The sequence below is a fragment of the Marmota flaviventris genome, chromosome 7 (genome assembly GCF_047511675.1).
Source record: "Marmota flaviventris isolate mMarFla1 chromosome 7, mMarFla1.hap1, whole genome shotgun sequence".
Lineage (NCBI taxonomy): Eukaryota > Metazoa > Chordata > Mammalia > Rodentia > Sciuridae > Marmota > Marmota flaviventris.
In genome coordinates, this window is record NC_092504.1 from 37,085,507 (window position 1) to 37,373,864 (window position 288,358).

At 34.8% G+C, this 288,358-nt stretch overlaps 1 protein-coding gene and 1 non-coding gene across 3 annotated transcripts; one reads left to right on the forward strand and one right to left on the reverse strand.

The window, feature by feature from the left end:
* Positions 1-15,913: 15,913 nt before the first annotated feature.
* Gabra2 (gamma-aminobutyric acid type A receptor subunit alpha2) lies at positions 15,914-150,898 on the reverse strand. 2 transcript variants are annotated; one of them, XM_027937463.1, is made up of 10 exons: positions 150,828-150,898; positions 148,300-148,415; positions 95,972-96,039; positions 76,994-77,214; positions 74,949-75,031; positions 70,335-70,478; positions 69,145-69,297; positions 26,795-26,997; positions 21,883-22,062; positions 15,914-16,210 (listed from the first exon to the last, which is right to left on the reverse strand). In XM_027937463.1, exons 1-10 carry the CDS (start codon positions 150,896-150,898, stop codon positions 15,914-15,916), a joined length of 1,536 nt encoding a protein of 511 aa, XP_027793264.1. The 2 variants fall into 2 exon arrangements, with proteins under 2 accessions (XP_027793264.1, XP_071470890.1); XM_071614789.1 differs by lacking the exon at positions 21,883-22,062.
* Trnaa-ugc (transfer RNA alanine (anticodon UGC)) lies at positions 111,160-111,232 on the forward strand. Its single transcript has one exon. It is a non-coding gene; the product is annotated as a tRNA-Ala (tRNA).
* Positions 150,899-288,358: the final 137,460 nt, after the last annotated feature.

Consider the following 288,358-nt stretch of genomic DNA (forward strand, 5'->3'; position numbering starts at 1 on the left):
AAAAAAAAGGAGGTCTGAACTCATGAACAATCTGAGAAATTATTTATATTTTAAGACACAAACAATTTAAGAATCCAAAGAAGACTGGGGATGTAGCTCAGTGATATAGAACTTGCCTAGTGTGTAGAAGGCCCTGGATTCAAACCCCAGCACCAAAATAAAATCAAACAAAGTAAAATAAAAATATGAAATAGTTAAATTACAAAGTAACATTAATTTTCTCCTGTAGACAAAATAATTGAAAACCATGAGTAGCCCCTATGAAATACTTAATGGAAAGCTCAGGACCAGGAAAATTTACATGCTGTAAAATTACCTTTAATGAATAATGACAACAGTAAAATATTTCAGAGAAATGAAATTTCAGCATATGTACCAGCAATATATTTGCTTGAAAAACATTCTAGCTAACAGAAATGACTCAAAATTAAGTTTTTTTTTTTTTTTTTTTAAATAACAGCTGTATTCGCTTGTGGTCACTGTGACAAAATATATGTGAATAATGACTTAAGAGAAGGTAAGATGTATTCTGGTTTAAGGTATTAAAGGTTTCAGTCTGGTCAGCTGACTTCATTGCTCTGCATCTGTAGTAAGACAGAGCATCTTGTTGGAAAGGGCATTGTGTAGCAGAGTTGCTAACCTTATGATGGCCAGAAAATGAGAGGAAGGAGGAGGAGGAGGACAGAGGAAGAGGAGGAGAGAAGAAGAAAAGGAGGAAAGGAGAGGAGGGGATTGAGAGAAAGAGGGCAAGAACTAGAAATATCCTTCCAGGGTTCATCCCCTGACTTAGTCAGATTTGTATCACTGGGACAAAAATATCTGACAAGAACAACTTAGAAAAGCAAAAGGTTATTTTAGGCTAATGGTTTCAAAGTTTCAGAGGGAACAGAGAGAAGAAACAAAGAGTTCCTCAGTGAACTATATCCTGCCTATAGGCAGGTAGATAGCCTATCCCTACCTGCCTACAATTATCACCCAGTTAATTAATTCAGGTGAAATAATCTACTTAACAGGTTATAGCTCTTATAATTAATAATTTCAGCTATGCACATTCTTGCGTATCTCACACATGAGCTTTTGGAGGACACCACATATCCTGGTTCAGTTATGGTTTCAACACCCTCAGTGGCCTACTTCTTCTAATTGTACCCTACCTCCTACAATTTCTACCAACTCCCAATGCCATTAAAGGAGGCCAATTTGAGTAAGTTCCATGATGAATCAATCTAGTGATGTGGCTAGTGTACTCATAATTTAAACATGGAAATCTAGTTGCTTTTGATGACTCCCCCAGTGTGATCACTTTTGTTTAACTATGATTATATTTTAAACTAATGTCTAGGCTTGCCCCATTGTATTTAGTTGTTGTTGTGTGTGTGTAAATAAAGAGATTACAAGAATTGGTTCATGTAATTATGGAGAGTGAAGGTTCATGTTAACTATGGAGAGTGAAAGTTTCCATGATCTTCAGTCTGCAAGCTGGAAAACTACTTATGGTGGTTCAATTCGGTATGAATCTGATGATTTGAGAACCATGGGAACCAGTTGTGTACATCCTGACTGTAGCCCACTGAAGATTACATACTGTGTTAGTCCCAGTTGGATTATAGCTGTCATGGCTCAAATAGAGTGTATTCTTCCTTCCTTCAACTTTTTGTTCTATTTGATCCCTAAATGAATTGGATGATACTTTCTGACATTGGCGAATGTGATAATTAATTTTATGTGTCAACTTGAGTGGCCTAATGCATACCAGATAGCTTTTAAAATAGCATTTCTGGAGGCTGGGTCTGTGACTCAGTGATAGAGCACTTGCCTGGCGTGAGAGAAGCACTGGGTTCGATTCTCAGCACTGCATGTAAATAAATAAAATAAAGGTCTATCAACAACTAAAAAAAATAAAAATAGCATTTCTGGGTGTGTCTGTTAGAATGTTTTCAGAAGCAATTAGCATTTGAATCAGTAAACTGAATAAAAAAATTTTCTTCACCAAAGCAGAGGAGAAGAACAAAAGTCTGAAGAACAAAATTGATCATTAATTTAAATTAGGCTGGATGCAGTAGAGCATACCTGTAATTCCAGAGACATGGGAGGCTGAGGCAAGAGGATTACAAGTTGTAGGCCAGCCTCAACAATTTAGTGAGGGCCTAAGCAACTGAGTAAGACTCTGTCTCAAATTTAAAAATAAAAAGGACTATGGATGTAGCTCAATGATAGAATGGTCCTAGATTCAATCCACAATACCAAAACAAAACAAAAAAACCAAGATATTGTGATATGTTTGCTAAGTCTCCCTCGTTTTTAGGTAGAGTTTGAATGAACATTGCAGGAGTTTGCTTCTAAGGATCTTCTTTTGTTAGGTTTCTGTGGCTGATCAAGAGTCCCTGCAATTTAAATTTTCTATTTTGAAATGTTAAAATATGTAATATGATTTATATTCGTGTCCATTAGGCCCAAAATGCATTTTATCTATTAAATATGAATTTAAACCTTATTTTTTAGTTTAGGATTGACTTCTCAGAGGTCAACTTCATTTCTTTGATTTCCAATATTTTGAAAGATAGAGGTGCATGTTTAATAGATCCCTAAACTCTTGGGATGATGTAAAAGTCCTGAATCTGAAATATAATATTATTTCAATCATATGTTTAATAAAATGCCTTTCAGCTGCAACATTCAATGTGACAGATGTGATTTTATTGTGTAACTCTTAAAACCCAAGAATAATAATTGGAATCGCGTAAGAAAGTAGGCAAAGAGGCAGCCACAATCGGCTTGCTCAGAAACTCAGTAAGACAAATCCCATTTTTTTCTAACTTATATTCTACAGTTGTTATACAATAAACACTGTCCTTCTTGTACTGGTTGTATATATATATGCATTCCCGTTCATCCCTATATTCTTAACCTGCCTGAACATCTGGATTCCTTGTAAAAACAGGACTTAATTTTTTTTTCTACAGAGAATGAGATGAGATTACAATATAAACATTTAAAATGAAATTTGAATAACATGGTAAATAGATATGATGTGGGTGCCTTTTGGGCTTTTTGTTCCAGAAGCCACATGTTTCCCACTCCACAGAGGACTGTGTTCCTCTTAATGAAGCCCAAGTGTTCTGTGTTGCTGCCCTATAATTTTCTGGACAGAGTGAGCAGTTATCTGTGCCAAGAGAGAACTACACACTCCATTATCTTTTCAATAGGCTTGAAAATTATTTGTTTAAAAATCTTTTCCACTGTCACTTTCAGAAGTGTTTGCAAAAGTGATTGTTACAGATTTCCCTCTCCAATTACAATTTCAGAATTGCTTCACATTCATTCTCTCCTATATTTCAATAAGAAACTGAACTAGAAGTTTAAAAGTCACCTATTTCTTTCCCAAGGATCATCCCTCTTTATTCATCAATATTTTGGTTCACAAATGCTCTCTTCACATGTATTCAATTATTTACTTGTCATTCCCCTGAGAGCACTTCATAGTGTATCTTCTGAGGGACAGATTGTACCATGTCCTTAATTTCTCTCTTCACTACCCACAAAATCATCACACAACTGTGCCAGAAATTTATCTTGTACAAAATTGCTGATGTGTTTTAGCTTAAAGAATGCTATAATTCTGGGGTAGATTTTGACCATAATTTCCCACAGTATATTTCTAAAATAATTCACCATCCAATTCAATAAACAGCTTTATAATTTCAATAATCTTTATAGAGACCCAAATATAGTGCATATATAGAGAATTTATAATTTTTAAACTCTAGGCTGGGCTTTTCAATCTACTTTTAATTCTAGATCTACGTAATGGCTAATGAGCAAAATCAATCTGAAATAGCATTAATTCCTGACTACTATAGTTTGAATATTGAGGGTTCCACTGTTGCAAGCCAGCCATGGGCTGTGTGTGTGAGCTATGAGCATTTGAGTGTATGGGAGGACTGGCCTGGTGTTGCATGCTCTTTGGGCCATGCAATACACTTGTGAACTTTCCTCTCGCTCTGCCTTTTATCCCACACAGCACCTGAGATGAGTGTAGCCTTCCAAGATGTCAGTCAATCTGCTGACTGCAAGGCATCACAAAGCTAGACTCAACCCCCTGAAACCTGACCCCTTGCCTTATTTGGAAAGAACATTCCATGGAACCTCACTTTGTGTCCTCCCCACATTAAAATAAAGAATCAGGTACAAGCTTTCTCTCTTTCCAACAGACCCCTAAGGTTGAGAGCCATCCCAGATTTTGAAAAGGTATTTCTGTGTGCTTGTGTGCTTTTGTCCTCCAAGGTGACAGTATTGAGAGGTGTAGTGAATCATTAGCATCTTACTGGAGATACTTTGTATTTTGGCATGCGCTCCTGAAGGCTGTATATGGAAAACCCACCTGGTCCTCTCTCAACTTCCTGGCTCATGATGTAAGCTGTAGCTCTGATATATATTCATATCATACACCACCATCTTCAACTTTTCAATAAGCTTGCCCAAACAAATGAGCTGCCCATTTATACTTCCAAACTGTGAGTTAAATAAACTTTCCCTTTATTTAAGTAAATCTTCTCAGGTATTTTATCACAGTGACACAAAACTATTACTCTGGCCTTATCATACACTACATTTTCTCACCATATAGTTCCCACCTCCAATCAGTACCCTTATTTTATTAGTTTTTCTACAACATGGAAGATAAAAATTATTGTCCCTGCCAAGACCTGTTTTATATAATGAGGATTTCAATATTTTTATTCAGTTGGATCAGGCTTTATATCTGTTGGATTAGAAATCAATGCATTATATATAATTTGGTGGAATTGTTGCCTATCTATCCCACCATGTTTTGAATATGTTTTCCTGTTCTGTTGAAGTCAGCACATTAATATCTTGATTTTTCAGTCCTGTGCATCTAGAGCTATGGATTAGATTTGGATTCAGACAAATTGTTTAAATTCATCCAAGAATTGAAATAATGAAAACCAAGAGAAGAAAAGTATCTTCTGCTCTGTTGTTCATGCTATGAAGCACAGTCCAGGAGATTTCAGGTCTAATTTCAGGAGTTATAGTAAAAATACTATTTTTACAGCTCTATAGAACTTTAAAGGCAACATAACAACATACATTTTGTTCATTTGGACTATGACTTAAACATACCATTATATTCATGGCTCTAAAGTATAGATTTGCCTTGGAATGATGATCTATTGTGGCTATGGTATCTGTCTCACACTGTGGTCTTCTTATAGAAGAGGTACCAGTTTTCTTGATAACCATTCTGCAGCACATCTTTGACTTCTCTAATCTAAACCTTCCTTCCTTATATTTTTGATGATTCTATATGAAATTTATATCCTATGAGAAATTCCTTTCTACTTAAAATTGAGTGGTTTTCTTTTGTTCTGCATATGATTATTGACTGATAAAATAATTGGTAATGATTGTTAGAAATTAATGGTTTCATAAGAAAATGAGGATTTGGAGGTAAGTGATCTGATTTCCTTGGCAATGTTTGTACTAGCTTGAGTTTAAAACATGGTACCTTCTGACATTCAATATTAGAAGAGTTCCTTTAATTACCAATTATGTGACATTGGTAGAAATCATAAACCAGAGATTTGTGGCCTATATTTAAATACAGTTTTGCCATCTACTAACTGTGTGATTTTTTAAAATTATTTAACCTATCTGCCTCAATTTCCAAATCTGCATAATAGGACTAATTTATAGCTTTATTGTAAAACTAAGGTGAATTAATTTTGAAAAAACCTAGAAAGATATCCGATATGGAATGCTCTCTTTGTTATTTGTAAATACTATAGTTATTATTGTTACCATTATGGTTGTTCAGTTGTTATGATTCAACAAATGTCAAGTATAAACTTTTACTTTACATGTCAGCTAAGAGGTTAGGCCTTCACAGTTTTCCAGATATTTGCAAAAGATAAGAGATTACTTGGTCAGAGACAAAAGAGAGCGTATTATTCACTGTGCTAACATTAGCCAGAATTCATTGCGTTTGAATCTATATCCTAAGGCTACATTCCTATGGGACAACAACAACAACAAAAAATCAGCAGACATATACACAAAATGTATTATAGTACAGGAAAGAAGCCTCAAGCTTGGGGATAAGAACCATTTTTAATGGCTATTAAACTTTCCTGATGTTGGTCCCAGAGTAAAATATTATCACTATCATACTGGGCTGTAAATAACTGGACTTTGGCACTATCTCTGTCTTTCTAGGCTATCTACTACATAAACATATTTGAAAAGATGTTATGGACAAAGGTCATCAGTTCCTTTGCTCACAGAATAGGAAGAAATGTTTAACAATTGTGGAGAATTGTGTTCAAAATGTCTACTCCTTATTTCTGTGCTCTCTTTATTTCTGTTTAATTTTTCCATGAGTATATGCACTTTAATGACTTCTCTGAGAAATCCAAGTGACAGTTCAGAGTATATTTGTTCTCATGCAGCATTTAATTAATGCTCTTATCAACAGGATCTCTATATTGTGCCCATTTATGAAAGAAAGAGCTATTTAAAAATTCAGTGCCTGAATAAGGTAATTATTTAAAACACTCTAGTTTAAATGGATCAGTTTTGATTTTATTTTAAAGCAACTGACATGTCTCATAAATTTAAAAGAAAATATACAGGAATATGAAAGGTATTCATTTTCTCTGATCTGGCTAAAGTTAGTTGTTAAAATTTTAGACCTGGAGTTTTCTGTGGCCTAATGGAGGATTTTCATAAAGTCTTATTAAATATGTGAATTTTCATATTTTGATTAATTCACTTCAAAAGTAGAGAATTACATGGAATTGTTGCACAATTTAATGGACAGATCATGGATTTGACATTTAATATGCTAAAAATATTTTTTAGGTAGTTTATTTAGCTTTTGCTCAAAATAAATTATCCAAAATGCATACCAAAGACATGAGAACATTAAAAAAAACAAGAGATTAAGTGACATGGTGGATAGTGTGCAAAAATCTAATATATATATAATGGAGTGGAAGAGAAAGTATAGAGAAAAAGAAATATTTAAAGGAATAATGACTGAGAACTTTCTAGAACTAGGAACACCAGCAGATTCAAAGAATCCCAGTGAATTTCAATCAAAGGGCGTGAAAAAGCATAAAACCCACATCAAATAACATCATAGACTTCTGGAGAAAATGAATATTGAATATGTGTGAGCAATTCATAGTCTAGTAATTGGCATAGGAACATGCAGTTAGGCACAAATTTTCAACATAATGGACTTTGAGCTTGATACATAGTCCAGGTCAATGGAAAGGCTGTGGAAACAGGACTAAGCTTCACTGTATAAACAGTGAAAATCTAGGGATGCTAGCTTTTCTCCTATGCCACACCTAGTTATGGGATAGCTGTGAAGGCAGACAGACAGGAAATGATGTCAAGCCTGACTCTGTTCAAGATTAGTTCACAAAGTTTTCTGAAATTTTGTCTGTGGTGTGCTCAAATAATACAAAGCATGCGATAAATAATCTAGTGTTTCAGTTCTATTATTAAATACTAGCTGTTGTTTTATAATTTTAAAGTAGTAGGAACTGATGTTCGATTTAATAAAAATTATAATAATGTGTGCCTAATAACAAGTTATTAATAGTGACTTTCTGTTTAAACAGAACTTCATTATTCTAAGCAAAAATGTGAAATTATCAGATCTTGCTTTCAGAAAATAGTACCATATTGCCTTAAAATAAGCTAATTAGCTGCTTGTATTAAACATTACATATGATCACCATTTCTCTATCTGATTTTCCATATGGAATAAAAGGTATCCAAATTGTAAACTTTGCTTTATTTTGCTTGATAATAGTGTGACCAAACATGTATTTATGAAGATACTGAGTAATGAAGAAAAAAATAGATATTCTAATTTCATCCTTGGTGCTTAACAGAGACTCTATTTTTCAATTATAACATTTGTTCCAACTCCATCCCAGTTCTGCTTCATTTTTAATCCTCTTGTTTTGGCCTTGTTCTTGTAATTTGTGTCTGTTTATTGTAAATTTTCTAGAACATTTCCTGCCAGATAATTTCTATTTGACATTACACTTCAGTCTTTCTAGTCATGGATTCTTTAGGATAGAAAACAGAGTTTTAATTTTGTTTCATAGGGTCGACATACCAATCATAGTCAATGTATCAGAGCTGCATCCACCTCCATACTCCTGGAGAAACCATGACAGTGTGGGTCAGTATGAACATAAATGGTCCACATTCCCATTAGATAATAAAAATGTTTACAATAAGATTTATGAAATGCATATGCACTTTGTTCTTTTATTTGCTCTTTTATGTTAACTTTATATAGACAAAATATTAATAATTCTATTATAAATTAAATCATTCTCATTTACCCCATTTTTTTCACTTCTTGGGCTGCTTTAAAATACCGCTAGAGTTGATAAATATTATATGAGAAACTTACCATATTGTTAAAAATTGCTTTGTTTTCATACCTTTTGACATATAAAACTATTTTATCTCAATGATATCAGCAAAGGTAGCAATAATCAAGAGGAACTCATTTAAATAATATTGATTGTTAAAACATATATCCAATAAGAAAACTGCAAGATATCTGAGTTTATAAACAGAATCATAAACTGGCATCTATCTAAAGAAAGAAAATCTTATTTATTTTATTTTATAGTTTCATATAAAAGTAACACTTTTATAATAAAAGGTAACCAATTTTCTGGGTGAACTTTTCCATTGCACCACTTTTTTGTATGTTAGAAAGATCCCACTTAGCAATTCATGATTTCCCCCCAAATTTTCAGGACAGATTTATACTTTGTCTAACTGTATCTTTTTTTATATATTTTAAAAAGAGTTTCAAGAAACTAACAACATTTAAAACCACTATGATAAAATATCATGTTATATCTCAATATAAAAAAGCCACAATTACAATAAATTCCATTCTGATAAGAAACCATGTAATCATTAGAGTATTAAAAAAACACAATTTTCAGATCAAATGTATTTAAATAAATTTTAATAAGTACAAAAAAGATAATGTTTAGCATTAACTTGCAAGTGATTAATTAGGAATTTTTAAACAGCAAACATAACGACACATTCATTAAAGGTCAAATTTTCCACATATGTAAAACTAGTGGCTTTTCCCAATTACAAGGTCACAAATTACAAATATTATTAGATCCCAAATTATTTCTCAACCCAGGAAATATACTATATTAGTGTCACCCAGAAAATTTCAAATTGCATGTAATATAAATATTCAAAGTTTAGTGTTAGAGCTTCATTGTGAATTCTCTATGTAAATAATTTAAAAATTTAAATAGTAGCCAGGGGTAAGCATTTCATTTCTTGTATTTATTTATTTTACTTTGCTAATGTAGTAACAAGTATGAAGCTTTTTCAAGTTTCCATGCACATCACCTCTAATAGAGACAGTTCATGAAATGTCAAATTCCTTAGTTTGGAGCACACCAAACATCTCAATTCATATCTGCTCAGAAAAATCTTGAAAACAAATAGGACATCAACAACTTAAAATCAAGTATGGCAAAGACCATAAGGAATCATGGACTTTTCTAGGGATGTTGAAGTTTAATTCATGATTATGTGGCTCAACAGTTCAGTTTCATTTATGCCTATCTAATCATACATCATACAGCTTTACACATGATTCTGGATTTAAAGCATAGAGCTCCAACTACTTTATTGAATATTCTTAAACAATAGGCATATTTGGAACAAATTTATATGTCATTATTTCTAAACCAATTCTGTGTTTTGCTTTTATAGTATTGTTTGTTTCTACAAATATACTTTGTGGGAAATATTTATATTTATCCAATAATGTAGGATGGCATTTTGGCAGCATGTTACGGCAAAATAAATCTTCTAAAAAGGAGAATAAAGACTGAATTTTCATTCCAACTAAGCTAATTCAACACTTTCAGTGGGGAAAAATGGCATTTATTTGGGATTAATTTAGGTTTCTTTTTATAGACAGTAATTTACCACAAAATGTTCAATAAAAACAACATATAATTCTTTAAGTCCAGCGTGTTTAAATGTCATGAAACTGACAGATGGCAAATGGAAGCAAAACCTTTACAACTCTTAACAAATCTGGCAAAATAAGAAAAAAATTGAAAATAAAGAGGTTAAGTACTAACTTTTGTTTGCTTAATCAACTGTTAAGCATTTTTTTTAAAATAGATGTTAATTATCTATGGACCATAAATGGAAAATGCAATGTGTTTATATTTGTAACTACTGCTAGTGAATAATGAACATCACAGAAATGGAGTTTTGATTTCTGAACAGTACAGTTCTCTTGGTTTTGTCCTATTGAAAAACAGAGAATGGCCTTCATATTTGAGGGAATTTCCCCAAAATGATATGAATATTCATTTAAATTAAAGCAAGGAAAAATGAAGTTTTTCATTTTTATAAGTTTCCCTAAGATATGTTATACTGCTGTGTTGGTGTATTATATAGAAAATATAGTCTTCCAGAGTTTCAAGTCACACAGTGATTACGGTTATTGTGAATATTGAATGTTGAATGAGGTAATATAGTGTGTGTGTGCACGTGTGGTATATATTTATGTTTGTATACACACACACACACACACACACACACAGACATATGAAGGTCTTAGAACACTGACTAACTTGCAATGAGCTCCTGATAAGAATATACTCCAAATCCTTTTATTTAAAAAATAAAGTATAAAACAAATCAGTAATGAAAATAGATTACTTGACATTTGGAAATGATTACTGAGATATTTCATTTTGTATAGGAAAAAGAACACACAATATTTATTACACGTCTAAGGTGTGGGAGAATTAGACTACCAGATATTTACTTTTTAAAAGGCTTCCAAAAACCTTCATTGAGAAACTTGGAATTCAGATTTTTTCATATTACTTTCCTAAGCAGAATTGCAAGATCATTTATAACTTAATGGGTTAAACAATCAACTAGAAATACTTTGGGAACATGTTTACATCCATATAGAAAGAACATTTCTAAATATATATGACTCAAGACCAATTATAGATAATAATTTGGTTAGACATCTATTGAAAAAGGAATTCCATTGACTGAATTAATTGCTATTTTAACAAAAGATACATGTGTTATTGGATTTATTAATTAAAAAATAAATAGTTTGGATATTATAAACTTACCAGAATTTCTCAAAATGCTCATTCTTATACACCTGGGAATTTTACACACACACACACACACACATGCACACACACACACACACACACACAAAGCTAAGACCTTACTAAAGGTTCATTGGGAATATCACTCTATGCCAAAAGTGCACATGTTAATTGTTCTTCCTTACTGGCAATATTAGCTGTTATTATGTGTTAAGTACAACACAGAGTGGTTTATGGTGGAGTATAACTTACCTATATGACCTGTTCTTTATATAAATAAGCAGAAATAAAATATTTTAACTAAAGGAAATGGATATGCTAATAAGCTCCTAGTTAAGAATTTTTTAAAAATCTTGTACGAAATAGATTTTGAATAATTTATCATTACCCTCCCCAAAGGCCCTTCACATTAACTATATCTTAGTATTTTAGTAATAATGATTATGGTGATAAGATCATAACTGTTAAAATATTTCTGTATATACAAATATGTTCCTAATTTATCCACTTTCTTAGGATTTAAAAAGGAAGGATGCTGTACTTGGTTTAATTAGCTCCATTATTCCTGTGGGTTCTTCTCTTTGATATTTCTTTCCCTATTTTTCTCTTTGAATTTCATAAAAGAATGAGCTGTTAAAACTAATGGGAAATATGAATATCTTTAATAAAAATTTTGATAACAAAGGATCATTTTATGAATAATTCTATTAAATATAGTCATTTTATATCATTAACAATACAGAAAAATATCATATGCATCATGTTCACACTAAGTGGTTTTGGTACAGTGTCCTTGGTTCCCAATTATACAGATGTTAAAAATAACTGCACCACTTCTCACTTTTGCTTTTATGCTCTGTGTAGCCTGAAGAGCTCATGAAGATCCATGAAACCTCAATTAAAAGGAAAATAAATGGCACTATAAGGCAATAGGTGAGCTCATGATTCCCTCGAAATTCTTAATCTTTTCATATGGAAAAAAAATCTAGCAGTTGCCTCAAAAATTTGAAGATGGATGTAAGAGTGCCAGAAGACTAATAGTTAGAACAATTTATTTAGTATCAATATGGCCCCAGATTTCAAATTAAGTAACAAATATTTCCTATATTTCACAGACCGCACCTGAGGGTATTAAGTAGGGAACACGTGAAAGAAATTCCTAACAGGTACAGAAGGACCATGACAGTATAGAAAGTGATTTGAGCCATTTCATTTCTCCTCTAAATTGAATAATGACAGGTCATTCCAAAGTAAAGTGCCCACAGAGCTCAGGTGCCCTTCACAAAACCATCCTAATGTCATGGCCCAGTTCAGTTCCCTTAATCAGTAACAAGCAGAGTTACATAGATACATGTGATATATAGAGAACAATTTGCCTCTCTTACCAAATATATTTACCAAAGAAACATATGAGTAAAATAATAGGTTCTGTGTTGTTTTAAAAAATAAGATATAAATTTTTAAGGGAAAAAATTAGCAACGTGTCTCAAGGGGATCACTTATCCAATCCTGAGATAAATTCAAAGAGAGATCCCTGAAAAAGAATTTCTAAATGTTAACATTGGCACTTGAAAAGACTCACTGGAGTTTAAAAAATACTAAATGGTTAGATTAGTTCCATTTTTATAACCAAACAGAAACATGTATAGCAAAGAAGGCAAAACAGCCAACATCTTAGCATAGTAGTGATGTCATAGGTCATTAAACAACTCTCTGTACTAAATTAATTTACGTGATTCATTTAGCCTTTGATATTAAGTATTTATAAGAGTGAGATTTAATTCTCAACTAAATTATGTGAGGGTGATATGTGTAATATTAAAACCAATCTCAGGCCATTGTATAGAATAGGAAGTCAAATACATAACTCTATTAAATATCTACTATACAATAGTGAGACTGTCTCTCTCTATATATACATATATTTATCTATATTTTGTACATAGTGTAACTCTTCGTTGTTGTAGAACTGCATACAATAATTTATGTGTTATTTTGAAGGCCAAATAGACAAATATTAATATATAAAAGTGTGTTTTCTGAAAAATTGGCTTTATGGTGACAAATTCATATCATTTGTGTGTTTTTAAGTTGGTTTATGGAAAAGTGAATAATTATTAAAAACCTTGGTTCAGTTTTTCAAAATGCTTTACCATGGAACATCCTTCCTCTCTCCAGCAAGAGCCAAACCTTTTCATTTATCCGAACATTAAAAGAATAAGTACGGTGTAAAAATATACCAAAGTTATAGAAATCAGAAAATCATGAATAACATTATAGGGAAATTGGAGCCATCAGAACCATCATTAGGCTCAAATAGTATTTTAGTGATTGAAGTTAAAAATTCTGTTAGATTATTTCAAAGAATAACAATAAAGGTAAGTTTTCTATCAATCTACCATAAACACTCTAAAACTGTTGCCATCAATGTAGACACAGCCTTTTGTCAAGTTATAGATGAATCTTTTCAGTTCTCCTACAGAAACTGTTATTTACAACTATTTTTACATATGTACATATTTTATAATGATATAATTCATAATTTATATTCAGACATTAGGGAGAAGTGCAAATGTCTAAAATATTTTAAAGTGCATAACACACAAAGCATTTTTATTATTTGCCTTTGAGCATTATGAACTTTCTCATATTATTGCACACAAACCTAAACTACACAGAAGACCTATATGTTTAAATGTGTATGAAAATAGAATATCTGCAATTTCAATGCACATTTTCAAACTACTGAAATGACAAAGAACGTGTCACTAGAAGGGTTTTAAAGAAATACATTTATTGGCTCAAGTAACAATTGTATTTTATTTATTAAGGATTATGGATTACTTTTTTTGTGAGGGAATTTTTAATGTCAAGTCTCTCTTCATGGCAAATTCTGTTAATAAAGATGCATTTGTGACCTTGGTATTAATACAATCATGCAAAGCACATAGTAGAGTCACACTAAAACAAAGAAAATGAAAATAAATAAAAAAATAAATGAGGCAAAGAAAAAGCAATTTTTGTTGAGATTTTGCTTATTTTCATAAGATATTCTTTTATTGATTTGTAAACATATCTATTTTGCACTATACTCAAATACTGTACAAAATTGCAAGAAATGTCACTATTTGACTATTTGTATTTCTACAAAAACATCATTGTGAAGGTGCATCTATTATTAAAAGTCAGCTAATAACTGCTAATGTACAAGTCAATTGAAAGTATTTTAGATTTGCCAGAAATTTTGAATCTAAGCATGATACACAATTGTTAACTTTTATTAGCATATTTCAGGGACATAATGGTATTTTCAAATAGTAAAAGAAAAATAAATTTACCCACTAATAATTAGCAATAATATAAAATTGTAATTTTGTTTTGAATTTAGTTATGCATGTGTGTGTGTGTGTGTGCATGCACGCACGTGTGCACACATATATTTGTGCACGTGAACCCACAATCTGTTGATGATGTTTTAAAGTTATGGTTTAAAAATGTTCAACACTTACCAAAACCTCTTCTGGTATACAAAGCTGTTGTAAATTTGAGTCAGTGAAATTTAAAGTTGCAATTTACAAAAGCAGATTTACATTAATCCTTATCTGAAAGAGATACTTTCAAGACAGAAAAATGTGCCAACTAACTGCCCTTTCCTTTATAATTAGTGGCTTCTGAGTCCTGATGAAAAGAAGCCTTAAGGCAGAATTTGCAGTAAACAGGAAAGAAGAGAATCACATAAGTGCTATAGTCTGGAACACCTATGAATTCTCATCAGTTGGAGTTTTTGGCACAATTTTCTAATCCAGTATGAATGTTGCTCCACAGCAGCCAAACTGGATTCACTTTCCAGTCTCCAGCACCAAAATAAATAAATAAGATAAAATAAAATAAAATATTTAGCTGATTCATTTTAGTTCAACACATACCTGGAAAGAGTATGACACATTTGTTTTGTTTTCTTTTCTTTTAATTTAAGGTAGTCCCCAATGATTAAAATTTTGAAATAGTTGTGGAATCCCAATTATTACTTTCAAATAAACTCTGAAGCTAAAAACATAATGACCATGACATCCCAATAGTTATGAAATTGTAGGCATAATTAACATCCTGTCAGGGTGACTCATAATTGTTTGAGCTTGTCATGCTGTAATATGTACATGGCTATAGATACTATACAGAATAAGTAAAAGCTGATTTCAGATTTCTAGTTTTTCTTCTTCTGCGTGTCTGAGTCAAGCTTCCAATTGCATTAGCAGGGATTCTGTGCATTCATGAAGGGAACTGATGCTACAGATATAAGGTTCTGCTATTTTGAAGTATTCATCTTTGAATGACAATGTTATCTTCTATCATAGATAGGCAACAGTAGAAAATAATCCTATTTAATACCTAAATCAAAAGGTTCCATAAAGGGTGATACAGGATCTCCACTTTCATCATTATTAGGATAGTAAAAAAAAAATCAGGTCATCTGAAATTCACTTGAAACCAAATCCTAGGGGAAATCTTTAAAAAAGACAATGGCTCTTTTGGCATGGGGTGCTTTCTGCCCATAGTTCCATGAATTAGCAAATGCATGTCTCCATTAAAGGTCTACTGGTAAGCTACATCATTATATACATACTGTACATATTGGTTCACAAATTAGCAGTTATTAGACTGTACAGAGCCAAACACCCAAGTTTAATGTTGCTATACATCCCAAAGATAACTTGTATCTAGATTCAAGGACTGACCCCTAACACAGGCTCTCTGTTTAAATACGTGGCCCAGTAAACTAAATTAAATGTACCAAACAAAACTGGGAAAACTATTCTGGACATTCTATCAATTTTGCTAACACTATTGAAGGTTTTCTTGGCTTCCGCTGGCTTGTTTTCCGGCTTCTTGTTGGGTTCTGGCGTGGTTGCGCTCTTGGAGATGGTGGAGAGTACTGGATCTTTTGAAAGATTCGGGGCATAATTGGCAACAGCCACCGCATAAGCATTGTTCTGTATCATGACAGAAGCTTTTTCTTTTTTCTATTGAAAAATATAAGAATTAACAGTGTGGGTTGAGCTTGCCACTTAGAATTTTCCAAACTCCAGTTCAAATTCTGAAGAAAAATATCCTGATATCATTACCCATTAGAAAAATGAATTTAGGAAAATAAATGACACGACTTTATTAAATCCTAAAACCATTAGGATTTTATCTCAAGACTAAAATCATGGTGTTATTTTTTTAATCAATTTTGTAGTTTTCATGGAAAATACAACTAGAATAAGCAATACATATTTTTACCTATGAGTCACTCAAAAATTTGTTGAATTAATGAGTGAATGAATAAATGAAATGAAGAAATATTTTAACAAGAGGAATGGTCATCTACAATAAATTATCCCATATTTCTAACTTGATAACAGAATTCCTTATGTTAAAAATCTTACAGCAACACTTTGCTCAGATGCTAGGAAATTGTAACCTTATGCAGATGGCAGTGTAAAATTGACTAAAACCATTTAAGGAGAATGAAATACCAATTCTTGGGATTTCACCTAACTCATCCCCAATCTGTTTCATTTTCTAATTGCTAGTTCACCTATCAACAACTCTTGCCTGGGTTATGTTATCTCCTGTCTGGATGAAGCAGTTGCTTGTGCTTTTCCTGAGTGGCTTGACCTTGGTTAAGTCATTAGACACACTATAGCCACAGGGATCTCTTTAAAACATAAATTGGATCACATCATTCCTCTGCTTAAACTTCTTAAAAAGTATCCCCTGAAACTTATGACAATTCTCACCATGACTTCTCTTTATTCATTACATGAAAGTCTTGCTGAAATAACTTTAGTTTTCTGAATACTTCCTCACTTTGTTGCCTCAGACCATACTACTTCCCCATCTTGGAATGCCTTCTTCTGAGCACATTTTTCACAAGATCAATTCCCTTTCGTATTTTAGTCCAAGTTTGAATGTCATTTGCTCAGAAAAACCTTCCTTAGTCACTCTATCTAATGTAGTCTTTGTTTATCATCCATATCCTTTCAGAGCATCAAGATTTATTTCTCGGATAGCATTTTTTAGTGTATAAATTCTTAGGTTTGATTGGCATCTTCCTTTTTCATTAGGATCTAAGTGTGATAAAAGCTGGAACTGCTTCTTTCTTGTTCATCTCTGTAACCTTGGCAATTAGCACGAGACCTTCCATGAGGTAGGCACCCAATAAATAGGTGAATTAATGAAATCTGAAAGTATAAGTGGTATTTATCTTTGTTTCTATGCCAATATAAGTAAATTGTGAGTTATCTAAATGCAAAGAAACTTGAGCTAGCTATGAATTATTCAAAAGAGTAAGACCACAGATTTAAGGACAACTACAAATAAGTTACTTTAATAATGAATTCTCAAAATATTAAAATAAAATAAAATAAGGAACGAGCTATGAAAGCTCAGGAGGAAATGGAAACAGGTCTAGATTACCTAGCTTTCATTGGCAGGGTTTTTCCTACTGACAAGATGTTCTTCCAGATCTGCTTAGATTTAAAAGAAGGGACGAGGGATTACCATTTGGAACTTTATAAAAGCTAAAATAACAGCTCTCCTTCCTATTGATGAGTGTAGTTTCGTGTTACAAATGAAGCTTAATCACCATGTGTATTTCTAGTAAGAAAATAATAGCTATCACTTTTCCACCCTAGAGTGTGTCAGGTTGTCAAGTCCAGGGTGTCACCTATGGGCTAGGAAGCAATTTCCATTTTCACCCCACCTAATAAGTTTAGAAATGGAGGCTAACCAGGTCTTGTGACCTGACCAGGTAGTCTGTTAAATGCCTGAAAAAATCACAAATTAGATGTGTCTGACTTCCAAACCTTTGCTTTTAAGTTATGTTGAATGACCTGTCTGAGGAAGTTGTTTGAAACTTGGGAGTACATTTTTTCTTTCCTAAAATATCCCAGTTGAAATTTATATCCCTATGGCAATCTTCAAAAAGAACTTGGCAACTCATAAAGGGTATAATATCCATTGGTTATACTATTATTTCAACTACTTCTAAACATCATTTATGATGAAATCCAATTGCACTTATACAGAATTGGGGTCTTGGAAAGGATCTTTAACCTTTCCCTTCTCTCCCTGCTCCATCTTTGGTTTGAAGAAAGGAGATAAGAACAACAAAGCTATACTGGACGCTTGTAATAATAATATAAAAAAGTGAACTAATGTATATTCTAGCCACATTAAGAAATATAAATTTTCTTAGTGGAGTGCAGAGACAATGATCACTATTATATTTTGGACAATGACTGCTGGCACACAATATGCATAGATAACAATTTATTATGTATTAGGAGGAAGAAGACATAAACATTGTGTGGAAAAACTTAATGAAGTTTTTGTGGAAGTGATACATTTAAGCTGGATCAGGAATTACGGTAGGATTTAGACATTTAGACAAAGAATCATACAATGTAAATGTTTTTTTGTTGCAATAGGAGGCTATAGACAGGAACTCTAAGCCAACATCCCTGTACTTGTATACCCTTCAGTTGCACATATATGAAAAAGTCATTACTAAAATCATTTAACAAACTTTAGAAAGCAGCAACTAACCAGTAATCAGTATAAATACCCTGACCAATCAGAGTGGACATTAGTGGTAAATAATTTGAAGAGATCTACAGCTGGTTCACCAAATATCATCCCTGCATATTTATATGTTAGCTGTGGTTTTTGTTTCATAATAACACTGTGGTTTCTATAAGAAGCAGTGTTAAAAAAAATCACTTCCAAACTTATTTTACCTAACTAAGGTTTTATAAACAAACTCAGTGAGCTAGTTAAGGACAGAATTCACCTTAGTTTTTCTTCATTATTCAAAATATGGCTTCAAAACCTGAATATAAGTAGAGAAGGGCTTAGCATTAAACACACGAGATGGTGTTGGCTTCAAAATGCTCCCTTGGAACTTGGAAACTTTACCACTTTCAGGACCAATATCAAGGAAAGTGTAAAAGCCATATGGTCTTTCTTCAGTCAAGATCCAGGGCTGGCACCTGTAATTTCTTACCAGTTCACTGAATGAAAGGCAGAGCCCCCATATGGTGCCATATCTCCTCAATTCCTAGCACACAAAAAAAAGCTTTCCTGGCTCAGGATCTTACAAAATCTTGTATTAAAGGAGAAAATAGTTTCCCTCAGTCCATTTGAAAATAATAATCACAGATCTACAGTCAAGCACTGTTTTCTTTGTTTAAAATTAAATGTGCATAGAGGAAAGATACTATTGAATTCACAGATGACTTAATAATTTTAAGATAACCTAAAACAGAGCATTCAGATTAATTCCTCATATTTTATTATTATTCTTTATAAGACAGATTTGACAGTGATAGTACCAAAGAATAGACATACCCTTAAGCCATTACTAGGAGATATTACCTTATCCTATTCAATACAGAATTCTATTAAAAAGGTTGAGAGAAATTTTACTGTAAAGAGCTCTTTGAATATCATGCATGCCCTGGATCAAGCCAGACCATCAGCAGGCTGAATACTTGGGCCACATGACTTCGACCTCTCCAAACTAATTTCCCTACTTAGCATAACCCTTAGTTTGCAGACCCTTGAATAAAAATAGTACAATGAAACCATTGTTGTGTTCACTGTTCAAAAGAGTACTCACTGCCAGAAAGCCACTTTTTAATGCCCTTATAAAATTTTCATTTGAGAAGTAGGAAAGTTCTAGTAGTTCTTACTACCTAATGTTCCATAATCTAATTTAATCCAATGCTGTATGTCTATTTTAAGGCACTTAAATAAGCCACTTCATATCACTTGGAGGATAAGGCAGCTATGGCAGAAAAAAAAAATATATATCCATACATACTATACATACATATATATGTATGTATACACACACACACACACACATAGAGTGGGTTTCTGAAGTAAAAATTTAAAAGTAACATTAAAAGTAAAAATTGGAATAAATTAGAAGGAAAATCAAGATAGACTGACAATGCTATCTTCTTTTAATGTTGAATAATTCATGATTTTTTGATGCCTATACATGGATGACCATTAAAATATCTCCCGAATTCTTTTTTTTAATATTTATTTTTAGTAATAGGTGCACACAATATCTTTATTTTATATTTATGTGGTGCTGAGGATAGAACCCAGTGCCTCAAGCATGTTAGGCAAGCGTTCTACCTCTGAGCCACAATCCCAGCCCCCACCCCCACCCTAGATTTCTTAACCACTATGTTTCACTTCACTTCCCCACCTACACATACCTCAGGTAATTAAAATATAAACTATCTAGAAATACACTTAGCCTAAATGCTCTCTCACTTTCTGCCCAAGTCTGTATATCATCCCGTTCTCCCTGACCTGTGAATGGTACCATAATTCCACAGGAACTGGTAATTAACTTTACACTGGTCCTCCCATCAGAGACATTTTTTATTTTCTTACCATCACCAGACTAACACTGACTCAGTTGTGAGTCACATGTATTGAGATGTCACTTCCTGTTGCTGGTATTATGTAGCCCTTCTATTCCTTTCCACAGCACTCTGGCACTTATCTCTATATTGCACATGTGTAGTTTTTTTTTTTTTTTTTTCTCTATCTCTCTTGTTCCCTTTCACTTAATTGTAAGCTCCTTGAGGGCACAAGGTGCTGCAAAGCTCCTAGCATAGTTCCTGGCACAGAGCAGAATCAAAAAACATTTGCACAATGATAAGTGAATGATAGTTACTAGAATGATTATTATGATAAAATGCATATATACAATGTAAAGTATAACATAAGAGACTATGTTTATAAGAAACAATAAAATATTTGTTAGATTGGTAGAAACAAAATTCAATTGCTTTTCTACAACTCTATTATGTTAATTATCCCCAGAGTCCTGAATTTTACCATCTAGAGACATAGAAGAGTGGAAGTTAATAAAATAAGCTCAATCAAAAAATAATGCCATGGACTTTTTTATCTGTGACTGGGACCCACATAATGAAGAAGGGAGTGGAATTGGGTTTACAAATGAAATTAATAAATGACATCTTTATACACTAGGTGGGGGTAAAAGTGTAAACTATGCTGTTATGTAGTTTGCTGACAATTCAGTTGTCAGTAAAGTAGAATAAAAAGGGAATGTAACTCATAATGATTCATTTTCAACATTCTAGATGTTTTATAAGATTCAGAATATTTTTAGTTTATTACAATATTAGAGTCTCTCAATACATATTTAAAATGTCAGGTCAGGTAACTTCCTGACTACAGAAGTCAAAATGTCTTACACAATGGTGGCAAACCAAATTTGCCCTTCTTTCTGTAGTAGGGAAAATAATGTCCTAAGTAATTTGAGCAAATGACTACCTATGATGTATACACTAATGATATGACATGTTAAATGAATGAAAATAATAACTGCATGGTTCCAAAGTTGGAGAGTGTCTCAGAAATTGTTCTTTATGATAAAAAAAATGGGCGTCTTATATCAAACACTGTATTAACAAGCTTTGGAGAAAACCTGGGTCTCCAAAGTACAAATTTATCTTCTACCATTCCATGTTGCCTTTTTACAGTTACTGTGGCTGCTAAGAAGCCTGTTATTTGTAAAACAACAACATGCTCCCTGGCCAGATAATCTATGGCCAACTGTCTGCTAACCACCCTGACTAAGAAAAGTGATACTTACAGAAGATTGTTTGAAGGTTAAACAGTCCATCCACTTCTCTAAGTACTCTAAAGTTTTTCCTTGGATTAAACTGGGCCATGAGAAAGCTACATACTTGGACCATATTAGTTTAGCGCCTTGAAGAATTGCCTTCACTGAGTTGTATGTTAATATAATGCCTTCAGCTTTTATTGAAGGGGACTACAAGAAACATCAATATGAAATTCATTACTGAGTTTACTGGGAAAAATTTGACATCACTTACTACAGTAACTAGTTTTCCCTATGATAAACCCCATGTGGCATTTTGATTTTAAAAAAGCAATTTCAGTAGAAGAAAAAGCTTTTCACTGAGAAAATTTGTTGTCATTATTTGATTAATGAAAAAATAATTCCCCCCATGTGTTACATTTGTTACCAAGAAGCTTATAAATTGAAACTCTACTACTATAACTGTGGACTGCAAGCTAATGTTGGCCCAATGGTGGATATGTTGGAACCTATTTTCGTTTATCCTGGTTTTCTATTTTTATTTTAGTTAATCATAGTTTAAAAACATGCATTCTATGTTAAACTGCCTGAAATTCTTTTGGAACAAGACAAGATGTTAAAAATGGAAATAAATAAATAAATACACTTGAAAAATGTGATGTTTTCTATGAATTAAAGTGACTCAGAAAACAATGGCACATTCCAAAAGAGTTTGGATAGTATGTTGATATGTCTGTATCTTAGGTAATCTTTTATCTCTGTATTCCATATTTTTCTTATCCAGTTTAGACTTACGGCCCCAGATTTATGGAAGCAATCTTAAGAAATTAAAGTTAATGAATTTTTAAAAACTATACCACAATTAAGCTATGTGCCAGATGCTGTGCTAGAGCAGATACAATAATTAATAAAACAAAACTTATTTTCTCTCATATATTGTAACCTAGTGATAGAAAAAGATTCACTGACAATAAAACTAGAGATTAATGAGATGTTATAAAAGGAATTTGTGCCAAGTGCTGTGGAAATACAATGGGAGATGTCTATTATATTAGTCTGGAAAGTTTTGAGGTTAAATAATATCAGATATATCTTAAGGAATAAAAAAGGAATTTGGTATTCAAGAAAGGAAAGAGAGAAGATTATTGCAAGAGGGCTCAGGGCCTTAATATATGCAAAATACTGTGCAAAGGACAAAGAAATAATTTATTAAAATTAACATCGTTATCATTATTATGATTGGTGAAGGAGCTGAAAAAAATATGCAATTACAAACTATGGTAAGGGGTCTACTGAAAATTGGAGGGCAGTGTACATATTTGCCACGAGGTCCTAATTATTTTTGGACTACTGGTGCTGAGAAATTTCCTGAGGAATTGACATAGGGAGGAGCTGGTTGGGAATAGCAAATGGCTGGGCAGTATGCTTACTGATGCAGATAATCCTCAAAATATTGTCAGCAATATTCTTAAATAGGGGACCTCACAGTAAAAAGTAAAGCTTAAGCAGCATCAAAGAAAGCTGAAAGGACTGTCTTTGGGAATAAATAGGAACATATACTAGAAAGGCTGGATCCACCGTGAACTCTGGCAGAGAATATGAAAACACAGAAGGAATCATGGCAGCTTCCAGGATATGAGGGAAGGAAGCTGGTATTCTGAATTCTGTTTTAAGAAGACAAAAAGTTTCAGGGCTGCCCCTGAAATAGAGTCCTGGGGCATAACAGCAGAAAGGTTCAATAAGATCCCTAGAGAAAAATGGAAAACTATCCAGTCTTAAATATGGAGGCTATTCGTGCCCCTCAGTTACAGGATAGTAAATGGGGGAAAATCAGATTACAGTAGGCTAAGAATTAAACTGAAAGTAAGCAATTTTTTTTTTCAAAGTTTGAGTGGAGAAATGAAGGTAGAATCTGAGGAGGGAGTGCTGTTGTTGATTTTATGGAAAATTAAGCATGTTAAGCATTTTCATAGGCTAAAAGAAAGTCATAAAATGGAAAAGATTATTTTGATGAAATAAGAGAAAAAAAAAACCATAACTGATGGAACAAGTTTGATAAAAACCACAGACAGAAAAGATTGAAGAGCTGGAATGGTAGAATTAGTCTTGGACTAAAGAAGGAAAATTGTATGTGAAGGAAGATTCTAGAAGTATTTGGAAATTGCATAGATAGGTACTTTTGTATACAGAAGGGCATAAAAATTTAGAGTTGGATTCTTTCATCCAGCAATACAGATTTAAATTGATAAAGTATTATTGTTCAGTTTCACAAAGGAGGCTAAAAATAGTGTAAAGTCCTTTCCACACTAAGAGAGCAAGGTAGACTCCATTTTCTAATACAGGGTTCAAAAGAAACTTGAACATAAAGGAGTGAACCTGCTAAATCTGCTAGTTTATTTTCAAAAAACATCTATAAAAATCAATATGACACAATCTACAAGCAAACAGTGGATTGTTAAATCCATATTTAAATATGTTAAAAATATATTTACTGTTTATAAAAATACCCAATCAATTTATAGCTCTGAGAAGTGTGTGTGTGTATATATATATATACACACTTTGGGGATAGTATTGGGTATTGAACCTCGGGTGCTTGACCATTGAGCTATATCTCCAGATATTTTTATTTTTCATTTTGAGACATGAGCTGACTAAGTTGTTGAGGGCCTTACTAAGTTCTGAGACCGGCCTCAAATTTGTGATCCTCCTGCTTCCAGCTCCTAAATCAGTGGGATTACAGGTGTGTACCAGCAATCCCATCTCTGAGTAGTTTTTCTTGTGAGGCCAATTGGTACTTGCTATTTTACAAATTTTAAGTTTTCTTATGCTCTTTTTATTGACAGATAATTTAATTGTATCTACTTATGTTCACAAAAGCAAAAGACTTCCTTCAGACATGTTAGTCTAAAAGGACACCCATAATGGGCCAGGTACAAAACTCTTTAAATCAGAGGTAGACTGCATTGAAATTTCTTTTTGGCAGATAGGCCATCTTTAGCACTTCTAATTAATTTCCTCTCAGTTCTAAGAACCTGTTTTTTTTCTAAGGTTTAGGAAATATCTCTCAAAATTCATCTGCATCATGAAATTGGATAGAGTACCCACTTTTAAATTCACTGTTGTAAAATGTTTAAAACATTTTCATGAAGGCAAAGGAGTCCTCTCATTGGATTTAAGATCAGAAATTCATTTATTCAACAAATATTTTTGAAGTGTCTCAGTGTCAGGCACTGTGTTAGTCACTCTACCTAAGGAGAAGCCAATACAAACAAGCAACATGTCTGATGTGTTATTCTAAGTAAACCTCAGAACTAAAGTAATGATGTTAGTTGCTTTCTTCAATATTAGATTGGAACATCAACAATTTCAACACAGATTTATCTTGTCCATGTGGGCAGACAAATCCAGTATTGGTTAGTACTAGGTTATTGCATTTAAAAATTATTAAGAAGTTTTTTTTTTTTAATTGATCAGGACTTCAGTTTTCATGTAGAAGAGTTGAGAAGGTAATTATTTGATAGGCCTAATCAAAATGTTAACTTGATTGGCACCACCAAGTATTGAAAATAATACACCAAATAAAATCTTACAACAAAACTTTATAATTTATCTTTTGTAACATATTCACGAAGTACTAATATTCTATCTTAAAAATGCTAGTACAAAAGAGCATGTGTGACTAATGCAGCTAAAAATAAGTAATTGCATAGATAAAATGAAAAGTTTTACACTATATGGGAAATGAAAACATAAATCAACCATAAAATGTAATAGAAATGCTGAAATAGCCTAGAAGTTAAGCATAGAAAATTGATCAGATACTTTTTAATATGTATTAATTGTATCTGTTAGTAGGCCAGAAGAAGAGTTGATAATATGAAATAAAGCAACACTCTCTAAAACTTCTATAGATGATGAAATTTAGGACAAAGAAGCAAGACTTTTCAACTAAAACAATCATTATATATATGTTTAAAGGGCTTTATGTGATAGAAATGAAAAATATACATTCAAATAATTAAAGAAGAAATAAAATCAGCAAATGTTATTCTAAATTTAAAGAAATAAATTTAGTAGACATAGAGTTGAAAGAAATTCTCCAAGTAGAAGTCTCTACTATTAATATGAATATTTTATATCTTATTATAATCTAAAGCCTTCTCTTAAGGAAATAATTATTATATCAAAATACCCACTAGCTTCATTACTTGCAACCTAAAATATGGAAACGAATAATATTAAAATAAGTTAATCTTAAAAGCAAATAACTTTTCCCATTTAGACTATATGAGCAATTTAAATTCCTAGGTATTCTAGCACCTACATATTTATTCCACATAGTATGGGGAAGATATGAATTCTATTTGGGCTTTTACAACCAAGTGACAAAGATGGGAAGAGGTGAAGGATACTCATCCCATTGATAGAACCTGGAATTCTATTACAGTGAAGTTAGTTCCCATTTTCTTTTCACAATCTCTCCCCTTATTCAGTGTAGTGATTTACGAGCATGAACTTGATGGTCAAATAGACATATCTGGATTCGAGTACACTTATTAAACAGCTGTGTGAGCATGGTCAGGTAAATAACTTTACTAAGCTTCAGATTCTTCATCAGTGAAAAATGAGAATTAAGGAGAGACCCTAGTTTTAAGATGGCTGTAAAGATTATGTTGAGAGAGCATATGTAAAATCTTAGCACAGTGTCTGACACATAGAGCTCAACAGACGCTGGAGAGTGGTTTTAACAAGTGTTACTACTGCTATAGGCACTCCTAAAGGATTTCAGGCAAGAAAATACTTTGGTAAACATTGATATGATATACAACCATATATGAATCATATACATATATGAATTTCCTTAATGTCAAATTAATATCTGCCACAAGGCAGATGTGTTAGGGGATTCTATTAAGATCAGAAGGGAGTTCTCACTTACCTTGTCATTTACTACACTCTTCCCATCCCAAGCCCATCCTCTTTTGGTGAAATAATTAACAGTTGCAAATTCAATTAGGGCAGAGAACACAAAAGCATAACAAACAGCAATAAACCAGTCCATGGCAGTAGCATAAGCCACTTTGGGGAGAGAATTTCGAGCACTGATGCTCAGAGTTGTCATTGTCAGAACAGTTGTTACTCCTGCAAAAGAAAAGATGGAAACCAACACATCAATAGGTATTAGCAAGAGAGTGTTAGAATCAGTTGTTCATTTTTATATTGTTTCTTTTCCTAAAAGCTATCTTTGGATGCCATTTTAATTTCCCAAAAGTTACCTGGTTTAAGAAAACAGTGCAACAGTTTTTAAATAGTTTTAGTTTTTGAAGTAATGACTCCTGAACATGCCTTCAATTTTCATTATTTTTCTGTATAAATTATCTTTTTTTGTTTTGTTTTTAGCTAGTTTAGGTTAAAGAGACTGACAACAGTGATACAGAACCTTTGAGGAAAACCTCACACTTTAAATTGACCCAGTGCTCATTAACATAAATTAAAAAATGGACACATAACTCACATTAATTTGTTCATCAACTCTTGGAACCATTCTAAGAGATGAGCCAATCACACACACACGCAGGTGATCACAACGGAACTATGATTAAGTTCTTCATTCAAGTATGATTAAATAAGTATAAAATTAATTCTGGGTTGCTCAGCGTTATGAGAATAGTTGCTTTTCTTATTGTAGCTTAGAATCTACATGAAATAAAACAAGGCTCTAAAAATAAAACTTTATAAAAAGTATATACCTATTTTCAAAGAATACTTTATATCCTTGTTGGTTTAAAATAAAATTTCATTCACTTTCTAGTTTTTCTGCCTATGGTCAGGACAGTCACACTTGTAAAAATAAAGGAAGGCGGTGACTCAGGACATAAGTTGTGCTATCAGCACTGAAGACGGCCACTATCACCCGTTTTATTAGAGGTCCCATAGACTGATGAGATATTTACTTTTGAGACTTTTGTACAGAAGATAAATATGAGACATATACACACATATACACATATGTAAATAGATGATAGAAGTTTATATGTACACATATGAGAAAGGTTACTCATTATGTGAAAATGTACTTAAATTCACCATCAGTCAAGGAAATACAAAGCAATAATGAGATACTTTAAAAAAAACGATTATCATCAAAATACTAGCAAAACCGTAAAGGACTGATACTGTGCTGATGTTGAGGAGAATGGAAGGCAACAAATATTCTTTTTCATAGTGATTACAAGTTGGTGTCATAGCTAAGAAATTGGATATCAAATTTTGAGTATGATATAAGGTAAATATCCAATTTATTCTTTTGCATGTGGATAGACAGTTGTACCATCACTATTTATTGAAAAGGCTTGTTCCCCATCATGGGATCTCTGTTGAGAATAAATTAACTTTACTTATATGTCTTATTTCTGGGCATTCAATTCTAACCCAATGACCTCTATATCTACCTATATACAAGTTTCACACTATTTTTGATAGTCCAGCTTTAAGTTTATTTTTCAGATCAATAGGTTGAGGTCCTTTCTTATTAAACATATCATTTTTTTTCAAGTTTTTTTTTTTTTTTGGCTATTTGTAGTCCCTTATATTTTCATATGATTTAAAAATCAGCTTGACCTTTTCTGCAAAAAAAAATGTTACTGGAACTTTGGTGGTTATTGCAGTTAATCTGGAGATTGCATTGGGTAAGTACTACTATCTTAAGCATATTAAGAGTTTCAAGTTTTAAACATGGGATTTTTTTTCCATTAAAGATAGAGAAACTGGATAGATATAGATAAATAGAAAATGTTTCCATGTTTTTTTTTCATTCGACAACATTCTGTTGCCTTCAATGTATAAAATTTTCACCTTCTTTTTTGAAATTTTTTATAGATGTTTTATTTGCTTGGATGCTAATGTAATTGGAATGATTTGCTTAACTTTATGCTCAGATTTTTCATTGGTGGTGTATAGAAATACAACTGATTTTGTAGGTGCATATTGTACCTACAATTTTGGTGAATTTTTTTATAGCTCTAATATTTTTATGCTGTTTACTAAAGGAAGTTTCTATGTAGATGTTCATGTCATCTGCAAATAGACTTTTACTTTGTGTGCCTTTAATTTTTTCTTTCTTTCCTAATTGCTGTGGCTATTGCCTGCAGTATAATGTTGAAAGAATGAATGAGAATAGACATTTGTATCTTGTTCTTAATGTCAAGGAGAATGTTTGTAGTCTTTCACATATATATTTCTTAAATACCTTGTATCAAGTTGAAGAAATTCTCTTCTATTGCTAGTTTATTGGGTACATAAAAAAAAGTTGTGTATTTTATCAAAAGTTTTTCTGTTTCTGTTGAGATAATTTTCATTTTTTTCTTTCCATTTTCCAGAAAACAATGTTGAATTACATTGATTAATTTTTATATTTGAACCAACCTTGCATTCCTGCAATAAATCCTACATGCATATGATATGTAAGACTTTTTATTTTTTATTTTTTAATTTATTTATTGGTTCTTTCTAATTATACATAACAATAGGATTCATTTTGACATAATTATAAAAGAATAGAATATAATTTATTCTTATTCAGTCTGCAGTAATTCCCTTCCCCTCTCTTACTTCCTATCCCTGTTCTCTTCCCTCTGATCTATGGATCTTTCTGCTATTTACTTACCAATTTGTTCTTTCTTAATTAGTACTTTGTGGATGAACTTGATGTTGAGATTCACTGTGGTGTATTCATATATGTTCATAGAAATGTTAGGTCCGATTCATTCAGCTGGCTTTTCCTATCCCATCGCTCCTCTCTTCCCTTCATTCCCTTTTGTCTACTCCACTGTGTGTTTAACCCTTTTTAAATGTGTCTGGCCTCAGTTTGTTTATATTTTGTTGAGGACATTTGTGTTTATATTCCCAAGGAATATTAATCTGTGTTTATTTTCTTCCTGATGATTTCTTCCTCTGGTATCTTGATAATATGGCATAGAACTATTGAATGTCCTTGTTATTGTTTCCCTGTAAGTTGAGTTGCAATGCTCCCTCTTGTTTTCCTGGTTTTAGAAATTCAAGTCTTCTTCTTCCTCCTTTACTTATTTATTTATTTTTGTACCAGGGATCCAATCCAGAAGCCCTAATCACTAAGCCACATCCCAGTCCTTTTTATTTTATTTTTATTTTTTACTTTGATACAGGTTCTTGCTAAGCTGCTTAGGGCTTTGCTAAGTTGCTGAGACTGGCTTTGTACTTTGATCCTCTTGCCTCAGCCTCCTGAGCCATTGTCCTCGTCACCTCCTCCTCCTCCTCATACTCCTCCTCTTCCTTCTCCTCCTTCTTTTCTTACTCTTTCTAGTTAAAGATTAGGAAATTTTGCTTATCTTTTAAAAATCAGCTATGGTTCAATATTGACATTATCTATTTTTATTTTTATTCTCTATTCCATTTATCTCTGCTCTAACATTTATTGTTTCTTGTTGCGTTGAGTTTAGTTTGCATTTACTTTTCCACTTTTTAAGGAGAAAGGGGTTAGGTTATTGACTTGAGATCAATTTTTGTTTTTTAAAAATTTTTATTTGTTCTTTTTAGTTATTCATGACAGTAGTATGTATTTGGACATATCATACATACATGGAGTATAACTTCCCATCTTTGTGGTTGCGCATGATGTGAAGTTAAACCGGTAATGTATTCAGATATGAACATAGGAAAGTTATGTCCAGTGAATTTTCACTATTTAACATAGGTATTCACAGGTAAAAATTTCTCTTTGAAAAATGTGTCATAGTCCATAAGTTATCCTAAAGTTTTTAAATAAGTTGACATATAAAATTGTGTATATCCATGTGGTACTATGTGATATTTGATACATATATACATTTTTAGTCAAGTATTTTCTAATTATATTTATTCTATATAGGTAAATACAAAAGATAATATAAATATAATTATTATTTTAACTCCTTTTCTTCCTATCAGATTTGAAACATAGGTGCATAAGGCAGTAATTATATATCTATATTTATATATATATATATATATATATATATATACACACAATGTATAAAGATATAAGTTGTGATATAGCAGCATAAAGAAGGGGATGGAGCTGTATAAAATCAAAGTGTTCTCATATTATTAATATTTTATCATCAATAGTGCAAGCTAGATTGTTAAAACTTTAATCTGCAAGACAAACACTAAAAATAATTTAAAAATATGTAGTTATAAATAATAAAAATTACATTAGTATATTTCCTGCTGCTGTTACAAAACACCTGAAACTGGACTTTATGAAGAAAAGGATTTATTTAATGCAAGATCAGGTGACCTATCTCTTCAGACTGAGATGAAAGGATACTGATTAATTACTCAGATTCACTGGAAGAAATAAAGGACAACAGTAAAGATATTTGAAGATACCCTTTAGAGTTTTTGTAGACCAGGTCTGCTAATGACAAAACTTAGTTTTGTTTTTCTAAAGATATTTGATTTCTACATAAATTTTGAAGGATAGTTTTGATGAATATAGGATTCTTAGCAAACACTTTTCTTTTCAAAACTTTGCATATGATATCCAACTGCCTTCTGGTTTGATTCTTGAAGATTTGTTAAGGGCTAATTACATTGAGGATGCCTTTACATGAAATGTCATTTTTGCAAAAGTGAGTTTTCTCATTTGATGCTGTAAGTCTGTATCCTTTTTAAGTTTAGGCCCTAGGAGTCTCTGTTTTGTTAGTTGAGTGATCACCTAATGACTAGACAGAATTTTCCTTAAACACCTGAGGAAAAGAAACAAACAAAAACAAAAAACCCAAGCCCTTATCTTTGCAATATAGTTCTGTGTGCAGTTCAGGCTATGTTTTCAACATTCAGCCTGGCTGCTTATAATTCTGCCTTGGTATTCACTTCCTGCTTGTATAAACCCTCAATAACAACCAGAGGTGAGAAAATAGGGCTTACTCTGGTCTTTCCTGAAGATGTACAGAACACTGGTTATATATGTGGCCCTATAGACTCCAAGAAATATATCAGTGCTTTTCAAAATTCTTGTGTAACATTTCATTCTCCAGCCTTTCTGACGAATTTTTGGTTAGTCTATTATTTGACCCAGATGTTATCTGTTGCTTCAGGTAGGATAAAACTAAAACATTTGTCTATAAATACTTTCAGTGAATGAGAATTCTCTGTCTGGCAAACTAAAGACAAACGTTTGGACAGGGTCTTCCATGGAGCCATCATTCAGATCAAATGATGACAATTCTTCTGAATGAGCAGTTGTAGCCAAGTTGAGTGGCCAAAATAGAAAATGCACTTGTGACTGATTTCTTATTGTTTCACATTTTTTTTTGTTTATAAATGAAATACCAGGAAAAATTAAAGGATAAAATCTATAAGGAAAGACTATAAGATTGTAATACTAGTTACTTATGGGAATTAATAATGAAGGGATTTTATCACTATTTTTTTCTGTGTTTTATTTTCCTGCAGTAAACATGTTTTCCTTTAAGATAAAAACATACAAAGGTTTTAAATTTAAAAAGAGACACTTCATGTCATCTCTCATTTCTAATTCATGTGTAAATTCTCAGGACAACTGATGGATGACTAAAAGCTAACAGACTTTTTAAAAAAAGTTAAATACCTCTAGTATAAAATAAAAGCTCAAATGATGGAAAACCATAGATTAAATTCTGTTTCAATGTCTATACTTGTATCTTAAAATTAGATTTGTGTCTGTTCATTCACACTAATAAAATATTATAGCAATTTCAATATGAATTTACAGCAAGGCTATTTTTCATTATATTCAAATCTCCCCTCTCTCTAAATTTGTTTTCTTTCATTTGATTTTGGAATTTTGACAGTAATACTGATAACATTATCTATAGGATCCTTCCTTCCCTTCCTGCATTCTTTCCCTTTTACCATTTAACTAGGAGGACAAAATTTTTATGTTAGCTCTTCTGCTTACTGCTTCAGCCTCGCCTGATCTCATTACACTGTAAATAGAGCAGAGCATTAATAGACAGGTGATGTACTTATCTGGGAAGCTCACAAACCTTGCATGTGTCTGTCTTCCAACCCTGGGCATTTTTCTACACCTTGTAAGATATGATGTAAATGAGTGCTCCCTTAACATCCCCTCAACAGACTGTCTCTTCCTTCATCAGCTCTGTGCGACCTTCACAACATATTTCCCCTATGAAAGACTTACTTGTCTTTTTTCTTAGTAAAATAAAAAAGGCAAGTATCTTTGGTGTTCTCAGCACAAAAATTCCTTGCTTATATCTGAAATGTATCTGATCATTCCCCTTGCACAGACAGTAACATATGGCTTTTAAAAATCCTAGTTCATTTTACATATTATTTCTTATTTAAGGTGTAGATGCCAAAAACATTACACATCTAATTGGTGTTTAAACTCATAGTAGTTTAGCAAATGGTATTTTAGCAAAGGTGGATGAAAACATGCACTGAAAGAAAAAAGGTCAAATCAGAAGAGGTGCTTTCAGCACAGATACACAGGTGGGCTCCATGGCCACATTTCTGTGTTCTGAATCTATGACCTTGGGGAACTTTTCCGGCCTCTTTTTATCACAGTTTCCTCATTTTTAAAGTGGTGATTACAACCATCAATAGTATTGCTATTGAGATCAACTGAGTTACTGCATGGAAAGCTGTGCTTCTATTATAAAAAGATACTTTGATGCATGCAAAGAAAAATCACCCTGAAAACATAATCAAACAAATTTAAATAAAAAAAAATAATGTAAAATGAAATCCTCCAATAGACCTTTATTTTATCGAGGGTTTGTATGTCAGTGTTTGTATTGGGGTGTTGAATGGAAATTAGAAATCAGACACAAAAACTGCAATACAACAAATGTAAAATTGTTTGATACCACCTGCTGGTTACTGCTAGAAATGGCAGAACAAAAAAAAAGTGTTGCTTTTTTTCTTTTTAGAAAAGCAATAAACTCTTTCCAAAATAAAATAAAATGACATTTACAAGTACAGACTAAATACACTATAAAAGATTATAATTTTAATTCATAACTGTACTATATTTGAATGATTAAACCACTAAACCTTCTACATGTTAGAGAAATTAAAATCTGAATAACATATCTTTGTCATGAAATCTAATGCATTCAAACTCCACCAATTTAATACAGAAATAACTATGATCTAGAAGAAAACATTTAGAAGACTAATTACTCTGTGGGTCACACTCTTGAGGGAATGACAAATTGATTTTTTGTTTGTTTTGTTTTTCTTATCTGAATATATCTGGGATTTCATATATCCAATATTCATATCACTCTCCCTAAACCCTTTTCATCTTGAAGTTTGACACTCAGTGAAAAGCTCCACAATCTAAATGATGCCATTTTCACATTCAAGGTTGAGGTGTAGAAACATAAACATTTTGTCAGTCTGGGCAATTGTACATGCTATTTACTCTACCTGGAGTCTTTCCTCTATCACTCATTCCTCTCTTTTCTATTTAGCTAATTCCCATTTATTCATTTAATAAATTATTAATGAGCACCTACCAAATGTCTGGTAATTTTGCAGGCACTGGGAACACATCAGTAAACAAAATAGCAAAGACTCCCACATCTCAGAGTACACATTCTGTTAACATTGCCATATACATAGCACAGTTTTTACAATCTGAAGGATTTTTTTCCCCTAATGACACCTATGACCTGATCCAATGCACAACTCTATAATATCCTATCCTTTTCAAATTATTTGTCGGTTTGCACAATTTTATACCCCAATAAACTATAAGGATTAGAGCCTATTTTTCTTCTCTCTAATATCTAGGATGGTGCCTAGTGGAAGGTAAGAGCCAATTAAATAGTTTTTGAGTGAATTAGTATTTATTGAAACCATGTTCCCAGTGATCTGTAATGGATAAACATTTATTTATTAGAATAATTGCAAGAAACCTATTCCTGCTTTCATGAAGGAAGCAAGTATTTCATCTTCACTTTGTGCTGGCTCCATGGAGCTGTGAATGGAACACAAGCCAAACCAGATAAGCTAAAAGATATTAAAAAGCAAGAATAAAAAGTAATCTCATGCATATTGGACAAGGTCATGCTGAGCTACGATAGGGCAATCTATCTAGCCCAGGTTAGATAAGTCTTCCCTAAGAAAACAAGGGGAAAAGTAAAAAGGGGCACCAGAGAAGGAAAGTTAATATTAGACTAGAAAATAACATGTGCAGAACCCAAGGAAATGGCAAAGTGGGGAACTTAGGAAGAATGTTAAGAAGGCTGCAAGTAGGGATGGCAGAAAATGAGGGTTTAAAGGAAGGAGATGACTCCTGAAAAAGTAGAAGGAGCCAGACTAGTCAGGGCCTGTTTGACTATGTCGAGATATTGTAAGTTGACTTCAGGAACAATGGATAGCTGCTATAGAGTTAAATTTCCTCAGGGTAGTGACATGATCACTAATTTTTGTTTAAAATATTAATTTGGCTATTCTTCCTCTATAGTTAAGGTGACAATTTATTTATTATTTTACTTTTGGGGTTTTTTTTCTTTCTATAGTAATTTTCTTTTTCTTTCTAGATTTCCTCTGTCTTTGGTAACTCAGTTTTTTGAAGATACAAGCTGGTATTCATGGTATCTTTCTTCTTGTACTCTTTATCTTTCTTAGAGATCTGTGAACTTTCTCGATCTGTGGTCTGTTGTCTGTTTTCATATTTGGAAAGTTCCTAGCCACTATTACTTCAATATGTCTTTTGCTCTGTTCTCACTTTCTTTTCTTTCTGATATTCCAATTACGAGTATGTTATATCTCTTAAAATTGCAGCACTGTCTGCAGGTCATTTGTTTTGTTGTTTATCGATTCTTTCATTCTTTTTCTACTTGAGTTTCTCTTTAGGAGTGTCCATGACCTAGATAGGACCTTGGCCATTCTTTCCTTAACCATGCTGAATGTATTGGATGAGCCTATTAAATGCATTCTTTACTTCTTTACTATGAATTTAATTTCTATAACTTACTTTGATTACCACTTAGAGTTTACCTATATTACCCATCTCTGGCATATTGTTTCCTTTTCTATTAGAGACATTGTCATAGCAATAGTGATTAATAGTACTTTAAATACCTTGTTCAATGATTTCAACATCTCTAGGGTCTGGTATTTGCTTTGTTTTTTCTGGCCATTTTTTTTTTTTTTTTTTTTTAATTTTTTATTGTGGGTTGTTCAAAACATTACAAATTTCTTGACATATCATATTCCACACTTTGTTTCAAGTGGGTTATGAACTCCCACCTTCACCCCATACACAGATTGCAGAATCACATCAGTTACACATCCATTGATTTACAAATTGCCATACTAGTGTCTGTTGTGCTCCACTGCCTTTCCCATCCTCCACCCTCCCCCCTCCCCACCTCTCCCCTCCCCTCCCCTCCTCTCTCTCTACCTCCTCCACTGTATAACCCTGAGGGTCTCCTTCCATTACCATGCAATTTCCCTTCTCTCTCCCTTTCCCTCCCACCTCTCATCCCTGTTAAATGTTAATCTTCTTCTCCTGTTCTTCGTCCCTACACTGTTCTTAGTTACTCTCCTTATATCAAAGAAGACATTTGGCATTTGTTTTTTAGGGATTGGCTAGCTTCACTTAGCATAATCTGCTCTAATGCCATCCATTTCCCTGTAAATTCTATGATTTTGTCATTTTTTAATGCAGAGTAATACTCCATTGTGTATAAATGCCACATTTTTTTAATCCATTCGTCTATTGAAGGGCATCTAGGTTGGTTCCACAGTCTTGCTATTGTGAACTGTGCTGCTATGAACATCGATGTAGCAGTGTCCCTGTAGCATGCTCTTTTTAGGTCTTTAGGGAATAGACCAAGAAGGGGAATAGCTGGGTCAAATGGTGGCTCCATTCCCAGCTTTCCAAGAAATCTCCATACTGCTTTCCAAATTGGCTGCACCAATCTGCAGTCCCACCAGCAATGTACAAGTGTACCCTTTTCCCCACATCCTCGCCAGCACTTGTTGTTGTTTGACTTCCTAATGGCTGACAATCTTACTGGAGTGAGATGGTATCTTAGGGTGGTTTTGATTTGCATTTCTCTGACAGCTAGAGATGTTGAGCATTTTTTCATGTACTTGTTGATTGACTGTATGTCCTCCTCTGAGAAGTGTCTGTTCAGGTCCTTGGCCCATTTGTTGATTGGGTTGTTTGTTTTCTTATTGTCTAATTTTTGGAGTTCTTTGTATACTCTGGATATTAGGGATCTATCTGAAGTGTGAGGAGTAAAGATTTGTTCCCAGGGTGTAGGCTCCCTATTTACCTCTCTTATTGTTTCTTTTGCTGAGAAAAAACTTTTTAGTTTGAGTAAGTCCCATTTGTTGATTCTAGTTATTAACTTTTGTGCTATGGGTGTCCTATTGAGGAATTTGGAGCCCGACCCCACCGACTGTAGATCGTAGCCAACTTTTTCTTCTATCAGACGGCGCGTCTCTGATTTGATATCAAGCTCCTTGATCCATTTTGAATTCACTTTTGTGCATGGCGAGAGAAAGGGATTCAGTTTCATTTTGTTGCATATGGATTTCCAGTTTTCCCAGCACCATTTGTTGAAGATGCTATCCTTCCTCCATTGCATGCTTTTAGCCCCTTTATCAAATATAAGATAGTTGTAGTTTTGTGGATTGGTTTCTGTGTCCTCTATTCTGTACCATTGGTCCACCCGCCTGTTTTGGTACCAGTACCATGCTGTTTTTGTTACTATTGCTCTGTAGTATAGTTTGAAGTCTGATATCGCTATACCGCCTGATTCACACTTCCTGCTTAGCATTGTTTTTGCTATTCTGGGTCTTTTATTTTTCCATATGAATTTCATGATTGCTTTCTCTATTTCTACAAGAAATGCCGATGGGATTTTGATTGGCATTGCATTAAACCTATAGAGAACTTTTGGTAATATCGCCATTTTGATGATGTTAGTTCTGCCTATCCATGAACAGGGTATATTTTTCCATCTTCTAAGATCTTCTTCTATTTCTCTCTTTAGGGTTCTGTAGTTTTCATTGTATAAGTCTTTCACCTCTTTTGTTAGGTTGATTCCCAAGTATTTTATTTTTTTTGAAGATATTTTGAATGGAGTGGTTGTCCTCATTTCCAATTCAGAGGATTTGTCGCTGATATACAGGAATGCCTTTGATTTATGTGTGTTGATTTTATATCCTGCCACTTTGCTGAATTCATTTATTAGCTCTAATAGTTTCTTTGTAGAGCCTTTTGGGTCTGCTAGGTATAGAATCATATCATCTGCAAATAGTGATAATTTAAGTTCTTCTTTTCCTATTTTTATGCCTTTAATTTCTTTCGTCTGTCTAATTGCTCTGGCCAGTGTTTCGAGAACTATGTTGAACAGAAGTGGAGAGAGAGGGCATCCCTGTCTAGTTCCAGATTTTAGAGGGAATGCCTTCAGTTTTTCTCCATTCAGAATGATGCTAGCCTGAGGCTTAGCATAGATTGCTTTTACAATATTGAGGTATGTTCCTGTTATCCCTAGTTTTTCTAGAGTTTTGAACATAAAGGGATGCTGTACTTTGTCAAATGCTTTTTCCGCATCTATCGAGATGATCATATGGTTCTTATTTTTAAGTCTATTGATGTGGTGAATAACATTTATTGATTTCCGTATATTGAACCAGCCTTGCATCCCAGGGATGAATCCTACTTGATCATGGTGTACAATTTTTTTGATATGTTTTTGTATCCGATTCGCCAGAATTTTATTGAGGATTTTTGCATCTAGGTTCATTAGAGATATTGGTCTGTAGTTTTCTTTCTTTGAAGTGTCTTTGTCTGGTTTAGGTATCAGGGTGATGTTGGCCTCATAGAATGAATTTGGAAGTTCTCCCTCCTTTTCTATTTCCTGAAGTAGCTTGAAAAGTATTGGTATTAGTTCTTCTTTAAAGGTTTTGTAAAATTCTGCTGTATACCCATCTGGACCTGGGCTTTTCTTAGTTGGTAGTCTTTTTATGGTTTCTTCTATTTCCTCAATTGATATTGGTCTGTTTAGGTTGTCTATATCCTCCTGACTCAATCTGGGCAGATCATATGACTTAAGAAATTTATCTATGCCTTCACTATCTTCTAATTTATTGGAGTATAAGGATTCAAAATAGTTTTTGATTATCTTCTGTATTTCTGAAGTGTCTGTTGTGATATTGCCTTTTTCATCCCGTATGCTAGTAATTTGAGTTCTCTCTCTTCTTCTCTTCGCTAACATCGCTAAGGGTCTGTCGATTTTGTTTATTTTTTCAAAGAACCAACTTTTAGTTTTGTCAATTTTTTCAATTGTTTCTTTTGTTTCAATTTCATTAATTTCAGCTCTGATTTTAATTATTTCTTGCCTTCTACTTCTTTTGCTGTTGTTTTGCTCTTCATTTTCCAGGATTTTGAGATGAAGTATGAGATCGTTTATTTGTTGGTTTTTTCTTTTTTTAAGGAATGAACTCCAAGCAATGAATTTTCCTCTTAGAACTGCTTTCAATGTGTCCCATAGATTCCGATATGTTGTGTCTGTGTTTTCATTTATCTCCAAGAATTTTTTGATTTCCTTCTTGATGTCTTCTATAACCCATTGATCGTTCAGTAACCTATTGTTCATTCTCCAAGTGATGTATGCTTTTTCCTTCCTTCTTTTATCGTTGATTTTCAGTTTCATTCCATTATGATCAGATAAGATGCATGGTATTATCTCTACTCCTTTATATTGTCTAAGAGTTGCCCTGTGACATAATATATGATCTATTTTTGAGAAGGATCCATGTGCTGCTGAGAAAAAAGTGTAACTGCTTGATGTTGGGTGGTATATTCTATATATGTCAATTAGGTCTAGGTTATTAATAGTGTTATTGAGTTCTATAGTTTCCTTATTCAACTTTTGTTTGGAAGATCTGTCCAGTGGCGAGAGAGGTGTGTTGAAGTCTCCCATGATTATGGTATGGTGGTCTATTAGACTCTTGAACTTGAGAAGAGTTTGTTTGACGAATATAGCTGCACCATTATTTGGGGCATAAATATTTATGATTGTTATGTCTTGTTGGTGTATGGTTCCCTTAAGCAGTATGTAGTGTCCCTCTTTATCTCTTTTGATTAACTTTGGCTTGAAATCTATTTTATTTGATATGAGTATGGACACTCCTGCTTGTTTCCGAAGTCCATATGAGTGATATGATTTTTCCCAACCTTTCACCTTCAGCCTATGTATGTCCTTTCCTATCAAATGCGTCTCCTGTAGGCAGCATATTGTTGGGTCTTGTTTTGTGATCCATTCTACTAGCCTGTGTCTCTTAATTGGTGAGTTTAAGCCATTAACATTTAGGGTTATTATTGAGATATGGGTTGTTCTTCCAGCCATATTTGTTTATTTCTGTTACTAAACATGGTTTGTTTTCCTCTTTGATTATCCCCCCCCCCCCTTTACTGTCCTACCTCCCACTGTTGGTTTTCATTGTTATTTTCCATTTCCTCTTCCTGTAATGCTTTGGCGAGGATGTTTTGAAGAGATGGTTTTCTAGCTGCGAATTCTTTAAACTTTTGTTTATCGTGGAAGGTTTTAATTTCATCCTCCATCCTGAAGCTTAATTTCGCTGGATACACAATTCTTGGTTGGAACCCATTTTCTTTCAGTGTTTGAAATATGTTATTCCAGGATCTTCTAGCTTTCAGAGTCTGTGTTGACAGATCAGCTGTTATCCTGATTGGCTTACCCCTAAATGTAATTTGCTTCCTTTCTCTTGTAGCTTTTAAAATTCTCTCCTTATTCTGTATGTTGGGCATCTTCATTATAATGTGTCTAGGTGTGGATCTCTTATGATTTTGCACATTCGGCGTCCTGTAGGCTTCTAGGATTTGGGATTCTGTCTCATTCTTCAAGTCTGGGAAGTTTTCTTGTATTATTTCATTGAATAGACTTCTCATTCCTTTGGTTTGGAGCTCTGTACCTTCCTGTATCCCAATGACTCTTAAATTTGGTCTCTTAATGTTATCCCATATTTCTTGGATGTTCTGCTCATGGTTTCTTAACAGTCTTGCTGAGCTGTCTATGTTCTTTTCAAGTTGAAATACTTTGTCTTCATTGTCTGATGTTCTATCTTCTAAGTGTTCTACTCTGCTGGTAGTATTCTCCATTGAGTTTTTAAGTTGGTTTATTGCTTCCTGCATTTCTAGGATTTCTGTTTGTTTGTTTTTTATAACCTCTATCTCCCTGTATAGTTGATCCTTTGCTTCCTGGATTTGTTTGCGTAATTCGTTGTCGAAGTGATCTTTCATTGTCTGATTTTGCTGTTTAATGTCTTCCTTGATACTCCAGATCATCTGAAGCATGTATATCCTGAATTCTTTATCTGACATTCCATCTGCTGCAGCTGTTACCTCTTCTAAAGTTGCGTTGACCTGCATTGCTTGTGGTCCTTTCTTTCCTTGTCTTTTCATACTGCTTGCGTATCTTTCCTGCAGGTGCGGGCGGCGGCTCTGCTCTCTTCTTATTCCAATTGGGGTGTCGTGGCTACCACGCCGGCAGGTCACTGGGCCTGTTCTGGGAGCTGGCGGCGGCTCTGTTCTGCCCCTACTCCAATTGGGGTGACGAGTGTACCACGCCGGCAGGCCACTGGGCCTGATCCGCCGGTCGGTTGCAGGTTTGCCTACCCTGCAGGCGCGGGCGGCGGCTCTACTCTGCCCCTACTGCAAATGGGGTGACGTGTCTGTCGTACCGGCAGGCCACTGGGCCTGTCCCGCTGGTCGGTCGCAGATCTGCCCACCTTTCGGGCACGGGTGGAGGCTCTGCTCTGCCCCTACTCCAATTGGGGTGTCGTGACTACCCCGCCTGCAGGACACTGGGCCTGTTCCTGGCACGGGCGGCGACTCTGCTCTGCCACTACTCCAATTAGGGTGGTGTTTGTACCACGCCGGCAGGCTCCTGGGCCTGATCCGCAGGTCTGTTGTAGGTCTGCCTACCTTGGAGGCGCGGGCGGCGGATCTGCCCTGCCCCTCCTACCACGCCTGCGGACCCCTGGGCCTGATCTACAGGTTGATCACTGGTCTGCTCACCCTGCGGGCACGGGTGGCGGTTCTGCTCCGCCCCCGATTGGGGTCACGTGACCACCACACCCGCAGGGCCTGATCCGGGCGTGGGAGAAGGATCTGCTCTGCCCCTACTCCAGTTGGGGTGACGTGTGTACCACACTGGCAGGCCACTGGGCCTGACCCGCCAGGCTGTCACAGGTCTGTTTACCTTGCACGCTCATTCGTCACAGCGCGAACCGCGGCTCTGCCCTGCCCCTCCTACCACGCCCATGTACCACCGGGTCGCGGGTCTGCCCACCTTGCGGTTGCGGGTGGCGGCTCCGCTCCGCCCCCTCTCCAATTGGGGTCACGCGGTCACCACGCTGGCAAGCCGCTGGGCCTGCTCCGGGCGCTGGCGGCGGCCCGGCTCCTTCCCTCTGGCTCGACGACAAATTGAGGAGACTCGGGTGACTGTGCCTCACCCCCCCTACCAGGAGACCAACTGCTTATGTCAGCACTGGTATTGATGAAGTTCCCTCCTCCGCCGCTTTCTGCAGACATCAGATCTCTGCCATGTTGGTATCCTATGCGAATGGCAGCATTTCGTTCCCCTTGCCGGGCAACCAAAGCACCGGGTGAGTCCTGACCGGCCCTCAGCAGGACCCGGACCGAGAAGCAGTTTCCGCGGGCTCCTAGCCCCGGGCCAGGGAAGTTCCGGGAGCCGGAACTCGGCCACTCCGTGCTCGGTGTAAGCTCCTATAAATGTAAGCTCCAAGAAGCAGTCCCCGCGGGCTCAGTTCTGGGAGCCGTAATTCGGCTGCTTAGTGCTTGTTGTATGCTCTGGTAGGCGCAGGGTCCAAGAAGCAGCCTCCGCGGGCTCAGCAGCCGCTCCGCGCTGGGTATTCACTCCGATAAAATCAGGTTCTAAGAAGCACCCAGGCGCTGAGCCCTAGCAATCTGTCTGCAAGCCGCAGGCGAATTGCAGCCTGAAATTACCTGTTCTATGGCTGAATGAGCTGCGGTCAGTCGAAAACAGCGGTGGTGACGTCAGTTTACCAACATGGTGGCTGCTGGCCTCCTCTGTGGTCTGACCGGTGTGGAGAACCGAGATGGACCGCTTCCTTCCCCCGTCTCAAACCCAGAATTCAGCCCTGAGTACGGTGCTTGCGCGGCTGGCAGAAACTGCAGCGCTGTAACCCTGCGTCTCTATCCCAGCGCACGCTGCAGATTCTAGCCTCGGGCCGATTTGCTGAATAAGCAGTGCGACAAACCTCTCGCGTTTGAGTCCCCGTAGCTGATCCTCGTGCGATGGAAATCCTTCCTCCAGGTTCCGGAGCACCCCACTATTGCTGGAAATTCCTAACAAGATATCCTTTAGCCGTCCTGACTTGTCATACTCCCACACAGTGAAGCAGCACACGGGGGCAATGCACTCCCCTCGCCGCCATCTTTAAACTCCTCTTCTGGCCATTTTTGTTTTTATATTTCTTTTTGTCAAGTGATATAATTTTCTGATGAAAGATGATGATGTAGATTTGAATAATAGAAACTTAGATAAATAGACTTGTAGTGTAAGATTATATCACCTCTGCTAAGAATTCAGTTTAATGTCTGCAGTGTTTAATACTTTTTATAATTCTGGGTGCCACAGGAAAAGAAAGTTAATACTAGACTAGAAAATAACATGTGCAGCCTTGTTTTTGTTACCTATCTCTCACTTTGTTATGGTTTAGATGTGAAGTATCCCCAAAAGATCATGTGTGAGACAAGGTAGGAAGTTTTAGAGGCAAAGTGATTGGGTCATGAACCTTAATACAATCAGTGAATTAATCCCCTGGTAGGGATTTACTGAGTGGTAAACAAATGAAGGTAGAGTGTGGATGGAGGAAGTGGGCCATGCTTTTGAAGTATACGTTTTGTCCTTGATGAGAAGAGAAGTCTGTCTCTTTGTTTCCTGGTGTGATGTCCTGAACTGTTTTCCTCTGCCATGCTCTTTTGCCATGAGGTTCTGCCTCACCTAGGTCCCAGAACAATCGAGTCAGCCAGCTATGAACTGAGACCTCTGAAACCGTGAGTCACAAACTTTTCTTCTTCTAAAATTGCTTTTGTCAGATCTTTTGGTCACTGAGATGTAAAAGCAGACTCAAACTTCTAGTACTTCTATTCAGTCCTAATCTAGTTCCTTGAAGCCCCAACACTGATAGCTATGGGGTTACCTCCCACCCCCCTCAGTTATGTCTGTGAGGCTGGAGGGGATGAATGGGGAGGAATGCTTTGACATCACTTGGGGTAAGGCCTTTGCCAAGTCTCTCCCCTTGAAGGTGGGATCTTTCTTGGAGAAGGGTCTGATCATATTTCAGAATTACTACTCTTCTTAACCCTTCTCCTGCCATAGTCAGGAAGGATGATTTCTCAGATCTTTACCTTGAGACCCTGGTGGGATTCTAAGAGGTAAAGCCCATGAATATGTACAGTGCCTACAATACTGGGGTTGAAAATTATCTCTTCGGTGCTCCAACCAGAATTTGGTTTCCACAGTTTCTTTGCCAGGTAAGGTGATCCTGGCTATGTCATTCTGAATACACCTGCCTTTTCACAATGTGAGGTGACAGTTTTGCCTGTCACCTCAGCTCTCTTGTGAATGCAATAAAAGTCTTTATTTTTCAGTTTTTTCAGCTTTATCTTGTGGTAAGGCCAGGAGTGACAACTTGCGAGCCTTGCACATGTCAGCATTGAAGTCTGATGCTCTGGGCCTTAATGTTTATATGTGTATTGTTTTTTTTCCCCCAATAATTTCCTATGCTATTGGTTGATGCTTATTCTTTTTCTTCTTCTGAGTTTTTTTAAAATTTTGTTCTGGGTAGCTGAGTTTGACAAATAATCAGAAAAACTGGGTAATAATTAAGGTAATGAATCAATATAATATAGGCAATCTTTGTGAGTTAAACAATATGCTAACATCAGCAGGTGATTGATACTCAACAAGGCAAGTTCATAAATCTCTGGATCTTGCCAGTATGATTAAATGGACACTCGGGTGCTCTAGCAGTTCACTATCTTCCAGATAACTGAATCTTACAATAGGAACTTAGAATATGAAACTGAACTTAAAATGAATTCTAATATAATGTCAAAAGGTTGTTATAATACTGCTGCATCTATGGCATTTTCAAATAACTTGCTAAAAATGAAAATTCAAAAAGTGTTTAATTACTATGAATTACTATGTATCTGAAGTATTCTATCAGCTGGCCTAATCCCTCCATTTACATATATACCCATGGATATTCTGGAATTCCTGGGAATCAGTGTGGAGCTTTAAGCTGTGAGAATGAATGAATATTCCAATTCTGGGTTGAGTCACTTCTGTATTACCAGATAGTACCTTGCATATTTCCATAACATATCATAATATATAGCTTTTTGTTTTTCCTTCTTACCTTCTCAAACAGACTCTAATCTTTGTGAGGGTAAGGATCGTCTCTTTCTTGTTACCATTGTATCTATAAGTCCTAGCATAAAGCCTGGAAAGTATTGACCAACTGCAAGAATAAATACACATAATATATAGAGCAAATGCCCCTATCTGTGTGGATATAGACATAGAAATAAGGGAGTTTGGTTGCATGTATTTGGGATTAAACATAGAAAGCCTGATGGTAACTATTTTTTAAGAATTCAGTCTCTACAGAATTGGTGACTTTGAGATTTTTACATAGAAAAAAATCATCATTTTGAAATTTTTAAATAAATGTTTGTCTCCTCATAAATCTATTCAGAAAACATAAGTATTGGAAAAATTGTCAAGCTAAGCACCCAATAAAGGCTACTCTTGGAGTGAGCAGATTGCATAAGATGAAACAAATTTTCCTCTCCTCTTCCTTCTTATTTAAAAAGTGTGACATAAGATATTCAAAGGTAGGAGAGACCTAGGACTCATCGTTTTTATTGTGTGTCTCATGGCCTTGAAGTTGAAGAAGGCTGCATTCTAGTAAACAGAAAGGCAAAAAGGGAAGGAGAGGAAAATATGTTTCCTTTGAGCGCATATCAGTGAAATTTAGGCCACAAACTGAAAATTAAATATGTAGGTTTTATTTGTATCTCTTCAATAATTTAGTCATATGATCATACCTGGCTATAAGGAAGGTCAATAAATGTAGTATTGATTCAATGCACAGAGCTCAAGTCAAAACTTTTATTATCATTTTTGATATCAGGAGATAGCTAATCATCTCTGACTGAAGGAGAGTTGTGATCATTTAGCCACAAGCTGTGAAAATTAGATCAAACTTGGACAGAAAAGAAAGAGTATTTTATGTTGACCCTCTAAAATCCCAAACTATCTAAGAAAATAATATTCGACATAAATACAGTGACCTCGTGCCAGGCATTCAATGTGTTTGCTATGAAAATACAGCTTTGGGATAGTTCTAAAATCTCTTTCCAAAATAGTTTGGTCTCATAGAATCAGAATTTCTAGAGCTACTACTATTTTATACACATTTTATCTTCTGACCACTACTCTTTTCTTCCCTTTGACACTGGTCATTTAATTGGTGGTAGTCTGCAAAGTACCACACAGTCCCTCTACTCTTCTTTCTCTATTCTCTCCCTTGACAATCTCTTTATTCTCATTTATCAACCTGCTCCCATATGATGTTCGTCCTGGATGCATTCCATGAGCTCCAGACTCAACTGTCCCTGAGCATCTTCACATCTACTCAATAAGTTTTTGAATCTTCCATATGGCATTTATATATTCATTAAAAAATGTACCCAGATTATTATGTGCCAGTCACTTTGTTAGATATGAAAACCATGAATTATACTCTCAGGGAAAATACAGCCTATTGAAAGATGGAGATAATAGCCAGACAATTTACATCAGATGAAATATGAAAGGGAAAGTAGGTATCACTCCAAAACTATCCATGGGATACCTTATGCAAGACTTTGGAGTTAAAGAAGCTTCCTGGAGGAAGTAATATTTAAAATAAGATTTGAAAGTCCAACGAACCTGTTTAATACACAAAACTCATGTTTCTATGTCATATGTAGGTCAACATAGCCAAAAGAAAAGTTCCAGCAGGTTAGGCTGGGTAAGCTCATGATGGTAAGGGGTTAGTCAATGGCTGCCACTTAGAGTCATGGAAACTTTTCAGGTGGGAGAAGGTTTTATAACTGGAACTAAGTATTAGAAAAATTACTCTTGCTACATTGTGCAGAATGGGATAAAGAAGGTAAGACTTGAGACAAGGAGATCAGAGTCATTGATGGTATACCAAGAGAGAGGAGACTTATAGAAAGCTCAAATGTAAAATACTCCCAACTAAATCTACAACCAAAACCTATTACATCTTTCAAAATTCTCCATTGCAGGAAATAAATTTCACTATCTATTCATTCAAATAGAAATCTAGAAGTATTCTATAATGCCTACATTTCACTCGCTCACCATATTTACATACTTTCCCTCCCTAGTGTTTCTGAGATCTGTAATTTCCTCTCCACTAACATGTATGTTCCTATTCCAGGTCCTCATTGCTTCTCACCTGGATGATGTCAATTATCTTGCCTCCAGTCACCCTGTATTCATTCTCATCCCATTTAAAACTCTATTTATGCAATAGTCATCTTAATAACCTTCCCCCAACTAAAGTTTGCCTATTTTACTTCCTTGCTTAAAATACCCTTCAAGTAGTGTCAAGTAGATATAAGGTTGCTCAAGGACTGGGTTCTATTTGAACATGTGTAAAACAAATGAATCCTCTGCTTAAGACAGACTAATCAATAACATGTTGTATTCCATATACTCTATAGTGTTTATGATAATTGTGGATCCTGTGCTTAGAATTTGGCCTTGCTAATTTGTGAAGTTTGCCATGACTTCCTTAGATAAAATTTATTCTCTTCTTTGTGTCATTAGCTTATTTTGGAATATTTCTCTTTCATCCCCTGTGGGCCTTTGCTACATTTATTTATTTACATTAATGTCTAATGCCTCCACCCTCTGAGCAGCTTGTGGACATAAGCTCTTTTTAAAATATTTGCACCAAACTCAGATTCCAGCAACAATAATAATTACTCTTTATTTGTTGGTTCACTAAAAAAAAATATTTTTAAAAATCATGAAAAATTAACACTAGTGGGTGGTACTTACAGATTCCATTAAAAGGGATATGCAAGTTAAGATTATAGTAAAGTTTAGAATCAAACAAAGCTTTAATCACTTTATATTTGCTCAATTGCATAAATTTATGTCTTTTGCATATAACTTTTATATTCCTACATTATTCCAGATTGAATAACTTTTAATTGTCACTTAAAAGGAGTTACTATGTGTCAGTTTCTATTTTTAACATGATTTCATGTGTTATTTGTGCAATTCTCATAACAACCTTGTTATTTAGGTATCATATCCTTGTTACCGAAAGGAAACTTCAAGCTGAAGGAGGTTTAGTATCTTACTGAAGATCACACTGTTAGCAAAAAGTAAAGGGGAGATATAAAATGGTAGACAGACTCCAAAATTTGACAATTATAACTATGTTATAATTTACCACTACCAAAGTCCCACTACTAATGTGACTTTCGAAGCCACTGGTATGCCCATATAATATATTTTTCAATATCATTGATCTATTCCTCACTTGTACTTTAGTGGCATAGAACCCAAGTTCTTTATAGATTTTAAAGTTGTATAATGTTGCAAAGTGTGTAAATTGCTTAAAGAGTAGCTATTCTTAGGGGAAAATGGGCACAAAGGTCAGGCTGAGGTTTGTATTTTACTTCTGCCTCAGGAGCTATGTTAGTTGCTAAGCCTCAGACCCTTTCCCCATTTACATAATGGAGATTATACTTTTCTAGAGAATAGAGTAAGGGCATATACACAATTGCCCAACCAATATAAAATTCTCCTTTCTCTGTCTATCCCCACTCCTTTTCTTCTGAGCTTCAGTGACTATCTCCAAAATGGAAACTAGAGTCAGCATTTTATAGACATTCAAATACTGAATGGCACATGCAAATGCCCTGCGTAAAACATGTCAGATACAGAATACTATAGCTTTTCTGCTTCCTTTAGTTCATTAGACCCCCAAATAAGTTGTGCATAAAGATGTTAAGAATACAAACAAAGGATGCAAGAGTCCCATCTAGTGGTAGTTAAAGAAAAAAAATCAAAGAACACTTAGTGATTGCAAAGAAAGCCTAAGGCAATTTTATTTTAGTTATTCATTTCTCAACTTGAGAAAGAATTTAATGTGGCTCATAAGGAAAGAGAAAAAAAAGTCCTGACCTAGATTTCCTTCTAATCTTCCATTGTTCCAACAAAGTCCATAATCTTTTTGGAATGGATTCACATAATTCTGGTGTCATTAAACCCATCGCTTCATGACTGAACTACTCTGTTCCTACATTTCCAAAAGGATATGATTCAGATCCATAATTAGGCATAATTTAGCAGTGTCATAATGACCCAAGACCAATCTCTTGCAAGAATAACATCTCATAATCTACTACATTTGAGATGATTTCCAAGAAATCTAGCATGGTTCACATCTAATCTCAAATGAAATAAATTGGAATAAGTTGGAGTTTGCATTAAAGGAAGGCTGAATCTACAAACTCTCAAATATGGATGCCTAAGACCCCTGTCTGTCTGCTCCTTTATTCAAGAGGGTCCATTCTAGTGTGGCTGCTGTTAAGCATCACAGTGATATTCTGATTTTATGAGTATAAAATAAAATTGTATGTTTGATATGGTGACAATAAGACAATAACAGAACATAAGTCTACAGAAAACCTATCCTATATGACTCCCCATTGTTATCTAATTCTTTTTCTATTACAGTCTTATAAATTGCACTGCCATAAAATGCAGTGTGGCTGTTCAAATGTTAATACTTTGTTGATTTCTTATAACTCCATAGGATGATTTAACTGGGGAGATATCATATTATTTGTGATGAATAATGCATAATTGGAGAATTTTTATCACAAAAAAGTCACCCAACAGGAAATCATTTCCTTGAAAGATTAGAACATATTTGAAAATAAATAATAACTTTTATTCTTTTTTTGAGTTAAAAAACTAATACATAAACACTTAACATGTTGTTGTTGAAAGTAAATGCGTCACTATTTAGTGATTGTGAACCAAATTTGGAAAAATAGTAAAATAATAAGAGAAGTCATTATTTCTGACATTATGATCTCAAAGCTTAAGCCAGGAAAACAAAAACTATATTCACAAAAAATCAAATTGGAATAAAACAAGAACAATAAATGCTCTTAAGCCCTTGCTCCAAAGTATATTATGCAAAAATGAATTTATAAAATGTAGTCAAAAGCCATAATCAAATTATTCATTTTAGATTCCATGGAGTTTCTAATGACAAAGATGATCCAATTACAAGTAGCTATACATTTAAAGACCTGGAATCAGCCAAGTAAATTTTGATTAAAAATACAAAACATGACATAAACTGGATAGAACTTTGAAAGCCATTTTCTTGGGTAATTGTTGTCCCATAATTTGAGAGTAACAAATTTTGTCAAGATATCCAAAATACCTCAATAAACAGCTCCTGACAGCTAACAGTTTAACTGGGAGAATCCAAATAGTTCTGATCTACATTCAGTGAACCTGATTCTCAAACAGAAATTGCTCATTTATCTAGCAATCAGCCAAGATATTTTTTACTTCAATCTCTAAAAGAAATAAAAGAGAAAATCAAAGGTTTGTTTGATGGTATAGGCAATAAAGTAAAAGCGTTAGAGAATTCTAAGGTCCAATTCTTTCTTTGGTACTGGCCTGCTGTTTTGATAAGGGAGTAGCCTCTTAACAGCTCTGACTTTCAATGTTCTTGTCTGAAAAGAGCAGAAAATGTTCCTTTCCTAACTGGGATCTTTTTCCCAGAATTACATGACAAATAGGTTTGACATGCCTGATACAGTATATGGTGTACTGAAGTGCTCAATAACTGCTATTTTAATTATTTTCTCATCATTATTACTACATAGATGTCAGTGCATGAAATGAGAGTGGATTACATGTTCTTATGTCTTAAATGGTCATAACTGGATTAAGGGAATATTTTCATGTCCTTACCAAAACCTCAAAATTAAAAATTAGAAAAAGATTTTAATTCTGTCCTCATTACAAGGAGACAGTAGTTCATCCACATTGATTATACTTAACCAGCCTACCTATATTCCTGAAACAACTTCTCAGCCTACCTCTAGACTAGAAGGAGTATGGCTGTCTAATTTTCCTTGCCCTGGTTTATTAATATATTTTGCTTCAGTCACTTTTCTAATTGGCAGTGGGCTGACTGGGATGGGACTCTGACAGCATCAGGGAGATGGGTGGCTGTTGGGCTGGCAGCTTGCATCTGATTAGCATGTGCTGTCTGATGCCAAAGTCAATTCTGGGATGCCAGGTGTGCCTCCTGTTAGCACTCTGCAGCCTATTTTCTGGAAAACAGGGATTGGGACTCAGTTTTGCTGAAATTATTTCTGCCCTGTATAGGCTTTCTGCTCATTATTTTCATATCCTGCTACTGTCCAAGCATTCTATTTCCACTGTGGCATTCTTCCTAATTTCCAATTAAAATTATGTCTCCTTTTAAGGTTGCCTCAATTCTTTAGCCTGGACAAACTGAAGCTATGATAGCTCAAGTGACTTTCTGATTTTTTTTTTTCTCTTTGTTTTTTCCAGGGTTTATGGGATGCCTTCTCCTATCTTAGCATGCCCTGGTCCATAAGCTTCAAATTCAGATGTCCACAGGGACTTGGAAAGAAAAATCAATCAGTAAGGTAAGCAACAGAATGGAAAGGGTAAACTAAAGATTGTGGATCAAAAGGGACTCTATTCAGTCTCAGCCAAGGGTTGCCATGCAAGAATATAAATCCCCATTTTACCAGATCTTCTGAGTTTTTTATCACCTTCTTAATCAATGGAAAATAGTGCATGTGTATGCATGTGTGTATGTGTCTACATATATAATAATCTTTCTATCACCATTATCCTTCAAGTCCCAAGTCCTATGTATGGTATTAGCAATCCATCCAGATATAAGACATAAAAGAAGTAGTCTTGTCTAAAGCTACTGAAGATTATGAGGCAAGGGGAAAGGAATTTAAATTCAAGAAAAAACCACATACACAGAAACACACACACAAAAAAAACAACCTACTTGAATCTACAGCACATTCAAGAGTATCCTTGCTTCTCAGGAAATAAACTTACTTGCAGCTTGTTAAATGGATAAAATAATATGTATGTATATAAATATACAAGTTTACATAAATTAAACTAAATGAGATTGAAGAAGTCCTTTACTTATATAGTTTCAAGTGTCTCGTTAGCATCAATATAAGGGAGATAACATATGTACGACATTAATTTACAATAGAGCAAACACTGAGTATAGAGAGGTCATACAATGTTCTCATGCTAAGAGTCATAAGTGATGCTAGTTCTCTTTATTTCTGATATAATATTCTTTCAATCATGTGGTTAAGTCCTCAGTAGTGTTACTTGTTTTATTATTGAAGAAAAATTTCTGTATTCCCTACTTCAGCTCATGATTATTGTTGTTGTGATGATGATGATGCTGATGATGCTGCTGCTGCTGCTGCTGGGGATGGAACCTAGAGCTTCATGCACGTGAGGCAAGCACTGTACTACTGAGCCACATCCCCTGGCCCCATGGATATCTCTTTATTAAACACTATAGTAATGTAATTATTGAGGTTTTTTTCTTCCGCAAAGATGACTTATTTCTCAAAAGTTGTAAATGGGATATTCTCCTTTTTCCTCCACCAGTTTTCTGGCCACATAGAGTACATAGCTATGATTCAAATAACAGTTACCTAAACCTATTTCCTGTGTAGCTTTCCAGAACTCTATGAAGATGCATGTTTTTAACTCACTATTTCCACTGTAAACAATGTATTTCTAACTTGAAATATTTGATTGGACATGCTAGTGGGGGAAAGGAATGCTGTGGACTATGACTAACGTGATAAAGGGATTTTCATGATGATGAGGGAAACAGGACAAAAGAGGTAAGGAAGGGGAATAGATGTAGAAGAGTAGAGACAATATCAACAAAGGTATAAAGGACACAGATAAATTGATGAATTAAAATAATAAGCTAATGATTAGAAAATTAATATTTTACCTTATATACTGTATGTTGAGCAATGAGTCCTAACCTTATTCAAAGAGAGGTCTAGGCTTTGTCCTTGGTTTCTGTAAGGTAACCTCTTGGCCTTGAAATGTCATCTGGTATGAGAAGATTTGCTTGGAGGCATTTGGCCAGCCAGATAGAACACTTCTGAAGAATTGAAACCTGAGGTCAGCCTAGTTTACTGTGCCCCAGTGACAGAGCCAAGATGCAGGTAGGCTTCCCTGGCTGGCGACACTGTGTTATAACACATCACAGCTAACAAGGTAACGCCATCCATGACTCACAGGGACAGGATAATGGAAGCTCCATATCTATAGCTTTTCCCAAATAAGGTGCTTTTTCCTTTCAATGTTGCTAACCTGTATCCTTTTCCCAAAATAAACTACAACCATGGGTATAACAATTCTCAGTGACTAATCTGAAATATTCCAGTGAACTGTGAAAAGAAAAGGTGATTTGAGAGCCCCCAGAACCTACACTTAGTGTCAGAGTGATGCTGACCCTGTGGATTATGTTCCCTCTAAATTTCACAGTTGACTTGTTGATACATGATTTTAATTTTTTACCCAATATTCATTCCATCCTTTGGAGATGGTTCTCCATGTTCTTATGACTACTTGCCTGTTGTACACTTTTAGTCTATGTGGATTTAGTCTTGCTCATCTAAGTCTTGATAAATTCATAAAAGTGTGTGTTTGCCTATCATATATATATATATATATATGAATCTATTACCTTTCTACAATCTAACTATATAAAATAATTTTCCTTTTAATTGTTTATTGTCTCACACCAGTACCAGTGTTTTGATTTTTAAATTATAAATTCTAGTAGTAGAAAACCCCCTTTTCATCTCTCTGCCTTTTTATTTATTTTTCTTTTCTGTGTCACAGTGATGTGTTATTCCATATGAAGAGTCATATTAAATGAAATAATATTTACATTATTAAAAATATCACACAGAAATGTCTCTCTACATATATTCAAATCTTCATGAATTCAAATACATATTTCACAATAAAGTTTTACTGAATTCCACTGTTATAAAAAATGGAATCTTCTTTCCCTGTCCTTTAAGTTACCTAACTCCTATGCCACTATGCCAGAAATCTAAGGATCATGTATGTTAAATAATTACATCCACTTTGATGAAGACACTTATTGATTCTAAGAACTTATAGTTGCATGATTCTGCTTCAAACTACACTATAATGTATAAATAATAATTTTCTTATATTTTGGGGATGCAAATATTTTATCCATCATGCATTAATTCATTGTAATATTAATATTAACTGAGAACCTATTATTTACCATACATCCTTCTTAAGCTTATCAGTTAAAAAGTATATGAGAGGGGGGATATCTTCTTTCCTGAAATTTAAATTCTAGTCAGGGAGATAGAAGTTAAACAAAATATGGACTGGGGATGTGGCTCAAGCGGTAGCGCGCTCGCCTGGCATGCGTGCGGCCCACGTTCGATCCTCAACACCACATACAAACAGATGTTGTGTCCGCCGAAAACTAAAAAAAATAAATAAATATTAAAAATTCTCTCTCTCTCTCTCTAATAAAAAAGAAATTAAACAAAATATGTTGTCTATAGAATATTGGAGGATGATACATGTAATGGAGAAAATAAATAGAGGTGCCAAGAGTCAGAATCAGGAAAATGCTTAAAATTTCAAGTCAGGTTATCTGATATAACTCTTCAAAAATATGGTAATTCAGAAAAGCCCTAAAGAGGCAAAAAAGAGAGCCACTCAAATATCTAGGGACAGAGAAGCCCAGAAAGAGGAAACACAAAAAACAGTGGGCGAATGCCTGGCATGTTCATGAATAAAAGGTCAGTGTGGATGCTAGTGATAAGGTTAGGGATGGGCAGAGGAGCAGAAGATGAGCTTGGATGTGGAGGGAGTTCACACTATATAAGGATTTACTGATTTTAGATAGACCTTTGTCTTGTACTTTATGGATACTGGTGAGCCAGTGAATAGCTTGGAGCATAGGTATGACATTATCTGTTTTGGAGTTTGAAAGAATCACCCTAGTTGCTGTACTAGTAACAGACTTACACCAAAATGGAAGCAAGAGTTAAGAATATACTGCAGCCAGTTGGGGTGATTTGTAATCCCAGAAGCTGGGGAGGCTGAGGCAGGAGGATTATGAATTCAAAGCCAGCCTCAGCAAAAGCAAGTCACCAAACAATTCAGTGAGACCCTGTCTCCGAATAAAATACAAAATAGGGTTGGGGATGTGGCTACATGGTCAAGAGCCCCTGAGTTTAATCCCCAGTATCCCTCCCCGCCCCCCCAAAAAAAGAGAGTCTAATGCAGCCAGGCTGGTAACACACTTCTATAATCCTGACAACTTGGGAGGCTAAGGCAGGAGAATTACAAGTTTGAGAATTGGCCAATGGAGTAAGAACTATTGAAGATTCTGACTGGAATAGATTTGGTAGAGTAGCACCTGTTTACAAGGGTTTAAGAGACCATAGGAGGAGATTTATATTTTCAAGCAAAATCTACTCAAAAGGTTAAAATGAGATCAGCTGGTATCTAGGGAATTAGTACAGAATTAGTGGGGATTTTATTTGATGATTAGGTGACATGTTAGTCAGCTTTTCATCACTGTGTCCAAAATACACGAAAAGAACAACTTTGAGGTAAAAAAGTTAATTTTGCCTCATGGTTTCTGAGGTTCCGTTTATGGTTGGCCTACCCTATTGCTCTGCACCAATGAAGCAGCAGAACATCACAGCAGCAGGCCATGGTGGGGTGGGGTGCGGGGCGGGGCGGGGCGGGCGGGGGGAGCACTGCTCTGCTCATGGAAGCCAGAAAGCATACAGAGAGAAAGAAGCCACAGGGAAGATGGATCCTTCCAGAACATGAACCCAGAGAGCCACCTCCCTCAGTCATGCCCCACCTGCCCACAGTTATCACCCAGTTAGCCAATTCAAGCTAGAATGGACTGAAAATCTTATAGTCCTCATAATCTAATCATTTCCCTCTACATATTCCTGCATTAACAGGAGGTTTTGGGGGACACTTCATATACAAACCATAACATTCAGTCCCACAAAAGCTCATGTCCACCTCACAATGAAAAGTGCATTTTGTCCATCGCCCAGAGCTCCCATACACTTAACAGTTCCAGCATTGCCCGGAAGTCCAAGTATATAGTCTCATATGATACCAAAGTCAAACTTTTGGCTGTAAGCCCCTGTAGAAATTAAAAGCAAGTTACATATGCCCAATATATAATGGCACAAAGTAAACATTTCCATTTTTGAAGGGAGGAGTAAGGGAATAGGAAGAAGAAACAAGACCAAACTCAGCTGGTCAAACAAATCCTGTAGCTCCATATCAGCATTTGGGGCATGTGGTAGCAAGATGGGATCTTCAAAGGACTTGGGCTGCCACATCCTTTTGCCTTTACTGACTACAGACAGTGGGGCCTTTCTCTTACCCTGGCTCTGACCTGAGCCAACAGCTTTCCTTTGCAGACATTTCATTTTATTGGCATTTTTAATCCCTCGGGTTATTTATTCCAACTTTGCCTTCTTCAACTTTACAGCTTCACCCTCAGCCCTCTCAAGGAAAACCTGCAGGGATTCCAACACTAATACACTTTGCCTGGCCTCCCAGTCCTTCCTTTGAAAATTTGATGTAAGCCTCCATGATCCCCTAACTCCAGAATCCTTGGTTTCTGCAAAACCAGCAACACATGGATGATGTCAAGTCCATGGCCAGCTCAAACTGTATCCAAGGCCCCTTGACCATTACTGCTATGGCCTCTCAGTGTCCGGGGAGCCAAGCCAGGTGATAAAACATTCTGAGTCTTCCTGTGTGAGTAGGGTGCCCCAAGGTCTCATCTAAAATGAATTTTTATTTTTATATCCTTGAGCTTGTGATGGTTGTGGTCTTGCCAATTTCTGATATACCCTAAATTCATCTTTCCTATCATCTCTGTAACAATGGCTGTCATTTCCTTAAGAAGCAGAACTTCTTTGGCTCCAGTTTTCATGCATTTTTTTTTTTCTGGCCAAACTGCAAGTCTTAAAAAGTCTTCTGCTATACTTTCTGCTCCAAATTTTCACAATAAACCACGGTAAAAACCAATAGTGATATTCATGCCACCACCTAAATGCTGTGCTGCCTTAAGATTTCCTCCACCAGATTAATTAGTCCATCACTTCTAAACCTAACACAAAGTCTAAGGACATGGGCAAAATGTAGGCAAGTTCTTTGCCAGAATATAACTCGAATGGCCCATCAGGAAATTCCCATCTGAAACCTCATGAACAACATCTTTACCATCTGCATTCTGATTGACATTCTTGTCTTCTGAGATCCCACCAAAATGATCCTTTAAGCTCTGCTTACAACATTCTAATTATTTTCTATCTTCAACCTTTTTCAAACTCCTCCCACAAACCAGTTCCAAAGGCTTTTGAAACACATGGTCAAATTAGTCATGGCCAGAACCCCTACTTCTAGTAACAATTTCTCTGTTAGTCAGCTTTTCACAGGTGTCAAAAATACCTGACAAGAACAACTTAGAGGAGAAGAGTTTATTTATTTTGCCTCACATTTTCAGAGATTCATTCCGTGTTGGCCTATGACATTGCTCTGGGTGCAAGGTGAGGGTAGAAAATCATGCTAGAGCATGGGAGAGCATGGCTCACCTCACGGCAGATAGGCAGCAGAGAGAGAGAGGGAAAGGGACCACAAGCATGATGAACCCACCCAGGCATGCCTCCAGGGACCTAGCTCTCCTAGCCATTTTCTCTTGCCTACAGTTACCACCCAGTTAGTTCATTTAAACTAGGGTGGATTGATTAGGTCACAGGGTTTATAATCTAATCATATTACCTCTGAAAATTCATGCATTAACACAGGAGCTCTGGGTAGACACACCATAACCCAACTATAACAGGTAATTATTGACATATTACTAGGGATAACTGAATGACGAAGGGAGAAGTGAGGACTGCTAGAATAATGGCCTTTAGCAGGTGAAAGGAGATGTCTTCTGGTGCACAGATGAATGGGTTGGCTACATACAGAATCATGCTTAAACAGGGCATGTTGAAGGCAGCCTCCAATTCTGCTTTCCTTTAGAACAGTACTTTACTTCCACTTTCATATCGACAATCCACACTGGCTCAAGGAATAACCTGTGACTCAAGCCATGCTAACAAATGTGTAACTGGCTAGGCACTAGCATGTGAACCATGTCTAACCAATAAAATTCATTTATGGGATTTCACCACAATATAAACATCTAAGATGTTCTTTCTTGCTGATGCTTATACATACAAGTTCATGATTAATAGCAATTAAGTTAACAGGCATTAGACAATTTGACTTGGATTTCATTTCAACTTTCAACTCAGGAAGCTTTTATTAAAACTGAACAAGTACTGGTATATTTTGCTTAGATAATAAAATGTCAAAGATTTAAAAATTCTCTCAAGCAAAACCACTGATAATATGATGTTAATGAAGCTGTATTTCTGCCCAAAGCTATCCTCTTCAGAGGTTCATAGAATTCCTAGCTCCTGAAATTGGCCACCTTGCAATGTGATTATAACTATTCAAACTGAAACAAGATTTGACCATCCTTTACCTGTGTAATGAAAAAAGAAAGAATTATGTATCCAATAAGAAACAATCAAAATAACAACAAATACTTACATAGTACTTCCTCTGTGGACCAAATTTGTACTAAGTGCTCAATTTGTGCATGAACCTGAGTGCATACACAAAATTCTCTAAAGTGCCTAATGAGGAAGATATTATATTAACTCAGAATTATGGAAGATGAAACTAAGGCACAGGTTAAGAAATTTACTAGAAATCACAGTTTCATAATTTTAAAAAAAAGCCAGGATTTGAACTAAGATACTCTGGCTCTAGAATTTGTACTCTAAATCTGTTCATAGCTTACATAGCAACAACCATTTTCTTTATTGTGTCAGAAACCACAAGCTACCAATGTAATATGAGCTGAACCCAAAATACCATAACACTGAAATTACTCAAGTTGGCAATTGTTCAGACCCTCTGGTGATAAGATTGTTAGACCACTGTATTGGGAAGGATTCAGGAAATGCTCATTATATGACAAACAGAAAACTATAGGTTTTCTACCTTTCTTTACTTCTTCCTGTTTCTTGGAATATGAATCTAATGACTGGACTACTATCAGACTTTTTGGTCTATGAAGCAAAATCACAAGCTAAGGACATCAAAGAGAAAAAAATGGATACTAAGTGCCTAATGGCTACTTGCTTATGGATTCCTTTTACCTAGGAGTATATTCAAGCCAGTGTATTTGTGTTCTCTAATATAAAAAGTCAAATTGAATCAGGAAAATCTGTGGAACTCAGAAGAAAAAAAATCATCAATCCAAACACATTCACTTTGGGGTTTTAATTATTCCAAAATTTATATAAGACATGCTGCTAGTGTCTTCACATATGCCTTGAACTTTGTACGCAATAAACCATTTGAACTCCCTGTTCTTTTTCACCAAACGCCTACACCCTAACGGATGTCTGTTATTTGATTTTAGTTTTATTGGAAAAAATATTATCTGCTATACACTGACTATAATAGTGAGTCAAAAATACAGGGAAAAATTCATGTATACTTATTCAACAATAAAAAATGATTTGGCTTCATATATAGAGACAGTAATTTTCGTAAATTCTTCACAATTATTTCTAATTTATAGGAAGTTCTGAAGAATGTCAAACAACTGAAAGGACCAGAAGCCACAATTTCTTAAAATCAGCTGTACCTCAAAATGAGATTTGTATATTGTGAATGTGTTATTTACTCTCTCCAGCCTTGAAAGCACAACACCCAAAGAATAAGATAAAAGTATTCCCAAGTGCTTTCTTACATTGGCAGCAGAAAGCAAATACCTCATCATGAAGGGAGCTGTGTTTGTTTTCTGTTCAAGGATGTTTGCAAGCCTCGAGAACAGTGCTGACAAATAGATGCTCAGTAAGTATTTGCCAGCGTGGAATGAATAGGGAATAGTCACTGAGAGGAAGTCAAAGGAGGCTTTTATCATTGCAAGATGCAAGGACAGTCTCTTTGAATTAATATCTTTGAAATACATCAGGCTGGGTCAGCATAACCACAAAATAAATACAATATACAAAAAATGAATAGAAAAAAATCCAATATAATGGAGCAAATTCTATCATCTCAAGGGATATACACACATTCAAGTTTCAACTTCTTCGCCTAATCTCGTTTACTCTATTTTCTTATTCTATTCACATCATGAAGGCCAGAAAGACCTCAAAAGTTGAAAATTCAACATCAGTCTCTCAGAGTATACTAATTTCTTCACAGTAGTAATTTTTTTTGTTTTGTTTTGTTTCGTTTTTCTGTATTTTGTTTTGTCTACCACATGAATGGATTACCCAAAGCCTTGGACCAGGGGAAGGCCAGATATTGTAGCCATCTTTCACCAGGGAAAGAGGCTGTAAATGTGCCTCCGAATTTAATGTGATAAATTTCAAGAGAGCAGAAACTTTGACTAGGTAACTCCTGGGCATCATGCAGATGATGTTCATGCACACAACGAAGCAGAAAACAGTGAAGGGTGTTTGAGTGTGTACAATAAGGAAGTTGGATAACTTATAGGTCCCATTTCAGGCAGGTCTTAGCCTTTTTGTCTTTTGGTAGTTCCAACCCACACAAATATACCAATATTCAAGCAGAGTTAAATTTATAACAAGCTTTACACGGAGCAACTTGTACAGGTTATATATCACGTTTCCATTACCTAACCATCTCAATTTACTTGAAAGGAGGACTTTCCATTTCTTAAACCTACATCGTAAATAGTGCATATAAAGTTTGTGCATGCAAATATTGGCCTGGATTCTTAATTTTACATTATATTTATCACCAATCTCTAAAATTATTTGTAAATATATTGTAGTTAAATGTGGCGGTAGCCTCGATACTAACACTTTTTGCTGATTCAAAGTTAAATATTTATTTATCTATTTATCTCTCCTCTGTATTTGAGTAGGTAGAATCTTCTATTGGCTTCTTTGAAAATATGCATCTATGAAGTTATGCTATGATTATCTTTTTTTAAGCATAGTAACCATTTTATTTTTTTAAGCATTACAATTCTTATAACACATATAGGGCACAATTTTTCATATCTCTGTATATAAAGTATGTTCATGCCAATTTATGCCTTTGTGCAGTACTTTGTTGTTTTTTTTTGCATTACAATTCTTAATACACATATATACCACAAATTTTCGTATCTCTGTTTGTATATAAAGTATGTTGACACCCAATTCAAATCTTCATATATGTACTTTGTATAATGATGTCCATCACATTCTACCCTCTTGCTGTTCCCCTGCCTCCTCCCTTTTCCTCCCACCCCTCTTTCCTATCTGTTAGAGTCTGTAAACAAGTCAGGATGGCGCCTGGCAAAATGCCAGAGGGAGTGGTTTGTGAAGTAACACCAGCGAGCTATTAAGTGTGGAGATTTCTTATTGGTTGACTGATGTATCTAGTTTATGCTAATTAGATAAGCTGTGTGGAATGTATAAATACTGCTCCTGTCCTGCAATAAACAGCTCCCACTCCTGCTGTATCAACATACACAAGTTGTTTGTCACCCCCACCCCCACCCCCGGTTATTCTGCTGTAGCCATACTCCGTACTCCGGCAGCTATCTAGAATTCATCTATTTCTCCCATGCTCTCCCTCTCCTACCCCACTATGATTCAATCTCCTTATATCAGAGAAAACATTCGGCATTTGTTTTATCTTGATGCAATATTTCATTTTCCTTATAACTTTTATTGAATGAAGAGTGAATTATTTTATCTAGCTTGTTATACATTTACATGTTAGTCTTTCTGCAATATCACTTATGCCCCAGTAATTTCCTGCTTTTCATTACTACATAATTATTCTCTAAATGTTTTTCCTGTCTTATTTTTGCTCTGAAAATCATGATGTCTTATTTTTCAAGTAATCTGAAAAGTTTCTGTTGTTTTGGTTACATCAACTTTTGTCTTTGAGTAAATAATTTGCAAAATATGATGGAAGATTCCACATAGTCTTAATTCTGAAAAAAAAAAAAACAATGATATGGGGCTGGGGTTGTAGTCAGTGGTAGAATATTTGCCTAGCGCATGTGAGGTGCTGGTTTGGATCCTCAGCACTACATAAAGATCAATAAACAAAATAAAAGATATGTGTTTACCTATAATTAAAAAAGTTTTAAAAATCAATGATATGAAAATCCAACACTATTTTTTCTTTAAACTCATGACTTTTCACAATTACTTAACTGCAAAGAAATTCACATAACATACAATTAACCATTTAAAAGTATATAATTCAATGGCATTGAATGCACTCACAATGATCTGACACCATCATCTCTCCAGTTTCAAAATATTTTTAATCACCCCAGAGGAACACATTTCTCCAATAAATTAGCATTCTCTGTTGTAGAACACCCATCCACTGGCCTCCAGTAAACCATTTTCTGTTTCTATGCATTTACCTATTATGGATAATTCATTTTTTAAAAAAGGAACAATGCAGCATTTATTGGCTGGCTCCTTTCATTTGGCATAAAGTTCTCAAGTTTTTTCATAAAATTCCATGAGTCAGTACTTTAATTTTTTTATGGATAAATTATATTCCAGTAGGGTTCTACACTACATTTTATGTATTCATTCACCTGATGATACAGATTTGAGATATTTATACCTTCTGACTAGAAATGGTATTGGTATAAGCATCTAGTTACATATTTCAGTGTGAACATATATTTTCATTACTTTTGGAGACATACCAGGAGGTGGAATTTAATGAATCATATGGTTATTTTTTTGTTTAACTTTGTGAGGAACTCACCAACTGTTCCAAATTCCCACCAGCAACATATAAAGGTTGCTATATCTTTCTATCCTGCAATACTTATTGTTTTCCATGCCAAAAAATATTATTGCAGTCACTCTAGTATAAAATATATTTCACTGTGGTTTGAATTTGCATTTCCTTAAAGACCAATGACATTGTACATGGTTTTACATGCTTGCTATTTGTATTTTTGGTGGGAATGTAAAGGTGATTCATGCTAATTGTTCTGCAAATATTTGATAGAATTCACTACAGAAGGCTTTTAGTCCTAGACTTGCTGGGAGGTTTTTAATTACTCATTAAATCTCTTCATTATCATAAGTGTATTGATGATCTATTTCTTTTTCCCAACAGGATTACTAATTTTTATTTTTCTAGGGATGTTTCCATTTCTTCAAGATTATCTAATTTGTTGGTACACAGTTGTCATATTATTTTCTGTAAAGTTGTTAGTAAAGTGTTCACTGATTTCAGTTTTTGAGTTTTTCCATTTTTTTCTTAGTGTAGCTGAAGGTTTGTTAATTTTGCTAATATTTTCAGAGAACCAACTTTTGGATCTGTTTACTCTCACTGTTGTTTTTCCATTTTCTATTTTATTTGTTTCTGCTCTAATCATTATTTCTTTTGCTCTGCTGGATTTATGTTTAGTTTGTTTTTATTTTTTCTATTTTCTTAAAGTGTAAAGATAAGTTATTGATTTGAGGTCTTCTTTTTTTAATGTAGGTACTTATTACTATAAATTTTCCTCAGAGTACTGCTTTCACTGAATTCCACAAGTTTTGGTATGTTGTGTTTTTATTTTCATTTATCTCAAGGTAACTTCTGATTTCCTAATTGACTGATTATTTCACTAATTGATTAAGTGTGTTTTTGGATTTCCACACATTGGTGAATGTTCCAGTTTTCATTCTGTTATTGATTACTACAGTCATTGCAATGTGTTGAGAGAAGAGACCTTATGTAATTTCAATCTTTTTCAGCTTATTGAAAATTATTTTATAGCTTTAAATATGGTCTCTCCAGGAAAATATTCCACATGCACTATGTAACCAATTTTGTTGTGTTGTGATTTCTTTTCATTTCTTTTATTTCACTGCATTTTCAGTGTGTGTTTGTTATTTTTATGGTTTGCATATAAGGTGTCCTCCAAAAGCTCTTAGGTTAATGCAGGAAGTGATTTGATTAGATTATGAGAGCTGAACCAAATCAGTGGATAAATCCATTTGATGGTTTAATATTTTGAATAGATTACTAGGTGACAACTGTGATAACAATAGTTAGAGGAAATGTGTCCCTGGGGGTATCCTTGGGGATTATATCTTTTATCTTCAGGTTCTCCTGCTCTCTGCTTCCTGCTTTCCCTGAACTGACACCTTTCCTCTGCCATGCCCTTTCTCCATAATGTCCTGCCTCTTCTAACATCCAGAGCAATAGAATCAGCTGTCCTTGGACTGAACCTCTGAAACCATGAGTCCCAAATTAAGCATTTCTTCCTCTAACTGTTCTTGTAGGGTATTTTGACCATACTAATAAAAGTTGACCAACAGGCATTTTTCACTATGCCCATATTAATTTTCTATAATTGTGTCATCTCTTTGTTAAATTTCTTTGTTCACATCTCCTACATGTTCTATTAGTTCTTCTAACATGACTTCTTACAGATACAGTCTATATACTTTTATATGTTTATCTGACTTTGTTCCGCTTTGTTGTATACAAAACAGTAGAAACATTTGTTTATGCTTAGAGTTGAACGTATTCTTATTTTCTGATACTATTTCTTTAGTAAATTTAACATTGAGGAGTTGTCCATTGCCACACATAACTTAATTTCTCCTCTGTTCAGTTATATGTTATGCATTCATCGTATATTTTAAAGCATTTATGTTGTTCCAAGCTCTACGGTAATAACTGTATGTAGAAACTCTCTGAAGAGCAGGACATGTTTGTAAACAGAATAAATGTAATAAAATGTGATCAGTGCCACAATATTAACATGTAAAGCACCACAAGAGAAAGATGGAGCTTTTTAGAACTTTTTGGCACATTGATGGGTGCAAACATCAATGTATTAATATATCATACTACTTCATGTTGAAAATTATGTATCCATTCAAATTGAAGGCCATTGTTCTCTTGAAATTTCCTACAAAATCTTACAAGCCCTAAGTTGCATTTCTATAATATAGTGTCCCTATATTGTTTCTTCAATGCACAGCTTTTAAAGAACCATATATATTATGAATATTGTCCTATATAATTAAACTAGTGGTCATTCAAATATCAATCACTTATTCACTGAGCACAAAATATTCAATAAGGCATGTATGTAGAAAGCAACCAACTTATACAAAACACCATGTAAATATTTCAATTTCTCTATAATGAACTAGAATTACTTGATTATAAGTATGTGATATTAGTGCAAAAAATGATTGGCATTGTAGTAATAGGTGTTAATAATCCTAAGTCATATTTTATTTTTCAGATATATTCTGAATTAAATTTCATATTTGAAATATTTCTATTTTCATATATAGGTGAGTACATTTTAAAGGAAATATTGATTTTTTTATTTCATTCTCCATTCTTTCCTCTTGCTCTACTTGTTTACTATATACATGTTGTGTTTGTTTAGTTCTTTCTAAAATTTTTTCCATCAAATCTAATCTGCAAAATGTTCTGCTATAAGGACTGGAGTGTAGCTCAGTGGCAGAATACATACATATCATGTGTGAGATGCTGGGTTTAGTTCCCAGTATTGAAAACACACACACACACACACACACACACACAAAGTTCTGCTATATATATAATGTATAACTTGTTTGCAATTTTAACACGTTATTGCTTGAGATTATTTATAATATAAATCATGTTTATAATTAGTGTTACAGTCTCTAATAAAACGTGTTCCTCTAATAATGTAATAATGTAAGGTGTTTTTCCAAGATTAAGAAATATCTGTGTGTTTGTTAAATAGTCAGGCCAAGATTTGTAAAGAGGAAAGCATTAACACTGCCCATATGGGACCCATTATTCTAGGGATTGGGAGGCACAGTTCCTCCTTGATGTCCACCCAACCTGATCCCAAGCATTTTCTTTAGCTAATTGCTAAGCTGAAATTCCTCCTCCTCCCATATCTTCAAACTTTTTCTTCCTAACTCCTCCCCCTTAAAAGAGAGTCAAGAGGGTAACATAATGTAGTTGAAGAAACATAAGCTATGGAATAAGTTTCTGCTTCCAGTACTTGGGGAAGATACTTCAAATTTTAAAGACTCAGTCTTCTCTCTAAAAGGGAGATGTTAAATTCTACTTCAAGATCAACATAAGAAGTAAAGAAGTATGTAACATGCCTAGCATTTAGTTTGGCATAAAGTATTGCCTTGCTTTTCAAATTTCCATATTAATAATGTTATATTCATGATAATTATGGTTTAATAATAACAACTCACTTGTCTATTTTGATACCTTAACCTTTCTCCTCTTCAAATTTTCATGTGTATTAAGCTCCTTCTTTTTCTAATTCTCATTCCCATTTTAATCTGCTTTTAGTTCAGAGCAACTTTTCTCATTTAATTCATTAATATCAGTAAGCTTCTACTACTCAAATTTCTTTAATGCAGTTTGTACTTATTTGTATTGATATAATACCATACATCTAAAATGGCCATGTGTGTGTACATGTATTTGATATTTCAATTTTATTGTCTTCTGACTTCCTAATTTTCTAATCATTCCAGCTTTCTTAAATTTTCTAAATCCTGCCATTTTAATATTTTTAAGGATGCTGTCCTCTCATTTCTCATTCAACCACCTAATTAATCTGGGAGACAAGTTCTAGATCTGTAACTTCTTTCAGCTCGTAGCTAATGAATACCGTGATTTTCAACAGCCCCTACTATTCATCTATGCTCCATATACTTATTTCTATTGGTCTACTAGACATCAAATTGATATTACAAAGAACTTCAAAGTACACATAATTCAAACTATATTAATTTTCCCTATTTCTCATTTTTTCTTTAGTTTTTTTAATGGCAACATTATTCACTTAAAATGGCCAAGAAAAAACTGAAAAAATATTCTAAAATATTATTTTTTTTTGTAGTTGCTATATATTTCACCAAATCTATTGGTTCTCTTCCCTAGCCTCCTTTCATCCAATCCCCCTTCCTTTGTTGCTCTGTCTTCTGGGGAGTAACAATTATGTCTCATCTGGACTATGTCAGTAGTCACCTAACCTTGCAATCTGCCTTTGGTTACTTCCATATTCTAACTCATCTTCCCGAAAGATGCCATATCTTCCTAAAGTACAAATAGGATCATACTAATGGCTAGAAGAATATCTTTATTTTGTCAACATAGATAAGATCTCCAGAATGAGTTCTACTGTATAGCACAATGCCTATAGCTAACAATATTTAATAGTATATTTAAAATTTGCCAGGTGTGTAAACTTATGTCATGTGTCCTTAAGCGCCCAACATGCATGCACATACACACACATGCACACACACCAACAGTAATAAAGGAGGTAAGAATAAACTTTGGTAAGTTATAGATACATCTATGGCCTTGATGGTGGTGATGGTTTCATGAGTGTGTATTAATTCCCAGTCTCATTGAGTTGTATATATTATCTATGCATACCTTTGTACATGTCAATCATAATTCAATGAAGTAGGTAGAAAAAAAGAATAGCTTACAATTGTATGATACTTACTAAATGAAAAACATTGTTTTGAGAGCTTTACTGATACAGTCTCAAAACACTGTGATGGTTTGTATATCCTAAAAGATAAAAGCACATTCTGTTAATAGGGCCTATTGGGCCACTCTCCTGTAGGTCTCAAACTAGCTTTCTCTCGGCACCTTCACTGACACAGAAGTAGCTCACAGTCACTGAATATGCCATGTTCTTACATCCCACAATGTCACTTCACCTCTACCCTTTTTATTGATTGATTGATTGATTGATTGCGATACTGAGGATTAGATCCAGGGCCTTATGCATGCAAGGCAAGTGCTCTACCAACTGAGCTATATCCCCAGCCACAACACCTCTACTCTTTCTGGCAAGAATTCTTGACCATATTATCTGCTTGGAAAACTCCTATCCATCCTTTAAGACTTAGCTTAGATATTCATTCAGCCAATTACTCAATTAGTTCTCCTAGGGAGGATACATGTCACCATTTTCTATAAAGATTTGTACATGCTTCTTATATAATGATTTTACTTTATATTGTCATTGCCCTTTTTCCACTTATTCTGCTGCCATCCAGTATACTAAGCTCTTTGAATGTAAATCTATATTTAATCTGTACTTGGACCTCTAAACCCTGGTACAATATCTAACAAAATAAATTCTCAATAAAACTTTTCCAAATAAATGAGAGGACCAAATATATGATGGTTTTCTGCTTGGTTATAAATACGCTTAGTATAATTCTTATGTCCCCAAAATAGGAAGCAAATTCCTCTATAGGTTTTAATCAAGAAAGTGAATTTTGATATTAAACACACTAATATAATGAAAAACACCTCGCTCTCTCTCTTATTTAAAATACAGAGATAATATTTTTTCATTTCACAAAAACATAAAAAGCATAGAAATATACTATTCCAGACTCTAAATTTGAAATCCCTTCTGTCTGGTTTCAATCAAGAAGATCAGACACAGTAATAGAAATAAATGAAGTCTCCCTCCATCCCTTCTCTAATGGGAAATACTAATATCGTCTTTTTTCATCTAAAAACAAAAGAAAAACAAACAAAGGATTTGTAGAAATATGGTACTCTTAGGCTCTGAATTAAAACCTCTGAGAATATTCTTATACTAACACGGAGACAAATGTTAACAAATAATGATTTAAAAGAAAAACTACTGAATGTATTTCTGAGGTATTAGAGTACAGCTTATAGGCTTATTAACAGTTGACACTGACTGTTTTTTACCTCTGATCCTCGTCTTCAATGTGAAATCAATACAGCCTGCCTCATGTTTCACAAAGTATTGGTGTGAGAAGCAAGAAGGAGAACATTTTGGGGAGTACGCTTTGAAACATAATGTACTGTACTATGACGTGTGTAGCTATTCACTCACCAAACACAGTTCTTGCAGGCACAGATTCTCTGTTAAGCCAGAATGACACTTGGGAGAGAATGACAGTCATGATGCAAGGCAAATAGGTCTGAATCACAAAATACCCAATTTTTCTTTTCAAGTGGAAATGAGCTGTCATTACAGTATATTCACCTGGAAGAAAAATTTAAGTAGCTTAAGGAACTGTAATAGTCAATAGTTGGAACATTTTGAAAATGGAAAAGATGTTAGAAAGAATAGTCCCTGATTAAAAAATAAAATGAACACATACATATCATGAAAACTATACCAAACTTGAAATCCCTCATTAGCACTGCAAGAGCATTTAAGACAAATTTCATAGTTATCAAAAAACTTGCATTGCATGTTTTTTCTTTGGGTCATGCCTACTGACCATCAGGATTCAGAATTGAAAAGGCTCTCTGCTGGTGGATTATCTTACTTGCTCAGGTTTCTTATTATCACTGGTACTCACTTCCAGCTTCTGCTATAATAGATCTAATTTGGTCCTCCCTGGCTCTTCAAAGTGTTGATCTCTGGCCTCATACCTAAGACTAGTCTTCTGGCCCAGATTCCCACTGCCAACCCCACCACCGGTTCTGGATTTCTCTGTGCTGTGTGTCTGCTCCAATTTGCTTCAGTCAGTTCTATGTGATCTTTGTATCTACCTTCCCTTCTTCTCGGGGTTTTAATTATTGCCAGATGTAAGCTAATTAGTCCAAACAGCTGCTATTTTCTTAGATGAGGGTGGCCCTTAGAGAGAGAATGAGCTTTTCCACACAGGCCAGTAGTAATTATCCATAAATCAAGAGTTGAATAATCATAAATTATCCAGAACAGAAGGAAAAGAATCAGAAAAGAAGGGAAGTTGTCATCACAGATGTGGAGACAAATGTTAAAATTGATCTGAAAAGACAGGCACTTTTTGAATATGTAGTATATTTTAGGCCAGTGTCTCTGAAACTTTAATGCACACATGAATCTCCTTGGAATCTAGTGAAAATACAGGTCCTAATGTAGAAAGAGCTGTAGCCTAAGATTCTGAATGTCTAAAAAGCTTCTAAGCCGCCTGAGCTGATAGTTCATGGACCTCAAGAACGAAAGTTTTTAAGTAATCTGACCCATTTCCTATAACTTTAACCTATTAATTTTTGCAGGCATTAGTTTTTCTTTAGACTCATTTTACTAACCTGTACTGGATTTAATTGTCTCCTTTCCAATTGATTGGCCCAGCAGATCATATTGATTTAATCTGGAGCCATCAGGAGCAACCTGTACTGAGTCAGATGCATTGTAAGTCCAAATATAAGTGACCTCTGAAGTTGTATATGCATCTGTTGGAAATCAGAAAAAAAAATCTTAAACACTTTAATAAGAACCACCAAAAGAATGATCAAAGGTTGTATATTTCATAGAATTACTTTTTATTAAAATAATATTTAAAGAGGTCACATTTCATGGCAAAAATAGGTCCTTGAAGTTTATGATTTTCATATGAAATGTATGAAGCAGACCAACATAACAATCATGAGAACCTGAGATTAATATCATTGCAACCATTGTGAGAGCTGAAGAGCAAACTTCTCTGCAAAAATCACCAGGCTCTTAGATGGTTATATTGTTGCCCTTAGTCCCAGGGATTCAGATGAAGACACTGTATTAAAGAAATCTACTGGAGTAGAAATAGCAACCATTTAGGAAATGAAAATCATAATCCAAAATTATGCTGTCTTCTGAACATAAAAGCAACTTAGTTAAGTCAAATGACTTAGCAATCAAATTAAAATGCATTGCAGGAATGGTGTGACTCTACATCATGTACAACCAGAGAAATGGAAAGTTGTGCTCTATTTGTGTAAAAAAAAATATTACAATGCATTTCATTAGAAGACTGAGAACTAATTGCAAGACATGTAAAGTAAATCAGAACACTATATAGTTCAAACATCGGCAAACTCTTTTAAAAACATTTATTTTTAAATTAATTAATACACACAAATGTCACTAGACTACAATTTTATAGCATACCATTTAACTTATGAATTCAGAGAAAGAGATAAAACAGAGACAAGGTAGGCCTATATGATTTCTTAGGCCTAGGATGCAGAACTTGCCGAAGTGAGATGACTCTAGAGCTGGAGTACAGGTGAGAGAGCTGGTCTTAGCCTTCTGCACTGGCATTTCCTCACTCATGTGTGTTCTGTTAGAGAACAGCTGACCTCTCCTTGCAGGCAGTTTCTCAACAATTGAAAAACCATAATTTCTGCTCTAACAATGACTTTGGGAAGAACTTCTATGAATTTTGCTCATGTAAATGCTTAGAAATATTAGTTACTTCTGGTTCTTGAACAAAATTCAGCATCACAGTCAAATTTTTAGCTGGGGAGGAAAAGGACCAGTTGTCTTGGGCAATACCTCTGCCTCCAGCCTGCCAGGACACTGACAACCTCATTTCTTTGCCAGGTATAAGTTACTTCCCTTAATACCACTGGGCTGGGGTGGTCCTGGTGCTGAACGTTATTCGAGGTCCATAATGGCAAATGAATTTCAATTTAAGCATAAGTAATAATACAGTGAATGTTTATGAGTTTGTGTCTTATTTGTTATGCTGCCTTTTCATGACATTTTTCAATATTCTCTGGTTTTCTGAATGTTGTTTCTAAATGTTAATATAAGCAAAATACTGTTTTCATTATACATTCATTCATCTACATCCACAATTAAATTATGTGAAAATGTTTCAAATAGGATTATAATAAATAAAGATATATATTTCTGCATTTTTAACACAGATAAATATGTAATATTGTAGATGAATTAATTCTTGTTATTTTAAAGTCTAAATTTCTTAATAATTAATTTCAATTAATTAATCACTGATGATTTTACTGATAAAAAATCACATAATAACTTAGTTTTGCAGTAAGTAGCCCATTTGAAGATCATAATGTGGCTTGTTATTTTTCTTCCATAAATACACATTATTGTCCCTCTCTTCAAAATAATTTCAAATATCACAAAATCAACAGATTAAGAAGATACATTGCCTTTATCACTTATATATTAGAGAATCATATTCTGTAGTTGAAATCTTAATAAATTATGAAGTCTTTAAAAGTAAATACAATTGTATAACTTTTGAATTTTAGGGTTACTTTTGTATATATAAGAGAAACAAAAGCCTATAAATGTGATTTCATTCCTAAAAATTTGTGAGACACTCATGAGCAGAGATTCTGATTCATGTCTATAAATAGATTATAGCTTGTTAATGTTAGATTAATTTTGACTAAAATTAATATTTTAATTATGTTATAAAAGATGCAGATCTCGAGAAGAGCCTGACTCTTTTTCAGAAAATGACTGATCCTGCATCTATTTTTTACAAATGAAGTCACTGCATTGCATTAATTCAACAGGAATCTACTGCATTTTATTTTTTAGATTTGGGGTTTGATGACAAAACATGTAATGGAAAGTTGTACAATGCAGACTGAAGAGGCTGTTCTGGTACTCTAACATATACCTAAACTGGGAGGCCAACATGATGCTTCTCAATTAAGCAAAAATGGAGAGAAGGATACTTTGTTTAGCAAAATTCACTATAAATCCCACCACTAACCTAGGCTGCCTGTAAATAATTTTATTTAATTTTGTTTAAAAAATCCATGTTTGAGTCATGTTGGTGCACTATACAAGTGCATACTGACTGTTAATATTTGGTAACCAAGCAAAATACTCCCAAATCACTTTTATCTAGTAAATTTTATCCTAAAAGAGGATTTACAATGCATTTTTGGCTAATACACAGAATAATCCTAGACTTCTGTTCAGGAAGTTTTAAATCCAGGGAAACAAAGAAGAATACAAAGATGTGAGACAACAGGTATAAAACAAGCACAACTGAATTTAAAATTGTACACATGTAGAAAAGATGCTTCTTTTATTTGAGGACAACAACAAAGTCCCAGAAATTCAATCATTTTTGTAGGTGGGAAGGACTTGTAAGTAAGCATGGAATCAATGTCTAGGGGGAAAGTCATAGCTGCTTCTGCCAAATTTTGCTGTGTCAACATGTTAAGGTTTGGCTTGGCTAGTTGGTCTATTATTCCACACTGGTGTCCATACTTTTAATACCTATGGATCAAAAATCTACCATAGAAAGATAAATAAGAGAATATGCAAATTTTTATTCAACATGTCAGCATATAAATGTGAAGAAAACAAAATGAATAATAACTATTTAAATAGGCAATGCTTAACAAAACTTTTGTGCATTGACCATAGACTTTCTGGATACAGAAAACTATAATCTTAAGCATGCAATATTCCACTACTCTGTATCTGCAATGTATCATATTTTTAAAGTTCACATAAAATATTTTTGAGCAAATTTATCTCCTTTTAAGTACTGAGACATCACATCATTTATATTTGATGTCAAAATTCCAATACTTATCGACTGAAACATGCCTTTCCTTATATCATTACAGGCTCTTGGATAAATTCTTTCTTTGGTATGAAGGCTTTTCAAATTTCTGTTTAATGTCTCTTATGCAATGCAGATGAGTTATTCTCCTCTGCATCTGCTGTGGTTTTCTCAGCATCATGTTTACATTGTATAACATGATTGACTATCTTAAATAAAGTTGGAAGAAATGCCAGTGTTGAAGTGATGGTTTCCATGACAATAAAGAAATGCTTGTAGTCTGACAAAGAGGAGATTCTCAAAGAAAATTGAGAACAGACACCTTTTGTAAAAATGTTCAGAACAAACAAGACTGAACTTCTCACTCCATGAAACTATGGTCTTCAAAATTATTAGGAGGTTTTGCATTCATTTTAGCCATTATTCTTCCCCCTTTTTTTAACTGGCCACTGTCAGTGAGGAGAAGGTACACTCTTTGGTCATACAAAGTTTTAGTCAGGTGAGAGAATTGTCTTTTTGTATTCAGCAGAGAAAAAAAAAGAGCCTAAAAGTGTTTAAAATGAATGGACAAAGATGGGGGTTCCAGAAAAAGTACAGCTTCTAAAAAGATCAGAGAAGAGGACGTGCTCACACAAGGGAGAAGCTGCTTAGCTGGGTTCATGAGTTTAATTTGAATCTGCCTGGAGTGTCATGTGAGCCTAGGAGGAGGATTTGACCTTCCCCCTTTTCCATTATTCCTGGAGTGTGCATGCTTCAGCTTGACATACAAGATATAACCCAGGGACCTAAAGAATAGCCAAAGGCACAGAGCCTTTTTTGAAATGTTCTAAGTACAGAAGGTGCCTGTGTAGCAATCCATCTACATTATCTTTACATTTATTTTAAGGAAAAATAACCCTTCCATTATTTAGACAGTAAAAGACAATTACACAGACCCTGTTCCTGTGACTGTCCTTTGCAGCAGGCTGATGACAAATAAATAGAATCTATCTTTCGCAATTCATTCTTAGTTGATGAAAAAAAGACATTTATTTTGCATTTTTTAAAAAAATATTCTAGCACTGGAAAATAAATTAACTACAGCCCTCACCTTAAAGGAGCTCCCGGTCTAATTTTACACAGGTAAAAGACACACGATGTTCCTTATCAGCATTAAAAGAAGTGACCATTTAAGCACCACGATTAAAATTATTGAGAGTACCAAGGGCTAGCCAATTAGTTCTTCAAGGGGAACCAGCATGTCTTTTATTACAGCATCTTATTGGGCAAATAGTGAGCATTTCTTAACGTGAGAGGAAACTACACAACTCAGCAGCACTGCTGACTATTACTGATATTATTGACCCAAAGCATATCTTTTCATCCTTGTACTTACAGCTGCCAAATTTCAGAGGGCATGAATGAGCATCCATTGGAAAATCCTCCAAGTGCATTGGACATTCAGCTTGAACTGTAAGCCTAAAAGTTAAAATTCCACTCTTTGTTTAAGTAAATTGGCAAGTCAAGAAAAATCACTCGAAAAGTCACTGTTGTCAATAGAGTTAATGATGAGGTAGGACTTTCATTACAGCATCATGTTAGGCTACTTCACATTTAAATACATTTTTTTTCTTTCACATTTAGGAGTTCCCTCAGAAGACACTGGCATATACAAAATATGAACAAAATAACAATATTGGTTATTAAAGTCATACTTTTCATTGTCACTTTCTACCCAGTAGTTTGTTATGAAGCAAAGAAATTCTATATGCATTTTTGAAAGGCTGTTTCCCCATTAACTTTACTATTAATATTCAAAATCTTAAAAATATTTAAAACACCATCATAAGATGAATGCCATTTTTCCCATCATCTCATCAACAACTGTGCAGCAAATATAAGAGCTCAATATTGGTTGAGAGGAACTCCCTTCCAAATATGCCAATTGTGAATGAGTATCATGCTGTACATAGATATAAAGATGTAATATATATATATATATATATATATATATATAAATATCTCCTAGGATATCTTGTTGATACTAAATCTATGTCTATATTATGCTCACAGACTGTGAAAGTTAAATATATTTTTCTATATCTAAATATAATAAAGATCATGATAAAGAATAATTGTAGGAATTTTTTTTTTATAAAGAAAGCTTTCGATTACTCCATTGCACAGAAAGGTAAAATGAGTAAAGTAAGCTCTAAAAGGAACTCAAAGAATGATCTGTTTTAATTGGGCAGAGCAAATGTGACCAACGATTTATACATGATATATATTTCTAAGAGAGTACTTAAATACAGCCCCATGCAATATTTTGTAAACTTTTATATGTTCTGTGCATATATCTTGCTTAAATACCAAATTTCTAATCATTACTTTAATCCATAAGAATGAGTAACCAAATTGTAAAGTCAGCAGGAGTACTGCATCTGAAGATAATTGTAGATTCAGTGAGAGAGGCAGAAAGAATAGCCAACAGTTCCATTCTAGGTAATGGCCATCTAGTAATGAGTCCTCAGGAGTGGTTTCTTTCCAGATCAGAAATAGTACAGGGCTGCATTATTGCCCTTCTTAAATAACTTTCACGACTGAAATTGAGCACTTGCTTTGCATATGAAATGAGAAACTCAACAAATGATGGAACACAAACATCTGCATACACAATGTTAACAATTATCCAGTCTTTAAATCTTTAAACATTAACTTTTCATTCTGCATCATTTTACTTGTTACTTTTTTTTTCCTTTCATAATACATCTGACTCATTTAAAATATCCATGAGAATAGTTAAAATGGAATAGTTTTAAGAATACAACTGTATATCTTTTGATAATTTCATTAAAGTTGAACCATATGAAATTGATGCTGTATGACATGTTTTGATTATAAAATGGCAATTTCACATGGTCCAATCTAGTATATATGCTTATGGTATTCAATATACTTATAAGCCTTAGTAATCAAAAACTCTCAAATATTTTTTCCTAGGGAAACTTCATAAGGGGGACCAAAATATTAAACTAAGTAAAATGATGCTTGAAAAATCACTTAAACTTGATGGAATATAAATATGGGATAGCTGATGGAATAAGAAAATGAAATTACATACTCATATAAACAAAATTAAAGTCAAGGTATTAAAACCATACTTGGTTAAAATGCAGTGTTGAAGAATTAATAACCAAAAAATAAACCCTCAATAACTAAGGTAGTCTTAAGCTTGAAAATATTGTGATTAAAATTGAATTTGTAAATACTATTTTTTTTGCATTTTTTACATATCCAACCATGTACAAAGCATATTATGGTTACTTCAATAATCTGTTAGGAAAATGTTCAACTTTTGCTAATATCTGACAACTGCATTGCCTAGGGGTTTGATGTATAGACTTCTCAGTATTATATGTCACATCAAGCCTAGAAACATACCTCATTGTGTACAGTAGAGTCCCGTCATCTTGGATTCGAAGCAGTTTATTTGGCATTGTCATATTATGAGCTACTGACTTTTTGCCATTGTGAAAGAAGGTATCTGGAGTCCAAATTTTGCTAGCCATTAAATTGTTAAGTCGAAGGATATTCATAGGTCCTTTAAATTTCAACCGTTCATCTTTCCATTTTTGTCGAAAGAAAACATCTATAGTGTATTCCTGAAATACAAAATACCATTCTTTGAAGACAACAAAATTTTAGATATAACAGGACCCTACAAAATTCCAACCAAAATAATGTTCTAAATAGTTCACAGAGAGCTATGGTGAGAGAAGTAAATTTTACCTCCAAAGGATTACACCTTTAGCTTGTCAATAAATGTTGCCAGTTAGAATGGGATAGAATATATGTATTTATATACTTAGCTACATAGTCATTTGAAAAGAAAAGAAGAAATTGACTGTGTCTGGCCTCTTTCAATTGAACAACTTCTCAGACAAACTGCTTTACTGCGTCTAATAGTTTAAAACTTCTTGAAGAAGGCATATGCTCGGACAGGGTCTGGGTAGGATGTTTTCATTAGATTAGCCCAAGAAAAAATGAGCAGGTAGACTTCTAGGAGAAAAAATTAATAAATAAGAAGAAAGGAGGAAGGGGGAGAAAGAGAAAGGAAAAGAAATGACTTTTAAGCATACTGTCAGAACTGTGTGAGTCATCATTTCCTGTTGCCAAAGAAACTGTAGAATAGCATATTTCATTTGTAATAAAATACAGTGGGATATCATATTGTTAACAAGAATGTGATAGGGAATGATTTCAATAAAGTTTATTTGTGAAATTAGTTTTAACACAAGTACTTTACAAGTTATTGGACCCCGAAATATGAATATTTTGTAGTAGATATTCTCAGGTTAAAATGTACTTTCAAATATTCATTGAGACTAACTAGTGATCAATTTCTCTATTATCATCCCCTAGTCCTTTAATTTAGATGAACCTCTCTCTCTCTTCCTCTTTTCTTTCCTATTACTATCTTTTCCTCCCACTTTCTTAAGAGAATGTATGTATGATAGATGAAATACACAATTCACAATTGTGGTTGACACTAACAATCTATTGGATGTTAAAATTTTTGCCAATGTATGTTTGTACATTTACATTTTAAATAATTAAAATGTTCAATTATACACCTGAGATTGGAAATTCCCAAACTATCCTTTGAGCACAAAACCAGTTATCACATATTTGGAAATAAATATCCTAGCAATTGAGAATTTCACTTAACTGATTTTTTTAAAAGACAGATTAAAAGAGCCATATGATGAAAACATCATATCAGTTACAGAAATTTGAATCAGGTGATGATTTTCAATGATTCATCAAAATTTGAATGGGTGATGATAAAAGCAAAGTATCAACCACAGATAATGAGTAGGAGATGAACAGTGCACTCTCTGGGCTATGCCCTTAATCCTGAAGGAAAATTTAATAATCTAATCTATCCTCTCTTCATGGTATGCTTATTTACTTTTTAATTTTTAATTCCATTTAAATGGAAGCAAAAGACGAAGAAAAAGATGAAAAGATAATGCTTTGTACTAGAAGTTTTCATTCAAGTATTTCTTTTCAACAGTGGTCCCTCAAATTTTAGCCTAAACTAAATAAAAGTGGTGTTATTTTTTCCAGGAAAGCTGAAGATGTTTTAAAACTATTTATAAAACCTGAAATTCAATTTTTCTACTTCTGTAAAAGTAGAGTAAGTTTTATCTGTTTCTGAAGCTACTGATGTGGCAATCATTTCCGGGAGATCTACCACATAGGACATTCTTGAAGTTTTCAAACAAAAAAGTTTCAGGCGATCTTTTTCTAAAACTTGTTTTCAGGAGCAATATCTATCTTTGAATCCTCACAATGTCCCACGTGAGCCCTGTCAATCTATTGATGTGATCAGTACCTTTTAATTACACTCCCACTAGGCAAACTCATGTTACCCTTTGGCCAACTTTAGCAGTCCTCCCTGCTTGTCATTCCTTCAATACAGCAAGCCCTCCACCTGCCTGCACCAGGAACTCTACTCACAACCACACCCCCATTGCTTCACCTGGAGTCAGTGGTGGGGGGTGGACTTTGCATATATATATAATATATTATATAAATATATGTAATATATATATATATATATATATATATATATATATATATATATATATATATATATATAAAATATATATTTAACAGCAGAATGCATTACAATTCTTATTTACATATATAGAGCACAATTTTTCATATCTCTGGTTGTATACATAGTATATTCACACCAATTCGTGTCTTCATACCTGTACTTTGGATACTAATAATCATCACATTCCACCATCTTTAATTACCCCATGCCCCCTCCCTTCCCCTCCAACCCTTGAGAGGGAGTATGGGAGGAAGGGGATTTTGTACTTTTATAAAGCTCTCCCCTACTGTGATGTGGTTTTTATTGCAATTATATATTTGCTCCTCTACTGCCCAACTACCTGGCAAATATTTAAGAAAGGAACACTTCTTTCACTTGTACTCTATTTCATTTCATTTTCAGAAACATAAAAGAACATAAAGATTATTACACAAAGCTTGCAACCATCACCTAATTGAAATATCACAAAGTCTGGAACCCTCCTTCCTCTATTCCTTCCCCCCTACTCCCTGAGGAAAGAATTATCTTGAATTTGGTGTATACCATTCCCATACTTACACTTACAAATTTACAATATAAATAAATGTACTAAGTGTCACATGTAAGCATTTATTAAATGGTATCTTACTGTGTTGATTTTTCTGATATTTGCCATTTTTTGGTACTTTGTTAAGGCTTATTCATTGCAACATATCCAGCCCTTGGCTTCAGTTTCATTGTATATAACATTGTATTGGAAGGCTATCTCACTAGAGAGTTGTGTTTTCCTTGTCTTTCAATATTTCCTCTGTTTCCAGCTTATCACTGTCAAAAGGAATATTGTTGTGAATATTCCCCTTCAACAATTCAACTACAAAGGTAGTAGACTTACTCTAGACCAGAGCAGCAATCTTTTTCCATAAGTAGCTAGTTAATAAATGCTTTGGAATCTGTGGGCCTGTGATCAGTATCACAACTATTCAATTCTGCTATTCTAGTGTGAAAGCAACCAGACAACAGGACCGCAGTGAGTCAGCATGGCCACGTTCCAATAAAACTGTTTAAAAAATAACCAACTGACAAATTCAAGAATGCTGAAGGCTATTGAAAGCTCAGGACTAGAGTTGTGCAGAAGCCAGAATGTAATGAGTTGAGGAACAAACAGGGTGCAAGTGGATGAAGAGTAAAGTACTGTCCTTATTCCTGAATTTGCAAATGCCAGTAAGGAAAATCAGAGTTCAAGCAGCAACAAGGCTGACCACTGTCCTACACTAAATCTACTAGTGGAATTGCTGAAGTTCATTATACATGCACCTTTAAAGTAACTAGATGTTATCAAATTGAAATCCTCAGAGGTAGGTAGATTTATATTTTCACTAACAATGTAAAAGCTTTGTTTCTCTATAACTTGGTATAGATAAAGACTATTTCCACTCAGCCATTATGCTCAGTGTAAAAGTTCCTGGTGTTATCATGTGCTTTTCTCTGCTATGAAATTTAATATACTTTCTTGTTTATTAAAAATTCTACTTTTCTCTTTTATGAATTGTCTGTTCATTTCATTTACTCACTTTCCTTTGAAGGTGTCTGTCTTTTTCTTATAGAGTTAATGAAATACTTTATATATTCCATATATAAACATTTCTGAAGGAACACATAACTCAATATGAATTATCATATCAATATACTAAATATCATAACTGTACTCCTGAATATTTCTTTTAAAGATATAAAAGTTCTTTCTGCTTCTCACATTTAGGCTGTTCCTTCACCTGGATTTACTATGTTTGATGGAAGGTAAAGTTCTAATTTTATTTCTTTTCAAGTGGAAAAATCAGCTTTACCAGCACCATTTATTGGCTAGTCCTTCCTTCCCCAGATATACCATGGTATTTCTATTGTGGATTTAGTGACCATAGAATTATGAATCTGCTTCTGGTTTCTATTTTTTTTTTTACATTTTTTTCTATTCTAAAATCAATGCCAAAATCATGATTACAAAATCATAAAAGTTTGAATTAATAATATTTTCAATATTATTCAGTTGAAGTTATTTAATAATTCCCATATGGCTTTTCTTTTTCTACTCTTGGAGACATTGTGGTGAACTGTGAGGGTTTTTTTTTTTTTTCATTATTTCCAAGTGTATTCCATATTCCCAGGCTATATTTTTTAGTGATGACAATTAAAATGATGGAAATAGAAGAGATAATATTTATATTTTACATAGTTATATGATGAAAATAAATAAGAGAAGGATTCAGGAAAATTAAGGAAGAACAATAAAATGAAACACAGAGCATATACACAAATTACAGGAAACATATTAAATTCAAAGAAAATTTTGGAAGATCATCAATGATGAAGACTACAGAAAGATGATGAAAGCTTAGGACTGGAGACTGTAGAGGCCAGAATACAATGAGTGCAGGAGCAAAGAGAGTACAGGTTGCAGTTGGTAAAGTACTCTCTCCCTTTCCTAAATTTGTAAATCCCAATAAGAGAGATTGGAGAGTTCAAGCACTAAAAATCTAGAAACCAGCTAATATCAGTTAGATGCTGCTGTGTAATAAAAAGAAAATTCAGTAGCTTAAAGTAACAAGTATTCATTATGAGCCCAGAAGTCATGAGGCTAATATTGATAGACCTGACCTGGACTCTGTTTGATCTTGGCTGGATTTGTTCATGCATCTGTGGATTAGAAGGCTATTGGCTGATTTGGGCCACCTGGACAATTCAGCTTGACTCAGTGTTTCTCTTCTCCTCCAGGGACCACTGAACTACCCTGAGCTTGTCTTTCTAATATCAGTGGCAGGAATACAAAAGAGAAAACCCAAATGTACAAGCCAATTTCAGGGCATTGCATGTGAAATATTTCTTACTATCTCATTGGCCAGAGTATCTATCTAACATGTCTGAACTGGTTGACAGATAGTATAGGAGGTGACCCTACCCACAGTGCGAGGCATTACAGAGTACTTATGGTCTGGATATGCAAAATCCCAAAAAGTTCATGTGTTGAAAGGATGGTTATCAATATAGTAAGGTTCAGAGGTGGGACTTTAAGGCAATAATTGGATCACAGGGGTTCTGACTTCATCATGGATCCATCCTCAACCATTTGACAGATTAATCAATCCACTGAGAGCAGGATGGACTACTGCAAAGTGGGATCTAGTTGGAGGAAGTAGATCACTAGGGATGTGCCCTGGAAGGGTTTATCTTATACCTCTCTCACTCCACCCATCTCTCTCCTAAACTGCCATGAGCTGAGAAGTTTATCTTTGCCATGATGTTTTTTGTCATGGAGCCAGTCAAACATGGATTGAACTTCGGAAACCATGAGCCAAAAAAAAAAAAAAAAAGACACCTTTCCTTCCCTGAGTTGTTCTTCTCAGGTATTTCAGTCACAGTGATGAAAAACTGACTAACACAAAAGTTAAATGAAAAAGGTGTAGATAAGGAAAATATGAAGAAACAGAGCCAGAATTCCATGTTGGCAATTTAGCATAGCAGGCCTCTGTTAGAGAAAATTAAGATGTTGGTAGTCTGAGAACCTCTGAAACTTCAATGAAAATCCCATGAGTCTAATAATATGGAGGCAAGCAGTTTATAAATTAGTAAATATAATAAACTACATTATACCAAAATGAAGAGCAAGATTTTATGCAAGAGCAGGATAATCAGTTTAGACCAGTGGTTCACAAAATGGATATGTACACTCATTTAAGTGTAGGAAGAAACAATTCGAATTTTAATTTTTATAAGCATTTTTTTTTCTAAATAGAAGAAGTAAATGAAGCTTTGCAAAATGATAACATACAATATACTATATTTGATAAAACAACATGATATTAGCATTCTCACTCTGTTTACAAGTAAATTCAGGCCATACTTTAAGGAATTCTATGGAATGTGGGGGCAATACTGGAATGATTGAGTCATACTTCATTCATTTGCTCTCAATGGACTGTGACTATGCCCAGTTAGGTGCGTTTATAATACTTGCTTGGGATTAGATTAACTCTAATTAAAATGGGAAAAGGGCTTCAGAACATTACTATGAAGACGCCATGGAATAAAATAATAATTACACAGCATAAGTAGAAAACAAGAGAAAGAGCACATCTATGCCCAATGTGGGTCTTCATTAGCCACATGAAGAATGATAAACTAATCAACACTAGAAATTTCTATAAAACCAAATTTGAAATGACACTATTAAATTAGGGCCTTGCATCTATTATAATACATATAATATTAATTTTAAGTACAGGATAATGATAGTATGTTGTTATTGCAAATAGCAAGGCATTTTCAAAAGCTAAACATACAGAACATGAAGACAAATATCTAAGATTGGTGAATGACTGAAAAAAATGAGAATCACAATTCAGTAAATATTGGCAAAGATGTGCATCTTAAATTTGAATTCCCCTATATTTCAGTTATCACAGTCATTATAACAAGTATAAAAATAATATGAATTTATAATCAGATATTTGAATTGTTTTATATCACAAAATATTTTAGGAAAATGCTTAAAAATAAGAAAGCACATTTAAGTAAGTTAATTACAAAATATTATAAAAGTTGAGGTGAGATTTAAAATACTTTTTCTCAGTATTTGAAAGGAATATTCTTGAAGTTTTCTTAAAATTAACTTTAGTTTTCTATAAGTATATGCTAATACAATAATGACTTGATTTGTGCTTTACTAGAAAATTACCAAAAAGTACAACACAGCAAATTTTTTTTTATAAATGGAGATTCTAAAATAAATAAATAATAACATTAATTACGTAATTTGTAGTGGAATACACAGACAACTTAAGTATAAATTTAGTAAAAAACAATAACATCAAAAAAATAAGGACATATTTGCATACATTTCTCCTACAGAGTACATACAGGAGAAATAAGAATGATTAATGGATGAAAACAAGGAGTTGAAAGATCCATATTCAAGATTTGAAAATTTTCTTATAGGAAATTTAATACATCTTCTTCTTTGATAGATGTGGTCATAGATAAATGTAGTAAATTTCCTGTTTCCAATATCAGTAGGAGCACAACCCAAACAAGTATGCATTTTCAAGTCCAATGGTTTCACCACCAAAAAAAAAAAAAAAAAATCTACCTTTATACAATAAAGTCCTTCAGTATTGTTTCCATAATTTTTCCTGCAAACAAGCAGATCATTAAGTCTCTTTTTCATATCCTGGTAAATAAATATGATTTCAAGGACATATTTACTTAGTGCAGACAGCATATTCTTTAGTGCCTGTCTTCATTAATTAGAAGTCAATACATATAGACAATTTCTGAAGAATTATATCTACTCCCTAAAACACAACCAAATTGCAGGACTGATCTTGGAGTGATTCCTTATTTACTTAGATTTACTACATGTATTTAAAAGCACCAAAATGCATTTTATTATTCCCCTTTTGCTAATAAAGGCTAGTCTCCCCTGAGTAAATTCCAATCTGTGTGCTTCCTCTATAATGAAGAAAAATGTGGTTCATAAAGCAGGTATGCAGCAATTAAGTAAACAACACCCTTGGAATATACAAGAATAGTAAACCTCAAAGACTTCATTTGGCACTTAAAGGGAGCTAGACAACACATTTAGCATAGTATTAGTGTTGCAAAAATTGCAAAGAAGTGGGTCACTTAAGAACAACAGATCAGCAGAACGCCAATAAAACCAATTAGTACAAAATCATAAAGCCCTAATATTCAAAGAGGCTCACACAAACAGAAATCATGAAACAACACATTTACTACATATCTGGGCTTTCCCTATGAAATTAGTGGCCAGGCAAATTTCACTAGTAAATTAGAAATTGATACTAAAGATTCAGATTCTAATAGCATGTTACTAAAATATATTTAATAAAAGTATTCAAAATAATTAATTATTATATGCAATGTAGCAATTCACTTTGATTAATTTATGCTATTTAAAATTTATATCAACTTTATTAAACATGCAAAATTATTTCCACTTCACAGGCAAGAATTACAAAGCAATATTAATTTTTTTTAAAAAAGCCAAATTTAAACTTAAACCCTGTGCTTGCAAACATTAGGATCTTTTCACTATACTATATCAAAGAAACAACCTCTAAAGGCAGGACACAAAAGTAAAATTACCTTCCGTCATAGATAAATAAATGGATACTAATCATGGGTAATGAAAGATTACAGAAAGAATTAAACTGCAGGATTGAGACTGGAATTTTAGAATCCCTTAAAAGTATACTCTTCAATTAGTGGAATTGGAAAAACTGGATATTCACGTGCAATAAAAAAGAAATTGGACCTTTTTCTTCCATCATATGCAAAAATCAACACAAAATGGATTGAGGACCTCCAAAAAGTCCTGAAACTCTATTCCTAGAGGAAAATTAGAGGAAAAGCTTCTCAACATTGGTCTTGGCAATGATTTTTTTTTTCTTTTTTGTATACCAAATACTCATGTACCCGATTACCAATAACCTAGATAATGAAAGCAAAATTAAACAATTCAGACTACATCAAACTGAAACCTTTTTCACAGCAAAGGAAACAATCAACACAATGAAGACAGCCTATGAATTAGGAGAAACACAACTCAATAGCAAAAGTCAAACAAACGTTAAAAAAAAAAGTTAAAGTAACTGAATAGACACTTTTCCAAATATAACCTAAAATGGCCTAAAGGCATATAAAAAGCTGCTCATTACCACTATTCATCAGAAAATACATATTAAAACTACAAAGAGATAATAATCGCATATCTATTAAGATGGCTATTATAAAAAAGACAATAGGTAAATGTTGGCAAGGATATGGGTTAAAGGAAACACTTGCACACTGTGGGGAGAATGAAAATCATTGCAGCCATTGTGGAAAATAGTATGGAGGTTCCCAAAAAATAAAAATAAAAACAGACCTATCACATGTTCCAGCAATAATTCTGCTGGGAATCCACTGAAACAAATTCAGCACCTCAGAGAGACATTTGTACTCCATGTTCACTGCAGCATACAATAACCAAGACACGGAAATGACGTAAGTTTCCATTGATAAATGAATGAATAAAAAATTGTTTACATATATGTATGCATAAAATATAAAATTGTGTATATGTATATATATGTATGTGTATATACATGTGGAATACTGCCATTTGTGACAACCTGGATGAATCTGGAGGACACTACACTAAGTGAAATAAGCCACACTTGGAAAGAAAAGTAGTGCATGATCTCACCTATATGGGGAATCTTTATAAAAAGAAAAAAAAAAACTAGTACATGGAAACAGGAAATGAAACTGTAACTACAGGCAGAGAGAGAGAGAGGCTACAAGACAAAGGATAAAAAGTTGGAGATAAGTAGAATAAATAAGTTTAGAGATAGAAGGTAGTACATGAGGACTGTAGTTCTAATTTTTTGCTGTTATGAAGTTACATAAGAGAATAGATTTTAGGTGATCTTACTATGAAAGAAAGAAGGAAGGAAGGAAGGAAGAGAGAGATGGAAAGGTACAAAGTAACTATTTGAGTTATTATATATGTTAACTTTCTTGACTATAATAACTACTCCACCAGGTATAATTATACCAAAGCATCATGTTATACACATTAAATATATGCATTAATAAAAAACTTTTCATAATTAAAACTAAATTACATACAAGATCAAAGGATAAAATGCTAATAAATTAATTTATATGAAATTGATGCAAGAGCAGTCTCTTACATTAGGTAGATCAGGGCACCTGACCTTGAGCAGGTTATTTATTCTCTCCTTATGTCAACTGATTTATTTTTAAAAATGGTGAAAAAAAATAAAACCTACCTGCTAGGACTCTTATAAGGAAGAGATAAGGTAACATATGTAAAGGTTTTAGAAACAATTTGGACATCAAAGAAGGTAGCCTGAAATAAATCACCTTCAAATGATCCTCCTCCCTCCTCTCATATCTAACAAAAGTGTAGCACAACAAAATAGGGACATCCAACAGCTAATAGTCATAAAGTAGGGTGCAGGGCAGCAGTTGAGTAGGATGCCACAAGAGAACACCAACAGAGGACAAGGTAGCCGTGTTATGAATGACTACATAATGAGATCCCCCAGAGGAAACACAAGTGTGCCCTATGAAGGGACAGCATCTCTAAACCATTTATCTACAATACAAGTGGCCCTGATTGTTGAGAGAGATTTACTAACCAAACCAGATAAGTAAAGGGATATTTGACCCGTTTTTCTAATCTCCCTCATCCTTGCCTTGACTCTGGAGAACACAAAGAGGAAAGGAGGAGTAGATCACTGCCCAGCCCACATAGTACATCCCTCAGCTGTAAATCAGGCTGGGAAAAGGTGAGAAGGTGTACAGGACTGAAGGGAATGGTGCAGAGCATGCACTGGACTGGACACTTTATGAGCTGCAGAAAACACTAGGATATTGTCATGATGTGGGAAAGGTCATTCCAAATAACAGTGTGGTTAAACTTGGTCAAGTTGAATTTCTAAAGCCTTTGGAATAAAGTGCAAACACTTCCACTGTCTTCAAGGACCTACATGAACGTAACTCTCTAGCCCTATCTCAATCTCAATCTCTCTCTCTCTCTCTCTCTCTCTCTCTCTCTCTCTCTCGGCGATATAGCAATATGAGATGCACACTCACCGATCTCTGCTGGAATCACTCTTCTCTAATAGCTCCCTACTTCTGGCCAACTTCTACTCCACACTGAGAACAAGGGCCATGACAACCTTCCTCATTGGAGAACACATGAGGAAAGCCATCAGAAATTAAACATAGTAACAAGGACTCACAGCAACAATGTCCTTAGTGGGACACAGGGATAAAAGGCATCAGCAAACACAGTCAGCAGAAAAGCTTTCAGGTGTTTAATGGCAAATAGCCACTTGCATATAATACCCTAATTCTTCCATTCACAGGTATGAAATGTCATGTGTGTGTATGTGTGTGTGTGTGTGTGTGTGTTTGCATGCTGTGTCTTTGTAGTGTATTAAACTATTCACAGTAAGTTTTCATTTGGTTTAATAGTTATAGTTGAAGGATGTAAATATGTCCAAAAAAGCTGTGCAACAAGAAATTACCTGATAAAAAATCTGTTTTAAAGTTTTATTTGTTCATGTGTGAATGTCTTATAGGGGCAATTAGCTGAAACACCCTTAATATAATACAGGGACTCTGAGTATTTTTCTAGCCCCCTCTCCCACAATATTCCTGAGAGCATCCATGAACTTTTTTATATTTCATCAAACTTAGCAAACCCTTTCTGTTTGTCCTCCTCAGCTATCTATTTTTTTTTCCCTAGAAATCTTTGCAATGTCTAGATCTTCTGCCCACATTCCCTCAGCTACCATATTCATCCATATATGCTTCAATAAAGGACTTATCACACTGTTTTAAAATTAATGATTTTTCTTAGCTGTCGCCCACTGTACTAGGAACAATCTTAGGGCAAGTCCTGGTTATACTTAGATATTTCAGCTCCCAACACTGTGACTGTGTGTGTGTGTATGTGTGTGTGTATGTAAAGTCTTGTTGAAATAGACAAATATAGTCATGTCTTCTAGGAGACCAGATCTCAGGAAAACAAAAAAGACATGTAAAGATTTTTATAATTCAGTGTGCAACGTCATAAAAAGCAGAATCATTGTGAAGTGGAGCATTAGGAAAAGAAGGTTTGACTATTTGGAGTCACCTAAAAAAGACATTAGAGAAAATAAAATTTGAGCTTGGCCATGAATACAAAAAAGATCTCCAGTTGGTGAAGGAGGGAGGGAAGTACAACAGCAATGGGGAAAACACATACAAGGCCAGAGCTGTTAAGGATAATGGCCTGTTTGGAGAACAGTGAGAAGTTCAATGCAATCTTTAAAAATAAAAGCCTCATTGAGAGTTATAATGCCTTATAACTGTTGCCCTCTGTCTCCCCTCCTTTCCTCAACCATGCTGCTTAAAAATGCTGCCTCCACACTTTCTCCACTTCCTCACCTCCCACATGCCTCCACCCACTGCAATCTGGTTGCTTTTACCATCACCAGCAAACACCTCCTTGTTCTTAATCTATTGACACATTTAAACATTTTTCTTGGCTTTACCATAATATAGGACATGGTTATTTTCTCCCTGCTTTTGCAATGCTCTCCTGTATTGACATTCCCAAACCACACTTTCCTGGTGTTTCAGCAACCAAGATGAGATTGTTCCTCCTCCTGTGGAGGAACTATGAGATCTTAGCCTTTCCCCTGCCTGTCAACTATCTGTATGGAGTGATGTCTCCTGGACAATATATGAGAGTAAAATATAAAGTCCATTATTCACCCAAGAGACAGGCTCCAGACTTGCAACCCAGAAAAGAACAATTTCTGCAACTTTTATTTCCAGAAATCATAGTTGTTTTTCATGTAGTTTATGCAAAGTACAGGAAGGGTTTTAGGGAATTCTACTCTGTCCTTAGGAGACCAAGAGAGCTAAGAATGGATGCACTAAGTCTCCACAATCCTTTTTCCCCTAGAAAGATAATAAATAATGTTAGACTTTTTAACCCGCCTCTTTCCTGAAACTGTTACCCCACTTCCCAGGCAAGGTTTAACTGTGGGCAGATATTGCAGGTTCATGCATTATCAAATGAGCCATATGACCTTCAGTGTACAGAATCCAATTTTGGTAAAGAACTGTGATACAAGTATCGGACTAGTACTCATCATTGCATCTGATAAGGAATGAAGTATGGCGGTCTCTGACTTTTGTTAAGGATCAAAAGTGCAATCTAGTTCCATGAAGGAAGCCACACTTCATTTTGTGAGACTCTCACTATTTCTCTCTCATAGTGTCCTGTGCAATCTTTTAAATATTTTTTATGTTGTTTAAATACTGGCATTCTAGAGTATCTACAAAAGTACAGGGCCAATTCCACTCCAATCTCTTTCCTTCTATAATTTAATGTATACTTAAGTTTCAACAACCATCAAATGGCTTCCAACCATTTGAAAACCCTCTTCTGAACTCCAGATCGACTCTGCTACCTTGACACTCTAACTAAATAGATCTTAGTTCATTATGTCCAAGAACCCAAAAATCCATCCCCTAAGCAGCAAAGCAAAAGTAAACAAATATTTTACTTCTGTATCCCATGTCAATGTGAATGGCACCATCATCCGCCCAATCACTCATGCCCTCATTCTGTATTTCTACCAACCCTTGTAACCAAAAGATCACCAAGTTTTGTCAATAAACAACAGACAGATCTTTTAAATCATTTGGGGTCTTTATGTCTTCTGTTCCTCTACCCTGATCCAGTCCATAATTCTCTCTTATATGAACAACAACAACTTTCTGGCTTGTTTATACATTATGGGATTGCAGAAAATCTATACATGCCCTCAAGCTTCCACCTAATCCCCCAACGATCTTATACTAGATTTTTTCTTCACTTAAAATAAAGTCAATGCTTAAATGATTAAAATGCAGACTATCATGGCCACAATTTGCAATTATAAGTCCATAGATCTTATAATGATCCCAGAAACATCCAATTTAATACATACTTCAATGCAGGTGTATATAAATTACATTTTGAGACATATTTTTTAAATTTTCTAAAATTTGCTGAGTGAATGAATGTTCTTTAAGTCTAATTCCTAACCTTCCATAAATACTCATAACCATCCAGTAAGAGACTTCAATGTGCTAATTTTAAAATGGGTAAACATTATTACTTTACTTCTCACATACAGTGTTGGCCATGTTTGTAGCATGTTTCATTAAGTGATGACATTTACAAATGACAATCTCTGATAAAGTGTAACAGATGAATCCAGTGTCAATTTTCAACCAGATATTAACATCTAATAATTCTCCAACTCTCTATGATATTAACTACTGAACTATGCAACATCCCAATGGTTTCTGAGCATGCTAAGAGATAATTCTATGTTTACAGAGGAAGAAAAGTATTAACCTAGTGAATCAATATAATCAATAAACCAAAGACACACTTACTTGACTGCCTGTTTCTTAAGAGCTTAAAAATAAACCCTGGATCAGCAGTTTCAATATTTCTTTGCAGTTTCCACTGTTCATGCTCTAACCCTAACACTTAGCAACAGTCAACGATTTGGGCTGAGGTATAATAATTGCTTGCTGTACCAATTACTCCTGAAGAATATGCACATACAGTAAAAATAATCCCCAATATAGGAAAGTACATCCTATATAAAAACCAGAAGAGGCAAAAAAACAAAAAAAAGGAGTTAGTTAGAAATTGCTATAATGCAGACGCCTACTATAAACTTTGTCAGTTGTCAGCTACTAGTGCATTCCAACATTTAATTACCTTCTTACTCATGAATTTTTAAAATGTTAAAATAAAAGATTTTTAACTTAATTGCAGACACTGTAATTAGAATCTTTAATTATACTTTAGATCTACAACTTTCTTTGGACAATTACACTCCTTAATGATTCTGAAATATCCGTGTGTGTGTGTGTATGTGTGTGTGCGTGTGTGCGTGTGTGTTCCTTTGTTTCTTAATTCTTTTTGCTATGCTGCTTTTTCCTCTCAGGCTAATGCCACAACAAATTTGCATCACTGACCTGAACAGGAGAAGTTAGGGGTGTAGATTTTGCTACTGAACAGAAATAAAAGTGCACAGAAGTGAGAGTACACTGCACAGAAATAAGAATGTATCAACTAAGCAATTAGAAGTGAGCTTAAATGTATCCTTTTTTTTTTCTCATTAACAACTTGCTTCTATAAGACATTATTAGTTAGATATCTCCATATTCTCTCTCACTTGTAAGTAATAATACAGGTGTGATTTCACTTCCCATCAGGATCATATTTCTATTTAGATTGTCACAGGCAACAGTGTATACCGAACCAATTCAAACTTTTCCTTATTATTTATCTTACTTTCCTGAAAAAGTATAATCAAGATTAAAAGCAATTATTTTGGTCATAATGAAAATCATTTCTCTTTGTAAAATGTTTAAATCAAGCTCCATCTTCCTTAGTAGACTTACATTGCAAGTATGTGAGTGCAAGCCTGTATGTATGTGTGTTCCTTGTGTAAATATGTTTTTCCTCATTCATTTTCCCCAGTTTCAACTTTCTTCTCTAGATTTAGACAATATCAAATAGAAGCTATTAAATAACCAAATTATCTCCTGATCCTCACTCTGCATCCTCCCTACATCACACATAATTACATATAGTAATGATCCTGCATTGCCTCACAACTCCAAATCCACCCTCCTTTACCTTTCTTTGTGATACAGGAGTTGAATCTGTCAACATTACTCCCTTGCCAGCAGATGCAATGTCTGGCTTTGTCAACAGAAGGTTGCTGAAGGGTTATTCCATCATCATATCAAGGGAAGGGTGCTTCTCTTTCTAGTTCTCTTCTTGGGTCAGGTCCACTCTATTTGCACAATTGCAAAGAATTGGCATGCTTTGAGTTTTAGTCACTAGGCAAGGGTATTCCTAGAGACCAGATTCAACAGGTATGCTCACACTCTTCACCAACAGCAGCTGCACATTCCTGTTACTGTGGTACCTTCTGGACCAAATTCACTGGCCTTGGGGGAAACTGCCCTCTCCCAAGAACCTTGTTCAAACCTGATTCATGATGCTGCAACCCAGAGGTGGATGCTGCTTATGTATTTTGTAATTCTATATTGCTTCTTATTCATTTATTTTTACTTTTGTGGTTATAGGGATTGAACTCAGGGGCACTTTATCACTGAGTTACATTCCCAACACTTTTTAAATTTATTTTGAGATGTGGTCTCACTAAATTGCCCAGGGTGGGCTGGAACCTTGCAATTCTCCTCCCTCAGTGACACTAATTACTGGGATTAAGTGAATATGCCACCACACCTGGTTATTTCTTCTTTTATTGAGTCTCCTTTTAATCTTTTCACATTTAACCATCTGTTACTAGTTAATGATTCTTTATTTTGGATTTTCTCTGTTCAAATTCCTGTTGTAGATTCTATCCTCTACATGGGTCCTAATGATACAGTCCATACCCATTTGTGCTTTTGAGAGCATCTTGCTCCAAAACAATTATTGGTAAAACAGAGAAAACAAGGTGAACAAAGATGGAAACAAAGTAGGAAATCTGACATGACCAAAGAAATTTTACAGGAGTGTTTCACAGCAGATACAACTCTTGTATCACAAAGAAAGGGAAATGTATCATTAGGGGAAATGTCTAGGGCCTTCAAACCTTTTAAGAACTAGGTTGATTTTGAATATGTATTTCATTTTGAAGAATATTTCTTTATATAGGTACACACACACACATACACATACTGCTTGCGCTCCAAAATATGTATTCTAAGATATACAAAGAAAACTAAAAAAAATCAAAATAATTGTTTTATTTTAATGTTATCAACTGCCATTCCACTCAACTTAATTAATATATAATTAGGAGAGTGAGCATACTGAAATTCTTAATATATATATATATATATATATATATATATATATATATATATATATATATAAAACTCGAGCTATAAATCTTCAAATGTGTAATAGTGGTTCCAAAATAAGATCAAAACAAAGAAAGGTAGAGGATTAGTCTAATGCATTATCACTAATAGGGAAAAATGTTTCTATTCCTTTTGCCAAAAATATGTGATCTGAATTTTTCTAAAATCCTTAAATACCAAACATGTCTTGTTAGATGTGTATATGTTTATTTGTTTATATTTTAGGTAAAATTATTCACTTTGTGAATAAAAAATAATCAATGCAGTAACAGTTACCAGTAATATTCACAACACACACAAAAATCTACAACATTGTAAACTTAACTGGTATTTTATGATATTTTATCATCTGCCTTTCTGTTTTAGCTAACAATGAGACACCAAAATTAACCACATAAGTGTCATATTTATATAATATTCTGATAATTTTTCAATGTAGCGTTTGATAAAACTTTGAATCTTCACACTTGCTTCTACCTGGAGATTAGCTGTTTATTCTCACTGTATCTATCTTTAATACTTGGAAGCATTTATAAGATTAATTTATAGCCAACAAATAAAATTTGGAATACATGTGGTTGCTTAATATGTCTTTGTCATCATTCCAAGGTCCTATCCACTTAAACTGACCTATGGACAAGTGCAGATTAATATTTCAGGTCAGGGGCCAGATGTGTAGCTCAGTAGCAGAGCACTTGACAAGCATGAATTTTTTTTTTTTTTTAAAAAAAGGGAAAAAATTCCCAAGTCAAAATGTAAAATAGGGCAAGAGAGAGGGGAAGGTCATGTTGAACAGGGTTTTGTTGGTTTAGATTTTTTTCCCTGGTGTTTCAGAGGGTGCCTAAGACCCAGAATTGTGGTAAGAGGGTGTGTGGAGGAGCTTAAATTTTCACATTCTGAATTTGGAACAATTTTAAATACCTGACAGTGTTTGTTATCCTCCACCTCCTCAAAAGTGAGGATCACCAATATCTACCAATAGCACCTCACATTTCAGCCACAAAGCTCCATTTAAGAAAAGAATTGTGACATCAGATAGTGAGTGATTCTGATGGAAGAAGCAAATTTTTTAATGATAAAAGTGGCTTTTCTGCTCTCTAATGGAAAGGCAGGAATTTCTGATAAATTGACTAATAATATTTATGAGTATCTGCACAAAAGAAAACAAAAAGGAAAATCTTCCACTTTTTTTTCTTTATCTAGATGGAAAATACTCAAACTTGTCAACTTTCCCCCTCAGTTATCAGAGAGAAGGGAGAAATGACACAGTGGGTGATGGCTGGGTTAAAAAATGACAAGGGCATCTCCTTTCATTCTCATTCCCTGGATCATAAGGAAAATGGTCCCTAAAGAAGCACTGGGTTCCACAGTGAAGGATCCCAGAGGTGTGAATGAATTTATGAGCCACAAGCTTGCCAGGGAGGAAGCACAGAACAAGAGACAGGTACATCAGGGGAATGCAAAGGCAAGCAGGTGTCAGCCACAGGATGTAGCACGATCTAACAACAAGGTACCAACGAACAAAATATTATTTCAACAAAAATTCTATTAAATAGCACTATAGGTAACAGTAGAAATGGCAAACTGGTTATTGAAATTTCATCCATAATTGGTAAGTTATCTTGAGTGATCCCTAGTCCACCAGTTTCTAACACTCTAGACCAATGTCCCCCCTCCTATCAATTTTATTATAAAGAAAAATAAGTAAAGGCCAGTAACATAGACTCCAAGAATAGCAACTTCTAGTTTCTTCTAGATTGATTTACATGTGCCTACTATGTATGTAGATTGTATGACAGACACTCACCTAGCTCAGTGCCCGTTGGAAGTTTTTCTTGTATATCACTGACCATGATCACATCCTCTAAGAAGCAATTTTCTGTGAAGTTGTACAGACTCACAAAACTGCAAGCACTTGCCTTCATAGTAGAAAACTATTCTCAGTAATATGATTTTTTTAAAAGTAATTGTTTACCACACAGTATCTAGGTGGACAAACTTTGAAAATTATATATATATATATATATATATATATATATATAGAGAGAGAGAGAGAGAGAGAGAGAGAGAGAGAGAGAGCGCTAATCTGAACATTCAAGCTGATACTGTGCTCCATAGTACCAACAATTAATATCCTTATCTCTCTGTGTTTTGGGACAAACTACATGGACTTGGGACAAATATATAATTATATAATAATAAAACACTTTCTATCCTAAATTACCCGGCACTACCCACCATGTAAAGAAAAAAATACTATTTAATAAAAAAAAAAAACTCACCATATCTGTATCTGAGACAGGGCCAAAACTGGTCACGTAGATATTAGTGAAGACTTCAGTAATACTGTCTAATATAGGAAAAAGAGATTGAATACAGATTTTATATAGTGACAACAATAGCAGAGAGAAGGAGTCAAGTACAGCATGATATGGTTATAAAGACAGGTGATAAATTTAAGAATAACTACTTTTAAATTTCTCTTCAATTTTCACAACCAATAAAAAGCTATACCTAGAAGTAATCTGACATTCTTACTGAGAAAATATACCTAACTAGAACTTTCCTTTTTAAAATTATATTGCTCCGTATGAAGAGCTTCTTAGCAACCACTGAAGTAAATTAGTTAAAATAAATATACTAGTGGTACTGACAATAAAAAATGCTATTATTTGACATATTTCTAAATTTGATCTTTAAATATATCAACTGTCATTTCATGATGGTAAGATTTACACTTCGTAAATCATTATATTTTTTCCATAAAGCACAAAAACAAACTGTTAATCATAACAAACATAATTCATATTAATATAAAAAGCTGTATTATTCAGTAATATAAAATAAAAGCAAATAACTTTCATTAATCACAATGGATTACTTCCAAACAAGTTTACCATTAAATGTATTTAAGACTGCCTGAAATGCTATATTGAATTGCATTCAATTCTAAAATTATGTAACTTATTAACTGTAACAAAATTAACTGAATTGCTCAATTAATCAGATGATTTAGATCTTTGATTTTAAATAAAGCCAAGTAACAAAGGGAAAAGGTTCAAAGAGAGAATTTAAAACAAAAACCCTTTCAATTTTCTTGTATGAAGGAAAGCTACATCGTTCATTTCTACCATCAGAAACCAAATGTCTCATCTTCTGTTGAACTTGTAATTTCACGCAAACAATATTAGGAAATATTTTTCATATTGTACTGAAATCTATAGCCATTTAGAGACCAAATTTTATCTGTGATGTTGAGTTAAACAAAAATTTAAAAACTAAAATCAATTTTTAAAATACTTTGCTGACTACCTACCACATATTCTTCATAGGACTAGAAATATGACAATCTGCATGACAAAGCTATGTGACAGATTCTTGGTAATCATCTCTACCCATGTGTACAACGATGAACCCAAACGTTAACAAATGTGCCCAATGACCCACAGCTTAGTAGAGTAGAGAGAGCCAGGTTTTAGAACCCAGCAATCTGTCTCCTCAGTCCTCAGGCTAAACCAAAGCATTACAACACTGTCACGGATAAACACGAAACTAAATGTAGCTTCTTATTAACTACATATTTCTAACCATCACAATACCATCTGCCAAAAGTACCTAGTATGCCAATAAATCTGTTTATTTAACTTTATTTCATATACTATTTCAAGCCTAAATCTGTATTTGTGAAATTTTATTATAGAATCCCTTTAAAACACATATTTGTAAAGTTATTCTCAGCTACCACCTACCCCAAACACCTGCACAGAGTCAGTTTTCTGGGCACACAATGTGTGCTATCCTATAGAAACCCTGTCCAAAAGAGTACCAGGTTTGGTTTAATGGCCTGCTTTTGCTCTCTTCAAATTCTTTTTATTTTTTAACAAACCTCTCATGTTTTTATTTTGAATTGGACCTCACAAATTATGTTGCTAGTTCTGGACATAAATTATATATGAGATTAGAAAGAAATTATGAACATGAAGTTCAAAGTTGGGGTATTTTTATCTTTTTATGCCAAATCAATCAAGCTAGTGTGTTTATTCAGTAAACAATTGAATAAAACTTTAGTCATTACAGATATTAATTTTAAATGTTCCAGAGAAAAGAAATTAAAATGTTAAGGGAGTTTTCACCCTAAAATAATCAGCAGAATTATTTTCTTTAGTCTGAGTAGTAAAGTTAAAGGGGAGAGGCGATCAAAATTGTGTGGCTGTGCTGATACTAAGGATGTGAATAACATTCACTATGTGCCAAATGGAAAGCAAAGGGTGAGAGGGCATTGTCAATACCTAGTGGCCACCTTGAGGTGTCAGCTAAGAAGTGGAGAAAGAAATAAGATTAGCCTTGAAGATCTGAATAAGAGAAACATCTAAAGATGCAAAATATAGATACACAACATTAACTTAAAGAAAGAAATTATTCCAAAGTTTACTGACATCATACATACAGCTAAAAACATATCATTGGAAGGGATAGTCTCCCACCATCCAGGTTCAGAACTAGGAATATCAACAAGGCAATCACTGATCATGAATATCCTATAGCTGTCAGAGCCTGAGAAAGGAGAAATCTCACTACCAGGGGGTTTGTTTCAAAGTTTGTCTATTTCAAAGACAATCTGTGTCTGTTTCAAAGTTCAATCTTTGATTTTGATTTGGCTTTCGGCAAGAAAAGAAAGGGGAAGTAGTTAGAGATGACATCATATGAATTTATGCTATGTGTAGGTCTTGTGACACTCATTTGTCTGTCTGTAGTATTTTCTGGTTATGTTTTGTTTTCTCATGTTGATTTAGAATACAGTAGAATTGCACCACTAATATGTTACTATATTCTGATTTGTGGTACACATGTATGTAAAAAGTAAACAAAGAAACTCATCAGGTTAGCACCCTTGATGGTTCTGCCTTTTAGGAGCCAGGAGTTGCCCTCTTAAGCCCTGACCATTCTTGTACAGATCACACTAGGGCAGACCTGACTCAGAGCCTTTACACTGGCCATTATCTTTTCTTTGTAAATATTAGTTAATTGCTTCTCCATCTTTAATTCTCAATTTAAATGTTTTCTCATTAGAGCAGGGGTTCACTATCCTGCTATCCAATATAAGAATTCTAATCCCATTTTCTATCTTTGACACTCTATTTTTATAGAACTCTTTTGAACTTGCCAATATATTCATGCTTAAGTATATTTTTCACTTGATTTTTGTTTTGTGTTTGTCACATCTCCTCAAACAGGATCCATGGTCCCTATAGGACAGGTACTGTGTCATTTCCTTTTATCTTCATGTTACAAGTGCTTACTATATGGTTTGTCATGTATGAGGTGTTACATATTTGAATAAGCAAATCAATTTCCATTATAATTCTTGTAGAATATCTATCTTCTCCTAAAGTATTCCATGAACTTTGAAAATGGCCATGCATAATTGTCACTACTCATAAGGAAAAGACAATTATTTGTGAAGGCACAGCCCCAAACTTTTCATTGACAAAGGCAGGTTGAAAATTTAGGTAATAGATTCCCAGTGAAATAACAAGACAAAAATTTGATTCTAATCAATTTTGGCATAACCTTACCATTTGATGAAGATGGTTGCTGAATAAATCATATTATTGTCTGTACTTTTCTGAATGTCTGTGATATTTCACAGAAAAAAAAAGTCCCTGAAGGATATCCAAAATCAATATATGAATAATTTCAAGAAAGGTTCTAATTAATTCATGAAAAACTGTTCCTCACTGAGTAAGCCAGCATACAGTAACAAATAAAGCTTCTTTACAAAAGCCTCTGCAAAACTATGAAAGAACTAATATTTTTATTCCACAAGATTCACTTGAGCTAGACCTTTGGGGCTAAAAAGGAAGTGAGACAAAAATCTCTGCCTGTGAAGAATTCACAACATAAGAGGCAAAAATCATTAAAGAATAAAGTCCAGCAATATGTGCTATAACTAAGAAGACAGTATATAGATGCTCAGAGAAGCAGCTTGGAGGAAGACATCTAGGTAATTGTTAGCCTTTTGTGTTTTACAAGGGTGGTAAACATCCCCTGGGTCAATAAAGTGCCCAGAAGATATTCCAGGCTGGGAAGTCCCTATGAGCAAAGGTCAAGTCACACAAATAGCCATGTCTAGCTCATGAACATGGTTACCCTGGGCAGCAGAGGGAATGATCAGGTTAAAAAGAAAGGTAGAAGTTGTGTCAAAAAAAAAACAATGTGCCACAGTGATGAGAATATTGTCACTATCTTTGTGGAAATGTGATTCCCTGGGGGACTGTGAATTGGAGAGTATTGTATATGTTGTTGGAAATGCTACATTACATTTATTACAGTGGGCAAGCTGAATCAAAGGAAACTGAGGACAGTATATTCCTGTGTGGGAGGAATGTAACTATTAAGACAAAAGTAAAATAAAATAGGAAAAGATAAAATAAAAGGAAAACCTTGTTAGATATTAAAAGTGATAATATTGAAATAGACCATTTTGTTGAACTATTATGGAATTTGAGAGGCTGAAAATGAGCAATTTTAGTAGGACTTCCTGAGAATAAAACAAATGAAAGAGGGTTGGAAAGTGAATGGTTGATAAGGACAAGAAGAGAACAAGTAGAAAATATGCTTTTTAAAAGCTTGTCAAAAAAGATATTTGATGAACTCAACATAGTTGAACTGAATGGGCAGTGTAATATACAATGGCAATTGAATTTTCCAAACAAAAATTTATAACATTTGTTAAGAACAAAATCATGCCTTTCATAAATGATTCATGGACATTTGATACATGCATTTTCTTTGCACCAAGTCTCCTTTCTTTCCTTTCCCAAAACACATTTTTCCTTTATTTTCTCTAGATACCTATAATAGTATATACAATGTTAGAAATGAAATCATAAAAATATTTCTGAGAAATTCTGCATGCATCAAAAATAGCTGTTGATCTGTTGTTTTATCTAACGAGTAGCTCTGTTATTCTAGGAATGGAAAATACATTCTCTAGAAAAATCCTATCTCCTTCACTTCAATGACATGGTATCTAGTAGAACTATAATATAAATCATATGCAATTGAATGAAATAGTTTCTAAGCACAAAATCATCTGCATATTAGAAGAAAGAAAATGAACTTCTTTACTTGACATTAAATTTTAGTATGTTAACCAATCTTCAATAATTATGTGAATTAGTAAGAAAAAGGGAAAGCTTTCATTTATTGTTTTTTGTGGGTTTTTTTTAGATTTATGTTCACAGGAATACATTTAGTATAGCACTTCCCAAAATAAGCTAACCACATAGATGGGAAGGAAACTATCTGAGTCTCCAAATCCCCATATGTGATCTGAGATGTCCACGTGTGGTCCCTATGTATGCATTTGATATTGAAAATGTAGCATAGTGTTCTTTATTCACAGTATTAATCCTTAGAATTTTCCTTGGATGAATTCTGAAACTATAACTTTCTATGGCTAACCTCTCTCACTCCTGTCTCTAACCTTTAGTCTTATTTTCTTAGAGAGTCTAAGAGGTTCTGGCAATGTGGCTCAGTGATAGAGCACTTACCCAGCATGCACAAGGCCCTGGGTTTGATCTCCATCATCATCCAAAAAAAAAAAAAAATAGTAGATCTAAATAGCTACTGAGAAGTGAGAAGAAGGTTGAAACTTGTCTACTGATTGAAAGATATTGAAGTTATAATATTACAATCAATGCTAAGATGGAATGAGAATTTTCTTTTTTTTACCACTGGAAAGGCTAACCAGTTTTGTTGTTTCTATTGACTCATCACGGTTGGATGTACAGTTTTCAACACAATTGAATATAGCCATGGTTTCTTGTTATTGCTGTTTTAACCTCTTCAATGAGGTCCAACCTTTTCCTTGTACTTTAAAATGTAAAAAATTTATTAATTATGTTTACTATTTGCTGTTTATAGCTACTAATATTGTATACACAAGGCAGATGTGGTCACTTAAATCAAATTTGAATTAATTAAAATTAAATAAAATTTAAAAATCAGTTCCTAGCTCTCACTATCCACATTTAATCCATATATAGTTCCAGCTACCATATTGGAAAGCTCAATTGGATATATTTACTACTGTAGAAAATTCCATAAGATAGTATTAGTTTATATTCTCCCACTAAAAGCCAAGTTACATGAAGGCAGAGTTTTTTTTTTGTTTTGTTTTTTTGTTTTTTTTTTTTTTGCTCAGGAAAGCAAAACCACAGCACAAAATGATCCTTGACATTGTGTATGTTCTTAGCAAATCCTTGTTGAATACATCAGTAAATAAATTTTACTCTGAGTTCACAGTTATTTAAAGTAGACATAGCCACTGCTACAAATAAATTATGCAAAAATCAAATGAATAAACACTGCATACATAGTATATGCTACAAGAGCACATTACAAATGAAAACTCCTCTCAGAGACACTTTCTTCACAGGACACCAAAATCTATTGATTTTATTCTAACCTTACTGGTTGCTCCTATGAATCATTCACTCCTGTCCCTTCAACCTGTTAATATTAGAATGTCACAAATCTCAGGTTTCGGTCTTTATTTACCTTCACCTCTTTTATGATTTATTTCACTTACTCAAGAACTCTTAATTTTCTAGTTTCAGTATGGAATTTTCTTCTGAAATCTGGACATCTATACCCAATTGTCTTCTAAAATCTCCACATGGCTGTCTATTACACTTTCCAAACTCATCAAGTCTCAAAAAAAAAAAAAAAAAACACTAAGTTTTCTCCTTGAAATCAAATGCATTTCTATCTTCCCCACTTTGGTGGTTATTCTACCCCTCCTACTGCAGATTTTAGTTTTATCTACAAACTTTGTTTTTTCTTTTCAAAAGTAAATCTACATAATATTAAATTCACCCTTTTAAAATGTATATTCAGGGAATTTTAGCATATCACAAAGTTGTGCAATATCATTATTATCTAAATTTAGAACCTTTGTATCACCAGAACAAACTGTATCCATTACTAGTCATTATTTATTCTTCTATCTCCCAGGGTCTGGCAACTACTAATTAAGTTTGTGTCTCTATGTATTTGTCTATTTTTTAAATTTCATTATAAATAGAATCCTTTTAATTCCTCATTTTAGAATTTTTTAATCATGAATGTATATTGGATTTTGTCTAATAATTTTTCTGCATCTAGTTAGATGACCATGAAATATTTACCCTTTATTCTGTTAACATGGTATGTTAAATCAATAGGTTTTCATGTGTAAAGAAACTCTGCAACCTGGAATCAATCCCATTTGATTTGGGGTATAATTTTTGCATGCCGCTAGATGTGATTTGGTAGTATTATTTGCCTTTAGTCATAAGAGATATTGATCAGCAGTTTATTGAGATTTGACTGCTAGTTGTAGTACAGGGATAAAATTGGACTAATGAAAAGAATTGGAAGTGTTCTCTCCACTTCTGTTTTTTAGAAAAGTTTGTAAAGGATCAATGTTAATTCTTCAAATATTTGGTTAAATTCATGAGTGAAGGCATCTGGGTGTTGCTTTGTGGGAAAATGTTTTGTCATTAATTCAATCTCAATAGATTCAATAGATTTGTGCAAATCTATTCAAGTTTTCTGTTTTGTTTTGTGTGTTTTTTTTTTTTTTTCAGCTAGCATTAGGAGTTTGTGTCTTTCTAAGAATTTGTCTTTATGTAGGTAATGAATTTGTTATCCTACAAATGCTCATAATTGTACTTACAGTAAGAGCAGTATTTATGCTCTTTGATTTAGTGACTTGAAGTCTTTTTTTTTCTTGGTAACTTAGCTAAAAGTCTGTCGGTTATGTTGATATTGTCAAAGAAACAAATTTTGATTTATTGGATTTTCCTATTGTTTTATACTTTCTATCTCATTGCTTTTCTTTCTAATATCTGTTATTTCTGTTTTCTCCTTGTCTAGGTTTTCCAGCATGACAAATTTTGATTCATGAATTGAGATGTTTCACTTTCTTTAATATAAGCATTTAGAACTATAAATTCCACTCCAGGCACTCCTATAGATATATCCGAAAAGTCTATGCAGTGACTTGATTTTCATTCATCCCAAGACATTTTGAAATTCTGCTTATGATTTATTACTTGAGTCACTGTTTCATTAGTATACTTTAAAAGTACACATATTTGTTAATTCCTAAAATTTCATTTTGTTTTTGATTTTTAACTTTAATCCTTTCTGATTAAAGAACATATATTTTAGGATTTTTAATATTAAACTTATGGACCTTGAGTTTGTATCTAATATATAATCTATCCTGGAGAATGTTCCATGGGTACTTGAAAAGAATATGTATTCTGATATCCTTGATGAAGTGGTCCATATTCCTATAAATCTATCAGGTTTATTTGATTTACAGTGTTTTTCAAGACCTATTTTCATATTGATTTTCTAGTTGTTTTATCACTAATAAATGTGTGTTATTGAAGATTTCAAAGGTTATTATTGAAACATCTATTTCTCAATATATTTTCTATTTTTTCTAACTTTATATGTCATTCCTTTTCTTTTTTGTTACATAGGTAATTTCTAGTATATCATTTTAATTCCATTTTTTTTTCTTTTACCATATTTTGTATCATTTCACTAATGAATGCCCTGGGAATTACAAAATGAAAACTTATTTTTAAATTGTCTAATTTGCCAAGCATGGTGGTGCATACCTGTAATTTAAGCAGCTTACAAGAAAGAGACAGAAAGATTACAATCAAGTTCAAAGCCAACATCAGCAACTCAGCAACTTAGTAAGATCCTATCTCAAAATAAAATACAAAAAGGGCTGGGGATGTAGCCCAATAGTAAAACACTCCTGGGTTAAATATCCAGTACCAAAAAAAATTAAATTAAATTAATACCAACTTATTAATAGTAAATAAAATTTGCCCCATTTACCATTCACTCCATACATCCCCTATTTATGCAATTTGTGTAATATAAATTATATCTTTATAATTTAATTTATTAAAATTATCAACACTATATATTTCTTTTTCTTTCTTTCTTTTTTTTTTTGTACTGGAGATTGAACTCAGGGGAACTCAATCACTGAGCCACATTCCCAGCTCTATTTTGTATTTTGTATTTTATTTAGAGGCAGGGCTCACTGAGTTGGTTAGCACCTCGCCTTTGCTGAGGCTGGCTTTAAGTTCCAGATCCTCCTTCTTCAGCATCCGGAGCCACTGGGATTATAGGTATGTGCCACCATGCTCTGCAGGACACTGTATATTTCTTAGTTTAGGTATCCAACTTTAGGTGAAATAGAAAAAAGTCACTGATAAAAAACATTTATACTATTATATAATTACATATAGGAGTACTTTTTATTATGTTATTTGGACTCAAGTTACTCTCTAGTGTTTTTATTTCAACCTAAATGACTGTCTTTAGTATTTCTTTAGGGCATAACTGCAGTGACAACATTTCTCATTTCTTTATCTAGGATCTCTTAATTTCTTCTTTATTCTTGAATGATAGTTTTTCTGGGTAAAAGATTGTTGGTTGATGTTTTCTTCAAGCAATATTAATATGTCCTTCTACTGTATTTTTTTCTAAATTTATATTTTCATATCCAGAATTTCTGTTTCTATTGAAATATATATATGTATGTATGTATGTACATATATATATATATGTGTGTGTGTGTGTGTATAAAATCTCTCTTTTTAGTAAGAAATGATTTTTATACTTTCATTTTATTCTTCAGACATTTTTCCCTTTCATTTTTTTTTTAGATTTAGAAAAGCTTATTAAAGTTATCTAGAAAGTTTCCTATGGACAGTTTGTATTGATTCATGTTTGTTTTTTATATAAAGCATAATTTTTTATATAAAGCATACAGGTATTTTATCCTGTTTTTGTTTTGTTTTGTTTTGTTTTTTGTTTGTTTGTTTGTTTTCCATGAATTATGTTTTTTGGTTAAAAACTTGAAACTTTAAATATTATAATATGATAACTCTAAAGATCAGAAATCTCTCATCCTCCAGGATGCATGTGTATTGCTGTTGCTTTTGGCTGCTACTGGTTTTTGTTGTTATTGTTGTTGGTTGGTTGGTTTGGGGTATTTTTTTGTTTAGTGACCTCAAAAGACTATTTCTGTAAAGACTATTTCTTGTTTATCCTTTGAAGCCATTGGAGTCTCTGTTCAAGTAGTTTAATGGCCAGGTCATGATAACAGAGATTTTCTTAAGTGACTTGAAACAATAAGTCTCCCAGCCTTTGTTAGAGGTTCTGGGTTGGGACTTGGTATAGGGGATCCTTTCAACACTCCAAAACATAGGGCACAGTTTATAACTCTGCCTTTGCCTTCCCCTCCTTCTGGCAGAGAGCCTCAAGACCACACCAAGTTGAAAGTTTAGGTCTTTCTTGGGTTTTCATAAGGTATGTGAAATAGCCTTGCACTTGATAGTGGATTTTTAGATTTTTAGAAATATGTTTGAGATTTTAAACACCCACTATTTATTATCATCTCAACCCCCAGTTTTTCCTTGTAACTTTTCTCCCCCAATTCTTGATAACCACAATTGGTGTCTTTATGTATACAGATGTGTCCCTACACAATTGCTGCTAACATCTTTTTTTTTTTTTTCTTTCTTTCTGAAAAACCATCCTGGGAAGAATGCTTTCCACATAGAGGGAGTCAATTTAGATAAAGGGAAGCTCCGTAAGAATGAACATTCTGGTCAACCAGTGGCAGTTGTTTAGGGATAAAGCTTTGGGGGAATCTCCAAATCCATTCTTTACCTTCCAGTGGTTCTTCTGCTGCTGCTTTTTACAATTAGAATAATTCCAAAACTGTTGTTTTTTAAGTCACATATGGAATCACAGAAAAGGGGATGGGGTGATGAATATTCAAATACCACAAAGATCAATGTACTTACTGACACCCAGCCAGTTTTCTCACAACTATTCCTTGAATTGTGCAAATCTCCTGTTCATTTCCAGAGTTTTGAGAAGGTTAATTGTATAATTTTGCTATTGCTTTTGTTCCTTTTATGTAGGAACAGATTTTTGCAGTCCTTTCTCTGCCACTTCACAAATGTCTTTCCACAGTCTCTTCTTAACTCATGAATCAGATTGTGCCACATATCTTCACAAAACCTTAGAATGGCTTTTCATCTCAGAGAAAAAGCTTTAGTGTTAGATTCTTGATCTACACAGCACCACATGATCATTTCTTCCTTTGCCATTGTTCTTTCTAGCCTCTGCCCCAGTGATGTGCTGGGTATTCAACAAGACATCCTCCTCTGTCAGGTATAGGTCTCAGTTACATATGAAGCTTAGTCTTTCCTCACTTATTTAAGTATGTTTGTGTTTGCTTACTCATTTAAACAAACATTGGTAGGGGGTCAACCACATGCAAGACACTTTCTAAACATTTAGTAAATACTATGTCATTTAAGTCCTTGTTCAGGAGTTACATTTTTGTTATTGTTGTTTTGCTTTGTTTTTTTTTTTTCTTTTCAACAAGCCCAAATTGTCATTTTAATTTAAGTTGTACCTTCATTGTGCCTCAATCATTTTGAATTTTCTTTATGTTGTTTCTCTTCATTCCCTTTTTCCATAGAAATGATAAATTCCAACACTCCTTATAATTTGTTTATATCTTATCCACATTGCTTACAATAAAAGCTCTAAGAAAGCAGAAACAGTTGTATCTATTTGGTTTACTGATATAGTTCTGGAACATAGTAGATTCTGAATGAATAAAAAAATCAGTCACTGGGGTTGATTCAGCTTGGTATAGGGAGGGTGGAATTGGGACTGGGTCCCTCCACCAATTATATATTTGTGATTTCAAAAAGATAAAGTATAAGGATCTAAAAAAAAAAGAGTGTGCAGATTGGTGGAGACACAAGAGAGAATACTGAATTTTTACCAGTAGAAAGGAAACTCTATATTCAAACATCCTGAAATGGAAAATTATTGGACTTTATAAAGGAATGAAATAAAATGCAGTAAGATAACTGAGTGATTAGGAAAATAGTACAATGTAGATTTAGAGAAACAAATGAGATTATGTGTGCTTCATAACTGAGCAATATGAGACAAGTAGATTCACCTATAAAGTATATCTATACCTACCTCACAGACTTGTTATGCAAATTAAATGAGTTAATTTATGAGATCACTTATAGAGACATATACAAATACAATAGTGTTTCCCATTTATTTACATCTGTATCTACTAAGGGAGCTATTGGTTCAAATAAATAATCATTGGACAAAATGCCTAACATCTATGCATGTATGTTTCTTCATCTCTAAAGCAAGAAAGACAACAATAACCTCATTGGATCCATTTGGAGATGAAGGCCTATAAGAAGTGTAAAACAGTGCTAGATAATGATGTTCCATAATGTTAGCTATTATTACAGTACTGTTATGATAGACTATAACTGGAGTCTGAGAAGAGGATGAATTAAATCAGAATACAGACCAAGAAGGAAAAAGAGCATACATTAACACTGAAAGAACTCATAAAAGAAAATGAACCAGGAAATTAAGCAAGAAAAGAAAATCCAGAGAGACAGTGGAACCAAAAGAAGAGAATACAGTGTCTCAGAGACCAGAGATAAGAGTGTTACCAAGGCAATTTACACTTCTACAAAGAAGGGAATACAGACAGAGGTGCTGACAAATCACACAATTTTGAGGGCCACATATTTGCTGAATTTAAAGATCTGGAAGGCATCCAGAGAATAAAATATGTGTGCAGAGGCCAATTTAGAGGGAAAGAAGGTAAGACAAAAGGAACAACTAGAATGATTTTAAAGAAATCTTTAGAAGTTCATGAAGAGGAAGAAGATTCTAGTAAAGGAGCAAGATGGGGGAAAAGAGACAGGTTTGTTGTTGCTGTTGTTGTTGTTGTTGTTTTTCTTGTTTCAGGAAGAACACAGTTGAGCATATGACAATATACACAGAGAGGACCTGGGCAGAAAGGGAGATGCTGAACATATAGGAGAGAGAAAAAATCAATGCTGAAAGAAAATTCATGAGTAAACACTCAGGATATTTATTAAAGAGAATTGAAAATTGATACATGGAGGGAAGGGGAAGGAGGAATGGGAGAATATCCTTGAGTTTATTAGGAATGAGTAGTGAGAGAGAAACCCATACATCTACAGTCATTTTATTTCCAATATAAGTGCCAAGAAAACACAAGTTTCTTCAATAAATGATGGAAAAACTGACTACCTATGTGCAAAGAATGACCTTGGACCCTATCTAACTTCTTATATAAGAATCAACTCGAAAATGATGAATGATTTACATATCAGCCACGAAACTATAAAATTACTGAAAGAAAACACAAGGAAAAGCTACACAGCATTGATCTAGGCAATGATTTCTGCACATGAACCCCAAATCACAAGCAATAAAAGCAAAACTGGACAAATGCCTCAAACTAAAAAACTTCTGAAATGAAGAAATTAATAGTAAAGATACAATCCCAGGATGGGAGAAAATATTTGCAAGTTATATACCAGATAAGGGGTTCATACCCAAATTATATAAGGAAACCAAACAACCAAGTAATGAGACAATTAATGACCCTATTTAAAAATGGGGAGAGGACCAGAAGTGATATTCATCAAAAGAAGATATACAAATGGCCAACAGACATATAAAAAATGCTGTTTCACTAATCATCAGGAAAATGAAAATAAAAATCACAATGCTACATTTTTTTTATCCATTCGTCTATTGAAGGGCATCTAGGTTGGTTCCACAGTCTTGCTATTGTGAACTGTGCTGCTATGAACATCGATGTAGCAGTGTCCCTGTAGCATGCTCTTTTTAGGTCTTTAGGGAATAGACCAAGAAGGGGAATAGCTGGGTCAAATGGTGGCTCCATTGATGTGTAACTGATGTGATTCTGCAATCTGTGTATGGGGTGAAGGTGGGAGTTCATAACCCACTTGAATCAAAGTGTGGAATATGATATGTCAAGAAATTTGTAATGTTTTGAACAACCCACAATAAAAATTAAAAAAAAAAAAAAAAAAAAAAAAAAAAAAAAAATCACAATGCTATATTCCATCACACCTATTAAAACTGTTATCACACAAAAATAGATAACTATTTTAAACAAATGTAAAGGGATTTGGGATCTAATAGTAGAGAAGCTGAGAAAGTTCCGAAAGAGACATTTCTAGTTATGTGTAAATATATTTCAATCTTATTATACTACACAATTATTTCAAGTTAAAACTTTGATATTTTAAAAATTATATTAACTATGTTTAAAATATTAATACAAAAATATTATTATACATATACATACAACCAATTTTGAATCTATAGTCAGTTCCTTGTTCATATTCTCTTGACAATCCTGATTCTTCTACATGCTGTGGTGTTCTGTTGCAACCTCTAGAAATTCTCTGCCTGAGTGTTCTCTGGCTGCAAGTGCTCCTGGAAGTAACCCTCAACCAAGGACTGATGAGAGATATAAGAAACACAACTCAGCTTTCTCTCCCGCTAAGTGGAAACAACTGAGGCATGTTTCACACCATTTATCAGAGGTCCTCAGTGGGAATAAACTCCAGTTTTCCTCAGCAGTTGCTTGCTCATTAGTCTACCTTATCATGGTTTCCTGGGGTCACTTCATCACCTCCTCTAATAGCTCCTCCTGACATCATTTCTCAAATAAGTCCACATCTTAGTCTGCTTCTGAGTAAAACCAAGCCAAATGCAAGCACTTTTAACTTACTCTGAGGAAGAACAACATTAATTACAATGTTTACAGAAAGAAAGATATTAGTTGTATTCACTAGCGCTACCCATCCAAGCAATAAGACATAGTGTATTCACAATTTAGGTATTAACAGTGGTATCAATGAAGAAAAGAGTCTGCGATACTGAGATTAAATCAAACCACAGATGACATCAAGATTAGGATGCTAATAATTTTGTTTCTCATATATCATAATTAAAATGTCATGCACATATTTTAAGACAAGTTAAGTCATTGTTATGTTTTGCTTTACCCTCTCAGAAACAATAAAGTCTGCTTCCTAAGATGATTCTTATAACACCTACATGTGTCGTTTGTCATCAATCAATTTCATTAGTCAACAAATACTTATTAAGTAACTTCTGTGAACATGGCACTTAGTGTTCCCTACTAAGAGTTGAAAATGTTAAATTTGATAATACAATGTGCCATTATTCTACCACAAAAGAATTCTTGCATCTTACCAAATTACCCTACTCTCAACAGACACTCAATATATATTTGATAAAAAGGATGACTCAAACAATATAGTGCTATATTTGGGTGCTCAAAAGCACCCATTAAAGCAAGAAGAATTAAGAACAATAAGAAAACCAGCATATATTTTGTTTGGGTAGAATCTTCATGTGTTCTGATTATTGTAGTTTTGTTTGTTTACCTTCATTTTTTCAATAAATAAAAATGCATTGATTTAAAAAAAATATGTAAGGGGCTGGGAATGTAGCTCAGTTGGTAGAGTGCTTGCCTTGCATGCACAAGGCCCTGGGTTCAATCCCCAGCACCACCATCAAAAAAAAATTGCTTGCTTATTTTGGGCTAGGGATGTGGCTCAAGCAGTAGCGCGCTCGCCTGGCATGCGTGTGGCCTGGGTTCGATCCTCAGCACCACATATAAACAAAGATGTTGCGTCTGCCGAAAGCTAAAAAATAAATATTAAAAAAAATTGAAAAAAAATATGTAGCCCATATGGGCATAACTAAGAATGAAGTATCTGAAAAAAAATCGAGAAAGCAACCCCATATACAATGGCATAAAAAAAGGAGCAAACAAAGAGGTAAATGATTAACATACCAAAAACAATAAAACATTGATCAAAGAAATTAAGGATAAAACAAATGAATGGAAAAATATTCTCTGTTTATGAATTGGAAGAGTTAATATTGTTTAAATATTCATACAGATTCACTAATGCAATTCCTACCAAAATGCCAAAGGCATTCCTCACAAAAATAAAATATAATCCTAAAATTTACATAACGACAAAAGACCCAGAATACCCAAAGCTATTTTTACCAAAGAAAAAGCTGTAGGACTCACCCTACCTAACTTCCAAATATTCTACAAAGCAATAGAAATCAAAACAACTTTATAGTATATGCTGGCATAAAAACCATCTCATCAACTGAGGAGTGAGTCAGTCCAGAAGTAACTGCCGCATCTACAGTCAACTGACTTTCAACAAAGATTCCAAGAACACACATTGAGGAGAAAGTCTACTGAATAATTGACGTTAGAAAAAGTGATTACCCACATGCAAGAAGACAGACTGGGACTTAAGCTCCCACCATGCAAGAATCAGTCCAGACTGGATAAACCAATATTGGATAAAAACAACCAGCATTGGATAAAATTTAAATATAAGACCTGAGGTTGTTAAACTACTAAAAGAAAACACAGGAAACATCTACACAACATTGATCTGGACAATGATTTCTTAAACATTTAGCCAAAAGCACAAAATGCAAAAACAAAAATGAACTAACTGCATCAAGCTAAAAAGTTTCTGTACAGTGAATGAATCAATTAATAGAAAAGACACAATCAAGGGATGGATGAAAATATGTGTAAATTAGACATTAGGTAAGGGGCTCATCCTTCATATATATGAGAAGCTACTTGTTTTTGAGAAACTACTCAAAAATAAAATAAATAACATTCTTTTAAATGAGCAAAAGACTAAAATAAACATTTCTCAAGAGATGATGGCCATTAGATGCATAAAAAGATTGCTTAACATAACTAATCATCAAGGAAATGCAAATTAAAACCACAATGAAATGCCACTTCACACCTGTTAGATTAGCTAGATGAAAGATAACAAGTGTTGGTGAAGTTGTAGAGAAATGGAACTCTTGTGTACTTTTGGTGGGAATGTAAATTAGTAGAGCCATTTTGGAAAACAGTAGAAAAATTAATTTAAAAACTAAAACCAGAATTAGCACAATGCAACAATCCCACTACTGTGTATACTAGGTATACACAAAAGAATGGAAATTGGTATCTGGAGGACTTGTCTGCACTCCTGTATTCATTACAGTACATTCACAATAGCCATCATATGGAAACAACCTAAAGAAGGCCCACCAATGGAAGAATGAAAAAAAAAAAAAAACTGTGGGGTGTGTGGGTGGGTATGGGTGTTTGTGTGAGTGTGTATTTACTCAGTCTTAAAAAGTAATGAAGTTCTTTTTGTGACAAGAGGATAAAATTCGAAAGACTGGTGAAATATACCAGTCACAAAAAGACAAATATTGCATGATCTCACTTGTGTGTGCAATCTTACAAATTCAATCTTATATAACTAGAGAGTAGAATAGTGGTTACCAGAAATTGAGTGGTGAGAGGAGTGGGGGCATAGGGGAATGGCTAGTCAAAGAGCACATGCTTTTAGTTATAAATTATGGGAGTGATAAATTATGCTAATATGGTGCACTAGTTCTGGTAACTATAACAAGGTGACTGATGAATATATGGTACACTTCAAAATTACTAAAATTACAAAATTACTAAAAATTGTGAAATTACAAAATTATTAAAAAGTAGATTTTAAATGCTCTTACAATAAAGAAATAAGTATGCATTTTATGGATATATTAATTGGGCTATTGTATAATTCATATATATATTATATATTTATATATACTACATTATATATTATATATGTTTTATATATTATATATGTTTTATATATATAGGTGTGTGTGTGTATGTATGTGTGTGTATTCTATTGGATCATTCCATTACACACACACACACACACACACTCACACACACACAGAGATCACATTGTGTCCTAAAAGTTTCTATATAGTTTGTCAATCAAACTTTTAAAGTAAATACCTTTAGGCTTTTAGATGACATACATACAAAAAGTCTTTAAAGAATTGCAATGCAGTAGTATCTGCCTGTGGGTGACAAATAAATCTGACTTAGAAATCTTTACGCAAGCCTGGAGATTGTTCTGGCTCTGAGAACCTTCCTGTAGTTAGATTTGCACTGCTTTCCCTCTCTTTAAAATTTCTTTCTCCAATATGAATGATTTGACTTCTGCTGATGGGAGAGTTGAAGACACCATCCTTCCCAAAGCACCAGGAATGAAATCCTCTAAGAAAAGAGAGACTGATCTGCCTTGATTAATGTAACCATTTGAATCAATTAACAAATATCCACCAAGGGCTTACTAAGTACAACTCAGAGAAATGCTAGCATTACAGACAGGAAGAGAATGCTTCCTAAGGGAAGCTGCTTGTGGTATCATGGGCAGTTACATTCCTGAAGGTAATGTTTCATCAAGCAACTGCTGCATATTCATTCTGGGGCTTTGATGAGGAAGTGAAGATGCTTTCAAAGATACCCATTTATTACATGCTAGCTTCTCCTGGAAGGAGATTTTAGGGACTCTGCCCCATTCCAAGTTGATAAACAGGTCATCCAGAATGCATGGGTTATTCTAAAACACTAAGAGTCCAAATTTTAGTCAGAGAACCAGCTCCTGATGGTCTACTTGGGATTGTTGGTAAATTTGTAGCTTATTAGGAGCCATCCTGAGAGCTCATCCTGTTCCCAAGTGTAGTAATAAAAAAAACAGTTTAATTGTTTTTTTGTTGTTGTTGTTGTTTTTTTGCAGTGGCCCTTCCTTGTTTAATTGTTGAGCTATGAGAATTTAAAAACTATGCTGATATAAATATATATCTTGCTCCCAATATTCATTTTAATCTGAGAGAATGCAATATATAATAGGTGTAGAATATCTTTTAGAATATCTTTTTTTTGTTTTGTTTTGAGGATGCTAGGAATTGAACCCAGAGCCTAGTGCATGCTGAGCCATATCCCTGGTACTTTTTAACCTTCTTTTGAGACAGGGTCTCCCAAAGTTGCCTAGGCTGACCTCAAATTTTCAAACCTTATTCCTTAGCCTCCCAAGTTACTAGAATTACAGGTGTTGAGTTCACAGGGCCCAGATTAGGATTTTAGTATAATGATTTATTTTACAAATCAATATAAAGATTCTTAATGCACTAAGAAATACAATTCTTAATTATTACTAATATTAAAGGATTGAAAATCTTACCATATTCATTTACTAATAAAGGGAACATAATTTAAAGTATTTAACAAACTGTTTTTGGTTTTTTCATAAACCCCATGTAATGCTACCATTGATAACAATATTTATGTTTATCTTGAAAGATAATTTTTCTGTTCTTTATTTTATATTTTGTAAAAGGAAAGCAGTTAGATAAAAGTATTACCACTAAAAATACAATCCAAACAATTTTAAATATAATCAATATCTTTCCAATATATAAGATTCTGACTCCTTCTTTATTTTGAGCCTTGTTAAAAGGCACCATCATCAAGGTAATGGTAACTTTTTATTTTCCTGGTGCTAGAGACAGAACCAAGGATATTACGAATGCTAAGCATGTATTCCACCCTTGAGTTATACTCCTAGCCTCTCAATATGGACTCTGACCTATATTTCACATTAACTTCTACTGGGTTCTTTCAGGTCTATTTCCTATAAAATCCTTGTATTTTTCTATCCTCTCCATCCTCACATCTGGAATTATTTCTTCAGGATTTTCCTGCTTCCAATCTTGCCAGCTCCTGTTTACCTTCTGTGATACTACCAAAGTGGTATCTACTAATTAGAAATCTTCTGATGCCTTTTCTATGATCATTTTTTTTTTCAATTACTATCCTTTGCCTGAACAGATTTTCAAAGATCTCAGCATGGCACATGACACCCTTCACAATATGTCTGTCCATGCTCACATGCTGACCCACAGCCATTCTGTTCTGTGGCCCAGCCCTGAAAAACCCACATTGCTCTCCTTCAGACCTCTGTGTTTGCTTTTGCTTTTACTTCTATGTAAATGTCTTCTCATTTAATCTTTGTTCTTAAAAAAGTTCAGCTCAAATAACACTTCCGGAAAATTATTCTTGGCATCTCTGGGATAGTTCAACAGTCTTTCGGTTTTATTAGTTTGTATTTTTTTTTTTTTTTTGTTCCAGGCGTTTTTGCTATTTGGGGTTTGAGAATAGTTGATTTGCTCTTTGTTTCTTTTGTTTTATTTTCTTCCAATGAAGTATTCAAATTATATTGTAACTCACAATGCATAAGAATTCACAAAATGGACATTATATTTGCCTCTCAACAACTCCCAGCATTCCTTTCAATAGGAGCAACACAGAACATCACATACAATCATAGAATTAAACAAAGCAACATCCCAAGAAAAATCACTTTATTTTTTAATATTTTTATCATCCAGTTGTTTTTCTTTTAGAAATATGGCTAAATAGGAAATTAGTTTTGAAAGCATTCTTTTTGGATAGCACATTATAATTAAGAATAAGGCCATACAAATCCTGTCACACTTAAATATGAATGAGTCAATTCTTTATACCATGAATAATCTGGAATAAATTACATGTAGGAAAATTATTAGGGTGGCAATTCGGTGAATTCCATAATCTTTTTGGAAAAATTTAAAGGCAGGGTTTTTAGATTTAGATGCTGAAAAACAGGTTTTAAGATCATTTGTTTGTTTCAAGCAGAGTACAGTGCTCACATTCAATGGTTCATCATTTTCCATCTACAACAATCCAAAGTTAAATGCATTCAGACCCTTGTTGGCAACATTACAAACTCATGCTATCGTTCCCTGAATCTTCTGGATGAGCCTCAAAAAGAAACTGTATTTATAACACAGATCTTATTGATATTCTAATTTGATGACAGACTTTCTTTTTTTCACTTTCTTCTTAACAATAAATTTAACTTAAAAGACTATAAAAAGAAATCTACTAAAGTAATTAACTTTATCACATATTACTAGGTGTTATTTCCTAAAGCTATGTATATTGGAAAATATTATGATTACTTTATAGCTAATATGTAATTATGAACTTGTAGAAACCTAAGTAGCAACCCTTAAGTACTTGTCATATCTATTGAATTACCAGTGTAAGATAATAAAAGCAACTTACCAGCATTAAGCATTAACTCTATGCCCATATAGTAGATTAAATTTTTGTATGTGATTATCCTATCTACATATGTCATACCTATACTAATTATGGTACTTCAAATCTAAATCTAAAGAATTATATCATTGTATATTAAATCTGCAACTTCCAATAAGGTCTACCTGTAGAAATGGATAAATTTCTACACTGAGAAATGGATAAATAAACTTTTTTTGTCCTTTTGTCCTCCTTCAAAGAAAAAAAATATTGAATACTTATTATACCATGTCATAGAAGACAAAGAACATAACATGTAACCATCATAGTCTTGAAAAGAAAAGAAACAAATAAATATATCATTATCCATAAAATGTAAATAGATAGTAAAAACAAGCAAAGGGTAAAAACAAGTAATGGGTGGTGTGGGGAAACAAGAGATCTGATAAGGAAGGAGGAAGATGGTCTTGAATTAACAGCTAAGTGTCAGGGAAAGCTTCCCAGAAGCAGATGTGCCAGGTCACCTTTCTATCCATAAAGCATGCTTGCTTTTATTTTTTTTTCTTCTAGTATAAGAAGATAAAAATCAATTCAACTGATTTTATTATGTGTTCTCATAGCTGCAGTCTTAAAAAAAAAGGAGAGAGAGAACACATTAACAGCAATGGATATTAATACTTATAATAGGCTACCTTGATGAAGTCCTGAGAGATTTAGAGCTCTACATGGTGAGGAAGGGTTAAGAAAATAGATGCGGTAGAAGGTTTATGCCTACAAGTGAGTGTAGAAATTGGTAGTAACAGGAATTTAACAAAAAATTCACTAGACACGGAAGAGCTATAAAGAGGATGAGAAAATATAAGTATGAAATGAAAGTAATGGTAGAATTATCTGATGGTCTTCAAAATGGTTTTGGAAGTTATGCTTACACCTGGCCACAAAACACTCATTAATTCAAGTTCTCAAAATGAGCATTCTTTGTAAATTTATGATATATGTCTACTTCATTATAATACTTAGCTATGTTTTTTAGAACACTAAAATATTTTTGTTTTAACATTTGCTACTAAAGAGAAAATAGTCAAGAGATAAATTTCTTACCAACAAAATTTTGAAAGTCAGAATATCAGATAAGATATATGAATAGTAAAAATATTCAAGACTTAAACATTTAAAACTGACTTTCCAAGGAAAATTATTACAGACTATGTTTGAAATTTAAAAATTGGATTTACTATTCATTGCACTAAAGCATATCTAATTTGTCAGCTGTGATCATGTCTCATATAAAATATTTAATGCAAATATTCAAATTGCTTTATTCTTTTTTTAATTCCATTTTAAGCTTTATTCTTTTTCTTTCTCTGATGCAATATTCTATTATAAAATAGTTGGTTTTTTTCCCCTGTCCTAAATTCAGTTTCCATCACTATTTCTTACAAAAATATTTAATATATAAACTTGTAAGTTTGTACATATGGAGTTTCACCAGAAAATGATTCCCAAATGCTCGCCTTGCTTGTTCCTGCCATTCTTTCTAGTCTTTCAAGCTACTGTGTCAGCTCTCCAGGTAGTTCTAGGAGGCAACTGGGGTACAAACCCAGCTCATAGATCAGAGAGTCGCCACCCTATGTCTGCCTTCACTGATCCCAAATGTGAAATTGTGAGACCTTTAATAAAGGCATAGAACCACTATAAATAAGTCTTTGCATTTCAGGAAATAGAAAAACATCCAGTTTGTGGTCCAGGAGACAGGGATAGGTAAATTGGGGGATTCCATTTGTGCCTTGATACTCCTCAACCACACCATTCCTTCTTGAAACTGACACTGCAATTCTGAAGTCTATTTACAACTGTTGAGCCTCAGTATTTTGCTTATATTTGTGACTCACCATTTATGAAGGGGAAAAAGAAAACCCAGAAATGGTAAGTAAACTACATAATTTATTTTTCCTTTGGTCTTCCCAGAAATCATAATGTTTGCATCTCCTCTTGCTATGAAACTCTTTATGTATCCCATCTGTAAATGTTCACAATATAAATCCAATACAGAAATGAAATTCATCATTTCCTGAAAGCACTGTGTCAGTTCTCTTTAGTTCCTAAGGTTTTATCAGCACATAAGGAAAAGGAATGAGATCCACTTTTGCCCTTGGAAAAGAAACTTAAGACAGACTTTGGGGCCTTATTTAGTCAGGTAATTTCATCCATTGTCCATTTCTATTGACTCTATAGCACTTGTCTCTATGTGGCCGGAGAACAATGAGCTCATGTCACAGGGCTCTTAGAAAGGAGGACCATTTCCTTCAATCAAGAAGGCTATGGGTAGCCATATTGATTTAGGAGAATGGCTATAGCAAAGTACTTGAACCAGACAACCTAATGGGGGATGAACAGGCAGGGCGAGATGTAGATGGAGCTGTCAAGTAAAAGAAGTTTTTCCCTAGGAACACCTGTAATCTTTTTGTGCCTTTTGGTTTTCCCTGAGCAGTAGAATTGTCCTCAGACCCCTCAATGGTTGTATTATCATTTATTTGGCACCAGCTTTTCATATATACCATTTAAATGAGTTCTGAGGATGATATAAGGAATACAATAATGTAAGTGTGTAAAGCAAGCCATAAATTTTAAAATAACAATAATCAATTATTATAACCCTTTCCCATGCTTACGCCAAACCTTGTAATTATCTTCAATTATCCTCTTTAATACCCTCTCTCCTCTCACTATGAAAGTTTTTATGTATCACATCTGTATATGTTCACAAGGATATAAATACAATACAGAAATGAAATGCTTCAATTCCTGAAAGCACTGTGGCACTGCTTTCAATCCACCAGGAAACACATTGACTCAATCGAGTAAGTATATCCCTAAGCAGACAGGTATGGTGGTGCACACTTGTCCTCCCAACTACTCCGGAGGTCTAGGCGGGATATTCATAATTAGAGGTCAGCCTGGGCAATTTAGTAATCTTGTTTCAAAATAAATTATAAGAAGACATGGGAATAAAGGTCAATGATAAGGTGCTTGTCTAACATGTGCAAAGTCCTAGGTCCAATCCCTAGCTACACACACACACAAAAAAAAAAAAAAAAAAAAAAAACTGTGTGTGTGTGTGGAGGGGGGTTTTTTGGAGAGAGAGACTTTGGAGATTTATTAAGTCAGATGAATTCATCCACTGTCCATTTCCATTGACTGTAAAGCACTTGTCTCTGTGTGGCCAGAGAACAATGAGGCCATTTTGTTTGCAGATAGATAGATAGAGATATCTTCAAAACCAGATAGATAGATATCTCCAAAATCCTATCACTTTACAAGAATTCTACTAGTATGCTACTATGACCCTGGTTCAAGCCACCAATGTCTCTCACCAGGAAAGAGCAATGTTCCCTTAATGGTTTCCCCACTTCCATCTTTGCCCTGGGGTTGTTCACTCTCATTACAGCATACAGAGTGGATCTTACAACAAGAATATCAACTGAAGCTAAGCCTCTGCTAAGAACTCTGCCACAATTCTCCATTTTACTGTGAAGTGGCGGTCAAGGCTCTAATAATGCCAGCAGAGCCCTGCGTGACTAGAGTCATCCTCATCATTGAATGTCTGAATTCATCACCTGCTAACCTAGCACTCCACCATGTTGGCCTCCTTCCTCTCTTCATGCTCTCCCTGGGTACCCTTTGAATTGACTGCGCGGCTTGCCATCCCAGAATGCAAATCTTCCATCCAGTGACTTCTTCAACCTTCCAGTCTCCATTGAAATGTCAACATCTCAACAAGGCTAAAATTAACAGCTCCATATAAAGTAGAATGCATATTACTCTCAGTTTTCCCACTACTCATTTCCTTGCTTTACTTTTATTTATTGATTTTTATTTTCTTCAAAGCATTCATCACTCACAAACTATATATTTTGCCTCTTTAGTAAGTTCATTATTCTGCTCCATTCACAAAATGTAAATTCACAATGGCAGGAACCTGTTTTATTCACTGATAGATTTCAATGGATTAGAACAATTGCTGACACATACTTGGCACTCAATAAATATGTAATACATAATAAATGCATGAAAAATTAAGACAAATATTCTCTTCGTCTGAGTACATATCACATTCCAGGGCTTTGTTAAGTATTTTGCATACATCATTCTTATTTCCTCTCATAAATACTGTGAGGTAAGTATTACCCTTCTTGGCAAATACAGAAACCAATATTTTAGAGTTTGTTACTTGTTCAAGGTTACACAGCAAGTAAGTGGCAGAGCCAGGATTGAAACTCATATCCAACTCTAAAACTTGGATGTTAACTGCTGTGACATGTTGAAAGTAGCAACTTGTTTCACTACACAGTTCTGCATAATCATGAGTCTCTGTTATGTGTAGGCAAGGATTTAAACTTTCTGGATGGGGAAGCAGAAAGTAATTATCAAGAGTTATGCTGTTCCAGAGTGTAATCTTAATTTAGCAAATTTTTCACAACAAGACACTGGCTCATAATTTCTATAGAGAAAGGCAAGAAAAACACAGGGAACATGAGTGAATTTTAATTTGTTATTCTTTTAATTTATTTCATTATTTCATGTTAGTCAATTCTCCCCCAGGGATTATTCCTAAATATCTCTAACACTTGACCTCTGTTTGGGACCTCCAACTCATACAAAACCCCAACTGTTTGTAAATTCAGAATGTTTAAGTTAACTAGATGATTTCTTTTTAAATCATTCAAGCTCTTTGTTTGAAATCATGGAAAACAAACAAGCAGCTGACCCTCAGTGACTCAGGTTGCTTCCTTTTCAATTCAGCCATGATCCCAAGAATTCACTTGGTCGCTGCATAACAAAGCCTGGGAGTCTTTAAATTCCATTGCTCATGGTGCCAGTGTATGCACTCTGCCCTCTTCTTGTACACATAGCCTTGTTTCAAGCTTTAATGTGTCATCAGCGGGATGGGAATTGTGCCCATCTGTGTCATACCTGGCTCCATCTGTGTCTTAGATTCTAAACTTCCATGGGAGAAAGACCTGGTTATAATTATATATACTAACTCACTTTATACAGCCCTCACAGGCACCCCTGAAGTGAGTAGACTCTTAATATGTGCATTCTGATAAAAATATCCTCGTCTGCTCCCCGCTGAGGCACCCTCCACCCACGCCAACACTTCACTTTCTTTCTCATTTGGCTGGTGAGTCATATCAGTGCTGGCAATTTATATTAAATGCTTCAATTCTGATTTCTTCCTTTCTTTTTTACCAGTATTTTCTTAACCTGAATAGTCCTTATATATGCAATTGTTCAAGTCTTACGGTATAAACACAGAGGGATGTCTAAGCAGTCAGCTGGCTCCAAGCTTTTCAAAGCGATGAACAATAATTTTTAGGATTAAACATCCATCATGCTTTAAAAATACTCCAACAGATTGTCTTTCTAAATAGTGCCTTAAACAGCAGTTGTCCCTTCCTTTGTAAGCTCCGAGAAGCCATAACATATCCTCTGGGGTCAAGCTAAGCTCCATTTTCCCCCCAGCAGAGCCTTTAACTGAAAATAACTTTTCTTAAACGGATTCTCAAATTTCTTTTTAAATCAAGTCTATTATTAAATTAAAGAAAACAAGAGGATATTTGTTATGTGTACAAAGCATTTACTAAGTGAATTCACCAAGCTACCTGCAGTGTAGCTTATTTAAATATGAAGGACTTCTGATTCTTTCATTGCCAAAGTACCTCCTGGGTACAGGAACCCCCAAATAAGGGCTAAACTAAGCATAGCACTACCGCATAACGTTATTGGGAGAAAATACATTATAGCCTGTTCTGCAACAAGTTTTCCACCTTGCTTTCATTTACTTATAATTTTCTACGTTACTTTAAAATATTACTAGGTTAATTAAAATGGCAGGTCAATAGTAAGGCTCTGTAAGCCTTTCTGAATGCATGTTCCCATCATATTATGAGACGACTTGAAAATAAAATGTGTTTTGAGCAGTTTTGTTTATATTTTTATTCATTATTCTCATAACAGCAACAATATAGCTAGTTACTTATTCAAAGAGCTATATGGACTCATCTCCATCATCATTGAAATTGCTGAAAATTCCTTGTTTCTATCATATAAAGTATGGCAACCTCAAACCCTGTTAATCATTACTTAGTTCATGGTGCTCAATCCCTTGACCACATTAACCCTTAAAAAATAAATGCCATGTCCTTCCAAATTCACCCCATAAACTCCAAAAATCACTTTCTTCAACCACTGCTCTCTTGCGCTTCTTAGAAAATTATAATAACTCCGAGTTCTCCGAAACTTTCTGAGCTTTCTCTGATGTGTTTATAATTTCTTCTCCCAAGACTTTCACTTTATCATCCTGTCCAGGTTCTCTCTGTGGATGTGCCAAAGTTGATCTGCTTGTTAATTTTCTGTTTTTTCTCAAACCCCCATTCAAGGACCAGTTCACCAAAGACTCTTTCCATCACAGCTCAGGAAGGAAATGTACTTGCAGTTATCCAGGGGTATTGCAAACTCACTGAATATAAAGCAGCTCCCCAAATCTAAGGTATCTAAGATTTCCCCTCCCCGATGTCTGTCCAGGAATTACAAGGCAGCTGTATCAGTAAGTGCACAAGAACTTAAGTGTCCTCAGATGAAAATCACTTCCAAAGCTTAGGTGAATCCTGAGCCTGCACAGATTGTCACAGGACACTCCAGAACTAATCTCACAATTTCAGGATTCTCATTTTCTACTTGCTGAGATGAACAAAAAGAAATAAGACATAACAAATACCCTAGCTCAGTGTTGGGAGGAACACTTAATTCTCCATGCCTCACATTTTCAAGGACATTTCTCTCTCTGGAGGGAACATTCCAGCCCCATTCATTGCCCAATCATACTTCCCTTGAGAGTGAAATAATGACTTTTGTGACATACAAGATTGGGGGAAAGAACTGAACATGATCAGCTTTGCTATTTGTAGGATATTTAGTACTCTCTCTGCCCAGGAGAGACACACCAAGGCCACTACCGGCCTGTCACACCAAGGCCACTCTGAAGGAATATCGCTTCCTAACTGCATACATTGAAGTGATGAGGGGCAGATGTGTCTGCCACAGGTCCCAATACTCTATCATGAGGTAGGTATCAGAGAGTCTGACCATGGCCACACAAATACGGCACATTCGCCCATCTATCCTTGTCAGTAACAAAACTGACATTCTGATCTCTGTAAATCTCCTTTCTAGGTCTAGTTTCTATTTGGTTTAAGGTTTAGAAAGGGAATAAATAAATGGATCTTATTACAGGCCTACATATGCTCAACATCAAGAGAAAAGCAATTATGAAGGTTTTTCACCCCATACATTTTGCTCTATGAGGACTATGTGAAGTGAAAAGATTTCAGTTTAATTCTGAATTCTGTCATTACCTATCTGTATAAATGTGGGTGTAATTTAACCTCTTAACGTGTCAGTTTGCCTCAGCTTCCTCGATCATGAGGAATTAGTATTCAACTAATATTTAATGAGCACATACAGTGTGCCAACCACCATTCTAGAATCTGAATCTACAGGGTCAATTGTCAGACAAATGCCTGCCTTCACTGAGCTGTTATTCAGTAAAACTGAAATAGTCCTATGATACATGATCAGCATAAGGATGGCATGGGTTAGTGTATGAACCATGTTTACAGTTACAGTTTTCGGAGCATAGTAAGCACTCAGAACATGATGATGATGACAATGATGATGACAATGATTATCTTTGCTTCACTGAGCGAAGCAATGCCAATTCTAGAATAGTTTTTGTTGTTGTTGTTGTTTTTAATCAATACAGCCCTTTCTCTATCACAGTCTTAGAACTTCAGAATGTCCCACAATGCAAAAATGATTCTCAGGTAAACATTGTACAACTTCTCTTTTCTAAATTCATTCACAAACCCTAAACTTAGCTCTTGAGAGGATGTTGTTATATAACATGCTATGCTATATCAGGAGGAATTATTTTCTGACTTTGGAAGTACAGGACTTTCATTTTTGTTTTGCAATACTCAGGTAAAACATGCTCTGTATAGAATATCTTATTTTTAGTTGTATAGCAATAGGCAATATTGAAAAAAATGTCTTTCTCTTGTCTTCTTTAAGACAGTAATACATTGCAAAATAATTATAGCTATGAAGTCAACAAGGGTGTTACCAATCAGAATTGGCACCTCTCTAGAAACATTATAATCATGACCATCATTACATGCATTGGATAGTTAGGGATTCCCCACTCCCATATCTGTTCATTTGGTTCTAGTATAGAAATGTATAAACTCCTGTCCACTGCTACTATTTCCAATGCAACTGAACTAGATTTAATCTTGACCAAACCTCTCTGCATTGTCTTCTACCAATGAGTCCTTTCATCTATATGCCATGCCAGCTGTAGTGATTTCATATGAAACCTTGGTTACTTGTTAGAATCTGTCCATTTGCATTCCTATCTAACCCTTTGCAACCACTCCATTTATCTCAGCCACATTAATATTCTATACATGAGGAATGATGAGCTTTTTTAAAAACAGGTCATCTACAACTATGAAACAGCTCATTTCTTTTTCCATTCATTCAACCATCATAGCCACATGCCTTTTATTTACCAAATGTTGTAATCTGTGATTTTACCTTCTTTTTTAAAACAGAAAATGACAACTCAGGGCACTTAAGCATAGTGTACCTGCAGCCAAAGGCAGTATGTAGCGAATATATTAATCAAGGTATTTTCTTCTTGACCAAGTGTATAAACTCCAGACGCCAGTCTGAAATTTTCCCAGATCTGCCCAAATTACATTGTAAAATATAATGAAAACCACTCACTCCAAAGTTAAGGATCTGGTCTTAAACTAAATCCTTATGGGATCTTACAGTCTTCAACACATTCATTCCATTTATGTTCTCAAGTCTAATGAAAAACACTCCATTCAGAATTTAAAGTGATACGCTTACACTAAATCTTTCTTTTCTTTCTTTTTTTAATGTGGGGTTGGGGATCAAACCTGGGGCCTAATACATGAGAGAAAATTGTTCTACCACACTGAGCTACTCCCCAAGCCTTAACTAAATCTTCAAAGGAATTACTCTCTGAAACTTTATAGCCCACCTTCAATTGTGGGGACTCATATTCATTATTATTTTATATCACTCAAAAAAACTTATTGCCAGCACTGCTAAAGCTATAAAATATGATTGGTAAGTACCGTATTTTTATTCACTTAGTAAAATTGTTTTTGCTAAAACAACATATCTATAATTGTCTGCTTCCAATATATTAAGTAATACTGGAAATACATTTAGTGAGCTATTTTTTAGATCTCTCTAATTTTTTTCAAAAATAATTATTTTCAACAGGGAAGGACTCCTTCATATAGTGATTTTTATTTTTATGTTATAATGCTGTATGGATAGAAACCTGAAACAATTTAAAAGCAGAGAGATATCCATTCACATTCCTGAAAGAAGAAGAAGGACAGGAAAAAGAAAACCAGAATAAAAGAGGATCCCTTGCCAGGCGCTGTAATCCCAATGGCTTCTAGAGGCTGAGGCAGGAGGATCACAAGTTCAGAGTCAGCTTCAGCAACTTAGTAAGGCCCTGAGCAACTTAGACCCTGTCTAAAAATTAAAATAAAATGTAAATGGCTAGGGATGTGGCTCAGTGGTTAAGTGCCCCCATGATCCTGGTACGAAAAAAAAAAAAAAAAAAAAAGGATCCCCTTTCTGTCCTATTAGTGAGCTAGCAATGAAACTAAATATAAATGCCTTCTAGCCCTTTGGGAATGTGATTTATTCAAGAAATGGAAATAAGTAAATAGAAATAAAGTGCAATTTATAAATAGATCTAGCTTTAAAAATACTTAGATGAAACCATGATAACAGAACTGCAAAAATCTACTAAGTTAAAGATTTGGGGTTATGTCTCTAAACTTTTCATAATCTGTTGTAAGCAGGGGCCATGTGATTGCTGGTCATTATTGAGAGAAATTTAATTCTCAGCAAATTTACATACAGTAAAGCAATGGTTTGCAAAAGGACAAGAGATGATAAAGTTAAGCTAACTTGTTCAATTATTAAATATTTAATGGGTTATATTTTATGTAGGGTGCTATGTTAAGTTCTATGTGGATAAAACACTTAACTACCATGGGCAAAAAGTTAACTACCAAGGTCAAAAACTTAATTACCATGGTCAATAAATTCACAATCTACACAAGAAGCTAAGGCATGTACAACAGTAATTGTAATTCATACCTTTCCTATTTACAAAAAACAAAAGATCCTACCCCCTTGCCTAAGTAAACAACTGCTATTGTTTAGCATTATTGGGAGGTGGTAAATCCATAAGAGTTGGTACCTCATGGGAGATCTTCCAGACACTGGACTTCAGCTGGGAATGAGGGGAGGGTCATGTCTTTGAAGAGAATATTAGGACACAGGCTCAATTCTCATTCTCTCTGTTTTTTGGTTTCTTACCATGAGGTGAATGGGCTTCCTCTGCAACAAGCCCCTGCCATAATGTGCTACCTTGTCACTAGCCCAAAATCAGTGGGGTCAACTGATCATAGACAAAAACCTCCAAAAGTGTGAGTGAAAGATACATCTTTTCTAGCTTTAAGTTGATTTACCTCAGGTATTTATTTTAGTAATAGATAACTAACCAAACAACCTATGAGCCATCGTTGACTTTTCTCCTTCTTTCACTTCCTCCAGTCTGTTATATTTCTACTACCTATAAAACATCCCAAATTGTATATTTTGCAAAACAACCAAAGAAGCCATGGATAAAATAATTAGGCTGAAGCCATACCTTAATGGTAGAATGCTTGCCTAGTATGCATGAGTCCCTGTGTTCCATCCCCTGCTCCGTAAAAATAAAATTAAAAAAAAAATACATGATCAGGAGGAATAAGGAAAGAATTAATGAAGTATTTCATGAGGCCAGAAAGGAGAAAATTGGCAGGGGGAGAGTTAAGAATTAGTGGAGGTAGCTAATGGGTAAACACTATTGAGAAAGCCAGGAGATGTTTACATATGCAGAGCATATGTGAAGTCACCAAGCTGGAAAATGATTTTGGAAAAGCATGTGCAGAGAAGGGCAAGCTGAATCCCTAAGAAAGAATGAGATAACTAGGAATGAGAATTGGAACAAAAGGTGAACTGAAAGAAAAGTGGGAAGCCATCAGAGAGAACAGAGGCAGAAACATTAATAATAACTAAAAGCAAGACAAGATAATGGCCTATTTGAGAATATTTAATTAATTACAACTTATTTAACTTATTTAATTAATTACAACTTATTTAAAGAATAATTTTTCAATTAAATGCTTAAAGAAAAAAGGACTTTACTATATAGAATTCCTAATATTTAATAGTTTTGCCATTTAGCTATAAAGTTAATATTCTGAGAATGTTATAAAATATATACTAAGACACAAAACCATTAAAAACCTTAAAATAGCCTTAAAAGGCATATATTTGACATATACAAGCTTAATAAAAAGAAATTAAAGATGAATGTATCAATAATGCACTTTAAAAATTAGTCATTTTGGACTATGTAATTTTACTCAGATTAATGACAAGTTTGAATTTCAACTGACATAAAAAAAAATTCTGGATATGATTCAATTCTTCCATAACAATTTTAAAGAAAAGTGCAGTCAAGAGATGTGGTTTCAAACCCTATCACAGTAGTAATCTTGCCATATAAAAAATAAAGTGAAATTTCTCAATCTTTCGTTGAGGGTTCAGAAATGAGACAGTTTATCGGTTGAGTGTGACATCAATGTCTTCTCATTCTGTACATGACATGCTATTACCTTCATAAAATATCTGTTTCTACATAATTAAGGGGCATACAAGACCCCAGACTTGGAATTAGAGAAATCTAAACTATTTTCTGATTTATATACTTATTACTTCGTGATTCTGAGACCATTATTTAACTTGTATGAGATTCAACTTTCTCATCTGTTAAAGGACTCATACCAGCTATCTTACAGTATTTTTATAAATGTTTTCATAGTATTTTTAAACATAGATGATGTCTCTAAGTTATACTATGCCTAACATAGGTCAAACACTGAAAAAATGGTAATTTTAAAAATTACCAATGAAAGTTGTGTTAGCTATCTATTACTATGTAACAAATAATTCCAAATGTAGTGGTGTAAAGCAATATCTATTTATTAGCAAATAATTCTGTAGGTGAGAAATACCTCAGAGTCTCGATGGGTTCTCTGCTCAGGGTCTTACTAGGCTGAAATCAAGTTATTGATTGGGTGTGTTCTTTTCTGAAACCCCTGGGGAAGAAGCAGCTTCCAGGCTGCATCCTGTTAGCCAAACCCAGTTCTTTTCAGCTGTAGATGGAAGATCCCATCTTCCTTACTGGCTGTCAAATTTCATCTCCCAGAGGCTATCTGCATTCTTTACCAGGTGACCTCACCCAGCAGTGGAGAATCTCACTTATGTTCAAATATTTCTGACTTCTTTGTTTCTGATCTTTTGATCCAAATTTAAAAGAACTCATGTGATAAGAACAGACTACCTGGTTAAGACCTCCCTTTCTTCAAGACAACTGCCCTAAAACAAAAGCTTATGGTGAGACTCAGATAGACAATCCCAAGATCTATACAGGACATGTAAAACATGTGACAAGAACCTTTGAGGCAGGGGCATCTTAAAATTTTGTCTACTTCAGTAGTTTCGTTACCATTCTTAATAATTGTCTATTGTATAATAGTTTTAATTATTTTTTAAAATTACCTTTTCAAACTTTGGAAAATCATAAGTAATTGTGATTAGAAACCTATCCAAATTTTTCATGTTATTATATTGTTAATGTCTAGCTATATTTATACATAGGAGATCATTGTATTAATGGAATTTGCATTTCTAAAAAAAAAAAAGCTTGAAGAAGCTACATTTTCATTTACTTGCTTGCTCAGGTTTTCTCAGAAACACCTATTTTCCTGTTTGGTTCTGCACTTCACAGAGGTAATCTTTGAAAGTCAGCATTCCTCAACATGTGACAAGAAATACCAAGCAATTCACAGATTCTATAGAGAATTCTGTAATTGTCTTCTACTGTCAAGGATCCCACAAAAGAAAAGTTTAATCACAGGTAACCCTAGGATCAGTGCTTACATAAAGATCACCAAACTCCAAGAATTCCCTAATGAAAATTACCACCTCATATCCAATTTTTAAAGTATCTCCCATTTAACCTATTATTTACTAAGTTGTGAAAACATCTTTATATTATGGTATATTAGCAAGAATCAAGGGGCATGTGGGAAGTTGGTCACTAATAAAGACCTACCACATGCCAGGCGCTTTGATGGGAACATTACGCACGTGATTTCATTTAAACTTTGTAACCTTGCTATGAATGTTACCTATTTTATACCTACTGGTTTTTTTTAACTAAAAAAAGAAACTAATGCTTAAAGAAGGAGACTAATGTTTATTAAAACTATATTTTAAAAAAGTGTATTTGAGCCAAAATATAAACCCTGATTTAGTAGTCTCTAAAGCCTTATTTCTTTCCAAAGTACACTAGTGCCTTATAAGATTAACAAGGGTTGAATAAGAACAATGAAGCAGTCAAATCAATGCATCTAGGAAAAGGCCTCTTGCATTTAATATGCCTTCATTTTTTGACTTTCATACACTTATTCTTCCTTCATGTGCCATATTTTTAATATTACTTATAATAAGTTGATTACAGTTGATATTTATATGAGTGATTACATCATTGCCTTTATTAATTCCACAAATAATCTAAGTACCAATTTATTATGTATCAAGTAATGTTAGAATTATCTCCCTATAACACATAGTCTTCTTGTATCCTCTTCATTAGCTTTCTTGAACAAAATAATAGCAAAAGCTCTGATTCACATCCAGTAAGGAAAGATCTATCAGCAGAATAAGAGACAAAGATTCTGCTTTAACTCACAATGCCTTAGTAGATTTTCTACAAACCCTTTCTGTCCCTTCATGTAAATCCAGATCTTGGACATACATCAAAGTTAAGGCTGACTAAGAAAAGCAATGATGAAAACCTCAAAGCAGGTTAAATAGGAGGGCTATACACATCTTTTTCCTCCCAGAGGTACATAGCCAGAGTCAAATGATTATACAAATATAATGAAGAGTAACTTCCAGTCTGTCTCCCAAGGCAAGAATAGCTATAATTGTTGCCATTCACTATCTCTGTTGGATTTGGTGGTTCTGAATTCCCTATTGATGAGACTCTGGATAAAGTTTATTGAAAAAGATGCATTAGGTGGAATATTCTATATCTAACACAAAATAACTGAGTGAAAAAGACAAGTAATGTGTCTTTGGTTTTCGTTTTCTTATTTGTAAAGTGGGGAATCATCAAATTCATTACAATTTAAATCATAAGTAAAGTGACTAAATTGGACCTGGAACTCAAAAATATATTATATATAATTATTAATTTAGTGTCATTTGAATTATTTTATAATACTTAATTATATGCCTTCTGTGATACAACTGAAATATAAATGGTCCACATGCAACTAATAATTGTTGTGCACACTCTCCATATAGAAACACATTTAGGCTGATGTTACTCAGGATGTTGAAATACATGTTTGTAGTTCTGCTCTTCTTTCTATCATATTCAATCAATGGCTCTTCTAGATCTTTCATTTGGTGTTAGAATGCAGTGCTATACATCCTACAGAGAACAGAAAATATGGAACCTTTGTTCATGATCGTTGTTCATATGGTCTGATATTCAGTAACAGTAAGGCCTATGAATAAGTCCATCTCACTCTATTAAATTCAAGCTCATTCTAGTGAGTCTAATTTTATGTGCTACTGAATTTAACATTCAGCATAGCAGTTGAACCCATCTATCAATCATCGTTTCTGAAAAGGATGACTCATCGTTAGCGATGTCAGAAGTCTAAACCATTAAAATTCAGAAATAAAAATGTTAAATGCCAGAAATGAATCTGGTAACCCAAATAAGTTGCTTTCCACAGTACAGATGTGTTTATGCATTTATATTCACATATGTATCAATTGACCAACAGTGAATTCTGGGTATTATGTGCCAGGCATTGAGGACACAGCCCCAAACTAGAAAGACACAGTTTCTGCTCTTTTCCCATTAAGTTTCACTCTCCCTGGCAATTACTGTCACAGAGATTGAGATTTTTAGGTTAACACTTCAAATACTTGCAACTGGGACTATGTCTTCACAGCCCAAATGGGAAAGCTTTTATTCCAGGGAGCTGGGGAAAAGAATTTGAAGGTATATAAAATCAACTGTGTCCAAAGAAACCATAACAATTAATTCCATAAACACTATGCACACAAAAAAAAACATATCTGTAAAATTATATATCTTAAAATAAGATGAAACCTGTGTCATCAAGCAGTTCTATGATTAGCCACTATTGAAGAGGACCTACACCTGATAAATGGGTCCTTTTTGCTAAATGGGACAGTCTTTTAACTACTTGCCAAGTATTTCCATTTCTGCATCTGGGTTAATGACACGGTTGCACTTCTCTGGTCCCACTGAAGTTAAACACATCTGTGCTACTTCCTTTCAACAATGGAATTTGATCAGAAGTGAGTTTGTATCACATCTGGCAGAAGTCTTGATTAACAGTATGTATCTGGCCACACGTCTGCCCTAGTCAGCATGATCAACAATTATTTAGATGGAGGAAATTCATCTACTTGAAATGTTCAGTGAAGATGACATGAAGGAGCTTTAATCCCTACACATCCAACCAACCTCACTGAGCAATGTTGGGTCATGAGCAACATACATGAGAGAGAAATAGACCTGGATACTTGTTACTACAGCATAAGCCAGTTTACTCTGAATAATTTGCTTATTGAAACATGAAAAGGAAAGGAAAAAAGTAGGTCCTTGACCTTATCAAACTGAGAATCAGCTCCTAAGAAGAAGAGACAAAAAGAAAGCTCTTTCTGGAGGTTATTGAAAATGCTAAGCAACCTCACTGGCAAGAGACCAATATTACTACACACATTTTTTTTCCTTTTAATTTAAAAGGATACAAGCAAAGTACTATGGCTGAAAGAAGGGAGAAAGCACCACTTTAAACCAGAAACTTAAATACAGATGATTCAAATCAAGAACATTTGAGGAAATGTAGGTCCTGGGACCAAAGAATCTTTGTTCAATTTCATTTAACAAGTTCTGCAATTGATTCCTTCATACCCTGCATGAAAAAACAAAAACAAAAATCTTTGTTTAGTACTAAAGGCTATAAAATAATATTCACAGTATGTTTTGTTTGGGGAGCACAAAGTTTAGTTTTCATCTGAATTAGAATTGTCTGTCCTTTAAAAATTAAAGAACTTCCCATAAAAGTCAAGATTTCCAAAAAATATTTGAAAAATAATCGGAATATCCGGAAACTCTAGCTTCCAACACTTAGGTGTCATTAATCAGATAGAATTTAGCTCCCTTCATACAAGAAATATATCCCCAGTTCTCCAGTCTCCAAAAACTCAACTCATTTCTTTATTTGTCCTGTTTATGGGAGCACTTGAATTTGAGTCCCCTTGTTCATTCAGATTCTTTAAAGTTACAGTAAACAGAGATTATACTCTAAATTGGGGGAGAAAGAAAAAGGAAAACGATTGAAGAATCTTGAACAAAAAATTTACATAATCAAATCTAATTAAAAATTAGAAATCTTGCAACATGAAAAGAAGGATAAGGTTAGGTTTATACACTCATGTGTTTCTTTTGATCAGCACAATATATGCTGGTTAAATAATTAATTTGACTGAGGAACATGGACTAATGAGATCTCTGGCCCAATGTAGACTACTATAACAAGGGGAGCTATTACCCACTTTCAATGAATTACTATCATTGGGAATTTCACCTGCAATCACCAGATCTGTTATTTTTAGAAGAAGAAACAAATCCACATTTTTGTTGGACATGTCCTGATTTTTAAACATTTTAAGTTAATTATTTATTTTAAAACAAAGGAGGCCAATAAAGCAGATTGATACCTGTGGATTAAAGGAAAGCAGGATCAGGAGACTGAGTAGGAGTAAAGAGGATTTGAAAAATTATTATTATTATTATTTTAGCTTTTCCAGCTTGACAAATATCAATAGCATGAACCATGCAAGAGAACCACAGGATAAAAAGCAGTTTCAGTTGGCACCATTATGAGTTTACGACCTAGAAGTTGCAGTTCAGAAATTCACATATGAAAAAGGATAGCTCCCTGTTTGTCTATTCAATAAATACTACAGTTACTATCTATCTCCAAGAAATATATATGATACTGAGGATACAGTACCAGACAAGACCTTTAGAAATCTTAGATTCATAAAACAGAGTTTCAAGATTATGCCCAATATAGTACTGGCTGATTTGTTTCATACAGGGACGTGAGAATGTGAGCGCGTGTGCCCTTGTGTGTATGTGAGTGGGGGTGGCAGTCATGTTAGGCTTCTAGAACATAGCGACATCTAAGTCAGAACACGAAGAAAAGAAAATATGTTCCCAGCAGAAGCAACAGCTTGTACAAAGGCCCACAGGCTAGGGAAGCCAGATGCATTAAAAAATAAAAACTGAAACGAGGTCAGTGCATCTGGACCACCACAAGCAAAACAGATGAGTAATGAGAGATGAGGCTGGGAGCGCAAACAAGGCCAGCAGCCATCCGGGCCATTCCAAGTATTCTGGACTTGATCCTGAAAGGAGTGGGTGGTCGGAAAAGGGAGCTCATCTGGGGGATAACCAGTAAATTTATATCAAAAAAACACATATGGACTAGGGTTTGAAAAATTTGAATTAGCTACACGAGGGGTTACTACTTGAGGTTCTAGGATTGTATGGAATCATTCTGGAAAAATCATTAAAGTGGAAATCAACACAAGTTAAAAGTATAGAATTTTGAGGCCCATCCACACTTAAGAGAGCAGATAAGGAAAAACTGCAGAATGAAAACTAAAGGGAGGAGTGGGGGAGAAGAGGAAAAAAGAGTGAGTTTCAAGAGGTAGCAGATTTAGGATGCCAAACAGAGCAGGGGGGTAAAGGGAGGGAGTAGGGGGCTGGATGCTATCCACACCACACACACAGTGCAGAGCAAAGTTCAGAAATAGTGATGAATGTCATTTGGGACATTTGTTAATACCTCAATTGTACAAATCAATTTATCATTAAACCTGACTCTGCTTTAAGAGAAGCTGTTAACTGGAATTTTCATGCAATGGAAGAGTTCAGTTTTATACAAGCTCCTAATTGTTAGGTGTCAGAAAACCAAGGCAGCCTTTGTATGCTTCAAGGCTGGACACATTTCAGGACTCAGAAGCCTTATTCTGCATGCTTAGATTCAGCCACATACTGTCTTTCTCTGCAATGAAGAAAAATACTGGTTTTAGACTTCTGTTCCAAGAACCTTATTTTCTACTCTATTTGCCTTGAAACAAGCCACAGAAAGATGGAAGAAATTTGTAATGAAAGAATCATTGCAGGTCACTGGCTACAGTTCTCTCATCTTCATGTTTTAGAAACTGAGGCACAAAAATAATAATTAGTTTCTCAATGGTAACAAAGCTATAATTTTTAAAGAGTTTTTCATGTATAAACAAGTGGGTTTTTAAAAAATTCTTATTTATTGTGTTTCCATGACAATTTCCTCTGATAAAATGAAACTCCCATTTTCCTCTTAGCAAATCTTTAAAATAAAAATGCCATTAGTTTCTTTGGCAATTTAGGATACTCTATGTTTCAATAAGTTAATTTTTATCAGACATTCTAATATAAACCTTACATGGTATCATTTTGAAAACAACATTTTTATCTCCCCAAAAGGAAAATTTAAACATCCTAAAAGGAACATAAGAGAAAGTTCTACTATTATTCTGCCCCCAAGATTTCACGTGTGGTAAAATCTTATATACCATAATATTATATTGACATTTACATAATGTTGTAAATTAACTCATGATCAAACTATGTGGGCATATTTAGTTCACAATCTTAATGTCAGGTTTTTCCCCAATAACTGGTTAACTACAATATCCAACATATTTTTGTCACAGCAAATACTACCACAACATTATCACAGATTAATTTTATTTTTTAATATACAGATAGATATAGAATGTGATATAACCATTGGTTCTCATGACTAGATAGAGAACTTATCTTTAATATTACATAGTCAATCCACTGAAATTAACTGTTAATCTAGTAGTTACCATCAATTTTATAAAAGCCTATCATAATGAATAAATATGTCTATGATAATACTCAGCCAAAAATAAGGTTTATCACCACCAGACTCTAGAAATAAAAATTGTGAATTCTTCATTATCAGAATATATATATATATATATAAAGGTATATATATTTATAAAGAATATGATGCAGAGAAGATGGAAGGACCTTGAAGTGCTTAAAAGCACTTCTCTGCATCATATTCTTTATAAATAAAAGAAACATGTAGACCTGGTGACATCCCTTCTTTTTCTTCCCACCTCACCATAGAGAGGACAGCTGTAGCTAAAGTAGTAATCTTGGGATCAAGAGGCGACAAGCATAAGGACAAAGTAAACATTAAAGAGGAGGGTGGAAAAATGAAGAATCTGTGTCCCTCATGCCATCATTTAAGAACTCAGTGCTGGAAGCTACCTCCCACCAGACTTCCTGTTTATGGGAAAAAAACCTGAACCTCAACAAAGTCACTGTAGTTGGATTTTTTCCTGTTACTTTTAGCAAAAAACATTCCTGCTTGATAAAGGCCACCTTGATATTCTTCTTTTGGCTGTATTTAGTTATTTGATTCCAATGTCGGAGGGCAAAGTTTCTTTTGTTTCCAATTGGCATTATACTTGCAGTATAAAAAAACAACTCCTCAGAGCTAGTCCTCTTCATATGTCTTCAGACAGAAGTATGTAAGTGTCACATCATCATGTCTAAGCGGGTGGGGAAAATGACAGAAATGACAGACCACAAAACAGTTCCCTCAAGGGAACGGTTTTGATGAAGAGACATCTGCTTTCCGCCCCACTAACTTTCACATCCACTCACTTAAACACGCACCTGCCCACCTTTCCTTATCTGTTGATAGATTTCTGTTTAACATCTAGGCTGTTCCAAGGCCGTGACAACAAAGGCTGAAATTGCAGCTGCTCCCTGCAACTGGTGGCAGTCAGATGTCTGAAAGGGTGATGCCTGCAGTAGAAGCAATCACCAAAAATGACAGACAAAATTGGGAGTGGTAGCAGCTAAAGGAGAAGGACAAAGACAAGCAGCATCCGTTTAATAAGCACCTAGACATAACTGTCTCCATCCTGAGTCAGCAGCTGGATCCCCTGGGATTCATCACGCCTGTATTTCAGAGAGTAGCGTAAACCCTAAGCGACCCTCCCTGCTAAAACTATGAGTCAGCCCTTCAGTTCAGTGGCAGCCAAAAATACCTCCAAGAGCCCTTCAGATTATCTGGAAAGCTGGAAAGAATGACAGTTAAAAGGAATTCTTCTGCAACAGCAAAATTCTCCTTATTGCTATGTCGGCCTCATTATCTCCTCTTAAGAATCCAGATACTGTTTATTCTGATGCATAAATAGATGAAAGGTTCCCTGTTTACTGGACACGTTTTCCAGTAAAAAATGTCAACAATTTTTGATTTAATCTATTTAAATGGTGACACATTTTAATATATGCATTACTAATAATATGGTTCCTTATACACATTTCTGGTTAGTGATCATTGATTTCCCAATTCTGTAAAATTGTTACTAAGCCAAAAGCTACTCAAAATAATAAAAGGACACTCAGTTTTAAGCTTTTGTTATGAAGGTGCTTTACGGTTCTCTTAGTAAAGCTCCAATGACCTCTTCATTAAAAGTGATTCCACATTGTTTACCCCCATTTTTCATAATATCTTCATCATGTAAGCCCACCCTACTTAGTCTCTCAATTTTCTGAAGTTTCTCTTACTTTATCATCTATTAGACAATGCTTTTGCTATTCTTTCAAGCACAACCATCAGCTTCACATTTGTTGCTCTGACGATTACCTTTATATGCCCTAGATAACTAATTAAATCTATCCTCCCATATTTCCCTCTACTCAGCCTAAATACCAGTTTTCCAGTTCCATTTTCTTTTAATTAAGACTTCCTCTCTTGACATGAAAATTTTAATCTTCCTTCTAAACCTGGCTGACATTTAGTCCACTCTTTCATTTCTTGAGAATTTGAAGTGTTTCTCTTATATAATCATAGCAACAACAATGAACTTGTTCCATTTACCACAACTCTCTGACTATGACTTGTTAATTCTGTTGTAACAACTTCTAAAATGTTTATATAGTTAAACAATTTGGATTCTCCCACCCCACAAAATTTGAGTTGGAACTTGGCATCATCAGCTTCAATCTCTAAAATCTTCTAATGAGTAATTAATATTAAACAGAAAACTTTCATCTCTTTCTAAAACTTTCGCAGTAGCGTCTTCTTCCTCCTACAAACTATTACAATTCAAGTCTAAGGTTCTTTTCTATCCTGGCAAGGATTTAACACACAATATTCTAAAAGCACCTGATTCTTTTACCACATTAATGGAAGCCAAGTACCTCCCTGATACTTACTGAACTACTCTAAGTATCACTATAAAATACAACCTAGATAATGGAATTTTAAATGAGATTAGGAAACACTGGTAATTTTAATCCATTTTTCAACCTTCCTTAACTTTATGATCTAACTCTACTACTCTTATTATTGAGGAAACCCAATCAGACTACTCATTATACCACATCCCTAAAATAGTCACAATAGTTACTAGACTTTACAACTATCTTCACAAAAAGTTGAAAAGAGCAATTTTCTTATTTTTGACATATTTTTCTATGGATATTATATGCATACTAAATATCAAAAGCAGGAAAACTTTACCTTTCTTGTTATGCTTTAAATCAAATTAGTAATATCCTAACTAAACATATCCTCTACAAATTCCGAAATGTTTCTATATAGAAAGAAGGCCATCATACCTGTTCCTGGAACATTTTGCACTTATTCCATTAAAAAGTTACTGACATCCTAAATGTTAATACAGATATTTCTAAAAAGAATGCTCCTATAAAAGAGTACCAATTTTAAAAATTTTGTGTGAAACCATGTTTTAAATGCTGAAATAAATAAGAAGCAATGTAAAACTAAAATAAATGTAACTCATATCTAAATTAATATGGAAATTAACTCATTTTTCTATATGCTAGTTATCTGAATATAAAAACAAAGCATTCAAAGATATGAAAATTACTACCTAATTGTAGTTTCTTTAAATGAAAAATCCAATGGAGAATTGGAGTGGATCTGTATCTTTTGTTATGCAGATATCTTCAATTTAATGGGCTTCTATATGAAATATTTTGATATGTACATATCAATTTTTTATCATATCTTATTTGTAATGATTAGACCTATACCTCAAAGAATGAGGGAAAGTCAAGTTAGAAACAAGTTTTCAGAATTTTGTACTAAGTCAAATCATTATTGAAGAAAGTAAATTTAGTGCTCACTATAGTATTCCTTGTAAATTCACTAAATTTTGCAATGAATATGTGGTTTATTTTTATTTACCTGTAGATTAAACCACAGTAAGATAAGACAGAATATATTTTTTTCCCTAAGAAGATAACAGAAGCATCAAGAAGTTTCAACTGGAGTTAACGCTTGCCTTAGCACCTCTGAGAATGCCATCTTAACATGAACACACTCAACACCAGCTGTGGACACAGACAGTCGTGAGCTCTGGGTATCACACTCTTCTGATGATATCATAATTCACAGCCTGCCAGCAAATGTACCAGAAATCACTCTTCTCTTTCTGAAAGAAAGCTTTTGGTTCAATGAAGAAAACATACAGTGATTATACAGTATTCCTAATTAAGAAGGGAAAGAATAAATCAATGTCTAGGACACGTAAAAGGCAAAAACAGCCAAAATATAGTGTGATTTGAATTTATGCAAAGACTGAATCTTTTTCATCATAGTATTCACAGCATCTAAAATAGTACCCAGCAACTTCAGCCCTTAGTAAGAAACATTTGAATGCCTGAACTGTACTTATAGCTACAGAACTTGACTAACTCTGGTACAAGCAAAAGAGATTGCTTACATCTCTAGATTTCAAATAGCATGTTCTTTTCATGGAATATGTGTGATAATCAAACCTGTTTGATAATGCACATGTGTTATCTGCTTTCCAAAAGACTTATTTTCTATTTGTCTGGGAGAAAAACATTGTACCTCATACATCTTTATATCCTGCAGAGTACCTGGCACATCACATACCTTCAATCCACAAGGGTTAAGGAATGCAATGCTAGAATAATTTCATTTGACTCTTTTCATGTTAACACATTGAACAGTAATGACTTGCTGACTGACCAAGCTGTTCCTTTGGCCATCCTTCTCTACCAATGGAGATTTCTACAATATGAGCTGTAGCAATCAAAAAATAACACTAAAACAAATGGATTGTTCATGCCTATGGTTCACTCTATCACTGTGTATTAAAGGATCAGGGGCAGAAAACTTTCACTGCACGTGAGTTAAAGTGCTAGAAGGAAAAAATCGAGTTAGTGAAGCATGCTAGTGCCAAAATATGAATAAAGAGACAAAATATGAATCCCTAAAAATTATGACAGAGGGCAACATCTTTCTAGCATTTGAAAGGACAGACTGCTGTTAATAATGTATATATTACATATAATATATATACATACATATATATGTATGTGTGTGTGTGTGTGTATATATATATATATATATATATATATATATATATAGAGAGAGAGAGAGAGAGAGAGAGAGAGAGAGAGGGAGACGAGAGAGAGACAGAGAGAAAGAGAAAGTCCTAGCATTGGCATTGGCTCATTAAGACATGGGGGTATTTTCTGGTTCATGTGCTTCAATGACATCACTGCCAATTTTGCCTGAGAGTGACCATATGGGGAGAGAGTGCCACTATTTAATCCAACCTATGCCAGTGCTGTCGTACATTCCATCTGCCTTTCCTGTAAAATCATCACAGACTATGTATCTATTTAAAACAACAAATGGGACAATTTCTGCAAAGCCACTTCACTATAGCCATTTTGAAAGAAGTATAGGTACCATTCTGCAGCAGAGAGTGGGTAAAGCAATGGACAGTGTTAGTGAAGGTGTGAAAAATGCTAAAGGCTTGCTAGTTATGCATTTAAGTAAAAAAAATCCCAAAAGCTATACATTATTACATTTCTGCTTTAACCTGGCATGCACTAAGAGGAAGCCCATCAGTGTATTATTTCCATGCCAGATAGAAGTAGGAGAGCCCTGGACAAAATTGAAAGAACTGACTATGAAAAGCCATGTCTACAATGTACAGTGACATGCCACTTCAGGCAGCCAGTGGCTTTGGCTTTCTGTATGTCCTTCCTCCCACAAAATAACGTTAAATAAATAAGAGATGACAAATGACTTGATATCAGTCATGTACTCTTTGATTGAAAGCTATTTACACACCTGTGTGAAATCTTTCCAATTGTTTCCATTTTCGTACTCATTGAAATCTCAAGTGACATGCTCCTTCTGATCTTTTAGGCAGACTCAAGTGGATAAATCTAGTGCAGAGCATGGGAAAGGGTCTGAATATTATACTGATGATGATGATGATGATGGTACCAGGGATTGAACCCAGGGGTGTTTAATCACTGAGTCACATTTTCAGCCCTTTTTTGTATTTTATTTAGAGACAGGGTCTCACTAAGCTGCTTAGAGCCTCTTGTTAAGTTGCTGAGACTGGCTTTGAACTTGAGCTCATCCTGCCTCAGCCTCACCAGCCTCTGGGATTACAGGTATGCACTATTGGGTCCAGCTCTGAAATATTCTTATGCCTGCCCTGTAGGTTATCCTGATGCAGCCTTTCTTGGAGACCCCAGGAGTCTGAGTCAGATGGGAAAGGAGACTAGAGTCTCAGCTGCCTGATGCCTCTGCAGGAGGATCAGCCCCCACTGCAGCTGCCAGGATGAGCAAAATGCCAAACATCACAGCTTTTCAAAGATGCCGTGACCTCAACATCTGGAGCTTACCCTGCCTCCATCTGAGACTAGAGCTGCTTAATACCTCAGCTTAGCTCAGTCACTCTCTTTCTAGACATATTGCAAACACCTTTCCTCTATTTTCCCCTCACCTCCTCAACTCTGCATACTGAGAATTCAAACCATTTCCAGCATGTTCTCTCCTGCTTGATACCTCTAACACCACCCCCCACCATAAAGGTATTTATAATACTACCCTCCATGGTTGCAAGAGCCAGAGATTCTGCCAATCAAGTACCTGGCACAACCTAGGTAAATTGGTGGGCATGTTTCAATTTCATGTCCCTAAAATCAACATCAATGTCATATAGTGAGCTTTTATTGTTTGAATATAACTTTGTTTTAATAGGCAAACTAATTTTCATGAATTGATGACTACTAGTTGTCAAACATTTTGAGAATAATTATGAAGGACAATGAATATGTCTTTTGGGGGGGAGTGATTTTATTTTCAGAGATTCTTACAAAATTGTGTCTACAAAATGAGACTGAATGAATAGTAAACACATAAGCATCTCCTTTCTTTAAGACTGCATCACATGCTCCAAATTTATCAATTTTAGAAGTCACAGCTCTTAAGAATTAAAGGTGACACTGGGTTCCGTTTTTGTTGCATTTTTAGTAAAAATAACCAAAGAAGCAGCAATATTTGTAATATCTACTTGTATTGAGTTCCTGTTCTGATTGCCAGACACTGTAAAAGAACTTACACATAAAACTTAAAATAAACCCCCTGAAACCAACAAGTAACACAGTATTACTTCCACTTTACAAACAAACCAAAAAGAGAGGCTGATTAATATATTAAATGATATGCAGCTAATATATTATGACCACAGAACTCAAAATCTAAAGTGGACATTGATCTTACCATTACTTTATAAAGGAATATAATGAATATTCTTGAGTTCAGATTCATTTTTAAGTTCTGGGAAAGATCAGATTTTTTGTATTAATTTTGGCCAAGTGAATGTATATTTTATTTTTATAAATTTAAGATTAATTAAATTCATAGAAACATGTTATCATACATTTCTTTACAGCTTGAGGATAAATATCCAAGAACATAGTTAGAAACTGACCCTCGGACTATGATCTGACCCTTTGTTTTCAAGGGATTAAGGCATAAAGCTTCTTCAATATTTCTGAGTAAAAAATAAGAACACTGCAGGAAAAATTATTTCTAGGTAACCTCCTGAAAACAGCTTTTCAATGTAGTTAAGCATGGTACTCAATCTAGATTTTCCAGACTGAATCTATTATTTAAATACCAAGCCTTGTCATTTCTAATAGTTATCACTGTTGGACATTGTGGATTTTAGCTGTCACAAATATATGAGGCCTGTCTACACATTTTATTTTTCCATTGACCCCTTAACATTGATCCAAAAAATAAATGTTGCTCCTTTTATTCTGTTAAAATCCCCCAAGTGGTTAGCTCTAATGTGTAACATGAAGACCAAAGGAAAACTTGATTCAGTTATTACTTCTAGCTAATCTGAATGTAAGGTTTTGGCAGATAAGATTCTGAGGCAATCCCATCTCAGGTTTCCAATTTCATATAGAAGTAAATCTTCTGAATGCATAAGTCCTACCAATTTTTCTTGGTGTGTTTTTAAAAAATTCTACCTCTAAGATAATACTACCTCTTAGAAGTTCTTAGGAACTTTCTCCTATGCTATTCCTAATAATATTACTACTGATCAATTTTATGTATCATTATGCTTTTTCAAAAATTTTGAATTACTTGATCCATGCAATATCTCTGTTAAGATATAAATAGCCTAAGTACAACCCATTCTCCCATTTCACAGATGCATAAAAGAAGCCACAGATGGGACAAATGAATTGCCCCAAATAACACATTTAGCTTACGGCAAACTCAAAACTAATTCAAGTGAGGAGTTTGAGTGACTGGTAGAATAATTGTTCCAATTCACCAAAAAGTCAACCTAAATTATGCTGATGTTAGTAGCAAAGGCCAATGTGGTAATTAAATCTTAATTGTTACACTGATTTTAAAGATAATATAAGTTCTCTAGCTGATTCTTTTCATGATGGTATCCTAAAATATTAATTATCAATTAAATTATAATTCACTTAAGGGACATTTAATTGCCTGATAAATACGAAGCACTTTTCTGGATGCTTAGGATAGATTTATCAATAAAGCAAGCAATAAAACAGGAAAAAAAAAATCCTTGACTTCATAGATACTACATTTATCTCAGAGAAAAATAAGTAAATGACATAGTGATGTTAAATAACAAATATTATATATTAAAAGGTAAATGGTTAAGGGAAAAGAAAAAAATGCATCAGAGTAAAAGGGATAAGGCAGTGGGCAGACTTTTGTGTGTGTTAGGTTGGTCATGGTGGGCATCCTTGAAAAGGGGAGATAACAGTGGACGTCCCACAGAAGTAGAAATGGCCAGAGAAAAGCTCCAGAGAGCATCCTGGTTTGTTTAAAGAGCAGGAAGGAAAGCCAGTGTGACTGAAGCAGTGTTAGCAAGCCTAAAGTTGTATGAGATAAGGTTAAAAAAAATGGCAGAAAGATCATGTTGGGCCTTGGAGGCTACCAAAGAAATCATCTCCAAATGAATATAGCTGTATTACAGGATTTTGAGCAGACAAGTGGTGTGATCTGACTTAAATTTTTAAAAGGAATTATTATGAATCATTAAATACCTCAAACTTTTATAACCTAATACATTATATAACCTTTGTCATATATCTGAATCCCAATATACTCTCCTCCTCTCAGAATAAAATATTATTATTCCTATCTTCCCAAAGAAAATATCAAGTCTCAGAATGTCTAAGTAACTTCTCTAGGGTAAGATCCAGTAAGTAAGTAATGGAGTCAGGTGAAAAGAACAATTTTTCTAACTTATAATTAAAAACTCCTCCCTCTTTTCTAAGTACTGGTAAATTAAAATAACAAATGAGATTAGTCATCTAGATTATCCATCAACAGAGATATTCATTTCAATATATTAAAAATGTACAGAACTTAAAACCATTTTCCCTTGTTGTAAATTTCTGAAATAAAATGATAAAGGTGATTTCCCTGAACATTAAGCTTAAGAATGTTGGATGCAAAAAAAAGTGCTCATGTTAATTTAAGTTTGCAACAATACGTATGAAAATAATTTCAAAGCCTATTAGATGTCACTTATTGACTATTAGATGCCAGTTATTGTGCTAAATTTTTTACATATGTCATCATGTTTAACATTATCCAAAGAATGGTAATTCAAATAACAAAAGTGCATCCAGAGAGTTCAAGTTACACAACTTAAAGTTGATACTACTGCTGGGGTTTTACCTAAGTCTCCATAGGATAAAGTTAGTTTCTCTCACTAAGCTATACTGTCATATGTTATTCAACATATCACCACAACATTTTTAACTAGAAGGTCAGCAAAATATGAGTAGTCCCATTTTCCAGATGATTAACTGATTATATAAAAGTTAATCAAGCAATCAACATTTATTTTATAGTTACAATATGCAAATCAATATTTAGTTGCTGAAATCACAGAGAATTTATGATACAATATATTGCCTCAATGAGCTTACAATCTTATTATGGTGTCAAGAGACATATAAAGATGTAATAAATAATACAAGATAACATAGAATAAGTCCCCAATGAGATATAGAGCCAAAAACTGCTAAAGAAATTCAACAGAGAGAAAATTGAATCTGGATGCTACAATTCAGTAAAGAAAGATCTTTATCAAAGAGGACTAGTGTTAAGATGATTTTTCCAGGAAAAGGTAGGTATTAGATAAAAGCCGAGAGGAGTAGGAATATAACTCCACTAAAGGTCAAAGAACAGATGGGAATGAATTATCAAGAGAAAATGAATAGAAGAGATGAAAGAGCAAGTTGGATGGGAGGTGAGATAAAGTGGTGAAGGAAACCAGAGAAGTAGATTCTGGAAAGCCTTGATAAATTAGAAATTTAAATTATGAGGGGAAGAGTCGGTATTTGTTGAAATGTTAGTAGGGACCTATGCTTTGTATACACTTAGTGTTTGTGTAATCCTCCCGACAACCTTACAAGGTAAAAAGGTGGATAAAACAAAAGGCATTTTAAATAAAAGGAAACAGACCCTATCTTGCCAAGGCACTGTGTTGTGTGTGTGGAAGGAGGAGAGCTCCAGTCTACATCTATCTGTTGGCCTCCAGTGCCTATGCTGCTTCCACTATCCCAAACTACCAACTACCAAAGGCAATGCAAAGCCATCAAAGAATTTGATCAAGAGAAGAGAGTCTCATATGGAAAGCAGCATAAAACTAAAAGAAGACTAATAAGACTCTGATATTTTAGCATATGTTCAATATCAGAAGATTGATAAGGCAAGAAAAACCACTTAGTTTATTGCATTGGTCAAAATAACAAAGCAATCAGAATCTATACTTGAGTCAAACAATGGAAATATAGAAATTTAAGAGATAATAAAAAACAAAGAAAGAGATCATTGGAAATATTCAAATCGAGGTAATTTTTGCTACCCAGCCACATAATAATAGGGAAAATAGTTCCCCTAAAAATATGTAGAGACAAAGTCCAAAGTCTACCTTGAATACCTTAATATTTTTTGACAGCATATGATTTATTTAAAAATAATAAATTCTATGCCTTAGAAAAAAATCTGCATTAGTGCAATATATATATCTGAAACCACATCATGAATCACGACAGGCTTGTGCTAGAATTACTTCTATTATATGAGTTTGGCAATAGCCTATTGCCACATATCCTAAGATAGATGGCAAACCCTTATAGTCATGCTTATTAGATATATTAATTACTAAGGTAACATTATTTTAATTTTTCTTAAATATATATGAACTTAGATATATTAATTACTAAGGTAACATTATTTTAATTTTTCTTAAATATATATGAACTTATTGAATTCTCCCTTAAGGAAATAATGTGTAATATTTGAGAACATTATTCCTCCCTATTACTTCTCTTAAAATGAGATATCATTCAGGGATTCAAGTGAAAAAAACTAATATTGACTGAATACCACAATATTTATCAAGGAGTTGGGTCTCCTGTGACTTTTTCTTACCCCTGAGCAATCCAAAAAATACAATTTCCAAAGGTATATGTCAAATACCCACCAATGTAGCATACGTAAAATATGCACATACATTTTTCAAAAGATTATTCACATAAATATTCAGGTATTTAGTCAACAAGTTTTGTTGGGATACTGGGAATTAAATCCAGAGTGCTTTATTGCTGAGCTACATCCTCAGCCCTTTGTAAATTATTATTATTATTATATTTTTACATTAAGATAGGATTTCACTAAGTTGCGGAGGCGGGCCTGAAATTTACAAATCTCCTGCTCAGGCTCCCAAATAACTTTGATTATAGGTCCCCAGACAACAGAAATCTCTTAAAGTAACTTAATATCAGAAAGTTGCCAAACCTGACAATAACCAGATTAGCTGAGTAAATCTTTGATTAATATCAATTCTTCGATCAATTTGTCTTGATTTTTAATTAATGTCTTAGTAATTATGGATACATAAGTGTATTTATCACATGTAGGTATGATTACGTATATCACATATATCATATATGCATGTATATATATGTGTGTATACGTGTGTGTGTATATCATATTATAATTAATCAGGAATGGAATGTTTTGACTCAAGAATACTTTTAGGAATTATAAACCTACCCTATTTTACCTAATTCTTTAGCAACACCTAGCAATGCTGAAAGATAATTAAAATTTTACATATTAGCCAAGCCTAATTTCCTTTAAATTCATGGATTAAAAAAAAATATTCATTTCATGAGTTGAAAATTAATGCTTAAGTTTGAAATCAAACTGTGCCACAACCAAATAATTCAGGCTTATAACCAATTTATAGCTAAGATGTCTGAAAGTTTGAAGGTAAACCCATGCAATATTTGCATGTAAAAACTCATTTTAGGGTCCTAAAAAGTGTATTTACTGAGATAGAATCCAGATTATTTTATTTCTTTATGTTTCTTATTTTTGCATAACTTCCCTGGTATGAGACAGGCAACTATGAAATATGCTGAAAGTAACCAAAAATATTACACTGGAATATCAGCTCAGTAATGGCAGACTCTAACATACTCTAAGATTCAAACATTAAGCTATTAGAAATAAATTAATTTGAAAAGTATTCATGTAGAAAGTCTGGGCTTCATATGATTTTTGGCATTCTATAAAAAATATGCTAAATACATAATGTAGGTAGAAAAAAATCACAGATAATGTTTAGTTCATATAAATACTTTCTATTACCTATGATTTTAATACACAGCAATGCAGTCAAATATAAAATATATTAAAATAGGAAATATTATCCTTACCTTTTAAAGGCATTATTTTGTGAGAGTTTTAAAAAGAAAAATATTTTTACCTCCCAGTCCTGGTCTAAGCCGATTATCGTAACCATCCAGAAGTCTGTCTAGAATTCTTGTAAAGATGGTAATGTTATTTTTAGCCTCATCTTCTTGGATGTTAGCCAGCACCAACCTAAACAGATAATTTTACAAGCTGATATATACACATATGTGTGTTTTGCAAGTGCCACCATTCTCTTATTTCTTGATTTGATTTTAAGGCTCCCTAAACTATAAGTGCCACTCATTTTTCTCCTTTTTTTTCACCTTTGTAAATACCAGTATGTCTATAGGGAAGGTGAACATGCTGTTAAAAATGGATACTACATTGTAGCTTGTCAGAAGTTTGATGATAAAACTATTTGAGATTTCTACCACTTAGCATTTTAAATGTTATTCTTACTATTTCCCTAGAATTACAATGTGATAATAGATTATCATTTGCAGACACTATTAGTAATTTATTTCACAGTCACAATAATAATAATCAATGAAGCTCCTGCTATAACTCTTCACTGTTTTGAATATTAATTTGAAAACAAATTGCCTGATTCAAGATACAAAATGTTTCCATCTTTCTCAAAAATATATTTTTCTTTTTATATCTTTTGCTCTTTTAAACCAAGATTGCTTCCTTACTTTGGGTATACCTCCACCCAATGGCCAACTGCAATATAGACATCAGGGAAACTCCTCTGGCTGCGTGCCAGGCTTCACTGTAGCCAGAAGGTGGAGGTGGGCTCTGGAGGCATCAGCAACACACACAGCTGCAGAGACCTGGAGGGCTAGTCCCTCCTGACTGGTCTCAGAAGAGGACTAAGGGACCACATAAAGATTAAAATGCCCAGTTACCTTTTTATGGTGATAAATTTGTAGGAAGAACAAATGATCTTAAAATATCACGAGAAAGGGTTTAGAAACGGTGATTTTCTCCATTATTTGTCCATCATAAAGCCAAAGACCTGATTTTGTGACATCCAGCAATTTGGTGAAGAAGGAACTGAATGTATAAAACAGAATGTCCCTTTTCATTGCCTTTTTTTTTTTTTTTTTACTTAGAATGATTCAGAGATTTAAATTACTGGCCCCAAAAAAGAATCATTTATATAATAGAATAAAATACTAGCATGAACATTTCTGGTCAAATATAGAACAGAAAACTAGTAGAGAGAATTTTAGTTAACCACTGAGGCTTTGCAATCATTATTAATTGAGGATAGAGTGTTCATGCCTTAAAAATCAAAGACAATAGATAAATTACCTTCTGATCAAGGTGTATTGTGTAAAATACCATTCAGAGAATGCATTTATATTTAAATGAATACAGAGCTAGTAGGTAAGAATACTCTTAACACATCAAATAATCATAACTAAATTCTAGTAATTTTTGCTTTAAGAGTAAATATTTTAAAACTAACATGAAAATAACATTTTACAAATTATGTAAGTAAGTTAGTTCATACATTCTAGCCTCAAAAGTTTCTATGTTGCCTACTTACGCTTATTTTAAAACTAATCCCCAAAATAGTCATCAAGTTTCACCTAGAGATTTTCATTCAAAAGTGTTTTAGTCACATTTCATATTTTCTTTCTAAAGTCAATACTCAGATGTTAAACTAGTAGATACTTTCAAATTACATTGTCTTTATCAGTATATATTTTCTTCAAATCTGGAAAATATTTCCACACTTTGACCATTTGGGGCGATGGATATGAAACTTAAAGGGAATTAAATGATACCGTTTTTTTTTTTTTTAAAGCATGGTTACAGGATCATTCTCAGGAAACTTGTATTTTAATTCTTCTGGTATTTGGTAAGTCATATCCTATGATTATAAAAAAAATCAGAAAAGACTAAAACTAAGATGAAGTTTTTGAAAGCAATAAAAATCAATTTCATGTTTGTTGAGCATAGGCAAACTAAAATTAGTTACACATTTGATATAAGTACTCCTTTTGACAGTAACCATTTGAGTAATAAAAGATCTCTAAATTAATAATTTGCAAAGTTGATTAATAAATCAAGCTTTTTTTTTTATTGTTTGTGATTGTGGAGTTGTATACTACCTCCACCTAGAGGTTTAAGACTCACACATCATTTGGGTTTTCTATGTTGACTAACAGAACCAAGACCATCTTCAAAACAGGAAAGAAAACATTAAGTTACAACTCAAATAATTTAACTGGTACTTTGCTGTCTGGCTTGAAGGAAAACTTGGCTTTTTTTTAATTGAATTTTGTTATTTAAGTGTCTATAATTTAATCATTTTAATTCCTTGTATGAATATGCCATTAAAAGGATATTTTTCAGTGAATTATTTGTATAAAAACGTTTCTTTTCAGTTTTACATTTGATTGCTAAAAACAAGAATCACCAAACTTTTCATACTTTCTGCCACTTTATAGTTAACTTACTGGTACAGTCCCTTTTCATGAGAAATAATTGTTCAAAACACCCTGATTTTCACAAGTCACAGCTGCACTGATGGCATTCAAAAACACACCTTTACCCTGAATTAAAAGTTAAACACAGGAAATATCTCACCTGGCTGGATCCCACACCAAGAAAACAAGTAGCAGGGACTGCATGTTGGAGATATCCAATTTCGCCTTCATCACCTCTCTTTGCCAAGCAATGGAAAATAAAAACAAAATACACTTAAAATTGCCTTCAGTCCCATCACCCAAGTTACCCCAAACAGTGTCATTTCATTTGGGAATTGGAGTTAATGCTATGAAAATTATTCTGTGAACTGAGTACAGAGGGAGGAGAATTTTCTTTTTTCTTCTTTCTTTTCTTTTTTTGGATAGCAAGATGACCAAGTAATCAAATCAGTCTTTGCTCTGCCAGGGGGAACTTCCCCAACCCCATCCCCAGCAAATACTGTTTTATCATTGTTTTATGCACACATGAAATAATAATGCCAGGACTCTAAACTGACAGATGAGCTGGAGAAGGGAATAGGTTAGAGGGGAGAGTGGGGAAAAAAGGATAGATGAGTACTTCATGCCACAACCCCTTTAATCAAGACCACCCTCCACAACCACAACGGGAAAAGCAAGGGGCAACCAGCTCACTTTTTCAATTATTATTCTCTTCTTTGCAATGAATTGCCGTCCTCATGTCTTCACTTCCTCCAACATACAATAAAATGATATTAAATCAAATCAAAATTTCTCTCCCTGCCCATCCATGGTTGCCCAAGACCACGTCTTGGAGGCAGCTGGTTGCAGATCAAATGCTGCGAAACGACGCGTTTGACAGCTGCTCTGGAGCAGAGGACCACAATAAGAGAAGAAGCGTGAGGCTCCCTGATCAAACACCAGGCAGGCAGGCAGCAGCTATCACAGTGTGCAAAGTTGGAGACTATAAAAAAGCTAGGCTAAGGTGCTGCCACGCAGGCTCCAGGGTCTTATTGTAGTTGAAAATGTGTTTCTGATGATCAGTATTAAAATTATTTTTTTAAAGGTTGGAGAGAAGAGGGGCATCTGAGCCTCCTCGGTTTCCAGGGAGCATCCAAGAGTGGAGTAGGGGGAGATGAGACATGCAGGCGAGGCAAAGGCAAATGGTAAAAGGTCCCTAGCGGGGCCAACGTGTGCGACCCTACCTGAAAGAGCAAGGCGAATTCGATGTTTTCCTTCCTTTGCCCCGATCTTGAGAAGAGAGGAAACTTGAGAGAGAGAGAGAGAGAGAGAGAGAGAGAGAGAGAGAGAGAGAGAGAGAGAGAGAGAGAGAGAGAGACTGACTCTGACTGCAGCAGCTGAAGGAGCCGGGGAGCAATGGGCTGGTGGAAGCCAAAGGAAGCGCGAGGAGCGGCTGAGGCGGCGTGAGGAGTACAAGGAGGCGAAGGCGTCCGTAGTGGCGGTGATGGGCGGAGGAGGAGGAAGAGGAGGAGGGGGAAGCGATGGCAAGAGCTGGGGAGGGGGGGCGCGGGCGGAGGCGCGTTGCGCGCTGGCGGTGGCGGGCACGAGCCCCGCTCATGGAGGAGGAGGAGCTAGGCTGGGGAGGAGGGCTAACGAGGTTCCAGAGAACGCAGGGACCCCCCCCCCCCCGACACACACACACCCACCCCAATCCCGGGTAACCGACCGCCGCCCTCCCCGCACCTGCAGCGGCACCGCCAGGGCGGCGTCGGGCGCCCGGGGCGCGCCCTGAGCGCCGCTCCCGGTGCCCACGTCGCGCAGGAGGAACGGAGCCCACGCGCCGCCTGGTGCTGCTCCCTGGAGGCCCTGAGACTCTTGGGGGGCTGCTGGTGGGTGTTGGTGCGGAGTCGGAAATGCCTTGTGTCTCTGAGGCCCTAGATTCCCTGGGCTGAGCCCTGCCGCTGGTCCCCCGACATCCTTGGGCTGTGGAGCGACGTGGCTGCCTAGAAGAGGTAAAGAGGTATCGCTCCCGCTGGAGGGCGAGGGGACTGATCACGCCTTTACTTAGTCATCACCGCATCCACGCAGGACCAAGTTCAACGCGTGTTGAGTGGAATCAGGCAGCAGGAAGTTTCTTTGATTTCCTGAGCCCTCTTGATATACTACTCATTCTTGCACACTCTTGCAATCAAGACCAATTTCCCCTCAAAACTCTGAGGGCTTGAGACTTCCCGTGAGCCTGCTAGTAAAGTCCATTTGCAGATTGTACACCTTGGGACAGCTCCTGCTCACTCACTTTCAGCAATCTTTTTTCCTAACCTCTTTTCTCCCTACCAAGTGATGAAATTCAATCAACAGCTCTAAAAAGTTTACATTACCCCTGAGCAAAAAAGGACCTGCTGTGCTTCTACTACCTCAGCAGTTCATTTCCCCAGGGGTTGGGAGGTTTGAGGTTTTCCGTTTTAGGGCTTTTTTGCTGGCAGAGACTTGTAATTCCGTTCCCATCATACACTTTTAGCATTGTGTGTTTTGATCTGCCTGATTTTTCTTCTATTTTATCTGAGGTAATGAAATCCAAACGTGCAACTTGAACAAAAAGAGCAGGAGACAGGTTTTTCCTTTTTGTACTGCACATACACAAAATGTTATGCACATTCTACTAAGGCAAAGTAGATCCAGTGTTTATTTCTTCCAGAAGTTGTTATAAATGTTAGACACTTTTAAAGAAAAGAAGATAGGTATGGTGATATGTTTTTTGTCATTTGACATTCAGAGTCAATATGTGCCAAACACTTCAATTTTGTTAGTATATGCACCAAAAATTCAGATGTTTCTCCTAGATGGTGCAGTTTTCATAACAGGCACTGCTAATCTACAGTAAGATTTTAGCTTTACTTTGAAGATTATGTGAGGAGAGTAAAACCTCTACATTGTAAATATTTCAAGTTGTCCTTTTAACCTACATTAGCTATCACTTTCTGAGCATTTAATATGCTACAACCTAAATAAACATTTGCTCTCTTATTTAGCTGGCTCTGTGAAGAATGGAACACCACCCAGCTTTCTCCTCCATCATTAATATTCCTTTCCTGACTTGCCCATTGCAGAGTCTAATTGAAATTCACAAAGATAAAAAGCATGCCATTTAAAACCTTGCAACCAGGGAATCTAAAAGTCTTATACTTGGCGTGAACACTTCACTTACTACTGTATGTTCCTTTTCCATTTCTCCATTTCTATGAGTCAATCTTTATTAGGAGCTCTATCATTCTTCTTTTTATATTACTGCAAAATTGTTTATATTTTGGTAATGGAAGTTGAGCAGAGCATGGTTTCTTTCCAACCTTCATTGTCATACTCCAACAAAATTTCTTTCATGAATATCACAATTTTGTAAATATTTCATATATTATTTTCATACCTACCACTATGGTCTTTTCCCTGGATATTAATACTGACTTATAGATCTTGTTTTTAATTGCTTTATTTAAAAATTTATAGCTATTGAAATTAGTTGCACTTAAATACCAGCTATTCCCATTAGCACCCTTATTAAATTTGTAATCTCATTGACATATGACCCATTTTTATGGAACATCACAAAAGTTCAACCTGTTCTGAATTATTTTTACCCATTATTTGGGGGAGGGGGGCAATATTATATGTTACAACAGCTCACAGATTGAGATATGCATTTAGTGGGCCTACAGTAAAAACTAGATTAAAAAAAAATCCTGATTTTTGTTTCTTGCCCACAAACTGTTTTGCAATTTTAGTGACATTTGATAGCTGTAATTTAAACTTTAAATCTGATGAAAAGGAATGGAAATTGGAAAATCTGCTGACAGTAGACCTCAAATTTGTAGCTATTATAATTCTGATTATAATACTGATATTTCATTGTCCAGAAAAATTTCTTTGGAAATTCAGAATATTGTCCAAGTTCCCAAAATATCTAACAAGTCCAGCCCAGTCTTCTCAGCATTGATAAAATGCAGTTAACCGCCTGAGATTGGAGAGCCAGCCATGTGGATGGTGACTAAGCCCTTTCTACCCACCCCAATGGGAACACATCCCAAGGCAAACAGTGCTGAAGAAGAACTGGCAACTAATTGATTGCCAGTAAATTCATTCCTACCCAGGTTTGACCAGTGAAGAACCTCCTATTTGAACCTGTTTAAATTATTCTCCCACAAATTGGAATCTGGGTGTCATTTCTCCCATCCCTAACATCCATATCTCTTTAAGAAATTTTGCACATAAGGACCAAGAATAAAAGAAAGCCAAAGAATTAGGAAACTCTTGATTTTGTCTGTCTTTTCTTCCCTTATGTTCTTCATAATATTGTAAAAATTTTTAAATTTCTTACAAAAACTATGTTTTTGAACAGATGTTTCTTAGAGATTCCATTATTAGGGTCCAGCTTGGTACTGCTTCTATAGAGAACTACTACTCTTTCTGCCCTGGGGCTTAATGAGTCATTAAGCTTTCTGATATATATATAAATAAATATGTGTGTGTACAGGAGTTTATACACATATTATTATATATTGTGTGAGACATATGTGTATATAATATGTATATATGTGTTACATATACCTATATACCTATATGTATGTGTACCAATTGATAGCTATCTAGATGAATAAAAATAGCATTGACTATTTGGATTTGATATTGCATGATTTGATTATGGTGATTTTTATATACTTTGAAGAGAAATACCAGACTTACCTCCATAAGACTTGCATTTCATCATATCAATTTTTAAATATTACTATATAATAAATTTTATATATTTAAGTACATACACTCTTGTGTGATTTATTCATTCAAATGAGGATATGGGTTTGTGAAAAGTTGGGAACTGAAGTACAGATTATTCAGTTTTCACAAGATGAAATACTGTCTTATACTTTCCCTCCTGCATGTCTTACTAACTTCAAAATATGTTTGGATGATAATTCTGTTCACACATATTTACCACATTACAAAAAGTCAAAACCAAAAAACAAAAAAAAAAAACTGGAACAAAGAACTATTTGGCAATTTTCAAGTCAAAATTGTTGCTAGATCAAGCTTCTTTTTTTCCTACAAGCTGAAATTACATGGATAGGTAGGCTCCCAGATTTTGAAAGAAAAACAGCTGGAAGGTGGGAGTAACTAGTCTTATAAACAAATAATCCCCAAACTACTCTCTACATTAATGTATCTAGGTCACATTTCATTAGAGCTAAATATATCATGTATACTAGCTTGAATAAGCTGTGCACATTACCTTCTTCAAATTGAGTTAGTAACTCTGTTTTAAAAGTAATTTTACAAATTATTATCTAACCTGCAAATCAAGAATATCAAGCATTCAGGCTATCTTGGTGATTTCTGATATTTTAAAACTATTTGTACTGTCATACAAAAACAGAGTAGTAAGGAGTTTCTTTTTATCTCCTTTTGTGAAATTAGAATTTCTTTACAGGTAATTCAATCATATCCTAAAACAAAAGGTAAAACTCCAGTGATTCAAACTAAATACCCCTATAGAAAAATATACTGTATATTTTGTTGAAGGATAAGTTGCCACATGGTCAGCAGCTTTTGCCTGAGATATGTCCTCTAAGAAGTAATCATAGTCGTGAAAGTAATAATCATATGATTACAATTTCTTCATTTGTAAAACAGTTTAGATTTAATTTTAAATACTCTGTGTACATTAACTCATTTAATGTTCAAAAATAAGAGACTGCTACCCTTCCCATTTCACTGATGAGAAAATTTGGGCACAGAAAGATCATGGTCTTTCATTGGTGGAATCAGGTAGAGCAAAACAATATGACCCCAGAGTTTCCCTTCTTAACTACTATACTGCTTATAATAACACCTCATGATGCATAATTATGCAGAAGTAGCCAGCAACAATAATAGCACCAAAGTCAAGGGATGGGAGACCTGGACCTAACCCGAGTCTGTTTTCAAACATTGCAAGTAGAATAAGGTTGACTTCAAACAAAGGAATGTTCTTGTGTCATTATTTACATCATCAAAATCTTCTGTCTTGAGAGAAAGAGAGGGTGAATGTATGAAAAATAAATAAGTGAAAAGCAATCAAGCTATGAGTATTTCATGGTCAGTCAGAGACGTGAAAGAGAAAATAGAAACCAATTATTTTTAAGATAAAGTGAATAATGCCATGCCAAATTAATTATGGATTGCCAATGATTTTAAATATAGATCATTTCTCCTTGGTAGAGACTCTTTGTATTTGCCAGAGTGGCTTGCTCATAAATACTCAATAAATAATTGCCGATCTTTGTAGAGTTAAGTACTTTGGAATAAAAATTGGGAGACGCAGTTCCACCATTAAAAATGGCATGACCTACAGCAATGTCAGCTACAGTAGATGCTAGTCCCTCCCAAATCTCTGTCTCCAAAAAATTCACTATCACTCTTAGACTTTTTTTTCTTCATAAAGTATAACCTTCGGTATTCTATAACTTACACCTTGCCACTACCCAAATCCTGAAAACTGGGAGTCATCCTGTACTTGTTTTTCTCAATACCCCACCAGTCCCACATAAACACACTTTTGATGACAAAGTATTTCATTTCTATCCAATATCTGATTTGTTCTCTCCTTTACCAAACCCATAACCTTAGCTCTCATGTGAAGTACTGCAATACCGGAAAGCAGTGCTTACTAACTGGTGTCTCTGCTTCTGATCTCAGTTTTCTCCAGTTTATCTGCCAAAATGCCAAGAAAAGAGTCTTGCCAAAACCAATTTTGACACTGTCACTCAGTCACTTAAAAATGTTTTCTTGGTAACAACATAAGATGCAAGACTCTTTCACATATCACCTCTGACTCCAGCTTATATCTTTAGCCTTGACTCTGCTCTTTCCATGGACACCTTATCATGTGTGTGCGCAGATGTGTGCATGCACACACCACACACACACACAGAAAAAAAAAACAGCATTCATTTCTTGAAGTATCATCCTTTCCTTTATGCTGCCACCAAATAAAACTCTTCATGTTTTTCTCAACTGTGCTTAATGCCTCTACGCTTTTGGTTCTCATTACTCCCTCTATCTGGATGCAACTTTCATACTAGAAATCATCTATAACCTTCCAAATAACTGGCCATACCTTCCTTTGGTGCATCTGCTGAATTTAGCACAGGTATATAATGTCAAACCTAGAATATTCAACTGAACTTACTAGCTTTTCTATGTATCATAGTCATTTGTGGTTGCTATAACAAAACACCACAAACTGGGAAGCTTTTAAACAATATAAGTTCATCTTGCATAGTTCTTGGAGGCTGGAAAGCCCAAAATCAAGTCACTTGCATATTCATTTTCTTCTGGGAGCTTAACTTCTGGTTCATAGATGGCAGCTTCTTACTGTGTCTTTACATGGTATAAAAGAGGGATCTAGCTTTCTGGGATTTCTTTTATAAGGGCACTACTCTCATTTATTATGGCTCCACCCTTTTTATTTAAGCACCTCCCAAAAGACCTCACCTCCCAGTACCTTGGAGGATAGGAATTCAACACATGAATTTGAGAGTGACATGAAATTTTAGTCATAATGCATATCATATTAGTTGGTGAGCTCTATAAATGCAGGAATCTCCTCTTTATTATCTTTGCTTTCCATGTGCCTAGACAGAACAAGTCGTATATGATCTTTTGAGAAATTCTTCAGGAAAAACTAAAGATGAATGAATAAACAAATCAATACTTAATGAAATAATGATAAAAAAACATGAGCATTTATGTTTTAATATGTATATGGGAACCATAATACTTCCTTGATTAGCAATAAGATGCAACAGTTGTGCCCAAGAACTTGGTCTCTGGTCCTCAATACTTAGATTCAAATCCTAATTGTGGTGTTTATTCAGTAGGAAATCTAGGACAAATTTCTCAGCTTTCCTATATCTTAGTTCTCGGACCTTTAAAAAAAAGTGATTGTAGTGGGGTGCAGTATACATGCCTCTAATCCCAGTGAAGTAGGAAGATCCTAAAATCAAGGTCAGCCTCAGCAACTTAGTGAGGCTCTAAGCAATTTAGCAAGACCCTATCTCAAAATAAAACATAAAGCGGAGGGGCTGGGGATGTGGCTCAGTGGTTAAGTGCCTCTGGGTTCAATTGATGGTACAAAGAAAAAATTATTGTAGCACCTAATTCATATGGTCCTCATGAGTACTCTGAGAGTTGACAGATATACACAGAACAATACCTGGCCTATCGGCACACTACACAGTGTTTGCTGATATCACTGAATGGTTTGAAAGCTGTTGGATCACAGCCTCTACATTTAGAAGATGAGATTTAGTTGTAGTCCCTGCCCTTTCATGTACTGAGTCTTTGGACTCTTACTTTTCCCCATGATTAATTTCCCATTCACCCTTTCCCACCCACATCCCAACTCCACCTTCACAACAGAATAGTCCAGCACTCACACTGGCATCCTCTTATGTTGCCTTGTTTTTTCCTTCTCATGGATACATTGTTTCCCTCATTCTCTCATTTTTCTCTGTTCTTTTTCTCCCCTCTCTGTCCTCTTTTTAGCATACCATGCCCTCCTTTCTATTCCAGCCTGGCCTGCATTTCCATTTTTTGTTAGTTCTCTGGTGTCCCCCTTTCCTCCTTCTTTCTCGTTAGAATTCACATAGAGCAGAAGTCTGCTTTGTGTAGGCACCTGTCTTTTGGCATAGGGAAGAATGTGTGTTTATGAGTGAATACAGATAAGAAGGGGTGTGTTTAGGCAAATGCGGGTGTGATGTGCACAAGTGTGGGCATCCCCGACTGTCTTTGTGTGTGTAGGTCTCTGTTTAAGTAGAACTAACTGTTAAATCCAATCAAGTGTATTGTATTGACCCATTACATTAATTACATTGAGAAGTTGAATGACTTTCTCATTTGAATCAGCTACAGATTTACCTGAAATAAAGAAATTGCCTCATCTTGAGTCTTAAAAAAAAAAAAACGGGGGGGGTGGTGGGGGGTGGTGGAGACCAATATCTGTAGCATCTAAGGATCCAAACTCACTTGTAAATGAAGGCGTGTCAGCTGTCCCCTTCTAGTCATATCCTCAAATAACTAAGCTTAACTTTTTCTCTTCCTTTCTGTGTTTCTTCTAGGATAGAAGCATCTCATGAGAAGAGAGGAATATGAGAACCATCTGTATTAAGAGTTAGGAGTTAGTAAATGATCTTTAACAGTTTTTTTTTTTTTCCTTGTGAAGAGATTTTAAAAGGTTAATGGCATATGCTTGTGCTGTCCAGCAGATTTTGATAGGTATATAAACAGATTGAATTTCTTTATTCTTTAAATTCAAAGTGCAAATGGAACTTGCTTGTTCTGACCACTGGAAGGTGATCAAAACAAACAAACAAAAAAAAACCATGAGCTATCTCCACATGAATGAGTGAAGCTGGATGAATGCAGGCCAGATTGAGCATGTTGCCTCTCCCCTGTTATCTGGTTGCAGTCAATGATAGGCCAAATGGTGGTTGGTCATTGGATCCTTGAGGGAGGATGACAAAGACCAGAGCTCCCCACTGACTTGCACTGAGTATATACCATGATAAATAAATTTGTGTTGTTTTAAGCCTCTAATATTTGGATTAGTGTCTACAGAATAACTTAATCTATCATAACCACTGAAGGACTGAGAGAAAAAGGAAAACTTTGCTGTTTCCCTTAATTTTAATATCAAATATTGAGTGATGGAGTAACTTCTGGCAGCATGATGTTTTTCAAGATCCAGAAATTACAGTTCCAAAAAAACTATTTGCAGAAGACTGAACCAACCGATTTCCTTGGGTAGTATTCGTGCTCTGTTTCCATCCTTCCTTCTTTCTTCACCTAAAGACCCAGAGGAAGTTAAGGCAAAGTCTGAGGTTGTGCTTGACAAACATTTCTTCTGAAAATCGACCTCATCCTTCCCCCACATGGCACAGGCAGAAGGCACAGACATCCAGTGGGTGGATTATATTCATTGAGTTCCAACAGGAGCTCCAATTGTTGAAATACCTGACGGTATTAGAAATGGGATGGAAAGTGTTTTTTTGTTTGTTTGTTTTTTTAAGTGGAAGTAAGCAGAAAAGGCTTCATTGTGACAACAACTTCTAGATGTTCAAGTGAAAGAGAGATGGATAAGGAGACTGGTTCTGAGTAGGAATTCATGTTAGGATTATGTTTCCATATTTCTATTACATCAAGAAAAACCAAAAAAAAAATTAGACTCTGATCTAAAAAATACAATGTGAGAATTTTAAGTCATTTTCAGAGTTTTCTGAGAAGGTAGAAAAGGGCCAGTCACAGATTTTAATATGAATTGGATTGTCATTGTATGATTCACTAGAGCAAAAAATTCTAGGTCTGAACTGCTTTTAACTAGTCAATCAGCATCATTCAAGAACAAGTCATTGCAACAATTTAACATTCAAACTGTGAAAAGAAAAACTTACTTCTCTTTAATAAACTCTTGAGGGAGCAGAAACTGATTTATTTCTCTTTCTATCCCTCCTAGTAGTTCTCATATAGAAAGTACTCAATAAATGTTTTTAGAAGGGAGGATGCATAAATGAATAAATACATGAGTAAATTAATAAATGAATGCAAGTCTATGTCAAAGAATTCTTGAATATTGTTCACTGTTGCTCATAAGATCACCCTTTAGCTACTCAACACTCTCCAGCCTGGCCTGCATGTAGTAGTCTGAGTGATATTTTCACAGAGCAGATTGGATCCCACCACTGAACAACTTAAAATCCTTCAGATATTTTCTATTTCTCAGATAGTCAAGACCAAAATCCTCATAATGGCCAGTGTCCCAGATGCCTTGACACCTGCCTGACCCTAAGCCATGGCTTCAGGGTCATCAGTACCAACCTTCTCTCTATTCCTGTAATGGGCAAACCTCCCTACTGCCATTTCTTCTTCTGTGTTGGAGCATCATAGCACATGTTCCCTTTGCAGAAAGACTTCTGCCACCTTCCTTTACCTGATTAGCACGTAGTCATTCTTCATAGCAAAAATTAGGAAGCTTTGTTTCCATTCTTCTTGCTTTCTCCACCTAAGCATCTAGAGGGGTTGAAACAAAGTCTGAGGTTGTGCTTCAGCAACATTGCTTCTGAAACTTGACATAGACTCACCCACTTCCTCAAGAAAGCTTCCCTGCCACAGTCCCTGCCTGTCTTTGCTACATTTCTTTGTTACATGTGCTTTCTCTTAGATTATCTTGTCTCAGATTTTAAATAATTGTGTGTGCTTTAATTAAAGTGTTAAACAATCCCTCTATGTGTTCCATAAATTCAGAGATCATGCTTATTTTTTGCATAACATTGTATCTCCTTAAATGAAGGCATTGACTAATTCGGGGTGAGCACCCAAGATTAGAAAAACAAATGAATGTGTAACCAATGCAGTATTTGATGTAAAATGTTACTTTCAAAGTCAGCATGTCTTATCTCTAAAGTCGAACATTCAATCCAACTACATGGATCATTGCCAGTATCATAAAGAGTCTATGAAGAATGAAGAGCTGAAGATCATGTTACTGATACTCTGTATTTATGAGAAAAGAGAAGAAAGAATACTTTGCTTTTGTAATTAGTGGGTGGTATAGGCGGATTAATCAGGGTGAGCACACAAGAGAATACATTTGGTTCACAATGAGGAAAACTGAGTTGGTGATCCTTGAGATGAATAGACTCAGCTGCTAGTGGTAAATTCATTTGTTGGTATTTACCAGTGTTCAAGAACTGACCATCTTGACAAATCATGCCTTTCTATTTTCTGCCTAGAAAGGGATGATCTATTCTTATTTTGTGGGAGTGTAGTACTAATTAGAAGCCCCAAATGAATCATATGGATGCAGGAGCTGCAAGTATTCCTAAAAAGATCCTTTTTATGAAGGAGTTGCAGTGGATGAATTGTAAGATGTCTTCTATTTCCTTTTTATCCCTAATTTATGATAATTCTCTGTATTTCTGGACAGTGAATTTTCCTTAAAAAATTAACATGGTATAAAGTTAATTCTTTATGTCAGTTATTCTTAAATCCAAGGTTACTGAGTCTGATTAAATGTTCCTTTACCCTTTCTTCACCTAAATTCAAGCATATGCTGAGAGAATTGTTTTATTTTATATAAACATGTAAATAAATGAGTACTTGCACACATGTGCATATTTGTGTTTATAGCATGATTAAAATGAATCAATTGATTCAGGATTGATTCTGGTCTTCCATTTCTCATTGTATTTACAGGTTTAATGAGTCACAGCCATGTCAGCTTTTTAAAGTATATTGTCTAATGACCAAGTAGTTGCATCAGAGACCATGTGTCCCACAAATGGTCACTCTGACCCTTGAAGAATGAAAGTTTGCCAACCTCTGAACTAAGCAAAAGTTGTGCACATAAAATCTAAGTAGAAATTTAGAAAAATTGGGCCGTATAACAGGATAGTTCTTTTGTATCTTTTAAAACTACTCTAAGATATCATCTCATGCCTCTCAGAAGGGAAGTAATCAAGAATACAGACAACAATAAATGTTGGTGAGGATGTGGGGGAAAAGGCACACTGATTCATTGTTGATGGGATAGCAAATTGGTGCAACCAATATGGAAAGCAGTATGCAGATTCCTTAGAAAACCTGGAATGGAACCACCATTTGACCCCGCTATTCCTCTCCTTGGTCTATACCTAAAGGACTTTAACACAGCATACTACAGGGACACAGTCACATCAATGTTTATAGCAGCTCAATTCACAATAGCTAAACTGTGAAAGCAACCTAGATGCCCTTCAATAGATGAATGGATAAAGAAACTGTGGTATATATACACAATGGAATGTTACTCACCATTAAAAGGGGATAAAATTATGGTATTTGCAGGTAAATGGATGGAGTTGGAGTAAGTGAAGTAAGCCAATCCCAAAAAAACAAAGGCCGAATGTTCTCTCTGATAAGTGGTTGCTGATGCATAATGGAGGGTACATGGGAAAAATGAAGAAATTTTGGTGGGTCAAAGGGGAGGTAGGAGTTGGAAGGGGGCATGAGGGTAGGAAAGATTATGGAATGAGATGGACATCATTACCCTAGGTATATGTATGACTGCACATATGGTGGGGCACTACATCGTGTGCAATCATAGAAATGTAAAGTTGTGCTGCAGTTGTGTCCAATGAATCAAAATGCATTCTGCTTTTATATATATATATATATATATATATATATATATATATATATATATATATATATATATATATATATATACACACACATACACACACACACACATATATATATATGCTACAGTGTATTAAAAAAGTTTAAGTAGCAGTTTAGAAAAATTGGGCTGTGTAACAGGATAGTTCTTTTGTACCTTTTTAAACTATTTGTAAGTCTCCTTTCTAGGTTCTATGAGAATTACTATATAACTAATATAAAAAATGTTTAAATCAGATAAATGGTTATCTTTTTAAAAGATGGATTAAAATATTTTGTATATAATCTATCAGATATAAAATACTATGCTAGATCTTAGAACCACATTAGAATCACCACCCCTCCAGGAGCAGTTTGGTGAAAGAATATGAGATCTAGACCAAAACCTACCACATTTAAGTGCGTAATCATCATCACCACATAACCATCCCACTGTTTTCTGTTTGTTTGTTTTCTGTTTTTTTTTTTTTTTTTCCCTTTGGTGCAAAAATTGGTTTATAAACTTTAATTGTGTAATCATTGCATGGTATGGTAAATGTAAATAAAGTAGCAATGTATTCACCAGTGGCATAGGGATATGCCTTTGTCTTGTAAGCCTGAGCTTGGAATTTTCAGCTCACAATCTCACATGCAGTGTCAATATTATTTCCCAAAGCCAACTTGTAAGGTCTATTCAGAGAAATGCAGTGCTAACAATAAACACATCTCATGTGATTGGCACTGAGGATAGCAGGCAAATCAGATAATGAAACCAATGTTAGTGGCACAGAGTAAATTTTGTAAGTTTATACTTTTCAACACTGTAGTAAATTTTCTCAGGTAATAATATTTCGATGATAATGCTTAAGTCAGTAACAATTAGTTTGTTTGATTTTTTTTCGGACCTGAAAAATATTTGCTAAACTGTGATGAAGAAATGATGTACATTGATTTGGACTATTCAGTTTTAACATGTATTCATAAGTATTGTATGAATCCTAATCTTGAACCAAAGACAGTTTAGGAATAAATGATTTCTAAGTAATACTAGCACAATTTTTAAAAATTCACATGATAGTAGCATCCTACTTTTTTACTAAAAATCAGTGATGATTATGTGGTGAAATAATATACAATGAAAGGTCTTGTGTGCATCCTTCATGTAAGTGGATGTACTTCCCCTGTGTTCTTTTACCCTCCTCTGCAATAATAGGTTTACCTTTCTCTACAAGAAAAAGGTGAACTCTTTGAGGACAACAGCTAGTAATTTCTTTCGTTCCCCTTCTGTATAGCACACTAATGGGTTCTCAATAAAAATTGGAAGAAAGATAAATAAAAAATATAAATAAAAAATGGTAAATAAAAGTATGCATGAATGACTACAACAAATTAAGACTGATATTCTACATTTTTAAACTTTCCATGAGCAGAAGATCTTGAAACACTTTGGCTTGAAGGGTGAACATTTCTGTTTTGTGGAGGTCCACACTTTCCTACCTGGTAAAATGCTATGAGCATCAACATTGGGGTTGTCTGTTCATTGTCACCTAACCTTAGCAGAATAATTTCCTGGTATTTTAGTCTAATTCATGTCTGTTGTAACAGGATTGTTCTAAAATCTTTCTGCTGTTTAATTCACACAATGCTCTGAACTAAACAGCAACAATTTACGTCAATTGAAATGTTATCAAACTATCTTAAAGCAGAGATAAAACAAAATTGAATCTAAGCAAGAGCAGATTGCATTATTTGTTCAGGTATCATCGCCTGCCAATTGGCAAGCAATTGATTGTCTAGAAAATCAAAATTCAATATATTTAATCTCTACAAAGAAATGTGAATTCTCAAGACTTTGACTTTTCTACTATTATTTGGTAGAAGGTGTGGATACCTGAATAAAATATGGATGTGGGTATAGAAAGATAACAGAGAAGAAAGAATCTCCTTAAAATGTACACTGGGAACATGATGCTTACTGCATAAAAATGCAAGTGTAAATAATGGTTTAATTATTCTCAATAGTAGTTAAGAATAGACAAGACTCTGGAGCAAATAAAGCAAGGCAGTACCATTTTATCCCTGTAATATTTGTAGTAGGTTATTTAACTGTTCCCAAGGATAAATCCTACCATAGAGTCTTAAAATAACTAGAGCAGAATAATGTAGAGTCCCCTGGAAACAGAGTTTAATGACCAAACCTCAAGTCAGCCTTGCTGTCATTCCTCTCTGGTCTGAACTTGTAGTAACAGAATCCTTGGTTCTGATTAGGGGCCCTGATTTATTCCTCTGCACCTGACCCCTGCTTTGATTTATGCTTTCATATCCCCTCTCTTCTGGTAATTGGTGCTATTTTACTCTTCCTTGTCCTCTCTGCACCTCAGATTATAATCTTGAACTCAAAGTCCCTCTAGCTCTGTTCTCATTTCCTTGTTTACTCATTCTTTGCATTTTCTTGAGGATTTCTCAATCATAGAATAGGATTTAGTTCATTAAATGGCAAAATCCTGATAGCCTGAGCAGGCTGCCAGTCTGATGGGTCACGAAGAACACTAAATTTAAAGAACCATAGACCAAAGAGTTGCAAGGGACCTTGAATGCCATTCAAACCTATCCTTCCATCCTTTCCACCTAGGACTATATCAGACTTATAAAGCTAACCATCTTCATGATGTATTGTTGACTTTGTTCATTAAGTCACATGGAGCTCAAGTATGAACCCTCTCAACCCCAAACTACTACAGTCACCACAACTTGGTTTGTTCATTTTTATTTCCTGAGTGTAATTAACTTTAAATATTTCAATATAAATAGTATGTCATATGTATATAGACAGTTAAATTTAATGTCACAGAAGAAATCAATTGGCCTAAGAAATTTCTCAATTGTGAACAATCCCTTGGGTTAACTAATTAGCATAAGACCTATGAGAAATAACCTTTCCTTGGTAATAATAATGTGAATTTATATATATATATATATATATATATATATATATATATATATATATATATATATATATAATTAAGAGGAATTGAGAGGACCCAAAGTCCTTGCATGAGTAAAAGGAAGAGAAAGTGCATAAATGCCCACAGTACAGCAGGCCACTCTTTGGGCCTTTGACTCAGAGATGTCCTACCACTAGAAGAAATTACTAAGTCAGCAGATACAGTTAGGACCTCCTGTGTCCTGTTAGAAAGAATGCCATGTAGAAGAAGCTGGTCTGTGTACTTAAGGGCAAAATAATGAACTTCCCTAAAACTAAGAACTTCTGTGTTCTGCCAGCTTGTGAGTAAGTGTCTTCTGCTTGGCAGATTTTAGCCTCAAATCTGCTTCCACTGTAACTTAACATCTGGTGGAGAGGTTGAAGACTAAGGAAGGGTTGCTTCTAACTGGGGGATGTTACTGATGTTTGCCAAAGGAACCTGACATTCACTAAAGGACCAAATTGGCTTTGGCATGCCTAGAGGACCTAGAACTATTCACAGGAACTGTAGAGTTTGAAAATGAGAGAACAAGGAGTGAGCAGCTGGTATTTAAGCAAACGTTGCCATGGTTTTATAGTTTTCACAGGGTAAAAGGTAGCAGTAGTGGCACATGTCAGCTGGAGAAGGAAAGACTTACACCACACATGAATCTAGCTTCTTCAGGGAGGACAAGACCTTCCTGAAGAAGCAGGTTGGGGGACTTGGTTAGTGCAGGTAGAAGAACTTGGGGCAGAAAAGTTATTTTAGTTCTTAGAAAACTTTGGGGTAATATGGAGATAAATTCTTGAACATGTTTATGGATACATACTAGTCAGAGCCAGAGATGTAGGTTTTTGCAGACTTCTCGCCAAAAAAATCTCACTATGGCACATGATAACATGAATATGAAAAGAATGGAAAGATCACAGATTTACAGCCCTGGATCAGAGCTCATGAAAAAACTAAAAGGTTAGCAAGTCTAAGATAGTGGCCACGTAGTCATTAGATTCTATTAGATTCTATATTAGGGGAGAGTATGATTAATGAGTTAATAACCTGGATTGGGAAGGCTAGATAGAACATTGCAAGAATAGAAAGCCCAGCAGATCATTTGAGAAAGTCTTCAGTGTCCCCACTTACAGATTTACATCTATATCAGACTCTATGTGGAGAAGATTAATGTTCAGTAACATCTCCCTCCTAGCTCATCTTCTTTTTCTCAAATATAGTGGATAAAATTGGAAATGATTCTGATTCTTTCTATTTGGCTAAATCTCTGTCTACCATCACCTTGGGCCAAGGAAAGAGAAATGCTAGAACTTTATTTTCTTTATTCAATTAAGTTTCACAGGAATCCTACTATAACTCATAGGAGAGGTAAAATGTGTAAAAACTTTGTGTGTTCACATTAAAAAAAATTGTCATAGTCATATTTGATAGAAATTCAAACCTTGGTTTTCCACTCACTTTTAAAACATCAAAATAAAAAATAATGTAAAGGAGCACAGTGTCCGTGTAATATTTATAAACTTTGCATAAACTAAGGAACCTGGTTATGTAGAACAGAATATTGGGGTGTAATGCCTAGGTGGTTAAGCATTTAATTTATAAAGCCCAAAATTATCTTTGCAAAGAAATATTACTGATTAAATTCGCCAAACCTCTATGTTACATCCAGTAACAATACCAACTTACTTAAATAAAAATAAAGAAAAAGAATCATTTTGGCTGTGAATACAGAGGCAAATTCTTCATTTTTAGCAAAACTTAATAATAGTTCACGTTTTTGGAGCCATTGTGCTGCACATCATATGGTACAAACAACTTTATATACAGCATCTTGTGGCTTTCTTCTAACAGTTCTCTCAGATATTATCTCTGATTTAAAGATTGGGAGAATAAGGTTCAACCTGGTTGAGTTATGCAACTCATTCAAGACCAATGGGCAACTCAGGGCTGCATTATGACTTCATAAGCTCTAGGCACTTTGCCTTCGTGGGCCCCTTCCTTCACAGAAAACATTATATCTTATAACTGCCTATATATACAAAGACAATTATAATGCAAATTGGACTCACTATTACATATTTAATATTATTATGTTCAATTATTTCCTCCTGGTTTCAAAATAAATCAAAATTAAAATATTTCTGTGAGGACCTTAAAAAATTCACGGTAACAAGGCAGCATGCCCACTGGACCTAAAAAATAAATTGTCCCTACACAGATAGGATTCAAACCAAGTCTAATGGAGTGAGACCAAAAGCTACGTCCTTTGGTGCAGTTCCCTTATCTTGGCCACCACCCCATCAGGTATCTCACATTTTCTTCCACTCCCTGCCCCACAAAGTGACTTTTAAAATGTTAATATAACAGCCTTCTCAGCTTAAATTCTAAAAGTTTGTAGAACACTAATTTCTTCTCTCTCAAGATATCACATTCTGAAATTAGTTCAGGAATTGACATAGAAAATTGCCACAGTATTTGCAATGTTGTCAAGAGAAAGGAAATGTTTTATTCGTGCCATTTGAACTATTAAAGCCATAAAGAACAAAGATGCCTAACCTGTCCTTATCTTTCATTTATGTGTTATTGAACCAAAACTGCCTGCAGGTGCATGTGGCTATTTAAAGGAAATTGTAAATTGTTTTTACATCTTACTAACGTAATAGAAATGTATAAATAATTGCACATGGCAGATAGTGAGTCTACGCCAACACATCACTGTGCTTACAAGCATCTGGATATCAACTACTTGGCAAAGGAGCCACAGGATGATGTTGCTGAGAAAATACTATGAAGTCATTTGCAAAAATGCTGAGTGGCAAATATTTAAGTGACAAAAGGAATACATTAAACTTGTGCTAATGGAAAGATCTAAGTTAAATATAGAAATTTACAAGACAAACAATGACCATAACAAGCAAGTGCTGGTATGCTTACTATTAATATTTCCTGGGACATATTTTTTCTTTTTTTACTTTCTTGTAAAATAAAGAAGAGAATGTATGCAGATAGGACTATAGACTAGATAATTATACAGCTGTGTTATATAGATGATACCAATACCTACATGGATTGTAAGATAGAAAGCTACAGAAACATGATTAGAAATATTTGTTTCTAAGAAAGAATAGTTTTGTTAAAGGGTGATATATTGTATACTCTTTTTTTTTTGGTGTTGGTGCTCAAGATTGAACCCAACGCCTTGCACATGCTAGGCAAGAATTCTACCATTGAGCTACATCCTCAGCCCTTTTTGTTTTATTTGAAGAAAGTATATTGCTGTGTAGCTCCAACAGGCCTTGAATTTGTGATCCTCCTGCCTTGGCCTCCCAAATAGCTGGAATTACAGGTGTGTGCTGCCAAGCCTGGCTTCTATATCTAAATTCTAAAAGAAATCCTAGGTATGTTACTTCTTCTGTCAGACAGTTTGAACTTTGTTCATTGATGGAGAAGCTCAAATAAGCTATGATCTTTTTTTATTATGGCTCATATACCACTGGGTCACTGTGAATATTTAAGGAGAGAGAGACAGGCTTTCTATTTTCAACTCACTCGTTTCAGCATACAAACCATTATTTCCTTTTCCATGTTAGTCAGCTTTCTGTCACTATAATGAAATATCTGAGGTAAACAAAATATAAAAAGAAAAGTTTTATTTTTGGGTCACAGTTTTGGAGGTTCTAGTTCATGATAAGTTGGCTCCTGTTTTTCTATTGAAAAGGAGAGAAAGAGGAAGAGACCCATAATCCCCTTCAAGGGCACACCCACAATGACCTGAGGATCTTCCATTAGGTCCCATCTCCTAAATGTTCCAGCACCTTCCAATGGGTCCATCCTGAAGACAATGTCTTTAATCCATGACCCTTGCGGAACAGTTAAGATCCACACTATAGCATTCTATACCTTGTTCCCCAAAATGCATGTCTATCTCACAATGCAAAATGCATTTATTCCATTATCTATTGTCCCCCAAATTTTCACTGCTCCAATATTGCCTAAAATTCCAAGGCCAGATTGTCCCCCATGACTCAAGACAAACACAGACATGAATCCTTTAAAAAAAAAAAGATTATTACATACTTCCAAGATACCACATACCAAGATACCATACCAAGCATGGGATAAAAATGTCTTATTCCAAAAGAGAGAAATTTTCAACATAAAAGATGGAATTAACCCAAGGTGGTACCAAAAGCCAGCAGGACAGTTGTCAAATCCCAAGTCTCCATATCTAGCACCTGTTGCACACGGTGGTGGGATATGGGCTTCCAAAGGTTTGGACAGTGCTACCTCTACAGCTTTGCTGGTTACATACCACAGGGCCTCTCTCTGGGACTGGCTTTGCCTACCGCCCTCAGCTTCCCTTGGGAGGTGTTGCACACTGCTGGCACTCCTGTCTTTCTGGAATCTCCACTGCAGCTTCCGTTTCACTCTCATAACATTTCTCTGCCAGGAACTACTTGTGGGGACCGAAATGCTGCCTGGCCTTCCAAGCTTTCCTCTGATATCTTGCTGGAAGCCACTGTGACCCTCATAACTCTTACATTTACCATGCTTGTAAAAACAGATCACATGGATGCCACCAACATCTGCCACCGGAGAGAGCTATACCTGGGCCCACATGAATCACAGCTACAGTGGCCTCTGAGTGGGCTGACCACAGGGAAACAATCTCAGCAAACAATTCCCTAGTTAGTCTTGGGTGAACAGGACACCCCAGGGCTCTATTCTCAGAGGTAGCTCTTTCAAGCAAATTTTCATTTCTACACCTATGAGCGTATGGTGGATGCATCAGCCTTGTAGATTCCTGAGACATCTTCCAGTCATCTTTTCTATTGTGCAAAGCACTCGCCTTCTTTTTACTGGTGTTAATGACCATGCCCCCTTTGGCCACACATTTGTGTGTGCTCCTATTTTGACCAAGCTGCAAACTTTCAAATCTTTCCAATAGAATACTTTTGCTCCTGATTTTCATCATAAATGTTGCTAGAGGCAGCCAGTAATACTCTACGTGCTTTGCTGCCTTTAATTTTCCCCTGCCAGATAAAGTAGACCATCTCTTTAAGCTTGACCTCCCACAAAATCTCAGGGCACACAAAATGCAATGATTTTTTTTTTTGGTCATGGTGTAACAAATATAGAATCTAGTCCAATTCCCAAGACTCCAGATTTCCATTGAAACCATCAGCCTTTACTGTTCACATTCCTGCCAAAATTCTTTTCTTCTGAGCTCCCATCAGTACTGCCTATTAAACTCTGCTTATAACAGTCTAGCCACTTCTCCAAATTGTTCCAAACTTCTCCCATATACCAATTCTAAAAGCACCTTCACTTGATCAGGTATAGTCCCAGCAGCCCCATTTTTTTAGTACCACTATTCTGTTGTTGTTTTTTTTTCCCCCACTGAAATGAAAATAAGTGAGAAGATCCACTTATAAGTAGAAAAGAATTATTTTGTCTCACAATTTTGGAGATTCCAGTCCATGATTAGTTGAATAGGAAGCAGAAGAAAGAAAGAGGAAGAAACCAGGGATCCATAATCCCCTTCAAGAGTACACAACCAACATCCTCAAGATCTTCCACTACGTCCTTCCTCACAAAGATTCTACTACCTGCCAACAGCCCCACACAGGGAACCAAGCCTTCAAGACCCAAGACTCTGAGGGAACATTAAAGATTCAAACTAAAGCCCCTTCTTTCTAAATATTGATCTTCTTCAAAGTTAATGTTTTGTGTATACCACCTTTTATCCTTCCATATTGTTCCTATTTTTACTTTTTTATCCCTTTTATCTAGTACCACAATTCTTCCTAAGTTCACAGATATATGAGACCTATTGACCCTGTCAACCTTGACCATGCCCTTGTCTCTCCTTGCCTAACTCATTTTCCATGGTGCATCACCATGATCATTCATTTGTCTAGACCTCTTCTCCCAACTCCTCTCCTACTTCATCAGACTGATTTGGGAAGACTGTAGTTCTGGTTAAACCCAACTCTACATATTTGGTTCCAGTTACTGAGCAGACACATGTGGCCAGAAAAATAATACCAAAACCCTCAGTGGGCCTACGCACACTCCAGGGCAATCTCATTGTTCTTCTATAAGCAGCTTTCTCTTACTCTGCCAAATGGTGATTTCATACTGTCTTGTCTCCCTTCAAACACCCACAACTCCTCTTTGCCTTACTCTTTGATGATTCTTTTGCTTCTTTAGGTAAAAATAGAAGAAAAATAAGACTTTTCTCATACTCCCACTACCAAATCTAAAATCCTATGTGGTTTTCATGCTGTTATATGCGAAGATTATTTAATTCTCACTCTTAATTATTCAACAGCATTTGAAAGACTTGCTCAATCTCACCTCCTTGAAATACTATCTTTACTTGGCCTTTCGACTCTATTTTGTCCATCTTTCTGCTTTTCTGGCTATTACTCCTTTGCCTCTTTTGCTAGATTCTCTCATCTACCCTTCCTCTAACCTTCAGAGTAAGCAGGTCTCTACTTTCAGACTGTATTTTTTTTCAGTTTATGCTCACTTATTAGGTGAATTCATCCATTCATGCTTTTAAATGCCATCTATACATTATTTATCCATTATATATCTCTATCTTTGAATCACAGCCTCAAATATCTAGTGTGTACTTGACATTTCTACCTAGAGGCTCAATAAATCAAGGCAATTATCATACCTAGCACTGAACCCCTGGTTTCTTTCCTTCAGGTATGTTCCTCTCATATTTGTTTTCATCTTCATAAAACAACCATTTAATTTTAATGGTGTTCAAATCCAAACTTTAAAGTTCTTGTTGATGGCACATTTTCTCTTACACACATTGTACAACCTATCTACAAATCTTTTGTTTCTACCTTCAAAACAAACTCAGACCCTTCGCATAAAGCCTAAACTCTCTTAATTGGACTGAAAAAACTGCTTCTTTTCTGAGTCTCTCCTCGCCTCCCTTCAGCCTATTTCCATGAACACCTGCATCTATATATGGAATCTTTGATTTCCATCCCCAGGAATGTGAGACCTTGGATAAATTGTGAACCTGAAGTCTCAGTCATTTTGACTGTGGCTACTTCTCAATATGCAAAATTATTACCTCCTAGTAAACCCATCAGAAGTTGAAAATATTTTAAGTAGAAAATACTTGTATCCTACAGGACAGCTTAGCAACTCAATAAAACACTGGATTATTGGCCGTTTTATTCTCAAGATTGCATGCTGATTTGGAGCCTCATCTCATTGCCACTGCCAGGGTTGGAAGAGGGCAACACAGACTGCTAGCTCAAAAAAATATCAAAATTCAAAATTCACAGTATGATTTCTACTGAAGGTGGTTCATTTTGTGCCATATTAAAGAGAAAAAAATCCTAAGTCAGGAGCTGTCTATAGTAGGAAGCATATTGTGTATCATCACTTAAAGTAAATGTTATTTCTTCTTTTCACCCTTTCATATTTTTATTAGTACATCATAGTTACACATGATTGTGGTGTTCTCTTTGACCTAATCATACATGCATGGCATATAATTTGCTCCATTTCATGCCCAGTACTTCCTCTTTCCCTCCCTTTCTCTCTCTCTGTTCCCCTTCCTCTCTTTCACTGGTCTTCCTTCTATTTATTTATTGTTTTCTTTTCCTTTGGTTCTTTGTAGATATGAATAAAGGTCAAATTCACTGTGATACAGTCTTATGTGTACATAGCACACTTTGATCACACTTTGATCCACAGTTCTCCCCTTTACCATCCCTCCTCCTTCCCCTTCAATCTTCTTCCTACTCTTTGCTGATCTCTCTTCTATTTTCCTTGGGATTCCCCCTTTTCCCCCTTATTTTTGTCTAGTTTCTGCATATGAGAGAAAACATTTGACCCTTGACTTTCTGGGTCTACTTATTTCACTTAGCCTGACATCCTCCATTTCCACCCATTTACCAGCAAATGCCCTAATCTCATTCTTCTTTATGACTGAGTAAAACTTCATTGTGTATATATACCACATTTTATTTATCCACTCATCTGTTGATGGCCACCTAATCAGGGTGACATAAATGTGTGATTAAAACCCAAAATATTATAGAGAATTGCACTGATAACCTAAAGCCCACTTCTAACTGCTGAGCTACACCACCTCAAAAGCAGATATTTGAGAACATTCTAACTGCTTTTTCTAGCAGTTCATTTTTATAACACAAACAACATGCATAGGTTATGTCCTGATTAGTTGATTTCATTTATCCACAGAGTTCCTGCTATTTTGGACAAGAATTTTGGTCTCTTATAAGTCAATCCTTCTTATCTATCTCATAGGCCCTAAATGGTTTTATCACTAATTCTAGTTGAATGAATACATAGTACACACACAGTTATGGTTAGGTAAATATTTTTCACTGGAAAGCCAAACAAAGTTATTCTTATGCCATTTTCCCCATTTTTTTTAAAGCATTTATTTCCCTAGAGTTTTCATTATCTCTCAGTTTTTCTTACTATATTCTCAAATGTTCTGTTTTTATTTTTATTTGTTCTTCTCAGTTATACATAACAGTAGAATCTATTCTGATAGAATTATACAAGCATAAAATATATCTTACTCTATTTAGAATCCCAGTCTTGTGAATGAACAATATTGAGATTCACTGTGGTGTGTTCATGTGTGTGTGTGTGTGTGTGCAGGAGAATTATATTACACTTTCTTTCCTTTTCCTATTCCCCTACCCTTCCCTTCATTCCCTTTTGTGTAACCCAATGAACTTCTGTTCTCTGCCTAACCCCTGTTGTGTGTTAGCAGCCACATATCAGAGAGAACATTTGACCTCTGACTTGGGGGGATTGGCTTATTGCAGTTAGCATGATAATTCTTTCAAACACTTATGATGTCAAGAATTTTAGCAAGATAGTCTCTTTTTATCTTTCTCTTTTTTTTCCTATAGCTCTCCCTGTCTGAGTTCTCTCATCCATCTCTTGTAAATTGTGTAATATAATTTTGAGCAAAATCATAGTTTGTTCAAAATCATTTTCTCTAGGGTTAAGTCTGATTACTTATAAAAAAAACCCAAATCTTCTATATGCCCTTCTTAGTTATTCTGAAGATTAAATAAGACCTACAGAAATACTTTCTCAACTCTAAAGTGCCCAAAGGTATTATGGTATTATTATTATTATTATTATTATTATTATTATTATTATTATTATTAAATTATAATTCTTATGTTGAATTGTCAATCAGTTTCACAAGTGCAAATGGCTAAACATTGACATGTTTGAGTGTCTGGCTGGAAGATAGTAAGAAACATGGCTGGGTTTTTCACTGACGTTAGTTAAAGTGTATGGTTTAGATCATACATGCCCCCCAAAGGCTCATATGTTGAAGGCTTGTTCTCCAACTAATGGCACTATTGAAACTGTTAGGAGGTAGGCCAAATATAAAAAAGTTGGTCACTGGGGGCATGCCCTTAAAGCGGATATTGGGACCTCAGAGCAATCCTCTCTCTCATTTTCTTCCTAGCTACCATAAGGTGAGCACCTTTTCTGACCACATATTCCCCACCATGATGTTTAGCCTTGCTACAGCCCAAAGTGACAAGTCCAAGAAACCAGGGACAGCAACTTCTGAAACCATGAGCCAAAAATAAAGCTTTCCTCCTTTTGAATTTTTTAATGTCAGATATTTTGTCACAGCAACAGAAAGCTGACTAACACATGAGGCATTTCAATTCCATAATTTGCTATTATAGTAGTAGCTGTTTTATTTTTATTTTTTGTAATAAGGATTGCATCAAGAGGCCCTTAACCACAGAGTCACATCCCAAGCCTCTTTTTTTTTTTTTTTTTTTTTTTTTTTTTGAGACTGTCTTTCTAAGTTGCTTAGGGCCTTGCTAAATTGCTGAGGTTAGAGGTTGTCCTTGAACTTATGATCCTCCTTCCTTAGCCTCCCCAGCTGCTGGTATTACAAGCATGTGCCACCATGCCCAGCAGCTGTATTTAATTAGTCAGAGTAATGCTAGATGCCATAAGAAACTGGCTGGTGTTTCAGTGGCTTTTCATATCAATTTCTTTTTCTTTCTTTTCTTTTTTTTTTTTTTTTGTATAAAAACAACCCAATATGGTTGTTCCACGTTGGTGGTCAACTCTCTTCTACCAAATTCATGAACCAGTGTGTTTCCCACATTGTGGTTCTGCTAACTTTATACAGTAGCATAAGGGAAATGGGAAGCCAGAGAAGGTCTCACATTGCTTGGTCCAGAAGTGATAGGTCTCATTTCTACTCATATTCAACTAGAGAAAAACAGTCACACCTCGATATAAAAGAAGGAGGAAGGTAGAGAAATAGTTTCTACCTGTGTGGCAACTACTTTCCAGAAACCACTTCACTTTACAAATGAAGAAAGATAGATTATAGTGGACAGCAATCCAGCTCTTTGTACTATTTCACAAGTATTGGTGGGAATAATACCTAATAATATACCTAAAACTACTTTAAGAATTCTAACCTGTGGTTAAATTAGCTCCACCTGTGAGTATGTATGTATTTGTGTGTATCTCTGTGTTAAATATTTCATTATTAAGTCCATATATCTGAATAAATATGTTAAATATTTCATTATTAGGTCCACATATCTGACTAAATATCAACTTGGAGGAACTCTGCTAAGTGTTAAACATATTGTTCTAAAGGGGAGAGATAGACAGAAGTATTACCTGCCAGGTAGTGCCTACAGGCAAAAACATATTATGAGATAAATTAGACTTAAATAAATAAATCAGACTTAAAGTTCGACTGGGTTTCTAAGTATTTAGGAAACAATTTCTATTAAAAATATAAAACACACCAACAAAAAGCCTATGCAGGGAAAAATATGGGAGATAATGCACCAAACAAAGCAAGAAACTTCTTATAGCATGACTTTTCACACATTGGGAATGTACAAAAGAAAACCCAAATCACAGATTACTAAACTGACTGACTTACTTATACACACTTCAACTAAAACCTTGTAGAACATTGCCACTTGAGAATGTCATGGCTAGGACATATTCTATCACAGTTTTATGAGTCAAAAACTAATAAATTTTAACTCTCAATATTGTTTTTGTTTTGTTTTATTTTTTGTTTTTTATTTTGAATTGACTAGAATTTTGGATTTAAAACATTTGATTTTTTTCTTCTCAGAAAATGTTCTTATTTAGGACATGGTGGGAAACCAGAAAAAGCACCATCAGTTGATAGGGGATAGTCAGATCCCAGACTGGAGATTGGAACATTTCCCTTTATTAGTAATATTTATTTTCTTTTACTTTACTTTTTTTTTCTTGGTACTAGGGAATTCAGTTGGGCTACTCAATAACTGAGCCACATCCCCAGCCCTATTTTATATTTTATTTAGAGACATGGTCTCATTGAGTTGCTTAGCATCTAGTTTTTTCTAAGGCTAGTTTGAACTCAAGATCCTCCTGCCTCAGCCTCCCAAGCAGCTGGGATTACAGGTGTGCACTACCATGCCTGGCAATTTAATGTATTTCTTATCCTTTTTCATTCTTTAGCTCCTTCACTCTATGAGGTACCAAATAAAAACTCACACATTACATTAAAATAAAAGTTATATAGATTTACTCTATTCTTATGTTCCTGAAGAAAATACTCCTGACAAATGTCTGAAGTCTCCTCTAAGGAATCACTTTCATACAATTACTTTTCACATTACCTGCCCTAAAACTCACTCCTGGGAAACATTATCCTTAATTCTGCTCAATAAAATGCCAATTAATAATTATTCTTTAGATACTTTCTCCCCATTAATTTTAACTTCTAATCCCTAGGTATTTTTGCTGCTGATATAATCAAGAACTATTTTGTTCCATGACAAATGGTAACAACTTATTTTATGAAATCTCTTTGAAAAACACACTACAATTTTTCTTATCTCTCACTCAGTATTTTTCTTTCTAAATAAATCCAAGCGTTATTTTTTAGAAACACTATAGGTCTCATTATCAAGGCCATGCTTCAATAAAACCAGGCATGTTTTCAAAATATGTTACCAAAATAAGGTACTACTCTTGACCTAATAGACAATAAAATGACTTTGCATTCTATTTCATTTTATTTTCCAAATAAGTATTTTAAATTAAGTTACATTTTTTTATATTTTCTCAAGTTTACAAATAGGAAAATTGATGAATGCTGTCGATTTTATGCTAAGAAAATCTATTCATGAGAAATTCCTTCTGAATTAAGACGTACAAAATAATCATGTTTGCTGAAAACTTGTCACTGGCCAGAGTCCTCTGGATCCTGCTAAAATCAAAAAGTGAGTTTTATGCATGGTGAGACACAGGATTTAATTCCATTTTGCTACATATGGATTTCCAGTTTTCTCAACACCATTTGTTGAAGAGGTTATCTCTTCTTCAGTGTATGTTTTTGATGCCTTTGCCAGGTATGAGATAACTGTATTTATTTGGGTTTGTTTCTGTGTCTTCTATTGTGTACCATTGGTCTATATGTCTGTTTTGGTGCCGATACCGTGCTGTATCTGTTACTATAGCTCTGTAGTATAATTTAAGTTCTGGTATTGTGATGCCTCCTGCTTCACTTTCCCTGCTAAACATTATTTTGGCTATTCTAGTTCTCTTATTTTGCCAAATGAATTTCATGACTGCCTTTTCTATTTCTATGAAAAATGTCTTTGGGATTTTAACAGGAATTTCATTAAATCTGGATACTGCTTTTGGTAGTATGGCCATTTTGACAATATTAATTCTGCCTATCCAAGAGTTTGGGAGATCTTTCCATCTTCAAAGCCCTGCTTCAATTTCTTTCTTTAGTGTTCTATAGTTTTCATTGTAGAGGTCTTTTACCTCTTTTGGTAGATTAATTTCTTTCTTTTTTTTTTCTGAGACTATTCTGAATAGTTTTTCTAATTTTCTCTTTCAGTAGATTTATCACTAATGTATAGGAACATAATTGATCCTGGGTATTAACAAGATGAAATTAAACCCCTATCTCTCACCCTGCCCAAAACTCAACTCAAAGTGGATCCTGAACGTAGGCATTAGATCAGAGACCCTGTGCCTACTAGAAGAAAGAGTAGACCCAAATCTTCATCATGTCAGCTTAGAAACTGACTTCCTTAACCAGACTTCTAAAGCTCAAGAAGTAAAAATTACAATCAACAAATGGGACAGAATCAAACTAAAAAGCGTTGTCACAGGAAAGGATACAATTAAGAGTGTGAAGAGAGAACCTATGGAATGGAGAAAACAATCTTAACCATGTGCACCTCAGACAGAGCAATAATCTCCAGGATATAAAGAACTCAAAAAACTTAACATCCAAAAAACAAATAACCCGATTAATAAATGAGCAAATGAACTGAACATGCACGTCACAGAAGAAGAAATTCAATTGGTCAACAAATATATGAAAAAATGTTCAACATCTATAGCAGTTAGAGAAATGCAAACTAAACCTACACTGAAATTTCATCTCACTCCAGTCAGAATTTTTATCAAGAATTCAAGTAACAACAAATGCTGGCAAGAATATGAGGGAAAAGCTACACTCATACTTTGCTGGTAGGACTGCAAATTTCTGCAACCACTGTGGAAGGCAGTATGGATATTCCTCAGAAAACTTGGAATGGAACCACCATTTGACTCAGCTATCTCACTCATTGGTTTATACACAAAGGACTTAAAATCAGCATACTTCAATGATGCAGCCACATCAATATTTATAGCAGCACAATTCATAATAGCTAAACTATGGAACCAACCTAGGTGTCCTTCAACAGATGAATGGATAAAGAAAATGTGGCATATATACAAAATGGCCTTAAAGAAAAATAAAATTATGGCATTTGCAGATAAATTTATGGAACTGGAGAATATCCTGCTAAGTAAAATAAGCTAATCCCCCCAAAACAAAAGGCCCAATGTTTTCTCTGATATGCAGATGCTAACTCACAATAAAGAGGGTGGGTAGAGAAAAATAGAAGTACTTTGGTTTAGACAAAGGGGAACAAAGGGAAGGGAGAGGAGATGGGAATAGGAAAGACAGTAGAATGAATCAGACATTACTATCCTATATGCATATATGATTGCACAATCAATTTAATTCTACATCATATCATGTACAACCAGAAGAATGAGAAGTTATACTCCATATATGTATGATATGTCAAAATTCATTCTACTATCATAATAAACAAACAAACAAATAAATAAATAAATAAACAAACAAATAAATAAATAAATAAAAACTGCAATTTATACAATCTCTAGTTATTACATTTTTACAAAAGCAGATTGTTGGGAAAGTTAGCCCACTAATTCTCTGTCCACTGATAAGCTCTGGAGTAATGCAGTATGGCTTGGCCAGCTCAGTGGAGCCCTGGCTGAGAGTATGGTAGAGTCAGAGCAGGACTGGGCAGATTAAAAGCATTGGCATGGATTGTGGCTTTAAATAGGACAAGCTCCTTTATTTAGTTTCTTCGCTCTTTTCTAACTTCCTTTGAGAGTCATGCGTTAGACATAAACGCTAAACGATGATATTTTCATGGTGTCATTTATTTCATTTGACCTACTATGGGGAAGGCAGATGGCTTTACTCACAGTTTGCAAAAGAAGAAATTGAGACATGAATAGATGAAGTGAGCCAGATGGGGTGGGGTTATCCACAGGTCTTCATCATCATGTAGAGAACCAGAGATCCTCCTGGTTCACACCCTTCTGCCACAGATTGTGCAATTAGCTCTTTTCTAAGCCTCTGTTTCCATGTTAAAAATGGGGATGATGCTATTTACCTGGAAGGATTCCTTGTAGCATTAAAGGGAATACATATATTGCCTGCTTAGAGCAAAAATTCTTAAAAATAGTAACTATCCCACAGGGGCTTGTGATAAAGCTCAGCTTGGGACTGGACTATTCTCTTTTTACTAAATCACTTAGAAGTCTGTTAACAGAGATTTTCAAATTAAAAAAAAAAAATAAAGGCTGCACAATTCTCTACATGACTAGACATAAATCCACTTCACTCAGAGAATTTAAAAATGACACAGAAGCTACTTTTTCATAGTAGCTCTTTCTGCTATTTATTTTCTTCTAAATCAATTTTCACTTTCCTTTTTTAGAAGACTCAGCTGTCTCATTTTATTTTCCAAATAAGCATTTTGAATTAAGTTACATTTTTATGCTCTCTTAAATTAACAAATAAGAAAACTGATAAATGCTGTTGATTTTATGCTGATAAAATCAAATCGTAAAATGTCATATATTTTAAATTAATTTTATACATATTTTAAAAAAATATATAATATCACAAGTCAGAAGATTCATGCTGATACAGGCCAACTGATTCTTAAATTCTCTCACCATAATAGTGTATTTTGAAAAGAAATAGAGGCACTTTGGGTTATATTACAGTAAATTTTGACCCTTTTAAAATAAAAATCAGTTCTGAGCCACAAAAACATATGAACACTAAAGAAATAAGAAAGCAATGGTAGAGATTAGGTAGAGAAATAAGAAAGCAATGGTAGAGATTAGTTTTAGGGTGAATCTAATAAAAAAATATTGTATACAATTCTTAATTTAATGTACTATACAGGGATGTGCATTCATTTGCTAACATTTTGATATAGAGATATAGACATAAGGCATTTTCTTTAGGTTTAATTGAAGAGTGACATTGTCTCTCATTCGTGAATCACATCCAGAACACACCATCTTATTTTCTCTTTGTTTCCTTTTAAATTTATTTTTTTCATTTCTTTATGTACTTTTTTTCTTTCCTCTCTTTCCCTTTCCTCTCTTCTTCTTTCACTCCCTGCCTCCCTCCTACCCTCCCTCCTTCCTATCCTCTCTCCCTCCCTAATTCCCTTCCTTCTGGTACAATGAGAATGTGAAGAGCCATGGGGAAAAAAGTCTAGATTCAGGACACAGTTACAAATCAATCATTAGTCCTTACAATTTCACCTTGGATTTTAGTTTTCTCTTCAAATCATCAGAAATATTTTATCAAATTCATATCCAGCAAAGCATAACAAGTACCATTTTGTTTTCATGTTTTATCAACAAATCAGTACTGCACTGGCAATTACAAGTGGCATAAATGGGTATGAGAAAAGTATCATCTTGAGAAGTATCCTAACCAAAGAGGGAGAAAAACGTACGGGTGTGCACAATTGGTGAATGTGGGCATCAGTAAGTGTATTTGAAGGAGAGAATGACAAATATACTTAGCCAGTCGTTGAGGCAAAATAAGAATCATTTACTGTAATTACTTTCAAAGCATTTGTAAATTTGAGCAAAACGGATCCTAAAATGTTCTTCGGAACCTGGGTCTGAATAAATCTAATAGGCCAGACCAAACATCTGGCCAGCCACCCCTCAGCTCCTTTGTATTTTAAGGTTCGTATCGTATCCAGTAGTGAGATTACTAGGGAACTTCTGGGAGCAGGAACAGCAGGACCAACCATGGAGGATGCATGTGAACATCACTTGCTGCAGTGGACTAATTAAGTGGTTTGATTTCAGTCTAAATCGTTCTAAAGCATAAGTAAGGTGACAAAACCAATCTTACTTTTTAGGTTTATACAAAATTGAGGGAAAACATTTAAAGCAAAAAGAAAAGCCAGTCCTTCTGAAATGTCTTCTTAATTCTCTGACATCACATGTTCCTTCTTGGTTTTCAGCAAGGGCTGTTTCCTCTATTTCAATGGATGGTTTTCCTCTTTATGGCCTTTATGTGACCTCAGCTCTCTGATGTCTTAAGCATTTCTTTATCCTACAGTTAATCCCTAGATGAGATCCATGGATTCCATGGGTTGAAATGACTGATAACTCCAAAATTTAAACTATAGACTTTCCCAGAACCCTGACATCTGGGATGCAACATTCAGGTGACTTAGAGTCTCTGCTAAGGTTGGATGTTTCCCTTTGAAAATGCAGTGTGATGGTATTAAGAGGTGGGGCCTTCAAAAGGTGATTAGGCCAGAAGTCACCTTCCTTGTTAATGGCATTAATGTCCTCAATAAAAGAGGATCTATTCAGCAAGACATCACCAGTTGTCAGTCCCTTGTTCTTGGTATCCCCAGCTACCAGAATGGCAAGGAATAAATTTTTAGTTTAGTTTTTTTTTTTTTTTTAAATAAATTACCTAGTTTCCAATGTTTTGTTATAGCATCACAAGAAGACAAAGTCAGCCTCCGGGATGAATTTGATTCCTGCTGTGCTTCCAAAGGAGGAGAGCCCTCCTTGCCTCATTCCTGTCCACCTTACAGCGCTTCCTGTCTCACTCAACAGCACTATCATTCTGCAACTAGCTCAGAACAAAACTCATGGAGACATTATTCAACTTCAACTAATCCCTCCACAATTCCGCCTGACTTGTCATTGAAATAAATCTATATACTAACCACTTCTCATTCATTCTACTATTGCTCTCCTACTCCACACCATAATCATACCATGCATGGATAATGGGCACTTGTTTTTGTCTTAATGTGTGCTTTCACTCTTGCCATCCCCAGTTTATAATTCACAGGGTAGCCAGAATAATCCTTCCAAGATGAATCATTTCTAGTCAAATCTCTGTGGTTTCCCTTATTACATTAAAAATACTAAAATATATTAACATATGGATTTGTGTGTATACGTCAGAATGATTCACAGCCTTGTGATACCAGGGCCTTACCAAATTGCCTACAAAGTCCTACAATATCAGACACCCATTCCTTCTTCCTACCGCACTTTCTTATGCTTACTGTGCTATAGCCACAGATTCTTTCTGTCATTAGACAGGCACAACACAAGTGCTCTGCCTTGGGCTCTTACTTTTTCTGTTGTAGAATTGGCATATCCATATCGGTCCCAGATATCTACTATCTCTGACCACCATTAATTATCACTGCAAAGAGATGGCTTTACCACTTCATCTAAATATAGCAATTCTAAAAAATCCATGCTACTTTTGCATTACTTTTCTCCATGACACTTCTCCACCCGACATTATAGTACATATCCACTTGATTATTTATGTACTGTCTGTGTATCCAAATTGAACAACAGATCCAGGAGAGCTATATTTTTTCTGTTTCATTCACTGATAGAACTTAGAGCCTGAAGTAGGGAGGGACACAGAATAGACATCTAATAAATATATTTCAACAACTGAATCCAGATAAAAGCAGAAGATTAAAGCACTCTCATAACACCCAATTTATATTACAAAAAAGAAAACACATGAAAAGAGTGGTGTTGATGTCCTACTCTTATCCTGTTTCATGGATGTCTCAGCATTACCACAATCCTCTCTGAGAACCTAGAGTAGTCCAAAGCAAAGAGCCAAGAGTGAGCAAGCCATTTCTAATGGGCATTGAACACCTAGGGTGAGCTTGGCCCTTGCCTGAGGATTAGATACACAGATTATTCAGAAATGCTCACTGAGTTCCAAAGGTTTGTCATTTAAGAGAATTCAAAATAAGTGCAGTGCACTGTGGTAAGTAGAATAATTGATGTAGGATCCCATAAGTACTTTGTTAGAGACCTAAATTGTGAAGGGATCATACTGTGCTAGACATAGTAAAGTTGGAAAAAACTTCACAATGGATTCTTTTTTTCAAATTAGCCTTCGAGCTAAAACCCTATGTGATATGTCTTTTAATTTTTTATAAGTTGACTTGATGAAGAAATGGTAATTTATTTTTAGAAATTATAATTTATTCAATTGAAACCCTATTGTAATTAGTACTCCTTCTCCTTGACAGATTGGAGACAAATAACTTTCTTATCAGTCTATCCAAAGAAAATACAGAAAAATAATCTGGTTAGTCAAATAGAATATATGTCAGAAATCTGACTTTGAATTTTTAAAAATGTATTCACAGGAAACTTATTAGACAGTTCTGAATACATCGATAACATTGGTGGTTTTATACTTAGCATTAAGCTCAATTAATTAGATGATATAAATTAAAATAGATTTCAAGGAGAAAAAATGAAGTGTGGAAATATTTTAGTGATATTACTTTTATGTAATTTTTGAGAAAATATACTTTAAAAGGAGTTAATCAGAGGCAAATTATTTCTAAATGGCTTAAAACACCATAATGTATATATTTTTCCTTCATACTCAGCTAATTACTTCATCTAATTACTTCATCATTATATTTTTGATGTAAAACTTTTATAAACTGATGGATAGAGATAGCATATATGAACATAATTTGGCTCACAATAGAAAACATTTACCTTAAAATGGCATCTTCTATTCTATTTCAAAACACACACAAAAAAAGAGAAAGAAAATAAAACACATCACATCTTATTTAGTTAACTAAAATATGTTCTCCACAGCTTCAACCTTATTTTGAAAGCAAGTGGTGCCATAAAACTTAAAACACCTTACATTATTGGGCATATTTTTGTAACTCATATCTACAAATCTGACACATAAACCAAAGTGTCCTTATTTTTTACCTTTAATTTTCATTTCACAAATTAAAAAATATATAGAAAAATTCCAGTGGAACTGACCAGCAATAAAACATTTGTAAAAATAAATTTGACCTAGCTCTGGGCCTCTGGGAAAAAAAATTATACTGTTACCCATTTAGGTGAAAGAAAGGAGCAAGAAGGAAAGGTAATGATGGTAATGCATCTCCTGGCTTCACGTGTGGCTTAGGAAAGCATCTGCTCTGAATTTTATTACTTTAAAAAAGCACCTTAGGGAATCATCTAGGCTTACTCATAGCTAATATTTTAATGCAAACAATACATATAATTTATGGTCATTAAGCTATTAAAATGATTTTGTAGAGGATTCCAACTACTGATCAGCTACATAATATACTCTCACACCCCAAATTCAGGAAATGGTTTGGAGTATTAAACCCTTTGAGGATTAAATAGGAGGGAGAAGAGCATTGCTTATCTTTTTGGGGGGCAGTCATTGGCTCATAATGGATGGGCTAATGTTTAGTTGGTTGTTTTGCTGGCAGACGTTTCCCCTCCTCAAATACTGGGGTGACTCTGTTTGTTCTGGTGTCTATTTCCTCACTTTATATAATTGTTTTAAATTTAAATTTATTATGACATTTGACAATTAAAATTACACATATTTATGATATATAATTTGATGATTTGATATATATTGTTAATTAAACACTACAATCAAATTGTCATTTAGATAGTTTTTTAAATGAGAATACTTTTAAAAATCTACCCACTTATCAAATATCACATTTACGAAAAAGTTTTGTGAACAAAACTGTTATATAGTCATTCTCTAGAGGTCTCCAACCTTCCTTCCATTTATTGGTGTAGTGGTAAGCACACAACCAAACTTTTGCTAATAAGAAATGGGTAATCTGCTGTAGTTTTTGGAAAATACTCCTTTACTCTTAAACCGAGACACCAGAGAAGAAGTGAAGGTGTAACCCATAACAGCCATTTGCAATTAAAAAGAGACTCAGTCTAAAGAGATTATATTATGGGGGACATGAGTACAGAAAGATAGAAGAATTATTGTCCCCTATGTTATCACTGATTTACAAAAATAACTAATTGTGGAAACTGTATTTCTGAACTTGTCCTTTTGTCTTTTTCTTTGGGTAAAATGATTTCCTTATGTTATAGCTTGTTGCTGTTACTTGCAGCCAAAATCAAGTTACCTGCTTCAGAATCAAAAGGAAGAATCATGCACATCCTGGTTTTAAAAGTGCATTATTAAATTGCAAAAGGTGCAAATCCCAAATTTCTTCACTGTACATCAGTGATTTCTTTATTCCTAATTCTCATACCCAGATAAAGAAATATACTGCAATCATGCTGCAGCTGCTGAATGACTCAGCCTGGCAAGTTTGCTGTCTGGAATTCTGTGCTGCTGTGAGTACCGCTCATCAAACATTCACTCCAGGAGAAGAAATATATGTAATCAACAGATATTAGATGCCATGATTGAAATACAGAATCATATGGAATAGAACAGAAGTCTAAGACATGGACTCTGCCCTCATGATGCTGAACATCAAGTTAAGAGGAGCATGAATAAATGAAAAATAAAAATACAAGAAAAGAATGTCACAGATAGCATAGTACCAATTCCCGAAGGAATGGTCAAATTCCACAAGCAGGAAAGGGGAAAAAAATCAGCATAATCTGGAGTACTCTGTAGAGATGACAAAGTTTATATTATGGCTATTAGACAAGTAGAATTTGGAGTCAGAAAAAAAGAGGAAAGAATTTTTAGTGATATTCTTTAATTCTTCATGGTACTATATTGAATTGAGAAAAAAAAATGTACATAGAACATAGAACAGAAGGATGATATAAAGGGAGATTCAGAGATAAGGGAGGACACGAATTTGAATTGGGTGTGAAGGCTTTGAATACCAAGAAATCTGACTGATTCTGTAGGTGAGAATGTAACAGATGTTTTAAGCAGGGCGGGAAGAATGGGGAAAGCTGTCCTCTTGAAAGAGATGTGTGGCATCTGGATGTAGGATCAGAAGGAAAGGTTTGGAAGCAGAGCACCAGAGATAACACTGAAACAGCCCACTGTTGTGAGAAACAAACTAGAGTTAAAATTCACATGATTAAGCAGGGTTGTCACGAAGTAGAACTAAATTGCCTTGAATAAGATTGACAGTTTAGTAAAAGAAAGCAACCCAGGGCAAAGTATTTGATGCCATGTAAATTAATAAGCAAGATATTCATTGCTTTTATCCTTTTGTAAATTAGCATTATTGTGATAGAGTTTCATGTTCAATGTGGGAATTTCCAGTTAGTACAAAGAGAAAAAATGTCATTCATTGTCCGTCAGCAAAATCAAAGGATCATGTTAAATTTATTAATCAAACATGATGTTTTGATGTACTTACATATAGTAAAATAGTTATTATAATAGCTCTGAACATATTCATATTCGATATAGTTACCATTTTGTGCCTATCTTGATTGTAGTGAAAAGTATGTACAATCTGTTCTTTTAGCAAAATTTCTTAGTCTTGTACAATATTAACTCTAGTCTTCATCTTGTACACTAGATCTCTTGTTTTATTCATCTTGCATCATCTGCAACTTTGCATCCCTTGACCTATAACTCCCCATTTCCTCTGATTGTCCCCATCCCTGGTATGTGTATGTGTGTGTGTGTGTATGTGTATGTGTGTGTATGCCTGCAATATTCTACATATAAGTGAGAACATTACGCATTTTTTTTTCTGAGTCTGGCTTGTTTCCCGATGTAAAGGTCGGGCAAATGTCGGAGGAAAAGACCACCAAGAGACTGTCTCATGCAACAGCAAAGGGTTTATTGGGGGTCCAGCATGCTGGGGCTCAGAGCTCACTTCGGAGGAGCAAAGAGCAAAGAGCCTCAAGAACAGCTTGAGCAGAGCTTATATACATTCTTTGAAAAGGGCAGGGACTTCACATACAGCATAACAAATCACCTCACGCTGCGGGAAAATCAAACAACAACTCTAAAACATGATTAGCACATTCACTGGCGGGAACAATTTAGGTAGGGGTGATTGGTCAGTACAAAAGGGGTATTCGTTTGAACTGACTGGTTTAAGCCAAGAGGGGTGTACGTGCTGAACTACATGGTTTCCCAATATGTTATCAACCACCATAAACTACTGGGAGGGTCATCTGGCATCCCAGGTATTTCCCTGACTCATGCTGATTGGTGGCTGCTAGGGGGCTGCTATAGGTCCCCACCTAGCCTGACTGAGTCAGGGACACCTGGCGCAGCAGATCTCTCTGTTATTTGTAGATAAATAACTTAGCAGGGTGGGAATGTGCTTAGGAGTGCTCTGTGGGTTTTTCCAAGGACAAAGGCCATGTCCCTTCCTTGGACAGGCTTTGCTCTGAGATAGAGGCTGTTTTTTCACCTCCTAATGTACTCCAGGCTCATCCATGCCCTGGAAAATGGTACAATCTACTGTTTTCAAGCTGAATAATATTCCATTGTGCACAGATCCTACACTTTATATCCACATACATTATCTGTCCACAAAAACTTGGATGTTGCCATACCTGCAATAAGCCCAGGAGTGCAGGTATCTCATGAGGAGGTGATTTCATTTCCTTTAGATGTATCTATCCATGAAAAGCATTGCTTATCATGGGTCATATGGTAGTTCTAGTTTTATTTTCCTTAGGAGTCTCAATTTTATTTTCCATAATGGTTGCATCAAATACATTTTCACCAACAGTGTACAGGAGTTCCCTTTCTTCCACACCTCACTATTTATTTCTTGACTTTTTGATAATAGTCATCCTAACAAGTGAAGTGATATGTCATATGGTTTTAGTTTTCATTTCCCTGATGATTAGTGATGTTGAGCACCTTTTCATATACCTATTGGCATTTTTATGTCTTCTTTGAAAATATCCCTATTCAGGTCATTTACTCATTTAAAAAAATGGGTTATTTTTCTGCTATTGTGTGAGTTATGCATATATTTTGGATATTAACCCTTTATCAACTTTATGGTGTGAAAATTTATTTCCCCCTAATCTGTGGAATACATTTTACTTTGTGGATTTCTTTCTTTCTTTCTCTCTTTTTTTTCTCCTTTTCTTTCTTTTTCACTACGAAGAGCTTTTATTAGCTTCATGTAGTCTCATTAATTTGTTTTTGTTTTTGTAACCTGAATTAAGATATATATACCCATACATTTATATGGAGAGAGAGAGAGAGAGAGAGAGAGAGTGTGAGTTTAGGTCTTTTAAATATTTTGTTTGATGACTACTGTTAATTTGTAGCTATAGAATCTGCCTAAAAATGTTGCTTCGGTATTCTATGTACAACTAAATTAGTTGGAAATGAAAGATTTTACTTCTTCCTAACAGCATTTTTGTTTCCATTAATGAAGCTTAATGATGAGATTCATTTATTCAGCCATTGATTAGACATTTTTAAATTATGAAATCCATTTCTTCATCCAAACATTGTTGTAGTCAACAATATTTATACAGGGAAGTTTTGGGAGTATACAGGAGAGAAAATTAATCTAGCTTGAAATTCTGAGCAAAGATGATATCTCGGTTTTACTTCTATCACTTAATAGCTATGTTATATTCAGCAAATTAATTAACTTCTGTGCATCACTTTATTCATTGATCTAATGGTATTTCCTTTATTGGACTGTTGTAAAGAGTGGAATTTATGGGTGTTTATATGTGTACACTCAAGTTTGGTGTGTATGTGTGTGTAGTGACTGCTACATAATGAACTAAACACTCAATGAATATGAGCAATTACTCCCATTATTATTTTATTATCATCATGATAATGCTGAGTCATGGAAAATGAGTAAAAGTCACCCAAAGAAATGAGGCAATAAGGGAGGCTATTTTATACAGATGAATTATAAAGTCTAGCTGATGGGTAAGAATGGAAGAAATCAAGAGCAGAGCTTAAGGAGAAAGGCCAATTTTTTTGTCAAGGAATCTTCTGAAAATGAATTCTTGCTGTGTTTAGTCAGCTTTACATCACTGTGACCAAAATACCTGCGAGAACCACTTAGATGGAATAAAGTTTATTTTGGGCAAATGTTTTCAGCGGTTTAGTCCGTGATCAGTGGGTTCTATTGCTCCGGGCCTCAGGTGAGGCAGAGCATCATGGTGGGAGAGGATGGCAGAGGAAAATTACTTGGCTTATGACAACAGGAAACAGAGAGACAAACTGAGAGACAGCAAAGAGCCTGGGACAAAATATTGTCCCCAAGGCAAGCTCCTTATGATCTGCTTCCTCCAGCCATGTCCCATCTGACTACAGTTACCACCCAGTAATCTACTCAAATTTTAGTCCATCAAATGAATTAATCAACTGATGAATTTATAGTATTCATGATACAATCTTAGCCAAAGATCTATCTCTGAACCGTATTTTATTTGGGGCTATGTTTTCAAAACATAAACTTTTCAGGGGATGTTAGAGGACCAACCCTAAACACTTGTTAAGCAGCCTATTTTTTTCTGGTTTTCAAGGCCTGGCTACTTTCTCCTATCTATTTTCCATTCCATATAGAAATGTTACATATAGTTCTGCTGTAAGCAGCTACCTCCAAGTCTAATCAAGCTGTAGCAACACAAAGCGTGTTTCATCATGTTCACTATATATTGAGAAATATTTTATATTTAAGAAAAACTCCCTTTTGGTAGAAAGCTGAAGGCCCAAACTCATCCCACCTATTAATTTTAACCCAACTACTCCAAACTTAATCGACAAACATGCAGATATCTGTATGTAGATATTTGTCTCTGTGCACATTTTAACCTTTGATGAGAAAGAACCAATACTGCTATCAGATTTTCAAAGACACTTATGATTCTCCAAAATTTTTCCTAAAATAGGATGACAATTTTGGCCAACCTTCACCATAATCTCTGTTAAAGTATATCACTCCACCAATAAGCGTGTTTACATATCCAACATACCTATTTCTTTCCAGCTTATGATATCTTCTGGAACATTACATTCCACAAGTATACTCTCTATTATAAAAAGCAATTTCTATTTTCTTGTACTAAAAATCCTTTAAGCATCAACTTACATTCACAAATTCTAGGATTACCGGAGCTTGGAAACAAATCCTCAGTGAAAAATAATGTAGGGCAGTGTTCCTCAAATTACCTGTGAGGCAAGACCATATATATGTATTTGTTTTTTCCTTTTCTCTCTAATCTATTGCAAAATAACCTTGTTTCAAAATAGAATGTCAAATTTCTGCAAAAACCTCTAAGCACATTCTTTGAATTTTTGTATTTATCACAGATCAGAAACAAGTAATTCTCAGACCATCACCGTTTGTTCTTATGGACGTACTTTGAGCAGCAGTATAGGATACTGGAGAGAGAATGCTCCACCTTTTATGGACATTTACATTTTATATGAAAATTGAAAAGACTACATGTTTTTAAAGATTATTATTTTTGTCATAAAAATAACAACAATTCTACCCTCCTAATAAAGTCTTAAGTGTACAGTACAGTATTAACTGTAAGCACACTGTTGTAACAGCAGATCTTTAGAAATTTGTCCCTTGCATGAGCTAAACTCAATACTACTGGACAGTAATTCCTCTGTTTTCCCTCAGAAAGAGATTATTTTTTCATTGGTGAAATGTCTACTTACATAGGTGATAAGAAGGGTAGGCAAATTGCTAACCAAGTCTTAATGTGTTATGGAATGATTAAATCAGGTAATGTGTATATTCAGATGGTAGGATGCAAACAAAAATCATGAACTCAATAAAAGTCATTTCTCTTCTCCTCTAGCATGCCTGAAAACCTCATGATGAGGGAGACTTCTGCATTCTTGACTTACACGCAAAAATATCAACTATTACCTTGTATATAGCCTTCTACTTTACATTATTTTTAAACAAGGGAGCTTTAAATACATGCTTTACATACTTTTTTTTTTCAATTCTTAAACTATGATCAATCCCAACAGAAAAGTGTACAATAAATAAAATCAGATTTTGACATGCTTTCTTATAACAAAAACATAGAACTTAAAAATGAATACAGCATGGGGTATTGCAGGATAAGTAAAGAAAATAAGAAGCAAAGATATTTGGGGAATGAAAAATACTTTTCTTAGAGGTAGCAATAAAGACTAAAATTTAAAAAAATGTTTTGTGTCACTATTGAGTTATTTTGTATGTTTTAAACTTTGGTGGGACACAATCTTTAAAAATTTTATGTAAGATATGCATCATGTATTATGTGATGATTCAGAAACTATAGACCAGATCTCTTTAAAGGCAGAGGCACTGAGACTATAGACCAGATCTCTTTAAAGGCAGAGGCACTGAGACTGAAGATACTCAAATGGAATTCTTAGAAAGTACAGTTGAGACATAGAGCTCATGTGAAGAAGAAAATATCCTGATGTGAGTTATATTAGAGACTGAAGAGGAGAAATGTCACACAGAGTATCCTGCATAAAATGGACAAGATTAAGAATTTGTTCTTAATTCTAACAATAAGGAATTCGAAAGGGACAGGTAAAAGAGTAGAACAAGGAAGTTGAGGAGAGGATGGATACTTTGCATTATTATCACAGGTAGCATGCTGGCATATCATCAAGATATGAATAATACTATGCTCACTGAGAACCCAACTAAAGCCAAACAGCTCAGTTCACTTCATGGAGTAATCAACATTAGGAAAATTCCCTGAATTGATTACAGGGAGATTCCCTGAGTCATCTTTAGTGTTACAAGATAATTTAACATTTTCTACGGATGAATATGAACAAAATTATGTTTGCGTTACTCTTCCAAATAAATATACAATATGATTATGTAAGCGAGGGAAATGACTCACAGTATCTATGAAACCACAAGACTTGAATGTGCAATAGCTTATCTCTTTGATTAGATTTTGTTAAAGATAGACTTAGATTCCCATGACTATGATGATGATTTTAACGAGAACTGTACACTGGATTAAAATAAAAAGCAAGATGAAAAAACAGTTACCTGATCAGATCTTGTCATAGTCTATTTATGTCATGCTGAGTTGGTGGCTCCCTCCTAAGCACTAAGTCCACAGTTCTATCTCCCAAATAAGTAAAATCTTGAAATCCCACCAACTCTTCAAATAAAAGATGTAACAACAACAAAAAAAAACTAATTTATTATCTTTCCTCCTCCAGCTCTTTGGCCCCCCGTAGTTTCAAGTTTCATTGAAGTCATTCTTATTCTAGGCACACAAGCTAGGAATCCTACAATAAATTTTATTCTTTTGTCTTGAGCATTATGGTGAATATTGTGTCCCATTACAACATGTGCATAAAATAATGAAATAGGCAATATTCCTTGAGCACTCATTATGCCCTGGGCTTTATGCTAAATGATTTGTAGTTGTCTATTTATTTATTTATTTATTTATTTATTTATTTATTTATTTATTTATTTATTTTTATTCAGTCCTCATGTCCATGCAAATTTGTACATAGAAACTTTATTTTCCTACTGCAAATGAGGAAATTCAGACTTGGAGAAATTAAGTAATTTGTTTAAGTCTGTGCACCTAGGAAGTGGAGGAACAGGGGTTTGAATTTATGTTCTTCCCACAGTACTGTACTCCTTCAGCTCCTCTGCATTCACATGTATTGTCCTATTCAGTATCTGATCAGTTTTTATTCCCTCTAAACCACATCCTCACTGACATTCACAGAATAGCTCTAAATCACTTTCATACTAAAGTATCACAAACATATTGACATTGCTTAATAAAAGCAATCCAAATTTTATAACAAAAGGATGAAAATGTTCATAGTTTGGATTTGATTTATCTTTCCGACCTTTTTCCAACTTTATCTTTCCCCATTTTCAGCCATACAACCCATGCTACAGCAAATTCAACAATGTTGCTTTCCCTTAGAAGATTTTGCATGCGCAAAAATGCTGAGAATTGAGAGTTGAGAAAGAGTGAGTCATGCCTACAGGGTAGTAGGGACTAGACTGGGAAGGTGGCTGTGGCCAGATTGCAAAGGAACTTGAGTCTCAGGCTTAGGAGCTTGACTTTGAGCTTGGGACTGGGGTAGAGACAAGGGTAGATGAGAAATATTTTGAAGCATCAGTTTTATTCTCAGAATTTTGGGTGATAGTCTGTCAAAATAAATAACCTAACTTTATTTCTTAGAGTCTTTACATGAACATGATTAAGAAAATTAGAACCTATAGCAAAATCAATTAGTTTGCTTCAAAGAACTCAATGGCTAATGAAAACTCTGAGACAGTCTAGGACCAAAGTATTCGATTTTCTCAAGATTTGAAGAAGTCAAGTTGGGGGTAATGTCAAAAGGACTTTGGAAAAAAAAACTAATCATGTAGTTATTTTCAAAACAAAAAGGTGATATAGATTGACCTATAATTTGTTGTTTTGATGAACTATGACAGTGAAATCAATCTGTTATGAGGAATTTTTACCTCAATTACCCAATTTTGGAATTTTTCTTAAAATTTTTCTGATTATTAAAAATATTTTTGTTTAATATGATCATTTCTTCATCTAACTTTCTTAGAAAATCCAAGACATAAGGTATCTATTTTTACACCCATTTATCTTTTTATTTTATGCAGCTTGTGAAATCAGAAACAAATATCAAAGCATCTCAATTACTAAGTAAGTTCACATTTTTATTCTAAATAATTAACAATGCCTTCTTTTATTTTAGGTTTTACAAAAAATAATATTTAAAAATTAAGAATGCAATGGGAGAGTTCATTAATTAAAATGTTTTTTAAAATCACCAAGTAGTTTCTATTAGGTGATTTAAAAAATAACTTACATACATTACTGGATTACAAGATAGCATTCCTCATCCTGCATTCCATGCATGTGAAAAAGAATGCTCAGGCCCAGAAGTGCATGTATTTGGAAGACAGAATCCGATGGGCATGACATTTTCTAGCCAGATAAAAATATACATGCATATGTCTGTGTGACTCATTCCACACAACTCAAAATTGCTGTCGAGTGGGTGTAGCTATGAATATTATTGCACAATGTAGTTTTCAAAGAAAAAAAAATCAACAAATTTGGCAGCTTCCAATATTCTTGAGTAGCTTTGGATTAATTGAAATTTCAATTAATAAAATGTCTAATTAAAATGCATTGAGGGTAAGTCAAGTATTGGAGACCAAATGAGAAAGAATGAGTTATACAAAATCAGAGTGATAAATAGTCCATAAATGCATATATTTTCTCTGTTGACTACCTTTTAATTAAGTTAAGCAATATCTTGACCAGTAAATTGAAATAAGAAACTAACTTTTTTTGTACTTCAATTTCATTGTATTTAAAACCGAAATTGTGAGATTTTAATTGTCCAAATTTTTTTTTTTTCCCCAGGTGAAGCATAATTGTAGCTTGGTTACTACTTGTGAATGATGAATTTCTATAAATATAAAAAATAAGAGATTTAATAGTTATTACTTTTGAGTGTTTCTTAATACCAAGTATGTGACAAATTGTTTTATATGTATTATATTAAATAAAAAGAGAAAATATTAATTTCATGCTATTATTACCATTATTTGCAGGTAAAAAACAAGTTAAATACTATCAAATATTCCAGAAAGCTAATAAATGACATAGTTAGAATTAAGCCCCACTTTTATCTGATGCTAGATCTTGTCTCTAAACTAGTACCTTATTAAACATCTTTAAGAAGAACTTGCTTCAGTTTACAAAAATGATGGAACCATGAGTAATAATTTAAATACAGGTGAGGAGATGATATAAAGGCATATCCTCAGAGTTTCAAACACTTATGTAAAAGGTAAGATAATTATATATATATATATATATATATATATATACACACACACACACACACACACACACACATTCAGTTTATTTACTGCATATTCCCATTTTACATAATTTACCAATTTATACAAATAAATTCACTCAACTTTACATGTAGCAAAACCAATATTACCATTCTATTTTTGCACAAAGGCTCATACAAACATAGTAATATACAGAAGTTGTGTAGGAAGCTTGTTGTTGGAAGTTTTTAAATGGACTCATTTTTATCCATAACAGAGCCCAGTTTAAGATTTTTTTTTCAAATCACTCCATGGAAATTCAAAGAAAATTGCATGATCAATAAAGGTGAAGTCCTGCCAGACCATTAGTGGATAAATTCACTTCATAAGAACTTTCTCTGCAGACAGAATAGCACGTCTGTATAGAAAACAGTCTGCTCTGGTTAATTTTGGGGCATCATGATAGTCAATGCCAATCACTGCAGCTTTTGCTATTGCTATTGATAATGGAATTGGCATTGTGAACCATAAAGGCTCTTGATGCCTATCATCTTTTCATTGACTTATGCACAAGCGAGCTTTAGTCAGCATATATTCTCCTTGTGCATACTGAACAAAGCAAAAGCAAGCAAGCAGGGGAATAACCCTTTGCTGATATCATGTGGGTGCTAACCTAGGCTCAAAGGATTCATTCACAAATACGTAATTGCCTATATATTTGTGACCTGAAAACTGGTTCACATTGATCTCATCCTTACTGATTCCACATGTTCCTATTCATCTGAATAATATATCTGCCCTTTGCTATCAGTCAGACTTGTTTTTTTCTAATTGTTTCACATTTTTTTCTTCATTTCACAGAAAGAAAATGTCCATAGATGGTAAATATAAGACTTTTAATGCCAAATGAGTCATATTTATTCATTTTTCCATGTATGCCCCATTGTTTTCTTCCATTCAAAAAAGCTTTATTATGAAATTACTCAACACTACCGTAGCTTTCTGCTTTGTTAAACTGTGAAAAGTTGCTTAACCACCCTGAGCATCTGTTTTCTCCTGTCTAACGTGTGTATGATCAAAGCGAATTAAAACTGTGGTTAAAAAAAATAAGTGAGAACATTGCTGGAAAGTTCATAAAACACCGCCTGGAAGGTCCTCAGAGCCTGGTGATTCTTGCATTTATTTATTAAAGCCTTGATAAATGATGAATTGGATAGTAGCAACTGGTGAGATTCATCCAAAAGATCAACTAAATCATCTGTGCAGACGTAGTCTTTTCTCTTGCTCCTTAAGAAAATTGGACTTTTAGTCACGGGTCATATCTGGAAGCTAGAGAGGAAAAAGAAAATGCAGAGTGAGAGTATGGAAATTTCATGAAAATCCAAGGGAGGTCAGTAAAGTATGAGAAAGAAAGCACGGGGAGGGAGCAGTAGAGGATAGAAGAAATACTAAGGAATGATGTTGGCCCCAATATATCGTTATATTCTGTGTATGTACAAATATATAACAACGAATCCCACCATTATGTAAAATTATAATTCACCAATAAAAATATAGAAAAAGATTAGACTTTTTAAATGAAAGTCAGTTACATACGATATATTCAGGAAATTATATCAAGTGATGATGGACGTTATCCTTAGAAACAGGAAGGAAAAAGTAAATTGGAGATAGAATGGAATAAAGCAGAAGAAGGACCTTTCGTGGACCACAGATTAAGAGCCAGAAATGGAGAATTGCAGTTGATTAACCTCCTACTTCTGAAAAATCAGGAGAGGAAAAGAAAAGAAGAAAATAACAACAAAAATAAAAATTCATTCATCTGGTTTTCAGGCACTAGGAAAAAATAAATATTATGTATTCACAAGTGAGTAAAGATAGTGAATGTAGGTGCTTGTAAGTGAAGTATCTCCAGCTACCAAGTTACCTATCTATATCTATCTACCACCTGTCTATTCGTCTCCCCTTATCACGCCATAAATGTTAATAGTATTCAACTATTTACAATGGGTAAAGCAAAATTTGGCAAACACAATAGGTGTAGGTACTGAATTGAACTAAAAGAATGCATTTTATATAAAATATAATAATGATGCTGTTTTATATCTCTACAAAGAGATTTTTTAAGCCAAACATCCATGATCTACATTTTCCTACTCGTTAAAATTACCTCATTTATTATCTTAATAGCAACAAGCCTCCTAGATTTCTCTTGTATTTCAAATGATTTAAGGTCTACTCTTCAGCAAAAATAAATAAATAAATAAAGAGACTATATATACAGACTTGGTAGCAGAATATTGCTGAGAATACTTTTCTTCATAACTTTTTTCTATGCTACAGTTCCAGCACAGAGCATGTTGGCAGCAAGGCATTTAGAAAAACAACAATGCTAATTAGTTTCGTCACATGTTAGTTAAAAATGAAATTGTAAAGATCCTCTTCCAGAGTGTAAGAAAAGCTATTTAAACTTCATATAATATACCTTGAATAATATCCTTTTAAAATATGTCAAAAATGTATTATTTTACTCTATGTTCATTTTCAAGGAAAAGTAAAATTTGAAGCAAATTTTCTTCAAATTTGAATTTGGGTAAAGATATAAAGTCCAAGACATTGAAAAAGTTGTATTCATTTTGATCCTTATGTTACTTTTATGGTCTGTTTTATATATATATCATAAAGGAAACATTATCAGACCTCTGCATAATTTTAGCAAACTGATGTACTTAAAGGATGCATATTATATAGCAAATATATTGACTTGGATTGAATCATGGATATTAAATTTTCTTTAGCATAAAATACACAACTACAAATAAATTATTATCCTGCATATATAATAGTAAGGAATAAAGTACTCACTACAAAGACTTATGGAATTTTGCTCTTCATAGAAGAATATTCAATTTTTAATATTTGGTTAACAGTTATGTGGGAAATCTTGTCCCAATTTGTCTGTACATTAGTGAGTTTAATTATTGCAAAGAGGAAAAAAAAAACTTTGCCAAGATCAGTGTATTACCAAGAGAAGGCAGATGCCTGGAGGATAAGAAAACTTAGAAGATGGCATTCACTCAAGGGTATAGGGACACATTCCTTCCATGTGTGAGAACTCAGGGAACAGATGCCAAGAATTCATGAACGGCAACCCCCCTCCTTACAAGGCACTAAATGCAAAGCACTTTCTCATGTGATTCTGCAGAAGGTTGTCCTTTGAGTACACCTTGAGAAGCACAAATTTAGGATCTGACTCTCACTCTTTCTGGCTCAGAAAACCCAAACAATTTTAAGTACATTAACTCTATCTATCCAGAACAGACTTAGATCACACAGAAGTTCACTGAGAGTCATGAATGTAATTCATGAGCTCACAAAGTTTATAGAAACCAATATATGAAAAAAAGATGTCAAAGTATTAGTTACAATGAAAATTATAACATTCATGCAAAGCACTATAACTAGATCACTAAGGCGAGGAAATTATAATCAGAAAACTGCTTAGAAAATAAAATAAAATGATCTATAGAATTTTTAAAAAATGACAGCAAGGTACAAATTATTATTGATCTCATGAAAATCTTGTGAGCTATACAAAATGTTTTTGCTATCTCTATTTTTATGAAGGAATACCAATATATATATAAAAATTTGTAAAAAACATACAATATCCTTTCATATCTCTACCTCTCAGAATAATGTTAAATTTTTAATGTATTTCATTCTTAAGTATTTTAATGTATTGATACTTAAGTATTATATAACTTATACATGTCACTGCATATATTGTCCCTTTGATCATAAAATAATATCAATAAATAGTAATGATCATTAACAATACTGTACACACTTGAAGTGCACCAAGAGAAAAGATCTCTCTAAACACACACACACAGACAAATGATAACTACACAGAGGTGATAGATAATTTAATTAGCTGGATTGTGGTGATCATTTCATAATGTGTATATATTTCAAAACAGCAAACTCTGAACCTGAAAAAATGTACAATTTATATACATCAATGATATCTCAATAAAGCTGCTTAAAAATATAGATACCGTCAGTATTTTCCTTGATTTTGTTTTGTTTTGTTTTGGTACTGAGGATTAAATTCAAGGGCACTTTATCACTGATGTACATACCTAGATCTTTTTATTTTTTATTTGAGACAGAATGTCCCTAGGTTGTCTCCAGGTGGCTGAGATTAATTTCAAACTTTCAATCCTTTTACCTCAGCCTCCCAAGTCGCTGGGATTACAGGTGTGTGTCACCTTGCCTAGCTTCCTTCATATTTATTGTAAGTCATTACATGAGTCATGCATGAGCTGCCAGAAATAATGATCATCTCTATGAAAGTATTGAGTGTTTGCTGCCATACTGTCACTGTTAGCTGCTGCCTGACCATGATGCTACTGCCCATTTACTGTGTATCCAGGGCTGTTGAGAGCAGGCTTAATCAATACAGCATCCTGAAGTGCATTCTACATGTGTAAATACAAAGAAATAACATGTGAGAAAAATATCACATAATATTACTATCTAATAATTTATCCTAGAGATATAAATATAAGCAAACTCTAATAATAAAACAAACAAAAGAAATAGGAAGGAAACCCCCCCCCCCAAAACAGAAGTTTACATTACAATCAGAAAGTAAGTTTGGCGGGCGCAGTGGTACACACCTGTAACCCCAGCGGTTCAGGAGGCTGAGAAAGGAGAATGGCAAATTCAAAGCGAGCCTAGGTAAAAACGAGGCACTAAGCAGTGCAGTGAGACCCTGTCTCTAAATAAAATACAAAATAAGGCTGGGCATGTGGTCAAGTGCCCCTGAGTTCAATCCACAGTATCCAAAAAGAAAAAGAAAAAAGAAAGAAACAAAGTAAGATTTATTGGTATATAAAAATATGTAATCTTTAAGTGAGAGAGTAAATATTTTGCTTATCTATATAGGTCAAAATAGTCTGTAATGGAGATAATTCAGACAGACTTTTATGAGGAAGGATATTCTCTCTCTCTCTCTCTCTCTCTCACACACACACACACACACACACACACACACTCACACACACTTTTGACCAAAATAGCTGTCTTGAGCAAAAATGAGTGAACAGGAGAAGAAGGATGTCATTTGCAGGGGATGCATCACGGGAAAAATCCCAAGTGGAAATGAGCAAGCCTGGTGTAGACCACATCTCAACACCACCTGGACTATGTATGGCTCACAAGAATTGATGAGAAGAATATAAAATATGGGTGAGTGCTTAAGAGACCAACTTTGACAATGGGCTTTTTCAAAGTGATTTACATAGATCAACATTCAGCATTTTATAAAACACTGGTTTTTGTTTAGGTGTTTATACTATCCATCTTCCTTTCCAAACAATAAAACTTTGGACTTAGGAATGGCTGCTTTCTACATGCTTTCATGGCAATTTATTGTACATATAAAATATATTGTTTCTATCCTACTTTGTAACAAACTTTTTTATATTTGTTTATTGTTTTAGTCCATCTTTCCTTTACTATAACTAAATGCCAAAGATTTGATGTATACAAACAAAAGAGGGTTACTTAGCCCACATTTCTGAAGATAAGGGCCTGGATCTGGTGGTGATGGCTTTCTTGCGGGCAGAGTCCCAAAGTGGCAAAGGGTATCACATGGCAAGAGAGAGGCAAATGTGCCTGTGTTTCTTTTCTGGTCTCTTTCTTCTTACAAAGCCAACATTATTCAATCACATGAGCCCTACCCTCTCAAATTCTAGTCACTTCCTGAAGGCCCCACCGACCTCTAAACACAGTCATCAAGCTGAGTTTCTACCCTCTTAATATTTCACTAGGTTAAGTTTGTACACAAGGACTCTTATGGGCAGGTTCAAACCACATCCAAGCCATAACATTCACTTAAGTCATTGAACTCTTTTTTAGAAGATGAGCAAATTCAATTAGTTTGAATTTGCAAAACATGGTGAAAATAAGTACAAGTTTTTGAACAAGGGAATAATATGGTAAAAAAAAATCAACATTTGGGGACTAGAATGAGGTGGAGGAAATGAATAGAGGTAGAAAGGAGAAAATGAAATTGTGGACAAAAATTGGCAGGTCAGGTAATGTTCTCGTAGAGCTATGAGGTGATGGGAATGCCTGTGTGTAGCAGAGGAAATGATAAGAAAAGCTGCAGAGAGACAGTGAGACAAAGGAAAAGGACATAACAGGGACAAAAACCGCTGTGGGTATTAAAAGCTCCTTAGCTTGCTTTATCTTTTAATTGTCTTCAAAAAGATAAAGGAACTCAAAGAAATCACTGGGGATAAAACTGAAGTTCTAGGAATGCATATAGAGATGCTATCAAGGAAAAAAGTAGAATTAATGAATTTTTAAAAAGGTAGAAAATAGCTGGCTAATGAAGAAAACAACACGATTGTTGATCATCCACATTTTAATATTTACGTGTGTATAAACTAAATAAATCCATGCCATTTTTTATAAATACGTGTACTATTAGTAGTTTTTCTATGCTTATATATTAATAGAATATGAACTGATTTTATGAAATATTTTTGAACTCTGTGTTTTGGAAAGCAAATGAGATTTTAGTATTCAATTCAGAGGACACATAAGATGAAAGAAACATGCTGAAAATAAATATAGGAATCTATACTAAGATTTCTAATAGTTCATGGGTTAGTGTTCATAGAAAAGTGTTGCTATAATTAATTTTTCTTGAAGCCCATGATAAAAAACAGTAAAAGGAAAAAAAAAGAAGCCAGTTAATTCTCTACACACTGTCAATATCAGTTTCCTGTGGAATGACAAAGTGAGAGAAGTCAGGCAATAGTAATTTCAATCACCTTGAGATTGATTTATTTTCAATTGCAAGTTCAGTCTGGTGAAAGGTGTTATAATGGCAGCTGAAGATCCCCAAAGTAAAGTACAACATGAGTAGCAGTAATTTAAACTATTCCACATGCAGGCCTCCATCTTGACCTGGAGAGAGCAGCAGTTACTGGACTCCTGTTTACACTAATGCTGCTGAACTTGAATTTTATCTTTAGAGTGAAGCATCCTTCACGTAATTTCTATTTTTGACTTCAGTAAATAAAACACATGGTGCATTGTGTTTCAGTTGCAGTAATGTGGCACTGAACCATTGTCTCTATGTTGGTAGAAAATGTAAGGCGTATGTATAGAGGATACTATTAAAAGTGTATACAATACTTTGTCCCTTTCCAGAGTACTTGACATTATTATCTTATTTGGTATTTAGCAATATTTTGATTAAATTGACTTAACAATTGATTGAGTGCTTTACCTTTGACTGTGCCAATCACAACATAGCCATATAGTTCACACCAGCATTTTCCAATATTGTATTAGTGGCACTCTGGGCATCTGCAAGTTCATACACTTTAATGTTTTCAAATTTCATTTCATTAATAAATAATTACTATGAACCTCCTGAATAATGTGAATGATCATCTTAAAATTGGATACTGATGTATTTCAGTTCCTGCTTCAGAATTTGGGTTTGCAAACACACACTATTTACCAAGTGAGACCCTAAAATAACATTAAACATTAAACATATTTTTTCTCAAAATGGAGTTCAAAGAGTGAGATATCTGTAGATGTCTTCCTGGAAAGATGAATACTGGGGGTTCAGGTTTCAGCTTCAGAGAACAAAATCCATTGAAGCTTATACAAGCAGAAAATGATTTCATATGTAATAGTATGAAGAAATTTGCAAAGTCATTGGGAGGTCTAAAGAAATATGTTCCAACAGAAATAATTCTCAAATATGCCACAGAAATGGGCAGCCAATAGAGCTGTGCTTCTACTCCATACAGAAGCTGCTTCTTTCAGTAAGCAAACCAGTCCTGAGTCTATTGGCTCCAGACCTTGTGATCTTGGACAGAAAACACAAAACATACCAGCACTTGTGTAATTTATCTTTATGTATTCAATAGAAACAGACGTGCAATCATTGTATGCTGAACAGATGAATGGATGTTCTTTCTCATCTGTTATATTGTTCCATGCATATATTCTTGCACAGCTTGTCTTTTTTTAGTTCATTTGGGTAAATGTCCAAAGGAGTCAAACAGTTAACTATGGCCATGGAGAAGAGCTAGATATCAACAGTTAAGCATATTGGTATACAATTTTGAATTATTTAATGTAAGAAGCCAGTATGATGGAACAAAATCTCAGAAATTTCAATGATTCAAGAAGATAATTTTTCAAAATAAAATGAACTTCCTAGGCAGTGGGGGAAATGGAGGCTACTCTGCTCCATATCTTCATTCACAGAAGAGAGTCATTGAAAGTCATGTGATGAATATAGCCAAATTTTCTGTAGCTTGAATCAAGATTCAATTGGCAATAATGGAGCTGAAGATATTTATTGTCTAGGCCTTGAAGTGGTGCACAAATTCTGTTTACATCCCATTTGACAAGAACATTTATATAGCTCATGGGACTAGAGTAGAGACAGGAAGTACAAAGTAAAGTGTATTTGTGTACTTTATCTCCAGGGTGGATAAATAGGAAGCAATTTTGGTGGATATGTCACTCTGTGGCAGTGTTGGAAGAAAAAGCATAGCATTTGATTTATAAAAATCATTATGTCAAATTTTAAGGTGAATGTTAGTTTTGAAAGAAATTCATAAGCAATATAGATCAAAACACTTGATCTGTTAATAATGATAGGATTTTAACTATCCTTCTAAAACCACAATGCTGTGTTTTAAAGTGTCTTTGGATGTATTAAAAATAAGATTTATTTTTCTGCCCAGAAACTGACCCAGGTTATTTGCACTATGCTGAGCATATAAACATCTTCCAGGTGAAGCAGTTTGCAAGTGCTGCCTTGCCTTGGTGAGGTATTCTTTTTTTTAAAATTTTAATTTGTTATATATGATAATAGAATGCATTATGATTCATATTACACATATGGAGCACAATTTTTCATATCTCTGGTTGTATATAAAGTAGAGTCACATCTTTGTGTCTTCATACATGTACTTAGGGTAATAATGACCTTCGCATTTCACTGTCTTTCCTACTCCTATACCCCCGCACCCCTTTTCCCCTTTTACCTATCTAGAATTCATTTAATCTTCCCATCTCCCCACTCCCACAGCATATTATGAATTAACATACTTAAATCAGAGAAATCATTTGGCATTTGGTTTTTGGAGATTGGCTGATTTTCCTTAGCATTATATTCTCCCGCTCTATCCATTTACCTGCAAATGCCATGATTTTATTCTCTTTTATTGCTGAGTAATATTCCATTGTGTATATATACCACATTTTCTTTATCCATTCATCTACTAATGGGCATCTAGGTTGGTTCCTCAGTTTAGCTATTGTGAATTGTGCCTCTATAAACATTGATGTGGCTGTGTCCCTGTAGTATGCTGTTTTTAAGTCCTTTGGATATAAACTGAGGAGTGGGATAGCTGGGTCAAATGGTGGTTCCATTCCAAGTTTTCCAAGGAATCTCCATACTGCTTTTCATATTGGCTGAACCAATTTGCAGTCTCACCAGCAATGTATGAGTGTGCCTTTTTCCCCACATCCTTGCCAACACTTATTGTTGCTTGTATTCTTAATACCTGTCATTCTGACTGGAGTGAGATAAAATCTTAAGTCGTTTTGATTTGCATTTCTCTAATTGCTAGAGATGTTGAACATTTTTTCAGATATTTCTTGATTCATTGTATATCTCCTTCTGAGAAGTGTCTATTCAGTTCCTTGACCCATTTATTGATTTTTTTTTGCTTTTTTGATATTAAGATTTTTGAGTTCTTTATATATTCTAGATATTAGTGTTCTATTCGATGTGTGTGTGGTAAGAATTTGTTCCCTATTAGTAGGCTTTCTATTCACCTCACTGATTGTTTCTTTTGCTGAGAAGTAGCTTTTTAGTTTGAATCCATTTATTGATTCTTGATATTAATTCTTGTGCTTTAGGAGTCTTATTAAGGAAGTTGGGGTCTAATCTAACATGGTGGGATTTGGGCCTACTTTTTATTCTAATAGACACAGTGTCTCTGGTTTAATTCGTAGGTCCTTGATATACTTTGAGTTGAGTTTTGTGCATGTTATGAGATAGGGGTTTAATTGCATTTTGTTGCATATGGATTTCCAATTTTCCCAGCACCATTTGTTGAAGAGGCTATCTTTTCTCCAATGTATGTTTCTGATGCCTCCCATGGACTGTGGAAGCAAGCAGGGGTTTCCATTCTCATATCAAATAAAGTAGACTTCAAGCTAAAGCTATTCATACAGGATAAAGAAAGATGTTTCATACTGCTCAAGGAAACCATGCACCAACAAGACATAACAATTATAAATATATATGCCCCAAACAATGGGGCATCTACATTCATCAAGCAAACTCTTCTCAAGTTCAAGAGTCAAATAGAACACAACACAATAATCTTGGGTGACTTCAACACACCTCTTTCATCACTGGGTAGATCTTCCAAACAAAAGCTGAACAAAGAAACTATAGAATACAATAATACAATCAATAACTTAGACTTAACTGACATATATAGAATATTTCATCCTTTAACGAGAGAATCCATTTTCTTCTCAGCAGCACATAGATCCTTCTCTAAAATAAACCATATACTATGCCACAAAGCAACTCTTAGCAAATATAAAAAAGTACACATACTACCCTGAATTCTATCAGACCATAAAGAAATGAAATTAGAAATCAATGATAAAATAATAAATAAAAACTACTGGTGAGGTATATTTTTGCCTCTAGACAAGTAGTAAGCTGCCTTGCTGAAAACATCTGTGTTACATGGGAGTGTCCTTTAACTGAGGCTAATACAAATTTTTTATTTCTAAGAATGGACACTTTAAAAAGAAGACTAATGCTGAATCTAAGTTGATGATAATTGTGAAAAGCAGAAATGCAGGAGCTGGCAGACAGAAACTTCCAGAAAGGGGCAAAATCTTACAGCTACCCTACATACAGGGAGTTTGCTTCCTTCTGTATATTTTCCTAAATGCTATGAATGGAGTAAAATAGTGTCTAATAATACCTGGTTTTATAAGTTAGATGATGTCATATTGAAAATATAGTTTAGAAAAAAATGGAAGGATCAGATACAACATTCCAAAGATTGCACTTGCAGTCGCAATCTAATGCAATGCTCTTTATGGTTGTACACTTCAATAAGATATTCTGAAAAATCATCTTTAAAAGCAGGTTTAGGATAATATGGTTTTTCATTATATAAGAGCCTCCTACAAGGTGCACAGGCAATTATTTAATTAGTTTTCAGACTTATTTTCCAATTTTGTCCAGTATAAATTTAGCTATGGTGAAAGGTCTTAGAAATATTGATATTTTATTTTCATTTATGTATACGGAATTCTGGAATAGTGTTGGAATAAATTATTGGAATAAAGTGCTTGATATTTAAGGACCATTGGTATATCTTTACAAATTATTTATCTTGAAATTTATGGCTTTTGTTGATCATATATGTTCTACAAAAGTATTTATCATTATTAGTTGGAACTATTTTTTCTTGATTTTAATAAGGAAAATGTTCTTTTTTGTACTACTTTACAATTTTTTAACTAATAAACATTTTAATTGACCACTTAAGTTTTCTTTTCTTTTTAATTAGTATGTTCAGTTTCTTTGAACTTTTTTTCTATTAGGATGTTCAACTATGTCTTATTAGTTGATAAAATTCTATTTTTTTTCTTTTTATTGGTGGTGGGGCAGGGGAATGCTAAAGATGGAACCTAGGGACTGCACATGCTAAGCAAGCATTCTACCACCAAGCTACATCACCAAAATATTTCATTTTTATTAGAGAATGTAATTTATTTTCCCTTTTCCCGGTCTACTATGACTATTAATTCTAGGTTTCATTTTCCTATTATTTTGATTAAGGTGGTATGTATTTTTTAATGCATGTAGAATTTTTAACTTGTTTTCTATTTTTCTTTTTCTTATGATTTCATTTGCTTTCATGCATACAGTTTTCCTCCCTATCTTAAGCAGGTTCAAATTTGTAATATTTTTCTTTTTTTATTTTATTGTTTTATTTTTACCATTTAAATGAACAGAATAGTGTCCCAGTGGTATCCACATCTTATTCCACAGATCTGTAAATATGATATCTTATAAGGCATACAGTACTTTGCAAATATGAAAAAATTGAAGATCATGAAATTAGGAAATTATCCTGGTTTATACCAATGAGATGGGCTAAATGCAATCACAAGGGTTTTTATAAAAGGGAGGAAGGGGTTCAAAGTCAGAGGGAGAGATATGACTGTGAAGGAAGAGGCCAGCATGACGCAGCCACTAGTCAAGTCACCCTAGAAGCCTCTAGAAGCTGAATAAAGACATGGAGCCAATTCCCCTGGGTGCTTCCAGAGGGAATGCAGCTCTGCCATCACTGTGACTTTAGTCTGATGTGACCCATTTCAGACTTCAAAACCCCACAACTGTAAAATCATAGTTAGCTATATTTTAAGTCATAAATAATTATAGTTGTAATCATTTGTAATAGCAGAAATATGAAATTAATACCATTCAGTTGACTTCAAAATTATATTTAATTTAATAAAAACAAGATATATTTTTCCAAGAGGCAGAAAAAAACAAGGGACACAGAAATTGGTGATAGTATCTGGGGAACAGAAGGTTCCCTGAGAAACTTTGTGTGGCCATTAGGTTACGGTAGCAGTTTTTGAGTTCTGGGATGTTCATCCCCAGAACTTCAGTTAGACTGGCACAGTTGCTAAAAATTTCAGTAAGATACTGCAACAAAAGAAAGAAGATAAGTAGGAAACCCTAATCTGTTAAATTAAAATCCTGACTTACAGAGGTTCCTCTTCAGGAAACAGTACTCTCCCTTGGGGCCATTATGAAAGTGACTGAGGACTGGCTCTCTGGAAATCTTTTTCATTCTGTTTGACCAGGTATTTCTTTCTTTCTTTCTTTCTTTTTTTTTTTGTAATCCTTAGATATGCTAAGATTTTATTTTTTTTTAATTTTTTTTTATTGTTGGTTGTTCAAAACATTACATAGTCCTTGATATATCATATTTCACAACTTGATTCAAGTGGGTTATGAACTCCCATTTTTACCCCGTATACAAATTGCAGAATCACATCAGTTACACATCCATTGATTTACATATTGCCATACTAGTGTCTGTTGTATTCTGCTGCCTTTCCTATCCTCTACTGTCCCCCCTCCCCTCCCCTCCCCTCCCCTCCCCTCCCCTCTTCTCTCTCTACCCCTTCTACTGTCATTCATTTCTCCCCCTTGTATTATTTTTCCCTTTCCCCTCACTTCCTCTTGTATGAAATTTTGTATAACCTTGAGGGTCTCCTTCCATTTCTATGCAATTTCCCTTCTCTCTCCCTTTCCCTCCCATCTCTCATCCCAGTTTAATGTTAATCTTCTTCTCATGCTCTTCATCCCTACTCTGTTCTTAGTTACTCTCCTTATATCAAAGAAGACATTTGACATTTGTTTTTTAGGGATTGGCTAGCTTCACTTAGCATAATCTGCTCTAATGCCATCCATTTCCCTGCAAATTCTATGATTTTGTCATTTTTTAATGCAGAGTAATACTCCATTGTGTATAAATGCCACATTTTTTTTATCCATTCGTCTACTGAAGGGCATCTAGGTTGGTTCCACAGTCTTGCTAATGTGAATTGTGCTACTGTGAACATCGATGTAGCAGTGTCCCTGTAGCATGCTCTTTTTAGGTCTTCAGGGAATAGACCTAGAAGGGGAATAGCTGGGTCAAATGGTGGCTCCATTCCCAGCTTTCCAAGAAATCTCCATACTGCTTTCCAAATTGGCTGCACCAATTTGCAGTCCCACCAGCAATGTACAAGTGTACCCTTTTCCCCACATCCTCTCCAGCACTTGTTGTTGTTTGACTTCATAATGGCTGCCAATCTTACTGGAGTGAGATGGTATCTTAGGGTGGTTTTGATTTGCATTTCTCTGACTGCTAGAGATGGTGAGCATTTTTTCATGTACTTGTTGATTGATTGTATGTCCTCCTCTGAGAAGAGTCTGTTCAGGTCCTTGGCCCATTTGTTGATTGGGTTGTTTGTTATCTTATTGTCTAATTTTTTGAGTTATTTGTATACTCTAGATATTAGGGCTCTATCTGAAGTGTGAGGAGTAAAGATTTGTTCCCAGGATGTAGGCTCCCTATTTACCTCTCTTATTGTTTCTTTTGCTGAGAAAAAACTTTTTAGTTTGAGTAAGTCCCATTTGTTGATTCTAGTTATTAACTTTTGTGCTATGAGTGTCCTATTGAGGAATTTGGAGCCCAACCCCACAGTATGTAGATCATAGCCAACTTTTTCTTCTATCAGACGCCGTGTCTCTGATTTGATATCAAGCTCCTTGATCCATTTTGAATTAACTTTTGTGCATGGCGAGAGAAAGGGATTCAGTTTCATTTTGTTGCATATGGATTTCCAGTTTTCCCAGCACCATTTGTTGAAGATGCTATCCTTCCTCCATTGCATGCTTTTAGCCCCTTTATCAAATAAAAGATAGTTGTAGTTTTGTGGATTGGTTTCTGTGTCCTCTATTCTGTACCATTGGTCCACCCGCCTGTTTTGGTACCAGTACCATGCTGTTTTTGTTACTATTGCTCTGTAGTATAGTTTGAAGTCTGGTATCGCTATAACTCCTGATTCACACTTCCTGCTTAGCATTGTTTTTGCTATTCTGGGTCTTTAATTTTTCATATGAATTTCATGATTGCTTTCTCTATTTTTACAAGAAATGCCGTTGGGATTTTGATTGGCATTGCATTAAACCTATAGAGAACTTTTGGTAATATCGCCATTTTGATGATGTTAGTTCTGCCTATCCATGAACAGGGTATATTTTTCCATCTTCTAAGATCTTCTTCTATTTCTCTCTTTAGGGTTCTGTAGTTTTCATTGTGTAAGTCTTTCACCTCTATTTTTAGGTTGATTCCCAAGTATTTTATTTTTTTTTTTGAGAATATTGTGAATGGAGTGGTTGTCCTCATTTCCATTTCAGAGGATTTGTCGCTGATATACAGGAATGCCTTTGATTTGTGCATGTTCATTTTATATCCTGCCACTTTGCTGAATTCATTTATTAGCTCTAATAGTTTCTTTGTAGACCGTTTTGGGTCTGCTAGGTATAGAACATGTCATCTGCAAATAGTGATAATTTAAGTTCTTCTTTTCCTATTTTTGTGCCTTTAATTTCTTTCGTCTGTCTAATTGCTCTGGCCAGTGTTTCGAGAACTATGTTGAACAGAAGTGGTGAGAGAGGGCATCCCTGTCTTGTTCCAGATTTTAGAGGGAATGCCTTCAGTTTTTCTCCATTCAGAATGATGCTAGCCTGAGGCTTAGCATAGATTGCTTTTACAATATTGAGGTATGTTCCTGTTATCCCTAGTTTTTCTAGAGTTTTGAACATAAAGGGATGCTGTACTTTGTCGAATGCTTTTTCCGCATCTATCGAGATGATCATATGGTTCTTATTTTTAAGTCTATTGATGTGGAGAATAACATTTATTGATTTCCGTATATTGAACCAGCCTTGCATCCCAGGGATGAATCTTACTTGATCATGGTGAACAATTTTTTTGATATGTTTTTGTATCCGATTCGCCAGAATTTTATTGAGGATTTTTGCATCTAGGTTCATTAGAGATATTGGTCTGTAGTTTTCTTTCTTTGAAGTGTCTTTGTCTGGTTTAGGAATCAGGGTGATGTTGGCCTCATAGAATGAATTTGGAAGTTCTCCCTCTTTTTCTATTTCCTGTAGTAGCTTGAAAAGTATTGGTATTATTTCCTCTTTAAAGGTTTTGTAAAACTCTGCTGTATACCCATCCGGTCCTGGGCTTTTCTCAGTTGGTAGTCTTTTGATGGTTTCTTCTATTTCCTCAATTGATATTGGTCTGTTTAGGTTGTCTATATCCTCCTGACTCAATCTGGGCAGATCATATGACTTAAGAAATTTATCGATGCCTTCACTATCTTCTAATTTATTGGAGTATAAGGATTCAAAATAATTTCTAATTATCTTCTGTATTTCTGAAGTGTCTGTTGTGATATTGCCTTTTTCATCCTGTATGCTAGTAATTTGAGTTCTCTCTCTTCTTCTCTTCATTAGCATGGATAAGGGTCTGTGGATTTTATTTATTTTTTCAAAGAACCAACTTTTAGTTTTGTCAATTTTTTCAATTGTTTCTTTTGTTTCGATTTCATTAATTTCAGCTCTGATTTTAATTATTTCTTGCCTTCTACTTCTTTTGCTGTTGTTTTGCTCTTCTTTTTCTAGGATTTTGAGATGAAGTATGAGATCATTTATTTGTTGGTTTTTTCTTTTTTTAAGGAATGAACTCCAAGCAATGAATTTTCCTCTTAGAACTGCTTTCAATGTGTCCCATAGATTCCGATATGTTGTGTCTGTGTTTTCATTTATCTCTAAGAATTTTTAAATTTCCTCCTTGATGTCTTCTATAACCCATTGATCATTCAGTAACCTATTGTTCATTCTCCAAGTGATGCATGATTTTTCCTTCCTTCTTTTATCGTTGATTTTCAGTTTCATTCCATTATGATCAGATAAGATGCATGGTATTATCTCTACTCCTTTATATTGTGTAAGAGTTGCACTGTGACATAATATATGATCTATTTTTGAGAACGATCCATGTGCTGCTGAGAAAAAAGTGTAACTGCTTGATGTTGGGTAGTATATTCTATATATGTCAATTAAGTCTAGTTTATTAATTGTGTTATTGAGTTCTATAGTTTCCTTATTCAACTTTTGTTTGGAAGATCTGTCCAGTGGTGAGAGAGGTGTGTTGAAGTCTCCCATGATTATTGTATGGTGGTCTATTAGACTCTTGAACTTGAGAAGAGTGTGTTTGATGAACATAGCTGCACCGTTGTTTGGGGCATATATATTTATGATTGTTATGTCTTGTTGGTGTATGGTTCTGTTCAGCAGTATGTAGTGTCCCTCTTTATCCCTTTTGATTAACTTTGGCTTGAAATCTATTTTATTTGATATGAGTATGGACACTCCTGCTTGTTTCCGAAGTCCATATGAGTGATTTGATTTTTCCCAACCTTTCACCTTCAGCCTATGTATGTCTTTTCCTATCAAATGCGTCTCCTGTAAGCAGCATGTTGTTGGGTCTTGTTTTGTGATCCATTCTACTAGCCTGTGTCTCTTAATTGGTGAGTTTAAGCCATTAACATTTAGGGTTATTATTGAGATATGGGTTGTTCTTCCAGCCATATTTGTTTATTTCTGTTACTAAACATGGTTTGTTTTCCTCTTTGATTATTTTCCCCCCTTTAGTGTCCTACCTCCCACTGTTGGTTTTCATTGTCGTTTTCCATTTCCTCTCCCTGTAATGTTTTGCCGAGCATGTTTTGAAGAGTTGGTTTTCTAGCTGCAAATTCTTTTAACTTTTCTTTATCGTGGAAGGTTTTAATTTCATCTTCCATCCTGAAGCTTAATTTTGCTGGATACACAATTCTTGGTTGGAACCCATTGTCTCCTTATTCTGTATGTTGGGCATCTTCATTATAATGTGTCTAGGTGTGGATCTCTTATGATTTTGCACATTCGGCGTCCTGTAGGCTTCTAGGATTTGGGATTCTGTCTCATTCTTCAAGTCTGGGAAGTTTTCTCGTATTATTTCATTGAATAGATTGCTCATTGCTTTCGTTTGGAGCTCTATACCTTCCTGTATCCCAATGACTCTTAAGTTTGGTCTCTTAATGTTATCCCATATTTCTTGGATGTTCTGCTCATAGTTTCTTAACAGTCTTGCTGAGCTGTCTATGTTCTTTTTAAGTTGAAATACTTTTCTTCATTGTCTGATGTTCTATCTTCTAAGTGTTCTACTCTGCTGGTAGTATTCTCCATTGAGTTTTTAAGTTGGTTTATTGCTTCCTGCATTTCTAGGATTTCTGTTTGTTTGTTTTTTATAACCTCTATCTCCATGTATAGTTGATCCTTTGCTTCCTGGATTTGTTTGCGTAATTCATTGTCGAAGTGATCTTTCATTGTCTGATTTTGCTGTCTAATGTCTTCCTTGATACTCCAGATCATCTGAAGCATGTATATCCTGAATTCTTTATCTGACATTCCATCTGCTGCAGCTGTTACCTCTTCTAAAGTTGCGTTGACCTGCATTGCTTGTGGTCCTTTCTTTCCTTGTCTCTTCATACTGTTCGCGTTTCTTTCTGCTTGGTGAAACTGTTGTGCTATTGAATTTTCCCCCTATATATTTATATTGCTCTTGTATAGTTGCAAAGTCTCCCTTGCAGGCGCGGGCGCCGGTTCTGCCCCTCCTCCAATTGGGGCAATGTGCCTACCACGCCGGCAGGCCCCTGGGCTTGTTCTGCCTGTCGGTAGTAGCAGGTCCGTCTACCTTGCAGGCGCGGGCGGCGGCTCTGCCCCTCTGCGGGCCGCTGGGCTTGTTCTGTTGGTGGTCGCAGTTCTGCCTACTTTGCAGGCGCGGGTAGCGGCACTGCCCCTCCGCAGGCCGCTTGGCCTTTTCTGCCTGTCGGTTGCAGGTCTGGCCTGTTCTGTTGGTGGTCGCAGGTCCGCCTATCTTGCAGGCGCGTGGGGCAGCTCTGCCCCTCCGCCGGCCACTGGGCCTGTTTTGTTGATGGTCACAGTTCTGCCTACCTTGCAGGTGCAGGGGGAGGGGGCGGCTCTGCCCCTCAGCAGGCCGCTGGTCCTGTTCTGACGGGGAGTCAGAGGTCTGCCTAACTTGCAGGCGTGGTTGGCAGCTCTGCCCCTCTGCGGGCCACTGGGCCTGTTCTGTTGGTGGTCACAGTTCTGCCTACCTTGCAGGCGCGGGGGGAGGGGGCTTCTCTACCCCTCAGCAGGCCACTGGGCCTGTTCCCAGGTATTTATTTCTACCAATGATAACTTATAAACGTATCTGGGAATTCCAGCTAAAAGTATTCGGACAATTCTATAAATACGTTTTAAAACTAAATTGTATTATTTTCTAGTATTGAATGACAACATTGGAAATTGTAGCCATATCTGCTATTGTCTTAGTGTTTCCTGGCTATGTGAACATGGTATACTTCTTCCTATTTTGTGCTTGTGTGTATGTGTGTGTTTGTGTATGTGTATATGTGTGTTTATGTGTGTGTGTAGCTATTCCTCTCTTATTTATATTTCTCAGGAAGTTGAAATATTCTTCCTCAGCAAGAGGAGTTATATCCAAGTGATTGACAGGTGCTCTAACTTCAGATTTCCTAGCTTGAATCTTCTTCTACTACTTAAAATTGTTCTGTGATCTTGAACAATACATTAGCCTTCCCTGAGCTTTAAATTCCCCTCATATAAAATGGAGATAATAATAGCTCATAAGAATAATTTGAGGCTGGATTTAGGTAATAAATATAATATATTTTGACAGTGTCAAATGTAAAGTCCACACTCAGTTAACTCTGATTATTTATTCTTCTTTTCATCTCATGTCCATTTCAAACCTTACCACACTTCGGTGCCCAAATAACCATAATTCAGAAGTCATTTTTGACAACCACATATAATTATACTCTTCCCCCTCTCCTGGAACTTCTTAAAACTACTATTTGAAAAATCAAATATTTTTACTTCATTAGGTTCATAAAAACAGGCTGCTTAATTTTTAATTACATACATCTTTTTATTCAACAGTGTTACATTTAATAATAAGTAATTTCCGTGTGATCTCTGGATCTCTGTTGAAATTTTTTCCTAAAAAGTAGGAATGCTAATAGGACTCATAGGCTCAAATGATTTTATGTATATTAAATGCTTGGAAAAATGCCTGGAACATAGTAAGTGATAAAAATGTTATTTTTTTTACTGGAATTATCATCGTTATGTTCAAAACACTATAAATTTTTTTAACACTACAAAAAAAAATAATATACTATGCACTTCTTAAGAAGGCCTATTGAATTTGTCTTCCTTATATCACATTGTAAGTTTTCAATAGATATCAAGTTGATGATTGGCAAAAAAAAAATGGATTGTGGAAGTAACATTAATATATTTGATACAATCATTTAATGGAAAATTTGATGTGCAATTGGACTTGTGAATATATATTTGTTTCAAAAGAAAGAAGATAGGAGGAGGAAATGCTTTTTTTTTTTGTTCCCTGTGTCCTGTCAACAGAGAGGATTTGGGCTGCTTCTTTATAAGGTTGACTGGAAGGAATCAGCGGCAATAGTGAATGATCTGCACAAGGAAATGGCTCCGAATTATCTGAAATAGTGTGGATGGGAGGTTGCTTATATGTATGCCCACGCGAAAGCCCTGTAACAAATTCAGTAAACAGGAGATGTGACAGTGAAATTGATAGGATTTGTGCTTAAAAGGAATTTAGCTTGTAAAGTATAAAAAGAGTTCTCTTTTCTTATAATGCCATGGCAAAAGCAGAAATTTCTCAAAAGCTGAGAAATTTGGCAGAGGTATAATATGGGAAGAGGCCAGAAAGGAAATTTCTGGAGATACAAAGGGTATCTCTGAAGCACGCACTAATTATCAGTGCCCAGCTATTTTTAGTTGAAGCTTCCCCTGGAAGGGCTGATCCTTTCTAGATATATCTTCCAATCAGAAGGAAAAAGTAAAATCAAAGACCAGAATCTAGCACCTGGGTAGTTCCCATTTTAGCCTATTCCAGTTTATATACTTTCTTTCATGTTGCTGGATTATTTGAGTACATTATTTTCAATATCATTTGTTCTTTCATTAGTTCATTCACTCACCAAGCATTGGTTGAGCAATACTCTGTCAGAGAGACTGGCTAGATAGCCTAGCAGTAACAATCATAATTATTATCATCTTAATAATTATAGTAAACTTTGTAACACACTTTACAGAGTATTGTGAGTCAGACTGGGAATTGTTCAAAGCATTTGGTTCTCACAAACAAATAATTATATATCAAATGCTAACAATCCCATGACTTACAGAAGAGGAATTGAAGCACAGATTGGTGAGTGACCCTCCCAAGTCCATACCCTAGTAAAGGTCACAGTGCCCATGACTCCAGTCTGTGCCTTTAGCCAACATGCTGTAGATGTCTCTGGAATGATCCCATGCTTTAGAAAACTTACAGTCTGTTACAAGGAGCTGTACTTAAAATGAAGTGTGGCCAAAGTCCTACCAGGGTAATTATAAGGTATGGTGAGAACTCTTGTGAGAAGTATTCAACTCATCAGAGCAAGAATGAGCCCATCTAAGTATAATGGGGAGTCATGTTGCGTTAAGAAGTGTAAATGTTCTAGGAAGAAGAACAGCATGCCTCAGGTGACAGGGTATACCATCTGGCCCTTTTGAGAAATGAAATCAGGTTCACTGGATGTATAGAAGAGAAAAGAGAAAAGGAATGAATGAACATAGTAATTTAAGAAAAATCATTCTTAGGGTCAGGATGCAAGAACACCAGACTGAATCTTTCTCTCCCAAGTCTTTTTAAAGAGATAATGCCTGACCTGCCTTCCAAAGCCCCACTTTTAATAAAAGGTGCACTGATGTTTGAATGGGCTACTACCTTGCTAGGCAGAAACATTCATGCTGCCAGGAAGATTTAATGGGGAATATATAGCTCTGACCCACTGCTTTGCTTTCCAGAGAATTCTCCTGCTTGCCTTTTCTTAGAGTCAAAAGCAGACAATCTTTTTGAAAACGTTCTATAAAGAATCTTGTAGATCTTTAAAGCAAAAGAAATCAACTTATAATGATAAATGGAGGGAGAGATGTTAGAACAGGAAGAACTTATAAGAGGATTAAGAAAGCGAAGCTTGGATGTCCTTTCAAGATGTCAGAGAGTGACTAAAAAAGTTAAAAGTGATTTGAAGAACGATTTTAAAAGGACTGAGTAAAGACAAGGCTTTCAATGAGAAAGTCAATATTCCATAAGGCAACAGAGTATTCTGTGAAGAGAAGCAAAGGTAGACAAACAAAGGGGAGAAAATTGAAATTGAACAGCAAAAATTAAAGTACAGGTGAGAGAATTTGCAGTATCAACGTAAAAAGTGTAAAGAAAATGCAAGACAAGAATAAAGACAGAAAACACACAATATGTAGAGAAAGGGCACAGAAGAAGAAATTAGAAATAAAGGTAAGTTTCTTATAAGAAAGAAAATTATAAGTAATATAAACAGTAGTTATGCATGCCAATAGCAAGAAATTACAAGGGATAAGAAATTATTCTACAATAGATATATCAACTCAGAAAACAAGTCTATTGATTAAGGCAAAATTTGGAGTTTCTTTTGGGTTTGCTGTTTGAGATTTTTTTTCTGTTGAGTCTTTCAGCCCTTTAAAAAGGAATTGTAAGAAAACGTTTGGATTGAAGGTATTTGGATAAGAGGTGAAAAGATCAGTACAAGGAAAATTACCAGTAATAATTTTATTATAAAGGAGGGAAGAAAGGCTTTAGATCCTGGAAACCACTAACATCGCTGCACACTGATTACAAGACTCTCAGGCATCTCACTGCAAAGGTTGGCAAGCTTAGCAGAGGCGGGACACATACGCCAGAAAGCTAAAAATAGCAGATTGTCAACTTCAGAGGAGATCTGAAACAGGCCAAAATGAAGAGGTGGGGAAATTATTAATTAGTCTATTCAAAAATATGGCTTTGAGGATTAGCCATAAATAATTTTCTTTCAATCAAGATCCAAAATACTTTGCCAGATAAGCTGCTAAAATAAGTGAGGCTGTTATATATCAAAATGACCCACACTCTAATGTTCCATGGGTGGGGGAAGAAATAAATTAATGTGACAGTGACAGTGAGGCAAGTCTACCCACATAGGTCCTTCATTTTCATGTGTACTTTGTAGACTCTCTCAGAAGAAAATAAATAACAAATCTGAGAGAAGACAAATGAAAATGATTAAAAAAAAAGAGAGAGAGAGAGAGATGCTATCACAGGTTAATAAAGCTAGGTACCTTATGCAGATAACATTGCTATGACGATAGCAGACAAACCAAACATGAAAATATTTAAAATCTGTAAAGAATACTTCAGGAAAGCTGAAGCAAGAGGCAGCACAACACACTGCTATAAAATGAGACAAAGGCAAATCTGATACTGTGGAAGATATCAAAGTGCAGGCTGGGCCACTGGCAATGCTTGACTTGCTCTGGAGAGGAAGAAGTGCAAAATGACATTAGTGCGATGAAAATAAGAGAACAGAAGATGAAAATAAACATAGGGGATTTGAAAATTATTAGGAAGCCACATACATATAATTAAGCATTGCCTACTGCCAACTTGCATTTGCACATAGCTGCTCCCCCCACCTGCAGGCAGCTCCCTCCTTAATGAGTCATTTCAAAGTCTGCATGGAACAAAAGAGGCAAGAAAAGTTAATGAAAAGCTCCATGCCTCCCAGGAGAGAACGAAATGGTCAATGTCATCAAAGTGTTTCATCAGCTAAATTCTTTATCTTTCAAATATACCAAGGCAGAAAGTGGCAAAAACTGGGAGAGATGATGAGGCATACTGGAAAATCACCAATTTGGGGAGTATCAGAGCTGTATAACCAACAGTAAATCTGGGCCACTTATTTACCTAATCAGTCTCCATTTTATTTTCTTATGTAAAAAAGAATAACAGTCATGCACTCATGTCTCTCTCTCTCTCTCTCTCTCTCTCTCTCTCTCTCTCTCTCTCTCTCTCTCTCTCCTCTCTCTCTCTCCTCTCTCTCTCCCTCTCTCCTAAATTCATAGTAAGAATTAAATGGGGATATATATACTAAGTGCTCAACATATAAATGCTCAAATATCTAGACAGATTTTAGTACAAGTAGCATTTTAAAATCCAAATGCTCAGAAGAAGTTAGGAAAGACAATACTGAAAGAAAACAAACAACAATGATGAATAGAAAGTTGGGGGCTTTAGAAATGTTTATATAGATACTAAATATCATACTATGTGTAATATTTGAAAGTGAAACAAAAACCTCACAAGCATGAGAAACGTAAAAAGAGGCAACAAGGAAACAGAAGACATTTAGAGCCATTTGTCAATGGAGGAGGAGGAAGATAAGATGGCTTACACTCACTATAGTCAGTGACTGAATATTAAGTGAGAATAAGAAAGAGCAAACAAAGGTTATGGTTATTCTTCAGGATAGCAGAAAGGGTGAAATATTATTCATTCATTCATTCATTCATTCATTCATTGACTTACAAATTTAACAAATATTACTATGCGAGGCATTTTTAAAATAAAAGAACTGCTAAAATAAATTACATAAAAGAAATGATGAATGTGCAAAAGAGGTCCATGCAGATTTGTTTGCATTATATTAAATTGTGATATGCTTAATGGTGATTGCAGCAGGATGGGGATCCATGTAAAGGAAATTAGGCCACTGCAAGTCTGTTACAGTGTCATGTGAGAATGGCTGGTCTGATCTTTACAAATCTGAAGAACGATTTTACATGGTACACTCAACCTTCAAGCTGCAAGGGAGATGTGCTTCACACAGGCTTCTGAGCTGCCCTTCAGCTGTTTTCACATCCACACCTCAGAGTCCTGGATAAAGAAGGTAAAACAAGGCCCCGAGTGGTTGTGCAAGTTTGTAATCCCAGCAACCTGGGAGGCTGAGTCAGAAGGATCACCAGAGTTCAAAGCCAGCCTCAGCAATTTAGTGAGGCCCTCAGTGACTTAGTGAGACCCTCTCTCTAAATAAAACATATTTTTTCAAAAGGGACTTTCAGATGCTGCTCAGTGGTTAAGTACCCCAGAGTTCAGTCACTGGTACTGAAAAAAAAAAAAAAAAAAGGAAATGAAAAGTAGAAATATCTGCCTTTAGCAAAGACTACTGCTTCTTTGGAATAATGCCTGAGAAGTCAGCTAATTCTGCATAGTAATAACTTTAGCTATATGGGGTGGCACATGCTTGTTGTAATCTTATCTACTAAGGATGCTGAGGTAGGAGGATCACAAGTGTCAGGCCAGCCTCAGCAACTTAGTGAGACCCTGTCTCTAAATTAAAAGTGCTAGAACTATAGCTCAGTGGTTGAGCACCCCTGGGTCCATTTCCCAGTACTGGAACAAAACAGAAACAAGAACAAAATCTTTAAACTATTTACTTCATGGTAGATGTAAACAGTCTTTGAAGGATATAAATCATGATGATAATAATTATAATGAAATATTATTTGCTATTGGCTTATAAATCACACAAGTGTCAGGCTTTTTCATGTTCATGTGCAAATGAATTTCTAGTACTCTGCACCAGGGCCTGGTACAGATACAGCATTTAAGATTTATGCTACTTAGCTTTTTCATAAATGTTTGTTTGTCTGGATAAACTTTTGTTTATTTACACCTTTGTATCATAATGACAATGTCTAAACTATTAACTTAGAAACTTGTAGACTAATAAAGTAAATCCCAATATATTCATTTAAAATATTCCTGGCTAACATTGGGGCCATTGAAGTCATGTTTTCTGAAATCTTTGTCTAATTGAAGCATTATATACCAGAAATATTTCTGAAAAAAAAATCAATTTAAAGATTGGAAAAGACTGCAAGGAATATAGTTGTAGTAATCAAGCTAATACTTATAGCAAAACTAATTTTTTTTAAAAAAGAATATTAACTGTACTTAAGAAATGCTTATAATGTCAAGATGACACCCAGTATCTGTAGTTATAATGTTGCTATCACTCAGCAAGTAGCTGAATAAATTAGAAATAGAGCACAATATTATCCATTTAAAAGAAATAACCCAACACAAAAGGTTGCCAAGATACTGAGCTTTTATCATTTCTAAAGCTTGTTCTCCGGTTGCTTTTGTTCTGTCTACCCTACATGACTATGTTTGTTGCTATAGTTAAATCCAATTTTCATTTTCAGTGCTGTTGCATGCTGCTGAGATGCACAAAAGGCCACGACACTCTGTCTTTAGGCAAAATTCCTCTATCATGGTGCAACTTCAGCTTATTTCCCACAGTCATTTTTGAAAGTCTAAATGGCGTCAGGGTTTAGTTTGTGCCAGAACCAAGTGTTTTCCAGAGAAAAATATATTCTCACTCATTTATAACTGTGCTATGGGGTATGACAGATTCTCTCCTTGACCAAACTTTAGAAAACTTTAGAAAAGCTTCTCTGAGTTCTTTCAACTCTGCCCCATTCTTCAAGTGCCCCAAGAGTCAAGTTTTAGCAAAAAATCCTGCTAAATTGAGTTAGCCAGAATCCCCCATCCTCGGTACCTCATCAGTCTCAATATTGGACCCCATTTCTCATCCTCCACCATCCCCCAGATGATGTCTGAACAGCCTACCTGCCTTCAGCAAGAATTGTTCATTCAGTTCATCCTGAATTCTCCCTTACACCCGATGCTTATTCTTAGTTAATTTCTATCCACAAACCCTGAACCCTAATCCTTGGTTATAAATCTCCATTTTCCCTTGTTCAATAATGAATTAAGCCCCCTCTCTCTCCCCTGCTGCAAACCCTTGTTGCTGTCAGTCTCTATCCCTATCACAACAAACCTGAATAAATCTGTCTCACTCTGCTTTAACAAGTGTCTTGACTAAGTTTTCCTTTAACAGAGAGAGATTTCCTTCTCATTCTTATGTACCATTTCTATATTACATGAAATACTGACTGTATATTGAAATGTTGCCTGGTAGGATGGAATACTTAAGAGGATTTCACCCTTATACAGACTTCACCTTTGATCATAACTTTAACATTTTTGAACACAGCATACTTTACATATTCAAGGAGTTTATAGCCTGAAAGGAGAAATAGACCCAGACAGTAAAATTGTATTGGTCCTGGTCTATTTTATTCTACTAATAGAATTAGTAAGGGAGAGGGAATTTATTTTGAAATAATGTGTTTTTCTATACTTTCACAATTTTCTCTAAATTGCTGTCATATTCCAGAAAAATAAAATCACATATTGAAAATTTGGATTATTAAAGTCTATGGTGCTCTGTAAAAAAATCTTCCAATCTTGGGGGAAAGTGTGCAAGGAACATTTCTCAAAGCAAGTCACGTCTCAGTTAAAAGTTGATTTGATATTACTAAAATGTTTTGCTTGTTCATTACTTAAAAACTATTCACAAATGCCTACTTTATGCCTCTCTTTATTCCATCCTTCCACTAGAAACATTCCCTCTTTATCATTATAGTGTCCATAATTTCTTCCAAACCTCAATTCACAAGCACATGTCCATGGTTATTTCAGGAGACAATTGGAAATACCGTTTTTGGAAAGCTATCCTGAATAAACCCATCCTATTGTTAAATTCTATACTTAGTTCTTAAAAAATAACTCACTGGAAAATCCATGGTGACAAAAAGCACAGGTTCATATCAGCATTTGTGTGCTGAAAATCCGATGATTCGCTATTGACTGTATCATCAAACACTAAGACTGCTTGCTGTCCAAGATCTTCAGCTGCCTGGCCTTTATTCTTAGAGTAGATGAATTTTGCTTTCTCTTAGGTAAAAAATAATTGGAAAGAAGGACTTATCCCAGTAAGGTATTGACCCCTTTATTGGTCCAAACTATTTGTATTTCAATAGATAATACCACACTAACCCAAATTAATCTGAAAGAGAAGTTTCAGTTGCTATGATTTTGCTATTCAATGAAAGGATCTATTTCAGGAGAGAGACATGTTTTCCTTGCAGAAGTGAAATGGTTCATTTTCCTTTAAATTCTCAAGTTATTGGTTCAAAATCTAAAATAACCAACTACATGCACCACAACTATTCCTCACAGCTGAACCTAAATATACCAAAATAATTCCAGACTTTATAATCCTTTCTCAAATTACACTCTATCTAAATTATTTTTATTCTCATTGGATTGTACTCTGAATGCATGGCTTCTTACTTTAATCCACTGTTTTCACAAGATGCTATTTGAGTTTCCTACACCATCTTCTGGAATGTGAGTTACAGTCTGAACCACTGAACCTCTATACACGATACTGAGGAATAACTGCTTTGGGGTGGGTACCTTTTATATATTGTTAATCATGAAACCTGAGCATCTAGGCTTAATTAAACAAACTCTTCATATCTCTTTTCCAAAGTAAAATATGGTAGTATTTGAAGCCAAATGATTTACTTAATTTTAGTGAACAAAAAGAAAAATCAAATAATCAAAGAACAATGGAAGTAAACCTTATTTTTTCTGGATAGTGTACTGAATAAATAACTGATTTTGTTTTGACAAAATTTCTAACATTTACTGGTAGTTTTACAGTCCTGCACTGAAGTAAACAACAGTAATTTGTAAAGTGTCTACTTAAAGAATGGAGGCTGAAATGTTATTTTTAATTATAGCTTAAATTATTGTTAATAATTTAAGCAAGAGCAAACATAATAATGGAGAAAAGCTTTTACAACACTGTGACAAAAAGTTACAAGTTGGGCTTTGTTAAAATATATGACTCATAGGAACGTGGGACAACTTATGCCTTTCTAGCCACAATGATGCTCAATTTCAAAACTAAATGTAATACTCACTTTATATCTTGGATAAGATGATAAAAGGGATACACAGAGCTTCATTGCTACCTCAGGGAATTAGTTTACAAAAGTAAGGTAGAAATAAATCTGAAGAATTACCTATGAGAAAATTATGTGTATTGGGGATTAAATACAGCAGGTGGACAATGAGTAGGGAGTAGAGAACTCAGTCAGAACAGAGGGTAATCTTTGAAAGAGTTAGATCTCTCTGACTCAGAATGTTCTCTTTAAGAATAATTAGAGAAACTTAGAGGAATTTTATCAAATGCTGTTTTTCTGTTCTTCTGTTTTCATGGAGTAGGGTGTTTTACAAAAGATGAACTAGCAAAGGGGGCAGTACACTGAATTTAGTTCTTAGAGGACAGACCTGGTTCTGAGCATCCACCATGGTCTAACAGCACCTTTGGCAAACTCACCCTCTTCCCTGCCTTATTTATTTATTTATTTATCACTGTAAATTAAAAAAAATATATATATATAGACATATTTTCTTTTGTATAACTAGATGGAATGACCAAATGAGATAATCTAGATAAACCTTGTATTTTAAAGAGTTCTGCTAAATTACTTAATGTGAGTGGTGTGTGTGTATGTATGTGTGTGCATGCGTGCACCCATGTGTTTGTAGTAGTAGTAGCAGTAGTAGGAGAATGCATGCTAAATACTAGAATAGATATCTAAATTTAATCACATTTTGATTAAAAATTTGTTTGATTAAGACAATGTTCTTGTTTTAATGGTTTCACTCACTTTCTTTATTTGAAATTTAACAGCTATTATTATAATCCTGAAGTTGTGGTTCATGATATTAGTCCTAAAATCTCATCTCATGAGTTTGACTCTCACTTCTACCAGGAACTGGTAATCTATGTTAATTTGTCTTTATCTCTCACTGCCTTAAGGTTTACTTCTTATAAATAGGGATAAGAGTAAGGGTACTTAACCAATTAGGTGATTTGATGACCTAAAGACATAAGTTTGGTCAAGTGCTCACTACAATACTTCACACAGAATATGGAGTTAAATAAAATGGAAACATTCATCATCCCATTTCAATACAACCCAGTTCCTCCAAACAGTCCCCCATACCATTCATATTTGTTTTTTTTTTTTTAAAAAGACCTTTATTCTCCCCTTGCTTCTTTATTATCTTTGAATTCCAATGCTTATGGTATTCCATCTTTAATGTCATGAGTTTTCGCAGTTCTTTTCATTACTAGATGACATTTTAGACAGACACTAAGAACGGATGTGTCCAATAAGCTTGTTTTCATTCTCTCTATTCTTCCTGCCTTTCATGCTTCAGATCATCCTGAAATTTTTATTAATAAAACAATTCTGAGATGTTACACATATTTAGAACATATGCATATCTAACTTCTTTGATTCTGTAAATTCTCTACTTTCTTCTAATCTATAACTATGGCTTTTCACTTAAAATTCTTTCACTTTTGCTCTATTCTGTCTCAAAAGACTCATGCATTTTCTTGGCTTTAGTGATAACCCCTATGTAAGTGACTCATAAGTTTGCATCAGGGGCCTTTTCTGTGACCCAGACAGTAGAAAGCTCCAATTTTCCACTTGAAGTTTATTAACAAACGTATAACACAAACACATTAAGTTTTCAATCAAATTTAACCCTTTCTTTTAATTTCTCCACCTCTTTCTATTGTGTTCTTATTGTTCTAGCCCCTTAGTCTTGAAACTGTAATCATTTTTGACTCATTACTTTTCTTCATTTTCTATATTCAGTGCATAACCAAGGACTCCATGTGCTTTTTACTTGTAAATAATTATTTTTTCTTCCCCTCCTTCTTATCTCCACTGACAACACTTAAATATGGGTCTCATTATTTCACCAGCAACTGAATAGTTATTATAGTTCTTTAGCTTTCCCAGAATTTCTGTTGCTTCCTCACCCAATCATTTTTATTTTGGCTTAAAACAGTTAAATTTATTATTATTATTATTGCAGATATTTTCATCTTGTGAGTCCCTGCACAAAAGTCTAAATGTTCATAAGTGTTACTAAAGTTACTCTATAAACTCTCATACATAGGTTTCAGATTTCCCATTGCCTAAAAAAATCACCTGCATACAAATATTCATTATTCCTCCTTCTCCTCCTCCTCCTCTTCTTCCTTCTAATTTTTTTTAAGACAGGGTCTCACTTAGTTTCCCAGGCTGGCCCTACCCTTCTTTGTAACTCTACCATTCTATTCTGATCTGTTTTTTCATTCCTTCTCAAATATAGTTTGTCTTTCTTTCCTCATACCTGTTGTTATTATTATATAAGGATGTGTTTCTCCTTCCACCAATACAAATCCTACCTTACTATGTCTATCATCTTGTGTAAGCTATGCTGCAGTAATGAATAACTCCTAGTTCTTAGTGATTTGCAACAGCAAATGTTTATTTCTTTGTGGCTTTTGGTACATGCTCTTTATTTCAGTCCCCTAGCTGATAAGGTAGTTTCCTCTGAGATGGTGGCATTCTTGTTTTAGAGGGTGAAAAGAAGAAAAAAAAAACTCATTAGATGCTTTTTCTTTTCTTTGAATTGCACATTTCACATCTGCTTACCTTTCACTGGGTAAGACAAGTCCCATGGTGAAGCCTAGTATTAGTAGTTCAGGGCTTGATCTTTCCCTCAATGGAGAGGCACAGCAAATCTCATGGCTAAGCCTGATGTCAACAGAACTAGAATATATAATACTTCCATAAAGAGGAGAGCTAATATTTTGAAAATTAAGAGAGTCTACTACAGTCGGCTCTTTGTCACAAATATTTATCTTCCTCCTTCCTTTTCACAAAATATACTCACTCCCTATCCAAGGTGGAACACCTATCACATAATATCCAACATCAAAGGCTTTGATCTTATCTTTTCTACCTACAGCAGGTCAATATATAACTGCTCTTGATTTACAAATGTATTAACCAATCAGACAGTGGGAGTACAAGGGCAAGATAATAAATACTCAGATTTGGAAAGGAGAATAATAGGTGACATATGGGATTTATAGGTCCGCTGACACTTGCCAGCCCTACTAGGGAAGTAATGAGGCCTGATACCCAGGAGAGAGGAGTGTTCCTCTATTAAACCCTGAGCCTACAACTTCAGGGAAATATTCTAGTCAACTGTTCTCCCTGGTCTTCTCCAGGGATACCCATGAAGTTCCTCTTGCATGAATTCCATACAGTACCCATGACGTCCTTGAGTTTGATACTTTTTATATTAGATATTCTGATATTATTGTTTATTGATATTATTTCCCCTCCCAAAAGCCTTGTAAATTTGTTTATTTAGAGGGACTGTATCTTATCCATGTTTCTGATGTGTTATTATTCACAAAATTGCATTTAGGACAGACAATTAAAAGTTTAATGAAGAGAGGGATATTTGATTCAGGACAAACTTTTATAAGGATAAGTTTATATACTCTGGATATTAGGGCTCTATCTGAAGTGTGAGGAGTAAAGATTTGTTCCCAGGATGTAGGCTCCCTATTTACCTCTCTTATTGTTTCTCTTGCTGAAAAAAATCTTTTTAGTTTGAGTAAGTCCCATTTGTTGATTCTTGTTTTTAACTCTTGTGCTATGGGTGTCCTATTAAGGAATTTGGAGCCTGAACCCACAATATGTAGATTGGAGCCAACTTTTTCTTCTATCAGACGCAGAGTCTCTGATTTGATATCAAGCTCCTTGATCCATTTTGAGTTAACTTTTGTGCATGGTGCGAGAAAAGGATTCAGTTTCATTTTGTTGCATATGGATTTCCAGTTTTCCCAGCACCATTTGTTGAAGACGCTATCCTTCCTCCATTGCATGCTTTTAGCCCCTTTATCGAATATAAGATAGTTGTAATTTTGTGGATTGGTTTCTGTGTCCTCTATTTTGTACCATTGGTCCACCCGCCTGTTTGGTACCAGTACCATGCTGTTTTTGTTACTGTTGCTCTGTAGTACAGTTTGAAATCTGGATTCGCTATAACTCCTGATTCACACTTCCTGCTTAGAATTGCTTTTGCTATTCTGGGTCTTTTATTTTTCCATATACAATATACAAAGAACTCAAAAAATTAAGCAATAAGAAAACAAATAACCCAATCAACAAATGGGCCAAGGACCTGAACAGACACTTCTCAGAGGAGGATATACAATTAATCAACAAGTACATGAAAAAATGCTCACCATCTCTAGCAGTCAGAGAAATGCAAATCAAAACAACCATATGATACTATCTCACTCCAGTAAGATTGGCAGCCATTATGAAGTCAAACAACAACAATTGCTGGCGAGGATGTGGGGAAAAGGGTACACTTGTACATTGCTGGTGGGACTGCAAATTGGTGCGGCCAATTTGGAAAGCAGTATGGAGATTCCTTGGAAAGCTGGGAATGGAACCACCATTTGACCCAGCTATTGCCCTTCTCGGACTATTCCCTGAAGACCTTAAAAGAGCGTACTATAGGGATACTGCTACATCGATGTTCATAGCAGCACAATTCACAATAGCTAGACTGTGGAACCAACCTAGATGCCCTTCAGTAGATGAAAGGATTTAAAAAATGTGGCATTTATACACAATGGAGTATTACTGAGCACTAAAAAATGACAAAATCATGGAATTTGCAGGGAAATGGATGGCATTAGAGCAGATTATGCTAAGTGAAGCTAGCCAATCCCTAAAAAACAAATGCCAAATGTCTTCTTTGATATAAGGAGAGCAACTAAAAACAGAGCAGAGAGGAAGAGCATGAGAAAAAGGTTAACATTAAACAGGGACGAGAGGTGGGAGGGAAAGGGAGAGAGAAGGGAAATTGCATGGAAATGGAAGGAGACTCTCATTGTTATACAAAATTACATATAAGAGGATGTGAGGGGAAAGGGAAAAAAATCAAGGGAGAGAAATGAATTACAGTAGATGGGGTAGAGAGAGAAGATGGGAGGGGAGGGGAGGGGGGATAGTAGAGGATAGGAAAGAGCAGAATACAACAGACACTAGTATGGCAATATGTAAAACAGTGGATGTGTAACTGATGTGATTCTGCAATCTGTATATGGGGTAAAAATGGGAGTTCATAACCCACTTGAATCAAATGTATGAAATATGATATGTCAAGAGCTTTGTAATGTTTTGAACAACTAATAAAAAACATTTTGAATTAAAAAAGGATAAGTTTATAGACCAAATGGAATTTCCATACCTACTATAAGAATAATATATGTTGACAAAGTGTACAAGTTTGCTCTAATAGTTTGGTACACAATTTCTTGAGTATGGCCATGGCTATCTGTATATTTCTCTTGAATTCACTCATCTTTGACATTTATTTCATTAGGCTTGGGGGGGTTGTATTTTTATTATGCCGATATTATTGGCACGTGGCACTCATTAAAATATCTTAAAGCATTCAGTTAAATACCTATAGGTATTATCCTAACACCTGCTTTGGTCTCAGTCTATAATGTGACATTGAAACTATAGTAATTATCCAGTGCTGCAAATAAAATCAAGAAAAATATGCTCTATCTATACTTCACTATTCCAAGGTGCCATAAGATGACCTGAAGTGACATAATCAACTTTTTTTAATTAAAAAAAATTTACTTGTAGATGGACACAATACCTTTATTTAATTGTTTATTTTTATGTGGTTCTGAGAATAGAACCCAGTGCCTCACACGTGCCAGGCTGGCACTCTACCACTGAGCTACAAGTCTAGCCCCATAATCAACTGTTTTGAGTCCTTCATGGCAAAGAAATTTTCACTGTGGTTATAAAGGTGAGGGATAGATACTATGAGCAAGTCTACCTTTAAGTACATCAGTCTTTCTATTTACTTAGATGAAATTAGAAAAGAGAAATGCTGTAGAAATAATTATAATTGATTGTGTTGTTAAGAAGATGCATTTGGACCATGGGTAATTTATGATTGCTCAAGAATAATACAATAATGCTTTTTGCCATTTATGTATCCTTAGAAATGATTTCTCCCATACAACTTTGTGTAATAAATAGATGTTTAAGAATTGTTAACAGGGGCTGGAGATATAGTACAGTTGGTAATGTGCTTGCCTAGCATACAAAAGGCCCTGTGTTCTAATCCCCAGCACCACATTTAAAAAATAAAAAAGAAAGAAAGAAAAAGAAAAAGAAAGTTCTGCACCTGGGGTGGACTCAGCAACACATTGAAGGCAATAATGCTTAAAAAAAAAAAAAGAATTGTTAACAGGCAAAAGCCCAATGTTAACAACTAGCACCTTAATACTCAATAGAATTTCAAGAGAAGTGTAGTGGAAGGTAGATGGCTTGTGAAACCCATTTTTCTCCTTCATTTTCTTCATTTGAACTTGGGATGTTCATAAAGTTTTATATTTCTTACAACTTCATCTCTTGATGACTTTCTTTTGTTTTATTCTGTTTAGTGCTTTATAATGCTCTCTAATATATTCTAGATACTTCCATGTTTTATAAGATAGTATGGGGACCTAATTTAGCATCATACCTGAAGGCATAGAAGCAGGAAAGTTTTCTAGCTTCTTCATATCCAATAAGTTTTAATGGCTGATTTTAGACATTGGAGATATGGATTTTATAAGATGCTAATTAGTCTGGGAACACTGAAAATGTAAATTAATTACCAGTACTTTGGATCATGAAAATGCTAATGAAACATTAACATTTCCCAAGGTTCCAACATTAAAGACTACATGTTGGTTAAGGACTATAGCTATTGCCTATAAAGTTATTTTAATATTAGCTAACATTTGTTGAAGGTTTACTACATGTCAGGCATTAATTCTCAGCATGTCACATCTATTGGCCCATTTAATCCTTATAATAACACTATGAGGTATGCACTGTTATTGCTAATAGGATTTGAGAGGGGAAACCAAAGTATATAAGGATTAAGTAATCAGCTAAGGTTGTTTGATCAAGATGCTATCTGAGTAGTTAAGTTTCATAGCACCTTCTTGACCACTTTGCTAAGTGGGTTTGTGAAGGGTAGAGTTTATTTAGAACTAGGAACTTGGTAACTGCCAGGATCTGGCCATAATATCATAGTAGTGGGCTAAAGATCACATTCCCATCTTAATAAAAAATTCCATTCTCCAAGTTAGACCTGTGCTTCCCTGATATAAGGGGCTTCAGGATTCAAGAGATTTATAAAATTCCCTAGAGGTCTATGAGCTTAACTAACTTTGAGTGTCATCAGAAGCCTCAGTGTCATATAGAGAATGAGAGAAAGCAATAGCTTTAGATGAATTAGATTGAATTAACATTTCATTTGTTTAGAAATCATCATCTGAAATGTGTGGCATTGAAAAGTCTGTAGTTTTCTATTATCTAGGTAGAAATTCTGCACAGAAAAATTAATATTGTAAATAGTTTCTAATGAGAATGTTTAACACTGAGAAGAGAGACACATCCAAAGTAGACATCCTGGTGTTAGACACAAGTTTAGCTAAAATCTTGTTCCCACCCTTCTAAACATTGCTACTAATGGTAATATCTTGTGTCTTGGGAGATGTTTGTCCCAGACTTCTCAATCTCTCTTTATTTTAAAGTTGTCTGGCTAACTTCCCACTGCTTTCTCTTCACTCAGTTTATATTTGTTGCTATCTGCTATCCTGACATTCACCTTCTGTGTGACTCTGAAATACATACCTGCTTGATATTCTGCCCACAGCTCCATCTCTTCTCTTCTTATCTATTACATACCTTGTAGCTAGATTTGCTTCTCCAGCTTCTTATACTTACCTTAAAAATTTGTTGGAAATGCAGAATGATGTGATGCCTCTCAGCAATTTTCACATCAAGATACACACAGAAAAAGATAATATTTGTGTAGCTGGTATTATTTGATGAGATGGCTTATGTCAGAGACAATAACAAGCAAGGGATTCTAGCTGCCCCAGGCCTTAACTACCTGACCTTACTGCTGAAAGATTCTGTATAACATCTCAGCTATTGTTTACTCCTATACTTATTGTAGAGACCTGATGTAGTGGAAAGGGTAGGTAGTTTGAGGCCTGATGTAACAGGATTTCATATTTTGATTTTGCTGTGGCATAGCTCTGTGACCATGATAAAATGACCAGTACTCTATCTTCTGCTTTCTAAGCTATTAAATACGAGTAATGATATCCAAAAGTAAAAAGACGTTTCTGAACCTTCTCTGATTAGTCCTACATTTTCCTATTCCTTTGCTAATACTTTTCCAGAAGAGAAGTTGACAATTTGGTTGGTAAGTGTTCTGAGATATTCATGCTGTCATATGAATGTTAAGGACCAACAGCACGAACACATATTCTACTTTTTGCCTTCCATTTTGCCTTCTGCACGAAGTGAGACTGGAATCTTGAAAGCTGTTCATGAAAGGAAGATATAGCCAAATTAGAGCTTCCTTGCCCTTAAAAATTTGCCTGAAAAAAAAAAAACTGCACTGAAATTATTAAGATATTACTTAAGTAGCTACTATATACCTACCATCTTATGGTTCACCTTATGGGGATATAAAAAATAAACAGAATGCTGTCCATCTCATTCAGTTTATTTGGTGTGAATCTACTTTGTATACAACCAGAGATGTGAAAAATTGTGCTCTATATGTGTAACATGAATTGTAATGAATTCTGCTGTCATATATAACGAATCAGAATAAAAAAAAAACAGAATGTACTTTCTGTTCTCAATGAGCTTGGGGTTTATCTAAGAGAGGACAGAGAGTGAGAGAAATATTGAGGAAAACCTTTCAGAAATACTGTGATGAAAGTGTGAATATGAAAACACATTGACAATGTTAGGGACTTCCAGACATGAGTGGCTACGGTTCCAATAGAGGTATCAAGTGTGTTTTTCATCTCTCCTTCCCACTTATGTCTCTACTCTTTTCCAGGAAAGGGGATATTTCTGTTGCTCCTTCCAAAATTCATAAATGAACAGAACTCTGAGAGGCTACCCCCAGGCCTTTCAGTTCAATGCTTCAGGCAGCCATTTATGCTCTACTGATATGGTGTCCTATTTGACCTGGGGCTTTTCTCAAAAGTTTACTATTATTCTCAGGCTACACCATGATAATTGAGAAACAAGATTCTTTTAATCTCAGATTCTTCATCATATTTAGGGTTCTTTTGTGCTCCCACAAAGAGGAGAATGTTACACTACTGGAGTCACACAACAGCAACTCCCTCAGACAGCATCTTCTGTTCCCTTTGCTATTCAGTGTTTGTACTTTATACTCCTATTCCAAAAGAGCTAATGACAGAAAAGCAATGCAACGTTTTGAGACCTCATACTGCTTTCCAGTCTAAATGCTCAATTCTCAAAAATCAAACTGCTATGTTTTTCAAATATCATTCAAAGACAGAAGGCAGTTTTGAGATAAAATCTTGATGGATATTCAAGTATCTTCCTCCAAAACCAAAATACATAAATATGAAATAATAGGATTTGTTACTGATTCCCAATAAGGTCAATTCATGCTGAGCCTGATAAGCTTCTAGGAACCAGTGAGAAAACTGATACAAATGATTTTATGAAAATCAACACAGGAATAACTTTCAAGGACAAAATGTTAACCAGAATGGAAAAAAAAAAGGCAGAGAACATGAATGGTCAGTTCACACACAGATAAAGGCAAAAGGCTAATAATCATACTAAAGAATATTTACCTTCAATTATAATGAAAAACACTTAAGAATTACTTGTCTTTATCACCTTAACATTTGATTTAAAGCTTGATATTATTTAAAGCTGTCCAGGCATCACAAAACAGGTATTTCTAAACATTGCTGTTGGAAGAAAATAGAAGAACATCTGCTTGGGAAAATGACCTGAATGAAATATGTCCAGCTAACAAAGGGTACAATGTCCTTCAATTTAATATTCCCATTTTAAATATTTGTAAGAATAACTCAATATGCTAAAAAAGCTTATCCATAAATATATTTATCTTATAATATTTATTAAAATAAAACACTTGAAAAACGCTACACTGTTGGATATAAAATAAATTATTTATATACACATTAATTTCTATAATTTGCTTTAGAGAAAACTCCCTAATATATTATATAATATATAATATATAAAAGTATAATGCATAATGTTTAATATATAAAATCATATAAAATTATAATCATATATATTATATACAATATGCATACATACTGTGCATATTATATATGCATATATGATATATACATTATATTTAATATTATAATGTGTACCATGTGAAGAGATAAAAAATCAACAAATTTCTCCTAAGTGAGTGTGGTTTAACCAATTCTTTTAATTTATTTTTCTTTTATTATTTGTACATTTTTAACATTTTAAAAATCAAGTGTTATTTCTATAACAGAAAAGTCATTATGAAGAAATCATAACAAACAAATGGAAAATAATAAAGAGAAAACAGCAAAGTTTTTGCATGTAGAAAAAAGTTTAAATAGAAAAAGTGTTAATTAGATTTGGCATTTAGAACATCATTTGTGACTTTTCAAAGTAATTTCAAGATTATTACAAGCTTTTATTGATATTTTAGTGGTGGTGGGTCAAATAAATAGTGTAAATCTCCTATTCAAGACATCTCTTAGGGGTTTTGTTTGTTTGTTTGTTTGTGCTAGAGTTTGCAACCAAGAAGCCAGAGTCTCCTTACACACATTAAGTACATGCTTTATTACTGATCTACATCCCTAGTTTCCAAGGTACTAATTTTTAAATTATTGCTGAATATTAATTATACAGATGGTGGGTTTCATTGTGGCATATTAGCACAAACATATAACAGAATTTGATTAATTTCACCACCAATGAAGATGTGCGTACAAAGGAACCCTTAGAGAGTACTGGTGGGAATATAAACTAATATAGCCACTATGGAAAATAGTATGGTTATTCCTTAATAAACTAAAAATAGAACTACCATATAATCAAGATATCCCACTCTTTGGTATTTATTTGAAAGAATTAAAGGCACCAAACTTCAGAGATCCCTGCTTAACCATGTTTATCACAGTATAATTCACAGTAGCCAAGTTGTGGCATCTACTATTAAATAGGTACTATTTAAATAGGTGCTTTGGGTGGTTACCTAAATTACCTAATTATCTAATTACCTTATAAGTGGAAATTCATTTCATCAGTTATAAATGCTGATATCTCCAGATTATTCAGCATCATGTAAGGAATGCAATTTAAGTAAATGAGGCTCAGCAAGGTAACAGTTTCTTTACAATCTGTAAATAGAAGTGGGTTTTGATATAACAGGAATGGAATAGCAAATTCATTCAGAAGAACAAAACTCAGAAGGGGAAAAAAAAAACAATGCCACTCTTCTAGGACATAGTGTAAAAGAAAAGTGAAAAAATTCTAGATGTGGAAAAGAAAGGCATAGCTACTTTTTAATTTGGGGGGCAAGGTAATTCAAGTATTATGAAACTTAAGGTAAGAATGAAGGATCAAGTAAGGTTTTTTTTTCCTATTTTATATTTTAATAATATGTTTCAGAATAATTGAGAAAGGCAGCTAAAAATTCCTGGGTCTAATGTCTACAAAGATAAGAATTCAAATGATCAGCTTGTTTACTGGTTAGATATAAAGAAGACAAAAGAGGGAAACAGACAAATCTTCAGCTAAAGCACATTAAGGATATTTAAATCAATCATGGACCAATGATTCATCCACAAGCAAAAACAAAGTTGCAAGATTTGTAAAACAGATGAGTAGGCAACCATGTAATATCTAAAATATCTAATATTTGTTGAAGAAAAAATAAGGAAAAATATTGCAACCTTGGTTTAGGCAAAGATTTCACAGGTAAAACAAAAATTATGAGTCAAAGAAAAATTGAAGTTAAACTTTGTTAAGTTAACATTGTTACTCTTCAAAAAACACTTTTTAAGAAAATATAAAGACAAGATACAGCCTAAAAGAAAATATTTGTAAAGCGCATATTTTTATAAAGGATTATATTCAAAATGTATAAATGAGTTTCTAATAATAACAAGGCAAAAACCAAAAACAGTTATATGGTATTGACAAACTTCACTAAAGAAGATATGGGTGGGCTGGGGTGCACTCGCCTGGCATGTGTGCGGCCTGGGTTCAATCCTCAGCACCACATATAAACAAAGATGTTGTGTCTGCCGAAAATTTAAAAATAAATATTCTCTCTCTCTCTCTCTCTCTCTCTCTCTCTTTTTAAAGAAAAAAGAAGATATGGGTGATGAATGAGCATTTATAAAGATGCTAAACATCATCACCAATATGGAAATAAATATTGAAAGCACAATGAGACACCACTACATACCTATAAAAAATTAATATCAACATCAGTTGCTGGTGAGGATATATAACATCATGAATTATGATACATTTCAGATGAAAATGAAAACAAGAACATTACTTTTGTAAACAAGTTTGCAGTTCTTTACAAAATGAAACATACAATTATCACAAAACCCAATAATACTGCTCTGAAGTATTTACCTGAGAAAATGAAAGCAAACATCCTTTTAAAATCAATATACAAAAATTACAGTAGCTGTCATCATCATTACTCCAAAAAGGAATAACACAGTGCCCTTCTACTGAGAGATAAAAAACTAAGGTGCTACTCTATAAGGGAAATACCTCTTTACAAATAAAAACAATAAAAAAGCAACAAACTACCAATTCCTGAAGTAACATAGACAAATCTCAAATCTCAAACGCATTATTCAGTGAAAGAAGCCAGACTTAAAAAGCTATACTATATAATTTTATTTAAGCAACATTCTGGAAAGGGGACAGAAAAAAATGTTGCTAGTTTCAGAGTTGGGGCAATAGGGTGATGGACATATTTTCTATCTTGGCAATTCTGATGGGAAAATTCATGCAACTATACACCTAAAAAGGCTTATTTCACTATATGTAAATTACACCTGCATAAATCTGATTTGAAACAAACTTACTGGAAAAGAAAAAGGAGAAAACCATGAGATTTGAGCAAAACAGTGTTTTGGTTTTGCTTTGTAATTGTTTTAGTTTTGTTTTTTAACCATAGTATATTTCTTGAAAATTTTAGAGTAACCTTTCATCTGTTGAAAGTTTGTAATTGAAAAACTAGGACTTCACATAAGTAATTCTAAAATACATTATATACCTGTCTTTCTTTCTTTCTTTCTATCTATCTATCTATTTATCTATCGAAAGAGAATCTATAGGGAATTCTAGAGATCATGGTGAAACCCAGGTTTCATTTTCAAAATTCAAGCAGTAATATCTTTGGCTTACTTTATACTTGTTTCTAGGGTCTTCGTATGTCTTGTTTTTCCTGGGACATTCACCTTGTTGCCTAGTTTAATTTATAAATAGCATCACATATTCCTCTCCATTGTTTCTATTTGGGCAATAAATTACATGTGACTCTACTTAAGAATGTATCCTGTTAGTCACCCCATGGATATAGATAGAAGAATGGCTTTTTTGGTATGGAATTACTGGAAAAAGGTGAAACTTATCTTGAAATCACTTGAAAGAGAAAATGTTGATTTGAAGAATAATCTTACTGTTACAAAAAAAATGTGCAGAGTTACTTACTAACATTTTTTTAATATTCTATCAGACTATCATTTAAGAGTTTGCTGATCACACTACAAATTCTGGTCAGCATTTTTGAAAAGCAATTTAGTTACTTTTTAAAATAGGGAATTAAGCTATTAGTGAAAATTAAGTCTAAAACCATATTTAGTGCTGGCACCTCTCTATTCCTGTCCCATGGAGCATCAACAGAGAGCCAAACAAACCGACCAACCAGCCATGAGGTCCCCATGGTGGCTAGAGATGGAGGGATTAATGAGATCAAGTTACAAATTGTTCTTTGTTCTCAGGTCATTGCTACAAGGATAGAAGAAAATATAAATTATTAGGCTATTTAAACTCTTTGTTCAAAATTCCATTGAGAGAGAACCATGGCCCCATTTTATAGCTTATTCTGTGCCTTAAAATAATAGGATGATTTGAGAACACTTACTGAATTCAAATGAAGCCACTCTGAGATTTTTAGGCAAAACTGTAGTGGTAGTATTTCCTACTATTTAACTGGTCCCAAAAAGAAACTAAAATAAATGGATTAAATATTACTTCTGGGTGAGTGGAAACAAGATGAACAAATTAAATAATTGGGAAAATGAGAAATTAAACTACATTTTCAAAAATTAATGTAATAAAGTTTCTGTGAAAATATGAAGATATTCATCCCATTGCCTTTCTTTGTGTGTTTTAAAACTATAAATAATATTTAACTTATTTATTCTCTTAGGACAGAGCATTTCCTATTAACTTAGAAAATTAAATCTCTAAATCCCTGTGAAATATCTAAATTCTATCTAAAATAGCTGGAATTCAAGATTCAATTTGGGAATTCTAAAACCATTGGTAGAGCAGTTCACACTCAGAAGTATCTGGTTTAATGCCAAAGCAATGCCTAAACAGAAAACTCCAATTGGAATAGTTTATATACTGCTCAGCTACTCTCAGCTGTGAGGTAGGAAAGAATATATAGCTTATATCATAAAACACGTGAGTAACATTTTAGGAAAGTAGATACAGTAGTGTGACACAATTTGACAGTAAGATTAACATCTTTTAAATCAGCCTTGGTCTTAAATATGTTGGCCCCCAATATCCTAATGGCCATCTATTCTATTTTAACATTAATCTCTTTTTAAAGTGTGACCTCTTGATTTAGTTAAAAGATTATTCCAGTATTTAAGTAATAATCCAATATTATCATTTTGATTAGAATCTCTCATATAAATTTGCATTTTAAATATATATATGTGTGTATATGTATGTGTGAGTTTGTGTGTGTGTGTGTATATTTCTAAGGTGTGCTTATTCACATTTATTCAAATACAAAAAAAAATTTAAAGGTACTTGAATAGCCAGGCATGGTGGCACCCACTTATAATCCCAGCTGCTTGGGAACATGAGGCAGGAGGATCACAAGTTTGAAGCCAGCCTGGGAAATTTAATAGGCTGTCTCTAAATTAAAAAAAATAAAGAAAGAAAGAACAAATTAAAGGGTTGGGGATGTACTTCAGTGGTAGAGTCCCCTTGAGTTCAATACTTAGTACCACACACATTAAAAAAAGGCAAGTAAGAGAAAGAAAATTGAATAAAATAAATTACGAGCAATATTTCTTATGTTTATAGTCAACATATTGGATTAACTATGTGATTAGTTGAATTATTTTCCCCTCAATTGATTAAATTATTTCCATATTAACCTCATTTGGTCAATAAGTAAAAGAAATAATAAATAATGAGGTGTTAGGTTGTCTATCAAATTCTCAGATGACTATAAAATCTTCCTGAAGTACAAATTTTGACTTCAATTCAGTGTTAGTCCTCTGACAAGTGCTTGAGAGCATGTGTATATATTTGTATGGTATGGTGGGTAGCTGAATGCTTGTGTAGGCATTTCAAAGTTTTTATATTGGATAAGTAATATCTTCTTAATAAGATTGAAATAGATAAACACAAAACACTATGGATGCTGCATGTTGAAACTTGGGTTTGAAACATGAAAGGAAGAAAACTGACTTCACCAGAAAAATGCTTTGAGCAATTTTCTAGCAGTACATGAAGGCTCAGAGAATAAGTAGTACAGGAATGTGTTACAATCAGCTCTGCTAAGCATGGTCCTAAGTACACAAACACTGAGAACACCAAGTCCTCAGTTAAAAGGAAAAATAAATAAATAAATTTAGGACAATTATAGGAGCTGGGCATGTAGGAGGAATGGCATTTTGTTTTTGTTTTTGTTTTTGTTTTTTTAATTCCAAGGTGCTAGAGACAGACAAGTCCTAAATCTGCAGAATAATGTTGTGAGTATGTTAGTATCTCTGTAGAAAGGGCAAGAAATCAAGTAATATTCAGAAAAGGTATTGTTCAGTTCCATGTGGCTACAGGGAAACCCTGGCAATGATGAGCAGAACTGCTATTTGTATTAAACGATATTACTTTTTCTACTTGCACTATTTCCATTACATTTATTTCCTTGATCTTGGTCTTAAAACTTTTTTCTCTAATTTAGTGATCCTTCAGCTTAGCATAGTGGATCCTTGCCAACCTAGACTTGAGGTTTTCAAGATCTATTTCTCATACGGCAAAATTGTGACACAAGCACCTCATGAATCAGTACAAGAAGAGTCCCCAGTTACATAGTATTGAGTAAGGAGGGCTGAAGACTTCTGTGTCTGTTACAATCCAAAGGAATAAGTTAAGAAGAGGAATTATTTTCTATGTAGTGAGTAAATTTGTTTCAACCATGGAAAAGTGGAGTAATTCGTTTATTACTTCATAGTTACAATATTATGGATATTATGTCATAAATAGAAATTATGTAATTAATTAAACAAATGTTTAGATAAAGTTAGGCCAGTTAGAAGGTTTTTGCAGCACTTCAAGAGATAGATGAGTAGGGCAGAGAGGGGGAGGAAATGATGACTTCCAGTAAAAAGGAAAGTAAAATGATAGCACATAATCACTTATTTGAGGTATAACGTGTCATATTAGAAATCCCATATCTATGACTTGCAGAGCTGTTTAGAAGAGGAGACTATAGAGAGGAAGAAGTACTGAGGAAAGATAATCACAAGTTCAGTTTGGCTCATGTAAAATTTGAAATGCCCCAGAAAAATCCAAGCATAATATTAAGTAAGAAAATCATTGTGTGTGTCCATAACTTAGAAAAGTCTTGGATCTAAATTATGAAAGTGCTCTATTTAGATACTGACTGAATTCTTGCAAATGAATGTGAAAAAAATAGGAAAATATTTAGAGATTATTTTATTTAAAGGTCTTGAAGAAAAGAGTGAGGACAGAAGACAGATTAGTAAAGAAATGTAAAAGGAAATCCACAAAGACTGTATGAACAAAGGGTTATGCTGCTAAAAGGTTAAATAATTTAATAAATTAAGATTCCATAGGCAGCATAATTTTATTGAAGTGGGAGGGCCTCCCTAAAGAGTAAGGAAATGTAAAGAAAATAGAAACTCTAGGCCATTCTTGAGAAAAACATTTGCTCTGTTTTTACACGGAAAGAAACAGGATAACTGGGATTTGAAGAGAGGTTTAATGGTGGAAGGTTGAAGGAGTTCCAAAATGCAGACATTTTTTTTTTATGGAAAGTAAGAGACTTCTGAAGTCTTACTGGATATGATGATAGAGAAGAGGCTGTGAATCCAAGTAGAATGGAAAGACTTGATATTGTTCTGGTGGACTATTATTTAAGTAAAATAATAATAATAATAATTATTATTATTAGCTATTTCCCAACTAGAATAGGGATATATATTTAAAACTTCATTACGGTTTGGATCTAGAATATCCCCTAATGAGTCATGTGCTGGAGGCTTGGTCCTCAGTGCAGGTGTGACTTTGGGAAAGGTATTGGACCATGAAGCACCTGAAACTCATCAGTGAATAAATTTACTGAAAGCTGAATGGGCTACTGGGAGATGGTGAAAACTGTAGGTAGTGGGACATGGTTGAAGGAAGTATGGCATTTGGTTTGTGCTCTGGAAGGGTACTTCTTGTAACAGGTCTCATTCTCTTCTCTTTCTCTGCCTCTGTCTGTCTCCTTCTTGGATGCCATGAGCTGAGTGGATTTCTTCTGCCTCAGCCCCAAAACAATGGAACTTGATGATCAGGGACTGAAACCTCTGAAACTATGAACCAAAACAAACCTTTCCTTCTTTAATAAATTGTTTATATCAGGTATTTTGGTCATTGTGACAAAAAGTTAACTAACACAGAGTATAAATACCATTTGTATTGATGAATACAAACTGAGGATAGTATCATTCCAATATGGTTGTTTAATTTCCTTCAACCCATGGTCACCTGACCGGGCAGAAATGCAAAACAAATGGTTGGGCTCATTATAATGGGGGCAAATTTTTCAGAAATGGAAGAGAGCGACTGAGATAATGAAATATGCTATCCAAGAAGTATAGGGCAAAAAATAAAGTCAGGAAGATGGATAATGTAAACAATGACATTAGTGGTTAGACTAGTGATTAGAGATTAGTGAAATGAAACTTCCAATGAGGCCAAGGAAAGACAAGCTGTGGAAGTGGTTGAACAGGTAGTCTGGAGGAATAGAAAGATGGAGAATGGGATGTTCAATAAGTAATTCTGGAAGTGGGAGCAGGCTGGAATGACTGCAAGACCCACAGTGTAAGAGTGAGTGTAATTAGTTGAATAAGTGATACTGCAGATGTCATTTGTGTTGAGATGTAGCAGACATGCAGAGTCCATGGACCAAGCACCGTATTATTAATTGAATGAAGCAGATTCCACAAGATGAACAAATACTATCTACAAAGAGGCATATAGGGAAGTATATTTAGGAAAATAAAAAGAAATTTCACAACCTTGAAGGCGAGAATTAGCTGAAAATTAACTAATTTAAATTACTTACATAAGGGAATTGCAAAGGAAGCAGTGTCCACAGGAGAGCAAATTGCAGGAAATAAGGAAATGTAATGATTATTAAAACTGAAGCTAACATCAAAGACTTAGATCCTTTGGCTATAATCAGAGCAAGCAGAGGAATATTCATCCTAAAGCATTTGGGTCTAATTTGCTGTATTTAGTTTTTGTTTATTTACACATTCAGAATACAGAACAACAGTGAAAGCCAAAAATCTATAACTCCGTATAGGTAATGTAATCAAGCCAATTCATGGAATCTCTTATGGAATGAATCAAAAGGACTTTCCAGAATAAAGAAAAAAATCCCAAAAGGAAATTATGAAAAATAAAACAACAAAATGGATATAAGAATTTTAAAAACAAGAAAACCCCATTTACTACCATTTCCTGTAAAGTTTACTTCAAGAACAATGACTGCATCTTAAGAATTGTATACATATTGAATAGACTTCTCCATCAGAATCACCTTTCTCTGTTTTATAATTGTCCACATTTTTCTAGTGTCTAAGTTCCTCCTGTATCCTGATATACTTATTATAATGGCAACATCTAATTGATTATTCTACTGTTTCTTTGAATGCATATTCCATTTGTTCTGTATATTTTTCTTTTATAAAATTAGATTTTTTCAAATACATTGTGATAATATTTATCATCACACAGTTTTCAAGTATCTTATACATTTTTAAAAATATATTCTATTATGGTAAGAACACAACGTGAGATCCCCCATCTTAGCAAATTTTCAAGTGTAGAATAGAGTATAGTCAACTTTAGCCACCACATTGTCCAGCAGATCTTCAAAACTGCTTTTGCATAATTTGAACTGCAGTTTCCTTCTGCAGCTGTGGGCGTTACCAGGTGACATCTGTAGCTGAAACTTGTGTTGTCTTTTTCTAAAGAAAGTCCTACTTTTCTTCTACTTTTTTTTTTGAAGGGTTCATTTCAAATTTTTGTTTATTGTTATTTCCCTTTCTTATTTTAAAGCATTATATATACTCATTTATTTTTACAATGGTTCTGTTGTTTCTAAGTTTGACAGAAGTAGCGGGGGCAGGGGAGATTGCAGGAGGAATGTAGTCTGTTATTTTAGAATTAGAAATATATATATATATATATATATATATATATATATATATATATATATATACATATACACACACATACTTGAAAATGCTTCATTAAATGTGATGAGCACTAGAGCTTTCTCTAGTTATATTCACAATAAAATATTAATAAAGAGAATTAGTGCTGCCCAATTAAAATCACTTAACTGGTTAGCTAGTTACTCTGTCATGTAATTCTAATTTTTCTATAATGAGAATCATATCATGTATCTATTGCTTCCAATTGCTACTTATTTGTATAATTCTAAGAGCTAATTAGATTGTTTTTAAAGATTTGTTTTCCTTTGAATTATACATGTGATATCGCTCCAAACCAACTTAAGTTCATAAAATGTCTAGAAACATACTCTATTGTAAAATAAAAGCAACCTAAACTCTTGCAAGAAAACAACTTAGTTAATGTAGTAGGATTGAAAAAAAGAAATTTATATCTGAAATCACTAGGTTGTATGCAAACCAAAGAACTATGTAAATGAGCTTTAGTATCTTGAAAGAAAATATACCTCTAACCATAAGATGACATTCTACATGAGAAATTCTGAAGTGAAGGCAATACTTCGGGTACATTTATTTGTGTGAGCTTCAGTATTTGCTGTTTTCTTCTCATAATGATATTTTAATTATTTCCCTAAACTTCTCATTATAGGGAGAAACCATGTAACATCATATCCTACTTGAAAGAGAACTAAGCATAGAACTATGATTATCAGAGTTGGAGAGAGGCTGATAAAAGGGGACTAGGTTATGGTTACCTAGGAGTTAGAAGTTCTGCTGGGTCATTACACAATATGGTGACTACAGATAATGTACTACATATTTCAAAAAGCTAGAAGAAAGGGTTTTGAATGTTTAAGTCATAAATAAATGATGAATGTTTGAGGAGATAGATATGTTTACCCTGATTTAAACATTATACAATGCATACATATATTGAAATATCCCATAGTACCCACTAATATGGATGATTTTTATGTGTTAGTTAACAAAATTGTGGATTTTAAAAAATGAATCTGAAATTTAGAGAACAAAACATTAAAATACTGTGTTCATCTGGATTCTTTATATTTCTCATTTGAATCCTGCTATAATGACAAAAGGAACAAGTAAGTGCTAACTGTAAGATATTCTCAAAATTTGTCCCAAAATAAAGTTAACATGTTCTGAATTTTTCCTTTGTATCACGCGTTGTACTGACACTTACCAAATGTCCTCATAGACTTATACCCTAAAGGGTCAAGTTCAAGTGTTAGATCCAAGTGGCACAGATGGAGTAAATTCCCAGTGGGAGACCAGTCCTACTCCAACCTCCGGTGGGTTGACATAGACATAAAATATTGTTGAAAGTCACAGGTTTCAGACAGCAGTTATGAGATGACTGAATCCATAATTCAGAAGTAACTTCTTGAACAAATCTGCCCTATGCACTTTAAAAGTTCTTTCTTTGTTTTTGTCCATAGGGTGTTTTGTTCATTTGCTATTTTGGCATTTGGTACTGTTTGTTTATGCACGTATTCCAGCAGATCACTAGAATCTGAGGGATAATATGGAAATATAAAGTCCCAGAAGAGCTCAGACAATGGTCTGTTTGGGAAACATAACACACATAAAATAACAAAAATACCCAGCTCCAAAGCCTGCTAGAACACTGTAGGAGATTATGTAGAGCCAGGTTGACAGGACTGATTTAAATAAAAAGTTTTTTTATCATATAAATTTACAATAAATTTTGGATACGAACTCTGAAAAAAGAGGAGAATTTGTTGTGGCAGTTAGGAGTAGTTACCAAAGCACACATGTTGTCTCCCCCATAAAAATAAGCAGGAAATGTTTATAAAACATTAATAGTACTGCAATACAGAGATGATATTGAGCAGTATTAAAAAGACTGGGTATAGTAGTACATGCCTGTAATTTCAATGATTTCAGAGGCTGAGTCAGGAGGATCGAGAGTTTAAAGCCAGCCTTGGCAAAAAAGTAAAGTACTAAGCAATTCAGTGAGATTATATCTCTAAATAAAATACAAAATAGGGCTGGAATGTGGCTCAGTGGTTGAGTGCCCCTGAGTTCAATCACCAGCACCAAAAAAAAACAGATTCATGGGAAAAGATAAAATGAGATAAACCTTAATTAGATTACCAATAGATTTAGATATAATAGCACTCTACTGAGTAGCTTTCTTATAAGATTAAAGAAGAGAAGAAAAATACTATTTTTAGTAAGTAATATTCTGTATCTGATACTATACTAGGCTTATATGCTGCTCAGAAAATCTCAGCATTATTGTGAACTGAAGAGAACTGGATTTTCAAATATTAGATAATATTTCAATGTTACAGCATGGATAATGCTAGGACAGGGTTTCAAATCCAAGCATGTTTACCTCTAAAACCTGTTTGTTTGTTTTTTTCATATAACACAGAGCAAATAATGTTCAGGCATTTAGAATATTTCTGACTCAGGTTCCACATTTCAACACACACACACATACACACTCACATACACACACACATCAAACACACGTATATAGGTGTATATGTAAATTAACTCATATATCTATATATAACCCTCTGCCTGTGAAAGTTTATAACTTTTCCTGTAAAAGTATATACATATATACAGAGATAGTATATGTGTGTGTATTGATATGTGTGTGTGTGTATACATATATGTACACACACATATTTACACAAACACAAACACATATATTCATAGGCAGAGATTCCTTTAATCTTTTACAAATTTTGTTCAATAACAAATATGTGTGAGGCATGTTGATTGGTTGACAAATGTGAACCTAACTCCATCCTTTCTGTTAGCTTGATTTGTTGTTTTGTTTGTTTGTTTTGGTATCAGGGATTGAACCCTTGGGTACTTCACCATTGAGGAACATCGCAGCCCTTTTTATTTTGAGACAGGGTCTCACTAAGTTGCCTAGGCCTCACTATTTTGCTCAGGCTGGTTTTGAACTTATGATCTTCTTGCCTAGGCCTTCTGTGTCTGGGATTACAGGTGTATGCCACTATGCTGTTAACTTGTTAACTTGAAATTTAACAAAACTTAGGTGTAAAGGAATCTTTGTTTATACAAAGGAAATGCACATTAATATAATCCTTAAGGTTTTACATTTTTATTTATATATGTATTTTAAATAAGTTGTCATTTCACCAGATATTTTTGGCTAGAATTTAAAACAACACTTTCATTCAATAAAGTATTTTTATTGCTAACCCTCAATTAAAATTTATAAAAGAAACTAAAAAGAAAATTAATGCCACAGATACTTCAAAAGACCATTCTTGTAGAATACCCAATTTTTTCCAATTATTACTATTTGCCTCCTTGTACAGAACATCCTGCAACATTTGCCAAGTACCTTTTAGAATCAGAATCAAAGAACAAAAGTGAACCTCAGTGGTTTTTGGCTCTTGTAGATAGTGTCTTCAGTAGCAGCTTGCAGCATTGATTTGCCCCAATGGAATGTTGTTTCCGGAAAGAGGGTGAATGAATCACTTTTATGGGCTAAGAGTCTTTCTCTGCACGTCACCTTATATTATTAATGGTTGATTCAGTTTTGCTGGCTAGAATTAGAGTTCTTTCTAGGGTAAGGTTAAATTCAAATAACTGTCTTATGATTTCCTATATTACCACCCCTTAGTGTTATTTAGGCCTGGAGCATTTTGTTTCTCTTTCCTCCATATTTAAATATTTTTATGTGAACTTCTGGAAGATACTTTTAGCTGACTAAAAGAAAGACACTTTTGGTACAATATTGTAAGATATCGGCTTTGGAATCAGACATATTTGATTTGATTTCTGGGTCTGTCATTTAGGCTTTATAACCTTGGACAGGTTAATCCCTCTAAGGCACAATTTCTGTGCTTCAAAAATAAAGGATGAAATGATGTATCTTATTGGAGCTACTAGATGGCTGAAAGAAGATAATAAAAGTTCCTAGTAAGGTTTTTGTCATATAGTAAGTCTTTAATAAATAGTAGACATAATAATTTGTCAGACACTACTAGATTAAGCAGTCAAAAACAAATTTGGCAATAATTCAAATTCAAAAATACACACAGGTTTAAATAAATGTTGCACAAGGATTCATTTGTGTTTTCTTGCTCTTTCAAATTCAGAGTCATATTCAACTTTTCATATTGATTGAACAATTATTAATGGAACAACTAGTATATGGCAAGTATTTAGGTGCTTAATATATTTCTACTCAAGTTATTTAAATATATCTGAGAAGGAAGAAGAGGACACACAAGCCTTGGATAACTCAAATGACACATATTCACATATTGTATTGTGTGGCAGAGAAAATGTACAGATATTAATGAAAACTAAATGAAGATGGAAATTAAATATACTCAGAAAATGTTTGATAAAGGACTTAGAAGTTTGCATATGACCTTGGAAGATTACTCAAATTTCTATAAACAGCTAGGAAAAACTTAATGTGCAAATGTTATGAAGGAATGATTATATTTGTGTCTTGCAGAAATTTAGATTTAAATACATACACATTCACACACTTTAATACAGAAACTCAGAAAACTTACGCTACTGGCTCAAGTATTAGTAGTCGGTGGTAAAGTTCAAACTGACATCTAGGTCTCCTGCTCCTGTAGCAGTACTTTTTTACTGCAATACGTTGAGTGAGCAAGCTTTCAAAAGCTTCTTGAATTATTCATTAGAGTACAGACAATCCTACATTACTGCATAACGCCATTTCTATTTATAGATATTAAGACTATTAAGACTTTTCTTATATTCAGCCATTTCAATGACTAATTTTGTATCATTAATTTCAATATTCACAGTAGCTGAGCCCTACAAATTCATGAAAGTCAATTGTTCCCATTGCTTTCCAAATTCATGTTCAGTGATCTCACATTGGTAGCTTGAAAACAATCATGGTGGAAGTATTTGTGCCACAGAAATAATCATATGCTTCAAATAAGGGTTTTGTGGGTTTTTAAAAATTTTTTGTTTTGTTCTGTTTCTGGAGATCCGGAAATAATTTACCAGCTTGCTAGTGATCAGATAGTAAATCCTATACAGTTACATTATTAAAACAGGTAAGAATATGAATGATGTATTTAATATTATATGAATGGAGTTTAGAAGAGAGTGAGATGAGGAAAGAATGAAGAAATGACATTATCTTTGGACGAGAATAGTAGAAATGTAGAAATTATTAGGTTTTACAAGAAAGATCTCTAATAAGAGGATGTCTTAACTAGAAATATAATGTATATGAGGTTTGCAATTTTAGTAATGTTTCTGAAACATCTATGAAAACTTACACAAATGAAATGGAAATGGCCCACCATGAATAAAGAAGTTGTATCGTGGGAAATGAAGGATATTACTGTTTCACAAAATCTGCCAATCTAATATGGTGTTCGTCAATTGATTGATGAAATACAAAAATTATTGTTTCAGTAGATGAAAATAAAGTATTTAATTAAATGTCTCAGCAGTGAACATAATAGTACATGTAAGCTACATGTAGAAAATTCAAGTTTTGGAAATAATTATAAAATATGGTAATTCAAATAAGGAATGATACTGGCCAAATTATGTTGTTACATTGTCTGTACACATGAATAAGTAACAATGAATCCCACTATTACATACAACTATAGTGCACCAATAAAAATGGAAAAAACTTCAATATGATCAACAAAAGCATGCTATTTTATTTATATAGATATAAATCTGGGATATTATGCTGAATACATTAAAAGCGATCATGTTGTGAGTGATTTTAGTTTTCTTTAGAATTTTCTGTATTTTTAACAACACAGTGATCATTTAGACTATGCAAATTATGAAATTTTTGAAAAGAAAATATATTAGATATTAGAACTCATTCACAATACATAGTAATATATCCAAGAGAAGGTTAAATGGGACAAAAATTAAAGTTAAGATCAGATATATCTGAAAAATACAAGAGTAACAAAGAAGAGGAGAAAAAAGAGAAAGAAGAAGAGGAAAAAGAAATAATTAAATAAATGTTAGCCCATTTATATATCATAATGAAATATAATTATTTAATACTTTAAGAATTTACTTCCCCAGGAAATGTTATAATATCAAAAGCAGCCACAAAAATATTTAATTTTAATTAAAGAGTAATTAAAGTTTACATATCAATTTTATGAATGTGCTAGCATGGGGAAAAATGAGAAAGAAATAAAAATCAAACTTGTATAGTAGTTTCTAGATGGTATGATCATATGAAATTGTTTTTCTTTCTATATAATTTTTTAAACTACTTTTCACATTTTTATCTATTTATGGAAAGGAAAGTGTTTGCGTCAGCTTTTTTGCTGCTGGGACCAAAAGACTTGCCAAGAACAATCAAGAGGAGGAAAAGTTTATTTTGGCACTCAGGGTTTCATAGGTCTCAATCCATTCTTCCAGGCTTGAGGTGAGGCAGAAAATCCTCCAAGAAAGTGTGTGGTAGAGAAAAGCAGCTAGGGACAAGACACCAGAGAGCTGAGAGAAAGTTCTGTTCAATAAGGAGCAAATGTAAACCCCAAAGGCATGCCCCCAGGGACCTACCTCCTTTAGCCACACCCTATCTGCCTACACTTTTTTAAAATATCTTTATTTTGTTTATTTGTTTTTATGTGGTGCTGAGAATCAAACCCAGTGCCTTACATATGAAAAGCAAGAGCTCTGTCACTGAGCCACAACCCCAACCCTATCTGCCTGCACTTAATCCCTATCAGGGCATTAATTCATTAATTGGGTTAAGGCTCTCATGATCCAATCATTTCACCTCTAAATCTTCTTGCATTGTCTCATGCATAAGCTTTGGAGGACTTCTCCTATCTAAACCATAAGAGAAAGACAGTTTACTTTTTCAGATGTCTAAGGTTTCTGGACGTGCTGATAAGGTTTCAGATAATAATGAGATGTCTGTTGGAATTTGGACTAAAGGACATTCTCCTAACATTATGGCAAAGAATTTGAATACGTTTCCTGTATGCTTTAGGGAATCATCCTCCTTTTTTTGTTTCATTATTTTTTTATTATTAGTTGTTCAAAAAATTACGAAGTTCTTGACATATCATATTTCATACATTTGATTCAAGCGGATTATGAACTCCCATTTTTACCCTATATACATATTGCAGATTCACAACGGTTACACATCCACTTTTTTACCTACTGCCATACTGGTGTATGTTGTATTCTGCTGCCTTTCCTATCCTCTACTATCCCCCCTCCCCTCCCCTTCGCTCCCCTCCTCTCCCCTCCCTTCCCATCTTCTCTCCCTACCCCATCTACTGTAATTCATTTCTCTCTCTTGTTTTTTTCCCCATTCCCCTCACTTCCTCTTATATGTAATTTTGTATAACAATGAGGATCTCCTTCCTGTACCATGCAATTTCCCTTCTCTCTCTCTCTTTCCCTCCCCTCTCTCGTTCCTGTTTAGTGGTGATCTTCTTCTCATGCTCTTCCTCTCTATTCTGTTCTTAGTTGCTCTCCTAAATCAAAGAAGACATTTGGCATTTATTTTTAAGGGATTGGCTAGCTTCACTTAGCATAATCTGCTCTAGTGCCATCCATTTCCCTGCAAATTCCATGATTTTGTCATTTTTTAGTGCTCAGTAATACTCCATTGTGTACAAATGCCATATTTTTAATCCATTCATCTATTGAAAGGCATCTAGGTTGGTTCCACAGTCTAGCTATTGTGAATTGTGCTGCTATGAACATTGTTGTAGCAGTGTCCCTATAGTACGCTCTTTTAAGGTCTTTAGGGAATAGTCCAAGAAGGGTAATAGCTGGGTCAAATGGTGGTTCCATTCCCAGCTTTCCAAGGAATCTCCATACTGCTTTCCAAATTGGCTGCACCAATTTGCAGTCCCACCAGCAATATACAAGTGTACCCTTTTCCCCACATCCTCGCCACCACTTGTTGTTATTTGACTTCATAATGGCTGCCAATCTTACTGGAGTGAGATGGTATCTTAGGGTGGTTTTGATTTGCATTTCTCTGACTGCTAGAGATGGTGAGCATTTTTTCATGTACTTGTTGATTGATTATATGTCCTCCTCTGAGAAGTGTCTGTTCAGGTCCTTGGCCCATTTGTTAATTGGGTTATTTGTTATCTTATTGTTTAATTTTTTGAGTTCTTTGTATACTCTGGATATTAGGGCTCTATCTGAAGTGTAAGGAGTAAAAATTTGTTCCCAGGATGTAGGCTCCCTATTTACCTCTCTTATTGTTTCTCTTGCTGAGAAAAAACTTTTTAGTTTGAGTAAGTCCCATTTGTTGATTCTTGTTATTAACTCTTGTGCTATGAGTGTCCTATTTAGAAATTTGGAGCCCGACCCCACAATATGTAGATCAGAGCCAACTTTTTCTTCTATCAGATGCAGAGTCTCTGATTTGATATCAAGCTCCTTCATCCATTTTGAGTTAATTTTTGTGCATGGTGAGAGAAGGGGATTCAGTTTCATTTTGTTGCATATGGATTTCCAGTTTTCCCAGCACCATTTGTTGAAGATGCTATCCTTCCTCCATTACATGCTTTTAGCCCTTTTATCAAATATAAGATAGTTGTAAATTTGTGGATTAGTCTCTGTGTCCTCTATTCTGTACCATTGGTCCACCCGCCTGTTTTGGTACCAGTACCATGCTGTTTTTGTTACTATTGCTCTGTAGTATAATTTGAAATCTGGTATCGCTATACCTCCTGATTTACACTTCCTGCTTAGAGTTGCTTTTGCTATTTTGGGTCTTTTATTTTTCCATATGAATTTCATGATTGCTTTATCTATTTCTACAAGAAATGTCATTGGGATTTTGATTGGCATTGCATTGAACCTATAGAGAACTTTTGGTAATATCGCCATTTTGATGAGGTTAGTTCTGCCTATCCATGAACAGGGTATATTTTTCCATCTTCTAAGATCTTCTTCTATTTCTCTCTTTAGGGTTCTGTAGTTTTCATTGTATAAATCTCTCACCTCTTTTGTTAGGTTGATCCCCAAGTATTTTATTTTTTTTTGAGGATATTGTGAATGGGGTGTTTTTCCTCATTTCCATTTCAGAAGTTTTGTCGCTGATATACAGGAATGCCTTTGATTTATGCGTGTTGATTTTATATCCTGCCACTTTGCTGAATTCATTTATTAATTCTAGTAGTTTCTTTGTAGACCCTTTTGGGTCTTCTAGGTATAGAATCATGTCTTCCACAAATAGTGATAATTTAAGTTCTTCTTTTCCTATTTTTATGCCTTTAATTTCTTTCGTCTGTCTAATTGCTCTGGCCAGTGTTTTGAGGACTATATTGAATAGAAGTGTCTTGTTCCAGATTTTAGAGGGAATGCCTTCAATTTTTCTCCAAGCAAGCAAGGGTGGCCATCCTCATATCGAATAAAATCGACTTCAAGACTAAGTTAATCAAAAGGGATAAGGAAGGACATTATATACTGTTAAAAGGAACCATTCACCAACAAGACATAACAATTATCAATATTTATGCACCAAATAATGGTGCTGCGACATTCATAAAACAAACTCTCCTCAAGTTCAAGAATAAAATAGACCACAACACAATAATTATGGGTGACTTCAACACTCCTCTCTCACCATTGGACAGATCCTCCAAACAAAAGTTGAATAAAGAAACTATAGAACTCAATATCACAATCAATAACCTATACTTAACTGACATATATAGAATATATCAACCATCATCAAGTGGATATACTTTTTTTCTCAGTAGCACATGGATCCTTCTCAAAAATAGACCATATATTATGCCATAGGGCAACCTTCAGTAAATATAAAGGGGTGGAGATAATACCATGCATTTTATCTGATCATAATGGAATGAAACTGGAAATCAATGATAAAAGGGAATCATCCTCCTTATCCAGCCATCAGGACATTTGGAAGCCACTGCAGCTGTCACTGAAGCAGGCTCAGATACAGTTTATGCTGGCAGCAAGTGATGACACAAATATGGTGCTAGTTTTGCAGCCATGCAGAATGCAGGAGTTACTGAGTCAGGGAGGCTTTCACCAGGGAGGTCAGGAAGAGTGTGGCAGGACCAAAGTCCCTGTAAGTAACTCCGATGGGGCAATTCATAGAGTTGTGAGAATGAAGTCAAAGCTACAGTGGCAACCCCAGGAAATTAGAGATGCCAGAAACATGAAATACTTGCTGGAGAAAGCTGCTGGCAGTGTGCAAAACTAGCCAGATCAAGTGGCCATGTGATATGCAACCAGCAAAATCAAAGGAGCAGGACTATTGAGTTTCTTTGAAGTCGACATCCTGCCACAGTGTTCTAGATAATGGACATGGGATACACAATTTAATTTTTACCTTGCTTGGTTTGGGTCTGATCCCTTATTGCTATATTTCTGTTCCTCCCTTTTGAGATAAGAATGTTTACTCCTCACCTTGTCCCACCATTACACCTTGGAAGTATGCAATTTTTTTTTTTTTTTTTTTTTTTTTACTTCTATAGGGGATCTTGGCAGAGTTTGCCTTGTACCTCAGAAGAGACTTTGATTTTGAACTTTTGAGTAAACCTGGAATTGTTAACACTTTGGGAACTTTAGACAAAGGATTAAATATGTTTTGCATTGTGAGCCTTTGGGAACCAGATCCAGAATTCTGTAGTATGAATCTGAAAAGTCCCCAACACATGTGTTTTAAAGGCTTGGTCTCCCATGGCACTATTTGGTGAAAGTGGAAATTTTAAGATGTAGGACCTACTGGGGAGGACTAGGTTATTGGGCTCATGCCTTTGAAGAGATAGAGGAACCTCATATCCTCCTCTTTCTTCTTTTCATGTCTCAACCATGAGGGGAGTAGCTTTGCTCCCCCATGCATGCTGGTGGGCTATGTGACCACAGGCTCAACGTCAATGAAGCTAATTGATCATGAACCAAAACCTCTAAAACTGTGAGCCAAAATAAATTTCTCTCCTTATAAATGGATTATCTCAGATATTTGTTATAATAGTGGAAAATTGAATAACAAGAGTTTCTATTCCAAAAAGCCGCTTAGACATTTTGAGATATTTGTTAGAACAACATCCCACTTCTCAATAAAAAAATATACATTCATTTTCTAAGGTTACTATAATGGCATATGATGGATTGGTTAGTTTAAACAACAGATATTTATTTTCTCACAGCTTTGGAAGCCAAAAATTGAATATCAAGCCAAAAATTGACAGGTTTGGATTCTCCTGAAGTTTCTGTCCTGGGCTTGTATATGGCCGCCTTCCTACTACCTGTTCACATTGTGTGCATGTGTGCCATCGTATCCGTTCCACTTCTAAGGACACAGGTCATCTTGGAATAGAGTTCACACATCTAAGATCATTTGACCTTAATTACCACTTTAAATATACTATCTCCATATACAATTTGCATTTTGAGGAAAACAGTGTGAGTTAATTCTGGGCAGACTCAACTGAGTGTATAACACTCACTGAATTTCCTATTTAGTTTTAAGTGCCCCAAAGAAATGGCATGGTAACAAATGCAACATAACTCTCTTCAGTGAATAAAATATTTGAGGTCCAGAGAAGAAAAATTACTAACATGTTGCCACCTCATAAGACATTTTCAGTCCTAGGGTAAAACTAGAGTTCTCTGCCTCCTATTCCAGACTCTTCTATTGTGACACTCATGATTTGTGTTGCAAATTTGCGTTGCATGATTTGTGTCGGAAATTGGGAAAATGATACTCTGAAGCAATTTGTATTGAAAATTTCCTTAATAGCAACCACCTTGCCCAGGAATTGCCTGATTAGATCATATCAATTGTCTTCTATTTTTCTTCCAAGGTCAGTCTTAGATAATTTCGACACAAATTTTGATGCAAAATTTAACTTGAAGAAAATATGTTAGTGAAAGAAAGCAAGATCCATTAAGTATAATAAACTACATCAAATGTTCAAATCTATAAAGTGCCTCAGAACCTCTGAACAGTAATTTACTTAAACCCGCTCAGACAGGCTCTTCACTAATGAGTCATATTAGCTATAAAGATCTACTAAAAGGTTTCCTTTCTAGTGTTGATATTTTCCAATAATGACTAAAGAAAAAAAATGTTAGAAGTCTTGGAGGAAGAAATCTTGATCATATTCTTTAAGGGGAAATTAGTATTTATATCAAAATAAACATGTATATGATGAAATTGTTTGCAGTTACATATATTTTTCTACAAATTCTGCAAGTGTGAAATTATACTTCTAAAAAGGTGGTAAGGGGCTAGAGATGCAAAATTGTCAAGAAGGGTTGGCTTTGTCTTTATAGACGATATGAAGTTCAAAGTTGGCATATCCATTTTCCTTTAGTCTAAGGCCCTATTGCCTGGTTTGATGAGCCCAGACTCTAAAGTCATAGCATATGGACTCTGCCAATTATTAACTGAATTATCAGGTAAAGTCACTTCATCTCCTTGCATTGGTTTCCCCATTTGTAAGCAGAAGGCAATAGTAATAATTTATACCGCAGTTATTTTAAGAGATTATATTTAATCTGTAAATAATTTTTGTTTAGTGCCTACAGTCTGCCAGATATTGTTGTCAGCACTGAAGATAGATGAATGAACAAAGTAGTGAAAATTTTTGTTACTGTGGAGCTTATATTCTACAAGGCACAGTCAGACAATAAATAAGAAACATAATAAATGAGTAATTATATATAGCATATTAGAAAGCTCTAAGTACAACCAGAAAAAGAACATGTTAGGCAGAAAAAAGTAAATGAGGAGTGTTGAAGGAAAGAGTGGGCTGTAATTTTAAGTAAATTTGTGGAAAAGACTTCCCTGAAAGAGTGCCTTGTGAGCAATGTCCTGAAGAAAGTGATGACCAAGTCTTGCATGCATGTGGGGCAAGCACTCACAGCTCAGGGAGTACAATCAGACTTCTATGATGAGCATGGAGGTGATGAGGGTGTCAAGAAACTTGCTTAAGTATTGATGGGTCCAAGTGAAATTGTATTTTGGAGTGTGAATGGCAAAAAAAATGTTTTCGGTTCTTAGAAAATTCACAGTCATTTTCTTCTGAGTATGCGATCCCATGAGATAAAAACAAGTACATTTACAATAAATCAGTGCACTGACCTTGTAAAACAGCCTTGCTCATGATTATTCAAGATAATTGGAGATTCTGGACCATCTTACCTTTAGATCCATCAAGGTTTTTGGTCCAGAAGAGAAAACCCAAAAACTCATATGTGTAATACTCAGCAGCCCTTTGGCCCAGTAAACAGCCACTCACTGCAACACACATTCTAAAGTGGCCCCAATTGGTTCTAATTCCTGGTGCATATGACCTTCTGTATTCCCCTCCCCTTGAGTATGAATGAGGCCTATGGTTTACTTCTAACATACTATAGCACAGAATATTATATGCATACAATCATATTCCTTAAGACTGTAATACCCATCTTGCTAGAAAACTGTCTTCCTCTTTAGACTGAAGAGTTAAGTTGTTATAATGTGAGTTGTGCTATGGACAATGCTACATGATGAAGACCTGAGAGTGGCCCATGAACAGCCACTAGGAAGCTGATGCTTTCAGTCTCACAAAACTGAGATGTGGGTTCTGACAATATACATATGAAGGTGTAAGCAGATCCTTCCCCAGGAGATACTCAGATGAGAACCCAGCTGTCATTTTGATGACAACCTGACAGACAACCCAGACTCTTGGCCCACAGAAACTATGAAATGATAAACGTATGTTGTTATAAGCCACTATGTTCGTGAAAACTTGTTATACAGACATGCACAACTCATACCCTCACCCACTTTGGTGAAGTTCTACTTTTACGTAAATTTGTAGGAGGGAATTGAGGCAATCATAGGAGAGGACAACTCCATCTGAGTGACGATTGATGATTTTAAAGCTAGGACCTTTCTGCCCAATATGGGTCTCCTCTAATGGTTAATATTTTCTCTGGGTCTCTCTGCAACTGGGTTGAGATTTTTCTCAATGTTCCACAGCAGTCAGAGACTATTCCTTCATCTCCCCTCTCTTCTTCAGTGTCAGGCTGACACTATAGTGTGCAATAACTCTCTTCCTCCTTTCCAGCTATAGTGTGCGATAACTCTCTTCCTCCCTTCCATTCTTCTGTCTTTTCCTCCTCCTATGTGCCTCCCACAATAAATCACATGCCCTTCTAATTCTATCCTGGTATCAGCTTTGCAGAGAACTCAAACTGACACGAGGACCTTTCCATGCTTTTATAGTTTTATCTGGAACTTCAGCCCCGGGCTAGTCTGGGAAGACAATCTAGTGTAGTGGGAAACATATGAAGGGTTGGGAGAGCGACATTCATCCCCAGTTATGCAATGACCAATAATCCACATTGACTATGAACATGTCACTACCTCCCTGGGGCTTTTTGTTTGTTAGTGTTGAATTATATGACCTTTATTTTTCCCTTTTCTACCTTCAGTAAGTGTTAAAGGAAAAGCAGATGCTAAAAATAATTTTAAAATAAACACAGCATAGTGTGGGGAGTGAAGAAAACTGAGAGAAAAAAGAAAATAGACAAAACTAATAGAAAGAAGAGAAATAAAAGAATCTCAATACTGTTTAGTCATTGCATACACTCCTGAGTTACATCCTTTTTTTTTTGTCTTGATTTTGCTGCCATAGTTACTGCAGGCTTGCTGAAAGACATTTTAGCACTTCACTAGGGATTTCAGATTGTAAAATCCCCAGGGCTTTTTCTAAGGTGAAGGTCAGTTTTCTGTGCTTCTCTTTTTCTGTGTGGTCCCCAGGGACCCAGTCTGCTTTTCCTTTCTCTTTAACTGTTGACACTACACATTTTTTCTCTTGGGGCTTCTCTTTCTCACACATTTTGTCTTCAGTAGTTTATCCTTTCTCCAGCTCAACATTTTCTTGGTGTGTTCAAAGACAAATATATGTTCTTTTGGTTTTAAAGTTTCTACTTCAAATTCCTCTAGGGAAAACAAGTCAGTAGATAATATAGGGATGAACACGGGGCCTTCAGCATTTTTAAGAAACTTGTGAAATTCATACAGTCACTGTGCCTTGTCTTCAGTGTCTGCTGCTGTTGACTTTTACTCCAAAAGGTACACCGACTCTCCTCTTTGGGATTTCCTCCACTTTCCATCCCACTCAGATGCATTCCTTTTTCTAACTATGCTAAATGAAATACAATCTGGAGAAATACAGTCAGGGATTGTAGAACATGATTTATTTTGAGAACTATGTTATTGGGTAATTTCATCATGTGAAAATATCAGTGTACTTACCAACCTAGTGAACTTACAGCCTATTTCTCCTCATCTACAACCTGTACGCCATATTACTGTACTGAATACTGTAGGCAAGTGTAACATAATGTCAGGTATTTGTGTATGTAAACACATCTAGAAATAAAAGAGTTCAGTAAAATATAGTATAAAGATTAAAATGCCCTATTGTTATGGTTTTAGATATGAAGTGTCCCCAAAAATCTCATGTGTGAAACAATGCAAAAATGTTCAGAGATAAAATGACTGGGTTATGAGAACTTGACCTAACCAGTGATATGGATTAACTGGGTGGTAACTATGGCAAGTAGAGATGGATGGAAGAAGTAAGTCTCTGTGTGACATGCCTTTGGGGTTTATATTTTGTCTCTAGTAAGAAGAACTCCATTTCTGCTTTCTTATAGAAATGTCCTAAGCTACTTTCTTCCACCTTTCACTTCCACTATGATATTCTGAATCACCTTAGGGCCAGAGTTGTGAATTTGGCCATCTATGAACTGAGACCTCTGAAACTGTGAGCTCCAAATAAAACATTTTCCTCCTTTATGTTGTTCTTCCCAGATATTTTGGTTACAGACACAAAAATGACTAAATACCTTTGTACTTGTGTAGGGCTCTTGCTGTATGTCTTCCACCAACACATCTTGTCCCACTGGAAATGCCTCCTGAAGTACCAGCTTGAGGCTCTTATAGTTAACTTTGTCATTAGAATTGGAAGAAGTACACTTTGATGTAATAATAAACAGTGTAGGATAGTAAATCTATAATCTAGTCGCAGTCATTTACTATCATTGTCAAGTACCATGTACTGAACATACTTGTTTGTTATTCTGTTATATCACTGGCAGCAGAGTAGGTTTATTTGCACCAGCATCACCACAAACACATGATTAAGGCATTTCACTAAAACGTTATAATAACCACAACACACTAGGTGATTGGATTTTTTTAACCCCATATGATACTGGGTCATCATCTGTCCTATGTGGTCCATTGCTTACCGAAGGGTCATATGTGGTTGTGGTGCACAACTGTAGACAGGGATAATAGTGTTCATTCATTTACCCTCTGGAAGTAAATGCATGCTTATGTAGAATATAAAAGGGATAGTGGCAGATGATACTTTCCAAAGGTGGCTGCGACACTATCCATTCCTCATGGTCTTCTATATGCATGCGATATGACCAACCTTCCTTTGAAAAGTGGTATCTATGATTTTCCCCCTTGAATCCGAATACGATTTTAACTAACTCAATGTGATATGATAAAGATGACTTTTAAGGTGACTTCTCAGATGAGGTCACATGAAGCAGATTAACTTCTACTTTGTCTCTTGGGCATAGTAGTAGTAGCAATAGTAGTAGTATACTTCGAGTAGATACTTAAAATGTCTCATAGACAGAGGCCACCATGCTATGAGGAATTTTAGGTCACACAGAGAAACCTGGATTCAGTTGAAAGTTGTGGATTCAGCTAAAATATCCAGCTGAGCTTTCAACTTAAAGCTATCAACAACTGTCAATTAAGATCAAAGATGCCTCTCACCACATTCAACACTCAGACAACAGGAGCCACGCTACCTCAAGCTGAGTCTTTTCACCTAAGTTCATAATCGGGTGGATCCTCATTCTGGATTTTTTATGTACATACTCTATAATATGATTAAAAAAATTAAAGCTGCTAAGTTTGGTACTTTTTTATGAAGACAAAATAATAGAAAATAGTCGGAATGCATTTAATTAAAATGTGATATTCTGAAATGATTGTCCTCACTTTCTGTGTAGATACATGGTCTTGCTCTGTTTGTTTGTTTTTTGTTTTCTGTTGTTGTTTGCTGTTTTTGTTTGTTTAATCTCATTATAAATCCAGATGTATAGTTTTGTTGTCTTCTCACAGATTCCTAATATATCATTTTTTCTTGTAAATTGCCTTAGGTTTTTTTTCCCTTTTCACTGAAACCAATGAATATGAGCTTTTTCTACATTCCTTTGAAGTGATAGAAATATGTGAGCTAGGAATCATGCTGCTAGTAACAGAAACAAGAGAATTGCCTCCCCCAAATCCCTGTTCCCTGAAATATTAGACCAATATTTCTGGCAAAGTACAAGCCTATCATATTCAATAGCACAGATATCCAAAGTGAAAGGAATATAGACCAATTACATTTTAATCAAGGAAAAAATGATAACTGCCAAGAGACCCAGATTAGATATAATAATTTACATGATGAGTTCAAGAAGAGTATTGCCCAAGGTTAATAGTTGAAAAGTTGCCAAATATGACTTGAATCTGCAGGATCTTTAAGAATTTTTGGTCCATATCATGCAATAGACCCATAAAAATACATGTTAATCAAGATTGTGTAGTGATATCTTTCAAATAAAAACAAATATCACATCTCAGTTAATTTGCTTATTCAATATGTAAAAAACACAAAACTAGTTCTAAACATATCAAGCTTATTGCTGTGAAATCACTATAAAATAAGTACATTTTAAAGTCCAATGAAAACAGAACTATAAAACAAATTGTACTTCTGCAAAATGTTAATTTGTGATGAACTCTGATTATGGTACAGTGTGACATGATCTCCTTCAGTGTCCTGCTTCAGCGTGTCAGATGAAAAGGCTGTTCTTCCAGAGTCCATTTTATACTATAAATCCTTTCCGGGATCATGTCATTTCCTTTTTGTCATCATGTCATTTTGTTTGAATGTACAATTCAGTATTTAGTCTCTCTTTTCTCATCATCATTAAAGAGAACATTAGCTGACAAAATAAATCCAAATATAAATACAGTTATCCCATTTTGGATTAAGTATCAATTTATAATGTGATTATCTACTTGAGAATATATTATTTATTCAAATATGCAATACCAATTATCTCTATAATATCTACATATGTACAGATACAAGGATTATTTTTAATATATATATATATATATATATATATATATATATATATATATATATATATGTGCATGTGTATATATGTATTGTTTTAGTCAGCTTTTTCACTGCAGTGACTAGAGGACACAACCAGAACAACTGAGGAAGAGGAAGAGTTTATATGAGGGCTCACAGTTTCAGAGGTCTTAGTGCACAAGAAGGCTGGCTCCATTCTTCCGGGCTAGAGGTGAGGCTGAACATCATGGCAGAAGAATGTGGCAGAGGGAAGAGGCTCATATGATGATCAGAAAGCAGAGAGAGAGAGAGAGAGAGAGAGAGAGAGAGAGACTCCACTCTCCAGATACAAAATACATATACACCACAGCCATGCCCCAAATGAACCACTTCCTCCAACCACAACCAACCTACCTCCAGTTACCACTCAGTTAATCCCATCAAAGATTAACTCACTGATTAGGTTAAGACTATACCCCATTGTTTCTCCTCCAAACCTCACATTGTCTCACATGTGAGCTGTTGGGGAACACCATATCTAAACCAAAACATGTATATACATACTATATATGAATATAATATAGTGTAGATGTTTCTGGACTTGTCTGTATATATTATTGAGATTTAGTCCAACAACACATTTAAGTTTCTTCCAAAGGGCTCTTAGTCTTTGTTTGGCAGGATCATGAAAGCATTTAGTCTAAGGACTGATTTTGACCCAATACTGAGACAAAATTTGTTTGAGTCCGTTACTCTATGTCCCATGAATTATGAGATTTTTACACTCTGGCTGTACTTTCCCTAACTTATGTGAGATTCTAGTATTATTATTTTCTTATGATGTAAGATGTTTTCTTTTTCTCCATTATTGGGTTGTTACTTTCACTATGTGTAGGTCAGGGCTCAGGTGGAGACTCACCAGTGTAGTACCTCCAATGGCAGGCCACAGCTTTCTTTCTGTGTGTCCCTCTTTCCTACTACTCTGCCCTATGAATTTTAGTTACTCTCTGTTAAATGAGTCAAACCAAATTTCCAGCCCCATATCTTCAACATACAGAAATTTTTTACCTCTACCAGGCTTTCTTTTCCCATGTTGCACTCTGAAACTCTAGGCATGAACGTGGGACAATTCTACATCTCACCTCTCTCAAAAATCATTCTTTTCTGTTGCTTGGTATGTAATCATGAAAATTGGTGTTTCACATATTTGACCAGTATTTTAGTTCTTTGAACTGAAAGGGTAAATCCAATCCCTGTTCGTCCATTCTGACTGGGGGTAAATGTCATGTGATATCAAGTTTTAAACGAGTTAGGCAAGGGAACATGGTGATGATAGCAACTGGTGATCTACAGCAGCAAACTTGATCAAAGCAAATAACTATAGGGCAATTTATACTGAGGAATAAAACAGATGATTATCTCCATAGGACCATTATAACTTCCTAGTTCAACATTTATATAAAGAAGGCTATAATAGCACAGAACACTAGGTCTGTACTCAAGATTTGCCTTTGCTACTTAGGAAAAACCTTAGAGTTTCTTTTATGTGATTTGATTATACTCTTTTTTCCCTTAAGTCTTTCATTTTGAATTTTTTTGTTAAGAAAACTACAATGTATAACTAAAAAGACTTTGTATCTTGCTAGCATATGCTAAAATTGATGAGAGCCACATATGAAAATAACCATATTTATAAAAACAGCCTACTCAAAGTCAGCAAATCATTCTTTCACAATGGATTAATCATTTGGTCATAAATTTTAGTCAATGCAAGAAATGTTTATTTAAATCACTGGGTAAGACTCATGGTAAAATATCATGCATTATATGTGATTTTTCTGAAACACCATATTTTATGTGCAAAAGAGATTATATCTTTTCTTTAGAAGAAAGGTAGCCAACAGGCAAAATTCACTTGGCTTATATTCAGTGGCTAACTGAGTATATTAATAGTAATAGCAAAACAAAGACAGATGGTATTTTTCTACTTCTTTAATGCAAGCAGACTTTATTAATTCAATGATTCTATTAATTGAAGTGCAGCTTTATTTTTTAATTAAAATTCATCTAGTATTAATACAAAGAGAGTTAAAAAAACACCATAGATAATATGTATTGTATTTATTATAATATGTCCTCAAACTGGGTGGGAACAACAGAACAATTTGAAAAAAATGTTGAGTATTAATGACCTGTTTCTATATTTTAATTTTATTTTTTTTTTATTTTCAAAGTGGCATAATATTCCATTGGTATTTCTCCCTTATATAAAATATTACCTGAGAACATTACCTTTTTGACTCAATGTCTAAAACCATAAAGGAAACAAATATCTTAAATTCTAATGTTATATTTAAAAGTGGACTCCTTTCTCAATGAGAAGCCATCTTTTAAACCCCTCCCGTTGTAAAATGATATACCGTTAGCAGACCTATATCATCAGAGACTGGAAATATATTATACATAGTACACATGAATTGGATTAACTAATTCTTACCACAATCTGATAAGGTCAGTCCTCTTGGTGCCCTATATAGTAGGAAATTGAGTCAAAAAAGTTTAATGATTAGCCCAAATTCATATAGTGAGCATGTGGTGGAGAAGAGATTAATTCCAGAAAAACTGATAACAAAGCTCACATACTTAACAGTATGCTATGTTACCTTACAAAGGAAATACTCAAACATAAAGGCAATAGTAAAACTATAAGGGAGAATAGATGACTAACAGATTGAGAGATCAAAGAATTGGGAGTATATAGATGTTCATTTCTGGGTTGGCTATAGTAATTAAAATTGAGAAAACATAGTCTTCAATAGAGAAGTAGTTAAAAATATAACATCACCATCAAAGACTAACTCTACCATTGCCAAAAATAATGATATCAAATGACAGGTTTGTGTCATTGTAACATATCCTTAATATATTTCTACAACAAACATCAAAAAGTTTAAAACAGTTTAAATTGATCTTATTTTCTTAACTATATGACGAAGAAAGAAAATGAAAGAAGAAAGGAAGGAAGGAAGGAAGGGAGGGAGGGAAGGAAGAAAGGCCTGGAAGCATGTTCATCAAATAATCAGAAGGAACTATTTTAAGAGCAGTAGATCTCCCAGTAGTAAGATTGCTATTTTTGTTTTTCTGCAAAAACATGAATTATCATGGAGAATAAAACAAAAACTTAATTATGGACTCTCTTCATTCATCCAAATGAAGACACTGCTGTTCAATATTGGTGAGATATGATAAAATCACAATTAACTAAAAAGTTAATTCCCTACTTTATACATTTTTTAAGAAAATAATTAAGCCTTCAAAACCAGATATTAGAAGAAAAATTTTTATTAAAAAAGAGTCAGAAATTATAAACATGAAAGAAGAAATTAATGCATTTGAAAATAACACAGAAGTGGCAAAATGAAAATATTGACTATAACATCTGATTTTTAATAAATATAATCCTCTTTTTAAAAAGAAAGCTATTACAAAACATGTTAGAAATTTGAAGGGAAGTGTTAAAAAGAAGGTAACAAGGATGTTTAAGTTTGTGGGCAAATGTTCCAATTACGTGAGTCTGAACATTTGCTTTGAATATATATAAAAAATGTGATTCGGGATAATTACTTTTGCTCATCTACTTACCAGGGATTATAACGACACATTCCTAGTAGATTTTCTTAGAAAAATTTAAATAATACAATTTATATAATTATCCATTCCAATAACTTGGAAAACCTTCATCATATAACTGGTTTTCTGGAAGTAAAACTGATTCTAAAGGAATAAGAAAATGCCAAGAAACAAATAAAAAGTTTTATCCCCCACCTCCTTGATAAACCCTTCTCCAGCATCTTGTCCAAAATGATCTCCATTCATTCTCTAAATTTTAATTAAACTTTATTCTCATACTTCCTTTAAGGACTTAGGGTGGCTAGAAAAATTGCCCCAAGGATGTTCATGCCCTAATTACCAGAATTTATGAATATGTTACCTTACATAGCAAAAGGGACTATACAGATATGAATAAGGTTAAGAACTTTGAGACAGATTATCTTGGAGTATCAGAGGAACCCAATGTAATCACATGAGTCCTTAACGTCCTTTCGCCTCAGTTGAAGATGCGATGATGGAACAAAGATGAGAGAGAAATCCAATATTGCCAGCTTTGAGGACAGAGGAAGGGAGTCCACGGTGGAAGAATGTGTACTGCTCCTGGAAAGTTGAAAATAATAAGGAAATGGTTATCCCCTTGAGCTTTCAGATAAAGAATGCAACACTGGAAATATCTTGATTTTAGCATAATGAAAAGTTCCCTGTGTAGGATTTCAAAGCTTTGTAACTATAGTAAATATGAGCGGTTTTATATACTATGTTGGCCTAAAATTTGTTTACTATTTGCTGCAGGTCATTTGTTGCAGGAATAGAAAATTAATATGCTAGTATATTGTTACATTCATTTAAAAATATGCATTTTCTTCTTCCCCCGCCCAGTGGGGTCTGACAGAACATTCTACATTTGTACTTAAAACTTGCAGCATCTAGCATGTTCCTTTGCATGTAGATGGAAGTGCTCAGTATTTATTTGATTGGTTCCATTTCTTCTTTTTCAGTTTTATACTCTATATTGTTTCTCTTTCTTCTCTCTATATTCTGTGAATTTCAGTAGTATATGGGGGAAAACCATGCATGTTTAAATTGGATAAATAAGTTAGGTTTTTACTTTTGGGAATTTGGGATAGCATATGCACCCAAAGGGCAGTCACAGTGTCCCTTCTAGAATAGCTTCCCTTCATATAGACTCTGCTACTTAAAATATTAATGCAACAATCATCTTCTGTTTTTCTATTCACAAGCATTTTCTTCCTAATAACAATAATTTCACTAGCTGTTTGCTTTAATTACCAAATAGACACCTATATACCATGAAAGCAATGCTGATTACATATAGACTACATCATGTCCTTCAGAGAAACGTACTGTTTATTGATGTCAGAGAGCCATTATGTGATATCACATTGGTTAGGTTCAAAAGATAGATTATTTATAGCAAATCAAAGTAAACTATTTAAATAAAGAAAAATAAGTGGAAAATAGATAAAATAGTCATAACACTTTGTGGTGTGCTTCTGCAAATTTTTAAAAAAGGTGTAAAAGTAGTTTGCACTTTGATATTACATATATGTGAATAAAAATCACACACTTATAAAATGTAAAATTATTTTTCAAGGTGTTTTTTTAAAAAATGATGATTTGAATAGAGTTATAGCATTAAGTAATATTGAGCTTGAAAAGTGATTCTGAAATAATTTTGTCTAGCCTTTCAGCTACAGCAAGAATTTATCTTCTAATTTGAATATCTTGACCTATTACTAAGATTATTTACTATTTGTATCATGGTTTAATTTTGGCAAAATTCCCAAACCTTGAGATATGAATGATGTTTAGTAGATCAGAATGTGAATTCAGGAGAATCAGAAAGTAATCATTCCTCTTTAGCTTTCAACAAATGTTACTATAAAGATGGGGGAGAGAGAGCTAAACATCCAGCCAAGAACTGAGATTTAAAGAAGTTTGGGGTTGGCGGGGGAAGATGGCGGCGAGGGGAGTGCATTTCCCCCGTGTGCTGCTTCACTGTGTGGGAGTATGACAAGTCAGGACGGCTAAAGGCTATCTTGTTAGGAATTTCCAGCAATAGTGGGGTGCTCCGGAACCTGGAGGAAGGATTTCCATCGCACGAGGATCGGCTATGGGGACTCAAACACGAGAGGTTTGTCGCACGGAGGGTAACATTGCTTATTCAGCAAATCGCCCCGCGGCTAGACTCTGCAGCGCGCGCTGGGAAACGAGGAGATAGCGACGCAGGGATACAGCGCTGCAGTTTCTGCCAGCCGTGCAAGCACCGTACTCAGGGCTGAATTCTGGGTTTGAGACGGGGGAAGGAAGCGGTCCATCTCGGTTCTCCACACCGGTCAGACCACAGAGGAGGCCAGCAGCCACCATGTTGGAAAGCTGATGTCACCATCCCTGTTTTCGACTGACCGCAGCTCATTCAGCCATAGAACAGGTAATTTCAGGCTGCCATTCGCCTGCGGCTTGCAGACAGATTGCTAGGGTTCAGTGCATGGGGGCTTCTTAGAACCTGATCTTATCGGAGCGAATACAGAGCACGGGGCGGCCGAGTTCCGGCTTCTGGAACCGCCGTGGCCCAGGGCTGGGGAGCCTGCGGAGGCTGCTTCTTGGACCCTGCTCCTATCAGAGCATACACCAAGCACTAAGCGGCCGAATTCCGGCTCCCGGAACTGAGCCCGCGGGGACTGCTTCTTGGAGCCAACTCTTATCGGAGCTTACACCGAGCACGGACCGGCCGAGTTCCGGCTCCCGGAACTGCCCTGGCCCAGGGCTAGGAGCCCACGGAAACTGCTTCTCGGTCCGGGTCCTGCTGAGGGCCGGTCAGGACTCACCCGTTGCTTTGGTTGCCCGGCAAGGGGAACGAAATGCTGCCATTCGCATAGGATACCAACATGGCAGAGATCTGATGTCATCAGAAAGCGGCGGAGGAGAGAACTTCATCAATACCAGTGGCGACAGAAACAGTTGGTCTCCTGGTAGGGGGGTGAGGCACAGACACCCGAGTCTCCTCAATTTGTCGTCGAGCCACAGGTGAGGAGCCGGGCCGCCGCCAGTGCCCGGAGCAGGCCCAGCGGCTCGCCAGCGTGGTGACCATGTGACCCCAATTGGAGAGGGGGCGGAGCGGAGCCGCCACCCGCACCCGCAAGGTGGGCAGACCCGCGACCCAGTGGTACATGGGCGTGGTAGGAGGGGCAGGGCAGAGCCGCCACCCGTGCTTGCAAGGTAAACAGGCCTGTCACAGACTGGCGGGTCAGGCCCAGTGGCCTGCCAGTGTGGTACACACGTCACCCCAACTGGAGTAGGGGCAGAGCAGATCCTTCTCCCACGCCCGGATCAGGCCCTTCAGGTGTGGTGGCCACGTGACCCCAATTGGAGTGGGGGCGGAGCGGAACCGCCACCCGTGCCCGCAGGGTGAGCAGACCTGTGACCAACCTGCAGATCAGGCCCAGGGGTCCGCAGGCTTGGTAGGAGGGGCAGGGCAGATCCGCCGCCCGCGCCTCCAAGGTAGGCAGACCTGCGACAGACCGGCGGATCAGGCCCAGGAGCCTGCCGGCGTGGTACACACACCACCCTAATTGGAGTAGGGGCAGAGCAGAGTCGTCGCCCATGCCAGGAACAGGCCCAGCGACCTGCAGGTGGGGTAGTCACGACACCCCAATTGGAGTAGGAGCAGAGCAGAGCCGCCACCCGTGCCCGAAAGGTGGGCAGATCTGCGACCGACCAGCGGGACAGGCCCAGTGGCCTGCCGGTACGACAGACACGTCACCCCATTTGGAGTAGGGGCAGAGTAGAGCCGCCGACCGCGCCTGCAGGGTAGGCAAACCTGCAACCGACCGGTGGATCAGGCCCGGTGGCCTGCCGGCGTGGTACACTCGTCACCCCAATTGGAGTAGGGGCAGAACAGAGCCTCCGCCAGCGCCCAGAACAGGCCCAGTGACCTGCCGGCGTGGTAGCCACGACACCCCAATTGGAATAAGGAGAGAGCAGAGCCGCCGCCCGCGCCTGCAGGAAAGATATGCAAGCAGTATGAAAAGACAAGGAAAGAAAGGACCACAAGCAATGCAGGTCAACGCAACTTTAGAAGAGGTAACAGCTGCAGCAGATGGAATGTCAGGTAAAGAATTCAGGATATACATGCTTCAGATGATTTGGAGTATCAAGGAAGACATTAGACAGTAAAATCAGACAATGAAAGATCACTTCGACAATGAATTACGCAAACAAATCCAGGAAGCAAAGGATCAACTATACAGGGAGATAGAGGTTATAAAAAACAAACAAACAGAAATCCTAGAAATGCAGGAAGCAATAAACCAACTTAAAAACTCAATGGAGAATACTACCAGCAGAGTAGAACACTTAGAAGATAGAACATCAGACAATGAAGACAAAGTATTTCAACTGGAAAAGAACATAGACAGCTCAGCAAGACTGTTAAGAAACCATGAGCAGAACATCCAAGAAATATGGGATAACATTAAGAGACCAAACTTAAGAGTCATTAGGATACAGGAAGGGACAGAGCTCCAAACCAAAGGAATGAGCAGTCTATTCAATGAAATAATGCGAGAAAACTTCCCAGACTTGAAGAATGAGACAGAATCCCAAATCCTAGAAGCCTACAGGACGCCGAATGTGCAAAACCATAAGAGATCCACACCTAGACACATTATAATGAAGATGCCCAACATACAGAATAAGGAGAGAATTTTAAAAGCTACAATAGAAAGGAAGCAGATTACATTTAGGGGTAAGCCAATCAGGATAACAGCTGATCTTTCAACACAGACTCTGAAAGCTAGAAGATCCTGGAATAACATATTTCAAACACTGAAAGAAAATGGGTTCCAACCAAGAATTGTGTTTCCAGCGAAATTAAGCTTCAGGATGGAAGATGAAATTAAAACTTTCCAAGATAAACAAAAGTTTAAAGAATTCGCAACTAGAAAACCATCTCTTCAAAACATCCTCAGCAAAACATTACAGGAAGAGGAAATGGAAAATAACAATGAAAACCAACAGTGGGAGGTAGGACAGTAAAGGGGGGGAAAATAATCAAAGAGGAAAACAAACCATGTTTAGTAACAGAAATAAACAAATATGGCTGGAAGAACAACCCATATCTCAATAATAACCCTAAATATTAATGGCTTAAACTCACCAATTAAGAGACACAGGCTAGTAGAATGGATCACAAAACAAGAACCAACAATATGCTGCCTACAGGAGACGCATTTGATAGGAAAAGACATACATAGGCTGAAGGTGAAAGGTTGGGAAAAATCATATCACTCATATGGACTTCGAAAACAAGCAGGAGTGTCCATACTCATATCAAATAAAATAGATTTCAAGCCAAAGTTAATCAAAAGGGATAAAGAGGGACACTACATACTGCTTAAGGGAATCATACACCAACAAGACATAACAATCATAAATATTTATGCCCCAAACAATGGTGCAGCTATGTTCGTCAAACAAACTCTTCTCAAGTTCAAGAGTCTAATAGACCACCATACCATAATCATGGGAGACTTCAACACACCTCTCTCGCCACTGGACAGATCTTCCAAACAAAAGTTGAATAAGGAAACTATGGAACTCAATAACACAATTAATAACCTAGACTTAATTGACATATATAGAGTATACCACCCAACATCAAGCAGTTATACTTTTTTCTCAGCAGCACATGGATCCTTCTCAAAAATAGATCATATATTATGTCACAGGGCAACTCTTAGACAATATAAAGGAGTAGAGATAATACCATGCATCTTATCTGATCATAATGGAATGAAACTGAAAATCAACGATAAAAGAAGGAAGGAAAAAGCATACATCACTTGGAGAATGAACAATAGGTTACTGAATGATCAATGGGTTATAGAAGACATCAAGGAGGAAATTAAAAAATTCTTAGAGATAAATGAAAACACAGACACAACATATCGGAATCTATGGGACACATTGAAAGCAGTTCTAAGAGGAAAATTCATTGCTTGGAGTTCATTCCTTAAAAAACGAAAAAACCAACAAATAAATGATCTCATACTTCATCTCAAAATCCTAGAAAAAGAAGAGCAAAACAACAGCAAAAGAAGTAGAAGGCAAGAAATAATTAAAATCAGAGCTGAAATTAATGAAATCGAAACAAAAGAAACAATTGAAAAAATTGACAAAACTAAAAGTTGGTTCTTTGAAAAAATAAACAAAATTGACAGACCCTTAGCGATGCTAGCGAAGAGAAGAAGACAGAGAACTCAAATTACTAGCATACGGGATGAAAAAGGCAATATCACAACACACACTTCAGAAATACAGAAGATAATCAAAAACTATTTTGAATCCTTATACTCCAATAAATTAGAAGATAGTGAAGGCATAGATAAATTTCTTAAGTCATATGATCTGCCCAGATTGAGTCAGGAGGATATAGACAACCTCAACAGACCAATATCAATTGAGGAAATAGAAGAAACCATAAAAAGACTACCAACTAAGAAAAGCCCAGGACCGGATGGGTATACAGCAGAATTTTACAAAACCTTTAAAAAGGAACTAATACCAATACTTTTCAAGCTACTTCAGGAAATAGAAAAAGAGGGAGAACTTCCAAATTCATTCTATGAGGACAACATCACCCTGATACCTAAACCAGACAAAGACACTTCAAAGAAAGAAAACTACAGACCAATATCTCTAATGAACCTAGATGCAAAAATCCTCAAAAAAATTCTGGCGAATCGGATACAAAAACATATCAAAAAAATTGTGCACCATGATCAAGTAGGATTCATCCCTGGGATGCAAGGCTGGTTCAATATACGGAAATCAATAAATGTTATTCACCACATCAATAGACTTAAAAATAAGAACCATATGATCATCTCGATAGATGCGGAAAAAGCATTCGACAAAGTACAGCATCCCTTTATGTTCAAAACTCTAGAAAAACTAGGGATAACAGGAACATACCTCAGTATTGTAAAAGCAATCTATGCTAAGCCTCAGGCTAGCATCATTCTGAATGGAGAAAAACTGAAGGCATTCCCTCTAAAATCTGGAACAAGACAGGGATGCCCTCTCTCTCCACTTCTGTTCAACATAGTTCTCGAAACACTGGCCAGAGCAATTAGACAGACGAAAGAAATTAAAGGCATAAAAATAGGAAAAGAAGAACTTAAATTATCACTATTTGCAGATGATATGATTCTATACCTAGCAGACCCAAAAGGCTCTACAAAGAGACTATTAGAGCTAATAAATGAATTCAGCAAAGTGGCAGGATATAAAATCAACACGCATAAATCAAAGGCATTCCTGTATATCAGCGACAAATCCTCTGAAATGGAAATGAGGACAACCACTCCATTCACAATATCTTCAAAAAAAATAAAATACTTGGGAATCAACCTAACAAAAGAGGTAAAAGACTTATACAATGAAACTACAGAACCCTATAGAGAGAAATAGAAGAAGATCTTAGAAGATGGAAAAATATACCCTGTTCATGGATAGGCAGAACTAACATCATCAAAATGGCGATATTACCAAAAGTTCTCTATAGGTTTAATGCAATGCCAATCAAAATCCCAACGGCATTTCTTGTAGAAATAGAGAAAGCAATCATGAAATTCATATGGAAAAATAAAAGACCCAGAATTGCAAAAACAATGCTAAGCAGGAAGTGTGAATCAGGCGGTATAGCGATACCAGACTTCAAACTATACTACAGAGCAATAGTAACAAAAACAGCATGGTATCTTTCCAAGATATTTTCTTGGGTACTAAGCAAAGAAGGATTTACTCTTCATCAAATTGTATCAATTTATTCATAGTCAGTATTTATTTCTGAATAATAAAAAAATGCAGAAATCACATTTTAGACCTGCCTTTCTTTTCTAAGAAACATAATTTCAAACTTAGAATTTAGCATATGGATCCATAAAAAACAAACAAACAAACAAACAACCCCAGCAGCTTGATTATCCAATTAGAAAATAAGCATCAGACTGATGCTCCTTGACTTAGGATGGCTTTATATCTTGAAAAGCTCATTGTAAGTTGAAAATATACATCAAGTATACATTTGACACAGCAAACTAATCAAACATCATATTGTGTTAGTCAGCTTTCTGTTACTATAACAAAATACCTGATATGATAAACTTTTAAAGAGTGAAGCCTTATTTTAGTTCACAGTTTTGGAGGTTTTAGTTCATCAACAGTGGGATCCATTGTTTGGGCAAATAGTAGGGCAACACATCATGATGATGCATATGGCAGAGCAAACAAAGCCCCTTACCTAAATGCAAAGCAAGGAGGAAGAGAAAAAAAGGGAGACCAACCCTTTAACACCTGGGCCTTTGAGGAACACTTCAGATCCAAACTGTATCAGTAGCCAGAAACACATTACATTATAGTATATTGGTTCCTAACTATGTGGCAGCTCACTGCTGCCAAGTGACTACAGATTGACCCTTTTGAAACTGTGAATCAAAATAAACCTTTCTTTCTTTTAACTTTATTTTCTCAGGTATTTTGTCTTAGTGATGGAAAGTTGACTAACATACATCCAGAGTGCAAAGAATATACTGAAAACCTTGGACATTCAGTTGAAGTTCAAAAAGGCCATGACTGAGATGAAGATATACTCTAGAATTAAAGCCATACTTTAGGACTAGATTCACTCTAATAAAGCCTAACAGAACCAAGAGAATTTAATTCCCTGGCATAACAAAATTTTAAAATTTATAAAATAAAACAACATAAACCAAATTCCTTAAGATAAATCAGTGAGTCTCTAAAGCACTATCAAAAGTCACCAAGATTGTAAAATTGTCCCCCAAATTAAATATTGGACTCCTTGATATTTTTCATAGTCCACTAAAGCTCTGTTCAATGTTTTAAGATCTGTTTTCTCTCTGTCCTTCAATTTGAGTCATTTCTTTTGAAATGTATTCAAGCCCACTGATTCTTTCCTTCTAACAAAAAGTTATTATTGAATTTAATGTTAAATGATTATAATTTTCATATTTATTTAGTTATATTTTTCAGGTATATATTTTACATTTGGCTCTATTTTAGAGTTTTAATGTTATTCCTGGAGGTTTTTTTTTAATCTTTACATTTATGTTTGGATGTCAGCAACTTAGGAGAAAGAGAATGGAGCAGAAAATATAGTTGATGAAATGATTTTCCCAGACTAAGTAAAACACATCAATGCACAAATCCAAGTAGTTTAGCAAATGCTTAAAAGGATAAATATAAGAGAAACAACACTTAGGTACACTGTGGTTAAACTGCTGAAAACCAGAAATAAAGAGAAAATCTAAAATGTAGCCAGAGGGATAAGGAGACACACTGTGTTTAGAGGAACTGTGATTTAAAAAACTGAGTTACTTCTGATTGTGTCAGTGAGGATCAAAAGACATTAGAAGATCATTTTCTTTTTAATTTCTTAAATAAAAAGGTACTAATAAAAATGTTAGTCCTTTCAATATGAGAGTGAAATAAAAATATTTTCAGGTAAATTATAAGTGAGATGATTCATTACCAATAGGGCATAACTATAACAAATGCTTGTAAATTTACTTCAGAAAAACAATCCAAGATTCTATCTGGTAAATTGTGTAATGTGTTCCCATGGGCCTAGATTGAAATTTTAACCTTAGTTACCCAGAATATAAACTTCCTCAGAAACAGGGTTACTGCAGATATGACTAGTTAAGTTGAAATGAGGTCATACTGAAATAGAGTGGGCCCCTAAATTAATATGACTGGTGTACTTATAAAGTGGGAAAATCTAGGCAAATCTAATCTGTGATTTCAGAAATCAAGTTAGTGGTACATTTGGGAGGAGGCAAGCAGTATGATTGGGACAGGTCATAGGTACAGTTTTGGAAAATAAAGGTAATACGCTATGTCTTGGCCTAGATGATAACTATGGAGATTCACTTACCTTATGATAACTTATTAAACTATATATTTATGATCTGTGTTTCTTCACATATGTGACACTAAATGAAATGAAAAGAGAAATAAACAATGGAGCACTCTATATGGCATATATAGCAAAACTCCACATAAAAATTATACTAGCATTCTTCTCAAGGGCAACTAATGATTCTGTCTGTTTTTCTTTAACTTTAGAGCTTTAGAACTTACCTACAGGGTGTAAAATCTGTTCAATACAATAAAAATGTTCTTTTTAAAAATGCATACCAGATCTTGCTATACCCTACTGAAAAGTTCTGTGATTTCTTCTCACTCAGAACAAAGCTGCAGCCCAGAAGGCTTTGTGTGATCTGGCCCTGCTTATTGCTCTGGTTTCATTCTTTATTTCTCACTTTGTTCCAGCACTCTGGACTCCTCAGTGAACCTGAAATATATTTAGCGATCTTCCACCTAGGGGTGTTTACGCTCTTCTGCTTATCCTAGAGATTTTACCCTAGAGATGTGCTCCCTCACGCCCTTGTTTTATTCGTGGTGCTGCTGGAGTGCCACCTCCTCAGCAAAAGCTTTCTCTGAACGCCTGTTTTAAATAGCATTCCCACTTCCTAGGACTTTCTCCACACTCAGCTGTATACGTTCTCTTAGCACATACAATTGAAATCAAGTTGCATGCTTTTCAAAAAACTTTATATGTTTAGTAGCACAAGGAAGTTGCTTTGTTTGTATGACACTTCTTGGTTAGCATGTAAAATGCGTATGGGACGGTGTAACCATTCCTTTCATTCCTGGGCAATGACTGAATGAACAGACAGATGAGTCAATGCATGGATACAAGAAGACTGCAAAACTTTAATACAACTTACCAGAGTCAAAACACGTTTACATGTTGAGGTCCACCAACCTTATAGTGAAGTGAAGGCAATTTGTATTCACAAGGACGAAAAAGATGCAGAATTTCTTTCTAATTGACCTGCCACAAACTACAAAACACAGCAATCTTTGTTTATAATACAACTGACTTACTGCTCCCATTTGTAGGTGTAGGTCACAGCATCCAGGGCTGGGGAGCTGGTGGAGGAGGAAGTCTTGTTAAGGCATCATTCTGTATGGCTAGCTAGCTGGACTGACAATATGAACTGGTCTCAAAGGAACTGGCTGTATCAATAACTAAGAACATAAGTTTCTAAGACAGGACAGCTCAGTGACCCACAGGTCAGCTCCAGCGCTGGAAGGAGCAAGGAGAAACCTTCTATTTATTGGGAAAAAGACATTGGAGAAAGTTCCACCCAAAAAGGCAAGGGATTGGGTTTCAAAGAGTAAAGTCTTGCTTGGTAATGTCTTGTGGTCAGCAGACTGACTGACATCTTGGAAAGCTACACCCATTTCAGGTGCTGTGTGCAATCAAAGGCAAAGAGAGAGAGAAAAGGCACACATAGGTCGCATAGCCAATTCAGGCAGTAATCTCAGGCCAGTCCTCTCACAAGTTCAAATGCACATAGCTCACACACACAGCCCATGGACGGCTCGTGACAATTCTGCCCAAGTCATTTACTTACTTGCATCTTCTCTGAACACTAAATTCTTTAGATCCAACCCCAAGTGTCCTTATGTTTTTAATACCTGGTAGGTGGTTTCAACTCAGGATCTATAAAGATAAAGGGTATTTTGAAAAGTGCTGAAACTAAGTTTAGACACACTATTATCTACCATGTCTAATTGAGACCCACTATATATACATACAATTAATGAAAGGGGGATTAATGATAATTCCTGATTCCTGAGAGAGGTTTGTAGTACTGCATTATCAAGAAACAAATTTTTGCACTATCTGAACTCTATCCTTACTTCACAGTTTTGCTATAGAATGTTATTCTCAATGATAAATCATTTGCTTCATGATTCAAGGAACTTCCAGTTAGTTACTATAATCATGAGATTTGAAGTAACTTATACTTAATCACAAGTCCCAATCTTGACATTACTGGTTCTATTATCTTGAGTAATTTACCTAACTTCTCCAAGACCAAATCCACCATATTTTTTTTTTAGATAGAGTTGTTAAGTATACATAATTCCTATGTTTTTTATGAGGCTTACAAGCTGGTAATAATGTGAAAATTCAACTCAGTATTTTGCATGCAGTAATCACTTAATAAATGTAATATAAAAGCAAAATTGAGTATATAGAAAATAAAATAATTAACATATTATATATTTTCTCGGTACAAGACTTTAAGTATTGGATCTTACCTGTTAATTCCTAAGGGAGACTATTTCCTCACTTAGCTTTGCAACTTTTTGTCTTTTATCATAACACTGTGATAACACTATCACCAACCACTCTCTGGGAACATGGATCTTCTTTCAGTCAATAAGAGGCAAAACATTTGAAAGAGTCCCTCCTTGTTTGGCAAAGAGTTTTCCATAGTTCAGGATTATTATCACCACAAGGTTTTCTGTGCAAAAGCAAAAATCTTTCCCTAGGAAACAATAAGACACTAAGGTCCTATTTCACCCCTTCATGCTCCTTGTCTGGACAACATGGCTGACTATACAAACTAAGCATTCTTCCCTCTACATAGTCTTAACCTGCTTTGCCACAGGCTGTTGCTACTGCTTTGGTTTTGCTCAAAGTCTAGTTATGTCTCATATATTTTGAGACTTGGAGATAGAATGTCAGTTCTTCAGTGCCACAGGCACCACCTAAGGCTGTTGTATGATTCAAGTATTTTCATCTCTTCCTGCTCTTTTGCTTTGAAATCAGCAAGGTTATGTGTAATCAAAGAACAAATATGATTGCTCAAAGGAATTAGTGGCTGGTAAATTTAGAACTAACCTCTCATATGCGACTTCACACAGAGATTGTTTTTCATCTTTCTCTGCATGTCACATAGCTCATCTAAATGAGAAGTACAAATGTTTTCAAAGGCAACTCTACACACAGCTCAAAATGTGAAAAAAATGGTGAAAAAGAAGGTTTTCAGTGTATTATCGATTCCAGCCACCTGACTTTGTATTGCATTCAAGGGACATGGATGATGTGACTGAGTTTCAATCATATTTTTTTTTATTAATTGGACAGGGTTACATCATTCAGGGAAGGATATTTGAATATTCATAATGTTTAAATGGTAAACATGCAGAATTAATAAGGACAAATTAATCAGCATACATTCATTGAATATGAAAAGTACTGTAATAGACTTGAAAGAAATATAAAGATGACTAAAAATAGTTGCTGGCCTCAAGGATTTCACCATCAAGTTGTAGCTAAATAAGGCATAACTCTGTGGAACAATAACTTTCAAGCACATAAAGCCCTGTGCTAAAAACCTAGATTAGTTGCTTGAGGAAAATCCTACTGCATAAGCCAGAGCCTACACGAAGTGTAGCTGGGAAATATGCCATATTAAGTAGAAAACAATCCCTTTTTGCAAATGGTTTTAACATAAGGTAGAAGAAAGGTTAACAGAGGGGGAAAAAAGCCCAAACATGAACTCAAGAGATTATAGTAAATTATAAATTCTGCTAAATCAATGTCTTACATGTCTGTTTCCATCCCTGACCATCTCCTGGGGGCAGACATTCTTTCAATATGGCCCTACCTCCAGGACTGTTAGTACACTTACAGCCCTGTTACCCTGCCAGGTTCTCAACAAGGTTCAATTTATATCTCTCTGGGACCCATTATTGATTTTGTTACATTCATATATGTTCAGCTCTGTGCTCTGTTCTCCTGAGTGCTGCCTTTACATGAAGTTTGAATTTTATCTAGAGCATGTTTTTATTCTATGCCTCCTTCCCTTTGCCTGCATTATTAATATCTTCTTCCCCCCTTTGCTACCTTGTTGAAAAATGTAAAGTTTATCACAACATAAAGCATTAGAAAACAACTTTCTAGAGCTATTACTTATAACTTGACACTTGGCTTATAGCAGTGGGTCTTATTGAAAGACTAATGTAAATAGTGAAACCAAATAAGCTCCAATTTATACAAATAAAATGAAATAGTATAGCATTTTAAAAAGAGTATCCTCCGCACCACATTAAATAAATAAATAAATGGTATTATGTCCAATTACAACTAAAAAATAAATTTTAAAAAAATCACCAGAAGGGTCATAAAGGATCAATTTTGATCAGAAATGCCGTTAAGTTTAGAAAAGAAAGGTTAATCCTTATTTTTATTAATCTAGAATTGTCTCATGTTAAATTGTAAACAAACTCAGTCTGTAAAGATGGGTAGGACTTAAAATAAGTAGAAATAAGTATGAAAATAAGTAGGATGATTGTCCTAGATGAAGGACATTAGTAAATGGTGAAGGATGCATAAAGGGATTGTAAATTGAACTCCACTGAGAATAGAAGGGCATATGTAGCTGAGGTCTAATTCTGTAATCTTTAGCCTGGATATGATTCCTCCTCTTTCTGTCTACCAGATGAACCTCTTGACAGTATACAGAAAGTGTGTGTGTGTGTGTGTGTAGGCGCGCACATGTCTGGACACCAGTGAATTTCTTCATGGGGTAATCAGATACTGTTTTGTTGTGTGCCTATGTGTTGACTGGGGATTGAATTGATTTGCAAAGTAATAAAAGTGTTGAGAAAGGAATATTACTATAGTACAGGATAAGATTTCAAATATATCCCAATGAACATTTAGGGGCTTAGGGGAAACCTCATTTCACTTGATAACTTTTCTAATTCAGGTCAGGTATATAACCTGTCTCCTGAGAGAATGGAGAAAGATATACTGAACAAGGTCAAGTAAGATCAGCCCACAGTGCAAAAAAATTGACAAGTCCTTCCTTACTTTTTTGTGTTTAGCATTGAGATGAAGGCTAAATCATGGGATGGATGTTCATTGAGATCATTGATATTGCAACTATAAACACTAAATAATGTGTTTGCCTCAGTTTCCACTCCCAGTATTTTACAAGTGTCTCTGTGACAATTAGTGTTACTTTGGCTACATTTTTAAGGGAGATCCTTCGATATTTTGTATTAACTTACCTGATTCACAACTTATATGTGTACATACTATCCTTCTTTTGGATACCCAAGCATTCCAGCTCTGCCTGTCCCCAGTCAATTTTTTCTCCACTTGCTTTGTCTACTTTCTGTTCTATAATTTGAGAGTTAGTCATTGGTTCAGGTATTGTCCATTCATTGAGAATAGGGCAGAAAACATGACAGAGGGAAAAGGTGAACCAAGAGAAAAAAGATGGAAAAAATGCAAGGCAAAAAGTATTTTCTAATCCTTTTTTCTGCTCTTTAGAAATATAAAAAATCTCATGCATTCTTCAAGGCAAATAAGTTTGACAAGAAACAAACAACTGATCACATTCCAATCAATGCCTTAAGATTATTTCTTTAGAGTCCAAGCATCAAAGATGGTAAGTACCAGAAGCAAACTTAACAGGGTCAGTTCAGTCCCTTTCAGGAGGGCCTTTCTTCCTCTCCAAGAGCAAGTCTCCCTGTTTGCATCTCTGTTGGTACTGTGGTATGGGGAATGCAGATTTTCCACATCTGCAACTCTCACTTTTCACATGAATAATTGAAAGCCCACATGGCTCTTTCATCTTGTTTTCAATGACCCTTGAGGTAATGGGTAGCCATTATATTTTCCTGCAATAATCAGGTTAAGCCATAGTAACAGTCCTGCCCTGTAAGTGGAACAAATAAAAAGGCAGCAATCATAGGTTAATGACATTCTCTGTGATTCTAAAGACCATGAATTAGAGTTACCCATCAACAGTAGCAGTACTCTGTGTGTGAATCATAAAAGAGAAATTCAAGTGCATTGGACAACTACTTTAAACTCCATGTCATAAATCAGCAAATGAGGACCAGATTAATTTCATAGATTTCTTTCTGATTGCTAAGATTTGAACCCAAGACCCTAGTTTTCTATGATTAACACCCCAAGTAATAAGAGTTTTATCCACCAGTAAGAAATATCTCTCAAAGTAGAGGAGTTTTAAAATATAAATGCATTTTGATTTTGCATTTGGTGTTTCATGTTTTGTTCAATTTCTGCAAGAAAATCTAAAATTGAGAAAGGAGTCAAAAACATTTTATTTAGCATAAATGATGAAAATGATTCAATATTATATGATCTAGATAAAATACATCAAAATCTACAGTAACATCATCACAGGAATTTCCCAGATAGGAAAATCCCAGAAAATAAACAGCATATTTTTCTTTCTTCAACAAAACCTATATACCTAGGCATTTTAATTATACTAATGAAATAATTTGAAATTTGTACAAATAAGTTAAAATAATGCATTAATGTCTTAATAAATCTAGAAGAAATACACCCCCCCAAATGTGCATTAATGACCTTTTAGAGAAATGTTGAATCAACACTTATTTGTTAGTCCTTCTTTGCAGAGAACTTTGAGGAACGTGTTATCTGAAGACTGTTTTAGTAAGCTTTTTCACTGCTGTTACCAAAAGACAAGAATATATTTTAGAGGATGAAAAGTTTATGTGGGGATTCATAGTTTCAGAAGTCCATCCATAAATGGCAGACTCTATTCCTTGGGGCCTGAGATGAGGCAGAATATCATGGTGGAAAATGTGTGGCAGAAAAAAGCTGCTCAGGATGTAAGAGCAGGAAGCAAATAGAGTTCTGTTATAAACATATACCCCAAAGGCATGTCCCTAGGAACCCACCTCCTCCAGCCACATACTTCCTGCCTATAGTTATGACCCAGTTAATCCCTATCAGTTAATCAATTTACTGATTAGGTTAATGCTTTTATAACCCAATCATTTCACCTCTAAACTTCCTTTTACTTTTTTTCTACATTTTAAAATTGATGCATTATAGTTGTACATATTCATGGAATGTGTTGTCACATATTCTTACATGTATATAATACAATTTGGCCATTACTACTGCCCAGCATTTCCCCCACCTTCCTGTTTCCACCACACACACACACACACACACACACACACACACACACACACACATGCCCCTTGGTCCCTTTTCTCTACTTTGATATCTAGGAGATCTGTCCCCAACTTTGTTTTCCTTCTTCTTCTCTAGATCTCACATTTTAGAGAAAACATACAACCCTTAACTTTCTGAGTTTGACTTATTTTGCTTAACATGATGGTCTCTAGCTCCAATTTTCCTGAAAATATCATAATTTTACTTTTCTTTATGGCCAAATGAAACTCCAGTTTGTATATATACCATATTTTCTTTATGCATTCATCTGTTGATGGACACTTAGGCTGGCTCCACAGTTTGGCTCTTGTGAATTATGCTGATAAACGTGAGTATTCATGTATCAGTGTGGTAAGATGACTTTAATTCTTAGAGTAATACTGAGAAGTGGCATAGCTGGGTCATATGGTGGTTCCATGCCTAGTCTTTTGAGGAGCCTCCAAACTGATTTCCATAGCACTTGTACTAATTTATAGTACCGCCAACAGTATAAAGGTGTTCGTTTTACTCCTCATCCTCTCCAGCATTTATTATTATTTGTATTCTTGATGACTGCCATTCTGATTGGTATGAGATGAAATCTCAGTGTACTTTTGATTTTCATTCCCCTGACTTCTGATGATATTGAACATTTTTCATGTATATGTTGGTCATTTGTATTTTTTTTTTGAGAAGTGTCTATTTAGCTCTTTTTACCATTTATTAATTGGGTTTTTTTGATTTTTTGGTGTACATTCTTTGAGCTCTTTTTCTAGATATTAATCCTTTGCAGAAGAGTAGCTAGCAAAGATTTTTCCTTCATTCTGTGGGTTGTCACTTTACATTCCTAATTGTTTCCTTTCCTGTGTAGAAGCTTTTTAATTCGATGCTATCCAATTTATTAACTCTTGGCATTATTTCCTGAGCTTTAAAGGTACTATTGAGAAAGTCATTGCCTGTGCCTGAAAGCTGGAGTATAGACCCTACATTTTCTTCTAGAAATTGTGGAGTTCTTGTCTAATTCCAAATTTCTATTTTCTTTCTTCTACATATGTAAAACCAGTTTTCCCAGAACTATTTGTTAAAAATGCTTTCTTTTCTCCAATGTATGTTTTTGGCACCTTTGTCAAGGATCAGATGACTCTATCTGTGTGGGTTCATCTCTGTGTCCTCTATTCTGTACCATTGCTGTGTGTCTGTTTTTATGCCAATACCATACTGGTTTTGTTACTATATTTCTGTAGTATAATTTGAAGTCAGGTATGTACCTCTGAACTTTATTGCATTGCCTCACACATGAGCTTTTAGAGAACCCCCAAGATTTAAATCATAATCAGGATGTATCTTATTTTGGTCAAATGCACATTAATCAGGTCTATAGAGTCCTACTGGTCTATATGGGTCTCTTTTGCCTGTAGTGTAGAAGTAGCCCATGCCATGAAACAAATATTATCCTGGAGGTTATACCTAACTAAGTTCAAGCCTTAAACACATTGTCTTAGGTGAATGGCCCTGGAAAAGCCACTTATCAACTGGTAGCTGCAGTTTTCATTGCTGTCTTAGAAAATAATACTACTTATTTCATAGAGTGAAGTGAGAGATTGATGTGTATAAATATATTTTCAAAGTTTTAGGCATTATCATTAGAAGCTTGATAAACTAGTCACATTTATTTCTAAATTTAAAGTTGATATAATTTTTGCAACTTTGGAGTTGGTGGGTCCTAAAATAACTCTTGAATAAGAAGTACTGTAGTTTCAACAATAATAAGAAGCCACATAAGGTTGCCCAAACCCCAGTGAACATTAATTAAACATTAATCAAATGAGTAAGGACATTTATAAAATAATTAAAAGGATAATTTTGTCTTTAAACTTAAAATTTTCCAGTGGCCACAGAACACACAATTACAGGAAATTAAGTGATCTGATTATTAAGATTAGGTATTTCTTGAGCTACAAGTAGATAGAATTTATATTACAGTGTAATCTCAAGAATTACCAAGAAAAACAAAAACAAAACTACAAAACAGAGATAAGGCAGCAGGCCATGGGGAAAGAGTATGAGGCTTACAATACTTTACATGCTTCCTATGTGACTTTTATGACAACATACATATTTTTTGACCTTTCTGGCCTCAAGTACATTTTCCATGAACTGTATAAAATAATAACTCACCAATTATGTCAACAGAAAAACAGCATGAGCTCATGTGTGAGGTTCCTGGAAAAGGTCAGTATACCATCAATATTAGGGTATGCTTCTACCACCTTTAAAACATTTTCCCATTCTTTAGTCTCATAATGGGTATGCTAAAGAACAGTTTTTAAAAATATTTGGGTCAATCGATCAGTTTACCAGTTAATAAATGAGATTCAAGTGTGAAGAGGAGCAAACATTCACTTCATTAATGAGGAATTGTGACAGTGCTTCGCAGGCATTATGTGGAAGTGGGCCCAGTATTTTGTTATACTTCAATCAAGGAATTTGTTCCTGTGAGAAAGACTCAGAAATTAGAAGTAAAAGGTTTTTTTAATATATTATTTTTACTTATACATGACAGTATGATCCATTTGAATAGAATTATACAAGCATGGAATATATCTTATTCTACTTAGGATCCCATTCTTGAGAATGTACATGAAGGTGGGATTCAGTGTATTTTCATATACATACATAGGAGAATTATCTCAGATTCATTCCACTTTCTTTCCTTTTTCAATCCCCACTCCCTTCCCTTTACTTCCCGTTGTCTAATCTACTGAATTTCTACTCTAGTCTCCTCCTCTTATTGTGGATTAACTTCCACTTATTAGCAAAAATGTCCAACCTTTGGCTGTTGGGGACTGGCTTATTTCACTTAGCATGATTGTCTCCAGTTTCATCCATTTACCAGCAAATGCCATAATTCTATTTTCTTCATGGCTGAGTAATACTTCATTGTGTATATACACCACATTTTTAATGCATTCATCTGTTGAAGGGCACAAATGTGGACTATATAGCTTAACTATTATGAATTGAGCTTCTATAACATTAATGTGGCTCCCTCACTGAGTCTGCTGATTTTAAATCCTTTGGCTATATGACAAGGATTGGAATAGCTGGGTCAAAGAATGGTTCCATTCCAGTTTTTTGAGGAATCTCCATACTACTTTCCAGAGTGGTTGCACCAACATTCAGTCCCACCAGCAATTAATTAGTGTACAAAAGGGGGGGTCTTTCTACAAATACACTTTTGCATAAGTTGATCAAAATATGTCTACATGTAATATGTCTCCATTTTCCAATAACACAATTTTACCTTTAAGCCGAAAGCTTAAGCATTAATAATAGTAAAAGTAATAACTCAAAGTAGTAAAGGCTATCATTAGTTGAACTCTCATTTATTAATGGGGTATGCCATTTACTACTCCATGCTTCCCAGAGTAGAGTCTTTTCCCTAAGTTCATATCTGGCCTTCCCTCACTGAAAGTAGGAGTGAGATGACTTAACTTCTTGGTAACTTCATGCTCAGTTTGGTTTTTCTTTCCTTTGCTAATGAGTCCATCTTCAGTTGGCACAAATTTTCCTCTATCTTCTGTGTTGCCCACAATTGAAAGGACAAGTCTATATCTGAGATTCAGAATTAGCAAGCACACGTGGCCTCAAACCTACAGCCATTCTTGCCACTCTGGTCTCAAATGATATTCTGACTTCTGCTTTGATTTTTTCCCTCCCTTTAAATTATTCAGATATTATCATTGATTTTGGTGGTTTAATCAAGACTCTAATATTAAATACATAGGTCAGAAATATTACAAAATAAAACCAGAAGAATGGGATTTGGGGTTGTAAAATATACTACGGAAAAGCTTTTGGTGGTTTGAAGATGTACATGTTACTTGGGTCTGGTGTTATACTTCAGTGATTCTAGAGGTGAATTTTAAGTCCATATGTTTTTTTTAATTTTTCAGTTGGCTAAATTGAAATATTTTAAGGTCATCCCATAGTATTAGATGATCTCAGCTTGTGTTTTGATTTTTTAAAGAATGTGGCTATTTCTCTAGAGGCAGGGATTTAAACAAAGGTTTCTGAGCCTTTCCTGGGGCTTTAAGGAGGATGTTAATGAGAGGAGAGCTGTGAGAAATGATTTGAAATTGGGGCCAGCAGTTGGGAGTTCCAGCTAAGAAGGATGGAACCACTCAGATCTCAGATGAGGTATAGAGTCTGGCAAAAAGATTAAAAGCTCCGGAGACTTAGCAAGAATAAGCATCACATCCAGAACACAGCTGTCTCCTCTGCAAATACAGTTTTTCCTT

Coding starts and splice junctions, on each gene's coding strand:
- Gabra2 (XM_027937463.1), bottom strand. CDS start 150,898: ATGAAGGCGAAATTGGATATCTCCAACATGCAGTCCCTGCTACTTGTT. Junction 96,040..148,299: donor GCTTAGACCAGGACTGGGAG/GTAAAAATATTT, acceptor TTCCTATATTAG/ACAGTATTACTGAAGTCTTC. Junction 69,298..70,334: donor GACAATTAAATCCAGTACAG/GTTAGTAAAATG, acceptor TTTTTCTTCCAG/GTGAATATACTGTAATGACA.